The sequence below is a fragment of the Sphaeramia orbicularis genome, chromosome 22 (genome assembly GCF_902148855.1).
Source record: "Sphaeramia orbicularis chromosome 22, fSphaOr1.1, whole genome shotgun sequence".
NCBI lineage: Eukaryota > Metazoa > Chordata > Actinopteri > Kurtiformes > Apogonidae > Sphaeramia > Sphaeramia orbicularis.
In genome coordinates this window covers 14,359,550-14,647,907 of record NC_043978.1, presented here as the reverse complement: position 1 = coordinate 14,647,907, position 288,358 = coordinate 14,359,550, and the positions used below count along the sequence as shown (strand labels likewise).

Sequence of the window (288,358 nt, the reverse complement as noted above, 5' to 3'; positions counted from 1 at the left end):
GGGACTGGATAGCCTCCTTGACCTGTGTGAGTTCTGCTGGATTCATTTTATGGCCAGTTTGTACTGTAATGCGGTTAGTACAAACACTGAATCCAAATGCAGTAACTCGGACACAAAAATAATGTTCAAAAGATTTATTATTCACACACAGGTGAAAGAATAATAATAATAATGACAGAATCTTGAGGATAAAGGCTGGAGATATCCTCCTCTGATTCGTCCTCCGGTTCGAGGGCGGCAGCCCGTCTCCCCGAGCGGCGTTTGGGGTATTTTCCCCGACTGGGGAAAAGCAAAGGGAGGTCAGGGACGGAAACAGGTCATGCACAGGCAGGCTATCACTCAGGCAACAGGACATAAGGGCTAGACAAATACTCACGTACCAGAAAGTCAGGGCGAGAAGATCGAAACCAGGAAATCCAATGAGGCAGACAAAAACCGACAGGGAGCAGGCAGTAGGCAAAAAACCGAGGAATCCAAAAAGGGTCACAACAGGCAGACAAAACGAACAAACGAGGTCAAGACGCTGGTAAGAACTACGAGAGTTACAAACTGGCGACTGACAAGGGGAAAGGACAGGGTTTAAATACACAAAAGGGAGGGAAGACAACTAGACACAGGTGGAGAAAATCAGGGCGGAGACAGGTAATCAGGTAAGAGGTCAGGGAGAACAGAGAACAGGAAGTAAAGACGACAGACAAGACACATGAGGGGAAACTTAACAAAATAAAACAGGAAACGACAAACAAAACATAAAAGACAGACGAGACCAGACTAACGTCTGGCTGCGGGTATGACAGTTATCTTATAAAGTCTGTTATCTTGTCTTATCTTATCTGAGTTTATTTTATCTTATTGTATCTTATCTTGTATTATCTTATTTTATCATATCCTATTTTATCTTACCTTATCTTATCTTATCTTACCCTATCTTATCTTAGTTTATCTTAATTTATCCTGTCTTATCTTAGTTTAGCTTAGTTTAGCTTATCTTGTTTTGTCTCATCCTATCTTATCTTCATTTATCTTATCTTATCTGTAATATCTTGTCTTATCGTATCCTATCTTATTTTATCTTATTTTAGTTTACCTTATCTTATCCTATCTTATCTTAGTTTATCTTAACTTATCCCATCTTATCTTAGTTTATCTTAGCTTATCTGTATTATCATGTCTTATCTTGTCCTATTTTATTTTATCTTATCCTATCTTAAATTACCTGTCTTATCTTATCTTATCTTATCTTATCTTATCTTATCTTATCTTATCTTATCTTATCTTATCTATACCGTACATATTTCATCCATATGCTGTGTGGTAGCCACCTGTCGACTGAATGACTTGCGTGAATCTCAAACTGATTTACTACCAGTTGTGTAACATCCCATAAGGACAGTCTGTCTGCACATAAAGCAGCGCCTCCACCTCCACCTCCACCACCCTTATAGCAGCTATGCCTCTGCCTTTATGTGACAGATCGGGGCCAGCTGAAGAGAAGTGATGACTGATCAACACTGTGACATACCTGCCGTCTGCCAACAACACTCCGACACAACGGACCTGTTCACGGCTCAGAGCAGAACGCACGTACACCGCCTCAAACAACTCCTGTTCTGACTGCATTAACAAGGCTATAGGCTGCTGCTGCGCTTCTGTATGCTCCTACCAGGCTTTAATTCCATCTTCTAGCCTTTGTTTACACATCAATGACAAAGCAGGATCTGTAACATCCTGCATGTGTTGGAGACAAAGCCGAGAGAGGAAGAGGAAGAAGAGAGGAATATATAATGTGAAGAACACCTTTACTAGTGTGTAGGTTATAGTGTTATCTGCAGAAAAAAAGCAGCTTTTCTTTTTTTTTTTTTTTTTTTTTTTTTTTTTGACAGTATGCAGGTATAAAGTACCATATATGGGGTGCCTTTCTAATGTTTTGTGGAAGAGCCAAGGCAAAAAAAAAAAAAAAGTAAAAAAAAAAGATTTACAATAAATGCAGTGCAGCTAAAAAAAAATTCAGTTAATAAGTACAATTGTTAGATTTCTGTGCATAATTACAATTACAATGGATGTGTATTGTAATGTGCATAAGATAAACAAATCAGATATCCACTCCACAGGACCCCCTTTAACCCTTAGGGGTCTGAGCCTATTTTGGATGTTTTTGACTACTTTTAATTTTGTCTTTATATACTATATAAAGAAATGTTTACTATACCCATGTTTGGTATCTTTTTTTTTTTTTTTTTTTTTTTCAGCACAACTTCATCTATATCATCTGTTTACTATTTTTTCCACTTTAACCTACTATATCAACACTAAAGGTAAAAAAACCCACACAAAATATAAAATGTGGTTTGAAAATTTGATATAATTTATTGTTTTTTTTTGTTTTGTTTTTTTTACAGTATGCAGGTATAAAGTACAATATATGAGTGCTTTTCTAGGAGCAGCCAAACTGTCTGTGTTGAGGTAAAAAAAAAAAAAAAAAAAAAAAAAAAAAAAGGTATATAATACATGCAGTGCAGCTAAAAAAAAATTCAGTTAATAAGTACAATTGTTAGCTTTCTGTGCATAATTACAATTACAATGGATGTGTATTGTAATGTGCATAAGATAAACAAACCAGATTTCCACTCAACAAAGATCCACAGGACCCCCTTTAACCCTTAGCGGTCTGAGCCTATTTTGGCCATTTTTCAGGACTTTTAATTTTGCCTTTATATACTATAAAAAGAAATGTTTACTATACCCATGTTTGGTATCTTTTTTCAGCTCAACTTCATCTATCTCATCTACTTATTATTTTATCACTTTAACCTACTATATCAACACAAAAGGCCAAAAAAACACACAAAATATAAAATCTGGTTTGAAAAATGTAAATACTTTATTGCATTTTTTTGTTTTTTGTTTTTTTTTTCTACAGTATGCAGGTATAAAGTACAATATATAGGTGCTTTTCTAGTGTTTTTTGGAGGAGCCAAATTGTCTGTGTTGAGGTTAAAAAAAATAAAAAATAAAAAAACAGATATATAATATATGCAGCGCAGCTAAAAAAAAAAAAATTCAGTTAATTACAGCTGTTTCAATAATAGCTTTCTGTGCATAATTAAAATTACAATGGATGTGTGTTGGAATGTGCACAAAACAAACAAATCAGATATCCACTCAACAAAGCTCCACAGGACCCCCTTTAACCCTTTAGTGTCTGTTTTTCAGTACTTTCGGTTTTGAAATGTTTACTATACCCATGTTTGGTATCTTTTTTTTTTTTTCAGCACAACTTCATCTATCTCATCTGCTTATTATTTTTTCACGTTAACCAACTATATCAACACAAAAGGCTAAAAAAAACACTCTCAATATAAAATCTGGTTTGAAAAATTTAAATAATTTATTGCATGGTTTTTTGTTTTTTGTTTTTTTTTTTTTGTTTGTCTTTTTTTACAGTATGCAGGTATAAAGTACCATATATGGGGTGCCTTTCTAATGTCTTGTGGAGGAGCCAATGTAAAAAAAAAAAAAAAGTAAAAAAAAAAAAAGATTTACAATACATGCAGTGCAGCTAAAAAAATTCAGTTAATAAGTACAATTGTTAGCTTTCTGTGCATAATTACAAACTTGGATGTGTATTGTAATGTGCACAAAATAAACAAACCAGATTTCCACTCAACAAAGATCCACAGGACCCCCTTTAACCCTTAGCGGTCTGAGCCTATTTTGGCCGTTTTTCAGGACTTTTAATTTTGGCTTTATATACTATAAAAAGAAATGTTTACTATACCCATGTTTGGTATCTTTTTTCAGCTCAACTTCATCTGTCTCATCTACTTATTATTTTTTCACTTTAACCTACTATATCAACACAAAAGGCCAAAAAAACACACAAAATATAAAATCTGGTTTGAAAAATGTAAATACTTTATTACATTTTTTTTGTTTTGTTTTGTTTTGTTTTTTTTTACAGTATGCAGGTATAAAGTACAATATATAGGTGATTTTCTAGTGTTTTTTGGAGGAGTCAAACTGTCTGTGTTGAGGTAAAAAAAAAAAAAAAAAAAAAAAAAATATTATATGTGCAGTGCAGCTAAAAAAATTCAGTTAATAAGTACAATTGTTAGCTTTCTGTGCATAATTACAAACTTGGATGTGTATTGTAATGTGCACAAAACAAACAAACCAGATATCCACTCAACAGAGCTCCACAAAATCCAATTTGAAAATTTGATATAATTGTGTTTTGTTTTTGTTTTGTTTTGTTTTTTTTGTTTTTTCTTCTACAGTATGCAGGTATAAAGTACAATATATACAGTGCTTTTCTAGTGTTTTTGGAGGAGCCAAACTGTCTGTGTTGAGGTAAAATAAATAAATAAATAAATAAAAAAACAGATATTTAATATGTGCAGTGCAGCTAAAAAATTCTTTTAAAAATTACAGCTGTTTCAATAATAGCTTTCTGTGCATAATTACAGTTACAATGGATGTGTATTGTAATGTGCACAAAACAAACAAATCAGATATCCACTCCACAGGACCCCCTTTAACCCTTAGGGGTCTGAGCCTATTTTGGCCGTTTCTGAGTACTTTTGATTTTGCCTTTATATATTATATAAATAAATGTTTACTATACCCATGTTTGGTATCTTTTTTTTTTTTCACCACAATTTCATCTATATCATCTATTATTTTTTCACTTTAACCTACTATATCAACAAAAAAGGCCAAAAAACACACAAAAAATACAAAATCTGATTAGAAAAATGTTTATAATTTAAAAGTGAATATTGGTTCCAAATATTAGGCATGTAAAATAACGAAACTATACTCAAATATTTGACATAAAAGCATATCTTTACATCGGCATCCCCCACCCCCACCCCCTGGAGTTTCACTAGACGAGAGTGAGGAGACGGGATGAGAATTTTTTTTTTTTTTTTTTTAATTGACTTTCTTTATTGGAAGCAATTTCACAGGCAACATGACAGAGAAGACTTCCATTCTTTCGTTTTTTTTTCTTTGTTTCCCCTCCCACAATTCCACCCTACCCAAAAGAAAACATAAATAATGTAAATAATGAAAATATTAAGATAAATAAGTTAAAAAAAACAAAAAAACAACCAAAACATAAATCAATCAATCAATAGAAACAGAGATGTCAAGGTTTCAATATAATTTAAGAGGAGTCTCCAAGGTTTTTTGAATGTCTTTAAGGAGTCATTAAAGGAAAACCTCAGATTTCCAAGTCTTCTTTTGCCTGTTGTCGCAAATATGCAACATACACAAACCTCAATCTATTCTATGTGCCACAGTCCATTTAACAATCTCCACTTAATTTAGCATCTACTTGAAAGCAAAAACACCAATAACACATTTTTTAAATATAATTGAATGTAAATTCAGGCATTAAGGGGACAATTTGAATCATTTTGAGGCAGGTAAAGCTATTATGTGAGAAAAAAAAAAAAAACACAATTTCAGTGAAAAAAAAAAAAGACTAATCATGTGTTTTATATTCAGTCCACTACCACATTGTGCTTCAAGAGTCTTCTGCCTTTTCTCAGGGGACCTGTTCACTCAGCTGCATGTAATAAATGACATGCACCCCCCCTATATATTACCTATAAGGACATATGATCACATACAGTACATGTGCATCCTCTGGATATAATTATGAAGATGTGAGGTAATAAACATCCTCCATCTGTCATTTTAGCTTCAATTTGGATGATTTTTCCTTAAAATGCATTAAAAATGTACAATGTTGTGCTATGAATTATCATTCCAGACGTTAAATATGAACCAATTAATTATTTAGAAACACTAAATGGAACTGAAATGAGGCAGGAAATAAAACAGACACTTTTTGATGTTCGCAAATATTAGGAGGGACTTCATAATTTCACAATGTTTTTACCACTTTCAGTTCAATTAAAATCATTTTGGTTTGTATGTCTTCATATCACAGCTAAAATAGGACATAATATGTTGTGGTAGTAGATAGGTTTCTCCATAAATGAGTAGTTTTACGAAAATTTAAAAAATTATCAAAGAATAATCAAACATGTTTTAATGTCCAACAAGCCTTAGGTAAGGCCTTTGTGTTGAGGTGATTCTGGAGCTGTTTCAAAATTGACCTGCACCGTGAATGATGAACGTTAACTGTTTCAAATCAATATATCTGACTGCTCTTTCTAATTGTTTTTCTTTCTTTTTTTTTTTTTTTTTTTTTTTGCCTGTAGTCTGCCAATGCAACAACAATGTCGTAACACAGACCATGTTTCTCAAACTGGGGGGCGTGAAGTAAGAGTGGGCGATACTGGGAATTTAGGTAACGACCCAATACCAAGTAAATACAGGGTTAGTATCGCCAATACCGATACTTTGTATTTGAACTGTCATGATCATTGAATAATTTTATGAATATGATAAAGCATAGGACAAAGATTTTAGGCAAATGAACAAGTTTTTTTTTTATTAACTAGCTACAATATAAAACAATTTAACAATATAAAAATAATAAAAGTAATTCCCTGTTTAAATTCGTGGTGTTATGACAGTGGTAAATTACTTTATTGCACACATCACATGTGGCTCCACACAGCACTTCTCTTTCTCTTCACCATCACAGGCTGCACTCAGTCAGTGCTCTGACTCTCCACTCTCCAATAGCAGAGAGAGAGAGAGAGAGAGAGAGAGAGAGAGAGAGAGAGAGAGAGAGAGAGATGCGCTGTTTGCACAGACAGACATGGAGAGGAGCTGTGCTCATATGAACTCTGTGAGAAAATTCAAGTAATTTGCCGGACGTATAAAAGAGAAACTGCAACAACAGTTTCGATCTCATAACCCTAGTATCGATCTGATACTGATATTCACCTTGGTATTGCTACTATCGATATTTAGATCGATACGCCCAGCCCTAGCATGATGGCTTGCCGGGGGGCATCCCTGCAAAAGCTCATCCCTCAGTGCACAATGTGAATCCCTCAGTGGCAGTGCACATACAGCTGCGGACCACCCCTTACTTTCTTCAGTTTTTTGATTAAAATTGTTGTTCTCAAAATACACTGTATGAAGACAAATGTCTATTACCTTTCAACTAGAACACTTGTAAATATTGTACATGTTAGATAATGCCAAGTGTGTATGAAAATACAATAAAAAGATTTACAAAAAAAAAAAAGTTTTCTGGGACGCGTAGCTTGTGCTCTCACACAAACATTTTAGCTGCGCTAGATCGATCTATTTCTTTTTTTAGATATTTGTAATTTTATGTTTTCGAAAATAGAACAGCGGTAACAGTTTTGGAAACATTAATATTTTTCAATACATTTATTTCCATTTTCCATTCTTTTCCAGACCTGGAAATTTATAAAATGAAATTCCATACTTTCCGGCGTTGGAACCCTGTTAGAATTTTATTTCTCAGTAAAGAAAATTCTGATGAAATGAAAATGAACGACGCCTTCGCAGTCACCAGATCTCGACGCCTTGTTCAGATTTGTTATACTGGCTTTTCCCTTCCCTTCGTTACCACTTTGTACATTTGGTTTCGGCTTAGTTTAGTTCATGCTCAGTGAGCAGCTCAGTTCAGAGGGTGAGGTCAGATGAATCAGTAGCAACACACCAGTGGATTGTGAGCATGCATCATAATTCATGTGTTTCATTGGTGGTTTAAACAGGGATTAAGGCATTACACACGGAACAAAACACTTGTCATGCACCCCTGTTTGGACGGCGACGACGTAACTTGTGTCACTTCAGAGCAGGTGAGATAACATCTAGTTTGATTGACAGATTGTAAACCGAGCCTGGCAGTCGCTTCTTTCACCCGGGCTCCACCAACTGGTTGGACTGGCCGCGTCAGTCTCTCCTCCACCTCCACCTCCACCTTTTTCCTCCCACGCTGCTGTGCTGTGCTTGCAATCCTACGGATGAGCCCGGTCGCTGAAAAAATGAGAAAGTCGGGGGCAGAGATTGGCCTGTTCGTCCACCCACACAGTCATTAAAACAGCCACATGCAACAGCCATGAAAAAAAAAAAAAAAAAAAAAAAAGAGCTCAGTCCTGTCAGATGAAGGCAACGTATCCTCTAATGTGTTCAAGTGAAAGGAACTGGCAGGAGTTGAAAGGGCACCAGCAATAGCCAGTATCGCATCCATTTTAACAGTACAATACACATCCAAAGCCAAGCCCCGCCCCTCCCCCTACCTGTTTGATCACCTCTGCGCTACATCACCACATCTGTGTCGACTGGTTCCCGCTGACCCACACATGTACACCCACGCGCATGTAGATGAGTATTCTCCTCTCTGAAAGCCATCTCCTCTCTCTCTTCTTTCAAGCCTGCAGTCGTAGCAGTGTCTTTTTGATGTCGGTAAGAAACTGACGGAGTGGTTATGAAAAAAATAGGAGGCTAAAAATAGCTTCTGGATGAGAAAATAGCCTTTCATCTGTCTTTGCAGCGCGCCGTCTTTTTACTCGCTTGTTCTTTGACAGACACGCACAAGGAAATCCTGATCTGGAAACACGCGTCTTAGCTGATTATTAGTACACAATGAAAGAGTGAAGAGGTCAGAGGTCACAGCCGCAGAATAACCCTGAACCCTGACCTTTGGCGTCTTTTTAGAAAATGATGCTTTCAACCAACATGAGCAAGAAGGTGAATCCACCAATTAACCCTATAACACCTAACGTATCATATTTGATACATGAGTTTTGAAGCCTCTACATCAGGGGTGTCAAACTCATTTTCTTTCAGGGGCCAGTTTGACCTCCAGTGGGCCGGACCAGTAAAATAATAGCATAATAGCCTAGAAATAATAACAACTCCAATTTTTTTCTAAACAAAAAAATAACATTAAATTATAAAATCCTTTACATTTTACAACTAACCAAACAAAAAGGACATGAATAACCTGTAAAAAAATTGAAATTTCTGAAGAAAAATAAGAAGAAATAATGAGAAAAATTTGATCAATTTTTATATGTGCGTCTACCAAGACACAAAACAGACAGAATATTGTTAAAATTGCCCTTATTTTTCTTTAGACATTTCAGGTTGTTCATATTTGTTCAGGTTATTGACGTTCTATTATTAAATGATATCAGAATTTAATGTTCTTTGCAGTAAATCAAAGAGAAAAAAATTGGTGTTGCCATTATTTATAGGCATGATGTCATATTATTTTTTTCACAATAAACCAAGAAGAAAATTTGGAGTCATTATTTTCAGGTTATTATCCTGTTATTTTTGAGTTTGATGCCCTTGACTGTTAATATCTTCTGCACTTTGCACAGTCATCCTGCGGTCCGGATTGGACCCTTTGGCGGGCTGAATTTGGCCCCCGGGCCACATGTTTGACACCTGTGCTCTACATGATCGGTGTGATATTTTTTTTTTATTGAAAAACCTGATGTATACAATTAGATACATATGTAAGGCTTAGAAGTTAACCCTTTCATCAATGAATAATGAGAACCTTAATCAAGATTTTTTTTCGGAGCGTCTATTCCTCTTTAGGCATGAAAGAAAAAACATGATTGAAATTTTTTTTAATGAATCTATTTTTCATGGAGTTGCAAAAATGTCCACTCAGCTGGACACCATGCATTTAATTTATGACGCAAAAAACATGTATTTACTGATATACCGTGTGAAAACTATGAAATAAAAACATTTTTAATGCTGCTAATCTTATTTTTTTCATATATTAACATACTCTAATACTAGTTATTACTCATTTCGTGGAGATAATATGCAAAAAAAAAAAAAAAAAAACGTTTTGCTTAAAAAATAAACTGTTAATTACAGTCTAATAACAATCACCTCTTGATTTACACTCAAACATGTTACTGGAGATCAGGTTTGTCAATAACAGCAAAGTTACACTAATGGTATGAATTGCAGTGTATGGGATAATGCATAAGTGTCCACTGTGTTGGCTGATATGGAACTAAAACAACAAAATCCATGAAAATACAAGAGAACAGCTGTAGAATAGTTGTCCACTGTAATGACCACTATGCATGAAAGGGTTGAAGTAATTTATGTTGAAGAAATGTAAGGTTTAACAGTGAAATAAATTACAGGGAATAAGTTGATTCATGTATTTGTTAAAAATATACTGACAGTGTTTACCCAAATAACTATTTACATTTCTGTTTGCAGAATTATTATTTACACATTTAAAGATCTTGTTTGTAGTGTACAAGCAGCTAAAATAATCTTCTGAATCGGCCTTTCTAAATCACTTACATTTACCAAGCTAAGTACTGCTAGCTCCTGATTGGTTTAATTCAGTCATGTGAGGAGATGTGTCGGGAAGTGTTGTGGTAGTTGCGATAGTTGCTGTGTGTGAAAAGTAAAGCACTGTTTAAGAAGAAATTGGTCTCCGTCCTGCTGTGTCATTTTATAAAGAATGAACCATTAACCACCAACGAACCCTCATGTTACACATGCATAAACGGATAATCCATCAGGGGGGAGGAATTCGTTCACCAGTGACACTACAAGATTGTCAGGAGGCAGAAGTTTCCCAATTTTGAAAAGGAATTGCCAATTTGTTAGACATGTTTGCGTTATAGTATGCTTTTGTTGGTTCGAAAAATGATAATATTTGAGCATTGAGACCCGATGTATCAAATATGACACAATCGTAACCAACAATCGTAAATATTAAACTTGTTCAATATTTAGGACCAAAAAATCTGTGTGTGTGTGGGAAGCCGATGACTCCCGAGTCAGTCTCTGGCTACATTCTGTTCCACGTCACAATTCACAATCAAGAAGTGAGCTGACTGAGAAACAGGGACGCAGGTGTAAATGAAAACAAGCATGGCCGACCTGAAACATAAAGTTTGGTGGACCTCAGAAATGGAGGACCAGCTCATGGAGCTGTGGGAAGCCCGAGAATGTCTATTCAGCATTGTGTGTGTTGTGTTTGCCAGTTATTGCTTTGTTTGGTCTTCATTTTTGTTAAGCGGGGTACACACATAAAGATAATCAAGCTGATTTTGTCCCAATTTTTTCCCTTCCCGACCAAGGACTGCAAACACCAGATTATCTTATGTTTTATATGATTATCCTATAAGATTATCCTGTGGTTTGAGGTGTGTTAAGAGTGAATTTGTCCCGATAATCGGCTCTGAAACGGGTCAGGGCCGACAATCATAAATATTAAACTTGTTCAATATTTATGACCAAAAATCTTCATGTGTGGGGAAAGCTGACGACTCCCGAGTCATGACTCTGTGAATTGTGACTTGGAAGGGAATGTAGCCAATCAAGAAGCGAGCTGACTGAGGAACAAGGAAGCATGCGTAAATGAAAACAAGCATGGCCGACCTGAAACATAAAGTTCGGTGGACCTCAGAAATTGAGGACCAGCTCATGGAGCTGTGGGAAGCCCGAGAATGTCTATTCAACGTTGTGCATGTTGTGTTTTCCAGTTGTTGCTTTGTTTGTTCTTCATTTATGTTAAGCAGGGTACACACATAAATATAATCGGGCTGTTTTTGTCCCAATTTTCCCCCTTCCCGACCAAGGACTGCAAACACCGGATTATTTTATGATTTATAGGATTATCCTATAAGATTATCCTGTGGTCTGAGGTGTGTTAAGCGAGAATTGGTCCCGATAATTGGCTCCGAAACAGCCCAGGGGCCAACAATCGTAAATATTAAACTTGTTCAATATTTATGACCAAAAATCTTCGTGTGTGGGGAAAGCCGACGACTCCCGAGTCATGACTCTGGCTACATTCCGTTCCACGTCCTAATTCACAATCAAGAAGCGAGCTGACCGAGGAACAAGGAAGCAGGCGTAAATAAAAACAAGCATGGTCAACCTGAAACATAAAGTTCGGTGGACCTCGGAAATTTGTGATTTTTTCATCAAAAATAGTCCCAAGAACACCATCATTCCCTCCTTTCATATGTCCTCTCCCATGTTGTGTGTTATGTTTTCCAGTTGTTGCTATGTTTCTTCTTCATTTTTGTTCATGTTTGATCACGCATGATTTCTGGCTCGGAGGACTAGATTCAAGATCGGTGGTGGGACAGAATCGTTATGTGTGTGGGGGGCTGTGTTGAGACTATCAGAGCACACCACACACAGCACAATCAAAACTGTTCAGTCGTGGTGTGCGATTCGGCATATTTTGGTATCGATCCGATACCAAGTAAATACAGGGCCAGAATCGCCGATATCGATACCGATGTGTTTCAATAATTAAGGTAGATGCATCATCAAATTGCTAAATCTCATTTAATTTTCATGACCTTTAAGTGTTTTGTGATGTTTCCTTTTTTATTATTAAATAGTTAAAACCCAGGACAGAATTTGGACAAAGTTTAAAATGAAATAGAACATATTTTATTCTCAAAATAAGTTTTTTCATAAACAATAGAACAGTAACAAAACAATTTTTCCCCATACACTGTCATGTCTGGAAATTTTTTTCTTAAAGTGCACAAAATGATCACCATATTTTTTTTCCAGGTAGTGTTCAGAATCTGCAATACAAAAATGAAATAAAAATGATCTGTACTATTCTTCTGCTCCATGTCTCAGTCTGTGCATGCGTTGTGCGTGTGCTGGTGGGCGGGCACACCTGAGCAGGCAGCTTGCTTGTTTGCGTGACGGCACAACATCGAAACACAAGAGGGGGGAGGGGAAGCAAAGTGTGCCAGCTTCGCACTAAAGGCGGCCATACACTGTGCGATTATTTCGATCATTGCACGCAGCTCCATCTCAAACTGTGCGAATCAATTGTAAAGCCAGGCTTATGATTCATGTTCTCACACTGTATGGACCGATGCTCACATGCGACCTGACTGCTCAAACTGACCATAAACCAGAGGATGCACCACGCGTTCGAGTGATGTATCCGGAAATACAACGTTAAAATACCAAGGAATCCGAAGTGCATAGACGATTGTGTATTGGCGTGAGTCATGAAATGGTAGTGCTAAACAAAAACCAACGAGCTGCTTTGGCAATATGTGCCGTTATCTGTGGGGAATCAAAAAAGAAGAAAAGACGACAATGCGTTTGGTGCAGGAATTGGTTGTCCAGATGTGGACAGTATGGGCTGTCAATGCTACAGCGGGAACTAGAGGTAAGCTGCAACAGCTAAACTGCACTAGGACAATAGCCAGCTGCTGTTAGCTTAGAATTAGCTTACAGTAGCTGGCTATTATTGTATTCGCACATGCACAGTGTGAGAATTTGAGGCACATGGGCTCGTGGCACTGCTTTGACAGTGCGATACCCTCACGAGGAGCGAGCAGGATTTCAAACAGCTCCGTTTTCCTTGCGAACACACGATTGTTGGTCGTGAGGTGGTTGTGAGGTGTTAATCGCTTCTCCTTACCCCATGTACACTGCACGAAGCACGACGCACAATTAGAGGCACATCTGGCCCCATCCCAGAAAGAGTCACACGAGTGAGAAATCGTCTCTAAAATCACACAGTGTATGGCCACCTTAAAGGCGGCCATACACTGTGCGATTATTTTGATCATTGCACGCAGCTCCATCTCAAACTGTGCGAATCAATTGTAAAGTCTGGCTCACTATTCATGTTCTCACACTGTACGGACCGATGCTCGTATGCGACCTGACTGCTCACACTGTAGGACCATAAACCAGAGGATGCACCACACGTTCCAGTGTTGTATCCGGAAATACAACGTTAAAATACCAAGGAATCTGGAAGTGCATAGACGATTGTGTATTGGCGTGAGTCACGAAATGTTAGTGCTAAACAAAAACCAACGAGCTGCTTTGGCAATATGTGCCATTATCTACGGGGAATCAAAAAAGAAGAAAAGACAACGATGTGTTTGGGCACATCGGTTCGTGGCACTGCTTTGACAGTGCGATACCCTCACGGGCAACGAGCAGGATTTCAAACAGCTCCGTTTTCCTTGCGAACACACGATTGCTAGTCGTGAGGTGGTCGCGAGGTGTTAATCGCTTCTCCTTACCCCATGTACACTGCACGACGCACGACACACGATTAGAGGCACATCTGGCCCCATCCCAGAAATAGTCACACGAGTGAGAAATCGTCTCTAACATCGCACAGTGTATGGCCACCTTAAGACAGAAGTGACGAGTCCGACGACCTGGCTGTCACCTCTGATGAAACTGCAGCAATGTGAACAAGAGAAAAACTGAAACTAAAGTATTGATCTCACCACACTAGTATCAGTCTGATACCGATACTAACTTGATATCGATACTTTCGATATTTGGATCAATCCATCCACCACTACTGTTCAATGCGTGATTTTTTTATCTTCATGTGTAGGGTCTGTAACAGATACGAAATCTCTTCGGTTTTAGAAAATCTTTTTGTGTGTACCCTGCTTTACCCAGTAAGAACATCCAACAAATCAAGGTCGATCATTCACCGTCTGCTGTTGCATTTGTCCTCCACTTTGAAGAAATCCTGGTGTCTTTTCACCATCAAAATATATTGAACCTCGGTGACTCCAGCCCTTTTTTTTTCCCTCTTTGCCTTGAGTCTGTGGTCCAACCCGAGAAACACCTGATTTCTGCTTTTGTCTGTTGGAACATGTGCAAAGAACCTTCAAGAAGATGGAGATTTTTAGTTGTTCGTCAACTTGTATTCAGTATAATACTCTATCTCTGGACTGAAATGTATTTAAATGAATGTATATGTGACACAAAAGGCATTTTTCTGGTAAAAAATATGCTTGACCGCTGGACTTTTTCATCTATCAGTTCCCTTTGGCCAGTGAGTCAAAAAGTTAATTTCACACCCTGTTTGTAACAAAACATAACCGCAGTTGCTATTCACTTCTATATGGACATAATTTTTAGGGGATAGGCTTGTTCCACCATATGGCTCTCCTTCTGTTATTGAACAGTACAGTATGAAATTGCACATTGAACATTCACACTTTGTTGAGGGACTGAAGGAAATTACAATTTTTGGGGTTGGGATTTTTTTTTTTTCTGCGAGACAGAAATGTATCAGCATGAAATGAAGGAATATGTGTTTAGAGTCATGTGGAAATACACATCCACCAAACAGAGCACATATATGAACCATGGTCTGGTGACTTTCAGATTTGGAAAGTGGAGGATTGGATAATGTCTCAGTGGCAGATCTTCCCTTTGTATACTACAGAGAGTTGAATGAAAGCTGTAAGATAAAGTCATTGTTAGCAACATATGCAGATCTCTGAACTGTATTTGGGTTCTTCTGTGAAACTGGTCCTAAAAACAGGACACGGGGGCTAAAAATTCAAACCAGATGTAGACTAATGTTATGAAGCAAGTTTGGAAGCACTTTGGGTCTATTTTAAAAATAAATACTGAGATAAAAGAGAAACTATTTTCAGATAAAACACATTTTATATTATTTTACATTATATTTAATCCTTTCATGCATAGTGGTCACTACAGTGGACAGTTATTCTACAGCTGTTCTATTGTATATTCATGAGTTTTGTTGTTTTATTTGCATATCAACCAACACAGTGGACACTAATGCATCATCCCATACACTGACATTCATACCTTTACTGTAACCTTCCTGTTCTTTTATCTAAATCAATTGTTAATTGTTATTAGACTGTAATTAACAGTTTGTTTTTTTAACCAAAAACTTTTTTTTTTTTGCATATTATCTGAGTGAGTAATAACTAGTATTATAGTATGTTCAAATGTGAGAAAACATCAGATTAGCAGCATTAATCTCCTGAGACCCAAGAAAATGAAAATTTTAGTTTTTTTCCATTAAACAATTGTCTTGATTTGAAACCACATAATGCAACCATTTTGTTTGTTTGTTTGTTTGTTTTTTCCAGATACATTTTTTAAAAAATATTTTTATTTTTTTTTTTTTTTTTTAATGGAATGTCCTTTGCAATGGATGGCATTTTTTAAGTGAAACTGTCAAACTTTTTCCCCTACAGAGGACAAAAATGCATTGCTGGGTCTCAGGAGGATAAAAATGCTTTTATTTCATAGTTTCACACAGTATGTCAGTAAACACATGTTTCTTTGCTTCAAAAATTAAATGCATGGTGTTCAGCTGAGTGGACATTTTCGTAACTCCATGAAAAAAAGGTTCATAAAAAAAAAAAAAAAAAATCACATTGTTTTTTTCATACCTAAAGAGGAATAAAAACACAGAGGAAAAAAAATCTTGATTAAGGTTCTCATAATTCATGCATGAAAGGGTTAACACAAAAATCTGTATGTAACACGGTCAAAAGGACGCGAAAATTCCGTGCTACTATTTTTTGAATATCTCTTTATTCTCTCACAGGTACATTTTTGGAATTGAACTAATTTGCTGTTGCAAAATCATTTATGATTTGTGTTTAAATGGGCAGGATCTGCATCTTATGCGAGTGGACACAATGGGTTACATACAAAACCTGGAATGAGACTGAGATTCATGAAAAACCCACATGTGTGGATTAGAAAAACCACTAGGATCTTCAAATTTAACAGTAGCTTTATTTATAGTCTATATAAGACCATTTACAGCCATGTTTTCAGAGCTAATGCACTTACACCAAGGTAGTTTTTCATGTCCCAATTTTGGTCCTATTTTTGGCCCCAATATTTTATTAAAAATGTATACATTTTGGGATGGCTCAGAGGAAGAGTATGAATTTTTTTGTATTTTTCTGATGTCATTAGTACTTTCAGGAGGGAAATATGTATAACTTTACCTTTTATTTTTGGGTCGAAAAGCTGGAAAAGTGCCAGGTACCAAAATGTACTCAGTTTCATAGAAGCATCCAAATATAAATACTTTAAACTTCTATTCATGTTGACACCTATTGCTAATAACCCTGACTTGGAATATACTCATAATGTGAGTTTTAGAGATCAGAAAGCTGCTTGTATTATAAGGATCAATTATTTGTTTCTGGGTGATGGACTGAAGTCTTTTCATCATATCAAGAGTTTCAGATTCATATACAGTATACTGTATTTTATATACTGCAGTTTTACCTCCAAATAGAACAGTGTTTCTCAACCTTTTTTGAACAAATGCACCTATTGGTCATCATGAACCTCCTGAGCCCCCCCCTGAAAAAACATTTGCGAGTGGGGGCGGGGGGTTGTAGGGTTCCATAACACAATGTCAAGCAGGGGATGGGGGTGTTGTAGCGCTATGTAACAAGTTGTTGAGGGGGGGTAGTTGGTCTGATGAAGCGGGAGGGGGGGGACCTTATGGAGGGGGTGGGGCGCGGAACTTCAATGCTGACATAACATGCTGCTTGATATTGATACTTACAGACTAAAGCCCACCATTTGGGTCCCAGCGCCCCCCTTCTCAGCTTTGTCGTTCCAAATGCCCCCCAATGGTGTTCCAACGGCCCCACTGAGAAACACTGGGATGGATGGATGGATGGATGGATGGATGGATGGATGGATGGATGGATGGATGGATGGATAGATAGATAGATAGATAGATAGATAGATAGATAGATAGATAGATAGATAGATAGATAGATAGATAGATAGATAGATAGATAGATAGATAGATATGATTGGGAATCTGTTGAATTTAGTATAAATATCTATGTTTCCTCGGAGGTCACATTTTATACTTTATTTTATTATAATTCAGTGGCTGAAGTGTTTCATGTAACATGAATATTACATACATATTGGGGTTTTTTTGGGTTTTTTTTCCCCAAATGTATATCCAAAAAATATATTGTTTTGAAAGAAGGTAAAGAACGCAAAAGATAGTTAAAGTAGAAACCAACATACAAAACAAAAAATGAACACACTGAAAGAACAAAAATTACAATTCTTTGTTTGGTTATACATAAAAAATATAATATAAAATTTGTCACATACGGTGACATTCTGGACCTAAATCTCAGTTTTCCTCTGAACACACACAAGCACAGAAACGGAGTTTTACAAAATCTCCACTTCAGCCTCAAAAAAATGTTTTGTTTCACATTTTTATTGATATGTATACAAGAAAATGAAAGGTACATGCCAACACCATGGCACACTGATGTCAACATTAACCAGGTTTGTAAACACCATTACTTTCAGATTTGCTTTTTTTTTTTGGAAGAAATAACAATGAAACCAGACAAACAATACAATGAAAAGAATACTAAGACAAAGTCTGAATAAAATAATTAAAGTGGTGACATAAACATAAGAAAATAACTAAATAAATGAATAAATAAATAAATAATAAAGAAAAAAAAGGGAGGGGGAAGGGAATTACATTGTCTCAAAAAAATCCATAAATGGTTGCCATTTATTGTGGAATTTGTTCAAGTTTCCTCGTTTTGAATATCTAATTTGGTCTACTTTTAAAAAAGACATTACCTCATTAATCCATTATGTACTGGAAGGGGCTATTGTAGATTTCCAGTTAAGGAGGAGGTGGCGTTTAGCTAGCTTCAAAATTTTGCATTTCCACTGACCTAAACCAGAATTTTCATGTGGATGAAAAGCAACAACACATGAGAAAATGTTGTTTTTTCCAGATACTCAGTTACGTGTACGCCATTAATTTGACTGTGTTACATGTGACATGATTTGTTTTCAATGTTTCACATAAAACTCCCAATGGTGTTCCAACGCCCCTGTTGAGAAATGGATGGATGGATGGATGGATGGATGGATGGATGGATGGATGGATGGATGGATGGATGGATGGATGGATGGATAGATAGATAGATAGATAGATAGATAGATAGATAGATAGATAGATAGATAGATAGATAGATAGATAGATAGATAGATAGATAGATAGATAGATTATTAATCAGTCTTGACTAGTTAAATAAGTTACACATAAATATATAATAATAAAATTTGTCACATATGGTGACATTCTGGACCTAAATCTCAGTTTTCCTCTGAACACGCACAAGCACATAAACTGAGTTTTACAAAATCTCCACTTCAGCCTCGAAATTTTGCACTTCCACTGACCTAAACCAGAGTTTTCATCTGGATGAAAAACAAAAACACATGAGAAAATGTTATTTTTCCAGATACCCAGCTACGTGTAAGCCATTAATTTGACTGTGTTACATGTGACATGATTTGTGTTCAACGTTTCATATAAAACTCCCAATGGTGTTCCAACGCCCCTGTTGAGAAACACAGGGATGGATGGATGGATGGATGGATGGATGGATGGATGGATGGATGGATGGATGGATGGATAGATAGATAGATAGATAGATAGATAGATAGATAGATAGATAGATAGATAGATAGATAGATAGATAGATAGATAGATAGATAGATAGATAGATAGATAGATAGATAGATAGATAGATGTTAAACATAGAGTTTTACAAAATCTCCACTTTAGCCTCAAAATTTTGCATTTCCACTGCCCTAAACCAGAGTTTTCATGTGGATGAAAAACAAAAACACATGAGAAAATGTTATTTTTCCAGATACCCAGCTACGTGTAAGCCATTAATTTGACTGTGTTACATGTGACATGATTCGTTTTCAACGTTTCATATGAGAAAAGCAAGTGCAAAAGAAAGGCATCATATCACCAGCAGCTGAGGATTTTCCATTTCCTTGAAACCACATGAGGCGTCTTTGTAATATTTCCAGTATTCCGACTCCGCTGGTGTTGAGTGCTGTATCCTCTTCACTGCAGGACCACTCACTTCCCTGTCACCGATCAGCAACAGCCTCAGGTGAACGCGCTCTCCAGATGCCGGAGTGTCATTACTAATGTAGCGCTGGGGTGGTGTGATCAGAGCGCCAGAGAGATAAAACTGCGACGCTGCGATAACGTGAGACTCTGAGAGGAACAGCTGACCCACTAAGAAGAAGAAGCAGACAGACAGCGGAGTTTCCCTGAGCCCAACACAGGAGCTTGTGTACTGTTTTGGCTGGGTGCCTGCTCCCTGTTTCACTCTATGTATGTCTGTACAGTGAAATGTATAGTCTGCTGTCTGCTGGAGGTCTGACACTGTCCTCTGAACATGAAGTCCTGCTGTCCCCCCAACTGAGACGGAAGAAAACCTCCGATCAGTCACTGTAAAACACGGGTCTCACACTCATTTTCTTTCGGGGGCCACATTCAGCTTGATTTGATCTCCAGTGGGCCGGACCAGTAAAATAATAACATAATAACCTATAAATAATGACAACTCTAAATTTTTCTTTGTTTTAGTGCAAAAAAACCCCATTAAATTATGGAAATACTTCCTTTTATGAACTATGGAAACAAAAAAGATGTGAATACCCTGAAAAAAATGAAATTTCTTGAGAAAAAAAAGTGCAATTTTAACAATATTATGCTTTCAACTTCTCATTTCTACATGTGCATCATGTATCGGATCTACAAAGACACTAAACACTTAGTAAATAATGACAACTCCAAAAAGTTTTTAAAAATCGGGGCAGCCATGGCTCAGATGGTAGAGCAGGTTGTCTGATAACCAAAGGGTTGGTGGTTTGAATCCCGCTCTGTCCCAGTCATGTGCTGTTGTGTCCTTGGGCAAGACACTTCATCCCAAACCCACCTAAGGGCAAAAGTGTCCTTGGGTGGATTTCTTTAATATAATGTTTTTATGCTTTTATGTTTTTATGTTTTTATGTGACAGGTAGAAACACATCTTGTCTTTTAAGTCTACCTCTTTTTAATTTAAGTTATTCACAGCTACTTATACTCTGGATTTAATTATTTATTGTGTGTTGATGTGGTATGGCTGTGTTTGTGGAGCGGTGACCGCACTTTGTATTTTGAATTTCCCCTAGGGGATGAATAAAGTAAATCTATCTATCTATCTATCTATCTATCTATCTATCTATCTATCTATCTATCTATCTATCTATCTATCTATCTATCTATCTATCTATCTATCTATCTATCTATCTATCTATCTATCTATCTATCTATCTATCTATCTATCTATCTATCCTCCTTGCCTCCAGTGCTGCTACTCACACTGGTGTATGAATGTTCGGTGGTGGTCGGAGGGGCCGTAGGTGTGGATTGTCAGCCACGCTTCCATCAGTCTGCCCCAAGGCAGCTGTGGATACAAATGTAGTTTACCACCACCAGAGTGGGAATGTGAGAGTGAATGAATAATGGATCCACTGTGCGCTTTGAGTGTGCGTTCATAGAAAAGTGCTACATAAATCTAAACCATTATTATTATTATTATTATTAGTATTATTATTATTATTATTTTAAAAAAACATTAAATTAGGAATATACTTGCTTTTATAAACTATCCAAACAAAAAAGATGTGAATAACCTGAAAAAACTGAAATTTCTTAAGAAAAGTAAGTGCAATTTTACAATATTCTGCCTCAACTTATCATTTCTACATGTGCATTATGGATCGGCTCTACAAAGACACTAAACACTTAGTAACAGGTAGAAAACTGTTAAAATTGTGCTTAATTTTCTTTAGACATTTCTGGTTATTCACATTTTATTGTTACAGGATAGTTTGTAAATGTAAATATTTTCATAATTTAATGTTATTTGTTGCACTAAAACAAAGAAAAAACAATTAAGTTGTCATTATCTAACTATAGGCATAGTGTAATATTATTTTTTTCACATCAAACCAAGAAGAACATACGGAGTCATTATTTTTGTAGGTTATTATGCTATTATTTGACTGTAGATCATATTGGTCTGTATGTGGAACCTGAACTAAAATGAGTTCCACAGCCTTGACTGTGGAATTTTTGCACTTTGCAAATTCATCCCATGGGCCGGATTGGAACCTTTGGCGGGCCTCATTTGGCCCCCGGGCCACATGTTTGAGACCCCTGCTGTAAAAGAACCACAGCCCAGAAAACATACATCGGAAAAAGGGAGGATACAAAGTCAAATACAGTTACACTTTAAAGGAGAAACCTCACATTTCCCGTTTTAATGAATTTAGGTTGATGTAAGAGGGAGAAATAGGGAAAAAGAGGAAGAACATACAGTAAGAAAGGAATAGTTAATATTCTAATTAACAAATGAAGCAAGAAAAATTCAAACAGTGTCTAGTTTCTGATCGTGTGACTTTGTATTAAGCAGTTCAGAAAATGAATGAATGAATGAATGAATATTTAGTTGTTACAGGTTTGGTTGTTTAAAGGAACATGTGAGTTGTTTTTCCACCAAAATGACCTGGAAAATATTCTTCTTTTTTTTCCCCCAGTAACATATATATTGAGACTTTTACAGGCTATATATAGAAAATAGAACTATATAAACTACAAGTGTCAAACATGCGGCCCGGGGGCCAAAACCGGCCCAATGAAGGGTCCAATCTGGCCTGTGGGAGGAATTTGTGAAATACAAAAATTAGAGGGAAGATATTAACAATCAAGGATGTCAAAGTCATTTTAGGTCAATTCAAATCTAAAGTTGGTCAGACCAGTAAAATACTACCATAATAACCTATAAATAATGAAAACTGCACATTTTTCTTTGTTTTACTGTAAAAAAACAAAACAAACAGTTAAATTATACAAAAATATTTACATTTACAGACTACACTTTTACAAAAAAGTAAACAACCTGTAGAAATATGAACAACCTTAAATGTCTTAATAGAAGTATGAGGAGTTTTAATAATATTCTGCCTCTTATTAAATGTTTTGTTTATTTGTAGATTCATTGGGATCTGTAAGTTGGAATGCACATGTATAAATGCTAAACTAAGGCATAATATTGTAAAAATTGCACTTATTTTTCTTAAGAATTTTCAGGGTGTTTATATTTGCTCATGTTATGTTCAAGTACAGCTGTAGATGTAAACATTTTTTATTACAGAATTGTACTTTTTTCACTCAAAAACATAGAGAAAACTTTGGAGTCGACATTATTCATAAGTTCTTATCCTATTATTTGTATTATTTTATGGGTCCGGCCCACTTTGTATCATATTAAGTTGAATGTGGCCCCTGAACTAACATGAGTTTGACACACCTGATATAAACAATCAAACAAACAGACGCATGTGATTGTGGACCCGGACATGAAATAAATATGATGTCCCAGATACAACAGATAAGTCAAATCTTTGTTCTTAATATAATTAATGAAACGGCTCCACACTTTTTCAAAAATGTCTTGTTTGTCTGTTCTTGTTTGTTTGTTTGTATTTTAAAGTGTATGTGATTTTTTTCAAGTAGTAAATATAAAGATAATTCTTAGAGCCATTTTGCTCTGCTCAGTTTGCCCATTTCTTTCCATGACAGAGCGACTGGAAAATATAGTTTGAAAGCTGAAAAACTCTATGATATTGGTTTACATACTTACATATACTTTGTATAATTTATCCAGTGGTGTAATGGTCCCTGCAGAAGTGGGTATACTCTAAATTTTTGTCCCTTTTTTTTCTTTTTAAAGTAGTCCAGAAAAACGCCATTTTAGAAACAGTGACATATAAGACTACTCTGTTTACTTAACCAAAAATGCATCAGTAGTATTTGCTCACTATAATAAAATGGTCATGACTTGATCAGGAGCAGTTTGTAGGTTTTACTGGTCACACAAGCAGCTGCAGGAATGGAAATGGATTCAACATGAGGCAAACACAGGATAACGTTAGCCTTTCATAACGTTAGCCTTTCATAACATTAGCCTTTCATAATGTTAGCCTTTCATAACATTAGCCTTTCATAATGTTAGCCTTTCATAACATTAGCCTTTCATGTCAGTAGCCTTTCATAACGTTAGCCTTTCATAATGTTAGCCTTTCATAACGTTAGCCTTTCATAACGTTAGCCTTTCATGTCAGTAGCCTTTCATAACGTTAGCCTTTCATAACATTAGCCTTTCATGTCAGTAGCCTTTCATAACGTTAGCCTTTCATAACGTTAGCCTTTCATAACATTAGCCTTTCATGTCATTAGCTTACTCACATAGTTGAACTATTGGTGACAAAATCATATGACCAGTAGTTTAAAAATGTGACTCATTCTGAAACCACCTTAAAACTGACCTCAGAATTATGGATTCCATCAAAGTAGGTTCTCTTGATATGTGTCACTCATTTTAAAGATATTTATTCTGCTTTTCTTTTCACATTTCCAATTATTGCGTATCTTTCAACGAGATGTGCAGTGACCTGTCAATCAGCTGGGGTGGCACTGGCACCTGAGGTGTCCAATCAGGTTCCAGAGGTGGTCAGCGCTAAGCAGAGCCCTGGTTCTAGGGATGGGAATTGAGAAGCGGTTCTTTTTGAGAACCAGATCCCAGTAGCTCAATTCCTTGGAATCATTTGCCTGCCTGCTTAACGATTCTGCTTATCAATTCCGCCTTCATTGTGCATGCGCAATGAAGTCACGCGTATGCTGCATTGTTTTGGTCAGAACATGGCGTTGAGGCAGAAATGGTCTAAAAAGACAACACCAGGTCCACTTCCTTGGAAGACTTGCAAAGCTTCCATGTCTTCAAAAGGGTGGAATCCCTCCAATATCCTCAAACATTTGTCCACAGCATGAGATTCATTTACAGGAATGTCACGTATTTGATACTCTACTTAGTGGTGCTTCTGAACGTAGCGGCAGAGTGAACACCGTTCTGGTTCTGGTGTGGGCAACAAACGTCATAACTCCTCAAATACAAGTTTCCGAAGGTAAGAAGGGAAAGGAAATGAGGTGCACAACAACAGGAGACGAGCCGAGCCAAGTCGAACCGGTTCCACATAGTAGAAATGCAGCAATAGAGGAATTAGCAAAGCGTCTTTAATTTCACTTTCACTGTAGCCCCCCCCCACCCCAACTGTGCCCGGTGTTATCTTCTCTTATTATTTGTACATACTATATATGTTATATTTTCTGTGCAGAGATGGAAATATAAAAGACAGTTAATGCAAACACACCTGTTTGTACTCTTTTATTCCCTCACCCAATGAGAATCGATAAGGAATTGGATCAATTAGCAATATCGATAATGGAATCGGAATCGTTAAATTCTTAACGATTCCCATCCCTACCTGGTTCTGGCACTAAATTAGCAGTATTTTCCTTGGCATGACCCGCCCTACTGTGCCTCTGATTGGCTCATCAGTCCTCAAGCCTAATGTGAACCAATCTAATCAATGAAGCACCAGTACTAGCCAATTAGAGGCAGAGTAGGGCAGGTCATGGCTTCACCATCCTGGGGGAAAACATGGGAAATCTGGCTCAGATACACCTGAATGGTGCACATTAGGGGGATTTAGAAGTGGGTGTATGTAATGATGACAAAAAAATAGATAGGTGTACTCCGTGGACTACACCACTGAATTTATCCTTGTTTTTAGATTTCACTTTTTGTTCAGTTTATTTTGTTCAGTTTCATCTAACTCTTAACAAATGCTTCAATCTGGTCAAATTAATCTACAGCCTTTATATGTAAACAGTCAGGTTCCATTGGTACGTTATTGGTTGTGTTTGTGTGTCGACAATGTTAACACCAAGAAAACACTTACTCCTGTAAGACACCTGGGTTAAACTTCTCTTTTTACACCTCAGCTGTTCAGTCCACAAATCAAATAGTCAGTAGTCACTTTTCCATTGACCCTTAAATTGTGCAAATATAACTTGCATATAAAAATTTACCTAATGGAAAAAACGACAATTTCGCCAAAAGTCTCATTTTTTAATTAAAAGTTTTTGCACTGGCAAGAGGTGGGTTTTTGGGTGTAGCACTAATGGTATATCACGCAAAACTGCAATGGAAAGACCTTTTTTCGCAACTAGGGTCAGGTGAATTAAAAAAAAGCATATGTTGACGTATGTTACAACAAGCGAAGAAGAAGAAGAACAAACATGTCGCGGTAGGTGTGGACACACCAGGAAACCCAATCATTTTTTAATTTAGTACGAGATAGACAGGTAATATATAATAATAATGAATATATATCAGCTAAAATTTGCTTAGAGGTCTTATTTCTGTCTTTGTGCATAAGAAATCAATATAAGTGAATCCCCAAAGGAACTTTGTGTTGGTAAATGCAAGTTCTGCCAATTTACAGGATTTCAGTTCTGTTCAACATGTTGATGCTCATATGAACTATGTTTTCAGCTCAAAAATGTCCAATTTCATCACAATTAATGCTACATTTTCATGTCACAAATGGCCAAGTTATATTTTAACTGAATTTACCTGAAAAACAAATATTCTATTCTTTTAGATTCCCCAGTTTTTCTTACCAGATTCTATCCTACATATCACATGTTTTATTTTTACAGGTTCAATCTGGAGTATGGTGCTGATCCATCCTGCTTATGTTACGCCAATACATACATTAAGAATGTCACACATCACTTTTTAAATCAACAGTTTTCTAATAATAGGCATTTTTGTAAGGAAATAACAATTCTATATTGTTATTTCCTCTTTAGCATGATGATAAACTATACAATAAATAATTCTGATACTAGTTTTTGCACAGGGATCATTAGTGTAAATGGTGACATGGCTGCCGAGCATCAGTATGATGGGATCTGTAACAACCATGTCACATCCGTCCACTGACACATTTTGTGTTTTTGTGTCAGCTGTTATTGTTTTAGATCCACAATACTAACATTTATGAATAAGAGGAGAATTAGCAATAGTAAGTATATAAGTTTATTACTAATAAAGTACTGGTACTGACCAGAGCATCATGGGTAATGTCACGTCCGTCCACCAGCAAAAGTTTTCACATACACGTGCTATTCAAAATTCAGTATTTCTGAAAATAGAGCTTCCACTGTCAAATAATAGTAGTCTGTGCACTAATGTATTAGCATTATTTCAACACAGTTCTATGCATTTCTTACAACTTTTTTTTTTTTTGACAAAAATGGATACTCATTTGACCCCCTAAGTAAATTTTAGCCGATCTGTAAATCAACACCATATTTACGTTCATCGCCATGTTTATGGAATGACTTCTTGTGTCATCTCTAATAAATAAACAAATCATGTTATATGTGATTTAAAAAACCAACATTCCGCACTTCTGTTTTTTTGACATTTAGTAAATATCGGTAAAGTTTTGCGCAGATGTGCAATGGAAAAGCGACTAATAGAAGTTAAAGGAATACCCATGAATAGGGAAATAGAACAGCAAAGAAGACAATTCACCGACTTTAATTGACTCGCAGCTAAAGTTAATCCAATTGTTTTTAAGTGAGTTCAGCGTTCAGTAGTTTCATTGCGGTTCTTAGATCTTTTCTGAGTTGAATGAGAGCAGACAAAGAGAGAAAAAAAAAACTACATTTCAGTCTAATCCAAGCCCAGATCAGTCCCTCCACGTCTCCACCTTGATTCAATAAAGTACAGTAAAGCTTTTTTTTTCACACTGTCTGGCTGGCAGCGAGGCAGTCGGCCAACTCTCAGAGCCACGCTACAGCTGATACACAGCAGGCTGAGATTCTCTGTGGTTTTTTTCAGTATTTTTTTTACCCATGTACCTCTTGCCAAGCTCTTGCAGCTGCCTATTTAACCAAGATATCACTGACGTTCAGGTTGAGCGATTAGATAACGCTGCTTTGTTTGATCAGACTGAAGTGTTTAAGCCTGTGCAGGAGTAAAAAAAAAAAGAAGCATCACTGGAGGAGAAATCTCCCCGAAAATGTTACTTTTATCTGATTCTGCCTCTTTTTCCTTTCTCATTCTTACAAATCTTTTTTTTTTTTTTTTTTTTTTTTTGTTGTCGTAGTGCAAACACTCCGAACACTCAGGCTTCATCTCAAAGCCAGACGTTTAGTTCGCTCTCTGGACGCACACAGAGCTTTCACTGTTGTTTGATTTCGTCTGAGAGTTTAGTTTAAATATAAATGGCTATGTGTGGCGTAGTGCTTCTGTTGTTTATCCCCTGTAAACAGCAGATTTTCTTGGAGTTCTCTGGGAACGGAGGTGGGTTAAAAATAAGAGAGCTGCTTTTTGACTCTTTGAGTTTTTGTGGGGGGGTGAGTGCAAATGCAAACACAGCTGAGGGCTTGTTTTGTTTGCTTTGTTGACTCTTTGTTTTACACCTCAGCTCATAATCACAGCAGAAGGAAGGTAAAGCCCAGACGCAGAGAGTGTGCCAACCAGGAACAACGTGGAACAACCGGCCACTGTGTACTGGGACAACAGAACCAAGAGTTAGCATCTCGGTGCTTTTGTGCCAAACCAGCAGCACATAATCTTTAACGAACTTCTCTTAATTTACTGGAGAACACACGGTAGTGGAGGATGCAAGTGATGGAATAGTACTTTTACTACTGTACATATTTAAGGCTACATCCAGATGACAAAACTTGTCGTATTTTTCTTTAGCAGATTCTGAGGCCCAATCCCAATAGAGCAATGGCGGCTGCTCATCTTTCACAGAGGGGAAGCTCATTGTCAGCTTACACAAAAAAAAATTGTCAAGTTATTTAAACATAAATTCGTCCCTCCTGTCCTTTTAAAGAAAATGGTCAGTGACCTTATCGTACCAAGTAGGCGTCTTTTCCAGGGACTGGACCAGTGTCCTCTCAATGTCCAGCAGAGCTGGGCTGCTTAGATTGCTTTGGCCCAGTGTGTTGTGGGTGTAAGACTTCAGCCTTTTTAAACAAGACAAGCTCCTTTCTACACCTGCCCATGTAGCTCTAATTGTTGCCACTAGTGACAACAGTTAACGATATTAAACTCGAACAAGAAATGATTAAATTTTGTAACTTAAACAAGAAAATGTTGAAATTATGTTAAATTGAAATAAGGGAGTACAATGAGTGTGTTTTATTTACAGTGCAAGAAATGAACAAGTAATTTCATAATGGTTTCTCTCTCCATTTCACAGCAGAATGTGTGACAGTATTAAACTGAACTCTGTCAGTGAAGGAGTAGATCTCAAAATAGCTGTCAATCAAACAGGATTCAGTCTTTCGACTGATCCTCCAATCAGCATGTGGAAGCCTGGCGTCCAGCCCGGCTGAGGTCCGCCCACAGCTCCATTCACCCCCAGAGACAATAGGGGCGGGACAATATCATGGCATTTATCCAATTACCGTCCAGTTTTGAGTCAATGAAAAAAACTGTTCCACTCAGTCCCATTGAAGTGCATGGACGCTGAGCGTCTACGGGCAAATGCACTGAGCAGAGATCGAATGAGAAAACAGCGCAACGGGAATGTATGAGAAGTGAACAACATCGAGTCTGATGATTTGTGATAAAGCTGATTCTGAACGAACTCGTCTGTGAGATGAACGTGTTCTAACACATTTGTAGTCAATGAAATGTCAACACAACCAAACATATTTAACCATTTAATTTTCATAATTTTAGGGGAAGCCGGGCTTCCCTTGCAGTCTATGAGAAATTGTCTCTGCAGTAGAGGGTATGCACGTGACATCACCGCTAGCGGAAGTCACCGTGGTTCCACCCACTGAGTGGCAGAAAGAGGGAGATGAGTGACAGCGTTGGCTTCAATACTGTCTAAACTGAAGAACAATATTTAATAAAAAATGGGGAAGAGCTGTTGTGCGATTGATTGTATGAACAGGTTTGAAAAGCAGTCGGAGCTATCATTTTACAGACACCGAAAGTCAAAGAAAAGAGAAGTAGATGGATCCACAAATCCAGGAAACCAAACCTAGATCTGTGGATCCTGTTTTGTGTCAGGTAACATTAATTTATACTGAATTTTTGGGTAAAAACAGACCTTAAATGACGTATTGTTTTGGCTAACATTACTTCTTAGTAAAGCTCTTGGTTTCATGATCAGATCTTTCATGGTTTTTGTCTTTATTTTGTGATTCTGAACCTTGTGCTCCTACATGATTAGTAAACTAACTTAAACTGAGGCTAACCCAGTTTTTCAAATACGGGGGAACTGGAGAATAAAGCTATGACGGAGTATTAGGGTCACATAAGAAAATAATAAACGCTTTTCACTATGTCACTATAAAACCAGTAATTTTTTGAGAAAAAAGTCGAATACAAAAAGAATCACAATGTTATGAGAATAAAGTCATAGTTATGACAAAAAACCCTCATAATTTAACAAAAATGGCATTCGTTTATGAGATTAAAGTCATCATATGCCAACAATAAAACCATAATAATAATAATAATTAGAATAATGTCATAATTTAAATCTCCTCAGTCCCAGTAGATCCTGCATATATTCACTGGGGTCAGTACACGGTCTACTGTAAATGCACTTTGGATCAGCTGGTTCTGGGCCCTAGTTTTGGACCCTGGTTGTCAGTGATGATGAAACCATGTATATTTGTTTCAGGTCAAAATAGTGCTGATCCCCTCCACCCTGGATGTCAGGATACTCCATTTCTGTCCACATGTCAGAGTTCATGGACCACTTGTTCTTTGGTAGCTCGTACAGATCCATGTCCAGTCCAGTTCTCCTTCATTTAATTTCATATTTCACATTTTCCCAGTCTGGCTGTGTTTACTGCTATACTCCATCATGTTGAGCAGGTTGGTTTTTGCCACTCAGTCTGACTTAGAGGGGCGTGGCCTGTGGGGGGGAATGACGTGTGTGCATACCCTCTATACAACATCATCCATAAACAGCTTTCATTATCATTATTAAATACTGCACCTCTCAAGAATCAATTATTTACATCTTTGATATAAATAATGTTTGACATGATATTAATGTTCAAGTGCACTATTTATTTTACATGTGTCCTGGAATGACTATCTATCTATCTATCTATCTATCTATCTATCTATCTATCTATCTATCTATCTATCTATCTATCTATCTATCTATCTATCTATCTATCTATCTATCTATCTATCTATCTATCTAAGCTCATACTCAGTAGCTTTTATAACACTTCTACAGCTAAAATAATGACATTCCAAGCAGCTTTGGAATTTCTCCGGGGTTATAGGTGCTTTGAACCAAATACTACGGTACTTAAGTAGCGTGTGATCCTTTAAGTATCTCAAGGCAGAGCGGTGTCCTCTTTTTTTGGAAATCAAAATATGGTTACCCTAGTTTACACTGTGTTGCTATGATGACCAGTGCCAGTAAAGAAATACTATATGTGCAATAGCATTGTGTGCTGTTGGCCAAACTGTGCTAGATACTGGCACTGGAAGAAAAGGATTAGCTCCAAAAGTAAAGGATCTGATTACTTCCTCTAACACTGGATGATGCAAATTTAGAAAAGTGTTAACTCAGAAAGATTGGAAGGGAAAATAGTCGACAAAAAACAACGGAACATAAAAACAAATGCGCTCATCCACTGTCATTGATCCAACTCCATGGGTTTTACTGGTGAATCAGTGTTGTAGAAGATGACGGTGTTTCCATGGTAACTACGGAGCCTCTGAACATCCAAATGGGTCACTTATTTAGTACATTTTTAACTAATTTTGTTCATTTTTATTCATTTTATTTGTTTTTGTTGAATTTGTTAGATATTTTGTTGATTTTTCTACATTTCGTCACCTCTTTTATTCATTTTTCTTCCATTTTGTTCAGTTTGTGGCTTATTATATCCATGTAACTTATTATTTTATGGCATTTATAATTCAGTTTTGTTCATTTTTTTGATCACATTGGATGTTTTGTTCATTTTGTGTCTCCATTGTCATTGATACGACTTCATGGGTTAATAAAAGTATTTTTCTAGCCTTGTTAATTTTTCTTCCATTTTGTGGCTTCTTATGTTCATGTAATGTATCATTTTGTGGCTTTATTATTCAGTTTTGTTCATTTTATTGATCACGTTGGATGTTTTGGTCATTTTGTGTCTCATCTGTCATTTATTAAACTCCATGGGTTTTACTGGTGAATCAGTGTTGTAGAAGATGACTGTGTTTCCATGGTAACTACAGAGCCTCTGAATGTCCAAACAGCTCACTTATTTAGTACATTTTTAACTAATTTTGTTCATGTTTCCTCATTTTATTTATTTTGTTTGTTTTTGTTAAATGTGTTAGATATTTTGTTTATTTTTCTACATTTTGTCACCTCTTTTATTCATTTTTCTTCCATTTTATAGCTTATTATATCCATGTAATTTATAATTTTGTTGCTTTATTATTCAGTTTTGTTCATTTTATTGATCACATTGGCTGTTTTGGTCGTTTTGTATCTCATCTGTCATTTATTAAACTCCATGGGTTTTACTGGTGAATGAATGATGTTGAAGATGACAGTGTTTCCATGGTAACTACAGAGCCTCTGAACGTCCAAATGGGTCATTTATTTACTAAATTCTTAATGAATTTTGTTCATTTTTACTCATTTTATTTATTATCTTATTTGTTTTTGTTAATTTTAGCAGTTATTTTGTTTATTTTTCTAGCCTCTTTTATTCATTTTTCTTCCATTTTGTGACTTCTCATGTCCATGTAACTTATAATTTTGTTGCTTTATTGTTCAGTTTTGTTCATTTTATTGATCACATTGGCTGTTTTGGTCATTTTGTGTCTCAGCTGTCATTGATCCAACTCCATGGGTTTTACTGGTGAATCAATATTGTAGAAGATGACTGTGTTTCCATGGCAACTGCGGAGCCTCTGAATGTCCAAATGGCTCACTTATGTAGTAGATTTTTAACTAAATTTGTTCATTTTTATTCATTGCATTTGTTTTTGTTAAATTTGTTAGATATTTTGTTTATTTTTCTACATTTTGTCATCTCTTCTATTCATTTTTCTTCCATTTTGCAGCTTATTATGTCCATGTAACGTGTAATTTTGTTGCTTTATTATTCAGTTTTGTTCATTTTATTGATCACATTGGATGTTTTGGTCATTTTGTGTCCATCCACTGTCGTTTATTAAACTCCATGGGTTTTACTGGTGAATCAATGTTGTAGAAGATGACGGTGTTTCCATGGTGACTACGGAGCTTCTGAACGTCCAAATGAGTCATTTATTTAGTAAATTTTTAATGGATTTTTTTCATTTTTATTCATTTTATGTATTATTTTGTTTGTTTTTGTTAAATTTCTTAGATATTTTGTTGATTTTTCTATATTTTGTCACCTCTTTTATTCATTTTTCTTCCATTTTGCGGCTTATTATGTTTATGTAACTTATTTTATTGCTTTATCATTCAATTTTGTTCATTTATTGATCACATTGGTTGTTTTGGTCAGTTTATGTCTCCATCCATTGTCATTGAGTTTTACTGGTGAATCAATGTTGGAGAAAATGTCGGTGTTTCCACGGTAACTACGGAGCCTCTGAATGTCCAAATGGGTCATATCTGATGACCATGAAAATATGAATAATTGTATTTTACACCAATTATTTACATGTATTGACAGAATTAGTGGATCAACAGGTATTAAACAGTTTACATGATTTTGGTCGTCGGTAGTTGTTAGGGTCTTTATAGGTGAAGTGTGTTTTAATAAGTTTGCCCCAATAATTCACTATTCTGTTTTATTTACTGCAGAAATTTAACATTTACGCAGCTTATTTTTAAATTTACAGCGATGTGTGAACTGCTTACTTGTGTAAAATTCATTCAGTAACAATATGTTTTGACTGCTTTTCTGTAGTGGAGTGATCTGGTTGTGGCTGAGTGATTTGCTCTTTCGGTCTTTAGATGTGTTTCTCTGAACCAACAAGCAGGAGTTCAGAGTCAAGCTGTCAGAGTCTTTTGCGCCCGGCTCTCTTAGCGAGTAAAATGTCATGCCACGGCGCAAATATGACTCTCAGCTCGGTGGTCTTCAACACAAGTCTAATGGGTGTGACTGTGCCGAACAGACGGACCGACTCGCTGTGCTCCCCTCTCCCACCGAAAAGCTCCCATTACAGAGGCCATTATGCCCAGCGGAGACGGGGAGGCAACACAAACAGAGTGCAGGAACCCCGCAGTGCACAGCAGAACTCTCAACTCTCAGCTCACATTGCGCTTCAAACCTGCTGATCTCATTTCGCTCTGAGATGTGGGCGCTCCTCTCAATTTGTAGTTACACGGAAGTCACTGCACACACTCCAGTAGTCCATATGTGCAGGGTTTACCATCTGATATGTGCTTCTGTGCATCTACGTCCGCCGATTTTCACTATTTTTTTTTTTTTTTACAACCTTTAATGGTCTACAGATGGATGTAGAGTTCAGCTTCAATGAACTACAGTAAAAGTCCAAATTTGTGCTTCTGACCGAATGAAAATTGTCTTGACCTCCGAGGGAGACGAGCCAAAGGGTTCCTAAGTGAGATTGTCAGACAGATTTCGCAAAACTGTTACCTTTACAGACCGGAGATAGTGAACACATTAGAGAGGAGGTGTGGGGGGAGGGGGGGGCATCCAGTAAACAACGTGGGCCGGGAAGTGAATCCAGATTGCTGCGATAAAGTCTTGGGCCATGTGAGCCAATGGGGTCTCCCTCTCAGCTCGTCACATGATGCCACTTGGCATCTCAACATTTTTTTTTTTTTCATAAATATATTTATTGTTTTGTTTATTTATTGTGGCGACACGGTGGTGCAGTGGTTAGCACTTGTGCCTCATAGCAAGCAGGTCCTGGGTTGGATTCCAAGATTCCATGACAAATGCCCACAAGACAAATACCCATAACCTTAATGAAAAAAGAGACAAATGCCCACAATTTGTAGTGTGGCATTATTCCAATGGGGGAACTATATGAAGCATGCAAATACTGCAGATATTTTAAGTACATATGTACTGCAGATATCTACATATATAATCAGTATTCAGTTGTTAAGTAACAATAGTCTAGATAGTTATGTCATTATTGATACAGGATCTGAATTAAGCCTTTATGAGTGTGAATACATTAAAATAATGCAAAAGGACAATTTAATTTTGATTTCTTTTTCTGGAGAATATTTTATGAATACTCAGGTGCTACATGTACACACACACACACACACACACACATATATATATCTATATATATAGGCCTGTAATGGTACACGTACCGAACCGAACCGAACCGTTTCAGTACACACCTGTTCGGTTCGGTACACAGCTGTACCGAAACGGCACAGCATGATGAGAAAAAGAAAAAGGAATGAAAGACGTCGTTCGATGTGGAACTTTAAATCCACACAAGTTTCACACAGACATATGGAAGGACGCACACTTTGACCCGAAATATGAAATAGCAGCTGATATAAGCTTAAAAAAAACAACACATATGATGTGAACCTGGAAGGAAGAGACTGGAGACCCTCCACCATCAGTCCAGTCCAGTCTGGATCAGTTCAGGTTCAGGTGAAAGACAACAATGAGGAAATAGACGTTAATAAGACGGACGTTGTTTGGCCCCTAGGAACTACGGTAGTTCTAAAACACTTACACTAGCTCTGTCTGTCTGTCTGTCTGTCTGTCACACACGCTGTATAATAGAGGAATAAATAGAACGTTGAAAGTATGTAAAGTTTCACTATCGTTTCATGACAGTGTTTGTTACGTTAGTTATGGACTGCACCCCCAGGTATATAACTGCGCCCCCCCCTACCCCCCTACGCTCCGACAAAAAAAAAAAAAAAAATCCCCCGTGCACACAGGCACACAGAAATACACACAGTGTCCTAAACAGTTTGTTCTCTGTCCTAAAATAAATAATTTGGTTCATTGTGTCGTCAAAGTTTCTCTTCAGTTTGTTTCAACAGAATACCAGTTTACCCTCTTGTTAATGTTGCACTTCATGTGGAATTTTTATTATGTATTTTTTATGTACTTATTTATTATTTATTTATTTGTATTATTTATTATGTATTTGTTATTTTTACGCAGAATGTGAACTGACAGAACTGTGATTAGATTTTTCTCGTTTGTTTGAAACTACCTTTCAGGGAAAAGAGCAATACTACTGTTTAAAATACATTTAGTAATATTAATAATTTATTTTGTATTTGATTTGTAACAGCAGAATTACATTATTCCTGTTTTTCTATTTTCTATTGTCTCCAAAAATTGGGGGGGAAATGTTAAAAAAAATTCATAAATGCATTAATAGACATTTTGAGGGGTTTTCTTTCTTCCCGTACCGAACCGAAAAAAAATTAACCGTGGCTTTGAAAACTGAAAACGTACTGAACCGAAAATTTTGTGTACCATTACAGGCCTAATTGTCTTCAATGGCATTCTTGACTGCCCACAGAGCATCCCTTACAGCGTCTTTGATCTGTGTGAGGGTGCTTCATGGTATGTGCTACATTAAATAAAAATGCAATGGACAGTTCAATTTAACATGTCAATGCAAATACAGATTTTTCTTACATGGGACTTTAACATATTCTTTAAGTTTATAACTCGTCAAGGTGAATATTTCACATATGAATCCTCAGGCGATGGGACTTGTAGTGTTTGTTTAATTTAACATGTAACATTTTTCCTCAGTAGCTATGAATATGTCTACATATGGAGGTGATGGGATATCGCAGGTACTATTTTTTTACTGTTTTTTGCATTTCCTTACTAACAATGTATATAATTTTGTTACTTTTGTTGCTGATAAAATATTATGAAATGAAGTTGTGGGCATTTGTCTCTTTTTTCATTAAGGTTGTGGGCAATTGTCTGCGCACCCGATTCCAAAACCAGTGGATGGGGGTGGGACCTTTCTGTGTGGAGTTTGCGTGTTCTCCCCATGTCTGCGTGGGTTCTCTCCAGGTACTCTGGCTCTTTGTTGAGCCACATTATGAAATAAATTCCCATTATGTAATAAAAGTTCAAAATGTAATAAGAATGTCACGTCATCTTGTAATAAAGCCGCATTATGTAATAAACTGACGCATCTTGTAATAAACCTCCTCAATGCATTATGTTGTAAATTTTTTCACATTATGCAGTAAGTTATTACAATTTGAGAAATTTATTACAAAATGCACTTGACACATTTTTATTTTCAGGAAAATGAACTAGAGCTTATCTCTGTGACATAAATGGATAAAACACACAATAAATGTTTGCTGTTCAATCTGAGAGTGTCAAAGAACATTTTTCCAAGATCATAAGATACTGTAGCAGACACAACTGACACGGCAAAATAATAACAATGTGCTAAATTAATCTTTAAACTGTGTGGTTAAAATTCGGATTACATTACCTGTAGCTCCTGTGACTAATTTCTTCTAAATTGCTCTGAAATTATATTAATTTGGATTGTTATTACATAATGAACCATGTTATTACATTTTTTTTTTAAATTAAAATGTGTCAAGTGCATTTTGTCATAAATTTCTTAAATTGTAATAATTTACTACATGATGTGAAAAAATTTACTATATAATGCGTTGATGTTGTTTATTACAAAATGCGTCAGTTTATTACATAATGCGGCTTTATTACAAGGTGACGTGACATTCTTATTACAGTTTGAACTTTTATTACATAGTGGGAAATTATTACATAATGCGGCTCAACACTCCTCCCACCATCCAAAGACATGCACTGATAGGTTAATTGGTTAATCTAAATTGCCTATAGGTGTGAATGTGAGAGTGATTGTTTGTCTCTATATGTTCAGCCCTGAGATGAACTGGCGACTTGTCCAGGGTGTACCCCGCCTTCGCCCCTATGTAGCTGGGATAGGCTCCAAGCGACCTCTGTGACCCTAGTGAGGATAAAGCAGGTTCAGAAAATGAATGAATATCACTGGTCTACAAGGAAAATGCTTCCAGAATAAAAGTAATGAAATTTTACCACATGAGAGTCACTGATTAAGAAAAATAAAAAATAGTAAAAAAAAAAAAAATGCTGGTTGGCTGAACTTTCCAAGATACAGCCTTGGGTCAAAATGTGAAATTCAAGAATTAACGAGAGAATGGGTTTGACTCAAAAGGAAAATTTGTCTCAGAGCTACAAGATCTACTTCAAAACACTGTCTGCACATTAGAATACATTCACTTTACAGGTTCTATTTAGTGGAAGATTTATAAAACTATTATATAAATGTACATAAACCAATATATATGTGTAATAACACTTAATCATAAACCTTGAAAACATCAGCAAACCGGCACTTTTGTCATTTATTTTCCAATTAATCTTATTAAAATATGTAACATTTAGCACATTTAATGTCTGAAGCAAATCATTTCTAAAAAATTGTAGACCAGTGTATTTATTGTCGTTTTCATTGTTTTATAAGAACAAGCAAAAAACACAAACACGTCAAAACAATCCCTACCAACCCCCACCCACACAATAGCGCCCACTCCCAGTGCAACAAAACATACTTGACAGACACCACTTAATTGACTACACAGACAAGTCTTTTAAAAAATGCAAAAAAAGTGTCCAGATCTTATAAAAGTCTTTGATCTATCTCAGCATTTTTCTAAAACCACTTTTACACAGAGATCCCGGAAAAAAGGTGAGATGGTGATCCCACATTTTTTCCAACATTAACCGATTTCCACAACCAAGCCAAAGGAGTAACAGAGGTGAAACAGACTGGACTTTTACACAGCGGACCTGCATTCCGGAATCAAAGGGGCGATGAAACAACACGCATCGGAAACACCCTGAGCATAGCAGTTTTGGCTCTCAAAACAACAATGGAGGTCCGACAGAGCTCAGCGATGTTGATTTTAGCGGTGCAGATCAAGGTTATTATTGTTAACGAAAACTAACGAAATGACGAAAATTAGAATTGTAAAAACATTTTCGTCAACTGAAATAAATAAAAACTATAATTAAAAGAAAAAACCATAACTAACTGAAACTGTATTGTGTGTTTAGAAAACTAACTAAAATGGATATAAATTACGGATAAAATTCCCTTCGTTTTCATCTTTGTCAATGTTGGATTGATATGAAATCGATTTATTTCACTTGAGCAATTTTAGCTAGTGGCACCATACGACACTTCACGGTTCGTCACGTCTCGTCACATGCCGTTTAGAGTCGTCATCTTGTCGCCACTCTACCTGGAAACATGGAGACTAAAGTTGGGAGAAAGCAGCACAGTCCTGTCTGAGATTTATGTGAATACGACGGTGAGGAAGAGAAAAGATACGATGAAACTAAAACTAAACTAAAACTAAGCATTTAGAAGAAAACGAAAACTAATAAAAACTAGCAAACCTGCTCTAAAAACTAATTAAAACTAACTGGATTAGAGAAAAAAGTCAAAACTAACTAAAACTAAACTATAATGAAAAATCCAAAACTATTAGAACCTCGTCTGCCCCCCCCAGATCACCACCAAAATTTAATCATTGGATCCTTGTGCCAGTATCAACATTTCCTGAAAATTTCATCAAAATCCATCCATATCTTTTTCAGGTCTCTTGCTAACAGACAAACAAACAAACAAACCCAGATGAAAACATAACCTCCATGTTGGAGGTCATTACAACAACAGCTCACGGATCTCGGCGTCTCCCCAGTTCGACATCTTTCTGGTCGGGTTGATATGTTTGTTTACATCCATGCATGTATGCAGACTGGTAAAAATGTAAGAGATGTTTGCAAATGGTTTTTATCTTAGGTCTGTTCTCAATTACAGAATACTTTTCAAAACACACAACCTATTATCTACTAAATCAACCCAAAAACACAGGAGGTCAAGCTAGCAGTTGCCATGGTACCAGGAACCATATAAACAGAGTGCACATTCAGTGAGCTGTCAGAATATTGTAAGTTGCACTAAAATCAGTCATTTCTGTGATGTTTTTCTTGTATTTTAACCCTTTCATGCACAAATTATGAGAACCTTAATCAAGATTTTTTTCCTGTTTTTATTTCTCTTTAGGCATGAAAAAAAACCAATGCGATTGAAAATGTTCTTATGGAAAAAAAAGTAAAAAAAAAAATAAAAATAAAAAAAAATTTAAAAAATAGTAATAATAATAATTTAAAAAAATTCTTATGAACCTATTTTCATGAAGTTGCAAAAATATCCACTCAGCTGGACACCATGCGTTTAAGTTTTTGAAGCAAAGAAACATGTATTTACTGATAAATTGCGTGAAAACTATAACTATTATGCTCAGGGGAGATCTACACAATGTTACCAATTCATGCCAGAAAACATATGTAATGTGTTAAAACTTTAATAAAGATATGTGCAAAAAAAACAACAACAACAACAAAATCCATGAATATACAAGAGAAGAGCTGAAGAATAGCTGTCCACTGTAGTGACCAGTGTGCATGAAAGGGTTAATTAAAGTTATAGGATTTCAATTGTTTAAAAAAAAAAACAAAAAAAAAAAACGGCCAAAGCTCATTTTTAAACCTTCCAGTGCAGGGGTCGCACATACAATATGTCATCAAAACATCACACCTTGGTTGCAGAACTAGTGGTGTTCCTTGTACATAGTATTCTGGAATCAAGGTGAAATATTCCCACTGTATAAAAGGGGCTAATGGCATCTCAACATTTTTTTATGAATGCAGGATGCAATTTTCCAACATACATAGTTGATATCTTTAGGTTTAGGTTAGTTTATTTCAGACACAGACATAATACAAAACATATGGAACAAGAATAAGAATAAGAATAATAACTAGAAGCACTCGGAGAGCGCAGACCTCCGCCAAGGCTGATCAGTGGCCCCCCCCGTGGGCCCCCCCACCCCCGATCACCACCAAAATTTAATCATTTCTTCCTTATCCCATTTCCAACAAACCCTGAAAATTTCATCCAAATCTGTCCATAACTTTTTGAGTTATGTTGCACACTAACGGACAGACAAACAAACAAACAAACAAACAGACAGACAAACAAACAAACCCTGGCAAAAACATAACCTCCTTGGCGGAGGTAATAATAATAATAATAATAATAATAATAATAATAATAATAATAATACACAAATAAAAAATCAAACAATAGAAAAATAATAATAATAATAATGATAAACAATACACAAAAAAATCTAATAATAGAAAAAAAAGAACTGTTGTGTCTGAAAGGGAGTAGGAAGACGCCACTGCTTATCCAGTCCAAACCCCTATGTGGGTTCTTCTATGAAACTGGTCCTAAAAACAGGACATGGAGCTAAAAATTCAAACCAGATGTAGACTAATGTTATGAAGCAAGTTTGGAAGCACTTTGGGTCTATTTTAAGAAATAAATACTTACTGAGATAAAAGAGAAACTATTTTTCAGATAAAACACATTTTTATATTATTTTACATCATATTTAATACAAAAATCTGTGTGTAACACAGTCAAAAGGACACGAAAATTATGCATTAATATATTTTTTTAAATATCCTTTTATTCTCTCACAGGTACATTTTTGGAATTGATCTATTTATGCAAGGCAGTGTTTCAAAGAAATGACTGCTGTTGCAAAATAACTTGTGATTTATTTGTGTTTAAAAACCCTTTTAGCCCTATCAGCCCACCGGCGGGCCAAAAAAATTATATTAATATTCATCTACTATAAAAATAGAATAAATCAGGACAATGGATGTTTTTTTCAACTTTTGCTCAAAGTTTAGACCCTAATGTTAATAAAAGTACATCAAAAGTGTATTTTAGTGCAAACTTTAATGTTCAAACAGGATTTTTAATCTTTGTGGGGTGAAATATACGCTATTAAAAATCTCCGACACAAACAATTAATTTATGCATATCATCGTCAATCCAGCCGAAAAAAAACAGGCGAGGATAAAAAATTCTAATTTCTCTTTTAGTTTGTTACAGTTTACTCAGGCATAGTAATAGATACAATATTTTAGACAATGGGAATAGATTCTGTGAGGTCTGCAAATGTCCACAGACACCAAGAACATCCATATGAACCTTATTATTATCAGTATTATAAGTAATTCTTCATTTACTTTGGGTATGTCTTTTTAGGTGTTTTTCCTCTGAAAATATGGTCAGGGTTAAACAGGTTAAATGACCAGGTTCTGCATGTAACGCAAGTGGACATGATGAGTTACACACAAAACCTGGAATGAGACTGAGATTCATGAAAAACCCATATGTCTGGATTAGAAAAACCGCTACGATCATCAAATTTAACACAGTGTCTTTATTTATAGTCTATGTAAGACCATTTACAGACATGTTTTCAGATCTAATGCACTGACACCTAGGTAGCTTTTCATGTCCATATTTGGGTCCTATTTTTGGCCCCAATATTTTATTAAAAATTCATTAATTTTGGGATGGCTCAGAGCAAGAGTATAATTTTTTATGCATTTATCTGACGTCATCATTAGGTACATGCTGGGGGGGATTATGTCTAAATTTCTGTTGTTATTATTGGGTATAAAAAGCTGGAAAAGTGCCAGATACTAAAATAAGCCCAGTTTCATCGAAGTACCCGTATGTATTTTTCTGTTGCATTGCTAATTTCTTTCGTGCTACTTTTTTATTGGACTTGAATGGAGTGACTGTAACTGGATTTATTGTTTAAGTTTTTTGAGCTGATTTAGGATAATTTTGGTGTGCTGAATCCAAAAATCACATTAATTTTGCTCAATCAGGTCAACTTTCTGAACTATGCTACATATTGGCTTTTTAACATTTTTGCTTACATTTATGGGCATTTTCACATCATATGATACAAAATTCTTTCATATTTCTTGCAATAAACGAGTTCTGAAGATTTTACTTTTGCCAATTTATTATTAATGTTTTTTTTTTAATATTACAGGTAAATGAAATGGCTTTGACTAGAAGATCTTGCAAAAATAAGCCCGACGTATTCTGCTACATCTGCGGTGAATATATAATAAATAATAAATACATCCTGTTAGAAAATAATAACAATAATAATAATAATAATAATAAACTTTCTTTGTATAGCACCTTTCATACAGAAATTGTAGCCCAAAGTGCTTCACATTGATTGAAAAAATACAATATTAAAATACATTAAGATTTGATTATACATCAAGAAATAAAATGAAATTTGAGAGAAATACAATAAAATAAATATAAAAACAGCGCACATTAAAATATTTGATTATGCATAGAATTTTTGAAGTGCAAGAAATAAGATGAAATTTGAGAGAAACACAATATAATAAAAATAAAAGCAGCGCACATTAAAATATTTGATTATGCATAATTTTTGAAGTGCAAGAAATAAGATGAAATTTGAAATACAATAAAATAAAAAATAAAAACAGAAATACGATAAAATAAAATAAAAATAAAAACCGCATATTCCTGGTTCCTGAATTGTGACCCCATTTTTTTCTCCTTTCAAAGGCTAATGAGAATAAAAATGTTTTTAATTTGGTTTTAAATATATTCAGTGAACTGGCTTCTCTAATGTCTTTTGGAATTGTATTCCATAACTTTGGTGCATAGTTAGTAAAGGCTGCATCCCCCATTTTCTTTGTAATATTTCTGGGAGTCGCTAGTAACCCTGCGTTTGATGACCTCAGTGTTCTAGTTTGTACATAATTGATCAGTGAGTTTGCAATGTAACTTGGTCCGGTTCCATTTAAAGCTTTATACGTGAGGAGTAGTATCTTAAAATCAATTCTGTAGGTTACCGGTAGCCAGTGCAGGGAAACCAACACTGGAGTAATGTGCTCTCTCTTCTTGGTTTTGGTTAATAACCTAGCTGCAGAGTTCTGAATCAAAAAAATGATTTTTTTCTCTTAAAACCTATTTTAGGTGAGAACTACAGGGTGTCCCATAAGTCTCCATACATAGGAGACATTATACATTCCATGGTTCTAACATGTATTTCTTTATATTTCTTCTTTATAGTTCTTCAGCAGTGGAGGACATGCATTGAAATGTGTTCCGGACAAAATGGCAGTCATATAGAGCATATTATATAAATAAAAATGGTTTATGTCAAGAAACGTTTATTTTTCCTATGTATGGAGACTTATGGGACACCCTGTATATAAAAAATCAACTGATAAAGTCACAAAAATGTAATCAATTTTGTGAGAAGATCAAATCTTTCAAAATCAAATTAGCATAAAAACCTGACCTGATTGAGAAAAACAGATGTCATTTTTGGATTTTTGGTGCAAAATGGTCCTAATTCAGTTGAAAAAACCTAGACAACTTGCAAAAAACATTTTTTTGTAACCCAGTGTAATTACCCCCTGGGATTAATCAAGTCCTCTGATTCTGATTCTACGACCCTTATGTTAAAAGCCTCTGTTGTACAGTATGTTTAGCGTGTGACTGCAGCAGATACAACAATAGCAGTTGTTCGCTATCAGAGGGTGGAAATGGGTCAGCGATACGAGGCCGACTGCAGCTTCAGTGGAGTGTGAAGTGGTCTCAGTGATCATCTCTCGTCTTTGTGTCGGATCTTTGTCTGGCCACAGTCACTGGTGTTAATGATTAGTCCTGCAGCTTTTGTCCACCTCTCACACACAAAACCATCGCGAGTCAATTGGCTCTTGGCCCACACAGACAGAGTGCAACGCCTGAAGAGAAAACAGTTGACGCTAGCAGCTACTTAGGGTTATCAGGGAAAATATGCACCCTGATAAGACCCCCAGAAGCCTGAGTGGAGGAATGTACACAGGGGTTTAACTCATCTTCTGGAGGCTTCTCTGTCTACTGATATTTACTAAATGTGGAAAAAACAGAAGCGCGTCCTATCAGGTTTTTCCATTAAATCACAAATGCTATGATTTGTTTATTTATTATTGCGAGATGACACAAAAAGTCATTCCATAAACATGGCGACGAACGTAAATATTGCGTTGATTTACAGATATATTCATCGAAAAGAAAAAGTGTTGTCCAAATTCAGTACTGTTTCTGCACTGTGTTGGGGAGAGTGTGGAGAGGCTACCAAGGTTTTAATAGTTTTGGATTTTTACCTCCGCCAAGGAAGTTATGTTTTTGTCGGCGTTGGTTTGTCTGTTTGTCCGTGTGCAAGGTAACTCAAAAAGTTAAGGATGGATTTGGATGAAAATCTCAGGACATGTTGATACTGGCACAAGGAACAAATGATTAAATTTTGGTGGTGATCGGGGGTGGGGGGTTGGGGGGGCCACTGATCTGCCTTGGCGGAGGTCTGCGCTCTCCGAGTGCTTCTAGTTCATTAAAGTTTAGTTTTAGTTAGTTTTGACTTTATTTCTCTAATTCAGTTAGTTTTAATTAGTTTTTAGAGCCGGTTTGCTAGTTTTTATTTGTTTTCATTTTTTGTGAGTGCTTAGTTTTAGTTTAGTTCTACTATTAGTTTTACTTTTTGCATAACTTTTCTCTTCCTTGCCGTCTAATTCAAATAAATCCCAGGAGTCTGGGTCTGCTCCAGGTTTCTGCTGTTAAAGGGAAGTTTTTCCTCGCCACTGTCACCAGTCATAAGTGTTTGCTCCTGGAGGATTCTGTTGGGTTTCTGTAAATTGGCTTAGAGTCTGGTTTTGACCAACTCTATATATAAAGTGTCATGAGATAACTTTTTTTGTTGTGATCTGGCGCTATATAAATAAAATTTGATTGATTGAGTGATTTGATTGGTTTTCCCCTGTAAGTCGCTTTGGAAAAAAGCATCAGCCAAATGCATAAACATAAACATAAATCCCGTACAGGACTCTGCTGCTTTCTCCCAACTTTATGCCGCTACGTGGAACCAGCTTGACTCGGTTCGGCTCAGCTCGACTCGGTATTCCTGGAGACCGTTTCCATTACAAAATACTACCCACTTTACAGTACCTGGTCGTCATAGCGATGCAGTGCGTTACTTCCGTGTCATCTGTTCAGACAGTTGCTGATAAACTCGCTCGTTGCGTGTTGTCTCGTCTGAATTTTTTCGTCGGCCACCAAAGACTGAATCCCCTCAACCGACTATGGTGTAGTTTTGTGCTGTTATCATGTGGATTAATGTACCGCTATATTTACTGTCCACTTCCACATCTGATTTTTGTAAAACGCCGGGTCACAGAGAAAACTGTCTGACCAGTCAGTGGTCTGCAGTGTTATACGTCACATTTTAGTATCTGGTCCCCAGTCCTGGGACCTCGGCGAAGGTGATACTAAAAAAACTAGTACTGGGTACTAGATTCCAGGTCCTTTTTCGTAATGGAAATGCAAAAAGGCCGAGTCGAGTCGAGTCGATACCACGTAGTGGAAACGGGGCATTAGTCTTTATGTTTCCAGGTAGAGTGGCGACGAAAAGCTGACTCTAAATGACAAGTGACGAGAAGTGAAGTATCATATGGTGCCGCTAGCTAAAATTGCTTAAGGGAAATGAATCAATTTCATATCAATCCGACATTGAAAAAGATGAAAACAAAGGGAATTTTATCCGTAATTTTTATGTTTTAGTTAGTTTTATAAACACACACTACCGTTTCAGTTAGTTATAGTTTTTTTTCTTTTAATTAGAGTTTTTATTTATTTCAGTTAACGAAAATGTTTTTTCAATTCTAGTTTCGTTAGTTTTCATTAACAATAATAACCTTGGTGTCCACACATATTGTGACATGTTTCTTCTTCGCTTGTTATAACATTCGCTGTCGTCAGTCATTAGTCACTTTTCCAGTGGACATGTGCGCAAAACTTTAGCGATATTTACTAAATGCCGAAAAAACAGAAGTATGTAATATCAGTTTTTCCATTAAATCACTAATGCAATGATATGTTTATTTATTATCGCGAGATGATATGAGAAGTCATTCCATAAACATGACGACGAACGTAAATATGGTGTTGATTTACAGATATATTCATTATTATTATATATTACCCCTCTATCTCGTACTAAATTAAAAAATGATCAGGTTTCCTGGTGTGTCCACACATACTGCGACATGTTTCTTCTTCTTCACTTGTTGTAATGTACGTCAACATCCGTTTTTTTTTAATTCACCTGACTCTAGTTGCGAAAAAAGATTTTTCCATTGCAGTTTTGCGTGATATACCATTTGTGCTATGCCCGAAAAACCACCTCTTGGCAGCACAAAAACTTTTAATCGAAAAATGAGACTTTTGGTGAAATTTTTCCACTTGCGAAATTTTTATATGTAAGTTATATTTGCGCAATTTGAGGGTCAATGGAAAAGCGACTAGTGTAGGTTTGTGATCAAACGTAACTCTGAAGTGTCCTTGTTGTTTAATTTTTAACTCTGTTTTAAATGAAAAGGCCTCAGCTCCGGTCTCCCGCCGACCTGTTCCCTGGGGGGGGGGGGGGGGGGGGGGCAGGAATGTAAGTGGAGGGGATGGGTGTGTGTTTGTGTTTGTGTTCATTTAGAGGTTGGGGTGTTGCGGGGGTGCAGTGCAGGGAGGAGTTTTGTTTTCATTCTAACGTGAGCAGTTGTGGAGAGCCCAGTGTGTGTGTGTGTGTGGGTGTGGGTGTGTGTGTGTGTGTGTGTGTGTGTGTGTGTGTGTGTGTGTGGGTGTGTGTGTGTGTGTGTGTGTGTGTGTGTGTGTGTGTGTGTGTGTGGAGGTCATCTGGTCAGTTTGCCCATCAGTACTGGAGCTGTCTGACTGAGCATTCTCACCATCTGTATGACCTCTCCTCCTGACCGACTGGCTTTTGTTCCCGGCCTCGACACCCTCCCACCGACGGTTCTCACACAAGACTACAGTCCAAAGGGTCAGCAGGCCCAGGCCTTCATCATCATCATCATCATCATCAGTCTGCACTCCTCTTCTTCATTTACTTACATTTAATGAGAGCTGCTTGTTGTTTCGGAGCTGAGTTTCCCACGGGGGTTGAAGGAACATCACCTTCTAAGATGTTTTTTTAATGGTAATAAAACCACGTAGAACCTTTTGAACTCTTCTTACTGTATTTAAAGGAAGTTTAGTGTCAGGTTCAGCAAGGAGTTTCTATCCTGAAACCAGGAAAGTAAACATTTTGGCATCTTTCTTCCCCCTTTTTTTTTGATTGATCTGAAACAACATAATGCAACCATTTTTTCAGATAATTATTTTTTTAGGGATTGTCGTATGGATAGTGTTTTTTTGTTTGTTTGTTTTTAAATACAGTTTTTATTATTATTATTATTATTATTATTATTATTATTATTAATAATAATAATAATAATAATAATAATAATAATAATAATTAATAATAATAACAATAATAATAATAATAATACATCACTTTTATACAGTGCTTTTCTAGGTACTCAAAGACACTTTTTTTTGTTATTATTATCATTATTATTAACCTCCTAAGAACGAGCTATGGGTTTTCTGTCCACATTTGTGGACAAGAGTTTCACAGCTTTATACAAAAAAACAAAAAAAGAAAAGAAAACTGTGCACCACAAAGGACATTACATAAAAATTTAAAAAACTGCATCTGAATAAACTGTTGCATCATGATGTTTCCAGTACGGGCACTTAATTAATAAAAAAAAACAAAAAAAAAAGCTTGTACTTTGCTGACATTTCCTGGGTCTTAAGAGGTTATTAAAGTATGCATGTAAAACTCTTATACCCTCCAGAGGACAAAAATGCATTTCTAGGTCTTAAGAGGCTATAGCATTACCTGTGAATGAAAAGATCTAAAGTCTAGTGCTGTCAAACGATTAAAAATTTTAATCAGATTAATCACAGGGTCGCTGTGGATTAATTTAGATTAATCATGATCAAATATTCATTTTTCATCTATATATTTTATTTGTATTTTTTTTTAACCCGCCACTCCCAACCCCCCAAACCCCCTTTCTTCAGAGGACTTCATTTTTAATTACAGCTGGTGTTTAAGTAACGATCTCAAACTTTATATTCACATGCTCTTCCATTCCTTGCTTGTATACATATACAGAGGGAGGGCTCATTTAGACATATTATAATAATTGTGTTTCATTTTGCATGAGTAAACAGATTCAAGAAAGAAGGGAATATATGCACTTATCGGGTTTGTTGCAAGCTAGGTGGCCCATTAGCCAAAGTGCTAGCAGAATCCTTGACTAACTTATGCTTTGCATGAATGTGGTATTTTAATCTGGAATTGCTTCGGTGGAAAGAAACCTCCTTCCTGCAGAGTGTGTACAATACTTTATGTCGGTCGACTGTTCCGTCTTGGGGTTTTTTGTCGTCATATTTCCATCCAGAGGGCTAACGTGTTGTTTAGCGTCTTCCATCTTTATGGGTTGGTTCTGCTGCTGTCACTACCAGATCAACTGCCCATTTGTGCGGTGCTAACTCTACTGCCCGAAATGCGTTGGCAGAGACGTTCAGAGTCATTCTGCACCGTAGATGGGTTAATTGCATTAAAATTTTTAATCAGATTAATTTTGATGATGGATTAATCTGTGTTAATTCAAGTCTGGGTTGAAGACACACCTGTTTAGACTAACTATTAGGTTTTAATCTGTGGTCTTTTTTATCACTGTGCGTTGTGTCCTATTGTTTTATGCCTATTTATGGTATTTGACTCAACTGTTTCTATCTTATAATATAATTATATCTTATAATTTTGACAGCCTTAATTATTATGTGATTATTTTACTGGTCACTTCAGATCATATTTGGAAGGATGTGGTCCCTGAACTAAAATGAGTTTGACACCTCTGAACTGGACAGAAATGATCAAACTGAAATTATGCGGTTATTAAGAAGCACATTTGATGGTTATATGAGCCATTTGGATTGTGACTGGACGTAAACTGCATCTTAAATGAACTGATGTGATTGACAGGTTAGCCGTTTGTTATAAAAAAATAAAAAAAAGACCATCCAATGTTTAGACTCTCAGATTGCTTCTTTTGTCCAAGTCAGACTCTGAAATCCAATTATCCAAACACAGAAGTGAGTGGATCCACCTGTCCGTCTGATGCAGGTGTCGCACTCCTAATTATTATTTACGGCGTGTTGACGGTGGTGGTGTTGTTGTGGAGGTTGTCACAAATCACAGCGAAAAAACCCACTCCCTCCTGGACAAACTGAGGCTGACAGCGGCCCACTCCTCCAGCCCAGAGTCACTTAGCGCAGGGCCGACTCGCTTTATGGCGTCATAAAGTTGCCTTCTCAAAACACAGTTTAAGAGATGACAGTAATTGGCGTGTTGTTCAAAGCAGCGTCGGGTGCTATCACCTCTGTCCTGACACCAGTAATTAGCCCAATGGCTGCAGTAGATTACAGATTAAATGGGCACTTAATGGTAATTGACTGTTCACTCAGCACACTTTGGGTCTGACTGGTCAAACATTGGTTTGGGCTGGCTGGAACTGTCTAATGACTGGAGACCAATACTGACTGTTAAATGATGTTTAACCCTGGAAAAGCTGACTCATTAAAAACCAGCCACAAAATTCACATTTTTTGGAATTGAAATGTTTATTAGTTTCAAGGTTTTTCAAAGTTCCAGATAAAGTAAAGGTTGCTGCATTGGTAAAGGGGTTATAGTGTAGAGTTTTGTTTTTTTTTTTTTAAACCACTATTTTATATGAATACTACAATAAAACCTTCATATATAATTTTACAGGCTGAATGTTTCTGAATGTTTCTGAATGTTTAACAGAAGGAGGAAGATGATATTTAAAAAAAAAAAAAAAAAATGAAGCCACTTGTGCCATTTTCACAACTTCAGTTCTTTTACTTTTGCCAAATCTAGAAAGCAGAGGTGTCATTTGTCCTCAGGGGCAGCTTTACTGCAGATAAAACCCAGATTTTTTCGTACTCTTAATTTTTTCGTGCTATTATTATGTTTGTGCATGGAATTGAAATGTTTATTAGCCCTTTTAACATAATCCAAACAAAACATTTTGCCATAACAAACAAAACATTTTGTCAGGTGTATATAAAAATACATTTATAATATTATTTATCTTCCTCTGCACTGAAAAGTATTGAGTTCTAATGTTGCTGTGTTTTATACTGTGTATGACTGTGCCATGACAACAAAGACTTGTCTATCTATCTATCTATCTATCTATCTATCTATCTATCTATCTATCTATCTATCTATCTATCTATCTATCTATCTATCTATCTATCTATCTATCTATCTATCTATCTATCTATCTATCTATCTATCTCATTTTGTTTATGCTACATTTTTTGTATCACATTGGATACATTGGGAATTTCTGGCAACTTTAGATCCACAAATACATTTTACCAAGAACATTTTGAAAATATAGAACATTTCAGGTATTTTATTTATTTATTTATTTTACATACAGGTTTTTATAGTCATTTTATTTCCCTTGAATGGCACCATAATTTCACAATTTTTCAATGTATTTAAATTTTCAACCAAATAACAATTAAAAAAAAAAAAAAACTGAAATGCTCTATACTTTCAAAATGTTACCAGTAACTTTTTGAAAATGTAGAACATTTCAGGTATTTATATATATATATATATATATATATATATATATATATATATATATATATATATATATATATATATATATATATGCATACATACACACACACACACACACACAACTTTTTACAATCTTTTTATTTCCCTTGAATGGCACCATAATTTAACATTATTTCAATATTTTTACACTTTCAACCAATTAACAATATAGGTTACACATTCAGACAGTAGGCAAATGTGGCTCAAATCAGATTGTTTTTGCCCATATGTGGAAAAAAAAAATTAACTGAAATGTTCTATACTTTCAAAATGTTACTGGTAACATTTTGAAAGTATAGAACATTTCAGGTTATTTATTTATTTTTTACATACAACTTTTTACAGTCTTTTTATTTCACTTGAATTGCACCATAATTTAAAAATGTTTCAATATTTTTAAATTTTCAACCAAATGACAATGTAAGTCTTATAAGTTATTTTATTGTGATGTTTTATTTATATCATTATCCCCCACCCCCGAAGGGAAGGCTAGGGGTATTGTTTTTGGTTCGGTTTGTTTCTTTGTTAACACTTTAGCAGCAAAACTACTGGTTGAATTCATACCAGATTGAGTTTATAGATTACCAGTGATCCAGAAGAGATGTGATTACATTTTGGGAAAAGTACGTCAAAGTCAAAATTTTTTGTGAATTTCTAAAATCTTTTTTTTCCCCATTTACTTATAATGGGTGAAATTTCAATTTTGTCTACAAAAACCTCAACTTTGTTTCAGTTTACTTCAAACTTAGCACATATATAAAGGCAATTGTTATACATCACTCTGACATAAAGCTACGGCATATATTGTATGGAACTGAAACGACACAAAATCATTCTTAAAGTCAGAAACATACACGCCACGTCAAATACGACACACTCAATGTTTGCGTTATGTGAACCGGAGATGTTGGTGTAAACTAATGCGCGATCAAATGACACTGAACAACACGCAAAAAGATGAAAATGCGTATACATATAGCACGCCAAATATCATTAGAACTGACGTGACATACAATGTGATTTTATGAGATCCACCTCCAAATGGGTAATATCTGATGACCATGAAAAGACGATAAACTGTATTTTACACCAATTATTTACATGTATTGATAGGATTAGTGGATCAACAGGTGTTAAACACTTTAGATCAGTAGATAGTTCTGGTCACCAGTGAATGTTTGGGTCTTTATGGGTAAATATGTATATTTGGTATATATAGTTATATATTCAGAGCTATATATATATATGTGTGTGTGTGTTCTTTCTACTTGTATTGATAAGTTCTTTCCTGCTATTTTAATTATACTTCTACTCTACTGCACAACTACATGTATTCTGATTCTGGTCTATGGTGTTAAGTACAGATTTGACATATTCATACTAACTGGACCACTTCTCCACATTTACTGGAGTACTTTCACAGTTTTTCTTCAGTAAGTCTGTGCAGAATGTGGGGAGATAAAACTGGTGCCTCTGCTGAAGAACTGCATAAAAACAGCTCTGACAAAACCTTAAACAGTGACAACTCCATCTCTAATCCCTGAGGTGTTCCGGGGCCCCTGTGTGGTTTGGGCCCCGAGGATCCATCAGGGTTTTATCCCCAGTAAAGCTGCTCCTGACGAGAAATGTCACATCTCTGCTTTCTAGATCTGGCAAGAGTAAGTAAACACTGCAAAAGTGTAAATCTTACCAGGTGTATTTTTCCGCATGTCTAAGTAAAATATCTCATCACACTTAAAATAAGACATAATCACCTAAAGGGGAACTTTTCAGTGAGATTTAAGAACTGATTTTTAGACAGTAGATCTGGAAAATCTGATTTCAAGAAAGCTTACCAAGATCATTTTCACTTGTTCCATCGGCTTTTTTTTTTTTTTTTTTTTGGCTTAATTTAAGCAAAAAAGATCTTGAATTAAGCCAAAAAAACTCTTGATTTAAGCAAAAAATTCTTGAATTAAACAAAAAAAATCTGCCAATGGAACAAGTGAAAATTATCTTGGTAAGATTTCTTGACATAAGATTTTCCAGATCTATTGTCTAAAAATAAGTTCTTATATCTCTCTAAAAAGTTACTCTTTAGGTGATTGTCTTATTTTAAAGATGCGGGAGACTTTCATTGACCAATTTTTCATCAAATCTGTAAACCTCAGTCATAGCCTAAGTATCAAGAACCTGTAAGTCTTTCTGTGATTACTACTACTACTACTAGGACTCCTGACATGGGGCGGGCGTCCCATCCCGGTGCGTTGAGCTGACCAGGCGAACCAGTGTTTTCCATCGCTGGCGGTCTTGTGCCAGCTGCTCTGCGTCCTCCATGGTAACTCCATGTTGTTGGAGGTCGCCTGCAATGACGTCGAGCCATCAGGTGCGGGGCTTCTCTTGTGGTCGTTTCCAGTCTGTGGCCTTTGGGTCAAATTGAAGGATGGCTCTTGTTGGATGGTCAGGAGGGAGGCGGAGGACATGACTGAACCAGCGGGTGTGACGTTGTGCGGCCAGGCTGGATGCTTTGGGCTGGCATGTGCGGGCTCGAAGCACCTCGTTCTGGGATTACTCACCTGAATCTCTTGCATTATGGTGAACAATTTCAAAGTGCCATCCACCATAAACCAAACCCATGTGTTTATATTCAGACTGGGAGGTCACTTGGGCATCTTCTGAATTTTTTTGTTGCAATGTGCATTGTGGGAAACGGAGGCTCGTGCTGCCACTGTAGGCGGCTGGGAGGTTCACGCATATGGTATCAGCTTGACTCGACTCGACCTTTTTGCGTTTCCATTACGAAAAAGGGCCTGGAATCTGGTACCCGGTACTAGTTTTTTGGTATCACCTCCGCCGAGGTTCCTGGACTGGGGACCAGATACTAAAACGTGACGTGTAAACACTGCAGACCACTGATTGGTCAGACAGTCATCTCTGTGACCCGCCGTTTTACAAAAAACAGATGCAGAAGTTGACAGTAAATATAGCAGTAGGTTGATCCACATGATGACAGCCCAAAACTACACCATGGTCTGTCAAGGAGGTTCAGACGTAAAAATTCAGCGTGAGCTTGACAAGACAACACGCAACGAGTGAGTTTATCAGCAACTCTCTGAGCAGACGACACAGAAGTAACGCGCCGCATCGCTATGACAACCAGGTACTGTAAAGTCTGTAGTATCCTGTACTGGAAACGGTCTCCAGGAATAGGATAGAAAATAGATGCATTGTGCTGTTTTTAGCTTACCGGCCGACAGGCCCTAAGCTATTGTCGTCATGCAGCGTCTGGCGTTGTCTGTCGTCATCTGTCGTCCGTTACAAAAATTTCAATCGTCTTCTTCTCCGAAACTACAATTCCAATTGACTTCAAATTTGGTTTATAGCTTCTTTATGATGATGTCAACAAAAGTTAGTGAAATTATTTGGATCCGGATCTGATTCTGGATTTGGTGCGACTTTGAAAAATGTCCCCATTATAAGCGATAGGAAGTGAATCGATGCAATAACTCAGTAAATATAAATGATATCCAGTGTAAATTTCTACAGTCCAGCCCTGATGGGGAGATGACCAAAACATAATGGCCACATGCTGATCAGGATCTTCTTCTGGATCCGGGAACTTACGGAAAATTTAACATGGGCTCTTATGGGGAAAAAATTTCAATCATCTTTTTCTCCCAAACTCCAGTTCTGATTGACTTCAAACTTGGTATACAGCTTCTGTATGAGGATGTCAACACAAGGTATTGAAATTATATGGATCTGGATCTGATTCTGGATTTGGTGTGACTTTGAAAATGTTTCCCATTATAACAGATAGAAAGTGGATCGATCCAATAAATCAGTAAGTATCAATGATAGCAAGTTGGAATTTACATTTTGTACAGATCTGATTGGAATATGACCAAAACATGGGCTATTTCTGTAATATAATAAATACACAGAACTGGGTGATAATAAATGCCATCTGGATACATTTCCCAAAGCTTTTCATTTGGCCGGTAAGCTACAGGGCCATTGGTCCTATTTTTTTCACTGGACTCAGCTGTAAATGAAAAGAATAGAGGTTGGTGCTGAAATGGCAGCGTTTCTTCTACATGGATGAGTTTGATTCTGAAGCTTATGAAGATATCAAGTTATTACCTCCGCCAAGGAGGTTATGTTTTTGCCGGCATTGGTCTGTCTGTCTGTGTGCAAGATAACTCAAAAAGTTATGGACGGATTTGGATGAAAATTTCAGGAAATGTTGATACTGGCACAAGGAACAAATGATTAAATTTTGGTGGTGATGCCGGGGGGGCACTGATCTGCCTTGGTGGAGGTCTGTGCTCTGAGTGCTTTTCTAGTTATCTTTGCTAAGTTGCCATTTGTTGATCTACAGTTCAGACTAAATTTTAACAGATTGGATACAGGTCACACATAGGCAAAAAATCCGATTTGGGCCTCATTTGTCTGCAGTGTGAACGCAGCCTTAGAGTCAAAGAAAAGAAGTGATAAAAATAGATGAAAATAGATGCATTGTGTTGTTGTTTCCATTGGACTCAGCTGTAAATGAAAAGAATGGAGTTCGATGGTTAAACGGCAGCATTTCTTCTACACGGATGAGTTGGATTCTGAGGCTTGTGAAGATATAAAGTTATTATGGGATGTTATTATCTTTGCTAAGTTGCCATTTGTTGATCCACGGTTCAGACTAAACTTTAACAGATGGAATACAGGCCAGGTTCTAATAGTTTTGGATTTTTCATTATAGTTTAGACGAAAACGAAGGGAATTTTATCCATAATTTTTGTACGTTTTAGTTAGTTTTGTAAACACACAATACAGTTTCAGTTAGTTCTCATTTTTTTCTTGTCATTATAGTTTTTATTTGTTTCAGTTAAAGAAAATGTTTTTTCAATTCTAGTTTTCGTCATTTCGTTAGTTTTCGTTAACGATAATAACCTTGGATCCAGGTCACATATGGGTAAAAAAACCATCCGATTTGGGCCTCGTTTGTCTGCAGTGTGAACGCAGCCTTAGAGTCAAAGAAAAGAAGTGATAAAAATAGATGAAAATAGATGCATTGTGTTGTTGTTTCCATTGGACTCAGCTGTAAATGAAAAGAATGGAGTTCGATGGTTAAACGGCAGCATTTCTTCTACACGGATGAGTTGGATTCTGAGGCTTGTGAAGATATAAAGTTATTATGGGATGTTATTATCTTTGCTAAGTTGCCATTTGTTGATCCACGGTTCAGACTAAACTTTAACAGATGGAATACAGGCCAGGTTCTAATAGTTTTGGATTTTTCATTATAGTTTAGACGAAAACGAAGGGAATTTTATCCATAATTTTTGTACGTTTTAGTTAGTTTTGTAAACACACAATACAGTTTCAGTTAGTTCTCATTTTTTTCTTGTCATTATAGTTTTTATTTGTTTCAGTTAAAGAAAATGTTTTTTCAATTCTAGTTTTCGTCATTTCGTTAGTTTTCGTTAACGATAATAACCTTGGATCCAGGTCACATTTGGGTAAAAAAACAATCCGATTTGGGCCTCGTTTGTCTGCAGTGTGAACGCAGCATCAGTGTAGAAGTTGTGAAACTGGTCCAAGTGGCTTCAGTTTCATAAACATCCTCATCTTCCTCCTTCTGAAATCATTCCACAGCTCATTCAACTGCCCACTTTGAAGGAGCCCCCTTTGCTTTGTGGGTTTTTTTGTGAACGGGGTGCGGGGAGGCGCTTGGACCATCCGTCACTCGTTGCCTCCATCGGCCCCCGAGGGGGCGGCGCGCCGAAATCTGATCTCCCTCTCCCCGCTGCTGCTGTTTGTCCCGGCGGCGCGCGGCCCGGCGGAGGGAGGCTGAGAGGCAGCCAGCAGGCATCCCGGCCCGTGACGGGACTGTGGAGACCCGGGGAGGGGGGGGGAGTCAAGTGCGCGCATCTCACAACCACTGCGCGTCACCACCTTCACAATAAAAGACGAAGCAGAGTGGAAATAAGTGAATGATAGTGATTTTAGACAAAAATACATGATCACATTAAAATAAACAGATTTAAGTTGTAAAAAAAAAAAACAATGACAACAATAAAATATCATGTTATTTATTTATTTTATTTTTTTTAATAGTTTAATGCTCAAGTTCAGTTGTTTTATTCAGACTCAATGCAAAGTAATATTTCACATAAACCTATCCACTTTATTAGTTTATTTCATTCATGTACTTTTCCCTTCAGTGTGACTTACCTGATTTCAGTTGGATATGACGTAACATCCATATGATTCTATATTTTTTCACTGGTATGTAAACAGGGAAGGTTTTTCAAAGTTCCAGGTTCCTGCATTGGTAAAAAGGGGTTATAGTGGAGGTTATTTTACCACTATTTTATATGAATATTATAATACAACCTTCAAATATAATCTTATAGGATGAATGTTTAATAGGAGGAAGACGATGGTGATATTTAAAAAATAAATAAATAAATAAAAACAAAATGAAGCCACTTGTGCCATTTTCACAACTTCAGCTCTTTACTTTTGCCAAATCTAGAATGCACAGGTGTCATATTTCTCCTCAGGGGCAGCTTTACTAAAACCCTTTAATAAAACCCTGATTTTTTTTTTTTTTTTTTTCAGATTTTTTTGTTATTCTTAATTTTTTTTCATGCTATTATGACCTTTGTGCATGTTCAGTCCACTTTAAATTCTGCTGAAACTCTTGAATAACCCCACTGTAGGATCAATAATATCATATGGTTGATGTTTTGGGAACTATTTAACTTTGTCTGACTGAAATTAAATCAGTTGTTTTATTATTAAACTGTTATTTATTTATTTATTTATTTTTAATTTTTTAAAATTATTTTATATATTTTTTTAATTTTTTATGCATTTGTAGGTTTTTTTTTTTTTTTTTTCCAACTTTAACAGTCTATTTTAGAGAATTGTTTATAAATAGCCAGGATGCTAAAGGTTGTTTTTTTTGTTGTTGTTGTTGTTTTTTTGTTTGTTTGTTTGTTTGTGTTATAGATGAATTCTAAAGATTTAATATATTTTTCAAATTCCATTAGGAAGATTTAAAAATTTGGGTGTGTTTTGGTGTATATATATATATATATATATATATATATATATATATATATATATATATATATTTTTTTTTTTTTTTTTTTTTTTTTTTTTTTTTTTTTTCTCAACGTTATTGAAAACATTTAAGTATACAGTACAAAAATATGAACAAACAACAAGATGTCAAAAGGGAAAAAAGCATTTGAACATATAAGTTTAAGAAAATAATGAAAGATACAAAGCATAATATATAAATGATAGTATAAAAAAGTAAATAAAAATTACAGATCTAACAAATTTAAATAAATAAACACAACAGAGAGTTCAGTCAATATTAAATAATCGTTTATAAATAGCCAGGGTGTTATGCATCTGTAGGTTTGCGGTTCGGTTACGCGCAGGATTACGTCACCGGCTCATCCACCAATAACTACTTTTACATTGAAAAGTCCAACCGGAAGCGCTCGTGCCTCTTCACCGGGGCTGTTTTGACGAACGGCAGCGTGCAGCTCGTACTTCACAGGCAGCCAGCGGAGGAGAGACACCAGTCCGAGTTGGCTGATCCGTGGATACGAAACCCACCAACTGGCACCAGGACCAGGACCGGGAGCAAGGAGCCGCGAACCGACCGCTGCGTCCCCGAACCGCCTCCGCACGCGCACCCGAGCTCGAGAGGATGCACGCGCTCCGGGGCTTTGGACACTTTGGACAGCAGTGCGCACCGGAAAACAGGATTTAGTGCAGAAGAAGTTGGCTTTCAGAGCCGCGGTGCCCGAGCCGAGGACCCTCTTCGCTGTCAAGTCGTGAGAGGGATTTCGGACCTTTTCTTTTCTTTTTCTTTTTTTTTTTTTTTTTGTTCCTCCACTGTCGCCAAAAGTGCTCCACGAGGAGTGGGGACGCACGGATTTAAGAGTAGTTTTGCGGGTTTTTGTGCAGTTTTCTGGATAATAACTGAATACTTGGAGGCATCTGAAAGGCTGAGATTTACTGTCAGAACAGGATACTTTGGGTAAGTATTATTATTATTATTATTATTATTATTATTATTATTAAAGTAGTATAATCATAATCTGGAAATGTAGAATATGAGATTCCACTTCCTTGTAGATGTGAGTCAGACAGGTTTGGTTCCAGTCTCTGTTGGACCAGCTCACAGTCGTGCCATCGCACAGGTGGCGCATTAGGAACGGCTGCTCCGTCCCGGTTCCGTGCGTAACAATGTTCCGTCCGACCCAGTGTGAGCGCACGGAGGACCCAGTCTGCGCGTATTTCTGTCACCTTGGTTTGGAGAAGGCGCGCATGGGTTTCTGATTGCTCCTTAATTGTAGGTGCGCGATGCGTGGCGCAGGTTGGGTGAAATTACGCAGGGCTGCAAAGCTGCGTCTGTTAGGATATTTTTCTGGAACCGATAATGGATTGAGTTTAGTTTATGAGAATTTTTTTTTTTTTTTCCAGAATTATTCTCAGATTGAATCCACTGAAAATATTCACAGCTTCAGGAAATTCATGGAATAACAAGTGAAATCTATAGTTAATAACTGAGATTTACGCATGGATAATGATATTTAATGTGTTCCAGGGGTTAAAGATGATTGTTAGATGCGTCTAAACGAGTTAAATCAAATGTTTCTATGCGTAATATTCCTGAAAAAAGTCCAAATCTAGACTTTCTTCTCCTTCATCTGCTCGTTTAGATGAACACGCCTTGTGTCTTCACTGCAACAGTGACGTCTTCCCTGCTTAGGAGCAGAAATATGAATTACACATCAGCTTCTTTCACTGCGCCGCGCTCTCTAATGCCTCTGATCATCTCTGAAGTTTCTCCAGAAAGCCTTTTTTTTTTTTTTTTTTTTTCTTTCCCCCTCCCTTTGAATGAACGAGCTGTGCGGTTCTCCTCTCTCAGCAGCAGATCAGTCATCCTCTCTTCAAACACATGCGCTTCAATAGGATTCAGATGGTGATTTTGGCCACTCAGCTCAGCTTTGACTCCCCAGCATGTCAAGTCATCACCGAGGAAAATTAGCAGATTATAGCATCCTCCTAAACAAAAAAAAAAAAGGTCTGGAAATGAGATTGGGGACTTGTATTCCATTTCAGAGCCAGAAACAAACGTGCGCATGATAATAGTTGAGCTAATGCTGCAAATTAATTGCGTCTATTGACCCGAGAAATAACGCACGCCAGTTTGCTGCGTTTTCAATCAGAGTGGAGCCTCAGACACATTTCTGTTCCAAATGAGACTCTGATTACCTCTTTTCATTACCCAAATTGGCCTGAGACCATCGCTGTGTGCGCAGTTTTTGGTCCCTTTTCTTACCTTTTCACTGCAAAAATCCAAATCTTATCAAGTGTATTTTTCTCATTTCTAGTCCAGATATCTCATCACACTTAAAAAAAGACAGAATCACCTAAAGAGGAACTTTTCAGGGAGATATAAGAACTGATTTTTAGACTAAAGATCTTGAAAATCTGATTTTAAGACATCTTACAACGATCATTTTCACTTGTTCCACTGGCAGATTTTCTTTTTGCTTAATTCAAGTTCAAATATCTCACTGAAACATAAGTGACTGTTCCAGTTAGAAAAGTGCGTAAATCTGTCTAATTATCTGTAATATTCAAACCTTCTGTGTTGCAGTTTGGAGTTTATTGAACAGTTTGAGCCCTTTTACCTCCTACGGTGTCTCTGTGTGATATTATTTCTTACTTATAATAACCCTGGAACAGTCACTTATGTTTCAGTGAGATAGAAGAACTTGAACTTTACTTGAATTAAGCAAAAAGAAAATCTGCCGATGGAACAAGTGAACATGATCTTGGTAAGATTTCTTAAAATCAGATTTTCCAGATCTTTTGTCTAAAAATCAGTTCTTATATCTCACTGAAAAGTTCCTCTTTAGGTGATTCTGTCTTATTTTAAGTGTGATGACATATTTGGACTAGAAATGAGAAAAATACACTTGGTAAGATTTAGATTTTTGCAGTTTTCTCTTTCAGAAACAGTGCAGTAATAGGCTGGAAGTTCACAAATTTTAGAAAAGTGCAATTATCTGTAATATTCAAACCTTCTGTGTTGCAGTTTGGAGTTTATTGAACAGTTTGAGCCCTTTTACCTCCTACGGTGTCTCTGTGTGATATTATTTCTTACTTATAATAACCCTGGAATAGACAACTTCCAGCCTATTACTGCACTGTTTCTGAAAGAGAAAACTGCAAAAAATCCAAATCTTACCCAATGTATTTTTCTCATTTCTTGTCCAGATATCTCATCACACTTAAAATAAGACAAAATCACCTAAAGAGTAACGTTTCAGTGAGATATAAGAACTGATTTTTAGACAGTAGATCTGGAAAATCTTATCTTATTAAATCTTACCAAGATCAATTTCACTTGTTCCATCAGCAGATTGTCTTTTTGCTTAATTCAGGTTCTTCTATCTCACTGAAACATAAGTGACTGTTCCAGGGTTATTATAAGTAACAAACAATATCACACAGAGACACCGTAGGAGGTAAAAGGGCTCAAACTGTTCAATAAACTCCAAACTGCAACACAGAAGGTTTGAATATTACAGATAATTAGACAGATTTACACACTTTTCTAAAATTAGACAACTTTCAGCCTATTACTGCACTGTTTCTGAAAGAGAAAACTGCAAAAATCTAAATCTTACCAAGTGTATTTTTGTCATTTCTACTCTAAATATCTCATCACACTTAAAATAAGACAAAATCACCTAAAGAGTAACGTTTCAGTGAGATATAAGAACTTATTTTTAGACAAAAGATCTTGAAAATCAGATTTTGAGACATCTTACAAAGATCATTTTCACTTGTTCCATCGGCAGATTGTCTTTTTGCTTAATTCAGGTTCTTCTATCTCACTGAAACATAAGTGACTGTTCCAGGGTTATTATAAGTAACAAACAATATCACACAGAGACACCGTAGGAGGTAAAAGGGCTCAAACTGTTCAATAAACTCCAAACTGCAACACAGAAGGTTTGAATATTACAGATAATTAGACAGATTTACGCACTTTTCTAAAATTAGACAACTTTCAGCCTATTACTACACTGTTTCTGAAAGAGAAAACTGCAAAAATCTAAATCTTACCAAGTGTATTTTTGTCATTTCTAGTCCAAATATCTCATCACACTTAAAATAAGACATAATCACCTGAAGAGGAACTTTTCAATGAGATATAAGAACTTGAACTTTGCTTGAATTAAGCAAAAAAAATGTGAAAATTATCTTGGTAAGATTTCTTGAAATAAGATTTTCCAGATCTGTTGTCTAAAAATCAGGTCTTATATCTCATTGAAAAGTTCCTCTTTAGGTGATTATGTCTTATTTTAAGTGTGATGAGATATTTGGACTAGAAATGACAAAAATACACTTGGTAAGATTTAGATTTTTGCAGTGTACGTGTACAAAATAGTCTGTTTTTTGCTCTTATTCTACAAAAAAAGCTATTTCTACTCAGGTATTGACAAGGCAAATGAAAGTCAATAATTCTAACCCTATGCTTTAACAGTTTGTTACTATAAATGCTACATATCAGTGCTTTTGTAGGAATTACTCAGACTTTTGGCATAAATTCCGATGCTGATACTGGGACCTTATGTATCGGTTGGTACTCAATACACTGCAAAAATCCAAACCTTACCAAGTGTATTTTTCTCATTTCTAGTCCAAATATTTCATCACACATAAAATAAGACATAATAAACCTAAAGAGGAACTTTTCAGTGAGATATAAGAACTGATTTTTAGACAATAGATCTGGAAAATTGCTCCAATGACAGATTTTTCTTGCTTGAATTGAAGATCTATTGTCTAAAAATCAGTTCTTATATCTCACTGAAAAGTTCCTCTTATGCAGTAATAGGCTGGAAGTTTTCTAATTTTAGAAAAGTGCGTAAATCTGTCTAATTATCTGTAATATTCAAACCTTCTGTGTTGCAGTTTGGAGTTTATTGAACAGTTTGAGCCCTTTTACCTCCTACGGTGTCTCTGTGTGATATTATTCCTCACTTATAATAACCCTGGAACAGTCACTTATGAGCTTTATTGAGCTTCATTGGTGTTGAAACTGTTCTCAGACCCCATGCTGTGCCTGTAATATTCAAGAGAACGATTTACAGTTACATTAAAGGAGTTAATGGTGTCTCCCACAGTGTCAATATAGGATCCCAAGGTCTCATAATGTGGCTGAGAAAGCGTACATGGTGACCTGATTAACCCATAAAGACCTAAACATCCACCACCGACTGAAATAATCCACTGATCTAAACTGTTTAAGACCCGTTGATTCACTAATTCTATCAAAACATGTAAATAATCAGTGTAAAATACAGTTTGTCATCTTTTCATGGTCATCGGATATGACCCATTTGGACGTTCAGAGGCTCAGTAGTTACCGTGGAAACACTGTCATCTTCTACAACATTGATTCACCAGTAAATCCCATGGAAATGCTTGGTTCATGTTCAGTTAATGATACATTTTGGTGAAAAAGTCACTTTTTATTCAGTCTTCTGTGTGTCTCATATAATAACCCTCAACTTTAATCTGAGCTGTCATGAACATCTAAACGGTCTGTGAATTAAATACAGGAAAATACCTGATTCACAGTGAAAAATATGCAAAATACAGAGGATAATATTATAATAAATGGAGATAAATCACTTAAAAAAGGTTAAATGTACAGAAAAATGCATTTGGGAACTGCCACTAAAGTAACACTGGGTCTTTATGTGTTAAAGTCATGTGATCGTTTAGACCAGATCAGTCCATCCTGAAGTTTGAGCGGTGGCCAAGTCTAGTATCATGATTGACGGCACGGAACGAATTACAGTTCTTATATCTTCAATATCTGTTGATCCACTAATCCTGTCAATACGTGCAAATAATTGGTGTAAAATGCAGTTTTTCATCTTTTCACGGTCATCAGATATGACCCATTTGGACGTTCAAAGGCTCCATAGTTACCGTGGAAACACCGTCATCTTCTACAGCATTGATTCCCCAGTAAAACCCATGGAGTTGGATCAATGACAGTGGATGGAGACACTGGGTTTATGTTCAGTTAATGATAGATTTTGCTGAAAAAGTCACTTTTTCTGCATTTTTCTTAACAAAATTGAATAATAAAGCAACAAAATAATAAGTTATGTGGATATATTAAGGCACAAACTGAATAAAATGGAAGAAAAAGTTATAGAAGAGGTGACAAAATGTAGAAAAATAAACAAAATTCCCTTTTTCTTCAGTTTTCTCTGTTTTTGATATAACTGTCAACTTTATCTGAGCTTTTAAGAACATCTTCATGGTCAGTGAATTAAATAACTGGAAAAATACCAAATTCAGAGGATAATGTTATAAATAAATAGTGATAAATCACTAAAGAAAGGTTAGATATTGGGAAAATTTCAGTTGGGAGCTGACATAAAAGTAACGCTGGGTCTTTATGGGTTAAACTTCCAGGTCACAGAAGGAGAATCGTGTCTTTAGAACTTATATCAGACTGATTGGTCATTAGTTTGTACTGGTTTTCACAGTGAAGATCATCTTTATCTGACAGTAGAAGTCTGCCTTTGCTTTAGGTTTTAGTGTCACGAGTCCATGGCTCAGAGTGTCACACCTGCACTTTAAAAAGGCATCTAAAAACAAGATAAAAACACTAAATCTGAGGGAAAAGGTGCTCAAAATAAGTGAAATATCTGTTCATGCAGCAAGATAATTTCACATGACAAGATTTTTTGAAGTAAGATTGTTAAATCTAGAAATGAGCATGCGTACAGATGAATGAAAGAAACTGACTCTTAAAACAAGATAAATCACTTCTTACACATGTTTTTTTAAATATATCTATATATACACATATATTTTGAGAATCAATTAAGTTGCAGTGTGACAGCTTTAAGAGCACACTGCAAAAAAAAAGGCCTGCTGGGTCTCAGGGGGATATAAGCCGACAATAAAGGTGATTTTATTTTGTTTTTTTTCTTTCTTTTATTTTACTTGCAGGTTTTGTAATGACAATAAAGTTAATCTGAATAGTGTGAAAATTCTTGGAACAAGTCATTATCTGAACAAGGTTAAGTCTCAATAAGTAAATGAATCTAAAAAAAAATGTGTCTTTCAACATAAATATTCCAAATTCCAGTCAGTTTATGTAAGTCAGATGTTTCTTTTTTTTTTTTTTTTTTTTTTTTTTTTTGCAGTGTAGAGTTCTCTTTTGCCTCTCAGCTGTTCCATATCTCTTCCTACCTGAGGGTGCAGATTGTGAGCTGTGAAGAGAAGGTGGTGGCGGGGAGATAAAGCTAGGAGGAGGGGGGTGGGGTGGGGTGGGGGTAAAGAGGATGAGCAGCAGAAAGGGAGAGAGAAGTAATGCAAGTAAAAAAAAAAAAAAGGTGTAGAGCAGAGAAAGGGAAGTAAAAATGAGAAAAAGTAAGAAAAAACTAATGCTGTCGAACATGTTTATGGCTCATATTAGGAAGACAACATCTTAAAATCCGGGGGGTGGGGGGGCTGGTGGTGTACATGCTGTAAATGGATGTATATATGTGTATAAGAATTGTGGGGGTTCTGGGGGTGCCTTTTTAACCCTTAGGGGTCTGAGCCTATTTTGACCGTTTTTGAGCACTTTTGATTTTGCCTTTATATACTATATAAAGAAACATTTACTATACCCATGTTTGGTATCTTTTTTTTCAGCACAACTTCATCCATCTCATCTGCCTGTTATTTTTTCACTTTAACCCACTATAGCAACACAAAAGGTCAAAAAACGCAAAAAATATAAAATCCGATTTGAAAAATTGATACAGTTTATTGCATAAATAGCACAAAGATGCTTAACAAACCTCTTCAAAGACTTTAAAAATGAATATTGGTTCCAAATATTAGATATATAAAATGAAAATCGTAATAAATTAAAATTATACTCAAATATTTGACATAAAAGCATATCTTTACACAGGTGTTTTCTCCGGTTTTCTCACCCCTTCACCCCTGGTCCTCCCGGTTTCCACATCCGGTTTAGGTGGGGGTCATTCTCACCCTTACCTGTAGTGCTAATGTAGTCTGTGGATTGAAATCCGCAGATTTGGCCTGTTTTTTCTGTTTTGAAAAAGGACAAAAAATGACAAAGATATGGTCAGAAATATAACACCCCCCCACCTCATTTTCATACTTTTACTCACGTTTGTTTGCCCCGAGTTCAAAACATCATATCTCCAGTTGTATTTGCTTTATCAACATCAAATAAAAAGTGGGAGAGAGGTTCAAGTCCGCACTTTCAAAACAAGTTGTCCACAGTGATCTACGTGACCAAATTCCAACGCTACGACGTGTCAAAACTGTCATGTGATTCAGACCGTGGACGCCTAAGGGTTAATTTATGGGTTGTTTTGTTTTTCTTTTTGTCTTTCCTTTTTTTTCTCTCTCTTTGTTTTTTTTTCCTTTTTGTAAATGTTTGAAAACATAATAAGGTCGATAAAAACTTAAAAAACAAAAAGAAAAGTAAGAAAACCAGACTCTGTAGAACACGTCTGCCCTCCCAAACACCTCTGATCCTTGTCCCAAAAATGCCAGAGTGGATGCAGCCCCTGTTGTTGATTGGTGGGTTTAATAATTAAAGAGTTCTGACACGGCGCAGAGGTGTGACTACCATGTGACTGCCTCGCATTGATCCCCACCGAAGGGAGAGGGGATGACAGGGATTTGAACCCGGGTTAAAGCGCTCCTCTGCCTCCCAGCTATTACAATGTGAAGATAGTTCTGCATGATTAATGTTCATGTATTATTCACCGCCGTGCTTGTGTTTCCCTTTCATGCTGTAAAAAAAAATAAAAAATATTAGCATGAAAACACTTTGGAGCCTTTGAACTCCACGCAGGGTCTTTTCGGATCCATACTGGCTCTTCTTCTTCTGTTGCTTCTAGAGGTTGTTGAGGGAAATCAAAGTGTTTGGAGTTTGGAGCAGGAATAATACTTTTCTAATGCGTAGAATCGAGTTTGGAGCAGAGTTTCATCACTTAATATGTTATAATTGAACTTATATGTGTAAGAAAACCTAATAAAAGACATATTTTTTAACATCAGATATGGAGTTTTTCCACCTTTTAGACCCAAACGTCCGCCAGTGACCAGAACCATCGACTGATCTAAATTGTTTACATTGTTTGCACCTTATTAACCCATAAAGACCCAAACATCGACTCGCAACCAAAGCCATTTAATGATGTAAACTGTTTAATACTTGTTGATCCACTTTTTCTATCAATACATGTAAATAATTGGTGTAAAGTACAGTTATTCATCTTTTCATGGTCATCAGATATGACCTATTTGAAGTTACTACGGAAACATTGTCATCTTCTACAACATTGATTCACCAGTAAAACCCATGGAGTTGGATCAATGACAGTGGATATTATGTTCAGTTAATGATATATTTTGCTGAAAAAGTCACTTTTTCTTCAGTTGTCTGTGTTTCAGATAGAGTAACCCTCAACTTTAATCTAATACTTTGATGAACATCTACATAATCAGTGTATAAAACATAGGAAAATACATGATTTTTACTGAAACAATGCAAAACCCAGAGGGTAATATTACAATAAATGGTGATGAATCACTTCAGAAAGGTTAAATTTAGAGGAAAAAATCATATGGGAACTACCACAAAAAACAGCACTGGGTCTTTATGGGGTAAAACATTCTATTGAGATACAACTAGATCAGCAATAGAACACACACATATATAGATATAGCTCTGAATACATAAATATATATACCAAATATACATATTAACCCATAACGACCAAATATCCACCATGGACCAGAACCATCTACTGATCTAAACTGTTTAATACCTGTTGATCCACTAATTCTATCAATACATAGAAATAATTGGTGTAAAATACAGTTTTTCACCTTTTCATGGTCATCAGATATGACCCATTTGGACGTTCAGAGGCTCCGTAGTTACCATGGAAACACTGTCATCTTCTACAACATTGATTCACCAGTAAAACCCATGGAGTTGGATCAATGACAGCGGATATTATGTTCAATTAATGATATATTTTGCTGAAAAAGTCACTTTTTCTTCAGTTTTCTCTGTGTCTCATATAAAATCCCTCAACTTTAATCTAAGCTTTCATGAACATCCACCTCAGGGGTGCCCAAACCTGGTCCTTGAGAGCCACTATCCTGCATGTTTTAGATGTATCCCTCTTCCAGCATACCTGATTCAGAATGATAGGTCTATCATCAAGCTCTGCAGAAACCTGATAATGACCGTCAGGTGTGTTGGAAGAGGGAAACATCTAAAAATGCAGGATAGTAGATCTCGAGGACCAGGATTTTGCACCCCCGATCTACTTGATCAGTGAATGAACCCTTTCATGCATAGTGGTCACTACAGTGGACAGCTACTCAGAGTTGTTCTCTTATGTAGTCATGAATTTTGTTGTTTTAGTTCCATATCAGCCAACACAGTGGACACTTATGCATCATCACAAACACTGCAATTCATACTATTACTGTAACTTTGCTGTTCTTGATAAACCTGATCTACAGTAAGTTGTTTGAGTATAAGTTAATTGGTTGTCATTGATATTAGACTGTAATTAACAGGGTTTTTTTTTTTAAACAAAAATTTTTTTTTTTTCATATTATTTCCATAAAGTGAGTAAAGTCTAGTGTTAGTGTATGTTAAAATGTGAGAAAACATCAGATTAGCAGTATTAAAAATGTTTTTATTTCATAGTTTTCACACAATATATCCTTAAATAATAATAAAAAGTTTTTACTTCTTCCTACTCCTTTTTGAGCATGTATAATTTCATTTCATTTGTTTATTATTATTATTATTATTATTATTATTGTTATTGTTATTATTATTATTATTATTATTATTATTATTATTATTATTATTATTATTATTATTATTATTATTATTATTTACATTTATTTATTTATATATTTAGTTGTTTGTTTGCTTATCAATCATTTATGTACCAGTACTTACATTTTTGTTGGTTGATTTTTGTTTTGATTTTACTGTCTACATGTTCGAAATAAAGATTTCTTTCATTCATTCATTCATTCATTCATTCATTCATTCATAAATACATGTTTCTTTGCTTCAAAAATTAAACACATAGTATCTAGCTGAGTGGACAATTTTGCAACTCCAAGAAATAATCACACTCCATCACATTGTTTTTTTTCATGCCTAAAGAGGAATAAAAACACTCAGGAAAAAAAACTGGATTAAGGTTCTCATAATTCATGCATGAAAGGGTTAAATACAGGAACATATCTGATTTTCACTGAAAAATATGCAAAATAAAGAGGATAATATTATAACAAATGGAGATAAATCACTTAAAAAATAGTTAAATAGAGAGAAAAATTCATTTGGGAACAGACATAAAAGTAACACTGGGTCTGTATGTGTTAAAGTCATGTGATCGTTTAGACCAGATCAGTCCATCCTGAAGTTTGAGTGACAGCCAAGTCTAGTATCATGATTGACGGCACGGAACGAATTACAGTTGTGTCGACTAATGTGAGCTGTAACTGAAGGAACCGCTCTATTTAAATATGTTCAAAGTCATTTTAAATGAATGGGAAAAGGATCAATGTGGATGGTTTTTTAACTGATTGAATCAGATTCTGCTTTTGAGACGCTTCTAAGGAACATTGTGTTAAACTTTTAGCAGCTTTGAAATGACTGATGGTGCTTTACATGTACATCTTATTTAAGGTTTTTCAATATAACAACATTGAACAAACACCAACACTAGCACCTTTACATACAGAATAATAAAATACACAAAAAAAACAAACATTCACACATAACCACAAATGTAATATAAAATGAAATAAATAATAAGTAAATAAAATGACTGCCAACAACTATCAACACATTCAAATTCTCTCCCAGAGGGTCAAAATTAAATGATATATCAAACTAAAGTCTTATGAGTGGTGTACATGTATGTTCTTAGTTTAGTCATGTATGGATGCTTTTACAACTGACTTTTATTTTGTGTTTTATATATATGTTTTTGGTGTGAATGTATGGCTGTGATTTTTATTTTGTGTTGTCTTAGCCAGGACACTGTAACAAAAGTGATTTTTAATCTCAATTAGTTTTTTTTTCCTGGTTAAATTAAGGTTAAATCAATAAATAAAATGTTGTTCAGAGTAGTAGCCTTATTATATCAGCTGCATGTTTTACTGAAGCGTTGTTTAATTGTGTACAGTAGGATTAAATTTTCTTAAGTGATTTATCATTGTTTATTATAATATCATGCTCAGTATTTTGCACATTTTAAGTGAAAATTAGGTATTTTCCTGTATTTAATGTACTGTGATCATGTAGATGTTCATAAAAACTCAGAAAAGGGACTTTTACATGAAGCCAGTGTGTCCATCCACTGTCATTGATCCAACTCCATGGGTTTTACTGGTGAATCAATGTTGTAGAAGATGACAGTGTTTCCATGGTAACTACGGACCCTCTGAACGTCCAAATGGGTCATATCTGATGACCATGAAAAGATGACAAACTGTGTTTTACACCAATTATTTACATGTATTGACAGGTTTAGTGGATCAACAGGTATTAAACAGTTCAGATCAGTAGATGGTTCTGGTCACCAGTGGATGTTTGGGTCTTTATGGGTTAAATCGATCGATCTTTTAGCCTTTATTTCGTCCCAGTTTCTTCTCCCATGACTGAAGTGCTTGTCAAATAAGTATAGAAGCTGCTTGTCTAAACAGATCTGCAGGTTGACATGAGCAGACGTCGAAGCTCCGCCGAGTGCCCGTAAAAAGCCCAGAAGTTTTTGTTTCTTTTTGTATGAGTGTGTGTGTGTGTGTGCCAGAGAAAACAAAAGTTTCAGATCGTAGAGCCCTGCAATCAGCTCCGTCCACGCCTGTAGAGTGGAGGCCTTATCGTCCTGTATAAACAAACCACAGCAGCATGTAGGCGTCTTATGTTGTAAGAAGGTGAGGATGGGCTGAGAGGAGTGTGTGTGTGTGTGTGTGTGTGTGTGTGTGTGCGTGCGTGTGTGTGTGTGTGTGTGTGTGTGTGTGGAGGACAGAAAAGGCTGAAGTGTGTTACAGCATTCAAAGGTGTGGTGGCGGTGTTTACATAAGAACCGTGTGTGTGTGTGTGTGTGCTGCTTTATCTGTCCATGAGTGTCATGTGAATGGTGTTGTGTAAGTTACTTCCAAACAGTAATCCATTACAGATTACTTGTTACTGTTATTACTTGTTGTTATTACCTTCACCAGGAGGCATTGTGATCACTTTGCTTTGTGTGTTTGCGTGCGTATTTGTTTGTTTGTTTGTTTGTTAGCAAGATAACTCAAAAAGTTATGGATGGATTTTCATGAAATTTTCAGGAAATGTTGATACTGGCACAAGTAACAAATGATTAAATTTTGGTGGTGAGTGGGGGTAGGGGGGCCATGGGGGCCCACTGATCTGCCTTGGCGGAGGTCTGTGGCCTCCGAGTGCTTTTCTTGTTTAGGTTATGTTTTCATCAAGGTTTGTTTGTTTGTTAGCAAGGTAACTCAAAAAGTTATGGAAGGATTTGGATGAAATTTTCAGGAAATGTTGATACTGGCACAAGGAACACATGATAAAATTTTGGTGGTGATTGGGCGGGACGGGGGGGGGCTGATCTGCCGTGGCGGAGGTCTATGCTCTCCAAATGCTTTTCTAGTTGTGTATATTTTTATTTTATTCCCTGGACCAAGTTTTTGTGTCCTTAATAAAACTTGAATGAATGAATAATGAGCATACGTCCATGTGGACAGTGGACTGTCTTCTGCCGTCTTCACCCATTGGCTGAATACAAACAGGAAATAGAACTGTACGGATGCATTGTGGATTCCTTAAGGTCTCACAGTCTTGCTGTTTTTTTCCTCTTGGGTTTTGTTTTTCATTTGAGCAATTAAATTATGGGCAAAAAGTGTGTTGAAAGGCTAACTGAGTAAAGTATGATATAAGCATCCGTGGGGGGGGGGGGGGGGGGGGGGGTTTCCAGTTGTTACAGGTTAGAAGTTGTGAAAATTTCATGTAAGGTCCACAGTATAATAGAGGAATAGAAGCCGGGAGTGAGATGTTGAAAGTATGTAAAGTTTCACTTCGCTTCATGCCACTGTTAGTTATGTTCAGGGTGTGATTTGTTGGGGGGGATGGGGGATGGGGTGGGGAAGATCAACAACCCCCCCCCCCCCCCCCCCCCCTACATCCCTACTTCTGCCCAGTGAATTTCAGTCCTGAACCGAACTGTTGGCAGTCTCAGAATTCGTGAACGTCCCCATGCACTGGGGCGCTGTAAAGGTGGGGGTAAACATGACAAATTCATGGGGCCCAGCATTTGTGTGTCCAGTGGATACAGGTTAGAAGTTGTGAAAATTTCATGTAAGATCCGCAGTATAAAAGAGGGATAGATCCAGGGAGTTACACATTGAAAGTATGTAAAGTCTCACTTTTGTTTCACGCCAGCGTTAGTAATGTTAGTTATGGACCACACCCCCATGTAGATAACTGCTGCCCCTACCCCACGTACATTACCCCCCCAACTCCCGTGCTCCAACAAATCGATAAGATAAAGAATTTTATAGAGCTGCAACCGATTAATCGACTAGGCATTTGAAGTCAATGCAAAAACTCCCGATTCGATTAATCGACTCGAATTGATTGAAGGGAAATATTCTATTGCAGTTGTTCTGAATTGAAGCTTCTTTGTGCGTCGCAATAAGCATCCATGTGAAACACAACAGTGGAACCAATGTTTAACAGCAGAGAAATGAAGGAAACAAAGCTTTGATTCAGGAGAATTGTAGTTGAATGATTGTTTTGGATCACTTTGAGTCGATTAATCAGTTGCAGCTCTAGAATTTTAGAAAGGGCCCACACTGTTTAGCTTTCTTAGGGCCCACAGTTGCTAGCGGCGCCCCAGCCTTACACTACTGGCAAAAAGTAATCTTTTACTGTAATGCCTTACTTTTGTAACTCGTTACTCCCCACAGTGCTGGTGAAGTTTGCCCAGCTGATGTTTTGTGTGTTGAACAGTGATAATGTGCAAACAGAGCCGTGCAGAGCCGCCTGGCCTTCAGTATGTGCTGAGCAAGGAGTGGGTCACAGGTCCTCAGAGGGAAAGAAAAACAGTACTGTTAAGACTTAAGACAACACAACCCCTCTGTGGACTCTGTGTGTGTGGGTGTGTGTGTGTGTGTGTGTGTGTGTGTGTACAATACACCTCTGTGGGCTTCGCTCTCAAATGTTTGCAAACCTGTGTGTATGTGTGTTTTAGTCGGGGGTTAACGTCTCACAGCCAAGGCTATTCTCACGCCGGACAGAGACACTAAAGTTTAAGTGAACAACAGGAGTGTGTGTGTGTAATATGTGTGTGTGTGTAATATGTGTGTGTGTAATGTGCATGTGGGGGGTTTCGTGCTTTTGCTTTTCTGGGCACCTCACTCCCAGCTTTCTCCGCAAACCTCGCTGCATTCCAGCTTCTTTCTTCCCGCTTAAGCAAACAGAGCAGAGCAGTCCGCCGCTGCTCGCCACAGCCGTCACGCTCCTCCTCCTCCTCCTCCTCCTCCTCCTCCTCCTCCTCCTCCTCCTCCTCCTCCTCCTCCTCCTCTTCCTCAACGAGCCGCCGGGCACGTTGGGCAACTGATACTGTAGACTCCGGCATTCCTCATCCTGCAGGAAGATTAGTGAATGCGCGTCAATCGGTTGCTAAACCAAGTAGAAACGAGTGCAGTAGCATCATACACCCTGAAAGCTCGAAATAACGCATGATAGTGTCCCTTAGTTATTTCTTCATATCATTATTTATATTACTGTGTGTTCATCCGCCCCCCCCCCTTTTTTTTTTTTTTGTTTTTGTTTCATGTGTAGTGACAGTTTGTATGTATGTGGGAAGGGTGGGAGGGAGGGGATTCAGTTTGTTAAACTAAGAAAAACAATTCAAGACACTGTATCTAAAATGCATCATATATTGTTTTTCCTTTCTTGAATTAAAACAAAAAATAAGAAAGAAACCAGTGCAGTTAAAGGACTGTTAGCTGTTAGGTCTGAGTAGAGTCACCTTTCTGTCACATAATGATGCTGCTGCAAGGTTAATTGATTTCGCTAATTAACTCTAGACCAGTGATTCTCAACTGGTCTGGTTTCAGGACCCGCTATCGCCTCTAAATGACAAGACGAACCAAAACTGATAAAAATTTAACCCGTACAGACCCATTGCTACTTTAGTGTTAGTTCTCAAATGATTTTTTCTCTCTATTTAATGTAAAGTGATTTATCACCATTTTTTATTATACTATCCTCTATATTTTACATTTTTTCAGTGTAAATTGGATATTTTCCCATATTTAATTTACTGACCCTGTAGATGTTCATGAAAGTTCATATTGAAGTTGATTGAAAAAGTGACTTCTTCATTGAAATCTATCATTAACTGAACATAAACCCAGTGTGTCCATCCACTGTCACTGATCCAACTAAATGGGTTTTACTGGTGAATCAATGTTGTAGAAGATAAAGCTGACAAATGTCATCCAAGTGGGTCACTTATTTAGTACATTTTTAATTCATTTTGTTCATTTTTATTCATTTTATTTATGATTTTATTTGTTTTTGTGCATTTTGTTAGCTTTTTTTTTTTTTTTTAATTTTTTGACATTTTGTTGCCTCTTTAACGTCTTTTAACATCCAAATGAGTCATATGTGATGACCACGAAAAGATGACAAACTGTATTTTACACCAATTATTGACATGTATTGATAGGATTAGTGGATCAACAGGTATTAAACAGTTTAGATCACTAAATTATTTTGGTCACTGGTGAATGTTTGGGTCTTTATGGGTTAATAAAGTGCAACTAGTGTTTCTTAACATTATTTTTTGCTCAGACAAAGGCCTGCGACCCACTGGGAACGGGTTTGAGACCCACTTTTGGGCCCCGACCCACCAGTTGAGAATCACTGCTCTAGAGCGAGTATCAGATGTTGCTGTTCTTTACAATCAGGTGCTCTGAGAACATTTCTGAGAAAAACTGCAAAGTGGGATTTCCACCCTAATCCTCGAAATCTGTGAGGAATGTCAGGTCAGAATATGGAGGCATATGCACAAACCCACTCTGTCTTTAATTTAGCTGCCTCTTTTTCACTGATGACATGCTTTCTTTCTTCCAGTTTGTGTCTTATCTGGACTGTCTGACTCTGTTGTAAATGTGTATATAGTTAGTATAGTTTTTATTACTATTATTATTTTATATTTTATATTGTTTGCCTTTGCACTATCTTGTTTTTTGCACTGTATTTATGCATGTACACTTTTTTCTTGCACTTTATTCTGTTGCTGCCTAGACCATTTAATTTCCCCGTTGTGGGATCAATGAAATCTAATTTAATCTAGTCTAGTCTAATCTAGTCTAGTCTAACCTAGTGTAATTTAATCTAGTCTAATCTAGTCCAGTCTCGTCTAGTCTAACCTAGTGTAATTTAATCTAGTCTACTCTCGTCTAGTCTAATCAAATCTCATGTAGTCTACTCTAGTCTAGTCTAATCTAGTCCAATCTAGTCTGTTCTAACCTAGTGTAATTTAATCTATTCTAGTCTAGTCTAATATAGTCCAATCTAATATAGTCTAATCTAGTCTAGTCTAATTGAATCTAGTCTAGTCTAATATCGTCTGGTGTAGTCTAATCTAATCTAGTTTAATCTAGTCTAATCTAATCAAGTTCAATCTAGTCCATTCTAACCTAGTGTAATTTAATATAGTCTAGTCTAATCTAATTTAATTCAGTATAATTTAGTCTGGTGTAGTCTAATCTAATCTAGTCTAATTTAATCTAGTGTAATTTAATCAAGTCTAATTTAATCTAGTCTAATCTAGTCTAATTGAATCTAGTGTAATTTAATCAAGTCTAATTTAATGTAGTCTGGTCTAGTCTAATATAATCTAGTCTAATCTAGTCTGGTCTAATCTAATCTAATTTAATCTAGTGCAATTTAATCTAGTCTAATTTAATCAAGTCTAATCTAGTCTTGTGTTGTCTAATTTAATCTAGTCTGGTCTAGTCAAAAATAATCTAGTCTAGTCTAATCTAGTCTAGTGTAGTCTAATCTAATCTAGTCTAATTTAGTCAAATCTAATCTAGTCTAGTCTAATCTAGTCTGGTGTAGTCTAATCTAGTCTAATTTAATCTAGTCTAATCTCATTTTGTGTTGTCTGATATAATCTAGTGTAATTTAATCTAATCTAGTCTAATCTAGTCTTGTGTTGTCTTGTCTTGTCTAATTTAATGTAGTCTGGTCTAGTCTAATCTAATGTAGTCTAATCTAACCACCTGTTTTCTTTCATCCAGACTCATATGTGTGTTGGTTCTCTGTCGTTCATAGGTGGGGTGTTCTTGGACGGTTTCTTTGCGGCGTCGGAGGCCGCCGTTCTTCTGGACAGCATGCGAACAGAGGATGTTGTCTGAGTGGGAGTGGCCTCTCTTCTCGCCGTCCAGAGGAATGACGGTTCTGTGGTGTTCACTGTGGCTGTCCTTCCTCCTGCCTCTGTGCGTCAGTCCGGCCAGGCTGCCCACCGCTCAGCCCACAGGTAGGACCCCCGACACAGCCTCGGTTCCACCCACCGAAGCCCGTAAACACCCCTTTAACGCCCCTGTTCACTCTAATGAACCCAGTGTTCAGATTAGAAACACTGGAAATGTCCTGTATGTGGAAAAACAACAATCTGGAGGAAGAGTGGAAAGAATGTATAAAGAGGAATCACTTTAAAATGAACATACAAGGAAGTTTAGCTGAATAGGTTTATGGAATAACATGGGATGGAGTGGAGTATTGACCCTTTGCACCAACGTCACAGTTATCACATGACTAGGGGTGCAACGCCACGGTGGACGGCAAAAGCAACACAGCAAACAAACGAATGAACGAGCGACGGATGATTTTAAGCGATGGCTAGCAGCGCTGAAAATAATGTTTTAGAGTTGTCCTGCGAAGTGACTCACCTTACAGGACGGCAGAAGAAGCTAGCGATAGCAGGGCTAGCTACCGTCCCATACCTTCTCCCTCCCGATGTGATTACCGATCTGACAAAATCCTCCAGTCTACCAGAGTTTAACCCTTTCATACATGAATTATGAGAACCTTAATCAAGATTTTTGTTTTTATTCCTATTTAGGCATGAAAAAAACAATGCGACTGAAAATTTTCTCATGAACCTATTATTCATAGAGTTGCAAAAATGCCCACTCAGCTGGACACCATGGGTTTATTTTGAAGTAAAGAAACGTGTATTTACTGATATATAATGTGTGAAAACTATGAAATAAAAACATTTTTAATGCAGCTAATCGGATGTTTTCTCACATTTTTAACATACTCTAATACTAGTCACTACTCACCTCATGGAGATAATATGCAAAAAAAAAAAAAAAAAACTTTTGTTAAAAAACAGAAACAGTTAATTAGATACATTTTGTTATGATTTGGCGCTATATAAATAAAATTTGATTTGATTTAATTACAGTTTAATAACAATAACAAGCAATTGATTTACACTCAAACATGTTAGTGCAGATCGGGTTTATCAAAACAGCAAAGTTACAGTAACGGTATGAATGTCAGTGTATGGGATGGTGCATTAGTGTCCACTGTGTTGGCTGATATGGAACTAAAATAACAAAATGTGTGAATATACAAGAGACCAGCTGGAGAATAACTGTCCATTGTAGTGACCACTATGCATGAAACGGTTAATGCACACGATCTGTACCATTATGTCATAAATGGAGCATCCCCATACACAGGTGCTGATCTAAAAGCATACAAAAGTCTGGATGATACCAGTTCTTAGTTTCAGGTTAGTGAATCGTTGTACTGCGCTCACGGCAGAGGAATGTATCTCATAATGGTAAAGGAAAGATACAGCTAACGTTAGCTAGCTAGCCGTGTATGTTCTTAACATGTTTCCCCCAACAGGCCATCAAAACTCAGATAGACTGGAACCAAAAGCAGCTCTAATTACCTTGTAAAAAATGTTCGCTGCAGATCCGGGAGTATTTAGAGCAGTGGTTTCCAACTTTTTTTGGCTCACGACCCTATTTTAACATCAATAATTTCTGGCGACCCCAGACATTCAAAATGGAGACATTTTTTTTGCTAAAATTTTGTTATTTTTGATCATGTAATAGTTTGCTATACTATGTTGCAAATAAATGCTAATTTTAGACAACATTTAGGCTATATAATGTATATCAGGGGTCACCAATCCTGGTCCTCGAGGGCCGGTATCCTGCTTGTTTTAGATGTATCCCTCTTCCAACACACCTGATTCAAACCATAAGCCTATCATCAAGCTCTGCAGAAGCCTGATAACGACTGTCAGGTGTGCGGGAAGAGGGAAATATCTAAAACATTCAGGATACCGGCCCTCGAGGACCAGGATAGGTGTCCCCTGATGTATATTATTATGGACGGAGGCAGTAAAGCCAGGTGTAGATTACTGCACAAAAGGAGAATTTTATTTTCTTTGGTCAGGATATGTACAGTCAGTCCAGCTTGGATTTACAAGGCTGACAATTAATACTGAACAAACAAGAACTCAAACTATGAATTATGAAAGAGCTGCAGCATCTGAAACTGACCACAATGAACATTTGACAGATAAACAGAACCACAGTGCTTCAGTTTCAGCTTCAGTTTCAACTCACCATATATTTTTTAATTGATACATTTTTTTTCTATTTTTCATCACTTACTAGAAATTTCCGGCGACCCCACTTGAATTCCAGGTGACCCCAAGGTTGAAAAACACTGATTTAGAGGGCTGCCAGTCCTTGCATTTAATAGCAGCTATCCATCTAAGTCTTCTTTCTGCTTCGAATGGTATCACTGGTCTACAAGGAAAATGCTTCCAGAATAAAAGTAATGAAATTTTACCACATGAGAGTCACCGATAAAGAAAAATCTAGTCAAAAATGCTGGTTGGCTGAACTTTCCAAGATACAGCCTTGGGTCAAAATGTGAAACTCAAGAATTAACGAGAGAATGGGTTTGACTCAAAAGGAATATTTGTCTCAGAGCTACAAGATCTACTTCAAAACACTGTCTGCACATTAGAATACATTCACTTTGCAGGTTCTATTTAGTGGAAGATTTATAAAATTATTATATAAATGTACATAAACCAATATATATGTGTAATAACACTTAATCATATACCTTGAAAACATCAGCAAACCGGCACTTTTGTCATTTATTTTCCAATTAATCTTATTAAAATACGTAACATTTGGCACATTTAATGTCTGAAGCAAATCATTTCTAAAAAACTGTAGACCAGTGTATTCTGTAGAACGTGATATTCAGTTTACAGCCTCACCAGTTGGAACAGTGCACGGCACAGCAGGATATCACCATCTTCCACCACGAGAGAAGGAAAAAATGATCAAAAACGAGAACGTTCAGATCAAATTTGATATTCGCCAGTTTGCTGTCCAACACTTGCGCTGTCTGTCATGGCACTCCTTTGCGGTGCGAACAGAGAATGACGTAACGTGCAAAGGGTCAGTAGATAATATTTATCTATTTTATTTAACCAGGTAAGTTAACTGAGGACTGATTCTCATTTTCAATAACAACCTGGACATATACAGTTGGGGAAAATAATCAATAATAGTTTGGTATCCTCCCTCCATTCTAGTACAGCGACATCAATCGGTTGAATTTGTGGTAAAAGGATGAACTACGCACACATTTCTAGACAAACACACCAGATCTGAAGTGTTTCCAGCTTCTCAAATGTCAACATTTGCTGCTTCGTCTGTTTTTTTTTGTCTCTTTAAGCCAAACATATTTGGGACTTGGGCATGACGTTCAGCCAAAATAACTGTATTTTCCCACAAGACAAGTTGTTTGTGAGACTTTCTCGCAGCCGAATCCCATTTTAAATTGGCTTTACGTTCCGTCTGAAAGAGTGCCCGTCCAAAAAAAGAAAAACAAGAAGGAAAACGTGGTCGCCTGTCGTCCGCGCGTCGGCTTTTCGTGCTCATTGTTCTTCGTTCCTTCATTTTTTCCGCGCTAATATGACATCTGCTCAGTAGAGATGTTCAGTTTTCTCTGTGTTCATCACTTCAAATAGGGGCGTTTTTAGAAGCACATTTATTGTTTATGTGAATGTGGTGAAGCCCCCTTTTTTTTTTTTTTTTTTTTTTTTTACGAGGAGGATTTAATTGGACTCTTCTCGGTTCGCTGAGCTTAGCACGTTTTCTGCTCTTTGTTCTCCAGGCAGAGAAATACCCAAAGATCAATCCAAAGTAAACGTTGACTGTGTTTGCTTTAATCTCTCCATATTGCACAAAAAAAACTAACACAGCAGAGTAATCTTTTTTCTGAGGCGTTAGCCAAGTGTTGTTTTTTTCTACCCCCCCCTCTTTTGGTTTTATGTGAGAGTTATTTAAAATGAGTCTTTGACACACTTTACACGCTACAGTGCATTAAGAAAGACGAGGAGCCGGCGCTTTCTGGAGAGGACCCAGCTGTCTTATGCAAGCCCAGATACAGTGTGTGTGTGTGTGTGTGTGTGTGTGTGTGTGTGTGTGTGTGTGTGTGAACTGTACGTTACATCCAAACACTCTTCCACATCACTGAGGTCTGACTGCATTTGTATATAGAGACGCAGCGATAAGACGCTTTACAAACCCACGTTATCTGCACACGCTGGCTCCGATAGAGTCTAGAGCTCAGTGATTATTTGATTAAACGGCAGCTATTGAAATCATCACCAGCCAAATCCATTTAAGTACTTTTAACCCTTAAAGACCCAGCGTTACTTTTATGGCACTTTCCAAATGAATTTTTCTGTATATTTAACCTTTCTTAAGTGATTTATCATAATATAATCCTCTCTATTTTGCATTTTTCAGTCAGAATCAGGTATTTTTCTATGTTTAATTTAATAATCATGTACTTTAATCATCATGCTGACAAGAAAAACTGACTTTTTCAGTAATATGTATCATTAATTGAACATAAAAGTGTGTCCATCCACCGGTGAATCAGTGTTGTAGAAGATGACGGTGTTTCCACGGTAACTACGGAGCCTCTGAACATCCAAATGTGTCACTTATTTAGTACATTGTTTATTAATTTTGTTCATTTTTATGCATTTTATTTGTTTTTGTTCATTTTGTTAGCTATTTAGTTTATTTTTCTATATTTTGTTGCCTCTTTTATTATTTTTTCTTCCATTTTGTTCAGTTTGAGGCTTATTATGTCCATGCAACTTATTATTTTGGTGCTTTATTAATCAGTTTTGTTTATTTTAGTGATCATGTTTGCTGTTTTGGTCATTTTATGTCTCCATCATAGAGCTGAATAATTAACTGATTAAATGGCAGCTATTGAAATCATCACCAGCCAAATCCATTTAAGTACTTTTAACCCTTAAAGACCCTTCACTACTTTTATGGCACTTCTTAAATGAATTTTTCTGTGTATTTAACCTTTCTTAAGTGATTTATCATAATATTATCCTTTCTATTTTGCATTTTTCAGTCAGAATCAGGTATTTTTCTATGTTTAATTTAGTAATCACATACTTTAATCATCATGCTGACAAGAAAAAGTGAGTTTTTCAGTAATATATATTGTTAATTGATCATAAAAGTGTGTCCATCCACTGTCATTGATCCAACTCCATGGGTTTTACTGGTGAATCAATGTTGTAGAAGATGATGGTGTTTCCACAGTAACTACGGAGCCTCTGAATGTCCAAATGCGTCACTTATTTAGTAAATTTTTTAAATTAATTTTTTACTCATTTTTATGCATTTTATTTGTTTTTGTTCATTTTATTAGCTATTTAGTTTATTTTTCTATGTTTTGTTGCCTCTTTTATTATTTTTTCTTCCATTTTGTTCAGTTTGTGGTTTATTATATCCATGTGACATTATTTTGTTGCTTTATTATTCAGTTTTGTTCATTTTAGTGATCATGTTTGCTGTTTTGGTCATTTTGTGTGTCTATCATAGAGCTGAATGAATTGATTAAATGGCAGCTATTGAAATCATCACCAGCCAAATCCATTTAAGTACTTTTAACCCTTAAAGACCCAGCACTACTTTTATGGCACCTCCCAAATGAATTTTTCTGTATATTTAACCTTTCTTAAGTGATTTATCATAATATAATCCTTTCTATTTTGCATTTTTCAGTCAGAATCAGGTATTTTCCTACATGTAATTAACTGATCGTGTACTGTAATCATCATGCCAACATTAAAATTGAGGGATTTTCTACCAAAAATAAAGAAAATTGAAGAAAAAGTGACTTTTTCAGTAAAATCTATCAATAACTGAACATAAACCTAGTGTGTCCATTCACTGTCATTGATCCAACTCCATGGGTTTTACTGGTGAATCAATGTTTTAGAAGATCATTTTATTAATTTTATTTTATTTGTTTCTGTTCATTTTGTTTATTTTTCTACATTTTGTTGCCTTTTATTATTTTTTCTTCCGTTTTGTTCAGTTTGTGGCTTATTATGTCCATGTAACTTATTATTTTGTTGCTTTGTTAATCAGTTTTATTCATTCTATTGACACTGTTTTCTGTTTTGATCTGTCTATGGGCTGTTTTGGTCATTTTGTGCCTCCATCATAGAGCTGAATGATTAATAATGATTAAATGGCAGCTAATGAAATCATCACCAGCCAAATCCATTTAAGTACTTTTAACCCTTAAAGACCCAGTGCTGCTTTTATGGCACTTCCCAAATGAAGTTTTCTCTCTAAATAGCCTTTCTTCAATGATTTAACATAATATAATCCCCTCTATTTTGCCTTTTTTCAGTCAAAATCAGGTATTTTTCCTATATTTAATTTATGGATCATGTACTTAATCATCATGCTGACATTACAATTGCGGGATTTTATACCAAAAATTGAAGATAAAGTGACTTTTTCAGTGTAGCGCAGTTCCCAAATGAATTTTTCTCTCTGTTTAACCTTTCATGAGTGATTTAATTCCAGTTATTATAATAATTTCCTCTGCATTTTGCATTTTTCACTGTAAATCATGTATTTTCCTCCATCTGCCTCAACATCCAAGTTACATATAGGAAATCAAATAGAGTAAATTCAAAGGTTATTCTATCAAAACAGAGAAAACTGAAGCAAAAACTGACTATTACAGTCAAATCTATCATTAATTCATGGGAAGGAATGCTTCTAGGACCAAAAAAGAGTTTGTTCAAGGTGCTCTTTGGAAAAAGGGATTCATAAAGTAGATGACAAACTGGAAGAAAACTCCAAGACTTTAAACATTAAAATGCCTTTATTACCATGATATGGTCATATTTTTCACATGGTCACATTTTTCACCATTTAATGGCATTTTATGTGAAAATAAACATTAGTGCAAGTGTACTGGCAGCATTAGGCTTCTCAACTGGAACAGAGAGATTAATTTTATTCAGTTATTTGTCTTTATTTAGCCACAAAGTCCCATTGAGATTAGAAATCTCTTTTGCAAGGGAGACCTTAGCCATATAAACTTAGTTATATAAAACACATACATGATATACAATGAACAATAAACCAAATGACAATGATTCAACCATAAAAGCTCAAATGAATAGCTCAAAAAAACATACAAATCACTCAAACAAATGCCTAGTTTTGTTTCTTTGCTTCAATCTTAGTTAATTTATTTGAGTCTCATTTTTATCGTTCAATTCAACACTTATCCAATTTCTATTTCAGAAATAGTTTTCGAGAGTTGGTGTTGCTTAATACTTAAACAGACAGGCGCACTACTTTATCTGTTTTTAACTCGAGATGTGTTTTTAAATGAGAACGCCGAACGCTGACACTTGATTTGCATTTATTTTGACTTCAGGATAAAGAGTCGAAACATTCAAGCCCGAAGTTTTCCCTCGACAATAAAAGCTCAGTCATGTGTGTACTGATAAAACAGTCAAATGTCATATCTATTCTGGGTCTCGGTAATGTAAAAGACGAATTAACACGGCTTTGGTTGGAAAACGTTCAGGTGTCATGTAATCTGCAGCTTTCACAGACTTGACATGCTTTCATTTTGACTTTAATTTGACACAGACGTATTGAAGCCAGGCCTGCGTGAGGCTGATTTGACAGCCCCCTCTACCTGTATTTAAATTCCGTCTCCATGGCTCAAACCCCCCCACCCCCACCTCCCCTCTTATCCTCTCCCCTAACCCCCCTGGCCCCTCTCATGTAAAAGCCCAATGTTACAATAGACGTGTTGTGATTCCGTGCGCCTGATTGCCTCCCCGGCTGGGAGCCATCACAGCCTATCATGCTTGGCATCATCCAAAAGCCAAGTGTGTTTTTTAAGCCCCCTCCGGGTGGTGGGCGTTCAGGCTGTGATCTCGCTGTTACCTGCTCCATGTGCAGACGGGGGCCAAATACAACTGCCGCCGCCGCTCGCAGCTCCGAGCAGATATTTTTTCAGGTCTGTACTGTTAGAGGGTGTGACGGTAAATTTGACGTGAAGTGGATGATGGTCAGGTGATAACAAACGGAGCCAGGCATGTTTTTGTAGCCAGATGGGAAATGTTTGTGTTTAACATGATGCTGAAAATCTCATTTGTCACTGGTGTGTGACTTACGGCTGGCGTGCTAGTGTGCCGTTATCGGCCAGATACTATTTTGGTTTATTTGGCTTGGTTTTATCTGAACACATGTTGGAGAAAGGCTGCCTTCTATGAACAAGTACAGTATGTTAGAGAGTGTTTTTGAGCTGAAGTTCAACCATCACTTAAAGGGGTCATGTTTAGTTAAACCAGTGGTTCCCAACCTTTTTTTTTTGGCTCGTGACCCCATTTTAACATCACAAATTTCCGGCAACCCCAGACATTCAAAACAGAGACGTTTCCCAGTATACTCGATGTATATTTCACTGAACGGACAGCCTGAATAAGAGCTCTTAAAGGAGTGATATTTTGCTTTTTTTTTTACAAACAGAATTATGCATTTCCAGTCATTTCCCTGTGGTCTACGTAAACTGTAAATGCTCTGCTTGGGTCTGAATTCTTCATTAATTCAACTCCACAGGTCCATCTTCAACCCTATTTCTGACTAACCCAGTGGTTTCCAACCTTTTTTGGCTCGTGACTTCATTTTAACGTCACAAATTTCTGGCGACCCCAGACATTCAAAACAGAGACTTTTTTTTTTTTTTGCTAAAATTAATTTGTTTTTGATCATGTAATAGTTTTCTATACTATGTTGCAAATAAATGTTAATTTTAGACGACATTTAGTCTACAGGGGTTGGACAAAATAATGGAAACACCTTAAAAAAATCAACAAAATATAATTTAATATGGTGTAGGTCCGCCTTTTGCGGCAATTACAGCCTCAATTCTCCGAGGTATTGATTCATACAACTTGTGAATTGTTTCCAAAGGAATTTTAAGCCATTCTTCAGTTAGAATACCCTCCAACTCTTTTAGAGACGATGGCGGTGGAAATCGACGTCTTACTTGAATCTCTAAAACTGACCATAAATGCTCAGTAATGTTGAGGTCTGGGGACTGTGCCGGCCATACGAGATGCTCAACTTCATTAGAATGTTCCTCATGCCATTCTTTAACAATTCTAGCTGTATGGATTGGGGCATTATCATCTTGAGGTGAAGGTGTTTCCATTATTTTGTCCAACCCCTGTATATAATGCATATTATTATGGACGAAGGCAGTAAAGCCAGGTGTAGACTACTGCACAGTGAGAGTTTTATTTTCCTTGGTCTGGATATGTACAGTCAGTCCAGCTTGGATTTACAAGGCTGACAATTAATACTGAACAAACAAGAACTCAAACTATGAATTATGAAAGAGCTGCAGCATCTGAAACTGACCACAATGAACATTTGACAGATAAACAGTACCACAGTGCTTCAGTTTCAGCTTCAGTTTGTCATGTCTGTTATGTATTGGGATTGTCTCTGTCAACTCACCATACATTTTTTATTGGTAAGTTTTTTTTGTTTGTTTGTTTTTAAATCAATTACTAGACATTTCAGGCGACTCCACATGGGGTCCCGACCCCAAGGTTGAAAAACACTGAGCTAAACCCCCTTTTTTTTTCAATTTTTTATTTTTATTGAACACTGCCACAGATGTTCTAGGCGGGGCCTGAAGTGGCTCATGTGCATTTAAAGGGCCAGCGCTCAAAACCACCTTTCTGGTGTCATTACTCAGAAATAGGGTTAAAGATGGACCTGTGGAGTTGAATTAATGAAGAATTCAGACCCAAACAGAGCATTTACAGTTCATGGAGACCACAGGGAAATGTTTGAAAATGCATAATTCCATTAAAAAAAAAAAAAAAAAAAAAAAAAAAAAAGCAAAATATCACTCCTTTAAGAGATCTTATTCAGGCTGTCCAATCAGTGAAATATCCATCAAGTATTTAATAATTTGAACTTTTGATGCATTATCCAGAATGATGGCACAAAACTTTGTCACTTTCCAAACATTCACACTCACAAAACTCCTCAAATTTTTTTTCACAATTTTTTTTCCTCATTTTAAGATACATTTCCCTGAAAATATAAGTAATTACCTACCCAAAAATATAAGTTTGGTGTAGTTTATTGTCATTTAATATTTTTGACCTGATGTTAAGTCAAAGTCTTGCTGTTATTTTCCAGCATCTTTGTGTTCACTGGTATAGAGGAGGTGCAACCAAACATGTCTGTGAAATGATTGGCTGTTTATCTGTCACTCATTGCATCATCAGAGTTATCATTATCTGTTTATGAGTCTGCGATGTGGTTTTATGTCCCAGGCCTACGGGAAATGGCAGTTATGTATTTCTACCTATATTGAACAACTCGTTAGTGTATTTAAGATGCTTGCGTTAATGTGTGTCGGTGTCTCCGTTCTGTATCTCGTGCCCCCGTCTACCTGTGACCCCCCCGGCCTCCAGCAGAGTTCCCCACGTCCACAGATGGACGAGCAGTAGGAATAAAATGACTGTCGTTTACTGACAGATGGCACAATTTCCCCTCAGCTGCCTCAGCGCTGGGCTGCAAACGTGTCACTTAGCTGTGTGTTTTTATATGTGTGTGTGTGTGTGTGTGTGTGTGTGTGTGCAGATTAATATGTGTATCTGTATCCGGGTCAGAAATTAGCAGGTGTTTATTGTCCTTGAAAGTTTGAAGCATGACTGAAATATAAACTGGTCCTGATTAAGATTTAGAAAGGGTTTACCTGCTCAGGGGTTTCATGCAGATTTATGAGGACACTGCAGGTTTCTGTCCACGTTACATTCATACATAAATCGGTCCATATTTTATCTCATCTCATACAAATGGCTTGGTTTTTATTCTTATTCTTGCATTAGCAGATGTGTTTTACGTGTCTGCAGGCAGAAAAAACATGTAGTTGATGTATAATGAGTCAAAAGTTCACATTTCCAAGTAACTCAATGGATTTTTCACTTATTGACAGCCTGAAGAACATCTCTGAAGTGTTTACCTACCTAGTTGTTTCATTTTAATTTATAAGAGGGACACTGCAGGTGTGTGTCTACATTACATCATCCATAAATCAGTCCATATTTTATCTCATCTCATACAAATGGCTATGGTTTTTATTCTTATTCTTGCATTAGCAGATGTGTTTTATGTGTTTGCAGGGAGAAAAAACATGTAGTTAATGTATAATGAATCAAAAGTTTCCATTTCCAAGTAATTCAATGGATTTTTCACTTATTGACAGCCTGAATAACATCTCTGAAGTGTTTACCTACCTAGCTGTTTCATTTTAATCTATAAGAGGGACACTGCAGGTGTGTGTAGATCTTATATTAGCCATGAATCGGTCCATATTTTATCTCATCTCATACACTTGGCTGTGGTTTTTATTCTTATTTTTGTATTAGCAGATGTATTTTATGTGTTTGCAGGGAGAAAAAACATATGGTTCGAGACATAACATGAACCATGCAACATGGTTGATATATATATATATAACGAGTCCATGACGCTACACTGCAGTGGTGTCAAACTCATTTTCTTCCAGGGGTCACATTCAGCCCAATTTAATCTGAAGTGGGCTGGACCGGTAAAATAATAGCGTGAAAACCAATAAATAATGACAACTCTAAATTATTTTAGTGTAAAAAATAACATTCAGTTATGCCAATATTTACATTTACAAACTATCCAAACAAAAAGGTTTTGAATAAGTTCAAAAAAATGGAATTTGTTAAGAAATAAAAGTACAATTTTATCAGTATTATGCCTCGACTTATCATTTATACATATGCACAAAACATTTAATAACAGGCAGAAAATCGTTAAAATTGCACTTCATTTTCTTAATTTCTTCATTTAGTTTAAGTTATTCACGTTATTGTTAAAGGATAGTTTGTTAATGTAAACATTTTTATAATTTTATGTTTTTTGCACTAAATCAAAGAGAAAAAATTGGTGTTATTATATTATTTTGGAGTTTGATGCTCTAACTTGCACTTTGCAAATTCGTCCCACGGGCCAGATTGGAACCTTTGGCGGGCCGATTTTGGCCCCCGGGCCGCATGTTTGACACCTGCGCTACACTAGTTGTTACTTTTAGTCTTATTCTTGCATTTGTATAGGAGACGCACTTTGTATGTTTGCAATGTTAAAAAAAAAAAAAAGATGCATCATTCTTGTCGTGTAATGCATCGAAAGTTCACATTATTAAATAGTTTATTTTCCATAAAACTCGGTGGATATTGGACTGTAAAATGCTCTCGAACCCAGAGTAATGGAACAGTGTAAGTCCCAGCGTCGTCCCCCGGTCTGTGTTTATACATGTGTGAGGTAAAGGAGACACTGCGGTTTGTGTTTGAGTGTGTGTCAATGTGTGTGAGCTTCACTTTCTTGTTTCCATTAAGTCCACCATAATGTTGTTTCAAAGCGTGGCCTTGTTTATTTCTCCAAAAGCTGGTGGCATTTCCAAACCGGGACGACCCACGTGAGAGACTGATGACAAAGCGTGGAGGCGGTATGTGTATGTGTGTGTGTGTGTGTGTGTGTGTGTTATTCTACTCATCTCTTTATTTACTGACCACACAACCTCCCCCCCATCCATCCTTCCCTCCTGCTGGTGCCCCCCATGGAGCTGGGATGAAATATGTGACTCCTCTGCTTCGACTTAAAAAAGCAGGTCTATAAATTCAACACATTCCCTTTTTTTTTTTTTTTTGCCGTTGCATCTAAGTGTGTGTTTGTGTGAGACAGTGCAGGCCAACGTGGAGTCTGCAGTTAAGTGAATGTTATGTCTGTAGGAGCAGAGGGGGATTATGAAAGAGAGGCAGTAAAGGAAGATGAAAAGAGAGAAGCTTCGAAATTAGAGGATGGCAGTGTGTGTGTGTGTGTGTGTGTGTGTGTCTATCTGTGTGTGTGTGTGTGTGTGTGAGACTGCGCTGTGAGGACGTAAACCTCATTACACAATCACACTGTGGGGACATAAAGCTGCACTCGAGCATGTAAATCACACATGGGCAAAACACAACCCGAGGGCCAGAACCCACCGTCTCAGTCCAACCAGTGACGTCCTCAGAGGGACAGAGGACCACACCTAGACCAGGATGAAAAAGACACCAGTGTGTTGGTTCGAAACGGTTTGTTCCAAAGAAAATGACGGAAATAAGGAAGAAATCGTATAAGCAAGGGGTGTTCAACATACGGCCCATGGGCCTGAACTGGCCCGCTGAGGGGTCCAATCCAGCTTGTAGGATGAGTTTGTGAAAAGCAAAATCTACACTGAAGAATTTAACAACTAGAAGCACTCATAGAGCGCAGACCTCCACCACGGCAGATCAGTGGCCCCCCGTGGCACCCAAACCCCCAATCTTCATTCCATTGTTGGTTGTTTGTGGGATGTTCATCGTGATGGGTCAGTGTGTTTTGCTTGTACTGCTGCTGTAGTAACGAAACAATTTCCTGCAAAGGATCAATAAAGCATCTATCTATCTATCTATCTATCTATCTATCTATCTATCTATCTATCTATCTATCTATCTATCTATCTATCTATCTATCTATCTATCTATCTGTCTATCTGTCTGTCTATCTGTCTGTCTGTCTGTCTGTCTGTCTATCTATCATAGTGAATTTATCTTGTGTTGGATTTTGCTTGTTCACATATATGTTAAATTTCATTGCATGTTCAGAAATAAATCACTAAAATCAAATATCTGTCTATCTATCTATCTATCTATCTATCTATCTATCTATCTATCTATCTATCTATCTATCTATCTATCTATCTATCTATCTATCTATCTATCTATCTATCTATCTATCTGTCTGTCTATCTGTCTGTCTATCTGATTGGCAAGTGCATTGATGATTAAGTAATGTGTTGATCGCGGCTTCTTAAAAAACCTAAACTTATTTCTGTAACTCCAAAATTTTTTTTATCTTTCCCAAGTGATTCATCTCCATTTATTATACTGTAATCCTCTGCATTTTGCATTTTTCACTGATATTTTTCAACATTCAATTCACTGATCATGTAGGTGTTAATAAAACAAAAAAAAATGAGGACAAAGTGACTTTTTTTTTTAACAAAATACATGATTAACAGCATGAAAACATATGTCTCCATCCACTATCATTTGTCAAACTCCATGGGAGTTTCCACCTATATGACATCAAACTGAATATCTAACCAAACAAGCAAGATGCAAGATATTCACCTCCGCCAAGGAGGTTATGTTTTTGCCAGGGTTTGTTTGTTTGTCTGTCTGTTTGTTTGTTTGTCTGTCCGTTAGTGTGCAACATAACTCAAAAAGTTATGGACAGATTTGGATGAAATTTTCAGGGTTTGTTGGAAATGGGATAAGGAAGAAATGATTAAATTTTGGTGGTGATCGGGGGTGGGGGGGCACTGATCAGCCTTGGCGGAGGTCTGCGCTCTCCGAGTGCTTCTAGTTGAGGATGTTTTTCACCAATTTCAGTTTAAAAAAAAAAAATTGATCAACTAATCAACAAGTGGTGCCAGGCACAACAAACCCCTCTACTCGCATGTACTGTAGCTTTTTTTTTTGTACAGTTATTTTATGTCTTTCAATCTATACTTGTATTTTATGTCATGATTACCGGTATAACAATAAACCGCGGTAAAATTCCCGATGGTTAGTATTACTGTTTAAATTCTAATTATCATGATAACAGTGTTTGGTTACCGCACTTTGAAAACTAATGGTACCGCTCATTTCCTGGAGAAGCAGCAGCACTCCAGCCTCTATCTATCTATCTATCTATCTATGAAAAAGAAACTCAAGCATGATATGGAAAATAGTCAAACAGTGGTCATAAGGTGACATCTTTAATGCACAGTTGGATATTTGCTTGTTTGCATGTTAATATTTAAATGTTTCTGCCAACAGAAAATACATTGTGGCTATTATTTAATTTTATTTATTTATTTATTTATTTATTTATTTATTTTTCAAAATACAACTTGGTTAAATTATTTCAGTGCGTGTGTTAGTACTTTTTGAACATTTTGAGCACAATTTCAATAATATCGCAATAATAATGATATCCGTGATAATTTTGGTCACAATAACCGTGATGTGAAATTTTCATATGGTTACATCCCTAAATGGAAGTCGATGTAAAGTCTCACAAATGCGTGAAAACCTGATATGGATGTGTATTAGAGAGTGGATGGACATTACACCCTTCAGCCAAAGTGGAAAACAAGTATAAGACATTTTTACAAACAGAAAAATGATGTGTGTGTACATGTGGTGTGCGAGGTCAGTGACACCCCCCACCCCCCCTCCCAGTGGCAAGGACTGTAAATGTCAGCAGGGGTTGTTTGGGTCGTTAGGAGACTCGTTAAAACCACTCCACCCACAGATTTACACTCAGGCTCCACAGTTCACACACACACACACTCTTGTACTCGCTCTGTGTCTTTTATCACGTTTGCGATGCCCAGTCCTCTGCTCTGATCGTTGTGTCATCATCCTGAAGGCGCTGGTTCGTGTTCTGCCGTTCTTCACTTTTCCTCGACTCTCCTCACATGGGAAGGATTTCACCGCAGAGGAAAGAGTTTCATTCTTTCTAGTGGAAACTGTGTAGATTTGGGCTGTAGTTGGTGTTTTTAGATCCTATATTTAACCTGTTCCATGGTTCATTTATGTGTTCCTTAAAGCTGCAGTGTTCTTCTAACTCTGGGGTGTCAAAATCATTTTAGTTCAGGGGTCACATACAGCCAAATTTGATCTCAAGTGGGCCAGACCAGTAAAATATTAACCCTTTCAAGCACAGTGGTCACTCCAGTGGACACTTATTCTACAGCTGTTCTCTTTTATATTCATGGATTTTTGTTGTTCTTTTGTTGTTGTTGTTTTTTTGTTTGTTTTTTTTTTTCTTTTTTTACACATATCTTTACTAAAGTTTTAAGACACTCCATATCTTTTCTGACACGAATTGGTATCATTACGTAGATCTCTCCTGAGCATAAACCCCCAGAATCACAAACCCTTTCCATAGTTTTCACACAATTTATCAGTAAATGCATGTTTCTGTGCATCAAAAATTAAACGTATGGTGTCCAGCTGAGTGCACATTTTTGCCACTTTATGAAAAACAGGTTCATAAGAATTTTTTTTCATTATTATTATTTTTTTATGTATTTTTTTTACATTTTTAAAATTATTTTTATTTTATTTGTTTATTTATTTATTTTTTCAGAAGACAATTTTCAATCGCATTGTTTTTTTCATGCCTAAAGAGGAATAAAAACACTCAGGAAAAAATTTTGATTAAGGTTCTCATAATTCATGCATGAAAGGGTTAACATAATCACATTATAAATAATGAGAATTTTTCTGTGTGTTTAAGTGCAAAAAAATAAAATTAAATTATGGAACTTTTTTTTTCACATTTCCAACTAGTTTTGAACAAAAATGTGAATAATCTGAAATTTCTTAAGAAATATAAGTGCGATGTTATGCATCAACTTATCATATATACATGTGCATTTTATGTAGATCACATTGCATCTACAAAGCACAAAACTTGTAGTAACAGACACAAAACTGTTGGAATTTGGAACTAAAATGACACACCTGACTATTAACCCATAAAGACTCAAACATCCATCACCGACCAAAACCATCTACTGATCTAAACTGTTTAATACCTGTTCATCCACTAATCCTATCAATACATGGAAATAATTGGTATAAAATACCGTTTGTTATCTTTTCATGGTCATCAGATATGACCCATTTGGATGTTCAGAGGCTCCGTAGTTACCGTGGAAACACTGTCATCTTCTACAACATTGATTCACCAGTAAAACCCATGGAGTTGGATCAATGACAGTGGATATTATGTTCAATTAATGATATATTTTGCTGAAAAAGTCTTCAGTTTTCTGTGTTTCCGATAGAATAACCCTCAACTCCATGGGTTTTAGTGGTGAATCAATGTTGTAGAAGATGACGGTGTTTCCATGGTAACTAAGGAGCCTCTGAACATCCAAATGGATCATATCTGATGACCATGAAAAGATGACAAACTGTATTTTACACCAGTTATTTACACGTATTGATAGAATTAGTGGATCAACAGGTATTAAACAGTTTAGATCAGTAGATGGATTTAGTTGAAGGTCATGTGTTCAAAGTAATGAAACATAAAAATATCCCAAAATATAGTCGGATAATTGGAATAATTGTTTTGTACTGCAGGCGTTTATCTGCACATATGTAATTTTCTTCACATTTCGCTCGACTGTTTTCTTTCTGGCCGCCAGTAATGTCTCGCCCAATAAAACAGCTCTGAATTCAGTGACCAAACTGCCATGTATTGCTCATGTTCCCTCCTGCCAGTTGGACCAGATGGCTCTAAAATATATAGAAATAATTTGTCAGCTGTTCTCCACATTTCCTCCAACATAGACTCCTTCCCATCTCAACCATCTGTACAAGTTTTAACATTACAGTAGGGGGTTATGAGAAACCTAATCAATTATGGATGATTCAGAAAAAGTTTTCCCGTTGTCCCCGTTTTTTTTTGGGTTTTTTTTTTCTCCAGACTTTAATGTTTTAAACTAGCGGTGGATTTTTAAAGGAAAAGGTGAAGGTCAGTTCATTTGCTGGTATCAAACCTTTAAAAACAGTGATGCTGCTCGACTTTAAGTCTTCTAATAAAGCAGGAATATTTTGTGATTTTCATAGGTTTTGAAAACGTTACTGTCAGTAAAACATAATTTACTGCCAATTATGCATTCATTCATTCATACATTTATTAAAATTAACTTTTCTACTACACACAACAGGTACAATCTCAACCAAAAAAGTAGGAATGCAAGTATAAAAGTACAAGCCAAGGTCTGGGGGAAAATAATGGCAGATTTGAAAAAGTCTGGAATTTTTATTAGGATAAAGAACAAACGCCCCATTTGAGAAATATTCTATGCATTTTGACGACGTGTACAAACTAGGAAGTCCTCCATTTTTTTCATTTCTCTTCAGGTGTTTGGCTTTTTCAGTCAGTGCCGTATTGTGGCACGGATCTCCTGCATTCGTTTAATCCTTTATAGGCTTTATATTGGTTGAAATATGTCAAACAATGTAAAATATATCAAGCTTTAGAATCTACGAGGAGGGCAAGATGTTCAATTTGAAGGCAAACGAAGAAAAAAATTAAAAATGAAAAGAATATAGTTTTGTTGCTTAATAAATGTAACGTCTACTTTTTCTTACCGTACATGCTCTTATTTTGTAGTATCACAGACATTATCAGGCCATTTTGGTGATCCTTGATCTTATGGTCTTGCTTCAGCATCTGAGTCATGCATCACTGAACATGGTCCAAAATGATTTTCTGGACATACTTATGCATTTGACTAATGCAGACACACCTATTTTTAAAATAAATCCAAAGTGGGTTAAACAGATAGGACACCAGAACATGTCCTTACCAGAGATCTACAAAAAAATGACATAACACTTCAATCCGTGTTAGAGTTTTAATGTTAAAATGCGTGAATATCATTGATTCTTCTGCCCCAGAGTTGCAAAAAGACAAGTATGGTTTGAACAGCCTCGATTTCAGGTGCATTATAGTGTTAAGGAACAATAGCATCTGTAACAACAGCTGATGAGTGTTCGTCCACCTGGACACGGTGCATCTGAGAGGCTTTTGAAGTCCAACCGTTTTAAGGACCCTGTTCTTCTGCCTCTCACTATGCATTTATCGACGGGTTCTTTCCTAAAGTATGATGGCGATGCAATTTTCTGCAGAGCACTCAACATCACTACCCTTTAATCATCCTATTATGTAAATGAGAGCCGCTCCATGTGTGGGCTTTTCATGACACCCTTCCTCACAGCTGACAGTTACTAGCAAAACAGCTCTTCTTCTTCTTCTTCTTCTTCTTCTTCTTCTTCTTCTTCTGCTTCTTCTTCTTCTGCTTCTTCTTCTTCTTCTTCTTCTTCTTCTTCTTCTGCTTCTTCTTCTTCTTCTTCTTCTTCTTCTTCTTCTTCTGCTTCTTCTTCTTCTGCTTCTTCTTCTTCTTCTTCTTCTTCTTCTGCTTCTTCTTCTTCTGCTTCTTCTTCTTCTTCTTCTTCTTCTTCTTCTTCTTCTGCTTCTTCTTCTTCTTCTTCTTCTTCTTCTTCTGCTTCTTCTTCTTCTGCTTCTTCTTCTTCTTCTTCTTCTTCTTCTTCTTCTTCTTCTGCTTCTTCTTCTTCTTCTTCTTCTTCTTCTTCTTCTGCTTCTTCTTCTTCTTCTTCTTCTTCTTCTTCTTCTGCTTCTTCTTCTTCTTCTTCTTCTTCTTCTTCTTCTTCTTCTTCTTCTGCTTCTTCTTCTTCTGCTTCTTCTGCTTCTTCAGAAACACTTACTCTGCATGAATGTTCATTTCCCTGGCAACATTATCAAGAAATCTCTGGCAAGCGCAGGAAGTGTGTAGGCCAAATAAGATTTGGAGAAGGACGATTTGCTGAACAATAGCCGTTCTATGCTCGGTCCATCGAGCGCTTAATCCAGTAGACACTCCGGACACTTTTCTGGATGAGAATGAAACATTAAACACCGATCAGGGTCCCATTTACCAGGGGATCATAGAGGGCTACTTCTGTGAGTCAGTTCCACTGGAATCATAGCAAATATTATCAGCTTTTTTAAAAGTCTTTATTTCTGAAAGCTTTTTAACAAATAGAAAAACAAAAAACAGAACAAACAGGTTGTGACGTCAAGGGGTTACAAAGATCGCATTTTTTAGACAAACACAAGTTTTACACTTAATGGTTTACAAATTTGTGTCACAGGTTCCGTAAATGTTAGGGATGTCCTAATCCAATCTACAGATTGGTATCAGCTGCTGATCTGGCATTTTTTAGAAGATTGGATTGGATTTAGTCACAAGATTGGGCCAATCAGGACCCAGTTCTGGAGGGGTTTGAAAATCTTTAGGAAAAAAAAAAAAAACTCTGACCAGGAATTGAACCCGGGTCTTCCGTATTACAGTCCGACACATTACCGTGTGAACTGAATATCTGCTGTATCTTGGGTTGACCTATTCGCCATATCATTGCCTTGGTACTTTTCAGGATGTACATGATGGTCTAGACACGATATAACAAGGGTGCTGATTGGATCTGTGGTAATAGACAAACTGATATTTCTTGTCACAGTACTGTGTCAATAACCACTTCGTTATTATTATTATTATTATTATTATTATTATTATTTTTATTATTATTATTATTATTATTATTATTATTATTATTATTATTATTATTATTAATTAATTAATTATCTAAGGAGAAGGGGTGGGAGTCCATAAATTATGCTTCTTCTCACTCCTTTTTGAACATGTATTATTTGTCTTATTTTTAAATGTTTTGTTTATTTTTCTTTTTTTTGACATTCATATTGAAAATAAATGCATCAATCAATCAATCAAAAATTTGATATTTCACTGTGACTCTCTTACTTTATTTACTTTAGTCTATTTTATTTTATTTTTTACTGCGTGCTTCTTGCCTCTTTTTTCACCAAACCACTGAAGTAAATTTCTAGTCATGTGAACCCTGTTTACTTAAATGCCATTAAAACATGATTCAGATTCAGATTGAGATTTAAAGCCACTGTATGCGGTGATCATCTTTATGTGCTTAATGGAAATCACCTCATAAATGTGAACATGCTCTGTGTTTTCTCACTCTTCTAAGCACATTATGTTTCAGGGAGATTTTCATTAAGCACTTACAGAGTATTACTGTCTAGACGCAGTCTTTTTCCAAGGATAACATAGTGAAGCACAAGTGGAAAATGGCTGTTGCTAAGCGAAACGTTACAAAAGCGTTTCATATCAGATCACAGAGTGAAGAGAAAACCATGTACTTGAGTCAAACAAAAGGCAAAGTAAAGAAGACGGCAGCGAAATCACACGTTATGTCACAACTACAGTTAAATATTTAGATAAAGGTATGAGACTGCAGGGTTTTTCTTGACTTTATAGGATTTTTTGTTAGATTAAATGGAGGCATGTGTGTTTCCTTAATGTAATGTATTGGAAAAAGTCTTGTTTTGTCGTCTCAGTGAATCAATAATCCCATTAGTCTTATTCAGAGCAGTGGTTTATCATGTTAACACTTCCTGTGACTGAATAGAAAAGGGTTCAGTCTGGTGATTGCTGTTTACATGCATAATATATTCCATTTATTTTCTGTAGAAGATAATGATCCTACATGACTAATGAAAGTGAATAGTTCATGAATATTGTGATTATACTGACATAAACATGGTGTTCATCCTGTTAAAATATGGAAATGGATGGAGCTGTTGGTGCCGTTTTGTTACTTTTCTTCTGTTTTCATGATTCGTGTTACGTCCACGGTGGCAAATTTTCCACTTTATGAACTCAACCTCCCTCTTTTGTTCAAACATTTTCAAGAAAAAGGTTGGATTTTGTATAAACCTGTTGATATTTTCTGTCATAATATTAAAGAGTAGGCATTTTTGTCCACAAATACAGACTTTACAGACAGCCATGTATTAAAACCTGCCGTAAAACACACAAATTAGAATCATTTTCCAAACTTATTGTATACATGGCCAAAGAATATTGGAATAAGACACATGAATGAATAAAAAAAAAAAACACTTGAATCAGAAAATCCAAGTGAATTATACTGTCAAATTCAGAATAATGTGTGCATGTGAATACTGTGTCGTATTTGTTTTGATGTACTTACTAGTGGAACATTCATCTCTCTTTGTAACTATAAAACCCTCTCAGTCATCATCAGCCTGTCGGAGGTTTGTGTTAAAGTCCATCTGAGTTGGTGTTAGTGATATGGAACATCTTTGTAGACATCTGTAGATCAGTAGGTCATTGTCAGCCTGCAGCCTCCGACCGACCACAGCCATTCGTATTAATACACCTCATTAATGCCCTTTGAAACCCCCCTCTGCCTGTCGCTTTATGAATTATGGATGAAAATGGAGACCTGCCTGTCTGTTCACTCCTAACCTATACCACCTGCTCTCTAATGGGGCTTTTTTTTATCCAATTGCTTTGTCTCTTTTATTTCACTGTAGGAACACTTACTAAAAATAGGACCATGGGTACTGTAGTCCAACGGCATATTTAAAGACATTAACTGAGATTTGTTTAACCTTTCAAAGTCCCTAAAGGTCAAAGGTCATGGCACCAAATGAAAGCTCATATATGACTTCCTATCTATTGCCAATAGTCATTATATCAATATATTCAACTGTTTTGAAGTTATAGTGCTTTGAAATGTGTCCCATTATAAACCAATGGGGATTTTTAAAATTTCAAAAATTCACAAAAAAATCACAAATCAATATTTCTCAGTTTTTGGAACAAACTTGGTAGGACCTGCCCCAAAGAACATCTGCTATGAATTTCAACTGATTCTCGCTGATGGTTTTGGAGAAGAAGTTTGTAGACATGTGGACATAGATGACTTTGGGTTTGACCTTTCACTGTCTGTCAAGGTCAAAGGTCATGGCACCAAATGAAAGCTCATATGTGACTTCCTATTTATTGCCAATAGTAATTTTGTCAATATCTTCAGCTGTTTTGAACTTGTAACACTTTGAAAGTTTTCCACTTATAAACCAATGGGAATTTAAGAAAACAAAAACAAAAATCATACGAAATTAAAAAAAATAATAACATTTCCCATTTCTTTGAACAAACTTGGTAGACTTTAGCCCAAGGAACCTCTCCCATGAATTTCAATAGATTCTGGCTGTTGGTTTTGGAGAAGAAGTTTCTAAAAATCTGGACGTAGATGACCTTGGATTTGACCTTTCACGGTCAGTCAAGGTCAAAGTTCATGGCACCAAATGAAAGCCCATATGTGACTTCCGATCTATTTTCAATAGTAATTATATCAATACCTTCAACTGTTTTGAAGTTATAGCACTTTGAAATGTGTCCCAATATAAACCAATGGGGATTTGTAAAATTTCAAAAATTCACAAGAAATTAAGGAATCAATATTTCCCATTTCTTTGAACAAACTTGGTAGACCTTTTCCTAAGGAACCTCTGTCCAGATTTCTAGATACTTCTTCTCAAAACCGTTGGCCAGAATCAATTCATAGCATAGATGACCTTGGATTTGACCTTTCAAGGTCAAAGGTCATGGCACCAAATAAATGCCCATATGTGACTTCCTAGCTATTACAAATAGTCATTATATCAATATCTTCAATTGTTTTCAACTTATAGCATTTTGAAATGTGTCCCATTATAAACCAACGGGGATTTTTACATTTTCAAAAATTCATTAAAAAAAAATCACAAGTCAATATTTCTCAATTCTTTGAACAAACTTGAGAGGTCCTGCCCCAAGGAACCTCTGCTATGAATTTCAGTTAATTCTGGTTGGTGGTTTTGGAGAATAAGTTTCTAAAAATCTGGACATAGATGACCTCGGGTTTGATCTTTCACGGTCAGTCAAGGTCAAAGGTCATGGCACCAAATGAAAGCCCATATATGACTTCTTATCTATTTCCAGTAGTAATTATATCAATATATTCAACTGTTTTGAAGTTATAGCACACCCATTATAAACCAATGGGGATTTTAAAAATGTCAAAAATTCACAAGAAATTCCAAAATCTGTATTTCCCAATTCTTTGAACAAACTTAGTAGACTTTACCCCAAGGAACCTCTGTCCAGATTTCTAGATACTTCTTCTCAAAACTGTTGGCCAGAATCAATTCATAGCATAGATTACCTTGGATTTGACCTTTCAAGGTCAAAGGTCATGGCACCAAATGAACGCTCATATGTTATTTCTGATCTATTCCCAATACTAATTATATCAATATCTCTAGCTGTTTTCAACTTATAGCACTTTGAAATGTATCCCATTATAAACCAATGGGGATTTGTAAATATTTAAAAAAAAAAACATAAAAAAATTCAAAAATTCAGAAATCTATATTTTCCAATTCTTTGAACAAACATGGTAGACCTTACCCCAAAGATATTCCACAACAAATGTCAAGTCATTCTGACAGATGGTTTCGCAGAAGAAGGTTCTTGGAAAAATGTTTATGGACGGATGGACGACAGCTGATACCAATAGTCCATCAGACCCTTCGGACCGTTGGACTAAAAACACACGACAGAGAGAACGTATTTCAACTCAAATATGTTTTAAGCTTTAAATCTTGCTCTTTTTTTCTCCTCTCTGGCTGGTTTTCAGGTCTCCATCACTTCCTTCACCCTCTTGTCGGCCGCCACCACTACCTGTTTCAGCCTAATGATGTCTTTGCAGCATGTACGCGCTCACCTTTACAAGTCTAGAGCTCTACCTCTGGCTGCGGTTCAGGACGGTTCGTTGCCCGCTGGCTGACAGCGGTGTTGACATACGGCGGGTTTTTAATTACAAAGCTCCCCTTAAGGAAATTGTTGAGATACTTAACAGATAAGGCAGACATGGAGGGGAACAAAGAGGCTCGTTGTATCGTATCAGGGGGACTGCTTTCGGAGGGTGCACTGAGGGGGGGGATTATGGGTAGTCAGCTGGAGCGGCACTCAAATCTGACAAAATATTTTTGTGCTCTGAAGCGACTGGTTGATGTGGGTTTTATTAATTGAAAGTTACGTCCGCTTTCTCCTTTTTCCTCTATTTTCTCCCATTTTGTCTGTTTGGATTCATGACCGTTCGTGGTTAAAATTGCATAATCCTGATTGATTTTTCACGATGGACGGCACCTGCGCCTTAAAGCCAATAAACGCCGTCCTCGTGCATGTATAAACACGTTTGTGTGAGCGCGAGTGTGTCCACACTCGGAGCCAGCCCCCTGTTGAAAGAGCGTGTTTTGTCGCTGGCAGAGGCAAACAGATGGCAGGTTGTGTACCGAGCTGTAAGGAGTCCAACACACACAAAGACACAGGGGGACAATCCAGCCTCCATCCGTCCCACCCCTCACTCATCCACTGACCCCCCTGTACTCTCCAAACGGCCCTCGAGCCACACACAAACATCCCAGTGTCATCCTGTCTTCTTTATGCCTCTTCTTTTCACGCTTATGTGACTTTATTTTGCTCATTTTTCGTCACCGTTAGCACAGACTCCTTATATGACCGACCAAAAACAGGCAGAACACTGCATCTTACATCTTATTTTTGAGCAAAAAATGTCACAAAATGTATCTTTTTTTAAGTCTTTAACCCTTTAACCCCTGAGATATTATTCCAGGTAAACATGCTACTGTTATAAAAGCTGCTGTGAGTATGTGTTTGTGTTCCTTTTATTCAGTGGTTTTGTTTTATTATGTGTTTTAGGGTCAAAATAGGTGGAATAACAGAAAAAGACAAAGAGAGGAATTTAAATTTGACAGGTTTTTATTAAATAACTCACTCAGAATGTACATTAATAAGAGATTTAGGATGTTTAATATGAACAATGACAAGTATTTTAAATTTGTCCCAGTAGTTTTTGTTTTAGTATTCTTTTTTTTTTTTTTTTTTTTTTTAAATCAGTCCAGCTGCTTTTTGACACCTGGTTGAACTCCACTCTGCAAATTATTGGGTTGTTTCCGAGATTAAAAAAAAAAGAGACTTAAAAGTGTTGGATAATTTATCTTGTTTTAAGACTCAATTTCGTATCATTATTATTATTATTATTATTATTTTTTTTTTTGTTGATTTATTTTCGAATATGATAATGTTACAAGCTACTAATTGACTTCTTTGCACAACATAATATAGAAATGAAAATTCAAGGAAGCATAAAATAATAATACACACAAAAGAAAAAAAGTCATATTCGAAAAGGAGTGAGAAGAAGCATAACTTATTAGCCCTCATCCCTTTGTCTAAACCAACAATATGTACATATATACATACATACATACACACACATATATTTTAAGTGTTCAGACCTCTGTAGACATGCTTATTTCTAGATTTAACAATCTTAATTCAAGAAATCTTGTCAAGTTAAATTTTCTTGATGCATGGACAGATAATTTCACTTGTTTTGAGTACCTTTTTCCTCAGATTTAGTCTTGTTTTCAGACACATAAAATAAAGGAAAATAACAACAACAATGCAAAAAAAACATTAGAAATAAAAAACAAGGGTAACGGTGTAAAAAAAATAAATAAATAAATTTTAAAAATTGTCTATTTTTATCAATTTTTACTGTATTTTCATTGGAAGTCGGTCTTGCTCACTGCTCTGTTTTACCCCCCCATTCCACAGGTGGTGGGGGGTGAACTGAGCATGCTCAGATGTCTTTGGAAAGAACAAGGTCTATTCTATCAGCAAGTTTTTAAATTTTTCCTATTGAGCAAACGGTTGAAGTTTTACAAATATTTAAAATAAATCATCCATTCAGAACGCTCACCACAGACACGTCAGGTTAATCCAATCCAACTTTATTTATATGGCACTTTAAAACAACCACAGTGGACCAAAGTGATGTACAGAAGACTAAAAGCACAGTAAAAAATAATAAAAACATTAAGGAACAATAAAATCAAATAAATAAAACAAGTTAAAATTTAAAAACAGAAACAAAATGTCAAAATTGTAAAGGGGTTAAAGGGTTAAAATCTTGATAATCTCATTTTTAGACCTTAAATGTTCTCTTCTGTAAAGTATTTGGTGCCATTTAGCAGAATTTCCAGAATTCACTTTCAGCTTACTGTGATTCGTGTGCTCCAATGGTCTTTAGCCCTGACCAGATTTTGTCCAATCACAGGTGATTTCAGACAGGTAGGTGGTGTTAAATGCATGATTGACAGCTGTAATTACAAATCAGTGATCAGATGTGACATATAAGTTACTCTACTCCTCTGTTCCCTCTCATTTTCATCCATTTTTCTACTAAGTCTTTGGATTTGGACTGAGATGAGGTTTTTCCAGGTTCATTCTCGGTTTTTCCCCTCATATTTAGGTTCCTGCAGCTTTAAGTTAATGTTATTTATGTCAAATTGCAACCTCAGTTTGAACTTTTGTATGTGTTTTGGGGAAAAACTGTAGTTCCCATTGTAAGAACCTGAAAATGACATGGAATAATATGCACTGATGTACAGTTGAAGCAGAATTCAGGTCAGAAATTGTCAGAAAAACATAAAACTGTCATCTGAAATCACTGTTTTCATTCATACAGTGCCCCATTTTCCCAAACGTAATGTGAAATTGGATGCATAATTGTCTTTTAACAGTTAACAGGGTAATACGTTAGGGAGCTGGTGACAGAAATGCAGCAGAGACAGGGAGGAAAGTTCGCAAGTACCAGCCGTTCCAATTACAGACAGACTTTGGGACCGTTCTGACCAAGATCGTACTCTGCGAACTTGGTATTGAGAACCGGCCCAGGTCCTGAAGAGCCTCGAACACCTCGGTTGCGGTCTTTTCTGTGTCCCTGACCACAAACCAGGAGCAGAGCTGTCCTGTCTGGCTCTGCTGCAGCACATTTACATTTCTGTGAATGGAAACAGAGCGCCGGCCGGCACACAGACAGTGTCGGTGGGTGGGAGTGGGTGCTGACCGCCTTGGCTGTCAACGTGCATGTGTTAGCCTCTTTCATCTTCTTCTTCTTCCCTCTGTCTTCCCTCCATTTCCCTCCCTGCATCTGCTCGCTCCTCATCTTTCCTCTTATCTGTCGCAGCCAAATGATGTTTGTAGGAAAGTTGCTAATTAAATATAGAGAAGCCAACACAGTTTTACTATCTGATTATAGTCATTCATAAAATATCACTCCAATATAATGATTTAAAGCAGGGGTGTCAAACTCATTTTGGTTCAGGAGCCATATTTCGCTCAATTTGATCTCAAGCAGGCCAGACCAGTAAAATAATGACTTAATAACCTATAAATAATGACAAATCCAAGTTTTTCATTTTGTTTTAGTACAAAAAAACCCCAATTAAATTATGAAAATATTTACATTTTACAAAAAAGATGTGAATAACCTGAGAAAACAGAAATTTCATTTGAAAAATTAGTGCAATTTTAACAATATTATGCCCCGACTTATTATTTATACATGTACATTACACACAATGTTGCATAAACATTTGGTAGCAGGCAGAATATTGTTAAAATTTTGGAGTTTGGAACTAAAATTTGAACAATTTCTACCATATTACATCTCTTATTATTAACACAAAACATTTAGTAACGGGCAGAATACTGTTAAAATTGCCCATTTTGGGTTGTAAATGTAAATATTTTCAAAGTGTAACCTTATTTTTTTTCACTTAAATTTTTCCCACATAATTTTTCACAAAGAAAATTTGTAGTTGTCATTATTTATGGGTTATTGTGTTGTTAATTTTTACTGTCGATCACATTGGTCTGTATGTGGAACCGGAACCAAAATGATTTAGACAACTTTGACTGTTCAGGTTCATTTTTGCACTTTCATCCCGCGGGCCAGAATGGAACCTTTGGCGGGCCAGATTTGGCCCCCGGGCCGCATGTTTGACACCTGTGATATAAGCCTTTTTTGGCTTCTAACCTCTCCTGCACAATGATGTTACTTGTTTGAATGTTGTTTTTTTATTTTCTCTTGCTGTTTTATGATGTGCAAATAAATAAATAAATAAATAAATTTGGACAAATGGTGCAAAGCTGCAGGAGCATGAGGGGTCATGGGTGAACTAATGCTGAATGATAATTGAAAATAAAACTAATAAGAACCAAATCCCTCAAAAAAACAAAAGTGAAAGTGAAATTCAGTGCAAGTCTATGTGATTTGTAGCTTTAGTAGCCAACCCTAGTGGCCATCTGTGGTATTACAGCTGTACTATTGCTTCCACACTGGCTTCATTTTGGCGCTGTGGTCCTTGCCCTTCAGGTAATATTAGGATTTTTCTCCATACTTCTTCTCCAGCTGTGGAATCTCATCAGTTTTTTATGCTGAAACAAGCGAAATAAACTGAAAATGAGTCTGCAAAAATAGCCCTGTACTGTCAGTAAATGTTTGGAACATAAGCTAATACTGTACTACGCTGTGTAAGTGCATTCGATCCTTCCGTTCTTTGTTTCTTTGTCTCGTCTGTGTGATCCATCCATCTTTTCTGGCCTTTTGCCACTGCTGCTGCTGCTGCTGTGGTCGTTCATAAAGATCTGGGTCTGTGCTCACGCCTCTCCATGCACTTCTGTTTAACGCCCCCCCACATCCAGGGCAGCTGACACATCTAATATTGAAACCAAACTGGGCTTCCATCCCTCCCACGTCTCCCCCCTGCCCCCCCCCCCCACTCTCCCCTTATGTTATTTTGCCAGGAGAGCTAAAATAATAAACCCTTGTAATGTCTGCAGAGCGTAATGGAAGCCTTTTTCTCCTTGGAAGGGAAGACGAAGGCAGACTTTGGTGTGGAACGGAGAAATGACAGTCGAGGTGACTCCAGTTTTGGGGTTTTGGGGTTTTTTTTTTAAAGCCCAAAGTCAGAAATTTCTTAAAACTCCCATGAAATGTTATTTTTGAGTGTGGTGTATCTGGTAATTTGCTGCATTTTTTCCTCGTGTGACAACTTTTCCTTCGTTTCTGGCGCAGTGTGTGGCGGTTTATCTGCTGTGTATCACCGCAAAGTCAATTTTGCTTACTTTCAGCAGTGTAATAGCCTCATTTTAAGATCTGTTTATTTAGGACAGGCTCTACTTTTGAGGCCTAACCCAGACTCAGACGTCTTCAGAAAGTATGATGGCATTAGTGACCTTTACCTGCTTCCATAGACCTTGGTTTGTCACATCATGCTGCTGCTGCATGCCGCTAACTGACGCAAACCATCCCATAATATAGAAAATACAGGGGAGGCGGTAATCCACAACAGATAGATGGTATCAACATAAAGTCATGAATAAAGTGTTTGGCAGAGGTTATTGTAAGGGTCTAATATCTTTTTAGTTCCTGTTATGATGGAGCTACTGGTGTAAATGTTATTTTACCAGGAAGATTCAGTCTATTTTCACTTTACTTAATCAAAAGACGGTTAAAAAAGTGCTGAAATTGCACCTTCAGCCAATTAATCCAGATCAATTATGATTATCGATCAGTCTTTAGGGTCATTTATCGATCAAACTGGCTTAGCTTCTGCTTCTTAACCATGAGGATTAGCTATACTCTGTTCTATGGAGGCATCACTGTGTATCGGATCAATGTAGAACAAAAGTAAAGGCGGTTAACAGACACTACCATGTACTTCGGAAACATTAGTACTAAAATTTACATACAGGAATAAGAAAATAACACCCAAGATGTTTATAGGAAGGGTAACACTGGTATACAGATTTTTGGAGATTGTCCGCTTCCGAGATAAAATTGGCTAAATCTTACATACAAACGATAAAACTGATGATTGAACAATGTTTCCAAGATATTTAACCCTGTAAATCATTTATAGAAAATTCCAGTTCTTTGAAACTGGAGCCTTTATTGGTCCTTCTGAACAACCCCCAATTTTTTTTTTTTCAGATATCAATTTCCATGTGAGTTTCAGTTTTGTATCGTATTTGATACATCGGGTCTCAATGCTCAAATAGTATTATTTTTGAATAAACAAAATCATAATATAACACAAACATGTCTAACAAATTGGTAATTCCTTCTCAAAATTGGCAAAGTTCTTCCTCCTTCCTCATTAATTTAATCTTGTAGCGTCACTAAAAAGGCCTCTGGTGAATGAATTCCTCCCCCCTGGTGGATTATCTGTGTATTGCATGTATCTAATTGTATACATCAGGTTTTTTACTGATCATGTAGAGGGCTTCAAAACTCATGTATCAAATATGACCCATTTGGCGTTATAGGGGTAAGGAGAAAGTTTCATTATGTATGTACATGTATATAGATCTTGCGTTCGAAAGAATACTTCTATCTGATGTGTCCAAGTGCTACCCTGGTAAACATTAAACAAAAGACGTCTCATGAATAATTGTAACTAAATGTATAATGAAACTACAAACTGAAACATCACTTAAAACAACAGTACATGACGCTTTTTGGCTCGTCTCTTATCTCTTATCTGTGTTGTTTACGCAGTTTCGAGACATCTCTGGTTCCTCAGGTAAAAAATATGAGACAGTTTGATTAAAAATATCACACTGACAATTATAAAAGCTGCTACATATGACTTAGATCAATGCTCGTCATGGCTTATGAAATGTAACATAGTGTATAATATGTTAAATGTCAGAGAGGACGTGTTCTATCCAAACATTAGCATAGATGAATATGTTCTACACTGCAGAAATGTTTGGAGTCAGAACTTGTAGCTCAGATACATACATATCCTTTCAATTAATAACACTGGGTTACAAAAAAATGATTTTTGCAAGTTGTCTAGGTTTTTTCAACTGAATTAAGGACCATTTTGCACCGCAAAATCCAAAAATGACATCTGTTTTTCTCAATCAGGTCAGGTTTTTTTGCTAATATGATTTTGAAAAATTTGATCTTCTCACAAAATATAATAATTAATACCAAAATAAGATTGGTAAGCACACTTTATGAAACTTGTGACTTGATTCCTGTTATGTACAATGGTGTATTCACCGCAGATGTAGCAGAATACGTCAGGCTTATTTTTGCAAGATCTTCTAGTCGAAGCCATTTCATTCACCTGTAATATTAAAAAAAACATTAATCATAAATTGGCAAAATTAAAATCTTCAGAACTCGTTTATTGCAAAAAATATGAAAGAATTTTGTATCATATGATGTGAAAATACCCATAAATGTAAGCAAAAATGTTAAAAAGCCAATATGTAGCATAGTTCAGAAAGTTGACCTGATTGAGCAAAATGAATGTGATTTTTGGATTCAGCACACCAAAATTATCCAAAATCAGCTCAAAAACGTAAACAATAAATTTGTTGTTGACCAGTGTAATCGCTCTCATTAGTTCGTATAGAATTTGAATATTTGACTTATTACTGTATCTTGATAACTTGAGCCAATCATGACTTTTGACTTATTTATTTTCTTTTTGGTAAAGTTTAACTACTTTTATTCGGAAGTAGTTTGCTCGTAGATCAGTGAATTAATTATAGGCTGATTTTTTTTTTTTTTTTTTTTTTTTTTTTTTAGGAATAACTTCACACTAAGAAACAACATTCCAATCACAGCCTCAGACCGCCAGCCAATGAGTTGCCTCACCGCAGCCCGTAGGGAGTCAAGTACAAGCGTTTTGCTCAATGGCACGTTGGCGTTGCCTGAATACAGGAGCATTGAACATTTTCATGTGTGAAGCACTACACAGTTGCATTGTCCTCCTTAGGAAACTCCATTGACTCCTGAATGAATGGCAAAGCCGGACCGCGGAGCACACACAGCCACCGTCGCCGTGGTTACTGAAGTGGTTACCATAGACACACTGGGGCTGTTCTACACATACCTGCTACTGTTAACAAGCACTGAGCAGTGTATGTTTTGTACTTTTACTGGAGTATTTTCATTTTATGCAGCTTTATTTATTTCTATCTCAATACATCTCACAAGTGAATGTTGTTGGAGATACTTTACAAATAAGATTTTATACTTTTATTAAAGATTACACCTGTGTTTTCCAGCATTTTTCTCATAATATTTCTCATTTTTATGTGTTGTTGGTGTTGTGACCAGTAAGTTACTATAATGGACTAAAATACTGGGACACATCACAACTGCAGTTTGAGCTCCAAACATCATTTTCCATTTACTTGAAATAATGTCATGATATAACGTTAATGTCAGTTATTATCATGATGAATGTCAAATCAGTTTAGGCTGATTTTGCTTCAGTGAGAGTTGAATTAAGCAGATGCTTGTGCTTTTAATGATTATTTATGGGGTCAGGACATGATAAATATTTCAGAAATATAGAGGAAGAACATTTAAAAAAGTTGTAAGAATAAAAAAAAAATCAATGTTGATTCCAAGCAGGCTAAGTAAGAGTTTTAGATAAATATTAGTGTTAATTCCGATGGTATTTATCCCAATGTAAAAGTGTATATGAACATATTATTGGGGCACATCATACCATCACCCTTATAACATCATACAGTTTGTGTTGGATTCACATAGTATTATGATTAAAAATGTTGCTAATAATTAGCATGATAAATGCTAATGCTATGAATGTTTCACTAGTATAAACATGAAGATAATATATCAGTCAGAGGGACCAAACCAGCTCTTTTACCTCAATACTTTTGTTGTTAAACTTTTGTTCTTTTACTTTAAAGGATGTATCTTTCAAGCCTTTTTCTGGTAATACACTAACTTTAAACTTGCCAATAATTAGCATGATGAATGCTAATGCTATGAATGCTTCACTAGAATCAACATAAAGATAAGATATCAGTCAGAGGGACAAAATTAGTACTTTCATCTCAATATTTTAATCTTTTGTCACTAAAACGTCTGTTCTTTAACTCTAGAGAATAGTTCTCGCAGACCTTTTCCTGGTAATGGACTAACTCTAAACTTGCTAATAATTAGCATGATAAATACCAATGCTACAAATACTTCACTAGTATGCTAGTTTGGTCAGGTGGACTAAACTAGTACTTCTACCTCAATACTTTTGCTGTCAAACATTTGTTCTTCTACTTTAGAGGATGTTTCTCACAGACCTTTTCCTGGTACTGGACTAACTTTAAACTTGCTAATAATTAGCATGATAAATACTAATACTATTAATACTTCACTAGTGTGCTAGTTTGGTCAGGTGGACTAAACTAGTACTTCTACCTCAAACGTTTGCTGTCAAACCTTGTTCTTTTACTTTAGAGGATGTTTCTCGCACATCTTTTCCTGGTACTGGACTAACTTTAAACTGCCAATAATTAGCATGATGCTAATGCTAATGCTTTGAATGCTTCACTAGTATTAACATAAAGATAATATATCAGTCAGAGGGACCAAACTAGTACTTCTACCTTGGTAGTTTTGCTGTTAAACTAACTTTAAACTTGCCAATAATTAGCATGATAAATGCTAATGCTACAAATGCTTCACTAATATCAACATAAAGATAATATATCAGTCAGGTGGACCAAACTAGCACTTCTACCTCAACACTTTTGCTGCTAAAACTCCGCTTTCTTTTACTGTAGTGGATGTTTCTCGCAGGCCTTTTCCCGGTATTGGACTGTCTTTAAACTTGCAAATAATTAGCATGATGCTAATGCTAATGCTTTGAATGCTTCACTAATATCAACATAAATATAATATATCAGTCAGGTGGACCAAACTAGTACTTTTGCTTCAATACTTTTGCTGTTAAACCTTTGTTTTTTTACTTTAGTGGATGTTTCTCACAGACCTTTTCGTGGTAGTAGACTAACTATAAACTTTACTTTAGGTTATGAAAACTTCTTCCACTGCTGATGAAAGTCAGATGTTTCATTTTTGCCTAGTTAAAGGGAGTTTTAGTTATTTTACATTGGCGAAGCCCGCGGGGGCCTCCATTACAGTGTGCAGGCTGTGTTAGTATAGATGTCTGGTATAGATGTCTCAGGACAACTGTGCTCCAGTTGTTCCTTCTCCCAAACAGAGGCTCCTCTCTCTGGTTGGTTTGTGTTGTGTGCAGGCAGAGCCCGGAGGGAAACGCAGAGGGATGATGGGATTACAGGCTTTCCTGCTCCTGTCCGGCTCTGAGGCGAGTAGAGTTAACCCACCAATCCTCACCCAGGAGAAAATAAATGATGAGAACAAAATCATAAGGAGACAAAACAAGACCATAGAAACAGGTTGGTGGTTGGGTGTTCGGTGTGGCGGGTCAGTGCGGGACAGGAAGTAGCTCAGGAAGTGTGCGTGGGCACCCGGGGGTGATCAGAAGCACATGGCGGCCGAGATCAACAACAGGTTTCACGTAGAGAGGTAACAACCGAGCGGAGAGACGGACCCACACAGTCCCACCGCACTAATAAACAGCATCATAAACAGAGCTGTAAACGCTTGAATGTCCCAACGCCAAGCCACGCCCACACCCAGCCTCCACCTCCACACCCTGAAATCTACCCCTATGAGATTCATTTACACATCCAAATCATATGCCTTCATGGGAATTTTTACGTTTTATTTACTTGTCAGCTGTTCAGTAATGTACCCGGAATATGTGAATGCTGCTTCGGTCAGGAGTAAATGTGGATATTTACCAATTTATAGCAGTTTATTTATTTTTAACCCATAAAGACCCAATCAGTCACTGCCAACCAAAACCATCCACTGATCCAAAATGTTTAAGACCTGTTGATCCGCTAATCCTATCATGTAAATAATTGGTGTAAAATACAGTTTATCATTTTTTCATGGCCCTCCGATATGACCCATTTGGATGTTCAGAGGCTCCATAGTTACCATGGAAACACTGTCATCTTCTACAACACTGATTCACCAGTAGAACCCATGGAGTTGGATTAATAACAGTGGATGGACACACTGGGTTTATGCTCAGTTGTTGATATATTTGTTGAAAATGCCACTTTTTTGTTTGATTTTCTCTGTTTCTGATTCAAGAGGCTTTGAATTTACTCTGAACTTTAATGAACATCTACATGATCAGTAAATTAAATACAGGAAAATACATGATTTACACTAAAAAAAAAAACACAAACTATAAAGGATAATATTATAATAAATGGTGATAAATCACTAAAGAAAGGTTAAATGAGAGAGGAACTGCCACAACAGTTTGTACTGAGTTTTTTATGGGTTAAATGACCAAAGATGGATAGGTTAGATGCACTGTGCATCTATGAATCTTAATTAAAGGATCTAAAACCTTTTATTTCCATAAATTGAGATACTGACCCCAATATCTGTAGATGTGATGATTAAAAAAAACATAACAGAATGCACTTTATATATATATATATATAATATCTATATATATATATATATATAGATATATATATATATTTTTTATATATAGTCTATATATATATATATATATATATATATATATTATTATTAATATCACATTTCTTACACAAAAGCAGTTCAGTAGGTTTTAATCTGGACTCAACTAAACCTGAGTCTATTTATCTGAGTCCTACTGGGTTTATATTATTTAGTAGACTAGTTCCAGTACTTGACACCCAATCTGAACTAACTGGAAGTCCGTGTAAGATTAAGTTTGAGATAAACAGGGATGATTTCAGTTTGAGTTGGTCAAAACCTGCTCTAATTATGCTGTTGTGGAGGTTTACAGGTATGTTATCGGCTGAATGTTCGTGTCAAAGTCCGACTTGAGTGTCCGAAATTGGGGGGGGGGTCACAAGATGATTTTCAGAGTCCCCTTGATATGTCTCCTGAGGTGGTTATGACTGATTATGGATGGTATTGTTGCACCTGTACTTTGAAGGAAGGATATTGAGAGTTTTGAGGTGCATAGGAAGTGGTTTTACTTTGAAAGGGCAAAGGTTTCTTTAATATGGCATGAACGACAACAGTGACAAACAAGTATGGCATTGTTGGGCCTACAGGTTTGACTAATGGTGTCACGTTAATAGAAATAAAAAGCATTGTAAAGAGGAGTTGATAATACTGTTTATCTTGTTTTTTTGTTGGTTTTTTTTCTCTCTTTTTTGTGATTAGTGGGTTTGTAGGTTTGTTGTATATTTTTTTTGTATGATATCTGTGTGGTTCCTTATGTCTAGATACATGTTTGTGTAAATGTATAATTTGAAATAAAAAAACAAAAAACAAAAAGGCCAATAAGCATTGTAAAACAGACACATACATAAACATTAATATAAACCCCCCCTCTTGAACCCCTGCACATAAAGCAGAACACAATGAGTAAAATGTCAAATACCCACAATGCAATGCGGCAAATATACCACAGTATCATTTCATGACTCCTGTGCACATGTTTTTTTGGGGGGATAGTGGGGGTCACCAGTCTCCGACACCGTTATTTTGGGGGTTGCGGGTTTAAAAGTTCGGGAAACCCCTGCTGTACTCTACTGTACTCGCTGCTGCACATTTCGATCGCCTTTATTCAAACATGCAGAAAAGCTGCGTCTTCCTAATCCTCAACAGATTAATGAACAAAGTCGTCATTATTGTGAACTCCTCCGAAGCACAGAGTCGGTGTTTAAGTGTAAACACGATTACTGTGGGGGGGGTTTTTATGAACGACACCGCTGTGTAGTGCGGTCGGCCGTGTTGCTACGGTGACGCCTCAGCTCAGAACAATCCAACCTCTAGTCCTCTTTTGATGTGTGCGTGTTGAAGTCTGGAATACAAGTGTGGCTTTACACCGACGTGGCTCCGTGACAGTGACGTCTCTGTCGCCGAACGCCGTCCCACCCAGGCAGGACTTCATTTAGGGGTCATCTCTGCCGGAGGGTATCGGACGGTGTGTGTCTGGTCTGCGGATGGATGGAACGGGGGGGGGGGGGGGGGGGGGGTGCAGATGTACTCACCACACCGAGGGGTAAGGCCAGGGTCCTGGAGGGGGTCAGCAGGGGTCAAAGGTTAACGTTTCAATCAGGCGTCTCCTCATGCTGTGGAGTGTTCAGAGGGTTTTCATCAGCTGCTGCTTCACGGGTGGAATGACAATGTTGTAGGTTCTGTTCATGACTCATCGAACACACAGGTGTCAAACATGTGGAGCGTGGGCCAAAACCGGCCCGCAAAAAGGTTCCGATCCGACTGATGGGATGAATTTGTGAAATGCAAAATTACACTTAAGATATTAACTCATAAAAGGCTCAGCTCTACTTTTGTGTAAGTTCCCACATGAAATGTTCTTTATATGTAACCTTTCTTAAGGGATTCATCACCATTTATTACAACATTATCTTATGTGTTTTGCATTTTAATCAGTATTAACATTTAGGGGTCCACGGTCATAGCCCCATGACTGAATCACATGACATATTTAACACGTCGTAGTGTTGGAAGTGGGTCACATAGACCACTGGGGATAATTGCATTTGAAAGTGCGGACGTGAAATACTCTCCCACTTTTTATTTGATGTTGATTGACAAATACAACTGGAGATATGATGTTTTGAATCTGGAGCAAACAAACAATTTAGCGTTATTATAGTGATATAAAGTTAGATTTCTTACCATATACAGGGGTTGGACAAAATAATGGAAACACCTTAAAACATCAACAAAATATAATTTAATATGGTGTAGGTCCGCCTTTTGCGGCAATTACAGCCTCAATTCTCCGAGGTATTGATTCATACAACTTGTGAATTGTTTCCAAAGGAATTTTAAGCCATTCTTCAGTTAGAATACCCTCCAACTCTTTTAGAGACGATGGCGGTGGAAATCGACGTCTTACTTGAATCTCTAAAACTGACCATAAATGCTCAATAATGTTGAGGTCTGGGGACTGTGCCGGCCATACAAGATCCTCAACTTCATTAGAATGTTCCTCATGCCATTCTTTAACAATTCTAGCTGTATGGATTGGGGCATTATCATCTTGAGGTGAAGGTGTTTCCATTATTTTGTCCAACCCCTGTATTTGTCATTTTTTGTCCTTTTTCAAAATGAAAAGAACTGGCTGAATCTGTGGATTCTAATCCACAGACTGCATTAGCATTACAGGTAAGGGTGAGATTGACTTCCACCTGAACCGGATGTGGAAACTGGGAGGACCGGGGGAGTGGTAAACCAGAGAAAACATCGATGTAAAGATGTGCTTTTATGTCAAATATTTGTGTATTTGAGTGTAGTTTTAATTTATTACAATTTTGATTTTATATACCTAATATTTGGAGCCAATTTTCACTTTTAAAGTCTTTGAAAAGGTTCATTAAGCATCTTTGTGTTATTTATGCAATAAATTATATCAATTTTTCAAATTGGATTTTATATTTTTTGTGTGTTTTTTGGCCTTTTATGTTGATATAGTAGGTTAAAGTGAAAAAATAATAGACAGATGAGATAGATGAAGTTGTGCTGAAAAAAAAGATACCAATCATGGGTATTATAAACATTTCTTTATATAGTATATAAAGGCAAAATCAAAAATACTCAAAATAGGCTCAGACCCCTAAGGGTTAATCAAATATTTTCCTGTATTTAATTCACTGATCATTAAAATGTTCATTACAGATCAGATTAAAATTGAAGGTTAGTATGTCAAAAACAGAGAAGACTGCAGAAAAGGTGATTTTCTTTCAGTAAAATATATCATTAATTGGGCATAAAACAAGCATTTCGAAAATATCGGTTCTGCAATATATCGCAGTATTTCATTTCACAATACTGTATTGATATTAAAAAGTACTATATCGATATTTTTAGGTATTTATTCAAATGCAGATATGACAGAGGTTCATTTTTGTTTTTGTTTTTCTTTATTGTTTATAATTTGTTTATTATTATTTAACACTGTTTTATTAAATATTGGTTATTTGAAGCATCCTAAAAGCACTTTTTACTGTCTGAGAGGCCAATGTTACTTCCTTTGTTGGGGTTGCACAAAAATAATGTTTTGATGTCAGTTCTGAACTAATAGAATATGAACATTTGAGCAGGATCTTAAACTGTAAAGTCTGTAAAACATAATTTAAGTTTTAATACAGGAAAATTTTGTGATATAGCATTCGATCCTGTTCTGATCAAATAAAAATATGTTTAGTGTTTGGACATATTTTGAGCGTAATTCAATTCTTCAAGGAAATACTCATTAAAAAAAAAAGAAACAAACAAAAAATGGCCTTTTTAACAGTATCATGATATATCGTATCATGATCCTAGTATTGTGATTTGTATCGTATCGCTAGATTCTTGCCAATACACAGCCCAACGGTGGATGTTTGGGTCTTTATGGGTTAACAATCAGTGATGTCAAACTCATTTTAGTTCATGTTCCACATACAGACCAATATGATCTAAATTAGATCAGACCAGTAAAATATTAAAATAAAACCTATAAATAATGAACTTCTTCTTTTTATTTTACTGTATCGCATCCAAGAGAGGACTACATTAGAAAACACTGAACAGCATCAGAGCATTTTAATACAAGTCTTCGATTCTGTTTTGTGCTTAATTTTTCATATCCAGCAGTTTTTTTTTCTCCAATTTCTGTTTTTTGTCTCTAATTGCATCCCTGATTCAGCATTTCTCTCAGGATACAGGACTGCTGACCAAGCCTCGCTTTTTGCCTCCAAAGTCCACGTGAAGATGCAGCACAGTCCACTCTGAAAACGTCCCCTCCGCTCTTTTTCTTTCCGAAGTATATTGACAGTCTATCGGCCCAAATAGGACGCTTTGACTCGTACGTTCGCGATAAGAAAAGGCGCCTTGTAATCGGATTGGTTCCTCCGTGCTGTTGAGGGAAGTGTGATTATGTTGTCCACCAGCCCCACACACACTCCGTCGACATCCTGGCTTTTGTAGGTTCGAGCTTCTTACACTTGTCTGTTGAATTGAAACTAGGCCAGTTCGTCTTTGGAATGACAATTACCGTGGACCAAACCCAGGCCCTATTCTGAGGCTGGAGGGATGGGGTGGGGGTGGGGGGCTGGGGGCTGGGGGGGTGGAGGGGGGTGTCGGTGAGGGTATGAAAGGAGCAAAGACGATTGGACGCTGCCAAGATGCTCTGGACGTACAGTAGCTTCCGATGCTCGTTAGCGCAGCCGAGCAGAGGGCCAGACGTCAGGGGGGAGGAGGAAGAGGAGGAGGAGGATGGGGAAGGGGAGGGAGGGGGGCTGGCACAGGCCGGGGCGGGATGTTTAGAGGCAACGTCTATCTTTAACTTGATTTTAGAGGCTCTTTTGATAAAGTGCGGCTCAGTCCCGGCAGAGAATAGTGGCAACAAGCTGGGGAAGCCCCCCCCACTCCCGTCCTCATCCTCTCTCGCTCCTCTTTTCTCCCCTGCTCCTTGATCTCCACCGAGCCATCCCTCTTTTCTCCACATCTCCTCCTGGCAGGCTTCTTCACAACGGTGTGAGGTTGTCAGGCTGGCCCAGATTAGAGTCATTGTCCGGAGGTATTTACATCCGGCCAAACCATATTAAACAGAGATTAGGGGTTTTCACTACACATAGCAAAGAATAAAAAAGAAAAAAAAAAAAAAAAGGGAGGCTAAAAAGAAAAAAGGAGCTTTTCCATTACGAGAAGGATTTACAATTGGCATAGCTGTGAAATGGAGGAAGAGAAATGTGGTCTTTATGGTGTTGGGTTTGGAAGTGGGGGGGGGGGTGGTCGTGGTGGATCCTGTTTTGAAGGTCATGTGATGCTGGCTGGTCCGAGGGGGTGTGGAGTTTGCCAAACGCTTGGCAGTTTGTCAGCATAGGAAGCAGAAGTAAGAGAATCTGTTGGCGGGACGCAGCAAGCAGACGGACCGCTGCGAAGGACATCACGGTCTGGAACAAGCTGTCGGTGTCTGCGAGGACGTGTCTTTAAAATGTCATTCGAATTTGGGTCTTAATTTTGGAGCTTTGACCATTAGCGGGCTCTTTGGAAAGTTGGAAAAAGTCAAAGGAAGTGGGGAAAAAAACTGTCCCCTTTGGTGCTCTCCAGGTTGGAGAGCCAAGGTTTTTATTGTTAACGAAAACTAACGAAATTATGAAAACTAGAATTGAAAAAACATTTTTAACTGAAATAAATAAAAACTATAATTAAAAGAAAAAAATAACTGAAACTGTATTGTGTGCTTATAAAACTAACTAAAACGTATAAAAATTATGGATAAAATTCCCTTTGTTTTCGTCTTTGCCAATGTCGGATTGATATGAAATCGATTTATTTCCCTCAAGTAATTTTAGCTAGCGGCACCGTATGATATTTAACGGTCCGTCACTTCTCGTCACTTGTGGTTTAGAGTCAGCTTTTCGTCCCCACTCTACCTGGAAACATGGAGACTAAAGCTGGGAGAAAGCGGCAGAGTCCTGTACGGGATTTATTTGAATACGACAGTGAAGAAGAGAAAAGATATACAAAAAAACTAAAACTAAACTAAAACTAAGCATTTAGAAAATAACGAAAACTAATAAAAACTAGCAAACCTGCTCTGAAAACTAATTAAAACTTAATTAGAGAAAAAAAAGTCAAAACTAAATAAAACTAAACTATAATGAAAAATCCAAACTATTATAACCTTGTGAAGAACTTATTAATTGCATGTTTTTGAAGAAAAATGAGGCACTGAAATGGATGATAAATGATAGAATATATGGACAAAAGTATTGGGACACTTTGTGTTCAGGTGTTTTGTTGCTAAAAGGGAGGCGGGGCTACAAAACCATGAGCATAAATGTCATGAGCTTATGTTATATTACCATTAATACTGTCACAATAACGCATTTTATTTATTTATTTATTTTGCTTACTTTATCATTTATGCTTACAATCTTCACTTTACTCTCTGACCATACAATAATTGTCTGATTTCCTAAACTTTCACACAGGAAGTAAAATTTGACACAAAAGAACGATTCATTTGACATTTATGGCAACTGACATGAACATTTTTATCAGGATATTTAAAATCAATAAGAATGGGATGTCCGATAAGCTACAAGTGTGATGTGTCCTGATATTTTTGTCCATGTAGTGTATCTTTAAGGATGATAAGTTAAAATAGTCAGTAATTAGGTAATTTTTTTTAAACTGTTCCTCAAAAAAAAAGATAATATCCAATAATCTGAATTTTAGGTTTTATAATGTCAAAATCTGGCTTTGACAGGTCTTTTATGAAGTTGCATTATCTTAATTCTTGCATTGAAGACTGTTCCAGCTCTAATTGCCAGTAACAGATGGTGTTTTGTCCTGTTTTATTTCATCTTAGTTAAGAAATCAGAGATGATCAAACAGAACAAACAGGAAGTGGTTGAATTATTTCACTTTTTGCTGGTTGTAAACGTCTATTGCTGTTTAAGTCAGTACTTAAAATACTTGGGCGCATGCAGGTTTCCTGTCCAATCGCAAATAATGACTTCTCCGTTCATGTTTTTCCTCCAAAAGCAGCTTATTAACGTGTTTCCAGACTTAACCAGTCGAAATGACGACCGAAGCAGCAACACGAAGCATGTATTTGCAGTAAACTAAACCGATAATAGTTCCTTTTTTTTTGTTCTTCTGTGAAATACTGCACACACTCTTTGTATATTAAGTGTTTTCCCGGAAGGAAAACACACAAACCCACATGCGTACACTCGTACTGTACACATCCACATGCCATCCACACATGCCCACCAATTGGCCTCGAGTAATCGCAGAAATGTGGAAAGTATTTGCAGAAAAAGAAGGAGTCCAGTCTCTCTCCGTGGTGGAAGCAAACAACTAATTACCTGCAATAAAAAAGGCCATTTGTCGCTGATTTTTTTTTTTTTTTTTGCCCGTGCTGCAGATGTTGGAAACATGGTCTTGTTGTATTATTAACCCAGTGAAGTGAGGAGGAGGAAAGAAAAGGGAGGTTGATAAAGATAAATGTCTGCCTGAACCATCTGGAATCCATCACTTTCAACAGCAGATATGGTTTAAAACAGTATGTGTTGCCTCTTTTCTAGCAGAGCCAATAAAAAGTACCTGTTAAACTCCACTGAAGACCCACAGCCCTGTAATGTCGTAATGTTTATGATACGTGCAGGTTTGTTTGAGCCTGTGTGGATGCAAAGAACAAGACGTCATTTTGTGGATGTGTAAATAAATCAATCTGGAAAAGCAGCAGGAAGTTTAAAAAATACCTCCTTAACCCATAAAGACCCAGGACTACTTCTGTGTCAGTTCCCAAATGAATTTTTCTCTCTATTTCACCTTTCTTAAGTGATTTATTACCATTTATTTTAATATTGTCCTCTGAATTTTGCATTTTTCCAGTGAAAATCATTTATTTTCCTATGTTTAATTCACTAATCATGTAGATGTTCATAAAACCTCAGAGTAGTCAAAGGTTATTGTATCAAAACAGAAAAAAAAAAATTAAGATAAAGTAACTTAAAAGTGCAATATATCATTATTTTTTCTCTCTATTTCACCTTTCTTAAGTGATTTATTACCATTTATTTTAATATTGTCCTCTGAATTTTGCATTTTTCCAGTGAAAATCATTTATTTTCCTGTTCAATTTACTGATCATGTAGATGTTCATAAAAGCTCAGAGTAAAGTCAAAGGTTATTATATCAAAACAGAAAAAAAATAAGATAAAGTAACTTAAAAGTGCAATATATCATTAATTTTTCTCTGTATTTCACCTTTGTTAAGTGATTTATCACTGTTTATTATAATATTGTCTTCTGAATTTAGCATTTTTCCATTGAAAACCATCTATTTTCCTGTTTTATTCACTGATCATGTAGATGTTCATAAAAGCTCAGAGTAAAGTCAAAGGCTATTATATCAAAACAGAAAAACATTGAAGAAAAAGTGACTTAAAAATACAATATATGATTAATTTTTCTCTCTATTTCACCTTTCTCAAGTGATTTATCAACATTTATTGTAATATTATCCTCTGTATTTTGCACTAATATTTACCTCCGCCAAGGAGGTTATGTTTTTGCCAGGGTTTGTTTGTTTGTTTGTTTGTTTGTCTGTCCGTTAGTGTGCAACATAACTCAAAAAGTTATGGACAGATTTGGATGAAATTTTCAGGGTTTGTTGGAAATGGGATAAGGAAGAAATGATTAAATTTTGGTGGTGATTGGGGGTGGGGGGGCCCATGGGGGGGGCACTGATCTGCCTTGGCGGAGGTCTGCGCTCTCCGAGTGCTTCTAGTTTAATACAAGATATACTAAAACTAATACAAACATACACAATAATACACAATTTATTATATTTTATAGATGACTTCCACCAGCACAGAATTCCTTGTATATGTTTACATATTTGCTGAATAAAGCTGATTCTGATGCTGGATATTTGTGTAATTTTGATTTAATTTGCCGAATATAGATGCATCGTCTTGAAGTCCAAACCCAGAGGTCTTAAACTTAAAGAAATAAACAGAAAAAGAGCAGAAATCTTTGTATTTTTGCATCTGAGAAGAATAGGACCAGAATTTTTTTCTCTATTTATGTTTTCTTAAGTGATTTATCATCATTTATTATAATATTATCCTCTGTATTTTGCACTTTTTCTCTAAAAACCAGGTATTTTCCGATATTTAATTTACTGATCATGTACTTTAATCACCATTCTGATATCACAGTTGAGGGTTATTATATCAAAAACAGAGACAAAGTGAGTTTTTCAGTAAAATCTCTCATTAACTGAACATAAACCCAGTGTTTCCATCCACTGTCATTGATCCAACTCTATAGGTTTTACTGGTGGGTCAATGTTGTAGAATATGACGGTGTTTCCATGGTAACTACGGAGCCTCTGAACATCCAAATGGGTCATATCTGATGACCATGAAAAGATGATAAACTGTATTTTGCACCAATTATTTACATGTATTAATATGATTAATGGATCAACAGGTATTAAACTGTTTAGATCAGTAGATGGTTTGAGTCACCAGTGAGGGTTTGGGTCTTAATGGGTTAAAAAAAAACACTTCTACTGTTATTGAAGAGCCACAGGGGTTGTTGTTTGAACAAATAAAACTTCCTGTATGTTCGTCCCGCGGAGCAGAAAATGGATTCATCAAACAGTCACAACAGCGATGCCATGATTTGTTTGTTTACGACAGATGTGAGAGTCAGAAAATACAGCACCTGAATTACAAACGAGAGGAAAACAGCGACAAATGGGTTCCAGAGGCTGAAAATAGTGTTACTGTTACAGTGAGGGTCCACCGTCATACTGGTTTCACAGTGCAGCGTATACATTAGCTTATCTATAGTGTTGGAAAGAAATGCACCCAAACAGATAACCTAATGGACTGTTTTTATGTCACTTTTTACAAATACTTCCATTAAAAATCCTTCCATTTTTATTCCACTGTCACTGTAACTGATAAAAGTGATGAAAAACTCTATGCTGTGATACTGTGAAACCATTACACAGTTAATGTATTGTCTGTATATGGTTGTATATGTATGTATTATGGCTGTGAAGTTGAAAACAGCTAAGTTAAACTAATCATTATGAGAGAAAGTTGATCAAAAATTAGGTAGATTATCATTACTATTAGATTGTGACTATTATCTGTTGATGATTTGTTGTTTGTTATGTTCTGTATGACAAAATGATAACTAATAAAAACTAAGTGTAAAAAAAAATAGGTAGAATTAATGTATATAATGAGATATGTGGCATCTCAGGGTGACATGATTAAACAATAATAATAATAATAATGATAATAATAATAATAATGATGACGATAATAGTAGCTGAAACATATTAATCCGTACAGTAATTATCTAATGAAGCGATCTGAACTATGTAGTTAAATCCAATTTATTTACATGTATTGATAGGATTAGTGGATAAACAGGTATTAAACAGTTTATCATCTTTTCATGGTCATCAGATATGACCCATTTAGACGTTCAGAGGCTCCGTAGTTACCGTGGAAACACCGTCATCTTCTACAGCATTGAGTCACCAGTAAAACCCATTGAGTTGGATCAATGACAGAGGATGGAAACACTGGGTTTATGTTCAGTTAATGATAGATTTGACTGAAAAAGTCACTTTTTCTTCAGTTTTCTCTGTTTCTGATATAATAACCCCCAACTATAATCTGAGGTTTTATGAACATCGACATGATCAGTACATTAAATATTGGAAAATACTTGATTTTCACTGGAAAAATACAAAATACTGAGGATTCTTTCATAATAAATGGTGCTAAATCAGGAAATGGATTAAGGAAATTAGGAAATGTTAAATATAGAGAAAAACAGAAATAGTGCTGGGGCTTTATGGGTTAAGTTTACACAAATCAAATTTACTGAGTCACATGAACTTTCACAATACACTTGTAAATATTAATTCTTACTCATCATATTTTGGCTCTTACATAGAGAAAAACATATATAGAAGTTACTGTAAAACTAGTTTCAGGTTTCTTATGAAAGGGTCTGAACTATTGTTTAGTTAAATCCAATACCTATTATTTACATGTATTCATAGGATTAGTGGATCAGCAGGTGTTAAACAGTTTATCATCTTTTCATGGTCATCAGATATGACGCATTTGGACGTTCAGAGGCTCCGTAGTTACCGTGGAAACACCGTCATCTTCTACAACATTGATTCACCAGTAAAACCCATGGAGTTAGATCAGTGACAGAGGATGGACACACTGGGTTTATGTTCAGTTATTGAGAGATTTGACTGAAAAAGTAACTTTTTCTTCAGTTTTCTCTTTCTGATAAACTAACCCTAAACTTTTTTAGCTAGGTTTTATGAACATAGACATGATCAGTACATTCAATATTGGAAAATACCTGATTTTCCATTGGAAAAATGCAAAATACAGAGGATTATTTTAATATAAATGGTATTAAATCACTTAGGAAATGTTAAATATAGAGAAAAACAGAAGTAGCGCTAGGGCTTTATGGGTTAAGTTTACACAAATCAAATTTACTGAGTCACATGAACTTTCACAATACACTTGTAAATATTAATTCTTACTCATATTTTGGCTCTTACATCGAGAAAAACATATATGGAAGTTGCTGTAAAACTAGTTCCACGTCTCTTATGAAAGGATCTGAATTATTGTTTAGTTAAATCCAATACCTGTTATTTACATGTATTGATAGGATTAGTGGATCAACAGGTATTAAACAGTTTATCACGTTTTCATGGTCATCAGATATGACCCATTTGGATGTTCAGAGGCTCCGTAGTTACCATGGAAACACCGTCATCTTCTACAACATTGATTCACCAGTAAAACCCATGGAGTTGGATCAATGACAGTGGATGGACACACTGGGTTTATGTTCAGTTAATGAGAAACTTGACTGAAAAAGTCACTTTTTCTTCAGTTTTCTCTTTCTGATAAACTAACCCTAAACATTTTTAGCTAGGTTTTATGAACATCTACATGATCAGTACATTCGATATTGGAAAATACATGATTTTCCACTGGAAAAAATGCAAAATACAGAGGATAATATTAGCATAAATGGTGATAAATCACTTCAGAAAGGTTAAATAGTGAGAGAAATTCATTTGGGAGCTGACACAAAAGTAACACTGAGTCTTTAGAGGTTAAATACACAGACATGAAATCAAAGCATTTGATCAGAGTTGGATCAATGACAGTGGATGGAGATGCTTGGTTTATGTTCAGTTAATGACAGATTTTACTGAAAAGTCACTTATTCTTCAATTTTCTCTGTTTTGGTATAATAATCCTCAACTTTAATCTGAGTTTTAATGAACATGTACACGATCAATAAATTAAATATAGGAAAAAAATCTGATTTTGACTGAAAAAAACACAAAATACTGAAGATAATATTAAAATAAAGGGTGATAAATTACTCAGGAAATGTTAAATATAGAGGAAAAACAGAAGTAGCGCTGGGTCTTTATGGGTTAAATTTACACACATCAACTTCAAATTGACTGAGTCACATGAACTTTCACAATAAACTTGTAAATATGAATTCTTACTTATTATATTTTGGCTCTTACATAGAGAAAAACATATTTGGAAGTTACTGTAAAGTTAGTTCCAGGTCTCTAAGGGTTAAACTCTTCCTTATCACGACTAAAGCGTTCTCTAAAGTGATTTTAAATCCATTACTTCATCTGCGTTCCCTCCTGTGACCTGATACGACAGCAGCCATGGCGACGGCTCCTGGCTCTGGTCTAGAGTCCTTCCTGTTCCTACGAGATCCTTCACTGGGTCCTGCAGTGTGTGTGTGTGTGTGTGTGTGTGTGTGTGTGTGTGTGTGTGAAACAGAGAGGCAGGCGTGGAAAGGCTTCCCACATAAAGGGGCCTTTTTATCCCCGGGGCCGCCGCCTGCCCGCCGGCCCCTGGAGAAGTTTGTAGAGGATAAATAAACCTCTTCAGATGCACAGAAAAGATGGAGTCTGTAAGCGGCGCGTTAACGGACAGCGAGCCGCAGCGTCTCAAAGACACACTTTATATTATTCTGAAGGGCTATTTGTTATGATATTGAGCCGAGGGGGTAAGAAGGGCCAGAAGGGCAGGGGCCTCTTGATTTATGGAGTGACCATCCAGCCTGTTCTGCACACACACATAACACACACAGTTTCCTATTAACAACCACACACACACACACACACACACACACACACACACACACGCATATCCAAACCCACATCCACATTTATGCACACACTCAGAGTACATATCACACATTGCTTCCAGCTGGTCTTAGGTTCCGGAGACAACACCCCCCTCCACACACACACACACACACACACACACACACACACACACACACACATACATACACACACTATGTCAGCTCACACATACTGTACCAAGCAAGAGCACAGTGGGAATGTTAAGATTAAGATTCTTTTATTTTTTTCAGTATATCACACACACACACACACACACACACACACACACACACACACATACACTGAAATGGACCTTCATTTAACCCATCACTAGAACATGCATGAACACACACACACACACACACACACACACAGTTTGTCGTCTTTTCATGGTCATCAGATATGACCTATTTGGATGTTCAGAGGCTTTGTTGTTACCATGGAAACATCATCATCGTCTACAACAGGGGTGTCAAACTCATGTTAGTTCAGGGGCCACATAAAGCCCAATATGACCTGCAGTGGGCTGGCTCATTAAAATAAAAACATAATAATACATAAATAATATCAATTCCAAAATTTGTATGTCTAATTTCTATGTTTTAGAGTGGAAAAAGTAAGATTATATTATCAAAATTTCTACATCTACAAAGTATCTTTTAAAAAAATATGGAAAAACGTGAACCATGACCAAAATGGAATTTATTAAGAAAAAAAGTGCAATTTTAACAATTTATGCCATTATTCGGCCTCCGCTTCTCATTTGTACATGTTCATTACAACGTACAGATCACAGTGGATCTACAAATGCACAAAACATTTAATAAGCTTATTGGTAAAATTACTCTTAAATCTCTTAAGACATTTCAGTTTGTTCCTATTTGTTCAGGTTTTTCCACATTTTTTTGTAAAAGGCTAGTCTGTAAATGTTAACATTTTTGTGTAATTTTACTTTTTTTACACTAAAACAAAAAGAAAAATATGTGGTTTTTGTTATTTCTACTTAATTATGATAGTATTTTACTGGTCTGACCCACTTTAGATGGAATTGAACTAAATTTATTTTGACAACCTTGATTGTTAATATCTTCAGTGTAATTTTTGTATTTCACTAATTCATCCCGCGGGCCGGATTGAACCCTTTGGCGGGCCGGATTTGGCCCCCGGGCCACATGTTTGACACCCCTGGTCTACAACATTGATTCACCACCAGTAAAGCCCATTAACTTTAAGAAATAACTGGACATGTTCAGTTAATGATATATTTTACTGAAAAACTCACTTTTTCTTCTGTTTTTGATCTAATAACCCTCAAATGTCATATCAGAATGGTAATTAAAGTACATGATCAATAAATTACATATAGGGAAATACCTGATTTTTACCAAGAAAGTGCAAAATACAGTGGATTGAAACACCAGTATTTAACCCGTAAAGACCCAAACAGCCACTGGTGACTCATATATTGTTTAATACCTGTTGATCCACTAATTATATCAATACATGTAAATAATTGGTCTAAAATACAGTTTGTTGTCTTTTCACGGTCATCAGATATGACCCATGTGGATGTTCAGAGGCTTTGTAGTTACCGTGGAAACACTGTCATCTTCATGTTCTGTCTGTAATGCACACGTTGACGCAATATTTTGTTAAAATTGCAATTATTTTTCTCAAGAAATTTCAGTTTTTTTCTGTTTGGTCACTTTTTTGTGCAAGGATAGTTTCTTAATGTAAAAATTTTCAGAATTTTTGAGTTATTAAGTTACTCATAAGTTTTTTGTGTTTTTTTTGCACTAAAACAAAGAGGAAAATTGTCATTATGTCACATTTATGTCATTATTTGTAGGTTATTACGATAGTACTAGGGAACCACAAGTCTAGGAACCGAAATTAGTAAATGTGTCGTTCCTGTTTTTAACTTTATTTCCCATCATGCAGCATGGGAATGCACTTCCCGTCAACCATCATGGCCATAGCAACGTGATTATAAGGCTACTGGATTCCAAAATGACTAATATCTATCAACTTGATGAGATATTTAATGGTGAGATGGGACTATTCCTCAATTGTAGGAACCAAATTGGCCAGGTAAAAATGTCTCAGTTTCTTAGAACTGTGCAGATACGACCCATTTGGACGTTCAGAGGCTCCGTAGTTACCGTGGAAACACTGTCATCTTCATGTTCTGTCTGTAATGCACATGTTGACGCAATATTTTGTTAAAATTGCAATTATTTTTCTCAAGAAATTTAAGTTTTTTTCTGTTTGGTCACTTTTTTGTGCAAGGATAGTTTCTTAATGTAAATATTTTCAGAATTTCTGAGTTATTAAGTTACTCATAAGTTTTTTGTGTTTTTTTTGCACTAAAACAAAGAGGAAAATTGTCATTATGTCACATTTATGTCATTATTTGTAGGTTATTACGATAGTACTAGGGAACCACAAGTCTAGGAACCGAAATTAGTAAATGTGTCGTTCCTGTTTTTAACTGTATTTCCCATCATGCAGCATGGGAATGCACTTCCCGTCAACCATCATGGCCATAGCAACGTGATTATAAGGCTACTGGATTCCAAAATGACTAATATCTATCAACTTGACGAGATATTTAATGGTGAGATGGGACTATTCCTCAACTGTAGGAACCAAATTGGCCAGGTAAAAATGTCTCAGTTTCTTAGAACTGTGCAGATACGACCCATTTGGACGTTCAGAGGCTCCGTAGTTACCGTGGAAACACTGTCATCTTCTACAACATTGATTCACCAGCAAAGCCCATGAACTTTAATATATAACTGGATATGTTCAGTTAATGATATATTTTACTGAAAAACTCACTTTTTTCTGTTTTTGGTCTAATAACCCTCAAGTGTCATATCAGAATGGTGATTAAAGTACATGATCAATGAATCAAATATAGGGAAATACCCGATTTTCACTGGAAAACTGCAAAATACAGTGGATTGAAACACCAGTATTTAACCCGTAAAGACCCAAACAGCCACTGGCGACTCAAATATTGTTTAATACCTGTTGATCCACTAATTCTATCAATACATGTAAATAATTGGTGTAAAATACAGTTTGTCGTCCTTTCACGGTCATCAGATATGACCCATGTGGACGTTCAGAAGCTCCGTAGTTACTGTGGAAACACCGTCATCTTCTACAACATTGATTCACCAGTAAAACTCATGGACTTAAATAAATAACAGTGGACATGTTCAGTTATTGATATATTTTACTGGATAAGTCACTTTTTCTTAAGTTTTCTCTGTTTTTGATCTAATAACCCTCAAATATAATATCAGAATAATAAAAAAAAAGATTAAAAAAAATAAATAAAATAAGCAGCAAAAATCAAGTTTCTATAAAAAATCTCCATATAAACGATTGCAAAAGTAAAAACAACACAGATTTTAATATGTGCGACATTAGCCTGGAAGCTATTTTTGTATTTATTCTGAACACTTGGGATATTTTTGTTGTTTTCTGTGCATTGGTTCATCTATTATGATGTTTTAAGTATCGTTTCTGTGGATTTTTAGCTGAAATATTTGCATTTTTGGCATTTTTGACACAAAGAAAATTGCTCTTGTTGGACAGTTTCAGTTCCTGGAAACTAATAAAGCGTTTACACACTCATTAATTGCTCAATCCGTGGTTTAAATAATGAGCTCTGATTAGATAAATCGCAAATTTGTGACTCATTTCTGCACAGAGAAGACAACTTAATCACTGTAATTATTTTCTGCAGTTGAAGTTTGATGAAATGATGTAAAAGAGACGAGTGTGTTGTAAACGTTCGTACATGCTAGTGGGTGTTTGGGCAGACTGGTCCTAGATCAGCGTCCTCACATGCAGTGAAAGGTGATGTTTCGACCACAGCTGGACTCACAACAGCTGGAATTCTCAGCGTCACACTTTAAAGTCCGGTCCTGATAATTAAGAGTTCCTTTCGTTCCGTCTTCACTCAGAGCAGGGGTGTCAAACTCATTTTAGTTCAGGGGCCACATTCAGCTAAATTTGATCTGCAGTGGGCCGAACCAGTAAAATAATAACACAATAATACATAAATAATGTCAACTCCAAACTTTTTTCTATGTTTTAGAGCAAAAAAAGTAAATTTACATAATGAAAAGGTTTACATCTACAAACTATCCTTTCACAAGATGTGAATAACATGAACAAACTGAAAAAATAAATGTAATTTTAATAATTTTCTGCCTCAGTTTATCATTTACACATGTACATTATAACTTACAGATGACAGTGGATCTACAAACACACAAAAACATTTAATAACAGACAGAATATTGTTAAAATTGTACTTGCTTTTCTTAAGACATTTCAGGTTGTTTATATGTGTTCAAGTTATTCACATTTTTTGCGAAACTATGCTTTGTTTTTAGTGTAAATACATGAAAATATTTATGTTTACAAAGAGAAAAATTTGGAGTTGTCATTATTTATATGTTATTATGATAGGATTTGACTGGTCCTGTCCACTTGAGATTGAATTGGCCTGAATGTGGAACCTGAACTAAAAGGATTGTTAATATCTTAGTGTAATTGTTGCATTTCACAAATTCATTTCCAGGGGCCGGAATGGACCCTTTGGCGGGCCAGATTTGGCCCCCGGGCCACATGTTTGACACCTGTGACTCAGAGGCTGGTGTCTTATGGAGGTGATCAAACCTGTGAGCTGACATTACAGGACGGTCACATGAAAGGAAACGGTGGCTGGTCCTGATCTGTCCTGAAGTGACGCCTTTACATCCATTATTATTCACCCCCCCCACCACCACCACACACACACATACACACACACACACACACACACATCTGCATTTCAAAGCACAGATTTGGAAACAGAAGCCGATATTTTGTGATTTAAAGTGACCGAAACAGGAGGCTTTGCTCTTTTGTCTCGCACCGTAGAAATGGAGTTTCTAATGTATGAGGTATATATCTGCGTTTGCCGTTGTTATTTCAGTAAATTGCATTTGTTTAGCCTCTGGCAGCGTAAACATTTGAGCAAAGCAGTGAATGTTCCTCATATCTGCTTCAAAGCAAAAACACTGTTTTTACAGCAGGATTTAATATGTACAAACCTTTATTAAAAACTACTGTAATGCATAATGCATAGTTTTTACTGCTGACTTCAGGAACATCTAAAATGTGTGTGTATATATATTTATGAGTATATATCGGTGTTTTTCAACCTTGGGGTCGGGACCCCATGTAGGGTCACCTGGAATTCAAATGGGGTCGCCTGAAATTTCTAGTAATTGATTTTAAAAAAAAAACGAAAAAAAAAAACTTAGTAATAAAAAATATATGGTGAGTTGACAGAGACAATCCCAATCCATAGCAGGCATGACAAACTGTGCGTCTGAAACTGAAGCACTGTGGTTCTGTTTATCTGTCAAATGTTCATTGTAGTCGGTTTCAGATGCTGCAGCTCTTTCATAATTCATAGTTTGAGTTCTTGTTTGTTCAGTATTAATTGTCAGCCTTGGAAATCCAAGCTGGTCTGACTGAACATATCCAAATTCTCACTTTTTGCAGTAATCTACACCTGGCTTTTCTGCCTCCGTCCATAATAAAATATATTATATAGACTAAATGTTGTCTAAAATTAACGATTGTTTGCAACATACTATAGCAAACTATTACATGATCAAAAATAAATTAATTTTGGCAAAAAAAAGTCACCATTTTAAATGTCTGGGGTCGACAGAAATTTGTAATGTTAAAATGGGGTCACAGGGCCAAAAAAGGTTGGGAACCACTGATATATATGCATATTATTATTAATTACTATTACTTACATACTTACATTACTTATTACGTTTATATATCGTTGTTACAACTACTGTCGCTGTTATCACTTTAATGTACATTTATTTATGTATTTATTATGCATACATACATACATACATACATGAGTAGAAGAGTTGTATATGGTTGTTGTATAAAGAAGAGTATGGTTGCAACTACTATCACTAGTGGCTTTTCCATTGGACATCTGCGCAAAACTTTACTGATATTTTCTAAATGTTGAAAAAAATAGTGCATAATATCTGTTTTTCCATTAAATCACAAATGCAATGATTCGTTTATTTATTATCGCGAGATGACCTGAGAAGTCATTCCACGAACATGGCGACAAACATAAATATCGTGTTGATTTACAGATATATTCATTATTATTATTATATATTACCCCGTACTAAATTAAAAAATGGTTCAGTTTCCTGGTGTGTCCATACATACCACACCATATTTCTTTTAAAACTCTTCTTCTTCGCTTGTTGTAACGTCCATCAACATACATTTTTTTAATTCACCTGACTCTAGTTGTGGAAAAAGGTCTTTCCATTGCAGTTTTGCATGATATACCAATTGCGCTACACCCGAAAAACCACCTCTTGCCAGTACAAAACTTTTAATCAAAAAACGAAAGTTTTAGCGAAATTGTCGTTTTTCCATTAGGCAAATTTTTATGCACAAGTTATATTCACGTAATTTGAGGGTCAATGGAAAAGATATATATATATATATATATATATATATATATATATATATATACACACACACACACACACACACACACACACACGTACATACATCTATATATACATGAGTAGAGGAGTTGTATATAGAGGAGTATTTATGTATTTATATGTGTGTGTGTGTGTGTGTGTGTGTGTGTGCAGTTTAATAATCACAGAATAAAAGTTATAATAAAGTGATAGTAGTAAGTAAGTAATAACAATAATAATAATAATAATAATAATAATAATAATAATTATTATTATTATTATTATTATTATTATTATTATTATTATTATTATTATTGTTATTAGGGGTGTAAGAAAATATCGGTTCTGCAATATATCACAATATTTCATTTCGCAATACTGTATTGATATTAAAAAGTACTGTATCAATATTTTTAGGTATTTATTCAAATGCAGATATTGTGGAGGTTCATTTTAGTTTTTTTTGTTTTTCTTTTTTGTTTATATTTTGTTTATTATTATTTAACACTCTTTTATTAAATAATGTTAGTTACTTTGTTGGGATTGCACTAAAATACTGTTATGACGTTAGTTCTGAACTAATAGAATATGAACATTTGAGCAGGATCTTAAACTGTAATGTCTGTAAAACAGAATTTCAGTTTGAACACAGGGACATTTTGTGATACAGCATTAGATCCTGTTGTGATCAAATAAAAATGTGTTTAGTATTTGTGCATATTTATGGTGTAATTCAATTCTTCCAGGAAATAATCATTTAAAAAAGAAACAAAACCAATAAAAAAAAAACTGCCTTTTTAACCGGATCATGATATATCGTGATATATCGTATCGTGATCCTTGTATTGTGATTTGTATCATATTGCCAGATTCTTGCCAATACACACCCTTAATAAAAATGATAATAACAATAATCAGTGATAAGAGAACTAAATTAACTACATGAAAACAAACATTGCACTCTGGAATAAACATTAAATAAACATCATGAACAGCATTGCAACTCAGAAGTGCCATTGAGTAGAGATCGACCAGAAAACCAAACTTTACACAGTTAATCAGTGCTTTTAAAACCAAAAACGTGCCTTATACAAAGAAATGTTTCCAGTCGAGCCTCGGCGTCGCAGTTCATTCAGAGAAACAGTGTACAGCGGTGCGTTCAGGGTCCATAAAGCCGTAGTGAGCTATGAGTCTCTGGAGATGATTATATCTGCCCTATAAAGCTCAATCCCCCATGTTTAAGAGCTGCAGATATTCTAAGGCCTATTTTCTCCTCCTCTTTCACAGAGGTCATAACTAATACGTGAAGGTACTGAGCCATTCATGCTGCGTCTGGATTTATGCTCTGTGCACCGTCGCCCTAGTGTTTTTCTTCTCCTGAATGGGCCTTTTTGTTTTAAAAAAAAAAAAAAAAAAACGCTGTAAATATCGTTGTCAAAGCTGGGGTCCGCCGCCACGTAAAAGCACACTATTGACTTAACGTCTTCAGTATTTTAGGGGATATAATGAAACAGAGAAAACAATTCACAACTCTTCTACTCAGCTTATTTAAGTTATGGAGCAGAAAATCATAAAGCATGTCTGAAGTATTTGGATTCCTGGCTCATATGTTTTTCATGTATGACTCTCCTCCCACCCACTCAAGTACGGTACTTAACATACATTTCTGCTCCACTGGAGTGTCTTAAAGGATTAGTTTGAATTGTTACACTAAATATGGACAATACGTCATATAGCCCACTGCAAAAAATATGAACCAACCCTTTAATAGTCAAAGATTTAAATCAACCAAGCATTTATTTGGAGATCTAAACATGTATATAGGATTATTATATTGAATATCTTGGAAAATGTTGGAGTTTACTAGACATAACAGCAGCGTGGTGTTAAATATTTCAACATGTAGTTGCCTGTTAGCATAAAAATGTCAAAAATTTAAACTGCACTCACCTCAGAATGTTGTCTGTGTGAATATACTTTATTTAACCAGTTGAAATCCTCATTGAAATTAACCCTTAAAGACCCAGGGCTTCTTTTATGTCAGTTCCCAAATGATTTTTTTTTTCTCTATTTTGAACTTTTCTTAAGTATTGTATCATCATTTATTCTAATATCATGCTCAGAATTTTGAGCGCGTAATGATCTGTTTTCCTACGTTTAATTTACTGATCATGTAGATGTTCATAAAAGCTCAAATTAAAGTGGAGGGTTATTGTATCAAAAGACCCAGTGCTACTTTTTGGTAGTTCCCAAATGAATTTTTCTCTCTTTCTAACCTTTCTTACGTGATTTATCACCATTTATTGTAATTTTCTACTCTGTATTTTGCATTTTTCAGTGCAAATCATGTATTTTCCCCTATATTTCATTAACTGATCTTGTAGATGTTCATGAAAACACAAAGTAAATTCCAAGGTTATTATATAAAAACAGAGGAAACTGAAGAAAAAGTGACTTTTTCATTAAAATATATCATTAACAACATAAAAACAAGTGTCTCCATCCTCTGTCACTGATCCAACTCCATGGGTTTTACTGGCGAATCAATGTTGTAGAAGATGATGGTGTTTCCATGGTAACTATGGAGCCTCTGAACATCCAAATTTTTTATGTAATTGGTCATTTTTATTCATTTTATTTATTATTGTATTTGGTTTTGTTCATTTTGTTCTTTATTTTGTTTATTTTCCTACATTTTGTTGCCTCTTTTATTATTTTTTCTTCTGTTTTGTTCAGTTTGTGGCTTATTATATCCACATAACTTATCGTTTGGTTGCTTTATTACTCAGTTTTGTTCATTTTATTGGCTGTTTTGGTCATTTTGTGAGCTAAAGGGACTCCTTGATCAAGATATATCATGAACTGCGCATAAAAACACGTGTCTCCATCCACTGTCATTGATCCAACTCCATGGGTTTTACTGGTGAATCAATGTTGTAGAAGATGACAGTGTTTCCATGTTCACTACGGAGCCTCTGAACGTCCAAATTTTTGATTGAATTTGTCCTTTTTATTCATTTTTATTTCTATTTTATTTGTTTTCGTTTATTTTGTTCATTATTTCGTGCATTTTTCTTCATTTTGTAGCCTCTTTTATTATTTTTTCTTCCATTTTGTTCAATTTGTAGCTTACTATATCCACGTAACTTATCATTTTGTCGCTTTAGTATTCAGTTTTGTTCATTTTATTGGCTGTTTTGGTCATTTTGTGAGCTAAAGTGACTCCTTGATCAAGATATATCATGAACTGCGCATTAACACAAGTGTCTCCATCCACTGTCATTGATCCAACTCCATGGGTTTTACTGGTGAATCCATGTTGCAGAAGATGACGGTGTGTTCACGGTAACTATGGAGCCTCTGAACGTCCAAATGGGTCATATCTGATGACCATGAAAAGATGACAAACTGTATTTTACACCAATTTTTTACATATATTGATGGGTTTAGTGGATCAACAGGTATTAAACTTTTTATATCAGTAGATGCTTTTGGTCGCCGGTGGATGTTTGAGTCTTTATGGGTTAAAGTATGTCCTCCTAAGACACATACAATAGAAACAGGAGCTCCACGTGTGTCTTATTTATAATGAAGGTTTCTTTATTTGGGATAAATAACAGCAAAAACAATATAGGAAACAGAAAGTAACATTGATATCGGCCAAAATGTCATTTTAATACCAGTTTTGGCCAAAATGTTTGCAATCAGTGCAGTTATTTTAGATGTTAGTTTAACTTCCAACACAGTACAGGGTGAGTCAGAAAAAATGCTCTTTTCATGTAAAGAAATTGTACCACTGAAATGGAAATGCTTATTTTTCTTTTGATTATACAGTCATATTGATGTGGTTATTGAGCATGTCTGGCGATGGAATCATTGATTTATGGTATAGCATAACAAAGGGAATGTCCATTGTTTATTGTGCACCGAAATATCTGCCAACACAGTTTATGCCACCGTGAATGAAATTGAAATCGTCAACCATTACAGCATGTTTACTCGCCATCAAAATGTTTTGTCTCAACGAAGTCGTCCGGCACGACCTTCAACCTGGCTACCATTCAGATTGATGCAAATCTGTGCTCGTTGTCGCATCTCTAACACAGCTCTTCTCGCCATTCGTGTTCGTCGTAGGGCTTGGATTTCAGCCGTGATGCGATTTCAGAGTTCCTGAAGAGTTTGTGGAACAGTCTGATACACACGGTTTTTAAGATACCCCCACAAGAAAAAATCAAGGGGGGTCAAGTCCGGGGATCTAGGTGGCCACTCTCTCTCCTGACCCAAACAGACAACTCGATGAGGAAATAATACCTGCAATCGCTGTGGTCTTGCCATGATGAAAACTCCCTGGGCACTGTCATGTAGGCCTATGTCCTGAGTGTGAAAGCAAAGCCCCGACTCCTGTAATTGTTGTCAATTTCAAGTTTGTTCACTGTGGCATACATTGTGTTGGCAGGTATTTCAGTGCCCAATAAACAATGGACCTTCTCTCTCTTATGCAATGCAATAAATCTATGACTACATCACCAGACATGCTCAATAACCACATCAATATGACTGTATGGTCAAAAGAAAAATCAGTGTTTCTGTTTTAGCAGTACAATTTCTTTAAATGGAAAGAGCGTTTTTTCTGACTCACCCTGTAGTTTGGTTTTAAAGTACTTGCTCCTTAGACACATATAGTAGAAACAGGAGCTCCATGTGTCTCCATGTGTCTCTGTGGTTCTTATATTAAAATAGCCCGTCCATAACTCACACCTCCTATTATCCACGCTCGTCTCCTCTGGACTTCAGCCTTTCCTCTGCTGTTTCCACGCTGACATTCTGCCAATCACACAGGTTCACGTTCGCCTCTTGTCAGCGAGGCTGTGCAACACCGCTGCCCTTTCAGCGGGTCAATAGTGGGTGTATTTGCTATCATAAATCACACTCTTAACACACCTCATTCAGTCTTTCCCATGGATGGGTGTGCATTTGTGTGTGTGTGTGTGTGTGTGTGTGTGTGTGTGTGTGTGTGTAGTCAACTGTTGCCCCAGCCCGTTGGAAGTATTTCACAGCGGGTGTTTGTATGTATAGAGTGTATATTTACTTCCATTTCCTGTAGATTTGTACATATGCACGTGTTGTATTTTTTTCTGCTTTATTACTGTATTCTATTTGTGTTATTTATTGTTTTTATTTCTTCATACTTACTTTCCCTTTTTTTTTTTTTTTTGCTTTTTACCTCCACCAAGGAGGTTATGTTTTCATCAAGGTTTGTCTGTTTGTCTGTTAGCAAGATAACTCAAAGTTAAGGACGGATTTGGATGAAATTTTCAGGAAATGTTGATACTGGCACAAGAAACAAATGATTAAATTTTGGTGGTGATTGGGGCGGGGCGGGGGGGCTGATTTGCTGATCTTGGTGGAGGTCTGCGCTCTCCAACTGCTTTTCTAGTTATCTATGATTTTAATGTAATTTTTTTTTTTTTTTTTTTTGAGTTTTTGTTTTTTTCCACGTGGCTTTGATGCACAATGAAAAACAGTTATAGACATTTTGTAAGTTTCAAAGGCATTTTTAGAGTCAATTTGAGTTTGGGGTTAATTGAGTTGGATCTGTGAGCATTTAGTGTAAACATAAAACATATTTTGGTTCAGAAATGTTTGCATTATGTCAGTTCAAAACTAAAGTCTTAATATTATAATAAAGTTGAAAAAATATTAATAAAGTTGTATTTCTACAAGTAATAAATCATATACATTTATGAAAAAAACAAAACAGTTAAACATCATTTTAAACTATGAATATGTTTTCAACTTTACCAAAGACCTGGTGTTTAGTTATTTGGCAAACTTAGTCTTACATGCAAACTTTCCATCGGGGTGTCTGTTTGTTTTTTTGTCTGTCTGTTAGCAAGATAACTCTAAAAATTTTGAAAGGATTTTGATTAAATTTTCAGTAAATGTCAATTCTGGCACAAGGAACAAATGATTCAGTTTTGGTGGTGATGGGGGGGGGGGTGATCTGCCTTTTCTAGTTTGCTAGTGTTTTTCAAGACTGCTTTTGTATGCAACTGAGCTATTGCAACCTAGTACAGGGTCTTAAAAAGTCTTAAAAGTCTTGAATTTACAAATCTGCATGTAATACTTTAAAAAGTCTTTAAAATGTATTAATTTTGATATGCTAGGTCTTAATAAGTTATGTTGCCATAAACTTGTTCACTGTATTGTGTTTGAATGTGTCTGGGAAATGTCCAAACTGCAAAGAAACTAACATTAGTCGACTCAGTTCCACCCATGCCAGTGACTTTATTTTGGTAAATTGTGATATTTTTTCCACCTGTTTTTAAATTGACGTTATTCTCCTAATATTATGACTTAATGCTCATAAAATTATGTCACTTTTTCTATTCAATTTTATTCTTATAAAATTGCGGATTTTATCTCAATATTTTACAACTTTATTAGTGTAAAATTATGACTCATTTTGTATTTTCACTTCATTCTCGTAAAATTACGGGTTTTATCTTGATATTTTGCGACTTTATTCTAGTAAATTATATTTTTCTCACCTGTTTTGAAATTATGACGTTATTCTCCAAACATTATGGCTTTATTCTCGAAATATTATAACTTTATTCTCGTAAAATTATGTCATTTTTTTTTCTATTCGACTTTATTCTCATAAAATTCTGGGTTTTATCTTGATATTCTACGACTTTATTCAGGTAATTTATGATATTTTTCCCACCTGATTTTTAAATTACGACGTTATTCTCCTAACATTATGGCTTTATTCTCAAAATACGATGACTTTAATCTCATAAAAGTACATTATTTTCGTTAAACTGTGAGTTTTCCTTAAACTATGGCTTTATTCTTGAAATATTACAACTTTATTCTCGTAAAATTATGCCACTTTTTCTATTCAACTTTATTCTCATAAAATTATGGGTTTTATCTTGATATTTTGAGACTTTATTAGCGTAAAATTATGACTCTTTTTGTATTCGACTTCATTCTCTTAAATTTTCAGGTTTATGTTTATATTTTACGACTTTATTCTCGTAGTGATAGGTGTTTTTACTTTTTTACGTGGCCCTAATACACCGTCGTACTCCAGGATTGAATGTGTGTGCGTTTCTTTGCGTCCTCTGTCTTTCCCTGATGCGTCATTGCGTCCTGGATGAGCCGACATAAGGACACCCTCTGTTTACGAACCCAGACGTGTCCCTCCATCCTCCGCGGAGGTCGGCATCCTTAGCGAGGCCAGTAAACATGTTGATTTTTCCCTGGCTTCAACCACGGAACTCCAGGAGTAAATGAGCTGGTATTTGACAGGGAAGGGTGCAGGAGGAGGAGGAGGAGGAGGTGGGGGTGTGGGAGGGGGGTTGATTTCCACACAACCCAGATCTGTCTTCTTCCTGACGCTGGAATAAGACATCGCATTTTTCTGATTTCCAGAGGCAGATTAGCTGATGGTGGTTAACTCTGCATCACTGCGTCTTTGTTTCCAAAAAAGGGGGAGGGGCCTTTTCTTATATGGGCCGGTTTAGTCTCTTAATTGCATTTTGGAAAAAGAAGGAGGGTGTTTATGTCAAATCTTAAACTCATAGTTATTAGAATTTTTTTTTTTTTTTTTAATATGCACCTAGGGAGAAAAACCTGCTTCTGATTTGAACAGTTGTCGCCGGGTTTAACTCTCCTGCTCTGCCTCGTTTTCCCTCAGTGTTTCTAAAAGTATGTGTTGATCTTAGCTCTGGTGTGAATCTCACTGTGGATTACTGTGTATTTTTAATTATTTCTCATTTAACTCAACAGTTATATGTTGTAAGTCCCCACAGCGGTCACTTTAATAAACTGTTAACATTCACCATTGATATCCATAATTGCACAAGAAATTGCGCTATAGTGTATATAAGCACATACTGTGTCCTTATGTTTATAGAGTTTATACATATATAGAGTTTAATCTTTTTTTTTTTCTTCTTCTTTTACTTTTCTTACATTTTTAGGTCAAGGTCAACTTTATTTATATTTTTTATTCATTTTTTTTAACCTTATTTATAGAACTTTTCAACATGTACAAAACTTTTCAACATTTATAGAACTTTCCAACATTTAACAAATATAACATTTATAATTTCAAGTCATGTGTTCATAGTACAAAGATTGACACCAGACATAAGGTCAAGTTTATTTTCTATAACAAATTAACAAAAGCATAAAGTGCTCAAAGTGCAAAAGATGTAGGTAAAAATCCAAAATATGATAAAAGTAGTAAAAATAGATAGAAATATAAGATATACTAAAACTAATACAAACAGATACACAATAATACACAATTTATTATATTTTGTAGATGACTTCTACCGAAAGAAGAAAGAATTATATTAGAATTATATAAGGAGAAGGGGTGAGAGTTTATAAGATATGCTTCTTCTCACTCCTTTTTGAATATGTATTATATGTCTGATGTTTGAATGTTTTGTTTGTCTTTTCTTCTGTTTTGTCATTCATATCCAAAATAAATGCATCAATCAATCACTCAATAAATCAATCAATCAGTTCCTTGTATGTGTTTACGTACTTGGTGAATAAAGATGATTCTGATGCTGATAATGAATATTTGTGGAATTTTGATTTAAGTTGTCAAATATTGTCTGGAGGTTCAAACCCAGAGGTCTTAAACTTAAAGAAATAAAACAGAAAAAAAGCTGAATTCAATGTATATTTGCATTTGAGAAGCTGAAAACAGAACACATAAAGACCCAGTGTTACTTTTGTGTCAGTTCCCAAATGAATTTTTCTCTCTATTTAATCTTTCTTAAGTGATTTATCATCATTTATTCTAATATTATCCTCTGTGTTTTGCACTTTTTCAGTAAAAATCAGGTATTTTCCAATATTTAATTTACTGATTATGCACTTCAATCACCATTCTGATACTACATTTGAGGGTTATTATATCAAAAACAGAGAAAACTGAAGAAAAAGTGACTTATCCAGTAAAATATATCATTAACCGAACGTAAAAATAAGCATCTCCATCCTCTGTTATTTATTTAAGTTCATGGGTGACGATGATGGTGTTTCCACGGTAACTACGGAGCCTCTGAACGTCCAAATGGGTCATATCTGATGACCATGAAAAGATGAATAACTGTATTTTACACCAATTATTTACACTTATTCATAGAATTAGTGGATCAACAGGTATTAAACATTTACATCAGTTGATAGTTTGAGTCACCAGTGTCTTTTTGGTTCTTTATGAGTTAAATACTGGTTCTTTAAATGCATCATCTTTACTTTAATGTGCGATTTTAATATTACATAAAGTATATTTTTTTGCAAGAATTAATGTTTTAACCGTATCTCATTCCGTCTTCGTTCACAGACTCAGTGTCCAGTGAGACGGCTTTCCTGGAGGACTATGTTCTGGGCATGGGGGACACTTTGGAAATGTCATGTGACCTGGGGGATCCGTCTAAACCCGTGGTCTGGTTCAAGGACGGTGCCGGCTTGGTGACCAACAACCGGACGCGGATCGGCCAGAGAATGCTGCGCATCATCAACGTGTCGTACGAGGACTCGGGCGTTTACTCGTGTCGACTCGCCCACAGCAACACGCTACTCAGCAACTACACCATCAGGGTGACAGGTGAGTGACCTTTGACCTCTACGATCCATGAAAGGACGGTTAAAGTAGAGCTGCAACCGATTAATTGACTCAAAGTGATCCAAAAAATCATTCAACCACAATTCTCCTGAATCAAAGCTTTGTTTCCTTCATTTCTCTGCTGTTAAACATTGGTTCCACTGTTGTGTTTCACACAGACACTTATTGTGATGCACAAAGAAGCTTCAATTCAGGAAAACTGCAATAGAATATTTCCCTTCAATCAGTTCAAGTCAATTAATTGAATCGTGAAGTTTTGCATTCGCTTCAAGCACCTAATCGATTAATCGGTTGCAACTCCAGATTAAAGCGAAGGTGTAATATTTTAAGGAAAGAGTCATGATGTTATAACAGTAGATTTGGTGGAAAAAGTTGGAGTTTTATGAGAATAGGCTAGTAAAGAAGGGGAAATATTAGAGGAACCCTTTAAAACTTATGCAAGAATAATTAATTTAGGACATCTATTTAAATTAGGAGGTTAATAATCGGTTTGTATGTAAGACTAAGTTTCTCAAATAACCAAATACCAGGTCTTTTGGTAAAGTTGGAAACATATTCATAGAGTCAAATGATGTTTAACTGTTTTGTTTTTTTCATAAATATATATGACTTATTACTTGTAGAAATACAACTTTATTAATATTTTTTCAGCATTATTATTATGTTAAGACTTTGGTTTTGAAATGTCCAATTTTTAAGGCAGTAAACCTCCTACATAATCCACTGACCAGAATAAAAGGGTGTAGAATTCATAAAATGCAAACATTTCTGAACCAAAATATGTTTTATGTTTACATTAAACGCTCAAAGATCCAACTCAATTAACCCCAAACTCAAACTGACTCTAAAAAAACTCTTTGAAACTTACAAAATGTCTACAACTGTTCTTCATTGTGCGTCAAAGTCACGTGGAAAAAAAACTAAAAAAAAAAAAAAAAAAAAAGAAGTTACATTAAAATCATAGAGAATTAGAAAAGCACTCAAAGAGCGCAGACCTCCACCAAGGCAGATCAGCCCCCCCCATCACCGCCAAAATTTAATTAATTCCTTGTGCCAGAATCAACATTTCCTTAAAATTTAATCAAAATCCACGGTCTTTTGAAGATGATGACTCAATACATGTGTATAACCAAGACTGCATAAAACAAGTAAAACAGTTCCTGTGTCTTCCATACTCATCCCCTAACATAATGACTTGATTTGTTATAAATATTGCTTAAAATTAGTTGTAATATCTAAGTGCGGTAGCCCAAGATAAAAATTCTTGGATCAAGATTAAGTCTCAATTAGTAAATAAATGTAAAAAGTGATCTTTTAAGTTAAAGGTGCGGGAGACTTTTGTGACCAATTTTTCATCAAATCTGTCAAACCTCAGTCATATCCTCAGTATCATGAATCTGTCAGTCTGTCTGTGATTACTCACCTGAATCTCTTGCATCACAGAGAAAAATTTAGTGCCATCCACCATAAACAAACCATGTGTTTACAAACAGAGCCACTGGGTAACTCGGGCATCTTTGGAATTTTGTCGTGACGTGCACTGTGGAAAACGGAGGTTCGCGCAGCCACCTGGCAGCAGCATGAAAAAGCAACAAACACGACATGGAAACGGCTGAAACGTGGAAATGGCTGGAGGAATATGCATAGAGGGAAGGGAGCTCTTGCCGTTTCCGCGTCATGTCTGTAGCAGCTGCCACAGCCAGGCGCGAACCTCCGCTTCCCACAGTGCATGTCGTGACAAAATTCTGAATATGCCCGAGTTACCTCCCGGCTCTGTTTGTCAACACATGGTTTGTTTATGGTGGATGTAGGGATGTAACAATATGAAAATTTCATATCACGATTATTGTGACCAAAATTACCACGGTTATCATTATTATTGCAGTATTGTTGAAATTGTGCTCAAAATGTTCAAAAAGTACTTATACTCACACTGAAATAATTTAACCAAGTTGTATTTTGAAAAAACAAAAAACAAAAAAACAAATAAAATAATTGGCACAATGTACCTTCTGTTGGCAGAAACATTACAATATTAACCCTTAGGGGTCTGAGTCTATTTTGGCCATTTTTGAGTATTTTTAATTTTTCCTTTATATATTATATACAGAAATGTTTACTATACCCATGTTTGGTATCTTTTTTCAGCACAACTTCATTCATATCATCTATTATTTTTTCACTTTAACCTACTATAAAAACATAAAAGGCCAGAAAACACACAAAAATATATAAAATCGGATTTGAAAAATGTATATACTTTATTGCATAAATAACACAAAGATGCTTAAGGAGCCTTTTGAATATTGGTTCCAAATATTAGAAATATAAAATCAAAATTCTAATAAATTAAAACTATACTCAAATATTTGACATAAAAGCATAGCTTTACATTGTTTTTTTTTCCCTAAAAGTGCGGTAATCAAACACAGTTATCATGATAATTAGAATTTAAACGATAATACTAACCGTTGTCAATTTTACCACGGTTTATCGTTATACCGGTAATCGTTACATCCGTAGGTGGATGGCACTTTGAAACTGTTCACCGTGACGCAAGAGATTCAGGTGAGTGATCACAGACAGACTTACAGATTGATGATACTGAGGATATGACTGAGGTTTTACAGATCTGATGAAAAATTGGTCACAAAAGTCTCCCGCAGCTTTAAATATTCCAAATTCCAGTCAGTTTATCCCAGTGAGATGCTCCTTTTTTTCAGTGTAGAATCACATAGTGCACCTTGTCGCTGCTCTCCTTCCACCTGACAGACACCTGAGACTCCAGGTATTTTCTATCAATACACAGTCGAACAGCTACAGCAGCGATGTCTCAACATGACAGTTTGTCAGAAAGGTTTGTAGGAAAACGCTAAAATGTTTACTCAGGAGGAAAGTGGTATCATTTGTTCTACTCCTGACTGCTGCCTCACAGGTGAACGTGCACATAAACACACTTTTACAGACACTGCCGCACCGCTGAGCCACGTTTCACACACATTCTCCCCTCAGATTCACATCCACGGTGAAATTCATTATCGTGAATGAGCGTGGGATGCAAACAGAGCTCTAATGTGGAGTGGGGAAGCCGGTGGGGTATGAGGTGGTGGTGGTGGTGTGTGTGTGTGTGGGGGGGGTCTAAATGAGTCGAGCAGTAGCCTAAAAGTCAGCCGGCTTTTTCCCGTAAAACTCATGGACGCCAGCTGAGCCTGTTATTGACAACTAATTAGAAAGCAATTAGCTCCAAACATTTCATCATTGAAAACAGATGGGGTGGCAAGAAATGAGAGAGTTCACTCCCTGTCAACTCACCCCCCACTTCCACACACACACTCACACTCATGCATGTGTTTGGCTGAAAGCCGGCAGGAAAATGGCCTTTTCCAGTCCTGATCAGAGCTGGACGGTTTCTCCTCCTGGACCAAGGTGTCAGTATCAGACTCACCATATCACTAATTTAACCCATAAAGACCCAGTGCTTTAACCCTTTCATGCATAGTGGTCACTACAGTGGACAGCTGATCAAAGGTGTTTTCTTGTATATTTATGGATCTGTTGTTTTGTGCATCATCCCATACACTGCAATTCATACCATTACTGTAACTCTGCTGTTCTAGATAAACCTGATCTGCACTAACATGTTTGAGTGTAAGAAATTGCTAATTGTTACTAGACTGAAATAAACAGTTTTGTTTTGTTGTTTTTTTTTTTTTTTTAAAACAAAAGTTGATTGTTTTTTTTTTGTTGTTTTGGGGTTTTTTTTGCATATTATTGGCATGCAGGTATGTTAAAATGTGAGAAAACATCAGATTAGCAGCATTAAACATGTTTTTTTTTTTTTTCATCGTTTTCACATAGTACATCTGTAAATACAAGTTTCTTTGCTTCTAAAATTAAACATATGGTGTCCAGCTGAGTGAACATTTTTGTAACTCCGTGAAAAATAGGTTTGTATAAAAACAATTGTGTTATTTATTTATTTATTTTTTCATAAACTAGGAATACACTCCGGGGAAAAAATCTTGATTAAAGTTCTCATAATTCATGCATGAAAGGGTTAACTTTTATGGCAGCTCCTAATTGGATTTTTCCCTCTTTTCAACATGTATTATGGTACCATCAAGTTTTTTTCTTCAAACTAAAACTTATCGACGCTTATTTTAACAGATGCTGGAAATAAAACAGTGTCTTATGATCTTCAAATGCTGCATCAGCTGATAGTTTACATTACAGCTCTGTTATCTTAGCTCTGTTAGCTTAGCTCAGTTTTTAGACTGAAAACAGCCACAGTAAAACCACTAATCACCTCTGATTTCTGTACGGTTTGTGTTGTCAGCAAGGTTATTATCGTTAACGAAAACTAACGAAATGACGAAAACTAGAATTGAAAAAACATTTTCGTTAACTGAAATAAATAAAAATTGCAGTTAAAAGAAAGAAACGATAACTAACTGAACCTGTATTGTGTGCTTACAAAACTAACTAAAACATATAAAAATTATGGATAAAATTCCCTTCATTTTCATCTTTGTCAATGTTGGATTGATACGAAAGTGATTTATTTCGCTCTAGCAATTTTTAGCTAGTGGCACCATATGGTACTTTACGGTCCGTCACTTCTCGTCACTTGTCGTTTAGAGTCGTCTTCTCATTCCCACTCTACCTGGAAACATAGAGACTAAAGTTGGGAGAAAGCAGCAGAGTCCTGTCTGGGATTTATTTGAATACGATGGCGACGAAGATAAAAGATATGAAAAAACTAAAATTAATACTAAAACTAAACTAAAACTAAGCATTTTGAAAAAAATGAAAATAAAAACTAGCAAACCTGCTCTAAAAACGAATTAAAACTAACTGAATTAGAGAGAAAAAAGTCAAAACTAAATAAAACTAAACTATAATGAAAAATCCAAAACTATTATAACCTTGGTTTTCAGTATCTGAACTAAAGATCTGTTTGAATCCAACAAACGAGGTCAGAACTGTCACAGTTTAGTCTGAACGGTGGATCAACAAACGACAACTTAGCACAGATAAGAATATCCCATAATAACTTTATACCTTCATAAGATTCAGAATCAAACTCACCTGTATAGAAGAAACACTGACATTTCATCATCAAATTCCATTCTTTTTATTTACAGCTGAGTCCAGTGGAAACAACACAATGAATCCAATTTTATCACTTCTTTTCTTTGACTCTAAAAGTTGTTTCTTAATGGTTCTCATCCCATCTGGTCACTTTGTGACGCTTTGGTCAAAAGCCCTGTAGTGTTAGTTTTCCTCACTATAGGAGACCAGCAGAGTGACTCACTACTCCCTCTAGTGGTCACATATATCGCCCGTCCTGTCAATGGAAATAAATGTAGTTCATGTCTGTACAGTCCAATACATTGGTAACGTTGGTAGAACTTTACAGCTCTGTAATTTTAGATCATTTTTAGTATTTGAAAATAGAAATACTACATACAACTTAAAAAAACAAAGGTGAAAAATCTGAATAAATCTCCCGCTAAGCTGAAATAAGTAAATTTGTTTCCAGCTCAGTTTGGGAATAAAAACCACACAGGAAGCAAATTCATCACAGCCACGTTGTCAGACATTTCATATCGTTTTAACACTCACTACATGCTTATATTACCCGTGAAGCCAGACTTTTCACAGTATTTGGCGGCAATATCCTGTTCTCTCCGTCCTCCTCCCTCTACTCTAAACACAGAGCCTCAGCTCCATCTAAAACACACATGGACTATTGTGTTTTTCCTCAAATATTTGAGTAAGGTGTCAGATATTTAGGAGCAGTATCAGATTTAGCACTTGGATGGCGTCCAGACAGCGGAAGGCGGCCAGTTCCTATTGTAGACACATGTTGGAAGACGGAGGCTGTGAAGTTATCTGCACACTTAACTGGATAAAATGACAACTTTAGGGGTTTCCAGATGCAACAAACAGTCATTTCTGCAGATGGAGACACACTTTGATCCTGACATGATAACCTAGAAATCGTAGATGTTCAGTAAATGGTATTTTATTTATTAATTTTCTACTACACTGCAAAAATCTAAATCTTACCAAGTGTATTTTTCTCATTTCTGGTCCAAATATCTCATCACATTTAAAATAAGACATAATCACCTCAAGAGGAACTTTTCAGTGAGATATAAGAACTTATTTTTAGACAATAGATCTGGAAAATCTTCTTTCAAGAAAGCTTACCAAGATAATTTTCACTTGTTCCATTGGCAGATTTTTTTTTTTGCTTGATTCATTTATTTTCTGAACCTGCTTTATCCTCACTAGGGTCACGGGGGTCGCTTGGAGCCTATCCCAGCTACATAGGGGCAAAGGCGGGGTACGCCCTGGACAAGTCGCCAGTTCATCACAGGGCTGAACATATAGAGACAAACAATCACTCTCACATTCACACCTATGGGCAATTTAGATTAACCAATTAACCTATCAGTGCATGTCTTTGGATGGTGGGAGGAAGCCGGAGTACCCGGAGAGAACCCACGCAGACACGGGGAGAACATGCAAACTCCAAACTTTTTTTGCTTGAATTAAGCAAAAAAAATCTTGAATTAAGCAAAAAAAAAAAAAAAAAAAAAAAAATATATATATATATATATATATATATATATATATATGTATATATATATATATATTGAATTAAGCCACCAAAAAATGTAATTAAGCAAAAAAAAAAAAATCTTGAATTGAGCCAAAAAAATCTTGAACTAGAAGCACTCGGAGAGCGCAGACCTCCGCCAAGGCTGATCAGTGCCCCCCCCCCACGCCAAGGAGGTTATGTTTTTGCCAGGGTTTGTTTGTTTGTTTGTTTGTCTGTCTGTCTGTCCGTTAGTGTGCAACATAACTCAAAAAGTTATGGACAGATTGTGATGAAATTTTCAGGGTTTGTTGGAAATTGGCCCCCCCACCCCCGATCACCACCAAAATTTAATCATTTCTTCCTTATCCCATTTCCAACAAACCCTGAAAATTTCATCAAAATCTGTCCATAACTTTTTGAGTTATGTTGCACACTAACGGACAGACAAACAGACAAACAAACAAACAAACAAACCCTGGCAAAAACATAACCTCCTTGGCGGAGGTAATTAATAAATCTTGGAAATTTAAACAATTTAAATAATGTAAACAAGGTTAAGTCTAAAAAAAAAAAAAAAAAAAACCTACAAAAACAATCTTTGAAGATGATTATTCCACATTCAAGTCAGACATTCCTTTTTTTTTTTTTTTTGCAGGATAATAACATCATTTTCTGAAAGTATGACACAAATTGGAGATGTTAGAAGAACTCACATGGACCAACTGTGAATTAAATCCGTTCATTTTTACTGATTAGTAAAAGCTCAGGGTGTTCGGTCCGTGACATTGTCTGGGATGAAGTTCGTTGTTACCAAAACAGTCACGTTTTTAAGACGAGGCGTCGCGTTGACAATGATGGAGTGCATCCAAAGTGTAACATGAGTCAAATTAGCTCCTCTGCATCACAACAGTAGAGAACGGTGTCAAATAATAGAAACAAACAAACAAAACAAAACAAAAAAAACGTGCTAGTCAGGAGTTTGAGGAGCGGTTTTAGCTCAGCGAGGTAACAGCTGGCTCTCATTAAACCAGACCTGCAGCGCTGAACCAGAAAACCTTCAGGTCACATCCAAAATAATTACCACGGTGCAGCGCAAACGTGCGACACAGCAGATCTAGACGACCGCCGTATCTGGGGCTAAAAATAATTAGGCGTCATCTGACATGCTTACTGTTAGCAGGAGTTAGCGTGTAGAGCGTGATGCAAAGACTGGGGTAAAAGAGTTGTTTTTGCATGTGCATATATGTGTGTGTGTGTGTGTCCGTTAGCGCAAGCGTGTCGTAGCAGCCGAGCTAATGACCCTCTCATTTGTAAGGTCTGTGGAAATGTTTGGGTTGTAATATCTGAACGAGAACTGTAGCCTCATTCATGACTTTCTCAATGAGCCCAGTTTAATCTGCATGCGTTGGCGTAATCACTCCTGTTTGCGATCACACGCGATTTCGGCTACATCGAAACAAAGTCCCTGTAATTTTCGTCTTATCTGATGGTTACCAAGTTCACGTAATGAATAGCCGTGATTCATTCAACTTAATTAGTCATTTCAATTGTGTTTTTTTTTTTTTTTCGCTTAGATTCTCTGTCGTCTGGTGATGATGAAGATTATGACGAAGACCCAGAAGATGCAGGTAATGGAAATGGTGAATTCTTAATTATTCTTTTCTTATCCACTATCTCGTTTGTTTTATTGAGCAAGTATTTTACTGCATTAAGAAACAGCTAAAAGACATTTGACGAGGGGGCGGTAGAACGCAACGAAGTTAATTAATCAGATAGAAAAAATCATCCAAAGACACCTATTCTCATTATTTTTTAGTTTACCTTCATGTTTAGAAGCTGATGCCAAACACCGGAACACACAAAAAGCTGCCACACAGGCTGGATGTGGACGCTGTTGCATTATAATTAATGTTTAGAAGCTTCTGCGGTTGTTAATTAAGGTAAAATAATTAGCTAGTGGTGCAAAAGTTGACATCTGGAATAAGTTTTAGCTCTAAGTGAAAAGAAAAAATTCTTTACTGCAATCATTTTTGGAAGCAACTAATTAATGCATTGTGTAAAATCACAGTCTGGTCAAAAACTTTAATGTGTAGCCGTTAGCTTTGATTACATCACACATTGGCCAATAAGCCAAAGTTACCTTTTTTTTATTTTAGCTTTTTATTGTTGCAAATGTTGACATGTAGCTTAAGGGGATAAAAATATTCTTTACTGCAATAATTTTTGAAAGCAACTGATAAATGAATCCATTAAAATCACAGCAATTAGCTAACGCTTTAGCCTTAGCCTTATGTAGCCTTTAGCTTTGATTGCATCACACATTCACTGATATGCAGTGACACGTCATTATTCCTGTCATTTTTCTAACTAATAATTAAGCTTTTCATTGATGCAAAAGTTGACAAAATGCATGAAAAAGTTGTATCTTGAAGGGATAAAAATATTATTTACTACATTAATTTTTGGAAGCAACCAATGGATGAATCGTGCAAACAATTTAGCCTTAGCCTTATGTAGCCGTTAGCTTTGATTACATCACACATCGGCCAATAAGCCAAAGTTACCTTTTTTTTTTAAAATTTTAGCTTTTTATTGTTGCAAATGTTGACAACATGCATGAAAAAAGTTGTAGCTTAAGGGGATAAAAATATTCTTTACTGCCATAATTTTTGAAGGCAACTGATAAATGAATCCTGTAAAATCACAGCAATTAGCCAATGCTTTAGCCTTAGCCTTATGTAGCTTTTAGCTTTGATTATATCATATATGCACTGATATGCAGTGACACGTCATTATTTTTGTCATTTTTCTAACTAATAATTAAGCTTTTCATTGATGCAAAAGTTGACAACATGCATGAAAGAAGCTGTAGTTTAAGGGGATAAAAATATTCTTTACTGCATTAATTTTTGGAAACAACTGATGGATGAATCGTGCAAATAATTTAGCCTTAGCCTTATGTAGCCGTTAGCTTTGATTACATCACACATCGGCCAATAAGCCAAAGTTACCTTTTTTTTAATTTTAGCTTTTTATTGTTGCAAATTTTGACAACATGCATGAAACAAGCTGTAGCTTAAGGGGATAAAAATATTCTTTACTGCAATAATTTTTTGAGGCAACTGATGAATGAATCCTGTAAAATCACAGCACTTAGCTAACGCTTTAGCCTTAGCCTTATGTAGCCTTTAGCTTTGATTATATCACATATGCACTGATATGCAATGTCACATCATTATTCCTGTCATTATTCTAAATAATAATTGAGCTTTTTATTGATACAAAAGTTGCCAAATGCATGAAAAGGTTGTATCTTAAAGGGATAAAAATATTATTTACTGTATTAATTTTTGGAAGCAACCAATGGATGAATCGTGCAAACAATTTAGCCTTAGCCTTATGTAGCCATTAGCTTTGATTACATCACACATTGGCTAGTAAGTTTTCGCAAAGTCTCACAATTATTTCTGTCATTTTTCTAACAAATAATTAAGCTTTTTATTGATGCAAAAGTTGACAACATGCATGAAAGAAGTTGTAGCTTAAAGGGATAAAAGTATTATTTCCTGCATTAATTTTTAGAAGCAACCGATGGATGAATCATACAAATAATTTAGCCGTAGACCTATGTAGCTGTTAGTATTGATTACATCACACGTCGGCTAATTAGCTGATGCAATGTCACATCATTATTTCTGTCATATTTCTAGCTAATGTTACCTTTTTTACCTTTATATTGTTGCAAAAGTTGACAACATGCATGAAAAAAGTTATAGTTGTGGCTTAAAAGGATAAAAATATTCTTTTTTTGCATTAATTTCTGATGGATGAATCTGATGGATGAATCATATAAAATTACAGGAATTAGTGAACAATTTAGCCTTAGCATTATGTAGCCATTAGCTTCGATTTCATCACACATTGGCCAATAAGCCAAAGTGACCTCTTTTTATATTTTTTAGCTTTTTATTGTTGCAAAAGTTGACAATAAGCCACAACTTTTTTCATGCATAAGGGGATAAAAAATATTCTTTACGGCAATAATTTTTGGAAGCAACTGATGGATGAATCTTTTAAAATCACAGCAATTAGCAAACACTTTAGCTTTAGCCCTATGTAGCCGTTAGCTTTGACTACATCACACATTCACTGATAATCTTATGCAATGTCACATCATCATTTCTGTCATTTTTCTAACTAATAATTTTGCTTGTTACCGATGTAAAAGTTGACAACATGCATGAAAAAAAGTTGTAGCGTAAAGGGATAAAAATATTACTTACCCTTTTTTTTTTAATCAACTGATGGATGAATCCTGTAAAATCACAGCAATTAGCAAACAATTTAACCTTGGCTTAGGTAGATGTTAGCTTCGATAGCATTTTTTTTTTTTTTTTAGCTTTTTATTGTTGCAAAAGTTGACACTCAGCTACAACTTTTTTCATGCATAAGGGGATAAAAATATTCTTTACTGCAATAATTTTAGGAAGCAACTGATGGATGAATCTTGTAAAATCACCGCAATTAGCTAACACTTTAGCTTTAGCCTTATGTAGCCGTTAGCTTTGACTACATCACACATTCACTGATAATCTTATGTAGTTTCAGAACATTTTTTTGCATCATTTTATGGACACATAACATTGTGAACATAGACCTGAACCCTATATCATAACACTTATACTGTAGGCACTAAGCATGATGGGTAATGTGTTCATTCCCATTGAAACAGAGTCCAGTCTTTATGCTCTTTATCGAACTGGTGGTTGTTTAAGAAATGAGAAGGTTGGGGTTAAATAACTTGTCACAGCTCAAACAGTTCTTACATATTTGCTGAGTTAAATCCAGATGGGAGTTATTTATTTATTTATTTATTTATTTATTTTTGCATCTAATTAATGCGTCAGTGCTTTTTATACGTTGTACCTTTTAATACCTGTGGGTACATTTTATGCAGCCCCGCTTGTTGTGAAGCATTTGTGTCTTTATGTAACTTGCGTTTACAATAATTAATGTACATTTCGGCTCATTTCCCTTGTCACTGCGATAAACGCGTGAAACCGCAGAGCTGCAAAAATGCTCATGGAAAGGTGTTTTTATGGCTAATTACATACCCACTGTTCGGATTTATTGGATGTAATGTGACTTTTATTATCTGTAATGTGAATGATATGCCTTCTATCTGCTCACCGTCTCCATGTACACATTAAAGCCTCTCCCCGGGGCGCCCAGCTAAACGGCGCTATCGCTCAGATCAAACGCCGCCGCTCCTCCGGTGGGTCCCACCCCTCTCGGCGCTCGCCTCTGATGTGAGCTGTTTTGGCGTTCAGACACGTGCGGAGTTCAGGCGCAGGTGAACAAAGAACGATGAGGGATGGCGTCTGCTGGCTGCGTTCACTTCATACGCTCTGTTCTGTCAGCGAGCAGGACTCCACGCTGATAGGAAACGTCTCCAACCGTCGGCGGGCTCTCCACCAATCAGACGCCGCACTGAGACGCCTTTGTAGAACCAGACGACGCAAAGAAAGAAACGACAACAGTAACAGCGAGGGAGGAAGGAATAAACTAACATATCTATAGAAATCAGTATTACACTTAGTTCTTGTCTGAATTTTATGAGTGTTAGCATATTTTAACCCTTTATCAGGCAAGTGACTGTTTTTGGTCATTTCCACAAACATGAAATATGGGACCATCCTGTGCCTCAGTAACATTATACATTGATTCAGACAGATTTTATAGACATTTTGAAGCTGTAAATAGTGAATATGAGTGTTTTTTTGTCAGTTTATGACCTTGTAACAGTTGTTTTATTGCATGTGTTTATGTTTTGGCAAGTGCTGCTCAGATGTTTTAGGGCAAGAGGAGGGATACTATGATTTCTAATAACATAGAAAGGTTGAAATTTTGAATGTCAGAGTATTTCAAGGGTTAATGGTTCATAAAGTTCAGAGAAGATTGATTAGTTTAACTCATACAGACCCAAACGCCCACCGATGACCAAAAGCATCTACTGATCTAAACTGTTTAATACCTGTCGATCCACTAATTCTATCAATACATGTAAATAATTGGTGTAAAATATAGTTTGTCATGTTTTCACGGTCATCAGATATGACCCATTTGAATGTTCAGAGGCTCCGTAGTGATGAATAAATAGATCAGTCCCATTATAGATCAATATAATGAACAAATCTGAATAATAAAGCAACAAAATAATAAGTTACACGGATATAATAAGCCACAAACTGAACAAAATCAAAGAAAAAAATAATGAAAGAGGTAAGAAAATGTAGGGAAAAAAAACAGTATGAACAAAAACAAGTACAGGGTGGGGAAGCTAAATTTACAATATTTTGAGGCAGGGATTGAAAGACAGTGTATGACCAATTAGTTTATTGAAAGTCATGAGAATTTATTTGCCACAAGAAAATGTACATAATAGAAAATGTTTTTCTGCTGTGTCTTCCTTCTTTCTCAATAACTGCCTTCACACGCTTCCTGAAACTTGCACAAGTGTTCCTCAAATATTCGGGTGACAACTTCTCCCATTCTTCTTTAATAGTATCTTTAAGAAAGTCGACATTGCTGTGTGATGTTCTATTGGTAGCATGTTCTAAAACGCCCCAAATAGCAGAATCCAGAGGGTTTAGATCTGGGCTAGAAGGCGGCCATAAACATGATTCCCAAAAATTGCTAAAGTTGGATTTGTTGCTGTTGTCAACAAGTGTTTTGGTGTTCTTGTGTAAGATTTTAACTTCAAATCCGATTTTACTGCATTTCTAACGGTTGTTGTCTACCTCAAGTTCAATTGCCATTTTTCTCATGGATTTGGTTGGATCCTTTAGGATTTTGGATTTGAGAGCTTTAATTAAAGCTTTGGTACGTTTTTTTTTGCTTCCTCCACTTCCAGACTTTCTCGTAATAGTTTTGCTCATAGTCATTCTCTTCTTTCCATTATAAACAGTCTTTATGGACACTCCAACTATTTTTGAAATCTCCTTTGGTGTGACGAGTGCATTCAGCAAATCACACACTCTTTGACGTTTGCTTTCCTGATTACTCATATGGGCAAAAGTTTCTGAAAAGGTATGGATAATAGTGTTAGGTATGATTATGACATCAATATGTTTGGTTTCAAAACAATTGACGTAGTGCCTGCTGAGAAAAAACAACTAAATGTTCATTGTAAATTTTGCTTCCCCACCCTGTAAAATAAGAAATAAAATGAGTAAAAATGAACAAACATAATAAAAAAAATTTCAGTGTTCAGTTAATGATATATTTTACTGGAACAGTCACTTTTTCTTCAGTTTTCTCTGTTTTTGATATAATCATCCTCAACTTTAATCTGAGTTTTAATGAACATCTACATGATTAATAAGTTAAACAAGGGAAAACACTTGATTTTGTCTGAAAAAAATGCAAAATATAGAGGAAAATATTAGAATAAATGGTGATAAATCACTTAAGAAAGGTTAAATATAGAAAACTAGAAGCACTCGGAGAGCGCAGACCTCTGCCAAGGCTGATCAGTGGCCCCCCCCGTGGGCCCCCCCACGCCAAGGAGGTTATGTTTTTGCCAGGGTTTGTTTGTTTGTTTATCTGTCCGTTAGTGTGCAACATAACTCAAAAAGTTATGGACAGATTTGGATGAAATTTTCAGGGTTTGTTGGAAATGGGCCCCCCCGTGGGCCCCCCCACCCCCAATCACCACCAAAATTTAATCATTTCTTCCTTATCCCATTTCCAACAAACCCTGAAAATTTCATCCAAATCTGTCCATAACTTTTTGAGTTATGTTGCACACTAACGGACAGACAAACAGACAGACAGACAAACAAACCCTGGCAAAAACATAACCTCCTTGGCGGAGGTAAAAAATCACTTAAGGAAGGTTAAATAGACAAATTCATTTCACCTCTACTAAAGCAGCACTGGGTCTTCATGGGTTAAATCTGTCCACATCTTCAGTTCACCGCAGGCGTCCGAATAAAACTGAAAAACTGCCAAAAATATGTCAGGAGCGTCAAAGCCTCCGTCACATGTTGAACCCAGTCCCAGTCCACTTTAACTGCTCCACCAAATTGGTGCCAGAGGAGAAATATGGAACTGTTAGGTTGACGGAGCGACAGGCGGGACCCGACCAGAACCACAGATCCACAGCTGGGATCAGGGGTAAACGCCAAAGTGACCGGCGGTGATTACGAAAGCTCAGTTCCATCTATTGACATCCAGCTGCAGGCACTTCACAGCATCAGACCCCAACGTCAAAGTAGTCACAGAAAAATACTGAAGGTTTGAGACAGAAACGACGTGAGTTCTGCAGCGTTAAAGGAAAAAAAAAAAAACAGAGGGGGAAGTTAGTTTGTGTTTGGTGTTTGAGAATAAAGATGATCTGTTCAGTATCAGAGTCAGATGTAAAAAGGAATAACCCAGAGGAGGAAGATTTATTTGGCTTTTGCACTTAGAGGACAGAAGCAAAAGTGGTATTTTGACTAAACTGCACATTTTTGTGTCCCATTGAATGGTTCTGTTTTTAGATATTTCAACTGTAGAATCAACCGAGTTATTTAATTCACAGATTAAAAAAAAAAAAAAAAAAAAAAATCTTCTGGATTATTTATTTTTGTACAGTTCAGGTTCATTTGTGACGATTCAGCTAAATAGAATAGAACAGAATCAAGCAGAACAGAATAGAACCACATAGAAAAGAAGAGACAAGATAGAATAAAACAGAAAAGAACCAAATAGAACAGAACATAATAGAATAGAACCACATAGAACAGAAGGGAACAGAATAGAACCAAATAGAAAAGAAGATAACAGGATGGAATAGAACAGAATAGAACCAAATAGAACACAGTAGAATAGAACCACATAGAACAGAACAGAATAGAATCAAGCAGAACAGAATAGAACCACATAGAACAGAACAGAATAGAATCAAGCAGAACAGAATAGAACCAAATAAAACAGAAGAGAAAATAATAGAACAGAATAGAGCCAAATAGAGCAGAACAGAATAGAACTAAATAGAACAGAACAAAATAGAATCAAACAGAACAAATTAGAACCACATAGAACAGAACAGAATAGAATCAAGCACACAACAGAACAGAATCAAATAGAACAGAATAGAATCGACAGAATAGAACCAAACAGAATAGAATCAAATAGAACAGAACAGAATAGAACCAAACAGAATAGAACCAAATAGAACAGAATAGAACAAGACAGAATAAAACCAAATAGAACATAACAGAATATAATCAAGCAGAGCAGAATAGAACCACATAGAACAGAACAGAACAGAATAGAATCAAGCAGAACAAAACAGAACCACAGAACGGAACAGAATAGAATCAAGCAGAGCAGAATAGAATCAAATAGAACAGAAGATAACAGAACACATCAGAACAGAATAAAACAGAATAGAATCAAATAGAACAGAACAGAATAGAACCAAATAGAACAGAATAGAACAAGAAAGAATAGAACCAAACAGAGCAGAACAGAATAGAATCATCTGTTCTATGTGGTTCTATTCTGCTCTGCTTGATTCTATTCTGTTATGTTCTATTTGGTTCTATTCTAACAGAATAGGATCAAGTAGAACAGAACAGAATAGAACCAAACAGAATAGAACCACATAGAACAGAACAGAATAGAATCAAGCAGAACAGAATAGAACCACATAGAACAGAATAGAACAAGACAGAATAGAACCAAACAGAGCAGAACAGAATAGAATCAATAAGTTCAGTGTCTAAAATGCGAAGTAAAACTCTTTTTTTCCCCTAATGTCGTCCTAACGCTCTGTCGTCGACATTGCATTACGTGTCTTAACTTTAAACAGATAAAGTAGATAAATAAAACATAGAAGAGTCCTTCAACCACCCACCTCTTTAATACTTATTTTCTAATCCGTTAATGAATGCATCAATCCACATTAACGCCCTTTGTCTCGGGGGCTCTCACTTTAATTTAATCTCCTCATTCTGCCTAAATCGGTGGAGAATTCATAAAAAAAAAAACCTAATCTTACTTTGTCCGTGCATTTGCCTTGAAGACATTTAGCTGATGATTCAATCCAAAGAGATTAGCAGGAGTGGACTAAAGCAGCAGAATCAAGTATAGAGTGAACACACAGAGTTTCCTGTTGATGTCTTTATACTGTAAGTCAGGCCTGGATCGGCTTAACGCCCGCAATGCAAAACCTGAATGTGCCTGAATGCACCGTTTTACTTCCCTTTGAAAACTTGGAGTGTTTTCTAAACGGGCCGATGCGGCGGCGGCGGTGGCAGCTTACTGCAGCCGTCCTGAATGCCAGTAAATAGCCTGAGACTGCCAGGCTTAATCTGTGGATGGACGTCTACCTCATGACATATGAGGCTCCCATTTCCTGGCCAAAAAGAGAGGGATTAGCCCAGAAACGTTAAACCCCTATCGCTGCTTAATGTCCGCTAAGCCACCGCTAATTAGCCGGCTGTAGCAGAGAGGAGCCATGTGACACGCCACACAACCACACGGAGAGTCCCCCCGCCGGCCAACGGAAGGACAGCCACGTTCACACGGCGAGACCAGGGGACGGAGAGGGTCGAGTAGTAATGAGAGGGAAGTTAGTTTGTGTCTGGCAGTTTGAGACTAAATATGATCTGTTCAGTATTAGAGGGAAGTTAGTTTGTGTCTGGCATTTTGACAATTAAGATTTGTTCAGTATTGGAGAGGGAAGTTAGTTTGTGTTTGGTATTTTGAGACTAAATATGATCTGTTCAGTATTAGAGGGAAGTTAGTTTGTGTCTGGCAGTTTGACAATTTAGATGATCTGTTCGAGAGGGAACTTAGTTTGTGTTTGGCAATTCAAGAATTAAGATCTGTTCAGTATTAGGGAGGGAAGTTAGTTTGTGTTTGGAATATTGAGAATAAATATGATCTGTTCAGTATTAGAGAGGGAAGTTAGTTTGTGTTTGGCAATTTTTTAGAATAAGTGTGATCTGTTCAGTATTAGAGAGGGAAGTTAGTTTGTGTTTGGAATTTTGAGACTAAATATGATCTGTTCAGTATTAGAGAGGGAAGTTAGTTTGTGTTTGGCATTTTGAGAATAAAGATGATCTTTTCAGTATTAGAGAGGGAAGTTAGTTTATGTTTGGCATTTTGAGAATTAAGATCTGTTCAGTATTCGAAAGGGAAGTTAGTTTGTGTCTGGCATTTTGAGAATTTAAATGATCTGTTCAGTATTAGAGAGGGAAGTTAGTTTGTGGTTGGAATTTTGAGCATTAAGATGATCTGTTCAATATTAGAGTCCGATGAAAGAAGGAATAAAACAGAGGAGGAGGATTTCTTTGGCTTTTCCAGTTAGAGAACAGAAGCAAAAGTGATATTTAGACTAAACTGCACATTTTTGCGCCCCATTGAATGGTTCTGTTTTTAGATATTTCAACTGTAGATTCAATAAAGTTATTTAATTCACAGACGAAGTCTTCAAGATTATTTATTTCGCGACAGATCAGGGTCATTTGTGACGATTTCTCAGAAGAGAACATAACAGAATAGAATAGAACCAAACCAAATAGAATGAGCCAAACAGAACCAAATTAAATAGAACAGAACCAAATAGAACCAAGCTGAACAGGATAGAATAGAACAGAACCGAATAGAACCAAATCAAATAGAACAGAATAGAATAGAACCAAATTGAATAGAATAGAACAGAACCGAAAAGAACCAAATTGAACAGAATAGAATAGAACAGAACTGAATAGAACCAAACTGAACAGAATAGAATAGAACAGAATTGAATAGAACCAAACTGAACAGAATAGAATAGAACAGTACCGAACGAACCAAGTTTAATAGAACAGAACTAAATAGAACAGAACCAAATAGAATAGAATAGAACCAAACTGAATAGAACAGAACAGAATAGAACTAAATAGAACAGAACCGTATAGAATAGAATAGACACAGACAGAGTGAACCTCCTCCTCCTCTTCCTCCTCTACCTCCTCCTCTTCCTCCACCTCTTCCTCCTCCTCCTCCTCTTCTTCCTGCTCTTCCTCCTCCTTCTCCTCCTCCTTCTCCTCTTCCTCCTCCTCTTCCTCCTCCTCCTCCTCCTCTTCTTCAGCTGTCTCCCATAGCCTTCTGGGAAAACTCAGAGACCATAGATGCCTACCCAGCAGCCCCAGTATTTCCCGTGGAGACGAAACTGCTCACAAATGATAGTATCGACCCGTTTGAAGGATCGACACCAGATTCGTGTTTCATTTTTATAACCGAGCAGACACCGTTTGTTACTTTAGTTTCCTTCCAGCTCCGGTATCGATACCTCAGGTTAAAGTTTACTGGTTTTAGAGTTTCACACACATCATCTGCTCTATATGTGAGTGACTAAACTGTGACGTTGAAGTCTGGGGTTTGAACCACTAATGGATGTTGGCAGCGGTTCAGCTCGGATCACAGGCCCCTTTCAGTCCACTCATTCACATTTTCGCTCAGTCCCACCCCAATTAGTGAGGCAGGGTTCATTCATTCAGTCCATTAGAGATCTGGAAATCATCTCCTCCACCTCTGAAGGCTCATTCTGCGTTAGCAAAACAGTTTTGTTTCTTCATATTGAAGCACAGAGTACATATCCTATTTTACCCGAATGTATCCTTATTTGTTGTAGTATAGTTAGCTTTTTTATATTTCAGTTGTTTTAGATAGACCAGTGTTTTTCAACCTTGGGATCGTGACCCCACATGGGGTCACCTTGAATTGAAATGGGGTCATCTGAAATTTCTAGCAATTGATGAAAAAAGCAAAAAAAAAAACCCCAAAAAAAACAACTTACTTATAGAAATATACGGTGAGTTGACAGAGACAATCTCAATCCATAAAAAACATGACAAACTGAAGCTGAAACTGAAGCACTGTGGTTCTGTTTATCTGTCAAATGTTCATTGTGGTCGGTTTCAGATGCTGCAGCTCTTTCATAATTCGTAGTTTGAGTTATTGTATGTTCAGTATTAATTGGCAGCCTTGTAAATGAGAGACAGAGAGAGAGAATCCAAAAAAATTCACAGAAAATAGGATAAGTTTTGCCCAACTGAAGTCCATGCAAAAGTATTGTCTAAAATTAGAAAAACAAATCTATCAAACAACCTTTTTTTCACACTTGTTTTAGATAAAATCATAGTGTAATATACATGTTAACACTGAAAGGCATTGATGTGCATAATACTTTGATGACTACATGTACTCAGATGGCGAGTACAGTCTGAGAAATAAACTGAGTACGGAACATTTCAATGGAAAATGTGTAGGAACCCTCAAATTACCTCACAGTACGTTAAAGTTTTTACCAAACATGGAAAATCTACCATCAGAGCTGCAGAAAACTGCACTAAAATGAATGAATCAGACAGTTCTGCAATGCATACGCCTGGTTTCCAACCCCTGAAAGTGCAAAGGTTTGTGTGAAAATAATGAAAAAGGCATGAAAACTTCCTTAAAAGCTTGCATACAACAACAGAAAGTGATGTTTTTTTACTTAAATAGTTCATTGTTTCTGAAATGCCACAACTTCATGGCAGCAAAATTTAAAAACCTAAGTGATATGACTATAATTATGCGGTATAATTACAATATTTTCATCATTTTACCAGGCTGAAACTGCAAAACCACCAGACTCCTTTGACAAAAACAACAATCTAACCTCGAAGGTCCATCATCAGATCAGTCATTTAGTGTTTTTGTGCCTTTTTCCTCAGATGTTTTACTATTTTTCACTCCCTCTGTCCTGTCATCACTCTGAATCTGTGTTGAAATTGGCAGAACACCCTGGTTTAGATGCAAAGTTTCCACGTGGAGCTGAATGAATGGAAGGGAATGAACTAAACTCCACTGTCGTATGCATGTGCACATTATTATTATTATTTTTTTAACATATATTTGCTGTTTTTTCATTCATACGAAACCATCAAACACCATGAACATCTTGAACATGGCAGAGAAGAAATAGATAATAATAAAATGTATATACATTTAAAAAAAAGGCTAAATAAATAAATAAATACAAGAAATGAAAATAAATAAAATAAACCTCAAAAAGATTTCACAGTAATTGTGCTGAGAATATTGAATAAAACAATAAATTAAATTACATAATAAATAAAACTTAGGTATAGAGTTTAAATAAAACTGTACATGTACATTCCCACAAAACCAGGGTAGGAGATGTTTTCCCGGAGCATTTTTTTTTTTTTTTTTTTTTTTTTTTACTATATTACTTCAAATCCCCTTCACACCCCGATTACAACCAGTTAATTAAATGCTCTAACACACAGGCGTCAAACATGCGGCCCAGGGGCCAAATCCAGCCCGCCAAAGGTTCCATTCCGGGCTGCGGGGTGAAAGTGCAAAAATTAACCTGAACAGTCTAATCCGGCCCGCGGGATGAATTTGCAAAGTGCTAGTTAGGGCATCAAACTCAAAAATAATATCATCATAACCTATAAATAATGACAACACCAATTTTTTCTCTTTGATTTAGTGCAAAAAACATTAAATTATGAAAATGTTTACATTAACAAACTATCCTTTAACAATAAAATGTGAATAACCTGAACAAATATGAACAACCTGAAATGTGTAAAGAAAATTCAATGCAATTTTAACAATATTCTGCCTGTTACTAAATGTTTTGTGCCTTTGTAGATCTGACCTGTAATGCATATGCATAAATGATAAGTCAAGGCATAATACTGATAAGATTGTACTATATTTCTTAACAAATTGCTTTTTTTTTTTTTTTTACAAGTTATTCACATCCTTTTTGTTTGGATAGTTTGTAAACGTAAATATTGGCATAATTGAATGTCTTCTTTTTTTTTGCACTGAAACAATTTGGAGTTGTCATTATTTATCAGCTATCATGCTATTATTTGACTGATCCCGCCCACTTCAGATTAAATTAGGCTGAATGTGGCCCCCAGAAGAAAATGAGTTTGACACCCCTGCTCGAACACAAAAATAAAAAATTACTTGTATACGGTTATATACGTGAGGGTGCGGTCCATAACTAATATAACTAATGAAACTTTACATACTTTCAACGTCCAACTCCCTGGTTCTATTCCTCTGTTATTCAGCAGATCTTACATGAAATTTTCACAACTTCTAACCTGTATCCACTGGACACACAAATGCTGGGTGCTATTAATTCGTTGCATCCCCCCCCCCCACCCCCCACCCCCCATACGGCCCCCCAGTGCTTGGGGACGTTTGCAAATTCTGAGACTGCCGACAGTTCAGTTCAGGTGAACGTTAGTGCCACTAATGTAGGATATAGGTGGAAAAAAACTGTCCCAACCTGCTGTTATTTCCATTGGTTGATTGCCCCCCCACCCCACCCCCCCCAATCCCATGAGGATGAAATTCATTGAGCAAAAAGTAGGGATGGGTTTACCCCCCCCCATCCCCCCTAACAAATCACACCCAGCGTATATGTCAGTTTGAGGTTAAATTCGTTAACCAGAAGTAACGAGTGGGGCAACCGACAGTTTTCCAACATAAATCAATAGACCGTTTGGCTCCTGTGCTCATTATTAATTAGTTTATTAAAGCGAGTGTTTGTTGCGGTGTGCAGAGCAGTGAGTCTGTGTGAAGTGGAGGGACAGTGTGTATGTGAGGGGGAGGAATGTTAACAGAGCCTAATCTGTGCTGTGCTGTGCTCCTGAGCTATGCAGCCTCCTTGTTTACCCTGGCAGGAGAGCAGAGAGCCGGACGCCGGGCCACGCTACGCTGCTCCGTGGCCGCCATAGCTCCGATCTGTTTGCCTTGAGTCCCTGCAGGCCCTCGGAGGCAGCGTGCCTTCAAAGAGCCCCAGTGTAATCTGTAATGAAATCTGCCTGTGTGCTCGGAGGCGTCAGCGAGGGCAAATTATACAATTACACAATTAGGCACCCCCCCACCCCCTCTACCCTCCCCCTTTTACCCAGATCGGTGTCTGAACGCTGGAGGGACTTGTGCCGTGGCCATCGGCACCAGTCCTGCTCCGGCTAATTGCTGCAGCGCCGGAGTCAAGCTGATAGAGCCGTAGTCTCGCTCCTCTGACCTGCAACACAAAGTCTGAGGCAAAATGATCAGAGGGCCGCAGGGGTTGGCTGGTGTGTGTGGTGTGTGCACAGAGTGATTCTACCAGCGAAATGTAACACACATACAATGAAAACCTAATTCAGAAAAACAACACTTAGACCACAGGTGTCAAACATGCGGCCCGGGGGCCAAATCCGGCCCGCCAAAGGGTCCAAATCCGGCCTGTGGGATGAATTTGTGAAATATAAAAATGACACTGAAGATATTAACAATCAAGAATGTTGAAATCATTTTAGGTCAATTCAATCCATAGTGGATCAGACTAGTAAAATACTATCATAATAACCTGTAAATAATGAAAACTGTAAATTTTCCTTTGTTTTAGTGTAAAAAAAAGTAAATTTAGAAAAAAAAAAGTTAGTTACAGACTATCCTTTTACAAAAAATATGAATACCAGAACAAATATGAACAATCTGAAATGTCTTAAGAGAAGTATGTGGAATTTTATGCAATATTCTGCCTGTTACTAAATCTGTAAGTTGTGATGCACATGTATAGATGATAAACTGAGGCGTAATATTGTTAAAATTGCACTTTTTTTCTTAAGAATTTTCAGGTTCTTTTTTTTTTTTTTAACCTTTATTGAAGCGACACCAAGTGACATTATGTACAGTATTATACAATATTTATATTACATCATCATATGGGGGGGGGGTTAAGATATATGGCATGTAATATAAAAAAGAACCAAAAAAAATGTATTTATTTAGTTAGTTAGTTAGTTAGTTCAGGGGCCACTTTCAGGCAAGTTTGATCCCAAGTGGGCCAGACCAGGGAAATACTAACATAATAATATATAAATAATGTCAACTCCAAACTGAAAAGGATTAAAAAAATACATTATGAAAATGTTTGCATCTACAAACTATGCTTTAAAAGTGTGAATAACAAAAATAAACTGAAATTTCTTAAGAAAAACAGGTGCAATTTTAAAAATGTTCTCTCTCAGTTTACCATTTACACATGTATATTACAACTTACAGATCAGAATGGATCTACAAACACACAAAACATTTAGTAACAGGCAGAATATTAATAAAATTGCACTGACTTCTCTTAAGACTTTTCAGGTTATTCATGTTTTTTGAGAAAAGATAGTTTGTTTTAGTGTACAGGGTGGGGAAGCAAAATGTACAATGAACATTTAGTTGTTTTTTCTCAGCAGGCACTACGTCAATTGTTTTGAAACCAAACATATATTGATGTGATAATCATACCTAACACTATTATCCATACCTTTTCAGAAACTTTTGCCCATATGAGTAATCAGGAAAACAAACGTCAAAGAGTGTGTGATTTGCTGAATGCACTCGTCACACCAAAGGAGATTTCAAAAATAGTTGGAGTGTCCAGAAAGACTGTTTATAATGGAAAGAAGAGAATGACTATGAGCAAAACTATTACGAGAAAGTCTGGAAGATACTATTATAGAAGAATGGGAAAAGTTGTCACCCGAATATTTGAGGAACACAAGTTTCAGGAAGCGTGTGAAGGCAGTTATTGAGAAAGAAGGTGGACACATAGAATAAAAACATTTTCTATTATGTCAATTTTCTTGTGGCAAATAAATTCTCATGACTTTCAATAAACTAATTGGTCATACACTGTCTTTCAATCCCTGCCTCAAAATATTGTAAATTTTGCTTCCCCACCCTGTAAATACAGTAAAATTACATGAAAATCTGTACATTTACAAGGAGAATAATTTGGAGTTGTCATTATTTATAGGTTATTATGATCATATTTTACTGGTCCAACCCACTTGAGATCGAATTGGCCTGAATGTGGAACCTGAACTAAAATGATTATTAATATCTTAGTGTAATTGTTGCATTTCACAAATTCCTCCCACAGGCCGGACTGGACCCTTTGGCGGGCCGGATTTGGTCCCCGGGCTGCATGTTTGACACCTGTGTTTTAAAGGTTATCACCTCATTACCTCGCACCACCCCACCTTTAAGAATCTGAACGAAGCCTTTTAAGAGTAAGCGAGAAAACCCAGCCGTCATATAAGTAGCGCTGAGTCGGTACAGTATATACGTGTGCACTTTACTGACCTCTTCATGACGGTGTTCGGTGATTACTGAGGCCATGCTTCGGAGTCTGTTTTCAAGCATAAACCAAACAAACAGCAGAACAGGAGTACAGCTGTGTATTTTTAGGCCGCCTCCCTCAGTTAACCTCTGCAGCTGATATCTGGACATGATACTGTAGCTGCGCAGCGGAGACAAGACGCTAAAGTATGTATGTTATGGTAAACCACTTTCCACTCAGGGCAGGGTTATCTGCACACCCGGTCCCTGTGGGGTTGAGGTGTATCTGCCCCGGTCTGCCCCCCCGCCCTCCTCTGAAAATCCCACTCGCCTATGCTGAGGAAATACCATCCAGCCAATTAGACACGGGATGGGATTCCTGTGTGTTGCTGAGCGTTCAGGGCAGAGCTGCACAGTAAATCAGAAACACAGAAATAATTGTAATAATAATTAAAAAAAAAAAAAAAAAAAAAAGAAAAACAGCTGTTTCTACCAAAAAAAACTGCTATTTTTACTTTTTTGTGGGATCAAAAGTGTCGGTATCAGCTTCCTAAAGGATCCTCTGAGCCGTTAAATCTGAAAAAAAAACCTTAGCTCTGTACCCCGCAAAATAATTTTTACTTCAGGGAACATTCAGGAGAGTTTTCTTAATGTTTTGGCGCACATTCATTCTGGTTGTTCCTGGAACGTTCCAAAAATAACCTAATGGGAATGCCTGAAGAACATTCCCTGAAGGTTTTTCCATAGTAGCCTCTTAAGAACCTCCAGTGAACGTTTCTTTAGGGTTCTGTGGAAGCTTTCACCAACAAACCTGAGAGCCCTGACGTCCTAAGATCAACAAGACAAGAGTTTCACAGCTTTCTTAAAAAAAAAAAAAAAAAAAAGACATTCATTGCAAAGAAAACCCCCAAAACTTATAAGCATATCTTGAATAAATATTGCATCACAACAGTTTTTTCATGGGAAAAGTAGAAACTAGGGTTAACATGGTTAAGGTTAAGGTAACATTAAGGAAACCTACTAGAAATGTTCCCTGAGGTTTTCACAAAATCCTTCAGGGAACCTTGAAGGAACATGCTTAAAAGTCCTAACTGACAGTGAATGATCCTAGAAACCAAATACCATCATTCAATGTTGTGTAAAAGTTGGAAACTGGAAACATTGGATGGGAATGTTCCAGGAATATTCCCTGTTTGCTAGTTCTAAAAGGTTTTTGAATCATTTTCTTATTTCCTTTGTTTTTATTACAAAAGTACTTGGTTTGCAGAAGAAAAATGCAGGAAAATCAGTTTTTTGCCACTTTTTTTTCTTGCTTAAAAAGCCTATGTGATAGAGTCTTAGAGCTAGACTTTTACAGCTTTAAATTAAAGAAGAAAACTTCAGGTAAAATTAGTGATTCAACAACTCTTTTTCTTACCTAAAACACCTTTGCTATAGAGTCTTAGAGCTAGACTTTTACAGCTTTAAAAACCAGAAGTACAGAAGAAAAGTTCACGTAAAATCGGTGTTTCGCCACTGTTTTTCTTACCAACAAAGAATTTACTATAGAGTCTTAGAGCTAGACTTTTACAGCTTTAAATACAAGAAGAAAAGAAGAAATATTCAGGTAAAAATCAGTGTTTTAACTCTTTGTCTTGCCTAAAACACCTTTGTGATAGTCTTAGAGCTAGACTTTTACAGCTTTAAAAACCAAAAGTGCAGAAGAAAAGTTCACGTAAAATCAGTGTTTCATCACTTTTTTTCTTGCCTAAAAAACCTTTGCTATAGAATCTTAGAGCTAGACTTTTACAGCTTTAAATACAAGAAGAAAAGAAGAAATGTTCAGGTGAAAATCAGTGTTTTAACAACTCTTTTTCTTGCCTAAAACTACTTTGCGATAGAGACTTAGAGCTAGACTTTAGCAGCTTTTAAAACCAAAACTACAGAAGAAAAGTTCAGGTAAAATCAGTATTTCATCACTTTTCTTCTTGCCTAAAACACCTTTGCAACAGAGTCTTAGAGCTAGACTTTAGCAGCTTTTAAAACCAAAACTACAGAAGAAAAGTTCATGTAAAATCAGTTTCATCACTTTTCTTCTTGCCTAAAACACCTTTGCAATAGAGTCTTCCAGCTACACTTTTGCAGCTTTAAATACAAGAAATACAGAAGAAAAGTTCAGGCAAAATCAGTGTTTCATCACTTTGTTTCTTGCTTAAAACACATTTGCAATAGATACTTAGAGCCAGACTTTTGCAGCTTTAAAAACCAAAAGCACAGAAGAAAAGTTCACGTAAAATCAGTGTTTCAACAGCTCTTTTTCTTGCTAAAAACACCTTTGCGATAGAGTCTTAGTGCTAGACTTTTGCAGCTTTAAATACAAGAAGAAAAGAAGAAATGTTAAGGTAAAAATCAGTGTTTTAACAACTGGTCTTGCCTAAAACACCTTTGCGATAGAGTCTTAGAGGTAGACTTTTGCAGCTTTAAAAACCAAAAGTACAGAAGAACGTTCAGGTAAAATCAGTGTTTCAACAGCTCTTTTTCTTGCCTCGAACACCTTTGCGATAGAGTTTTAGAGCTAGACTTTAGCATCTTTAAAAACCGAAAGTACAGAAGAAAAGTTCAGGTAAAATCCATGTTTCATCACTTTTGTTTCTTGCTTAAAACACCTTTGCAATAGAGTCTTAGAGCTAGACTTTTGCAGCGTTAAAAACCGAAAGTACAGAAGAAAAGTTCAGGTAAAATCAGTGTTTCAATAACTCTTCTTCTTGCCTGTAAATCCATTGCTTTAAAACCTCAGTGAGACTTTTACAGCTCCTCCTGCTCTGAGTGTCAGACCTCGCGCAGACACATCAGTTTTCACTTAGCGTCAATTGATCAGAACATTAAAAAATCTGCTTTTCTGACTAAGCAGCAGAAGCGCCAGAGCTGGTGCTGAACTCACGCCGGCGTCTATTTTGGGTTAAAAAACGTCATTGTGGCCGGTCGGTCCTCTGCAGCAGGACGGTGTATTCAGAGGAGGAGGAGGAGGAGGAGGAGGAGGACCACACATCGGGACAGAGACTGTTTAAAACCTTGGTGTGTTTCTGTTTGGCTGAGTGTGTATGTGTGTGTGTGTGTGTGTGTGTGTGTGTGTGTGTGTGTGTGTGTGTGTGTGTGTGGCTGATTACGATGCCAAGAAAACAATGTGTTCAGACTCCTCAGAGGGTTGTCCCACGCTGAGCGGCGTGTCGCTCCAAATACGCCAAGACAGAAGAGAGACGGAGGGAGAGAAGTAATGAAATCTAACAGATATTTCCCTTTTAAGGCGGAGACGGCTTGTGTGTGTTTGTGTATATGTGTGTGTGTTGCATGTGGAGAGTGTTTGCCTTAGCGAGCTGGGGAGTCTCGCACTCATGCAGGGAGCCATGTTCAAGTGTTACATTAGAGTTACACACATAGGATTTATGGAGTGGAGTAACAGTGTGTTTGTTTGCTTTCTAAGACACGTCTGTCTCTTTCATCACTCTCTCTCTGTCTCTCTCTCTGTCTCTCTCTCTCCCTGTCTGGTTGTAATTACTCGGTCAAACCTCAGCCAAAGTTTGATAGCAGGAGCCAAAGAAATGTGTGTCAGAAGTACATCAGAACAGACACAAACACTACATCAAACACTGGACCGGACTTTAGCGGCCACGCTTCTACAGATCGACACTTGCACCTGAACGCCTCGCATGTGATGCCCGGCTTGGTATTGGAACTGAGGGTCAGTACGTGACCGCCATGTTGGATAAAGACACAGTATTTGTATATTTTCATCAGATGTGTAGCTTTAATGCAGGATGTTTGGTTTTTGGAGGATTTTGTGAAACTGGCAACATTTCAAGAACAGGTCTTAGTGCTTTTGAATATTATCTAATGGTGCAAAATCATATAAATATGCATCTAAAATTCCTTTTTTGGACTTTTATTCTTTGATAAGTAACTAGTCTAAATTGTAGTTCTAATTTTCAGTGTAATAAAATGGTTTGTCATTGGAACTGAGGCTCAGTACGTGACCGCCATGTTGGATAAAGACACAGTATTTGTGTATATTTTCATCAGCTGTGTAGCTTTAATGCAGGATGTTTGGTTTTTGGAGGATTTTGTGGAACTGGCAACATTTCAAGAGCAGGTTTTATTGCTTTTGAATATCATCTGATGGCATAGAATCATATAAATATGCATCTAAAATCCTTTTTTTTTTACTTTTATTATTTGATAACTAGTCTAAACTGCAGTTCTAATTTTCAATGTTTTAAAATAGTTTGTTATTGGAACTGAGGGTCAGTATGTGACAGACATGTTGGATAAAGACACAGCATTTGTACATTTTAACCAAGTATGTTGCTTAAATTGACAATGGGGAGGCGTGCAGGCCGGCCTGTTTCCGTCCTACTTATTCAATACAGGGGTGGGGTGGGAGGGTGGTATAGGGTACAATCGGTACGCACAAAGTGAAAGTGAAACTTAACATGCGTTACTAATTCCTCTATGTCTCCTGCTGTTGTGAAGCTCATTTACCTGTTCTCTACCTCCTGAAACTTTGCAAACTTTCTTTGGAGGGGGCAGGTTGTTTGTTTATGGGGACATTGCCCCCCCCCCCAGAACCGGCACCAAGACTATTATATATTATACATATAATAAGTCTAATGAAACAGTGATGATTTTTTTTTTTTTTTTGTATCAAATGTATGATGTGGTGCAAATGATCAACAGAAACCCTGTATATATTTAGAATACAATCTTAAAAATCAAGAAAGTCACAGTTTGTGGTAAAGATATTAAAATTACATCTAGTTTTGTGTTAAACGGCTCAGTGGACTACGTATCACTGTCACCAAAATGACTTCAGCATATTTCACAATGTTCTTCAGGAAAAATGTCAAAAAGTTTTTAAAGAGGCAAAAATTGCTGTGAATGCGGTCGTGTTGAAGCTACAGAGACGTCTTCAATGACTCTGAACAGAACATGGACAGAGAAACTGACAAAGACGTCACCTCTGCGACATTCAGGTGTGTCGTCTTTGTATTAACACCCTTTCACCACCTGATACGTCGACAGTTTTGCTTTCTTGACTTGTAAAATTCTCTTTTAAACTGACAAACATTATATCATTAGCCTCATAGCATAATTGCCTAACTCATATTTTTGGCCAAATTATAATATCTGTGTAACTTTACTCGCCTAACACTGCTGATTCATTTTATGCAAATATCACAGTTCGGCTGCAAACATGATTTAGGCAGTTATGCTATGAGGCTAACGATATGCGTAATTTATAGAATAATGCAAACAAAATTTTAAAAAATGACCATTATTTGTAAACATTTTATTCCTAAATAATGTCCCAACAACATAAAGGGACAAAATGAGTGAAAATATACTAGAGTAAAACATAATAAACAGAGCACGCAAACTAAAATAAGTCCCAAAAAGACAACAGAAGTGGACTTTAGTTAACAAAAGAATGTTTTTAGTGCTAGTTCTAGTCTGCGTTACCTATACTAAGAATGGTCTGATGTGAACACACACACACACACACACATTAACACACACCAGCGTAGACATTGAGATGGTAATTAGCTCCTCTCTCTCTTTCTGCATTTATAAAGTAAAAAGAGACATCTGATGACCGGTCACCACCTCCCCAGCCTTTGTCCTGGGAAACACACACACACCAACACACACACACACATCAACACACACCAGCCTGTAAAGAGAGTGAGCGCGCCACGCATCAGTGCCCTCAACTGCACACCCACACATGGGGAACAATGGTGGTCTGTGACTCGCTACACCCTCTTTGTCTGCGTCTTCTCAATACAACTCAATAAATCGCACTGACAGGTTTCCAAACTCTCAGCATCGCGCCGTTCAGATGAAGTGTCACATTGTTAACGGAGGATGAGCATTGTCCAGTCCTCATGATGCTCCACACACTCGCTTCGCGTTCTTTTCGCGTCCGTCAAAGTGTGTTTTACAGCGTTACTGTATCTCTGAGGGGGCAGGGGGGTGGGTTTGGGACTGAAATGCAGGACCACACACCAGATCGCACCTGGAAAAGAGAAATTAGTCCCAATTATTTAATCTGAAACATCCCATTATGATACTTAACAACTTAAACATCCATCACAGACCAACATGTATAATATCTGTTGATCCACTAATTACATCAATACATATAGATAATAATATATACATAGTGCATATTATAATATTATAACATTATTAGCTATTTATTATCATTATTATTATTATTATTATTATTATTATTATTATTACTACTACTTTGCTTCTTGTTGTTTCTACTAGTGCTTTCTGTTGCCTGTGTGGTTTTCACTACTGTTACTTATGGTTATTGTTTTGCTATTTTTCTTGAGGTATTTCTTGTATTTCTACATTCGTTGTGCTGCTTCAGGAACCTCAATTTTCTGAGGACTCTGCCCAAAGGATCAGTAAAGTTCTATCTAATCTAGTCTGATCTGATCTAAATTATTAAAATAAAAATGCAGGTAAAATCCATCTTTTCATGGTCATCAGATATGAGGCTGATGATATATCAGAGGCTTCGAATTTACCGTGGAAACACCATCATCTTCTACAACATCGATTCACCAGTAAAACCCATGGAGCTGGATCAATGACAGTGGATGGAGACATCTAGTTTATGGTCAGTTAATGATATCGTTTGTTGAAAAGGTCACTTTTTCCTAATTTTTTCCAGATTTGATCCAATAACCTTTGAATTTACCCTGAGCTTTTATGAACATCTGCTATTGACGTAGTTCTCAAGACTGGTCTAGGTCTCAAGGTCAGTTTTTTGTGATCTTGTCTTGGTTTCGACTCTCTTTGGTCTCGGTCTCATCTTGGTCTCGACTTGGTCTCAACTCTCTTTGGTCTCAGTCTCATCTTGGTCTCGACTTGGTCTCGACTGTCTTTGGTCTCGGTCATGTCTTGGTTTTGACTTGGTCTCGACTCTCTTTGGTCTCGGTCTCATCTTGGTCTCGACTTGGTCTCGACTGTCTTTGGTCTTGGTCTCATCTTGGTCCTGACTTGGTCTCAACTCTTTGGTCTCAGTCTCATCTTGGTCTCGACTTGGTCTCAACTCTCTTTGGTCTCGGCCTCGTCTTGGTTTCGACTTTTTGGTCTCGGTCTCGTCTTGGTTTTGACTTGGTCTCGACTCTCTTTGGTCTCTGTCTCATCTTGGTCTCGACTTGGTCTCGACTGTCTTTGGTCTTGGTCTCATCTTGGTCCTGACTTGGTCTCGACTCTCTTTGGTCTCGGTCATGTCTTGGTTTTGACTTGGTCTCGACTCTTTGGTCTCAGTCTCATCTTGGTCTTGACTTGGTCTCGACTCTCTTTGGTCTCGGTCTCGTTTTGGTCTCGGTCTTGTCTCGGTCTTGTCTCGGTCTCATCTTGGTCTTGACTCTCTTTGGTCTCGGTCTCGACTCTCTTTGGTCTCAGTCTCGTTTTGGTCTCAAGTCTCTTTGGTCTTGGACATAGAGGTCTCGATGGGATTTGTACAAAAACCACATCATCACAGAATAGTATTATTTATTACACAATCTCTTCAAATGCAACCAGTCAGATGCATCTATTTTACAAACGTGGTTCATGGTATAAATTTTCTCAACAGACAATGCCAGCCTTTACAGTCATATAATAGAAAAGATGACATGAATTTGATTTAACTACTCATGACACTTTACAGCCATGCCTTTTGCTCTACAATTGATACGAGTTATCATGTCATGTGGATTCTAGCTCTTGTCTGTTTTTGGTCTTGATCTTGGTCTTGAACTTGGTCTTGACAAGGCTTGGTCTTGGTCTCGCCTTAGAGTGTCACGGTCTTGGTCTTACCTTGGTCTCGATACCCTCCTGTCTCGGCAGTGACTTGGTCTCGGTGTAGCCGGTCTTGACTACAACACTAACATCTGCATGATCAATAAATTCAATGTAGGTAAAAAAAAATGCAAAACATAGAGGATGATATTTTAATAAATGGTGATAAATCACTTGGGAAAGACAAACGAAAATCATGTGGATGTTGTGACTAAAACAGTTGTGGGTCTTTGTAGGTGAAACCATAAGTGGCTCCTGGGTGTAAGTGCAGGTCAGTGCTTCTAAATGGAACAGGTAGTGAATGTTGTTTGGTTTATTGGAGCGGTGAGGGAAGACCTCCAGTGAAAACACAAGCTCACATCTGTTCTGGAGAATTTGGTAACTCATCCAAGATGGAGCAATTTGAAGACGGGGCAGAGGAGCAACATGTCCCGTCTGTGCCATCTTTTAGCTATTACAAAAACATGTCAGAGTGGATTCCTGTAGGGTGTTCCCTCACATTTCTACGATGGAAGAATATGCCAGCAAATGAAAAACAAGAGGCCGATCTGCTGGAGTAAAAAGGGTAAAAAAAAACAAAAAAAAAAACATGTACATGTTGACAGAGAGGGTCAAACACAAGTCACCAAATGCAGACTTTTGAAGACTTAATGTGAGCACCATGAGACTTTCCTCCCAAAACTCTGAAAGACTTTGATCTGATTAAATCCCAGTGTCTTCTACAGTGAAAACCCTGTGTATCTGCGATGTAATGAGCAGCTTTAACTTGATTTCTTCCATGTTTTTCCCCATTAATGGGTTTTGATTTTACTTTCATGCAGCTTTATTGGGAAAATATAAAACTGCATATGAGTCGCTTTATTTACCCATGATTTTTTTTTCTCTATATTTGACCTTTCCTAAGTAAGAAGCATCTACTGATTTAAATGATTCATAACTTTTAAACCACTAATCCAACCAATACAGTTAATAATTGTAGGAAAAGTGCAGTTTCTCTACTTGGTGTCAGATATGAATTATTTGGACGTTCAGAGGATCCATAGTGAACGTAGAAACACATTAACCCATAAAGACCCATTCATGTCAGTTCCCATCTTAAAATGTCTCTTTATTTAACCTTTCTTAAGTGATTTATCACAATTTATTCTAATATTATCCTCTGTATTTTGTGTTTTTTCAGTGTAATCATGTGTTTTCCTATATTTAATTTACTGATGATGTAGATGTTCATTAAATCTCGTTGTAAATTCAAAGGTTATTATATCAAAAAACGAGAAATTTGAAGAAAAAGTGACTTTTTCTGCAAAATATAACATTAACTGAACATAAACACAATTGTGTCCATCTACTGTCATTGATCCAACTACAAATAATGCTGTAGAAGACGATGGTGTTTCCATGGTAACTACGGAGCCTCTGAACATCCAAATAGATCATATCTGATGACCATGAAAAGATGAAAACTGTATTTTACACCAATTATTTACATGTATTGATAGAATTAGTGGATCAACAGGTATTAAACAGTTTAGATCACTATGCTGTTACTTAGTGGTGGATATATATAAATATATACATATATATATATATATATATATATATATATATATATATATATATATATATATATATATATATATGTGTGTGTATATATATATATATATATATATATATATATATATATATATATATATATATATATATATAATTTTTTTTTTTTTTTTTTTTTTTTTTGTACGTAAGTAATTTATTCGTCAATTTAACAAAACATGATATATCCATTATTACAGTTTGGATTTCTGCATTAAACATGGGTGAAAAGGTGTAAGCAGAAGCAACAGCTTATTTATGCCTACCCTTTTTACAAGACGGAAAGTTGTAGAAACATAACAAGATAACAAGAAGGTGCAGTTTTAAACAATAATATAGATAAACAAATAATATAATCTAAGCAAAATCTTAGATTCATACTGATAATTGTCTTAGTTTATTCAGAAATTTTACATTTATTGAATACTTTAGTTTTAAACATCCTTTTAAATGTGGTGACTGATGTGCATGTCTTTAATTCTTTATCAAGGTTGTTCCATAATTTTACTCCAGATACAGATATACATTTGCCTTTTGTGTTGGTCCTTGCCTTTGATTTCTTGAATATACAGGTCCCCCTAAGATTGTGAATATTTGGGTTGTTATGGGTTAAAAACTGAAGTGTGACTTGCATTTTGGTTTGTGATTTGCTTTTTTGGGTTTTAACTCGTGTCTGAACGTCCACTGAAAGACTTGAAACATGAAACTTTCTGTGATGCGTCCAAAGCAGCCCTGACACAGACGGGTTTTCGTTAGATCTGTCAGAAATAATGTGAAACCTGTGCAACCTGACAGCTTTGAGGCTGAGCTTGGATTTATCTCACATGTATGACACCTTACAAAGCTGGGAGTTGAAATGAAATGACTTGAGATCTCTGAAAAGAACTTATCTCAGTGGTGTTAAACCTATGGCCCGAGGGCCAAATCTGGCCCGCTGAAGGTTCCAGTCTGGCCTGCAGACAAAAATAACACTGAAGTATTAGAAGTCAATGGTGTCATACTCATTTTAGTTCCAAACGCAATCATTTTAGCTAAATGTTTTGTGTTTTTTCAGATCCACTGTGATCTGTAAGTTGTAATGCACATCTGTAAATGATAAGTAGTTACAATTGTTTTTTATTATTAACTTTCTTTATTGGAAATAATTTCACAGGCATGACAGTGCAATGTGATAAAAAGGGCTTCCATTCTTTCATTTTTCTTTTTATCCCTCCCACAATCCCACCCTACCCAAAAGAAGACAATCCTTAACCCTTTCATGCATGAATTATGAGGACCTTAGTCAAAATATTTTTCCTGAGTGTCTTTACTCCTCTTTAGGCATGAAAACAAAACATGCAATTGAATTTTTTTTAATGAACCTCTTTTCATTTTCCACTCAGCTGGACGCCGTGTGTTTAATTTTTGAAGCAAAGAAACATGTATTTAAAACGCAATATACAAAAGTGATAAACTGTGTGAAAACTATGAAATAAAAACATTTTTAATGCAGCTACTCTGATGTTTTCTCACATTTTAATATACTCTAATACTAGTTATGACTCACTTAATGGAGATAATATTAAAAAAATAAAGTTTTTGATTAAGAAAACTGTTAATTACAGTCTAATAACAAATAGCAGTTGATTTACACTCAAACATGTTAGTGCAGATCAGATTTATCAAGAACAGCAAAGTTACAGTGATAGTATGAATTGCAGTGTATGAGACGATGCATGAGCGTCCACTGTGTTGACTGACAAAACAAGTGGTTCCAGCTACAACAAACCCCGCCCCTCGCATGTATTGTAGCTTATTTTGTCATCGGTCCAGCAGATGTCATCATGTCTATGTGTGTTCTGATGTTAGCATATCAGTTGCCACTATATTTGTGCCAGGTTTAAGGTAAATTGACACAAAATTGATGTTTTTATATACATTTGAAATGTTGCCCATTATAAGTAAATGGGAGAAAAAAAAGATTAAAAAAAAAATCATAAAAAATTTAACTTTGACGTACTTTTTAAAAAAAAAATGTAATGACATTTATTCTGGGTTACTGGCAATCTATAAATGCAATTTGGTGTGAATTCAACTAATAGTTTTGCTGCTAGAGCTACCCCTTGCTTCCCCTTTGGTGGGCAGGGTAATAACAAACCCATGAATATACAAGAGAACAGCTGTCCACTGTAGTGACCACTATGCATGAAAGGGTTAATGTAAATCCAATATTAATCAGTAATCAGTACAGAATAGATACAACAATTGTCTATAGTAGTTAAAACTGTAATTAATTTCTTAAGAAATGTCAAGTTTTTAAGATTATTCAAACTTAGCCACACCTGAAGGAAGGACTCATGTTAGAGCTGATGAAGTGACGTGTAAAAACCTCCAATAATGAAAACATTGGCTCATGAGACGTTGGTGACTGACACGTATCTTTTGTTTTTGTTTGTTTTTCCAACAGAAGCCCCATACTGGACCAGGCCTGATCGAATGGACAAGAAGCTCCTTGCCGTTCCCGCCGCCAACACTGTTAAATTTCGCTGTGCCGCCGCCGGAAACCCAACGCCGACCATCCACTGGCTGAAGAACGGCAAAGAGTTCAAGGGAGAGCAAAGGATGGGGGGCATCAAGGTCAGTAAAACAGAATATACAGGGTTTTTATTACATTTATTAGAACAAATTCCTTGACGTACAGTTCGGTTTCACATATTGTACAATTCTAGTCTTTTCTTTATGTTTTCCTTCTCATATACACGTGTAGGGAAGACAGGGTTCATACCCAAGGATGGAAAAGTATGGAATTAAATTTTATTTTAATTAAAGTATGGTAAATGGAAACAAATGTATGGAAAAATATTCATGTTTCCCAGACTGTTCCCACTGTTCTGTTTCCTAGAGCAGAAAATTATCAGTATCTAAAAAAAGAAATAGATCGATCTGTTTATGGTGCTTGCTATGTTTGTGTGGGAGGACACACAGTTGGCTACATGGCCCAGAAAACATTTGGGCTGATTGACAAGTTGAATGCCCTGCCTTCTGCTCTTATCCTCCTCCAACTCATTTTAGGGGGGTGCATCTCTGCTGAAATCTCGCTTCATCATGTCAGTGATGCAAAGCCAGAAATGCCCATTTCTTCTAAACTGCCCCTCTTCAGATCCATTTATTTAATTGAATTTCTGTGCAGAATTTCTTTAGTTCTACTCCATAAATGTCATTGCCTGTACTGTATACCTAATGGTACAATAAATCAGTCATTAAGGAATATGACATGCTTTATTTATGAAGTATGTAACTGTCTGAGAGACAGTGTGGTCATTAGAGAGTACAGTGTTATGTGTTAACAGAGTATTAAGTGTTAAATTCATGATTTTATTTTGTTTAAAAATGATTTCTAGTTTGTACTTTAAAAATGAGATATTGTCTCATGTACCGTTTAAAAAAGAATATCCATTTTATGTAAGAGTTTGTTACGTAAAGGTCATAAAAGGGTCATGACAAGAGGATTCTGGGAAGAATGCGCGAAGAGATGCAGAGCAGTTACGGACTCTTTGTTTGAAGAAAAAATGGGACTCTGCATTCGGTTTATGGCGCTAACGTTGTCACAGTGGTTTTTTTAGATTTTTCATTGGACTTGTCTGATGTCGAGAGAAAATACATCTTCACAAAAACATCAGTAAGAAACGTGGCCGTTTATTAAACCAATGCAGCTATAAAGTATATAAACAATATTTTTCTTTTATTCTTATAGACCCTATCGAAACAGAAATTCAGGTTCTCAGGAAAATCGCCGCTTATCGATTCATCGTTAATCGATCGATTTATAATGGGCGATTTTAACCACATCTCTGTTAAAACAACCCTGAAAAACTTTTACCAGTATGTATCCTGTTCAGGTAGATGGGATAAAATATTGGACCTTTGTTATGGGTCAGTGAGGGATGCTTATAAATCCCTCCTTCCCTCTATGAGGTGAATTTCAGCTCCTCTCCTCTGCATGGAGGTTTTTAGTCCCAAGGTGCAGGACACAGCATTAGAAAAACAGCTTTGTTCCTGTCGCCGTCACTGAGCTCAATAAGAAATAGTGACATTGCACTTTATTCACTTATTTTAGTTATTTATTCTATTTCTTTGCTCTATTTATTATTATTATTATTATTATTATTATTATTATTGTGACTTCAAATTTTAAAATTTTATGTTCTTATGCTGTTTTTTTTATCCCAGACTGTTTTTTATCTTCTCTGGGTTTTTATTGTGTTTTATTGCATCTTGTTTTTATTTATTTGATCTTATTTATTTATTTGCTATAACTGCCATGCTGCTATAACTGATGAATGATGGAACACTGAGCACTTTTTGTCCTGTCTGGAAGCTCGATCAAGTACCTACCGAACAGGTTCAATGTATGTCTTGCTGTAATGCCAAAAGCAATCGCTTCGTCTGCAAAACAAATCTACCCACGGGTACAAATAAAGTAACCTTGAACCTTGATCGATAAGGTCAACCAACTAATGATTAATGGGTTAATCGATAATTTTCATCCCTAAATCTGACTAAACAGGGGACCATATACATGTTTTATACCAATTCAGAATCCCCACCAGTGGGGGAAGTCCTGCCCTCATTGAGCTACCATTAATGTGCCTTTTAGCAAGGCATTTTAATCCTCCGCTAGTCCAGTGGAGCTTCCGTGTTTCCGTCAGTGGTTCAGCATGAGTGTTAAGATGCTCCCTGGTGTGAATTTCTATAACTGGAAGGGTGTGAAGCAGAGTGCTGAAAGAGCGCTCCTCTTCGCAGAGTCTTCTCACGGTAAATAAAGGTCAGGAAACAGTCCGATGCCCCCCCAGCAGGATTCGGGACGCTCTCAGGCCCTGGCTACGCTGACCGAAATAAGTCCGGAGGGTCAAACTGCTGCGCTGGTGCACAGATCCATGTGTGCTCGCGTGATAGCCCAGTGTTGACAGTAACGCAATGCAGCAAACAGCTGTTGTACTCCGTTTTGTCATCAGATTCACTCTAAACACTGGGCTCTCATGTGGAATGGCACTGCTTAAAGTAACAGGCCTTGGTTTACGTTAGAGCTCCTTTAGTGGCCCTGAGCTGTAGGATTAAAAGACAAACTCTGCGTGGTAAGAACATCGGAATTCAAACAGTCAAAACGTGTGTTTTGGTTCAAAATAAACTTTAAGTTAATGACATAAATTCTAAAATTATACCCAGAGATGTAAAAAGTTCCAGGGTCTTTGTGTGCTGTGTCTCATTTTGTTTCAGGCTCGGAAATTCTTTAATAAAGAGAAAGAAAGAGGAGTATTTACCTGCACTGATAGTAACTGGAACTCTTATTCTACTGTTCTAATCATGTTAAAGTTGAACATGTAAATGCACACTTTAAATAACAGTTTCACTGGTCTACAGGTAAAAGGTCTCCAGAAGAAAAGTAATATAACTTTAATGTTTTAGTCACTAATAAAGAAAAAGTAAGTCATGTTGGATGTAGTTTACAACATAGAGTATTTTTTTTTTTTTAATTCATTTTTATTTTTACTTGCAAAATCACAACAACAAGAATATGCAAGTCATCAGAAAGCAAAAAGAAAGCAAACAACAAAAAAAGACAATAGCCATGAGGGAAAAACAAAAAAACAACAACAAAGAAAAACTTGATAGATGACAATAGACAAGAATGACAATAGATGACAAAAGAAAGAAGAGAAAAAAAAAGACAATAGACAAAATAAACATATACGTGTATATAAACACACACATATACAGTACACATACAGTATTAGGTCAAAATGTGAAATTGTGAGAATTAATGAGAAAATGGGTTTACTCCAAAAAAATGTTCATCTCAGAGTTACCAGATCTACTTCAAAACACTGATAATACATTCACTTCACAGGTATTTTTAACAGGAACATTCATAAATCTATTATATAGATGTACATAAACCAATATATATATATATATATATATATATATATATATATGTAATAATACTTTATCATCAGTGAACCAACACTTTGGTCATGTTTTCCAGTTCATCTTATTAAATTATGTAAGATTTAGCACATTTAATCTTTGAAAAAAATATGTAGACCAGTGTTGTAAATGAACAGATATACACAACATCAGGTCTGTGATTTGAAATCCAAAATATTATTCCGCCAAAACTTATTTTTGGCATTTATAACTGCCACATATTGCGATCTGAGGCATTCCTCTGTCACTTAATAGTGGTGAAAACTTAGCTGTAAGTTTATATTTCTGTTCCCATGGCTCTGCTGCTCCCTAAAAACAACAGAAGCGTAACCCAAAGCTAAAAGTGCAGGTCAAAGTCAACACAAGCCAGACTAACAGGGAGGGAAAAGTTTGTTAAAGTGTTTAATTTAAATGTCACGTTGCATAAAAGCAGAGCAGAAACTTCAGCATCTGTAATAAAGACCATAAGCAGCGACGGGGCATTGAAACCCCGTCATGTAATCAGAGTTTTTGAGCTCGGCGGCGGTAAACTGGAGTCGGGTTCGGCTACGGAGAGACGGCTGAGAGACGGTTCTTCCCCCCCAGTGGAGGTTTTGGCCTTTAAAGGGTTAAATGTAATGAGATCCTGCAGCTATTAACAGTTTACAGAGATCTCTAACATCTGCTCCCAGCAGACCAACAGCAGTTGTCTGCCTCCCTCTGTCCTCTCACACACTCTCATTCACACACCTGTCACCAGTCCTCAGGACGCCGCCGCTCGGCCTGGAGAGGCTCTACGACAGCAGCTTTTAGCAGGTTTAGGACCGTTAAGATCTGCTGATGACACAGGTTCGCATCTGCGCCGCTCACTATAAATTAATCCCAGAATGAGCAGCAGGTCAGAGCGCTTAGACACACTGTAAAACCAGATGAGTTGAGTTTCCTTAAAAAATCTCAGTTAACTCGTTGCCTTAAAAATGTAAGTAATGAGTAATGAAAACTTTAGTGTATTAAACTTAAATGCTTGATTTGAATGGAATTGTTATTTCAAGTACAATCCACTCGATGCCAAGTTCATTTAATTTAAAATTTGTTGCAATGTCAGTGCTTTGTATAATCATTAACTTCATATCATCAGTTCATTTTACTCAAGTCCAAGTAGATTTAAATTAAAATGTTTTGCAATATAAAGTGCTTTGTATATTTATTCAACGTAATATTTTGCAGCGTGCATGGAAATTAGGCAGGAAGTTAATTCCTCAGTGTAATTTGCCAGCACAGGAAGTGCTTTTAATTTGGCGAGGTATAAAGATTTACATAGAACAAAAGCAACCATGGATGAACAGGAAAAGCGATTGTTCTTCCTCTGGCTCTGACTCATGGTGCAGCTCTACAAAAATACAAAAACAAACACAAAAAGTCCAACAAACATTACCATGCACACATTAAGTCCAAATTAACACTAACTCCACAACCCCGCTGAACCCCTGCACAGAAAAAGAACACATTTTCAACAACATGCCCAATGCCCACAATGCAATGCGGAGATAAAAAGGTGTGGTCATGACTAAAACTTAGTGATTTAAATCCATTCAACTTAAACATTTTTTTACTTTCAACTATGTCTACAAATTAGGAGAATATACTTCACATTTTATAGTAATGGAATAAAACTGAAATCATTTAAGTACATTGTAATTAAAGCATTTTAGTAAAATCGAAGTCCGGGCTTACAGTGCGTGTATTCCATCTGCTTTGCTCCTGTGTCCGATAACGTTCATGTTCTGTCGAAAATGACAATTAAGTACCGGGTTAAAGGGCACAATAGGGGTGTTTGTGTGTTTGTGTCTATATTATAAAAGGGAAGTGGACTCAAAATCTGTAAAGAGATGACAGTTTAGCGTACTTACAGTCCTGGAAAAAAATATTAGACCACCCCTTGTTTTCCTCAATTTCTTGTTCATTTTAATGCCTGGTCCAACTAAAGGTACATTTGTTTGAACAAATATAATGATAACAACAAAAATAGCTCATAGTAGTTTAATTTCAGAGCTGATATCTATCCATTTAACATGTTTTCATGATAAAAACCAAAATCAGTTCAAAATCTGACACTGTGGCAACGTGGCCCTATTGTTTATCTGTTGCTAGGTAACCCAGTTCAATGATGATTCTGTGATTCTGGGCATAGCAATGTGATTATAAGGTTATTATATTCCAAAATTACTAATGTCTCCCAAAATATTGGTCCTATCAACTTGCCGTTTTCACTAGTCTGTTCCTTAACCAAAAATACATACTGTCGCAGAAAAAATTATTAGACCACCCCTTGTTTTCTTCAATTTCTTGTTCATTTTAATGCCTGGTACAACTAAAGGTACATTTGTTTAGACAAATGTAATGATAACAGCAAAAATAGCTCATAGTAGTTTAATTTCAGAGCTGATATCTAAAAATTTAACATGTTTTCTTGATAATAACCAAAATCACTTCAGTTCTTCCATCATTATCTATGGCATTGTACTGATAAAAACAGTGCTTTTAGGCATTCCATGTTTTCTTTTCTGTCTGTTTTAGTCACATGATACACACAGGAGTTAGTACTGGATTACATAACCATTGTTTTTGATGACTTTTGATGGTCTAATAATTTTTTCTGCGAATGTATGTATTTTTGGTCAACAAACAGACTAGCAAAAACAGCAAATTGATGGGACCAATATTTTGGGAGACATTAGTAATTTTGGAACACAATTGCCTTACAATCACATTACTATGGCCAGAATCATAGAATCATCATTGAAGTGGGTTACCAAGCAACAGATAAATAATAGGGCCACGTTGCCATTGTGTCAAATTTCATGTGTCGACGCGCTAGTTAAGAATCGTGGAAAAAATGATTAGACCATCAAAAGTCATCAAAAACGATGGTTATGCAATCCAGTACTAACTCCTGTGTGTATCATGTGACTAAAACAGACAGAAAAGAAAACATGGAATGTCTAAAAGCACTGTTTTTGTCAGTACAATGCCATAAGAACTGAAGCGACTTTGGTTATTGTCTAGAAAACATGGAAAATGGATAGATATCAGCTCTGAAATTAAACTACTATGAGTTATTTTTTTTTGTTACCATTATATTTGTCCAAACAAATGTACCTTTAGTTGGACCAGGCATTAAAATAAACAAGAAATTGAAGAAAACAAGGGGTGGTCTAATCATTTTTTCCAGGACTATATGTATTTTTGGTTAAGGAACGGACTAGTGAAAACGGCAAGTTGATAGGACCAATATTTTGGGAAGTATCACATTGCTATGCCCAGAATCATAGAATTATTATTGAAGTGGGTTACCTAGCAACAGATAAACAATAGGGCCACGTTGCTGTGGTATCAAATTTCATGGGCAGAAACAGACATGTCAGCTGAGAGGTTATTCAACTGAAGAAAGTAAAGGAATGAACTGGGTCAGAGGATCTAGAACCCGTGGTTCCCCATGGGTCGGTGCACTAGTTAAGATACAGTCACAGAAAAAATTATTAGACCATCAAAAGTCATCAAAAACAATGGTTATGTAATCCAGTACTAACTCCTGTGTGTATCATGTGACTAAAACAGACAGAAAAGAAAACATGGAATGCCTAAAAGCACTGTTTTTATCAGTACAATGCCATAGATAATGATGGAAGAACTGAAGTGATTTTGGTTTTTATCAAGAAAACATGTTAAATGGATAGATATCAGCTCTTAAACTAAAATACTATGAGCTATTTTTTTGTTGTTATCATTATATTTGTCCAAACAAGTGTACCTTTAGTTGGACCAGGCATTAAAATGTGCAGCCCAGTGTCCTGGATAATCCAGAGCATGTCCGATCCCGTCAGCCTTGTACTGTTTTGTGTCAGTATGAGCTGTGACATTATAAGTTGTCAACAAGCCACCGAGATGAATTCCTGTACATTTGCCGCTCGATATAGCTCAGCTTGGCACCGCATCGGTCGCCTCTAGACGTTTAGTTCCCACTGCGGCCACCCAGGCTGAAAGTATAGGCCCTCGTGGCGCTGGAGGAGTATCCACCCAAACAAAGCAGCTTGTGTTTTTCATGTATAGTCATCGGTGGTTAAACAGTTTTTTGGCAAAAGATGAAAAAAGAAGGTATTGGATACAGCGACATGACTGAAAAACATGAGATTATTGGCATTTTTTGCAAATTGCCTCTTCATTTTGTTATTTCATTGTTATTTTATTCACTTTTACTGCTACTTATCACCTTTAAAATTCATTGCGGGTACATTTGAGTACTTAAAACAGGCAGATTTATTGATTCTTAAAGCCTCATTACACACTAATTGTTACCGTTTAACAGTTAAATTCATCCAGTGTTGATTTTTGCTCAAGTCTAATAGAGATGCAAGAAAGGGATCGAGGCTTAAACTGTTTTTTAGCAAAAGATGAAAAAAGAAGGTAGTTGGATTCAGTGAAATGACTGAAAAACATGAGATTAGTGGCATTTTTTTGCATTTAAGTGTGTTTTTATTCACATTTCCTGCTACTTACCACCGTTAAAATTCATTTCAGGTACATTTGAGTACTTAAAACAGGCAGATTTATTGATTTTATCAAACTTTTTTTGCACAGTTATTGTCGCCGTTTTGCAGTAAAATTCATTCAGTGTTGATTTTTGACACAAAAGGGATGGAGGCTTAAACTGTTTTTGGCAAAAGATGGAAAAAAAAGTAGTTGGATACAGCAAGATGACTGAAAAACATGAGATTATTGGTATTTTTTGCAAACTATCACTTCATTTTCTCATTTAAGTGTTATTTTATTTACCTTCACCGCTTCTTATCACCTTTAAAATTCATTTCAGGTACATTTGAGTACTTAAAACAGGCAGATTTATCGATTTTATTGAACTTTGTAACAGTTATTGTCACCATTTTGCAGTAAAATTCATTCAGTGTTGACTTTTGAGGCAAAAGGGATCGAGGCTTAAACTGTTAAACTTTTTTTTAGCAATAGATTAAAAAAGGAGGTAGGTGGATGCAGCAAAATGACTGAAAAACATACGATTATTGGCATTTTTTTGCTTTTTTTTTTTACATTTAAGTACTTAAAACAGGCAGATTTATCTATTTTAAAACTTTGTTGCAGTTATTGACACTGTTTTGCAGTCAAATTCATTCAGGGTTGATTTTTGACGCAAAAGTGATCGAGGCTTAAACTGTTTTTTGGCAAAAGATGAAAAAAAAACGTAGTTGGATACAATGAAATGACTGAAAATCATGAGATTACTGGCATTTTTTGCAAATTATCTCTTCGTTTTGTCATTTAAGTGTTATTTTATTCACTTTTACTGCTGTTTATCACCTTTAAAATTCATTTCAGGTGCCTTTGAGTACTTAAAGCCGGCAGATTTATTGATTTTAAAACTTTTTTGCACAGTTATTGTCACTGTTTTACAGTAAAATTCATTCAATCTTGATTTTTGACGCAAAGAAGGGGATCAGAGCTTAAACTGTTAAACTGTTTTTAGTCAAACGATGAAAAAAGAAGGTAGTTGGATGCAATGAAATGACTGAAAAACATGAGATTACTAGCATTTTTTGCAAAATTATCTCTTCATTTTGTCATTTAAGTGTTTTTTCATTTGTTTTTACTGCTACTTATCACCTTTACAATTCATTTCAGGTACATTTGTGTACTTAAAACAGGCAGATTTATCTATTTTAAAACTTTGCTGCACAGTTATTGTTGTTTTTTTACAGTAGAATTCATTCAATGTTGATTTTTGACGCAAAGAATGGGATCGAGGCTTAAACTGTTGAACTGTTTTTAGCAAGTGATGATAAAAGAAGGTACTTGGATGCAGCAAAATGACTGAATAACATGACATTATTGATATTTTTGGCAAACTCTACCTTCATTTTGTCATTTAAGTGTTTTTTTTTTATTCACTTTTACTGCTTCTTGTACATTTGAGTCCTTAAAACAAGCAGATTTATTGATTTTTAAAGCCTCATTGCACATTTATTGTCCCCGTGTTGCAGTAAAATCCATCCGGTGTTGAAGTTCTAATAGAGAATGCATGAAGGGGATGGAGGCTTTATTAAGACATCATCCTCCCCGACAACAAAAAACAGATTTTATATGTCTTGAATCATAGGTTTTCTTTAGTTTAATGGAGACGTTAGACGGCGGTCATTAAGACGTTCCCCGTTCCGTCTTCATCCCCCCCCCCCCCCCCTTCTCCATTCTCCTGAAGTTTTCAAATCCAGTTAGCCGATCACCACGGGGGTCCCGGAGGGAGGTGAACACAGGGGTCGCCCTCTGCAGAATCAGGGTGCTGGGTGACACGTCTGAGCTCTAGGAGGGTCAGAGGTAACAGCTTCAGCCGGTCTTCCAGTCAAAACCCCTGCTAACCCTTCACTGACTTCATCCTCCCCTGTACACTGTAAAAAATGTCACTTGTCGGCTTCATAGCACATGATATTTACATTAAAATCACATTACCTCCAGTTAAGTTGAGTGATGGGCCAAACACCGTTATATTACCACCTAATTTTTAACACGGTTATCCTTCACTTAGCCCTTTTTGTTCCTGCCAGATGCTCATTGTGATGTTTCTACGCTGAAATCACCCATCAGTCAAACGCTAAAAGCAGCACCGTGGTGTCTCTGTGTTTTATTCATTCACCGCTTTGTGTTGAAGTCACTTTTGTCTTTTATGTCCCGGTGGCTGAAGCGCTGCGAGTAGCAACACAGTGCTTTTGAGAAAGAATCCACTGTTTGAATGACAGGAAAGATAGTATTTTAGTGTCAAACAGAACATACTACGATGAAGGAATTTCATATTTGTGGTCATGTGTTCATCTAGTTCAGGGGTAGGCAACCTGTGGCTCTTTAGCATCTGTCTACGGCTCCTTTGATCAAAAAATGTAAGAAACATTACGAAATGAACTGAACGAGTCATTACTTTTTAACATTGTTAAAGGCCTAAATCTATTCTAACTTTGTCCATCTGCAAAAATGTGCAGGCTTTACATGGAATAAACTAATTTTTTGACAGCATAAAAAACAAAATGGATTACTGTCTTGTCAAATTCAATACAAGATGCTCAGTTTGCATTTGTTTGTAGTTTGTAAGTATGCCACTATACATGAAAGTTGCACTTTTTCTCCATCACACAACATAAATATGTTTTGGAAATAGTGTCCATCATTAAAAAAATTGTACAAATCTTGAATGTTTTCTTTCTTGTAGTTGTATAATTTCATAAATGCACCAGACGTTGCATTATTATAGTGGAAATACAAAGTTAAATAGCAAACTAATCACAAATCGGCTACAGCAGAGCAGCCACCTCATGGAAAAATGTAGTTGGGTTTAAATATTTTTTTCATGGCTCCTGTCAGATTTCTTTCATTTTTTCCAATACAAAATGGCTCTTTAGGTTGTAAAGGTTGCTGACCCCTGATCTAGTTCATAAGGTTCAAGGTTACGTTGTTTATACCCGCAGGTAGATTTATTTTCCAGAAAAAATGATTGCATTTGGCATTCCATTACAAAACACACAATGAACCTGACAGGTAGGCAATGTTATAATAGTTTTAGATTTTTCATTATAGTTTAGTTTTATTTAGTTTTGACTTTTTTTTTCTCTAGTTCAGTTAGTGGCAATTCGTTTTTAGAGCAGGTTTGCTTGCTTTTATTAGTTTTCATTTTCTTCTAAATGCTTAGATTTAGTTTAGTTTTAGTATTAATTTTAGTTTTGTCATATCTTTTATTTTCTTCTCTGTCGTATTCAAATAAATCCCGTACAGGGCTCTGCTGCTTTCTCCCAAATTTACTCTCCATGTTTCCAGGTAGAGTGGGGACCAGAAAACGACTCTAAACAACAAGTGACGAGAAGTGACAGACTGTAAAGTGTTGTATGGTGCCGCTAGCTAAAACTGCTGGAGCGAAATAAATCGATTTCGCATCAATCTGACATTGTCAAAAACTAAGGGAATTTTATCCATAATTTTTATACGTTTTAGTTAGTTTTGTAAGCACACAATACAGTTTCAGTTAGTTGTTGTTTTTTCTCTTAATGATAGTTTTTACTTATTTCAGTTAACGAAAATGTTTTTTCAGTTCTAGTTTTCATCATTTTGTTAGTTTTCGTTAACGGTAATAACATTGCAGGCAGGTAGCAAGGTATCAAATCGGCTAAAATTTACTTAGGGGGTCAAATGAGTGGCCATTTTTGTCCAAAAAAAAAAAAAAAAAAAGTTTTAAGAAATGCATAGAACTGTGTTGAAATAATGCTAATCCATTTGTGCACAGACGACTGATATTATTTGACAGTGGAAGCTCTATTTTCAGAAATATTGGATTTTGAATAGCACGTGTATGTGAAAACTTTTGCTGGTGGACGGACGTGACATTACCCATGATGCTCTGGTCAGTACCAGTACTTTATTGGTAATAAACTTATATACTTACTATTGCTAATTCTCCTCTTATTCATAAATGTTAGTATTGTGGATCTAAAACAATAACAGCTGACACAAAAACACAAAATGTGTCAGTGGACGGATGTGACATGGTTGTTACAGATCCCATCATACTGATGCTCGGCAGCCATGTCACCGTTTACACTAATGATCCCTGTGCAAAAACTAGGATCAGAATTATTTATTGTATAGTTTATCATTATACAAAAGAGGAAATAACATAGAATTGTTATTTCTTTATAAAAATGCTTATTATTAGTAAAACTGTTGATTTAATAAGTGACGTGTGACATTCTTAATGTATGTATTGGCGTAACATAAGCAGGATGGATCAGCACCATACTCCATATTGAACCTGTAAAAATAAAACGTGATATGTAGGATAGAATCTGGTAGAAAAATTGGGGAATCTAAAAGAATAGAATATTTGTTTTTCAGGTAAATTCAGTTAAAATATAACTTGGCCATTTGTGACATGAAAATATAGCATTAATTGTGATGAAATTGGACATTTTTGAGCTGAAAACATTGTTCATATGACCATCAACATGTTGAGCAGAACTGAAATCCTGTAAATTTGCAGAACTTGCATTTACCAACACAAAGTTCCTTTGGGGATTCACTTCTATTGATTTCTTATGCACAAAGACAGAAATAAGACCTCTAAGTAAATTTTAGCTGAAATATAAATATCAAAAAGTAGAAGTTATGATGCTTTTTCTTTACTGGTCCGGCCCACTTGAGATCCAGTTGGGCTGAATGCGGCCCCTGGAAGACATGAGTTTGACACCCCTGCCGTAGACGCGTCCCACTAAGGCGTCCTCTGGTTAAAGATTGAATCGTCTTTGTGTTGACAGACACATAATAGACACGACACAAAAACCTGTTGCTGGGATAGATATTTTTTGCAGTGTGTTGAGCCTGCCCGTGTCACAGCCCTCGTCACCCCACCTCACATGGGCCCGTGATGAGTTCATCTCCTAGGGTCGGTGGGTGGGGGGGGCGCCCTGGGCTCTGACAGCCTGACAATGGCCTTCTAAAGACCCTGTTCCTCCATCAGGGTCCTCAAGGTGAAGCCGGCTTCCTCTTGCATCGGCGCTGAAATGACAAGATCATTTTTGATTCGACAGCCGTGCATAATTTGGGAAGAATGACTCGCCGGCGTGTCGGATTTTTTTTCTTTTTCCAGGGTGATGGGATGATATTGTCACACGTCTTTTAGCTGTTTGCTTGTTTGTTTGTTTGTTTGTGTATTCATTTATTTCGAATTTGCATTAAAACCAAATAACAAAAGGATTATATAAAAGAAAGTCCAAAAAAGGAGTGGGATGAAGTTTAATTTAAAATCTCCGCCCCCTTTACCCCATCCTTCACCCTACCCTAGATTCTGACACATAACACAAAATTGCTGAACATATCAAGAATAGACTGTCCATTTTGCAGCAGCATTTCACATTAAAGTAAACTCTGTCCTTTTGGTAACAGTAATAGTGCACATATCAAGAACAAAAATAAACTCTGTCTATTTTATAATATTAATACACAGATCAAAAACAAAAATGAACTTTGTCCATTTCATAGCAATAATACACATATTAAAAAACAAAAAGAAACTATCTGTTCCATAACAATAATGCACACAAAAAATAATTGTCCATTTCTTAGCAGTAATAAAGTTATCAAAAATAAACTATATCGATTTTATAACAAATACCATTATAAAAAAAACAAACAAAAATAAAGTCTGTCCATTTCATAACACAAATACCATATATAAAAAATAAAAATGTATACAATGTCCATTTCATAACACTAATACCCATATATAAAAAATAAAAATGTATACTCTGTCCATTTCATAACACTAATACCCATATATAAAAAATAAAAATGTATACTCTGTCCATTTCATAACACTAATACCCATATAAAAAAAAAAAATTAAAAAAAAATAAACTGTCCTTATTTTAACATTAATACCCATATAAAAAAAACAATAATAAAAAATAAACTCTTTCCATTTCATAACACTAATACCCATATAAAAATAATAATAATAATAAATAAATTCTGTCCATTTCATAACACAAATACCCATATAAAAATAATAATAAAAAAAACTCTGTCCATTTCTTAACACTAATACCCATATTAAAAAAATAAAAAAATAAACTCTGTCCATTTCAAAACACTAATACCCATATAAAAAAAATTTTAAATAAAAAATAAAATCTGTCTATTTCATAACACTAATACCCATATAAAAATAAACTCTGTCCATTTCACAGCACTAATACCCATATAAAAAAAAAAACAAAAAAAAAACTTTGTCCATTTTATAACACTAATACCCATAAAAGAACAAAAAAAAAAAACCCAACTGAGACTGTAGCTGACTTGCTGACTGATCAGCACAGTGGACACCCCCCCCCCCACACACCACCCACTCCACCCCCCACTCAGCTCTGCCTACCAGCAATTTGTCACTTACTTTAAGTGCCTTCAGATCTGCAAAAGTGTGAGAGAAGAGCAGCGCATCCATTAAGTTCCATTACCCGCCTATAAAAATACATCCTGTCTTCACACTGAAGTGGGTGAAAGTGGGTTTTCTGACGGTGAACCCTGTTCTCCTTTGTTTCATATGAATACATCCGAACATCCTCTGTACGACTCCATCTCCCAGAAGCCTCATTAGGTTTACTCCATTCACAAATGTACAGGAGACGTGAAAAGCCTCCAGACGTATAAAGACAGAATGAGTTTATTATTCGCACCTTTAGTGAAGTTAAGAACTTTTGGAGTAAACTTTGTACGATCAGTGAATGCTTTATACTAAGGTCCTTGAAAAAGATAAAAGAAAGCAGATTTATAGGCTCATCGATCTATTAACTGATGTTTTTTTACAGGAACTTTAATGGGGTTCTGTATAGTAGTGATGTTCCAAACTTCCAACAGAAGATGACAGTGTTTCCACGGTAACTACGGAGCCTCTGAACATCCAAATGGGTCATATCTGATGACCATGAAAAGATGACAAATTATATTTTACACCAATTCTTTACAGGATTAGTGGATCAACAGGTATTAAACAGTTTAGATCAGTAGATGGTTTCAGTCAGTGGTAGATGTTTGGGTCTTTATGGGTTAAGATAAAGCTTTACCACCTGCTTTACCCATTTTAACTGCAAATAAGATGAGTTAATTCTGGATTAAAAGTTCCTAGATTTGGCTGTTTAACCCATAAAGTCCCAAATATCAAAACTATCTACTGATCTAAGCTGCTTAATACCTGTTGATCCATTAATATTATCAATACGTGTAAATAATAAGTGTAAAATACAGTTTGTCATCTTTTCATGGTCATCAGATATGACCCATTTGGATGTTCAGAGGCTCTGTAGTTACCATGGAAACACCTTCATCTTCTACAACATTGATTCACCAGTAAAACCCATGGAGTTGGATCAGTGACAGTGAATGGAGACGCTTGGTTTTAAGTGCAGTTAATGATAGATTTTACTGAAAAAGTCACTTTTTCTTCATTTTTCTCTGTTTTTGACATCATAACTCTCAACTTCAATCTGAGCTTTAATGAACATTTTCATGGTCAGTAAATTAAATACAGGAAAATATCCCATTTACACTGATAAAATGCAAAATACAGAGGATAATATTATAATAAATGGTGATAAATCACTTAAGAAAGGTTAGATATTGAGAAAATGTTCATTTGGGAACTGACTCAAAAGTAGCACTGGGTCTTTATGGGTTAAAAAAAAAAAGTCTTCAAAAATGTGATTTAAAAAAAAAAAAAAAAAAAAAAAAATAGTCTTGAAGACCTAAACATCCACCATCAAACACAACCATCTACTGTTCTAAACTGTTTAATACCTGTTGATCCACGAATCCTGTAAATAATTGCTGTAAAATACAGTCTGTCATCTTTTCATGGTCATCAGATATGACCCATTTGGACGTTCAGAGGCTCTATAGTTACCATGGAAACACCAGCATCTTCTACAACATTGATTCACCAGTAAAACCCACTGAGTTGGCTCAATGACAGTGGATGGACACGCTTGTTTTTAAGTGCAGTTAATGATATATCTTGATCAAAGAGTCATTTTTGCTCACAAAATGACCAAAACAGCCAATATGATCAACAAATTGAACAAAACTGAATAATAAAGCAACAAAATAATAAGTTACATGGATAGAATAAGCCACAAACTGAACAAAATGGAAGAGAAAACAACAAAAGAGGCAACAAAATGTGGAAAAATATACAAAATAACAAACAAAATGGACAAAAATAAATAAATAAATAGAATAAAAATGAACAAAATAAATAAAAAATCTGGACGTTCAGAGGCTCCATAGTTACCATGGAAACACTGTCATCTTCTACAACATTGATTCACCAGTAAAACCCATGGAGTTGGATCAATGACAGTGGATGGACACACTTATTTTACGTTCAGTTATTGATATATTTGCAGAAAAAGCCACTTTTTCTTCAGTTTTCTCTGTTTTTGACATCATAACCCTCAACTTTAATCTGAACTTTAATGAACATCTACATGATTAGTTAATTAAATGTAGGAAAATACCTGATTTGCAGTGAAAAAACACAAAATACAGAGGATAATATTATAATAAATGGTGCTAAATCACTTGAGGAAGGTTAAATATAGAGAAAAATTCATTTGGGAACTGACTCAAAAGTAACTTGGGGTCCTTCTGGGTTAATAACCGATATGTCATTTAATTATGAATGAGGGTGAAGGTAACGTCTGCTCAGAGGAAAAGTGTATTAATTTTCTACTGAATCAGAGGCTATTTTTCACCGAACACTAGACTGAACTGAAGAGGAAAACAGACTAGTTCTACGCAATGGTCTTCTGACGTGTTGCTCAGTTTTCTACCTTTCACATACTCCTCGTTGATTCCAGGAAGAAAAGGGAGCAACGCTAAATACTGAAGATTTACGGCAACACAAATCACCCGACTGTCAAAGCTGGACCCGATTGTAAACGTGCAGATTAAAAACATCTCCTTAGTGCGTCCTTGTCCCAGAGCTGTGAAGGCTGTTCTGACACCGCAGCGCTTTGTACGTCTGTTGAAATGCAACAGCGTCTGTCCAAACGAAATGGAACGCTAAATAGGATGTGTGGCCCATGTGCGAAATAGAAAAGACAATTCCATGTTTGAACAGGGGGCGGGGCCGAGGACACCGGTAAATAAACCCACAAGAATTCTAACTAGTCGTAGAAACGTTAGCTTACTCTGGCGTCGCGTTACCAAAGACGTTCAGTCATTCTGTGCAGCAGACGAGTTAACTGCATGAAGATTTATAATCTGATTAATCATGACGATGGATTAATCCACGTTAAGGTGATTCTTTCTTTCTTTCTTTCTTTCTTTCAATCTTCCATCTTTCCTTTTCTTTCCATCTTTCTTTCTTCCTTCCTTTCTGTCTTTCTTTCTTTCTTTTTCTTTCTTTCCTTCTATGTTTCTTTCTATCCTTCCATCTTTCTTCTTTCTTTCTTTCTTTCTTTCTTTCCTTCTATGTTTCCTTCTTTCTTTCTTTCTTTCTTTCTTTCTTTCTGTCTTTCTTCCTTTCTTTCTTTCTACCCCACCATCTTTCTTTCTTTCTTTCTTTCTTTCTTTCTTTCTTTCTTTCTACCTTTCCATCTTTCTTTTTTCTTTCCATCTTTCTTTCCTTCCTTCCTTTCTTTCTTTCTTTCTACACTTCCATCTTTCTTTTTTCTTTCTTTCTTTCTTTCTTTCTTTCTTTCTTTCTTTCTTTCTATCCTTCCATCTTTCCTTTTTCTTTCCATCTTTCTTTCCTTCCTTCCTTTCTGTCTTTCTTTCTTTCTTTCTTTTTCTTTCTTTCCTTCTATGTTTCTTTCTTTCTTTCTATCCTTCCATCTTTTTTCTTTCTTTCTTTTTTTCTTTCTTTCTTTCTTTCTTTCTTTCTCTCTGCTAAAAGCCTGTCTAGTGTTTGGAGATGAAAACTACCTATAGTTATAATCTCTTCATGTCAATCATCAGTTACTACAGCTTGTTTGTAACAGGTAGAAGTTGTACTATATCATTTGCATTGTCCCTACCCACCAAGAGTAATCTGTTACTGTAATGCATTACTTTTGTAACACACTACTCCCAGTACCTATTCTTTGAACCTCTGGTTTTACAGAGCTGTTCTGACACTGGAGCACTTTGTACGTCTATTGAAATGCAACAGTGTCGACTAAACGCTACGTCTGTCCAAACTGAATGAAACGGTAAATAGGATGTGTGGCTCATTTGTGAAATAGAAAATAAAATTCCAGCAGAGCAGTGTGTGTCGGAGTATTGTGCGCCTTCCCAGACAACTGTGGCGCTCGCAGCCTCTGCCATTATAAAAGGGGCAGGGCCTGGAGGTCAAAGGTCGCCCCTCTATTGAGCCATCAGATAGAGGTGGTGAGAGATGGGCGTTCCTCGAACCTATTGAGTCGGCCTGAGTCTTTGACAGCCGGGGCCAATGCTGTTGTACGCCGCCACATATGGTGGAAGCCATTTTATTGTTTTCATGCTAAACTGCGGCAGCGCAAGCGAGACAAAAGTTGACAATGTAATTATTGTGTTTGGGTCCGTCCAGGTCGCTGTGCGCTTAACTGATTTTTCAATCCCTGTTTTGACAGGTTTCCAAGTCGGGGCTCTTAAACTGGCTCCACACTGTTACTTTTTAAGACTTTAAGTACTTTAAATCCTTGTTTTTCCAATCCATATTTTAACACAGCCTGGATTGTGAGCCTCCGTAGGCTGCAGCGGAATTTCAACACTTTAATAGATTATTTTTGGACTCTTTAATTTTAGATCTACAGTCTTTCACTTTCCCCTCCTGGTGTTTTGTCCAAATACACCACAGATATCAAACCGTAGATCAGGGCTCTCAAACTCATTTTCTTTCAGGGGTCAGATTCAGCCCGATTTGATCTCCAGTGGGCCGGACCAGTAAAATAATAATATAATAACCTATAAATAATGACAACTACAAATTTTTGTCTCTGTTTTATTGCAAAAAAAACCCCCATTAAATTATGAAAATACTTACTTTTATAAACTATCCAAACAAAAAAGATGTGAATAACCTGAAAAAACTGAAGTTTCTTAAGAAAAATAAGTGCCATTTTAACAATATTCTGCCTCAACTTATCATTTCTACATGTGCATTATGGATCAGATCTACAAAGACACTAAATACTTAGTAACAGGCAGAAAATTGTTAAAATCGTGCTTAATTTTCTTTCAATATTTCACATTGTTCATATTTGTTCAGGTTATTCACATTTTATTGTTAAAGGATGGTTTGTAAATGTAAACATTTTCATAATTTAATGTTATTTTTTGCACTGAAACAAAGACAAATATTTGAAGTTGTCATTATTTATAGATATGATGTAATATTGCTTTTTTTTTTTTTTTTTACATCAAACCAAGAAGAAAATATGTTGTCCTTATTTTTTGTAGGTAATTATGCTGTTATTTGACTGTAGATCATATTGGTCTGTATGTGGAACCTGAACTAAAATGAGTTCCACAGCCTTGACTGTGGAATTTTTGCACTTTGCAAATTCATCGCACGGGCCGGACTGGAACCTTTGGCCCCCAGGCCACATGTTTGAGACCCCTGCCGTAGATTATATCCTGTTCATTACCAGTGTTGTGCAAGTTACTTCCACACTGTAATCCATTACAGATTACTTGTATTTGCATTTATTTATTTAGTTACAGGACAGTGTGTATTGGGACAAAGAACAAGATGCAGGCACCAGATTTAGCAGAGAAGCTAATTTCCATCTGTTGTCCTGAACAAACAACCAACATAATAAAACATTACATACACTACAAACAAAAAGTTAAGGAAATTTGTAATTTTTGGGCAATTTTTTTTTTTCAGTTGGGATTCTTGCACAGCACTTTTTACGTTTTTGTGTGTGAATTGAATTGAAACACATTTTTTAATGACTAGACAGTTTTATTTACAAATGGCAAAAATGACCAAAAAAAAAAAAAGACAAAAAAAAAAGAAATATCCTTAACGTTTTGTTTGTAGCGTAGATTACAAAGTACTAATAAAACCTTGAATTTCCCTCAGGATCAATAAACCCTTTCTTTCTTTCTTTCTTTCTTTCTTTCTGTCTCTCTTTCTTTTCTTTCTTTCTTTTAAACTTTTAAGTCTCTGGAAACATAAAATTACAGTCTAATTCTAATTACAGTGTCTTATCTACATGATAGTAAGCACCCAAAAAGAAATCTCCATAAATTCCAATTATCATCCAATTATTATCTATCTATCTATCTATCTATCTATCTATCTATCTCTCTATCTATCTATCTATCTATCTATCTATCTATCTATCTATCTATCTATCTATCTATCTATCTATCTATCTATCTATCTATCTATCTATCTATCTATCTATCTATCTATCTATCTATCTATCTATCTATCTTCCTCCCTCCCTTCCTTCCTTCCTCCCTTTCTTTCTTTCTTTCTTTCTTTCTTTCTTTCTTTCTTTCTTTCTTTCTGTCTCTCTTTCTTTCTTTCTTTCTTTTAAACTTTTAAGTCTCTGGAAACATAAAATTACAGGTATTATATCTTATCTATCTATCTATCTATCTATCTATCTATCTATCTATCTATCTATCTATCTATCTATCTATCTATCTATCTATCTATCTATCTATCTATCTATCTATCTATCTATCTATCTATCTATCTATCTATCACACTTGAACAAACCATCAAACATGACAGTTACTATTTTACTGGTTGGCCCATTTGAGATCATATGAACCTGAACTAAAATGAGTTTAACACCCCTGCTGTAATGCATTACTTTTGTAACACACTACTCCCAGTACTATTCATTACCTATTTTTCCCTCTTTGAACCTCTTGTTTTACAGTGTCGTCGTCAGCGTCGATGCAGAGCCAAACCCCATCCACTGGACCTACAAAGTTTTGCCAACATTAATAGCAGACCCTTAGGGCTGCTTCTATCTGTTTCCGCTTTCTCTGTGGGTCAAATTAGACGGTAGCGCAGATCGCGGCCGCTGCTCGACTCTGACACAGCCATAAATTGTAGTAACTGGCCCCGCTGGTTCTGACAGGGCTATTTTGCGAGGTGAAGACGGAGGGTTTGGACTATAAAGGGAGCAGAGCTTCCTGTGTTTTCTCAGACAACTGCTACACTGCAAAAAATGTCTGCGTCTCCGTGAGTCATCGGAGCTGGCAGTCAAGTCGTGAATTATTGTTTCGCTTAAAATAAGTAAAAGAATCTGCCAATACAGTGAGGTAATTTTGCTGTTTTCCATTGCAAACCCCGAAGCGAGCAGAAAAGGATTAAAATCGAGACGTGACGCTTAATTTGCCTTGATATATTTCCTGCAAAAAAATTCTGAGTACGACACAAAACTCTCCCCTTCACCCTAAGCCCTCGTATGTTTCAGATGTGAACTTTTTGCAGCGTGAACCTCCTTGTCCATTCCCATGCCTTGTGCCCTTCTGTAGGTCCACGGCCAAAACCCTAAAACCTTTAAAGCCTCGTATGACTCTAACGTAAGCTCCTTAATAATTTAATTCTGTTTGGAATCTGGCATGATTGGAATGGATGGGATTATCACGTTTGGGGACTAATGCTGCAGGTTCAAGAGGGGTTAGCCAGTGTAACATGGTAATAAAAGCAAGTGGCATGTGAGAAATAATTAAATGTGCTAAGGGACAGACGGGGGGAAAATTAAAGTAGAAATGTCACTCACATGTTTTAATTACCATAAGAAAGTGATTCAGTTTGATTGCGTTGATGAATTTCTCAAATACATATCAACCGCTATTAGCATGTCTGGTATTAAAATGTAATAATGCAATAAGATGTAAGATTGAAATGAGGAAATATTAAAAACAAAACATTTTTAATTAAAGAAAAGCAAACTTCATTAGAGTGACGCAAAATTAAAAGCAGTTCAGTAGTGAAATTAATATCACAAGCATGTACGAATATGCAAATAGAAGTGGAAAATCTACCAGATAAAGATGTCATATGTTCACTTTTAGGGATTTTCATGCTCTGAGATTAAGTTCAAGGATTAAGTGTCCCACTATGGATTACAAACAAGCATTTATCAAGCTCCAAATGTGTCCGAAAAGCTAATAGTTAGATGAAGTACGATGAAAAATGCAAGAAAATTTAGGAAAAATTCAGCATCTGCCTCTAAAATATCAATGCTGTTTCCCAGTCATTATGTTCATGTGAGGAAATTACAGCCTCAAAGAGTTTTATTTTAAAATGATGATTAAATGTTGTTAAATACTGGTTTTGTGACTTTTCGTGGTTCAGTTTAGACCAGGAGTGTCCAACTCATTCTAGTTTTTAGCACAATATGATCCGAAGTGGGACTTGTAAAATAATAACATAATAATATATAGTAAAAAAAAAAAAAAAAAGTCAACTCCAAATGTTTCACTGTGTTTTAGAGTGAAAAACATAAAATTGCATCAAGAAAATGTTTACATCTACAAACTATCCTTAAAAAATGTGAATAACATGAACAAACTAAAAGTTATTTCGAAAAAGAAGTGCAATTTGAACAATATTCTGCCTCGGTTTATCATTTACAGTGGCTTTACAAATACACAAAACATTTGGTAACAGCCAGAATATTGGTCAAATTAATGTTATTTTTGTTAAGACATTTCATGTTGTTCATATTTGTTCAAGTTATTCACATTTTTTGTGAAAATAGTTTGTAAATGTATACACTTTCATTTAATTTTACTTTTTTTTTTTTTACACTAAAACAAAGTGACAAGTTTGTAGTTGTCATTATTTATCGGTTATTATGATAATATTTGACTGATCTGACCCATCTGAGATTGAATTGGACTGAATTTGGCTCCTTAACTACCATGATTATTAATATTTTAACCCCCTGAGACCTAGGAAAGTATAAGTTTTGGCTTTTTCTTTCTTTTCTTTTTTTTTTTGCCTTTTTTAATTAAATAATTGCCTTTATTGGAGATATCATGATGCAACAGTTTTAGATGCATTTTTTATCATTTTTTTTTTAATGGAATGTCCTTTGCAATGGACGGTTTTGGGTTTTTTTTTGTGTAAAGCTGTGAAATTCTTGTTCTTGTTCTTCTTGCTCTTAGGGCGTTAAGTGAAACATTATTGTTTTATGCATATTTATGGTATTTGACTAAACTGTTTCTATCTTATAATTTAATCATGCTTTTAGATGTAAAGCACTTTGGTCTTCATGTTGTTTTAAATAAACTTTGATTAAAATTTTCTTATTTCATATATTGATCCCATGGTCCAGATTAGACCCTTTATTGGTCTATTTTTTTTGGCCCAGGGTCCTTATGTTAGACTGTGACTGCATTTGGTGAGGGTTAGAAAAACATACCAGGGTTTGGTTTAATCCAGAAAAAGTCCACAATCATGTGTTTATTGGTATTTAAACCAAACCGTGACCTCTTACCAGCACCAACCAAAGTGCTTTTATTGCCTAAACTTGAAAACCTGCTGGAGTTGGAACCTGTCTGGAAGCAAAGTCCTGGATTTTCTGTTTTCACCATTAACTCCAAGTTCCTCCTTCTGGTTGTAGAACAGCAAAACCAGCACATCTATGTATGTTTCCTTGCAAAAAGAAAAAAAAAAAAAAAATGAAGGCGTTTGCCGCAAATGTGATGCATAGAATTGGAAAAAGTTGCAGAAATTCCTTTAGACTGTGTTGGAAATGTACAGTATGCATGGAAGGTTTTGGTGTCATAAAAGTATCAGTGCTTTCCCTTGGCTTTTACTGCACAAATATCATAAAAACAAGGTCTTTTCAAGCCTCAAATGAGCCCATAACTGTGATTCCAGTCTCTTTCTGTTTCTGTTGGTGGTCTTGGCCTGAACCGATCATCAGCTCCAGCTCGTATTTTACCACCTTTTAGCCTCCCTCCCTCCCTCATGCATCGCCTTTTTGTTCCTCCCCCCGGCGCTGGGTTCAGGCCGGGCCCGGCGACCGCAGCACAAGGCGTCACTCATCTGTTCATGAGAGCAGCCATTGACTCCGGTTTGACTCCGGCTCTGAGAGGGGTAGACGGGGTGGAGCCAGCCGCTCTGAAAAACCATTTGCCAGCGTTGAGCGGGCGGCCTGGTCTATGTTACCACGCAACTGAGAAAAGCACACACAGGCATAATATTTACACTGTTACATTATTTTCCGCATGCGCCTCCAAGAGAGAGAGTGGAGTGTGTACTGTAAGACAGAGGAGGAGGAGGAGGAAGAGGAGGAGAAGGAGGAAGGTGCTGTGAGAGTGGGATCCTCAACCTACAAATATATATGAATGGCTGTGTTTAACCCTTTACTGCCTAAATGTGTTTACAATCACTTCCTCCTGAGACCCTAGAATGCATTTTTGTCCTTCTGTAGAGTTTCACAGCCTTTTTAAAGTTGCCCACTGTAAAAGATATTCCATAAAAAAAACAAAAAAAAATCTGAAGAAACTGTTGCATCACACTGTTTTCAATCAAGGCCATTTTTTAATCTAAAAAAGACAAAAATCTAGCCAGACTACCATTCAGCTGTTAGGATGCTGGACAAGACAAGTTTAAAAAATAATAAAATAAATAAAAAAATAAAAAGACAAAAAATATTTACTAAATGGGTCTGAAGAAATGGAAAATATGAATTATTTGTGTTGCTGTTGAGTATTTAGTAGTTATTATCTTACCTTATCTGAATATCAATCAATCAGTCACATTTTATTTATATAGCACCATATCATAACAAAAGTAGTCTCGTGAACCTTTACATATCGAGCCAATCAAAAACAGACTCTCATAATATACATATAAAACAACTATGATGCAAATTAGTGACATTAGGCATAATTGTCATAATAGTAATTAAATAGTAATCAAAGTATAGTCCGTAAAAAAACCAAAAAATGTGTCTGAAAAACCTGTTGCAACATGCTGTTTCCAATCAAAGCAATTGTTTTATGTAAAAAAACAACAAAATATTTAATTAATGGGTCTCAAGAAGATAGAAAATATGAATTATTTGTCTTACTGTCGAGTATTTAGTATTTATCATCCTGCCTTTTCTTATCTGAATATACATATACAATAACTATGATGCAAATGAGTGACATTAGACATCATTGTCATAATAGTAATTAAAGAATATTCAATTAAAAAAAACTAAAAAATGTATCCGAATATATTGTTGTATCACAGTGTTTCCAACCAAGGCAATTTTTTAATGTAAAAACGACAAAATATTTACTTAATGGGTCTCAAGAAGATGTAAAATATGAATTATTTATGTTGCCGTAGAGTATTTAGTATTTATTATCTTACTTTACCTTATCTGAATATACACATACAGTAACTATGATGCAAATTAGTGACATTAGACGTAATTGTCATAACGGTAATTAAACACATTTTCCGGTCTCAGTTATGTAGATTATTGTATTGATGCAGATATTGATCAGTTCCTACAGTCAACTATCCAAACAAAACAAAAATGATCCAAAAATCTGTAGAATGTTGTGAAATTAATAACACTGTTATTACAGGACCAGGGTGTTGAAATTCATCCATGAAGGTCAGGGGTCAAAGGTCACCAGGTAACATCATTAGCCTCATAGCATAATTGTCTAAGTCATAAAGTATATGGACAAAAGTATGTGGACACATTGAATTCAGGTGTTTCTTTATCTCAGTATATAACTATTTTATGACGAAAGAAAGATATAAAGAAGACATTTACCTCAGTATAAAACTATTTTATGAAGAAAGAAAGAAAGAAATTTATCTCAGTATAAAACTATTTTATGATGAAAGAAAGAAAGAAGATATTTACCTCAGTATAAAACTATTTTATGACGAAAGAAAGAAAGAAAGAAAGAAAGAAAGAAAGAAGATACTTGTCCTAATATAAAACTCTTTTGTGTCATTTGTTGTCTTATATGTTATTGTTTTCTATCCCAGAACCCTGTTAGAAAAGAAACACCTGAATTCAACATGTCCACATACTTTTGTCCACATACAGTGTTTGGTATTTATACTCTGGCACTAACGTACATTCAGAGGGTTGAACAGCCTCTCGTTCCTAAAACAGTGGAATATAGAGACACATTAGGTAGAGCGGTCTGTAAAGGGTTAAAGGTTTGTGAAAACACTGAACCCTCTCTGAGTGGACACATTTTCCAGTGCAGGTGATGTTAGTGTTCCACTCTGAACTGCCTCCTGGTTGACATCACTCACTCTGACCTCTTGCGTGGCGTTCACTGTGCGTCTGCGTGTTTCCACTAAAGCGTCGCAGGTCGTCTCCGTTGGCCCGTGCACACTCTGCCTGTCAATGCGCAGCGGCTTCTGTGTTCTGCCTCTGAATCTGTCACCTTAGTATGTTCTATCTGCACACACACCTGGCTCCTATTACTACGCAGAATTTACCCCTCCACTCTTGACTGGCACACTGGAACCACTTTCAGAGGTGCAAAAAAATAAATAAATAAATAAAAAAAAAAGGTTGTAGCCTGCTCTCACTGACAGCAGACTGAAGAAAATGTTTTTATGACACTTTGCTTATGAAAATAATACAGTATGAGAAAGTGCATGTCATTACCTCAGATGGTTTAATCTCAGATTGACACCTTTGGAGCTCACTGGAGTTCGGATTTCAATACATGAAATACACAAAACAATACACATTCTGTGAAGTAACTCTACATCCTGGGAATACAGCGGAATCACATATAAAAATACTGCAGTTTATTATGACTTAAGAGGGATTTTAGCATTTCATTATCATTAACAAAAACCGATGAGTAAAGATAATGATGATGACGTTCTCTTATACCTGTAGGATATTGTGTAATTTGAAGCATTTCCGTAGCACCGTAATTATACTTTTATGAATATATATATTTATTTATATATATATATATATATATATATATATATATATATATATATATAAAATTTTGTTGTTATTTTTTTATGGTAGTTAGCTTGTTTGGTCAGTGTTACCATCCAAATTCTCTTACACATCTTCTGTTCTTTACTGTCTCCAGCTCGTTCCTCTATTTATATATTTTAATATGGATATTTATCTATTTTTACTGGTTTTATTGTGATTTTTACTGTTTATGTTTACTGTTAATTTTTAGTTATTTTTTACTGTTATTCATGATTTTGCTGCTGTAATCATGTCTTATCTTACCTTACCTTATTGTGCATTGTCTTATCTTATCTTATCTTATCTTATCTTATCTTATCTTATCTTATCTTATCTTATCTTATCTTATCTTATCTTATCTTATCTTACTGTGCCTTATTGTATCTTACCTTACCTCATTGTACATTATCTTATCTTACCTTACCTTACCTTATTATACATTATCTTATCTTATCTTATCTTATCTTATCTTATCTTAGCTTAGCTTAGCTTAGCTTAGCTTAGTTTAGCTTAGCTTAGCTTACCTTACCTTACCTTACCTTACCAGACACATTTGGCACAGGAACACATTTTGCCAAATTCTTTTCAATAAAAAATGCTGAAGTGAGAGTTGGGGGACCTTGGCTAAAATGTTATGTGCATGTGATAACAATAAACAATCTTCAATGTTGAATTATGTTGATATTTATTTATTTGACACTTGATATATTGCCTGGTTGACCCCTAAAATGATTCCAGTCTCCAGTGAGCTTTCTTCAGACAGCCTCCGTATGATCCCAGACCTCACCTTAAACGTCCTATCTAACATGTCGCTGTTGTTTTTCCAGCTGAGGCACCAGCAGTGGAGTCTGGTGATGGAGAGCGCCGTTCCATCCGACCGGGGAAACTACACCTGTGTGGTTCAGAACAAGTATGGCACCATCACCCACACCTACCAGCTGGACGTGTTAGGTAAGACCACCTCTGCTTCTGCACACACAACACATACATGAACATGCATTTAAGTGTCTGAAAACCCAGGACAAGTGTTATTTTTAGTTCAGTGGGGACAGGCCATGAGCTGTTGAGAAGGAGCTTTGTCCTGTGTCTTCATCGGCTACCAGATCTAGTTCAAAACACTGTCTGCACATGACAATACATTCACTTTACAGGTTCAGTCTAGTGTAGGGGTGTCAAAATAATATATAAATAATGTAAACTCCAAACTTTTCTCTGTTTTAGAGTGAAAAAAATAGGTTTACATCTACAAACTATCCTTTCAAAAGATGTGAATAACAGGAACAAACTGAAAAAATTAGTACAATTTTAACAATATTCTGCTTCAGTTGATCATTTCCACATGTACATTATAACTTACAGTTCACAGTGGATCTACAAATACACAAAACATTTAGTAACAGGCAGAATATTGTTAAAATTGTACTTACATCTCTTAAGACATTTCAGGTTGTTCATATTTTTTCAAGTTATTCACATTTTTTTTGCAAAATTATACTTTGTTTTAGTGTAAATACATGAAAATATTTACATTTACAAAGAGAAAAATTTGGAGTTGTCATTATTTATATGTTATTATGATCGTATTTTACTGGTCCTGCCCACTTGAGATTGAATTGGTCTGAAATTGGAACCTGAACTAAAAGGATTGTTAATTTCTTAGTGTAATTTTTGCATTTCACAAATTCATCCCAAGGGCCGGACTGGACCCTTTGGTGGGCCGGATTTAGCCCCTGGGCCACATGTTTGACACCTGTGATCTAGTGGAACATTTATAAATCTATTGTATAAATGTACATAAACCAATATATATGTGTAATAACACTTTATGATATTCCTTGAAAACATCAGCACTTTAGTCATTTGTTTTCCAATTAATCTGATTAAAATATTAACATTTAGCACATTTAATGTCTGAAGCAGATAAATTATAAAAAAATCTAGACTAGTGTTATTGATTTTTGATAGAACATAACGCTCAGATACAGGGACGTTGGTTCTATTTTTGAACTTCTTTCTTGGTCTCTTCCCCTTCAGAGCGTTCCCCCCACAGGCCCATCCTCCAGGCGGGGCTGCCAGCCAATCAGACGGTGATGGTGGGGAGCGACGTGGAGTTTCACTGTAAGGTGTACAGCGACGCCCAGCCGCACATCCAGTGGCTGAAACACATCGAGGTGAACGGCAGCCGCTACGGCCCCGACGGCATCCCCTACGTCCGCGTCCTCAAGGTGGGTGTCGGCCTGAGTCAGCGCTTGTTTTCACTAATGAGTCGGGGTCTCGCAGGTGCCGCCGGGGGTAGATTTCAGCTCTGATAATTTCACTCGTAATTAATCTCTCCTAAATGTCTTATTTAATGAGTTTTTACAGGTAGGTAGGTGCGGGGGCCCACGGGCTCCTTCCACTGCAGCGAAGAATTGACGAGCTCATTCCTCAAATATTACACCCTCATTACAGGAAAGAAAAGCCTCACCTGCGGTCACACTACGCTGCAGCATGTACGCTAAAATATGCACTCATTACAGTTAGGAAGAAAGGCTTTTGTTCTGTCAGTTAGATTCAATTATGAATAAAGGTGGATTTATGTTCTAGTTGAATGTACAAGTGTCATGACACATTTTAATTCGATAACTGTGAAACATGGGCGTTAAACTCATTTAGTTCAGGGGTCACATACGGCACAGTAGGATCTAAAGTGGGCTGGAGCAGTAAAATAATAGGTATAATAATTTTTACATAGCTAATAATCCAATTTTTTCATTTTGTTTTAGTGTGAAAAAGGTCAAATTGCATTATTAAAATATGAAAAACCTCAACAACCATATAATAAACCTGATATTTGTTAAGAAAAATAAGTGCAGTTTCAAGAATATTATGTCTCAGGTTATTATTAGAACAATTTACAGATCACAGTGAATATATTATTTTGTTAGAATTTTTTTTTTTTAAGCATGAACCATTAAATCATTGACAGAAAATTCCAGTTCTTTGAAACTGGAGCCTTTATTGGTCCTTCTGAACAATCAAAAAATGTATTTTCAAATATCAATTTCCATGTATGAGTTTCAATTTTGTATCATATTTGATACATCGGGTCTCAGCGCTTAAATATTATTGTTTTTGAACAAACAGAAATATAATATAACACAAACATGTCTAACAAATTGGTAATTCCTTTTCAAAATTGTCAAAGTTCTGCCTCCTTCCTCATTAATGACAGTCTTGTAGTGTCACTGGAAAGGCCTCTGGTGAATGAATTCCTCCCCCCTGGTGGATTATCTGTGTATTACATGTATCTAATTGTATACATCAGGTTTTTCAAGAAAAAAAAAATATCACACTGATCATGTAGAGGGCTTCAAAACTCATGTATCAAATATATGTTTGGCGTTATAGGGTTAATTACAGTTGAAACAATAGAATAGTACTTGACATTATAGTATATGGAACAGATGTAGATTAAAAAGGGGAAAACACTCAGATCTTGTTTTGTTCATGAAAAATCTCATATTTCCCCCCTTTATTTAGTGTTGAATTTATATGCAAACAAAGGTAGAAGAGCGTATTTTACAAAATGCCTGGATTAACACAGAAAGGCTGTTCCAGCTGTGTTTAATAGAGTGTTTACTATGTATACAGTATATTTAAAGCTATATATGTGTTTATATTTTTTCCTGTTACTTTAATCATACTTTATTATACCAGTTTCCCCTAAAGTTTTCTGATTCTGATTGATAAACAGACCAAAATGCACTCTGATGAGAGCATAAATCCACCTTAAAGGTCATACCTGCAACAGTGGTTGAACTTCTATGGAATATAACACTGGTCAACAACAAATTTATTGTTTAAGTTTTTTGAGCTGATTTAGGATAATTTTGGTGTGCTGAATCCAAAAATCACATTAATTTTGCTCAATCAGGTCAACTTTCTGAACTATGCTACATATTGGCTTTTTAACATTTTTGCTTACATTTATGGGCATTTTCACATCATATGATACAAAATTCTTTCATATTTCTTGCAATAAACGAGTTCTGAAGATTTTACTTTTGCCAATTTATGATTAATGTTTTTTTTGATATTACAGGTGAATGAAATGGCTTCGACTAGAAGATCTTGCAAAAATAAGCCTGATGTATTCTGCTACTCTACTACACTATTGTACCTAACAGGAATCAAGTCACAAGGTTCATAAAGTTTCATAAACCTATTTTGGGTGAGAACTATATAAAAAATCAACTGATAAAGTCACAAAAATGTAATCAATTTTGTGAGAAGATCAAATTTTTCAAAATCAAATTAGCAAAAAAAACCTGACCTGATTGAGAAAAACAGATGTCATTTTTGGATTTAGCGGTGCAAAATGGTCCTAATTCAGTTGAAAAAACCTAGACAACTTGCAAAAAACATTTTTTTGTAACCCAGTGTAATCATACATCTGATAATAATGTCAGATACTTTGTCGACTCAAGTTGGATGTTTCAGACTTTCCAGACGTACTTTGTGTGTTGCTCTGTGTCGTTTGTGTGCAGTCTTTACATTCGCTGCGTCTTGTAAGTCTATAAAAAGCCCTTCTCAATCAGGAGCAGTCCCTGGTGAAATGAAGGTTAAATAAACGCAGCGGGGAAGGCGTCGGATAGTCCTGGAGGTGTGTTCGTCCCCCCAGAGCAGAAAGCCTCCCTCACCCACCGGGACAACACCCTGAAGTGTGTTTGTGTGTTTTTATTTGGGGTAAAAAGAGGAAGACTCCCGTTGAAAAACAGAAAAAAAAGCCTATTTCTTCCTCATTTAGTCTCCCCCCTGTTTCTTTTTTCGTTTTTTTTTCTGCCTCTAGAGAGAGCGAAGGAATAAAACAAACATCTGGTTTGGACTAAGTTAACTGCTGTGGTGGCGGCAATGCAGGGAGAGACGGGCTCTGTTAACCGCCGCTGCCGTCAGATGTGCTGCGTTGCGTGGTTTGAGGAGGAGGAGGAGGAAAGAGGGAAGAGGCACCCAAAAAAGCCATGGAAAAAATGAGTGGAGGAGGACTAGGAAGGGCAGAGTCAGCAAAGAGAGAGAGAGAGAGAGAGAGAGAAGTGTGACAGGGTGGTGGGGAGAGACAGGGTAAGGAGATAGAGAGAGAGAGAGGATGGGGTTTGGAAGAGGGAGAGGTGGAACAGAGTCAAGAAGACAGAGGGAAAAAGAGGAGGAAGATGGAGGAGATAGGAATGAAGACAAAGAGTGACCGGAGACGAACAAAAACAAACCTTAGGGAGAAAAAGAAACTGACATTTCTACTGAGACTAGAACATGACACATTTGAGGAATGAAGGAAACAACAGATGGACAAAAAAAGGAACAAAACCTAAAAGACACCCACTGTAGTTTAGCTACTATGTTATTGTTGTTTTTATTGTTTTTATTGTTCTGTTGTTTAACCCATAAAAACCCAAACAGCCACTGATCGAAATGAATACCTCTTGATCCACTAATCAATACATATAAATAATTGGTGTAAAATGCAGTTTTACCTCAATTATTCATAAGATAAAATGTATAAAAACCTGTAAAATGAGAATAAAATGAGCAAAATATTTAAAAAATAAGGAAAAGATGAACCGAAAAGCTTTGAAATGTGGCATAAAAGTGAAAAACATACCTCTAAAATGAGGGGAAAATGAGTAAAATACTTGGAAAAATTAGCAGAGTTCATCCTTTCACACCATCCAGAACCCTGTGTTTATTCTGTTAACCCTAGAAAAACAAAAGCATCTACTGATCTGAACTGTTTAATACCTGTTCATCCACTTATCCTATCAATACATGGAAATAATTAGTGTAAAATTCAGTTTGTCATCTTTTCATGGTCATCAGATATGACCCATTTGAACGTTCAGAGGCTCCGTAGTGAGCAGTAAATAGATCAATCCAATTATAGATTAATAAAATTAACAAACTGAATAATAAAGCAACAGATACATGGATATAATTAGCCACAAACTGAACAAAATGGAAGAAAAAAGTAATAAGAGGCAACAAAATATAGAAAAAAAAAAAACCCAGACAAATAAAATAACAAATAAAGTGAGTAAAAATGAACAAAATTAATTACAAATCTACTAAATAAGTGACCCATTTGGACCTTCAGAGGGTCTGTAGTGAACAATAAATAGATCAATCCAATTATAGATCAATAAAATTAACAAAATTGAATAATAAAGCAACAAATACATGGATATAATGAGCCAGAAACTGAATAAAATGGGAAAAAAATAAGAGGCAACAAAATGTAAAAAAAAAAAAAAAAAAAAAAAAAAAAAATGAACAAAAACAAATAAAATAAGAAATTAAATCCATAAAAATGAACAAAATTAATTACAAATTTCCTAAATAAGTGACCCATTTGGACGTTCAGAGGGTCTGTAACTTTGCCACATTTTGTAATAACCTATTGCATATTGGAACACTTATTACAAAATGCAGGTGTAGCACTTTTTTTTTTAAGAAAATGTAATAATTAAAAAAAATATATATACATAACAAGAAAAGCACTCTGAGAGCGCAGACCTCCACCAAGACAGATCTGCCCCCACACCACCCCCCACACCAAAATTGAATCATTCATTCCTTGTGCCAGTATCAACATTTCCTGAGAATTTCATGAAAATCCGTTTATAACTTCTTGAGTTATCTTGCTAACAAACAAACACGCGCGCAAACACACAAAGCAAAGTGATCACAATACCTCTTTGCGGATCTAAAAAAGGTAAAATAAAAAAAAGAATCATAAAATTTAAAAAAAAGAATAAGAAAAAAGAAAAAAAAAATGAAAGAAAATGTAATAATTTGGTGCATTTTGTAATAAACCAATGAAAAACCATTGAAATCGATGCCTTAATTGGACAAACCATCATACCCGCAGAACAACATTAAGTATTCCAGCTTAATTAGAATTCTTAAAAAAAAAAAAAAAAAAAGACTATTAGGATGTGTCATTGGTCAAACCTAAATCAAATGTAACTGTATTTATTATAATGGAGAATGTGTTTGCAAACTACAGACAAAAGCTGAATTAATTAAGTATTAATGACGAGAAACTTACTGGTGCATGGAAATTTTGGAAGTTATTACAAAATGCGACAAAGTTTATTACAAAATGTGTTCAAAATTTTATTGCAAAATGTGGTATTATTACATAATGAGGTGAAAAATTATTACATATTGCAACAGTTACTACAAAATACGGGTGTAGCACTTTTTTTTTTTTTTAAAGAAAATGTAATAATTTGGTGCATTTTGTCATAAACCAATGAAAAACCATTGAAATTGATGCCTTAACTTTATTACAAAATGCAGCGTTATTACATAATGAGGTGGAAAAACTATTACGTTATTACATATTGCACCGTTATGACATAATGTGGCACTGCACACCTCACTTCAAATATTATAGAAAGAGTCATAAACCCAGAAAACACTTGAGCCTCTCACTATTAAAACACTCTATCTGTAATAGATGAACGCCTAATTACCAAAACCACTTATCGCTCCATGTTCCCACTGGAGTTTCCCCTGAAAAACCATCTTCTTAAATGATTAGCCTGAAAAAAAAAAGGCTGTATTTACACCGTGAGCATCTGTCATCAGAGTTAACGGTTACAGGAAACTAATGGGTTGAAGATTTATTGAAAAATCACTGAACATCAAAGACGCTGAATTGGAAATAACGTTATTGGATGGAACAAATGTGTGGAATTAATGAAAAGTACCCAGGAAGAAGCTTACATATTAGAACAGACAAATAAATCCACAGCCTGAACCTTACACACTGATGTATAAAATGACTGTACACGTGTTTTAATTAAGTTATTTTTAATTTCTATGGTGTTATATCACAAATCAGAGGTTCGCCTTAAAGAGTTTTTAATCTGTACAATATGCAACAGTGAACGAGGAACGAAAAAGGCTTTATTTATTATTACCTACAAATAATACCAATAAATATAATAAACAGGTTTTACGCATATATACAGTAGATGTTATATTAGAAGAACCTTCTAAACCCATGATTGATTCAGTGTCTCATTTATTAAACTGAATTTTCTGTATTGATCTCACAGATATTGACAGTCTTTAATTTGTAGTAAAATGTGTCATCTTGCCAGTGTTGCTTTTGTCAGCGAAAATTATGACGAAATATCTTCATCCACGAACCTTTATCGCGTGACCTGCAGATGTGTTTTCCATCCCTGTCATTCTTCACCTTCATACTGAGGATAAAAGTCTAATTAGTGGCGTCTTTTTCACACCTGCTTTTACAGAATAATATGATTTTTTAAGGCTACTTTATTAACAAGTTAGAGTTCACTGTTAATTATAACTCTTTATTAACTCTATTTAAGTCATCCCAATTATTAATGATGATTTTAGAGCTATTACCTTTAACCCTTAAAGATCTTTAATGAGTGATTTAACACTATTTATTATCATAGTATCCCATTCAGTTTGCATTTTTCAGTGAAAATCAGCTGTTTTCTTACAGTTACTTTACTGATCATGTAGATGTTCATAAAAAAAATAACAAACTGGAAGCTCCCGTGACTAAAAGGATTATTTAAATTTGTATTAAATCACGGTTAAAATGTCAAAACCCGTATTTGTTTAAACTTAACACCACAGCCCTCTTACATTTGTACTTAAATTATTTGTCGATGCAAATCATAACATGTACCGCATGGTTATAACAGTAGTGAACCTATGTATCTGATCTTATTGTATTTCTTCCTCTCCACTGTTAATGACAGCTGTTTCTTTAGTCTATTTAAGTCATTTCAATTGTTAATCATGATTTTAGAGCTATTATCTTTAACCCTTAAAGATCTTTGAGTGATTTAACACTATTTATTATCATATTATCCCATTCAATTTGCATTTTTTCAGTGAAAATCAGCTATTTTCTTATATTTTTCTTTGCTGATTATGTAGATTTTCATAAAAATTCAAAGGTTATTACAGCAAAACAGAGAAAACGGATTTAAAAATGTGTTTTTCAGCAAATAAATTATTAACTGAATGTAAAAACAAGCTTCTACATCCATTGTCATCATTCAGATTACATGGGTTTGACTGTTGAATTGCTGTTGTAGAAGATGACGGTGTTTCCATGGTAACTGTTAATCATGATTTTAGAGCTATTATCTTTAACCCTAAAAGATGTTTGAGCGATTTAGCACTACTTATTATCATATTATCCAATTTTATTTGCATTTTCAGTGAAAATCAGCTATTTTCTTATATTTTTCTTTGCTGATTATGTAGATTTTCATAAAAATTCAAAGGTTATTGTAGCAAAACAGAGAAAACGGATTAAAAAATGTGATTTTCAGCAAATAAATTAGTAACTGAATGTAAAAACAAGCTTCTACATCCATTGTCATTATTCAGATTACATGGGTTTGACTGTTGAATGGCTGTTGTAGAAGATGACGGTGTTTCCATGGTAACTGTTAATCACGATTTTAGAGCTATTATCTTTAACCCTTAAAGATCTTTGAGTGATTTAACACTATTTATTATCATATTATCCCTTTCAATTTGCATTTTTTCAGTGAAAATCAGCTATTTTCTTATATTTTCTTTGCTGATTATGTAGATTTTCATAAAAATTCAAAGGTTATTTTAGCAAAACAGAGAAAACGGATTAAAAAATGTGTTTTTCAGCAAATAAATCATTAACTGAATGTAAAAACAAGCTTCTACATCCATTGTCATCATTCAGATTACATGGGTTTGACTGTTGAATGGCTGTTGTAGAAGATGACAGTGTTTCCACGGTAACTACGAAGCCTCTGAATGTCCAAATCGGTCATATCTGATGACCATGAAAAGATGACAAACTGTATTTTATACCAATTATTTGCATGTATTGATAGGATTAGTGGATCAAAAGTTGTCAGTAGATCCTTTGGTTGTTGTAGGTCTTTAAGGATTAATTTATATTATATTATAATGGTGCAAGATGCAAAAAGAATGAATGTTTTTTGCCTGGATGAACTTATTGTTATGTGTACAGTAATGATAATAATAATGAAAACCTTACTGTGCCATCCACATTGAATACCAAGAGAATTTAAGATGTATAAAAAAAAAAAAAAAAATAGAATAATGTAACTAGGAAATGAAAACAAACAAAATAGTGACATTTAAGACTGGCATGCAAAAGAGAATGAGCACAAAATATCAACTACTAAGGTATAAGACATGATAACACTCACAAAATCACAGTGAAAATCATGGAAATCATCAAAAATATTATAATATGATCCTTCATTCTGACCTAAACAATGATGACGAACAATGGATTAAACACAGAACGCCACAAATCAGTGCCCATCAGTTAAACTACATGAAGTAATTCTATAAACATGACATAATTTCGGAATAAAACACAGCGATACCATCTTTTACCAGATTACCCATAGTCGACCCTGAAAGTTCTGGAAGTGTGACTAGCTGTTTAAAAAAAAAAAAAAAAAAAAAAAGTTGAGGAATTCTGCCGAAAAGTGAAGTCGGGAGTCGCATTCAGACGTGAGATTGACAGCACATTTACATAAAGAAGTGTGAGTGTGAAACAGGATACGGAGTGAGAGTGAGGAGGGAACATCAGAGTGAGATAGAGACAGGAAAGGAAGGGAGAGGAAAAGACGGGCCAAAAAAAAGAAGGAGAGAGGAGGAGGAGAGAGGAGGAGGAGAGAGGAGGGGAAAGTCAGCCTGTCAGCCCAGACCGCGGCTCCACGCTCTATTTTCGACTACCACATAATTGAAACAGTATTTACTCAGATCTGCGAGCGCCTCTTTTTCCCTCCCCACCACAGTTCATTCAGACGTTATATGGCATCTCATGTGTGGCATATGTACAGCAGGGAGGGGAGGGGGGAGAAAAAGGGGTATGGGGGGGGTCATGTTAGATTTTTTTTTTTTTTTATTATTTTTGTGCCTGAATTGCTCTTTTGATGCCTGGAAAAAGAGTTAACGATGAGCGACCAGGCCTGGCGTTTAAGGGGTGGGGTGGGGGGGTTTGTTGAGGGAGGCGTCTGCCCTGGATGTTCATTAAGCAGCCATAAAACATGATATGTTTTCTCCTTTATGTGCTTTGCCCGTTTAATTATTCATCTACAGTTTCCCTGCAGTAGAACCTGTCATGAGACGATGTGTGTGTGTGTGTGTGTGTGCCCACTTTGTAAAGATTGACGTACAGTAATCCCTTTAATCTAGCAGCAGACAGCATGTGTACGGTGTGTGTATGTGATTGTGTGTGTGTGATCGTACAGGTTTGATGTTGTAATGCTTGGGATCGCTCAAATAGTCAATGTGTGTTTGTGTGTTTTCTGCAGGTTTTTGCATGTGCAGACGGGTGAAAAATGAAAGGAATAAAACGACGTAAAGTGTCTCAGTAAGGTGTTGGTCCGTAGTATTGACTCTGTGAACTGCATCCTGAAGGAGCATTTCAGAACAAAAGCCCTGAATATGAGGAGGATTCTGTCCAGATGTTGAGTTTCTGTGTTTGCACCATAGAGTGAAGAACAATGAGGATTTGGGAAATTAGTCACTGATGTGTAAAAGCAAATGAGCATACTAGGCCTGTAACGGTACACAAAATTTTCGGTTCGGTACGTTTTCGATTTTGAAAGCCACGGTTCGTTTTTTTTTTTTTTTTTCGGTTCGGTACAGGAAGAAAGAAAACCCCTCAAAATGTCTTTAATACGTTTATGAATTTTTAAAACATTTTTCCCCCAATTTTTAGAGACAATAGAATATAAAAAAACAGGAATATAATTCTGCTGCTGTAAATCAAATAGAAAATAAAATAAATTATTAATATTACTAAATGTATTTTAAACATTAGTATTGCACTATTCACAGTTCTGTCAGTTCACATTCTGCATAAAAATACTAAAAAAATTCCACATGAAGTGCAACATTAACAAGAGGGTAAACTGGTATTCTGTTTAAAGTCCAAATATTTCATCACACTTAAAATAAGACAGAATCACCTAAAGAGGAACTTTTCAGTGAGATATAAGAACTGATTTTTAGACAGCAGATCTGGAAAATCTTATTTCTAGAAATCTTACCAAGATAATTTTCACTTGTTTCATTAGCAGATTTTTTTTTTTTTTTTTTTTTTGCTTTAATTAAGCAAAAAAAATCTTGAATTTAGATTTTTGCAGTGTACCAAGATAAAAAAAAAAAAAAACAACAACTTAGATTTAGAAGTGTTAGATACTTTATCTTATTTTAAGAGTTAATTTCTTATATAAAGTGTTCATTTATTTGTAGACATGCTTATTTCTAGATTTAATAAGCAAGCATCTAACACTTCTAAATCTTAGTTTTGTTGTTTTTTTTTATCTTGGTACACTGCAAAAATCCAAATCTTTAGATTTTGGATGGATGGATGGATGGATGGATGGATGGATGGATGGATGGATGGATGGATGGATGGATGGATGGATGGATGGATAGATAGATAGATAGATAGATAGATAGATAGATAGATAGATAGATAGATAGATAGATAGATAGATAGATAGATAGATAGATAGATAGATAGATAGATAGATAGATAGATAGATAGACTGCAAATAGGGGTGTCTAAAAACAAGATAAAAACACTAAATCTGAGGAAAAAGCTACTGAAAACAGGAAATATCTGGCCATGCAGCAAGAGAGTTTCACTGGACAGGATTTCTTGAATTAAGATTAATTAAATTAAATCTAGAAATAAGCAGTTCTACAGATGTATGAACACTTAAAATAAGAAATGAACTCTTAAAACAAGACAAAGTGTCTAACACTTCTGAATCTAAGTTTTGTTTTTGTTTTTTTTTTATCTTGGTACACTGCAAAAATCCAAATCTGACCAAGTGTATTTTTTTCATTTCTAGTCCAAATATGTCATCACACTTAAAATAAGACAGAATCACCTAAAGAGGAACTTTTCAGTGAGATATAAGAACTAGAATAAGAAAAGGCAGATTTTTTTTTTTTTTTGCTTAGTTTAAGATTTTTTTGTTTTGTTTTGCTTACTTCAAGCAAAAAAAAATCTGCCAATGGAACAAGTGAAAATTATCGTGATAAGATTTCTTGCGATAAGATTTTCCAGATCTATTGTTTCAAAATCAGTTCTTATATCTCACTGAAAAGTTCCTCTTTAGGTGATTCTGTCTTATTTTAAGTGTGATGAGATATTTGGACTAGAAATAAGAAAAAAACATTTGGAAAGATTTTGATTTTTTCCAGTGTAATAGTTCTTAAAGTTTGAATTTGAACCCTTCAGGCGCTGCAAAACTATCTTTACATTAATTTTGGCAAAAATCGAGTGGTTTTCTACAACCTATTTCAATTCCAATTTGACATAATGGATTAAAATTTGACCTAAGTGTTCACCTGGAGTCAAGGATTTTATCAGCCAGAAGTCAAGGTTACCAATGAAATAAACAAAACTAAAATGTGTTAATTGTAGGTTATTTATAATTCTGATATTGGACACATCCTTTCATTTCCCACCTGTCTGTACGTCATGTGCATGTGTTTTTTTTGCAGGTACTGGTTGTTCAAGGCCTCACTGTGCCTCCTTTCAATGTCCCCTTTTTGCAGAGTATTATCAGTAAACGCACTGAGGCCCACGATAAGTTGAAACTGTCCAACGTGACAGAGAAAGACGCCGGGAAGTACTGGTGTCGTGCCTCTAACTTTGTAGGAAAGTCAGAAAACGCTTTCTGGCTTAAGATTCACAAACCAGGTAAATTCTTGAGCTCTGAGCGGCGTCCGACCGTCGTCTCGTCCTCTGCTGTGCCTCCTCCTCTCTGCGGGGCTTCTCTTGGTTGTGGGTTAAATGGCCTTTCACTAATAGAACACACACATATACACATATTCCTCCGCTGGGATCTGCTTTATATGCTTTTTTTTTTCTTTTTTTTTGAGCTTGTCATCCGTTTTAACATGCGGTGCCACTTCGCCTTCCACCCAGATCAATAACAAAACACAATATCACACCTTTAATTACACAGACGACTTCAAAAGCCTCACATCTTTGCTCACAAACACACACAGATAAAAGACCCCCCACCCTCCCCACCAACCCACACCCACAGACCCCTATTGATTTCCCTGGGAGCGCGTCCCCCCATGTATTAATCTGCTTTTATGTGAAAGCATGCAGCAGGAGTCTGATTTATATTTGGGGCTGGGTGTCACTGTTCATTACCGATGTCTGGGGAGCAAGAGTCCAGCACCACAACCCCCCCCCCAACCACCTATAAAGCCTCATCAGACTTAGAAATGGACTCCTCACTGGTCATCACAGCAACCTTAGTCAGAGCCAAAATGATGCTCTTTCATATTTTCAGGCAAATCTGGTTCCATCTTGTTAAAGAAAGCTGACCTTGTTAATAATTAAAGCCTTTATTCCAGCTACAATTATGCAAAAATATAAAAGAATATGGAAAAAAGCATGGATGGATGGGTTTATCAAGACATGACCCTCATTAATTCCAGATCTAAGTCCTGTATTTACATCTTTTAAAATGTTATGGTTAATTTTATTAGATGCTTTTGAGAGCTGTCATCTCACCCATAGGCAGAAATCCCATGGGGGGACGGGGGGGACATGCCCCCCGCCCCCCAATAATAAGGTTGTCCCCCCTAAAAAAAAAAAAAAATACAAGAAAATAATTTTGAATAATTTATCAAGATCCAGTGAAGCCACGATACAAGTGGTTTATATATAATAAAAATGAAACGTTTTTTAAAGTCATAATCATGAAATAAAAGTTGAACTTATGAGATAAAAAGTACATTATGAAATAAAAAAAGTTAAAATTATGAGATAAAAAGTCATAATTATGAGACAAGAAGTTGAAATTATGAAATAAAAAGATGAAATTATGAGATAAAAGTTATAATTATGAGGTAATAAGTTCAAAAATTATGAGATGAAAAGTCATAATTGTGAGGTAAACTGTTGAAATTATGAGATTAAAAAAAGTCATAATTATGAGGCAATAAGTTGAAAGTATGAGATAAAAAGATGAAATTATGAGATAAATAGTTGAAATTGTGAGATAAAAAGTCATAATTATGATATAAAAGTTGAAATTATGAGATAAAAAGTACATTATGAAATAAAAAAAAGTTAAAATTATGAGATAAAAAGTCATAATTATGAGACAAAAAGTTGAAATTATGAAATAAAAAGATGAAATTATGAGATAAAAGTTATAATTATGAGGTAATAAGTTCAAAAATTATGAGATGAAAAGTCATAATTGTGAGGTAAACTGTTGAAATTATGAGATAAAAAAAAGTCATAATTATGAGGCAATAAGTTGAAAGTATGAGATAAAAAAATTGAAATTATGAGATAAATAGTTGAAATTGTGAGATAAAAAGTCATAATTATGATATAAAAGTTAAAATTATGAGATAAAAAGTCAATTATGAGATAAAAAGCTGAAATTATGAAATAAAAAGATGAAATTATGAGATAAAAAGTCATAATTCTGAGATAAACAGTTGAAATTATGAGATAAAAAGTCATAATTATTAGGTAATAAGTTGAAAGTATGAGATAAAAAGATGAAATTATGAGATAAAAAGTTATAATTATGAGATAAACACTAGAAATTATGAGATAAAAAAGTCATAATTATGAGATAAAAAGTTGAAATTTTGAGATAAAAAGTTGAAATTCTGCTCCTGCGATCAGGCTTACGTACCCTGGCACAACACCAGTTAAAAGAGTAGCTAATGATTATTAACAAGCTCACGTGGGTTTTCAGAAAAAACACACCATAAACGTCACTGGATCATTTCGCTACTGTTTCTCAGTGATGAGTATGGATGACATGAGCGTCCTGGGTGAGCAGTAACTCAGCTGTTTAATGTCATGCCCAGGACGGACCTAGGATAAAGATATTGTTACTACTTTTAATATCATTATTTAAAACATGCGAACAGCACTGTAAGGAAAGTTTCAAAGGAGACAAAGAGAAGATGTCAGACACCACAGTAAAAACATACAGCATTTTTTTCCTCGTCCCCCCCCCCCCCCCCCCCCAGGAATAAGTCTCTGAGATTTTACTGTTTACCCCCCTCCCCCAACTGTAAGCGTGCATTTTCACCCCAGATCTCACCATTCCATTCTTTCTGCAGACCAAGCCTTCGGTGATGGGACTCACTTTGCTTTTACAGGTGACTTTCACTGGTTCGGCTTAAACTCAGTCTAATCCTGCAGCTGTTTGAATTGGATTGTGTAAACCAACTCTTTCATTGGATATTAATTAAGTTGTCTTCATTCATCATAAACGGATCATTTCATCTGGTTTTTAAAGCAAATGCAGATTATCTATGTAAAAATAAGTGCTCATACCTTTATTTGATGTGTGCAAGGTCCCAGGTTAGGTCAAATACTGCAGCGTGAATGTGCACTACATGGACAAAAGTATTTGGACACGGTGAATTCAGAAGTTTATAAATGTTTGTTGTTTAGAAACTATATTGCATTGGATTGGTTAGTTTTGTTTAAGGAAATATTGATGTTTATGAAGTATATGGACAAAAATATTGGGCCTCATCATGTCTACAGCTGTAAGATGTCCTGTTCATGATGATTTCAGATAAAAACATCAGTATTTTCTTAAAGTTTAACAGAAGATCTGAAGAAAATAGATGGTTAATTGTGGTAGAAAACTATTATTTACAACCAGAGCATGAAAAATATTGTCGAAGTTTAGAGGTTGAACATTTAAAATCATTGACACAAGTCGCTTTTCCATTGACCCTCAAATTGTGTGAATAAAACTTGAGCATAAAAATTTGCTTAATGGAATAACAATTTCACCAAAACTCTCGTTTTTCAATGAAAAGTTTTTACACTGGCAAGAGGTGATTTTTTCAGGTGTAGCGCAATTGGTATATGATGCAAAACTGCAATGGAAAGACCTTTTTCTGCAACTAGAGTCACGTGAATAAAAAACAAAAAACAGACGTTACAACAAGTGAAGAAGAAGATTTTTAAAAGAAACATGGTGCAGTATATGTGGACACACCAGGAAGCTGAATCATTTTTGAATTTAGTACGGGATAGAGGGGTAATATATAATAATAATGAATACATCTGTAAATCAACACCATATTTACGTTTGTCGCCATGTTTATGGAATGACTTCCAGTGATAATAAATAAACAAATCATCGCATTTCTGATTTAATGGAAAAACCAACATTATGCATTTCTGTTTTTTCGACATTTAGTAAATATCGGTAAAGTTTTGCACAGATGTCCAATGGAAAAGCCACTACAGATTAAAAAATAAATAAATTCAGTGTAGAAAAAAAATAAAGTCAAAACCATCTCTGAGGCATTTTGGAAGAAAAGAAAACAATTAAAACCAAACTAACCGATGAAATGATATTTATCCCAATGTAAAACTATATTATGACATAAGAAAGAAAGAAAGAAAGAAAGAAGATATATATCGCAATATGAAACTATGTTATGACATAAGAAAGAAAAAAAAGAAAGAAAGAAAGAAAGAAAGAAAGAAGATATTTATCGCAATATGAAACTATATTATGACATAAGAAAGAAAGAAGGAAAGAAAGAAAGAAAGAAAGAAGATATTTATCGCAATATGAAACTATATTATGACATAAGAAAGAAAGAAGGAAAGAAAGAAAGAAAGAAGATATTTATTGCAATATGAAACTATATTATGACATAAGAAAGAAAGAAAGAAAGAAAGAAGATATTTATCGCAATATGAAACTATATTATGACATAAGAAAGAAAGAAAGAAAGAAAGAAAGAAGATATTTATCGCAATATGAAACTATATTATGACATAAGAAAGAAAGAAAGAAAGAAAGAAAGAAAGAAAGAAAGAAAGAAAGAAAGAAAGAAGATATTTATTGCAATATGAAACTATATTATGACATAAGAAAGAAAGAAAGAAAGAAAGAAAGAAAGAAGATATTTATCGCAATATGAAACTATATTATGACATAAGAAAGAAAGAAAGAAACAAAGAAAGAAAGAAATGTATCCCAATATAAAACTATATAAACTATACTATGACATGTATTGTTATTGTTTTGTATCCCAGACCCGTTAGAAAACAAACACCTGACTTCACCGCATCCACATCCTTTGGTCCACATCCTTTGGTCCACATCCTTTGGTCCACATCCTTTAGTCCACATCCTTTGGTCCACATCCTTTGGTCCACATCCTTTAGTCCACATCCTTTGGTCCACATCCTTTGGTCCACATCCTTTGGTCCACATCCTTTGGTCCACATCCTTTAGTCCATATGGTGCCAGTGGTTTTAAGTTGAACCAGTGGCCTGTTCTTGTGCAGGTCCTGCTTGGCTTTCTGCAGGTGTCGGTGACAGTTGTGTCAGCAGAAGGAAACGTCGCTGCTGGATCCTTTCAATCCTCCTTTCACCTTCCACGTCTCCTCCTCCCGGGGGTTTTTGGTGTTTCCTCTAAGAAGCTTTGGCCTCACCGTATCTCTCCTCTCTCTCTTTTTTTTTCCGGTTCCCTCTCCTCCATCTTATCCCTCTGTCATCCTCCACAGACGGCTGGTATTAACACTACAGATAAGGAGCTAGAGGTTCTCTTCTTGACCAATGTGTCTTTTGAGGATGCGGGCGAGTACACTTGTCTGGCAGGGAACTCTATCGGCTATGCTTACCACTCTGCTTGGCTGACGGTGCTTCCAGGTATATTCTTCTTCTTCTCTGGGACACTCTGGACTTGTGTTGTCTCTTATTTTTAAGTAATCAGTGGTGGAATTTAGTAATAGAGTACTCAGATCCTACTAAGTACTAATATAACACTGTGAAATTACTGCACAACTTAACCCATAAAGACCTAGCACTACTTTTATGTCAATTCCAACGGGAAACTTTCTCAATATCTCACCTTTTTTAAGTGATTTATCACATTTATTTACAATATTATCCTCTGTATTTTGTATTTTATCTGTATAATTTATGTATTTTTCTTTATTTAACCCATAAAGACCTAGCACTACTTTTATGTCAATTCCAACGTGAAACTTTCTCAATATCAAAAATGTATTAAGTGATTTATCACATTTATTTTTATTATCCTCTGTATTTTGTATTTTATCTGTATAATTTATGTATTTTTCTATATTTAACCCATAAAGACCTAGCGCTACTTTTATGTCAGTTCCCACATGAAATTTTCTCAATATCTAAAATTTATTAAGTGATTTATCACATTTATGTATAATATTATCCTCTGTATTTTGTATTTTATCTGTATAATTTATGTATTTTTCTATATTTAACCCATAAAAACCCAAACACCCACTGTCGACCTAAACCATCTACTGATCTAAACTGTTTAATACAGTGTTTTTTCAACCTTGGGGTCATGACCCCACGTGGGGTCACCTGGAATTCAAATGGAGACGCCTTAAATTTCTAGTAATTAAAAAAAAAAAAAAAAATTACTAATAAAAAATATTTTTTAATGATTCCATATATATTTCATTCTAATTAAAACACCACACACTTTTCGTAATAAAATCCAGTACAAATAAAGTGCAGGATATAATATGTGAGAGGGCGTATCCTGATTGACCTGATCATGTGACTGAGTGCGTTATGATGCTTCAACCGGCCCGAATACAGTCAGAAAGTCAGATTTTTTAAAAATTTTTTCATGATATACAGATGGAGTTATAAATATGCCTTTTTTACTGTTTTTTAATGTTTTAGTTTTTAGTAACGTCTGTTTTTTTTTTAATGATAACATCAGCCTGCCCAGGGACTACAAGTGGAAATTAGCACTAGTGCTAGAACCTGGTACGCTACATCTCTTCTTTTTAAGGTTAATGTATATTGTGCATTGTCCCTGTCTAAATAAATACATTTTTTTAAAAAATGGACTGAACAAAGAATGGACAGATTTCTTCACCCACCTGGCTCCACTAAGACGTCTAAGAGAAACGGAGAAGCAGACACCAAAAAGGTGCATTATATACATTATGTAGCCTAAAGATCATCTAAAATTAACATTTATTTGCAACATAGTATAGCAAACTATTACATGATCAAAAACTAATAAATTTTTATCAAAAAAAAAAAAAAAGTCTCCTCTTTGAATGTCTGGGCTCGCCAGAAATTTGTGACATTAAAATGGGGTCATGAGCCTAAAAAGGTTGAGAACCACTGGTTTTATACCTGTTGATCCACTAATTCTATCAATACATGTAAATAATTGGTGTAAATAAAAACAGTTTGTCATTTCCACGGCAACTATGGAGCCTCTGAGCGTCCAAATGGGTCATATCTGATGACCATGAAAAGATGACAAACTGTATTTTACACCAATTATTTACATGTATTGATAGGATTAGTGGATCAACAGGTATTAAACAGTTTAGATCAGTAGATGGTTTTGGTAGGGAGTGGACGTTTGGGTATTTATGGGTTAAACAGCCAAATCTAGGAAAATTATAAGACTTTAAAAGAATTGTATCTCAATTAACTAATCTTATTTGCAGTTAAAATGGGTAAAGTAGGTGGTAAAACTTTATATTAACCCATAAGACCCAAACATCTATCACTGACTAAAAGCATCTACTGATCGAAACTGTTTAATACCTGTTGATCCATTAATCCTAATAATAAATTAATCCTAAAATAAATATTTACTTCAGTCGATGGTTTTGGTCGTTAATGGATGTTTGAATCTTTATGGGTTAAATTTAAGCGTGTATCAGTAAAATCAGCACCATTAATAGTTTACAATTCTAGGTGATATTATTTGATTAATTCCTGCTACGTTGAATTGTACGTTGCATTAGGTTGATTTCAATTAGTTTACTCCATAGCGATGCATCATATTCTATAAAATCATCCTGTTTGTGGCATCGCTGTGCTAAGTCAACGCTTCATGAGCTCAGAAAAAAAAACATTTTCAGCTTCATCATAATGCATTTGTCACAGTTTTTACAGTACAACTACGACAATTTGATACTCAAACCCCAAAAAACACACTTGATTCTTCTATTTATTGCAAACTTAACACATTTAAGGTCCGTAGAAGACTGGAAGGAGATGAAAAACTGATGTATGAAAGACGTAGTGGAGTAAAAAGTGTAATTTTTGGCTTTTTCCAGGTGTAAGTGGATCAAATGTGTAATTAAGGGCAGAACATGAGTAAATGTAATTAGTTAGAGTCCACCACTGAATGTATTTACCGCTGTACAATGTGGAAATGTCATGTTTAAACTCAGTAGCAGACTCATCTAACAATCATTTTCGTACCTGTGTAATTAGAGTACACTATCGGAGATTATTACCTGTTAAGATGATTTAAGTGCATTCTATGGCCTCTTTAATTGGATGAAGCGTCCATGTAATCCAGCCTCCATAGAAAAAACGTTTTTAATCATAGCAGATTGTCTGCTTAAATGTCTCAAGGCTACGAGGCAATTTAAAGACTTTGTGTTCGGTGTTTAACGCAATAATTACCTCCCCGGAGAGAAGCGTATCACAGGTGCAATTACCTGCTGCAGGATAGAACCACAGGCTGATTAGTTCGCTGTCTCAGCCCGTGAACCCAACGCATACGTCTTAAACACGCAAAGTAAGTTTCAGCTTTGATTTATGAGTGTTGTCAAAAGGTTTCCAGAGTCTTTACAGGTGAAAGATGCTACTGAGTAAAGCAGGGTTTGGTTCTAATCTGTTACTAATGCATGGTGTGATGGGTACGACGGCATATGAGGGCCACGTAAGAAAATAAAAACAGTCACTATGAGAAAAAAGTTGTAAATTGAGATAAAACCTGAATTTTTTTTTAGAATAAAGTCAAATCCAAAAAGAGTCCTAATATTATGAGAATAAAGACGTTGTTAAAAAAAAAAAAAAAAACAAACTCATCATTTAACGAAAATAATGTCATACTTTTATGAGATTAAAGTCAAAATATTTTGAGAATAAAGTTGTAGTTTAAAAATAGAAAAAAAATAATGTACTTTTTATGAGATTAAAGACGTCATATTTCAAGAATAAAGACATAATATTAGGAGAATAACGTCGTAATTTAAAAACAGGTGGGAAAAATATCATTTACCAGAATAATGTAGGTAAATATCAAGATAAAACCCATAATTTTATGAGAATAAAGTCGAATACAAAAAGTCATAATGTTAAGAAAATAAAGTTGTAACATTACAAGAATAAAGCCATAGTTTTAAGAAAACTCATAATTTAACGAAAATAATGTCGTACTTTTATGAGATTAAAGTCATCATATTTCAAGAATAAAACCATAATATTATGAGAATAAAGTTGTAGTTTAAAAAAACTCATTAAACAAAAATAATGTTGTACTTTTATGAAATTAAAGTCGTCATATTTTGAGAATAAAACCATAATATTATGAGAGTAAAGTTGTAGTTTAAAAAAACAGCTCATTTAACAAAAATAATGTACTTTTTATGAAATTAAAGACGTCATATTTCAAGAATAAAGACGTAATATTAGGAGAATAACGTTGTAATTTAAAAACAAGTGGGAAAAATAGCATAATTTACCAGAATAATGTCGGAAAATATCAAGATAAAACCCATAATTTTATGAGAATAAAGTCGAATACAAAAATTCATAATGTTAAGAAAATAAAGTTGTAATATTACAAGAATAAAGCCATAGTTTTAAGAAAACTCATAATTTAACGAAAATAATGTCGTACTTTTATGAGATTAGTCGTCATATTTCAAGAATAAAACCATAATATTATGAGAATAACATTGTAATTTAAAAACTTAATACTGAGCCTATCAGCCCCGTCCACCATCAACTCATTTTAAAAAAAAAAACTCGTAATTTAACAAAAATAATGTACTTTTATGAGATTAAAGTTGTACTATTTTGAAAATAAATTTGCAATAGTGCAATATTAAGTCAGAATTCATAAATTGTAAGCCTTTAGCCTTGTTGATGACAGAGTTTCCATCGAAACACCAAATTTCACTTCTGTTGGACCAAATGACTAATGGTAATGTGCTGATGGTGGGCGGGGCTAATAGGCTCAGTATTTTGTATTTTGCATAAACCCCAAATGAAAGTAGAACCTTACAAAATGTTCCAAGTTCTCCATTATGTGACGAGTGGGTATGACTTTATTCTTGTAAATTATGATATTTTTCCCACCTCTTTTTAAGTAATCTCGTAAAAGTACGACATTATTTTTGTTAAATTTTGAGGGTTTTTTTAAAACTACGACTTTATTCTCATAATATTATGGCTTTATTCTCGAAATATTACAACTTTATTCTCATAAAATTATGACTCTTTTTGTATTCAGCTTCATTCTCATAAAATTGCGGGTTTTGTCTCAGTATTTTACGACTTTATTCTCGTAGTGACAGGTGTTTTTCTGTTCTTACATGGTCCTACTACGTCGTCATAGATGGGAATCAGGCTGAAACAGGTGATAAATGCTCCGTGTCTGATTCACTTTTTAAATTTTCTTTCCTGGACGTCACACAGCAGTAAGTCCAGATAAAGACGACTACTACGCCGACATCCTCATCTACGTGACGGGCTGCGTGCTCTTCATTCTGGCCGTCGTCATTGGCGTCCTGTGCCGCATGAGGATGACCACGCAGAAGACTCTGCCCACGCCGCCCGTGCAGAAACTGTCCAAGTTCCCCCTCAAGAGACAGGTAACAGAAAGTAGATACAAGATTCGTATCAACTTTTGCCCTTTTTCTCTCTCTGTGTCTTCAGTTCGGCTTTTAGCACATCTTTGGGCTAATTAGATGTAGATTAAAGCTACTAAATACCTGAATTTAGTTTGTGTTGCAGCTTTTTTTTTTTTATAGTTTAGTGCAGTTCAATGTGATTTGGACAGAGGGGTTAAAACTTCAAACCAGATGTTATGAAGCAAGTTTGGAAGCACTTTGGGTCTATTTTAAAAATAAATACTTTACTGAGATGAAAGAGAAACTATTTTTCAGATAAAACACATTTTTATTTGACGTGCTCATACAAAAATCTGCATCTGACACGGACACCGGGTTTCTACGGAAGAGGATTAGGGCCAATGGAAAAAATTCATATCTAGGTCCAATATATTTATTTTATTATTATTATTATTATTATTATTATTATTATTATTATTATTATGAGAAAGAAGTCAGAATTCTGTCTTTAATCTCAGAATCTTGACTTTTTTCTCGGAATTCTGACTTTAATCTCACAATAATAATAATAATAATAATAATAATAATAATAATAATAATAATAATAATAATAAAATATATTGAGATATTGGTCATTAATTTTTGTTTTGTTTTGTTTTTTTCCCAGTGGCTCTAATCCTCTTCCGTAGTTTCTATAATGAACTCTCGCGTCTTTTTCTTTCAGGTCCCCCCCCCCCCCCCAATACCCACACTATTACACAGGGCAAATCCACAGACAACTCAGTGATATCTTAGTTTTCCCCTGAAATTATGACTAGTCAGTATTCCAGCAGTTCACAGATGATTCCATATGCAATGATTACCCTGACGTAGCCAAGGGAAAAAGGACGTGAGAATTACGCGATACTATTTTTTAAAAATATCTCTTCATTTTGGGAATCAAAGTAACTATACAAGGCAGAGTGTTTCACAAAAATGACCGCTGTTGCAAAAGTCATTCGTGATTTACATGCGTGTAAATGGGCAGGTTCTGCATGTAACACGACTGGACACGATGGGTTACACACGAAACCTGGAATGAGACTGAGATTCATGAAAGACCCACATGTGCGGATTAGAAAAACCATTAGAATCGACACATTTAACACAGTGTCTTTATTTATAGTCTATACAGGAGCATTTATGTTTTCAGATCGAATGCACTGACACCTAGGTAGTTTTTACTGTCCATATTTTGGTCCTATTTTTGGCCCCAATATTTTATTAAAAATGTATTAATTATGGGATGGCTCAGAGCAAAAGTATATATTTTTTGCATTTATCTGAGGTCATCATTAGGTCCATCCTAGGGGGAAATATGTCTAAATTTCTCTTTTAGTATTGGGTCTAAAAAGCTGGAAAAGTGCCAGATACCAAAATTAACCCAGTTTCATGGAAGCACCCACATGTATTTAAATGGGCAGGTTCTGCATGTAACACGAGTGGACACGAAACCTGGAATGAGACCAAGATTCACGAAAAACCCACATGTCTGGATTAGAAAAACCACTAGGATTGACACATTTAACACAGTGTCTTTATTTATAGTCTATATAAGACAATTTCACCAGGACGCCTAGGTAGCTTTTGCATGTCCCAATTTTGGCCCCAATATTTTATTAAAAATTCATTAATTATGGGATGGCTCAGAGCAAGAGTATAATTTTTTGGCATTTATCTGAGGTCATCATTAGGTCCATCCTGGGGGGAAATATGTCTAAATGTCTCTTTTATTATCAGGTCTAAAAAAGCTGGGAAAGTCCCAGATACCAAAATAAACCCAGTTTCATGGAAAGACCCATTTACAGATGATAAATAAGATGGAAAGTGAAAGAAAATATAAATTAAACTTAGATAAAAACAGATTAATACATAGAGGAGATCCCACATTAACCTTTTACCCAAATGTGTTGAAAAAAATCACCTGCCTTGTTAAAAACACCCATACGTGATGACAGTTTTCCACCTTTTTGTGCATTCCACGGATGCATTCCAGACAGGTAAAGTGTGGAAAACTATAAATTTCTGCACAAAACGTAATGTTAAGAACAGATTAATTGCACCAGAAGCTGTTTGTGCAGCTATTTCTCCAAAATAAATTACTAGAATCATTTTTTGGGCAGGCAACGTTATTAGCCCAGGAAAACATTTCTGGAAAAATCACGTCATTTTTCCTCATAAGAAGACAGAAGAAGTGCATGCAGGAGAGGACGCACACAACCTGGATTCTAAATAAATCCAGAGGGTTATTTGTGCGTGGATTTGTCGTGGGTCTGGGCCCGTCCTGCTGTTTTTTGGTGACGTAGTGTGAACGCTGGAAGGCATCACACTGGTGACATGTGTTCGCATTTATCTTGGAGCAGATTCAGCTCTGGGATATTTATGCCCTCCTGTGACTGTCAGTGTTAGTTTTAGATTTCACTCTCTGTGTAACGCACACTCAGCCCTCAACTGTTTGGAGAGAAACATAAAGTGGAGCAGCTGCTTTTTCCACAGCCTGAACAACTCCTCACGCCATTGTCCTTCAGGACGCCACGTTCAGGATCCTGACCCCCGATCCGCTTCGATTTGACGGCGAGTTTCAGCAACACAGACGCAAAAGACGAGAATTGGCCCCTGTCGAATTAGCTCAAAACATCTCCAAGACTACAAATGAGCACAAATAATAAGCTGAAGGATGAAACTACATCTAGTTAATGAAAGCGTTTGTCAGTTTCGGGCCTCGTGTGCAGATGGAGATATTTCGTACTTTGCATATTCATATGTCTGTGTAATATAAATGTAAATTCCTCTGCACGTGGCTTCTATTGCACATACTGGAGGTCGCTTACTCCCATTTTCCTCCAGCTTTTTTTTGCAGGGAGTTCCAAGGCTCTAATGCCAGAAAATATAATGTATCATACAAACTAATGATGGTCACATTCACTGATTTCAACATTTGAATTTGGATTGATTTGTATTTATTTATTTAGTTACAGGACAGTGTGTATTGGCATTAGTTACAAAGAACAAGATGCATGCACCAGATTTAGCAGAGAAGCTCATTTCCATCTGTAGTCCTGGACAAATGACCAACATAATGAATATCACTGAGATTACAAAGTCATAATATACTGGAAGAAAACCGTTGAACATGACAGATACATGCTGCAAAAGCTGTCACATTTTTATTCATTTATTTATTTATTTATTGCGTCATATCCAATGCCTTCATGCAGAAACGTAGCTAGTTTATTTTTACCACTAGATTGATTCCTCTTCTCCAAACTGTGCTATTTATTGTTTATTGTTTATCCCCATTAGCTTCCACTGTGGTGGTTGCTAGTCTTCCTGGGGCCCCAATTAAAAAGACATAAAAAAATGTACACTACAAACAAGTTTATTTATTTATTTATTTATTTATTTATTTTTTACCATTTGTTAATAAAACTATGTCTGGTCATTAAAAAAATGTGTTTCAATTCAGTTCACACACAAAAAAGTAAAAAGCATTTTGCAAGAATCCCAACTGAAAAAAATAGCCCAAAAATTTTAAATATCCTTAACTTTTTCTTTTTAGTGTTTACATCATTCGAAATAAATGTAATGACAATGCAGTAGCAATAAATAACAGTTAACACATCCAATAAGCACAACTTTCACATATGGTACACCATAGGTTTTTGTGTTCTTTTAAATATGTGACAGTGTTAGTGGCCAATTGACATTAAGTCCTGCATAAGTAATAGGACCAGTATTAAAATAAAGCAAGTATCAGGTGCTTTATGCTGCTGCCGAGGCTCATGTGTGTTATAAAAGTGTATCTGAACACAGATTATGAAGAAGTAGTTTTAAGGGGCTTATATGTAGTATTGATATTACAAACTCTCACCAGCGGGGGGCAGTATTGTACCAGAACAGACTTAAAACTGCCAAAACTACCAACAAATCAGTGATATTTATCCAAAGTGTGAAGTTCATTGTTTCCACACATCTGTATTATGATGTCATCAAGTTTACTTCTTCAAACTTAAAATCATAGGCGCTTTTTTTTTTTTTTTTTAAACAACTTTATTTATCATTTTTCCATATCAGCAACATTGACAACATTTATAGAATTTCTTACAAAAGTTGTGAACTTGCCCCCCACCCCATACAGGTGGCTCGTATCCACGCACTCACGTATCAAACAGGCAAACAGAACACCAAACGAAGAAAACAAATATATGCGAATACAAAAAACAGACAAACAAAAACAAAAAAATACTCAAACCAATCTGTGCTAATCATTATGGTCATAACACCAACATTCTGGACCTCTGTATAGACGCTTTTTTTAACAGTCACTCAAAAATAACACTGTGTCTTATAATTTTCACGTGCTGCATCAGCTGATAGTTTACATTTTAGCTCTGTTAGCTTTAGCTCTGTTAGCTTAGCTCTGTTAGCTTCGCTCTGTTTTTAGACTGAAAACAGCCACAGTAAAACCACTGATCACCTCTGTTTTCTGTTCAGTTTGTGTTGTCAATAGCTGAACTAAAGATCTGTTTGAATCCAACAAACAAGGTCAGAACTGTCACAGTTTAGTCTGAACCGAGGATCAACAAACGGCAACTTAGCAAAGATAAGAACATCCCATAATAACTTTATACCTTCAGGAGACTTAGAATCAAACTCACTCGTGTAGAAGAAACGCTGACATTTAACCTTCAAACTCCATTTTTTTTCATTTATAGCTGACTCCAGTGGAAAAAACAACAGTGATTCTAGATTTTATCACTGAGTCATTTTCACTGACTCTAAAAGTTTATTACCAATTTGTTAGACATGTTTTTGTTTGTTCAAAAATAATATTTGAGCATTGAGACCTGATGTATCAAATATGGTACAACATTGAAAATCATACATGGACTTAATTCTCATTAAATTGACATTATTTTCATTAAATTATTTAAAACTATGACTTTATTCTCATAATGTTATGACTCTTTTTGTATTAGACTTTATTCTCAAAAAAATGTGGGTTTTATCTCAATATTTTTTGACTTTATTCTCATTTTGACAGTTTTTATTTTCTAATGTGGCCCTAATACGTTGTTTGTTCAAAAATAATAATATTTGAGCATTGAGACCTGATGTATCAAATATGATACAAAATTGAAAATCCTACATGGAAATTGATATTTGGGGGGAAAAAAATGGTTTTGGTTGTTCAGAAGGACCAATAAAGGCTCCAGTTTCAAAGAACTGGAATTTTCTGTTGATGATTTAATGGTTCAGGCTATATAGGGTTAAATCACGACTTTATTCTCATAATATTATGGCTTTATTATTAAAATATTACAACTTTAATCTCATAAAAGTACACCGTTATTTTCATTAAATTATTTAAAACTATGACTTTATTCTCATAATATTATGACTCTTTTTGCATTACACTTTATTCTAAAAATAATCTGAATTTTATCTCAATATTTTATGACTTTATTCTCGTAGCCACAGTGTTTTTATTTTCTAATGTGGCCCTAATACCGTACTTTTCGGACTATAAACAGCACCCACCCCATCTCCGTCTTACCATTGATTCGTTGATGCCAAACTTACGTGCAGCAGCTCTATTTCCTTCTTCATCAGCCGGATCGATTGTTAACCCAGAAAACATAAATTAGCCGTATCATTTTAGAGCCATGGGTTCACAGTGTGTGGAAAAAAGTAGCGGCTTATAGACCGGAAAGTACGGTGCGTTGTTTGTTCAAAAATAATATTTGAGCTTTGAGACCCGTTGTGTCGAATATGATACAAAATCGAAACTCATACATGGAAACTGATATTTGAAAAAAATTTTAAAAAATTTGGGGGGTTTTCAGAATGATCAATAAAGGCTGCAGTTTCAAAAAAACTGGAATTTTCTGTCAATGATCTAATGGTTCAGGCTTTACAGGGTTAAAGAACACGTAGGTTGACTTTACTTTCTAGACCTGCAGGAAAAACACTGAACATCCATCATTGGTTGGAGCAGACCGAGTCTGAATGAAAACAAAACAAGATTCAGACATGTCCATGAAGGGGAAAAGGATTTCTGAAAACCAGACAAGATCACCTTTTGGTTCCCAGACTCTCCTTCTGCACAGTAATTAATTTACCCACAGTCTCATCTCTGTTCACAGTCTCAGCTCCTATTTCTTTTCTTATTACTTTCTGTCTTACATAACCAACAGAGTACAGCACCGTGGCTCTCACTCCTGTACTTTTTATTGTATGCGTTACTTAATCAGGAGGCCAAAGATCCCACGAGTCCTCCCTGGACGCAAAAATGGCCCGAGTGCCTGAAATGCAGATGAGTTTGTTATTCTTATCCGTGGCGCTCCACCTGCTGAGTGTAGGACACGCTCGCTGTTCGCTTGTTTTGCGTTGGTTCCAGCTCTCCAGGATCTAAATTAAAGGGTTGTACTCCTGAAAAAGCCAGAAGATGCATTTTTAGAAAAGAAAACTACAGCTTAAAAGCCATATTTTCAAGGCAAGCATATGATTTATAAAGCCAGAGAGAGGATTTAGGACAAAAAAAACAAGACAAATCTTTTTTTATTCTTTTTTTTTTAATCAAGGTCTCTTTTTGTTTTCAGTTTTCAAATGTGTAACAAGAAACATACAACTCAAACATTAAACTGTCGTATCCAGTTCCTATCCATCTGCCCCCCCACACACACCAAGTACTGGACCTTTAGATTAGACCTTTAAATTTATTAGTATAGTTAGTATTAGTATAGTATAATTAATTACTTGAGGAAGTTTAAATACAGCCGGACATAATATACTTACAAACAAAACTATATAAACTCCATTCAAATATACATACAGGGTGGAGAAGCAAAATTTACAATGAACATTTAGTTGTTTTTTCTCAGCAGGCACTACGTCAATTGTTTTGAAACCAAACATATATTGATGTCATAATCATACCTAACACTATTATCCATACCTTTTCACAAACTGTTGCCCATATGAGTAATCAGGAAAGCAAACGTCAAAGAGTGTGTGATTTGCTGAATGCACTCGTCACACCAAAGGAGATTTCAAAAATAGTTGGAGTGTCCATAAAGACTGTTTATAATGGAAAGAAGAGAATGACTATGAGCAAAACTATTACGAGAAAGTCTGGAAGATACTATTAAAGAAGAATGGGAGAAGTTGTCACCCGAATGTTTGAGGAACACTTGCGCAAGTTTCAGGAAGTGTGTGAAGGCAGTTATTGAGAAAGAAGGAGGACACATAGAATAAAAACATTTTCAATTATGTCAATTTTCTTGTGGCAAATAAATTCTCATGACTTTCAATAAACTAATTGGTCATACACTGTCTTTCAATCCCTGCCTCAAAATATTGTAAATTTTGCTTCCCCACCCTGTACATATACAGTACCTATCATAAGTATTCACCCCCCGCTTTGACATTAAAGAAAATTTTTGTGTAAAAAAAAAAAGGCCAAATTTTATTAACCATGATTGATTTATAAAAGCAATAAAAGGGTAAAACATCCAAGGGGGTGAATACTTATAATAGGCATATACTGTATAGTAGTGCTGGTAAACAATTAAAATCTTTAATCCGATTAATCATAGGGTTACTGTGGATTAATGTTGATTAATCGCGATTAAATATCATTCATTTTTAATCTATATTAATCACATTTCATTTTGAAAAAGTAAACTGACTCAAGAAAAGAGGGAATATATATGCACTTAAAGGGTTTATTAAACACCTTCGACATTTTCAGGAAAACAACTGTTCTGTCTTGGGTTTTTTTTTTTTGTCCTCATATTTCCATCCAGAGGGCTAACATGTTGTTTAGCGTCTTCTGTGTTTATGGGCTGGTTCTACTGCCTGTCACTACCAACTGACCATTTATATGTACACATATACACATATTTGTAACACATTAGGGCTGCACGATATTGGAAAAAACTGACATTGCGATTTTTTTAACCCTGTGATATGAAAAAATACTCAGGAGTTTATAATAGCTGTGTGGTACTGATGTAAATGGTCAAATAAATTAGTTGTGTTTCCTCTCACTGTGGCAACAGGTGCCAGGCACTATCGACACAGAACACGTGTTTCAGTATCATCCATCTTGTAACGGAAATAATTCCAGATAACTGACGTTTCTTTTCTCACTAGAAAAAATCCAAATGTTACTAAGTGTATTTTTCTCATTTCTAGTCCAAATATCTCATCACACTTCAAATAAGACATAATCACCTAAAGAGGAACTTTTCAGTGAGATATAAGAACTGATTTTTAGACAATAGATCTGGAAAATCTTATTTCTACAAATCTAACCAAGATAATTTTCACTTGTTCCATTGACAGATTTCTTTTTTTTTTTTTTTTTGCTTAATTCAAGATTTTTTTTTTTTTGCTTAATTCAAGCAAAAAGTGAAAATTATCTTGGTAAGATTTCTTGAAATAAGATTTTCAAGATCTATTGTCTAAAAATAAGTTGGAGAAATCCTCTCAATTTTTTGCCCGAAAGGAATGTAAAGATAGCTTTGCAGGACCTGGAGGGTTCACATACAAACTTTATGAACTATTAGGGTCCAAATACGTAATTTATGTGATTTTCACTTGCTCCATTAGCAGATTTTTTGCTTGAATTAAGCAAAAAAAATCTGCCTAGGGAACAAGTGAAAATTATCTTGCTAAGATTTCTTGAAATAAGATTTTCCAGATCTATTGTCTAAAAATAAGTTCTTATATCTCACTGAAAAGTTCCTCTTTAGATGATTATGTCTTATTTTAAATGTGATAAGATATTTGGACTAGAAATGAGAAAAATACACTTGGTAAGATTTTGATTTTTTCCAGTGTACAAAACTGATAATTGGCTGCCAAGTGGCTTAGAACCTTCTAGTAGAACCCCTAATGGTATATCTAATGTCTTTTAGGAGAATATGATGCATAACTTCTCACATCCATTATCCATATGCAGGGATGTAACAATATGAAAATTTCGTATCACGTTTGTTGTGACCAAAATTATCACGGTTATCATTATTATCGCGGTATTGTTGAAATTGTGCTCAAAATGTTCAAAAAAGTACTGATACACACACTGAAATAATTTAACCAAGTTGTATTTAAAAAACAAAACAAAACAAATAAAATAATTAGCACAATGTACCTTCTGTTGCCAGAAATATTCAAGTGGTCTGAGCCTATTTTGGCCATTTTTAAGTACTTTTGATTTTGCCTTTATATACTATACAAAGAAATGTTTACTGTACCCATGTTTGGTATCTTTTTTTTTTTTCACTTTAACCTACTATATCAACACAAAAGGACAAAAAGCACAAAAAAATATAAAATCCGATTTGAAAAATTTATATAATTTATTGCATAAATAACACACAGATGCTTAACGAACCTTTTTAAAGACTTTAAAAGTGAATATTGGTTCCAAATATTAGGTATATAAAATCAAAATTGTAATAAATTAAAACTATACTCAAGGGTTTTATTTTTCCCCTAAAAGTGCGGTAATCAAACACGGTAATCATGATAATTACAATTTTAACGGTAATATTAGCCGTCTGCAAATTTACTGTGGTTTATCGTTATACCGGTAATCGTTACATCCCTATCCATACGTTTGGGAGGAGAACATCCTTCCATTTAAACCAGATTAACCGCCTGGTGACCAAACAGTAAAAGGCCGTCCTGTTTATATCCCACTGTTCTTTGAATGTTCTTATTCTGTGTTCTGTCAGATGAACAGTGCTGTGTTTGTGGCCTGTAGATCTTTTCTATTTCTGCTGCCTTCACGTTCATGCTCTTGTAAGGTAGTCCAGGGAAAGGTCTTATTGCATTTTTCAGTAATCTGTGCTTGGTTTTTCTAAAGCTAATCTCCCGGTTCTCTCCTTTCTTTTTCATAACTCAGACTAAATCTCCCATAAACCTCCTGGCATGTTCTATCAGATATTACTTTTCATGCCTCTGAAATTGTGGTCGGGGCGTGTTTTCTTTTTTTTTTTTTTTTTTTTTTTTTTTTTTTTTAGCTTCACGGCATTTTTCTCATTTTCCTCCAGTTGAGAAGTTGAGGAGGGAAAGTCTGGTAAGTGAACATGTTTGTCTCCGGACCCCACCTGAAGGGCCCAGAGTCTGACACAAACAGATTCATCAAAAGCAGGGCCCGAGCCGTCACCAGCCCCCACCACCACCACCACCACCACCCCCGCCCCCCCGCAGGCCAATCTGGAAATGGAGCTGGCTGATGGATAGATCCGTCCATCGCACCTTGCCGCTCGCTCACCCACCTCTGCGTCCGCCTCCATTCGTCTTTGTTAGCGTCTGTTTCCTCTGGTGTGCAGCCACGGGTCGGCTGTTTGTAAAAGTCACGGCCGGTGTCAGAACTCGGGCTGTTTTTCAGAGAAACTGCCCAACACCGCTCCGACGCCGATGGTGAAAAGCTGTCCGTCTTTACATGCCATTCAGTCATTTCTTCAGTTCGTAAACATGTTCAAACCAAGGTCTCGTCTCGTAAATTTGCAGCATTTTGCGGACATAAGGAAATGTGTGATTTAGTTCTACACAAAAACTACCTTTTTGTTAGATTAATCAGGTTTTTTTGTGATTATGAGGCAAAAAATATCATTAAATCAAGTTTTGTTGAAGGTGTTTTGGATGGAAAACTGTCACAACACAGTAAAGACTTAAGAAATGCACTTTTTTATATATATTTATAGATGTGTGTAGACTTTTTTATACAATTATGTGTTTTTTCTAGTATACTATCATTTATCTGACTCCCCGAATGACCGCACAAGAATGCACAAATGGCAAAGAAACTTTCGAATCTTGAAATCAAATAGAACCTTATTTATGTCAGTGATAACAACCAATATTTTACATAATTGTCCCATTCAATTAGAAGAAAAAAACATTTCTTCAGTTCATAAACACGTTCAAACCAAGGTCTTGTCTCGTAAATTTGCAGCATTTTGCAATCGTAAGGAAATATGTGATTTAATTTTACACAAAAACTACCTTTTTGTTAGATTAATCTTTTTTTTGTTTTGTTTTTGAGGCAAAAATATCCTTAAATCAAGGTTTGTTGAAGGTGTTTTGGATACAAAAACCTTTCTCAACACAGTAAAGACTTAAGAAATGCACTTTTTTATATATATTTATAGATGTATGTGGACTTTTTTATACAGAATGTGTTTTTTCTAGTGGGCTATCCTTTATCTGACTCCCTGAACGACCACACAAGAATTCCTCTGTGTATATGCACGAATGGCAAAAAAACTTTTGAATCTTGAAATCAAATAGAACCTTATTTATGTCAGTGATAACAACCAATATATTACATAATTGTTCCATTCAAATAGAAGAAAAAAACATTTCTTCAGTTCGTGAACACGTTCCAACCAAGGTCTTGTCTCGTAAATTTGCAGCATTTTGGGATCGTAAGGAAATATGTGATTTCATTTTACACAAAAACTACCTTTTTGTTAGATTAATCGGGAGTTTTTTGTGTTTATGAAATGTGTTTATGTGTTTAAGAAATAGATAGATAGATAGATAGATAGATAGATAGATAGATAGATAGATAGATAGATAGATAGATAGATAGATAGATAGATAGATAGATAGATAGATAGATAGATAGATAGATAGATAGATAGATAGATAGATAGATAGATAGATAGATAGATGTGGACTTTTTTAGACAATTATGTGTTTTTTTCTAGTAGGCTATCATTTATCTGACTCCCTGAATGACCGCACAAGAATGCACAAATGACAAATAAACTTCTGAATCTTGAAATCAAATAGAACCTTATTTATGTCAGTGATAAAAACCAATATTTTACATAATTGTCCCATTCAAATAGAAGAAAAAAAAAATTTCTTCAGTTCGTAAACACGTTCAAACCAAGGTTTCGTCTTGTAAATTTGCAGCATTTTGTGATCGTAAGGAAATTTGTGATTTAATTCTACACAAAAACTACCTTTTTGTTAGATTAATCTTTTTTTTGTGTGTTTATGAGGCAAAAAACATCATTAAATCAAATTTTGTTGAAGGTGTTTTGGATAGAAAACCTTCATAACACAGTAAAGACTTAAGAAATGCACTTTTATATATATATATTTATAGATGTATGTGGACTTTTTTTATACAGTTATGTGGTTTTTTGTAGTGGGCTATCCTTTATCTGACCCCCTGAACGACCGCACAAGAATTCCTATGTGTATATGCACGAATGGCAAATAAACTTTTGAATCTTGAATCTTGAAATCAAATAGAACCTTATTTATGTCAGTGATAACCAATATATTACATAATCGTTCCATTCCATTAGAAGAAAAAACCCTAAATTCATCATATAATTTGGTCTGATATCATCCTGGTTTTTTGTTATTGACTGGAAATTGTTACAAAAGACCCAATTATACCTGGATAAATGTGTTTCAGCCACTTTTAAGGCTGTTTTTTTTTTTTCATAATAACTGTTTCACTAACTGCTTTCTGTCTTGTCAGACTATGTTTTTCCTGTTTTCTTCTTTGTTTTATTTCATGCCTCCTTTTCCTTCCCCTGTACAAGTATTGTCTGTTGTATTTTTTGAGAAACTGCTTAACCCATAAAGACCCAGAGCTACTTTTGTGTCAGTTTCCAAGTTAATTTCTCTTTATTTAACCTTTACTTATCGTTATTTATTATAATATTACCCTCTCTATTTCATATTTTTCACTGTAAATCATGTATTTCCCTATATTTAATTTAGATGTGCTTCAAAACTCAAAGGTAATTCAAAGGTTATTACATCAGAACAGGGAAAACTGGAAAAAGGTGACTTTTTTAGAAAAGATATTAATAACTGAATGTAAAAACAAGTGTGTCCATCCACTATCATTGATCCAACTCCATGGATTTTACTGGTGAATCAGTGTTGTAGAAGATGACGGTGTTTCCATGGTAACTACAGAGCCTCTGAACGTCCAAATGGGTCATATCTGATGACCATGAAAAGATGAATAACTGTATTTTACACCAATTATTTACATGTATTGATAGAATTAGTGGATTAACAGGTATTAAACAGTTTAGTTCAGTAGGTATCTTTGGTCGCCAATATATATTTGGGTCTTTATGGGTTCATGTAATACACGTTTTAAAATTTAAAGTTGTTAAAGCCTTGTACATTTTGACCAAATGATTCCGTTGCTGCATTAAGTAAACGTTGGGCTCCTTCCCGTCTGTTTCTTTGTTCAGATACACGTCACCTCTACCTTTTCAGAGACTATAACAGTTTGTTTTTTGCACCCAAGCAGGTGTCCTTGGATTCCAACTCCTCCATGAACTCCAACACGCCGCTGGTCCGGATCGCCCGCCTGTCATCCAGCGACGGCCCGATGCTGGCCAACGTCTCGGAGCTGGAACTACCCTCCGACCCCAAATGGGAGTTTCCTCGGACGCGGTAGGAACGAGTGAACAGTATTCCCTCAGCTGCGTATGTCACTCATGTTTAAATGCCTGTCAGAAAGAACGGGGAGACATTTCATGGCTCGGCCTCATGCGCAGCAATTAGAGATTTCTGGCTGCCGAGCAACATTTTTCAGCATCGACACTTACTGGGCTGTTGTCCTTGTACCTTGATGAGCTGTGAAAACACAGGACGTCAATACAGCAATACAGCAAGGGCACTGGAACGGGCTTTTATACTTGGCAATCAGACCACTTCAAACAGTGAGCCCATTAACATGCACACTACTGTCCAGTATCATGTAAACAATGTAATCTGATATGTTTTATCACATAACGGCTGTAATCTGATTACCTGCATCAAACTGCATTACATTGATTTAGGGCTGGGCGATAAAACGATAATGATATATATCACAATATAACTTTTCCTTGGTAGAAATATGAGACATGCTCGATACAATGTCGATAGAATTCATTCGTCCTTGTTTTGACAGACGTGAGAACAGCCAATCACAATTAAGTAGCGCCGCACCGAACCAATCACAATAGAGCCACGTCAGCTCAGGTTGGGGCGGGGGGGGATTGGTTGCGGTCCATGCCAACGCAGTACTAAATAAATCAGATTAACCTGTTCCAATACAATAATACAGTTCCAATACAACGGACACATGGAAGAATAAATACAATGAATGCAGGGCTGCGCGATATGGAAAAAAATCAAATATATACATATGTGTGTGTGTGTGTGTGTGTGTATATTTATATATATATATATATATATATATATATATATATATATATATATATATATATATATATATATATATATATATATATATATATATATATATACATATATACACACACACAAACCATACAGCTGTATAACTGAAACTTAAGACGCTTAGAAGACGGGGGTCAACAAATTTTAAGATGGGGGGGTGAATAAAGTGGGGGGAATAATACATATCAGTGGGGGGGGTGATGTTAAGAGTGGAGGGAGGGTCACGACAGTTTCCTGCACCTTTAAGGTTGACAAAAAATAGTGATTTGATTTATATCGTGATACATTTCGATATGGTCTGATTTTTAAAAAATTATCGTGATATGATTTTTTTCCATATCGCACAGCCCTGCATTCATTGTATTTATTCTTCCATGTGTCCGTTGTATTGGAACTGTATTATTGTATTGGAACAGGTTAATCTGATTTATTTAATTATTTTACATCTGCCCATGTGTAAATGCAATTAAAATCATAGAAAATGTTAGTTACATAGTCAAATGTGAGCAGAAGAAAATAACAGGAAGTTGGACTCTACCATCACTACGTATGTACGAACTTAGAAAGAAATCTGGTAATGGACTGTTTTCAGACTTTCATGGTCATGGACTCAGGCTCAGCTGAAATCCTTAGTGTTTTTTTTCCCTGTGTCCTGTCTGTCAGGCTGACTCTGGGTAAACCTCTGGGTGAGGGCTGCTTCGGTCAGGTGGTGATGGCTGAAGCTGTGGGCATCGACAAGGAGAAGCCCAACAAGCCACTCACCGTCGCTGTGAAAATGCTGAAAGGTAGGACGATGTTAGGGTTGCATTCTGGGAAATGACAGCCAACCTTGACGGTGACGGCTTCAGAACTGTTCCTAAAGGAAATCAGCGGTGTTGTGATCACATCTTTTCTCTTTGTACATAAAACTTCATCCGGTTTGTTTGCTCTCATTCTCCCAAACGCTCCAAATGAAGACTGACGTTTTTCTTGTTATGTGTGTTTTGTTTTGTGTTTTTTTTAGACGATGCCACCGATAAAGATTTGTCCGATCTGGTGTCAGAGATGGAGATGATGAAGATGATCGGAAAACACAAAAACATTATCAACCTGCTTGGAGCTTGTACACAGGACGGTGAGGCCACAGAGAATTAATTATATAATAATAATAATAATAATAATAATAATAAATAATAAAGAGAGATTTAGTTTAGTTTATTTCGAATATGCAACAAAACAAAATAATCCTACTTAGTCCTTATAGATGAAACAGATTATAAGAAAACAAAACAAACAAACAAAAAACATATACATGAAAACAAAGTATGACCTATTGCATATTCGAAAACAAGTAGGAGCAAAGTCTCTCAACCCAATTCGCAGTTAGTCTTATTCATAAATCATATTTAATAGTAGGGGTGTGTATCTGTTTTTGTTTTTTGTTTTTTGTTTTTTTTTAACAGTTTTTATCTCTTATTTGCTTTCTATTTTTACTCTCTGACTTCCGTATTAATCGTATTTATTGTACCCTCCCTATAGTACTTAAAAAATGTAGAGTGTATTACAAATACAATTTATCATTATTATTATTATTATTATTATTATTATTATTATTATTATTATTATTATTATGGGCAAGAATATGGTGATATGAAACAAATCACAATTGTAGGATCAAGATACAATATATCACAATATATCACGATACTGTTAACAAGGTAATATTTTTTGTTTGTTTTGTGTCTTTACTTTTTTTAAAGATTATTTCTTTGGAAAATTAAATTATACCAGAAATATGTACAAATACTAAACACATTTTTGTTTGATCAGAACAGGATCTAATGCTATATCACAAAACTTATCTCTGTAAAAACTGTAAAAAAAAAAAAAAAAGTTTTAACATCCGACTTTACCAGTAAAAAAAACACACAAACATATATAAATAATAAATAAGTAAAATAATGTTTTAGAGACACAATAAAAAAGAAAATCAAAAACTAAAATGAACCTCTGCCATGTCTGTATTTGAATAAGTACCTAAAAATATTGATACAGTATCATGAGGTGAAATATCGCAATATATAACAGAACCAATACTTTCTTACACCCCTATTTAATAGTATTATGAATAAGTAAATCAGTCATTTTGCAGAGATGTACATTTGCTAAACGCATGTTAAATGTTGAATTTGTAGAATTGTGTTTATGAAGTCTGAGTCAGTTTTGTGCTGGAACTCAGCCGTCCGTCATGTTGTTTTTTCAATCTGTTGCACTACTGTGTCACTGAGTCGATAAAACACATCCAGTTCTTGTTTTTCCACTTTACATGTAGTGATGAAGAGCACAGAAAGTGGATGAAGTTGATAAATAAAGTTGAAATTCTTAAATTAATGAGAAAAAAAATCAGTGTGGCACTAGCTATTAGCATGTTAGCATGTTAGCTTCTACTGCATCCTCAACACCAACTCTTTATTGATTCCACTGATATACAATAAGGCTTTTAGGAGGTTTTTCCACATTTTATCACTTTGTCAGACCTTTATCTGTGTTATCCAGTTCAGAAGAAAGCAAATATCAAAATATTACAACCACAAAGATGCTTATGATTCAGATCTGCTGCAGGTAAAACATAAAAATTTTTCTAATGAGTGTATTTGAGTTTAATAAATGCTAATCTTATTGCAGCGTTTAATACTATATACGTGCAAATAACAGACAAAATGTAAGTTACAGGCTCTCATTAGTAATTATCAGAATTATACAATTACCAAAAACACGCCTCTTTAAATGGTTTTGACCCAAATAAAATCCCCTGTGAATCAGAATGTATAATTAATGCATAAAGTGACCATATGTTGTGTTGCGTTCAGGTCCGCTGTACGTTCTGGTGGAATACGCCTCCAAAGGGAACCTGAGGGAGTACCTGCGGGCGCGGCGGCCACCGGGCATGGACTACTCCTTCGACACCTGTAAAATCCCAGATGAGCAGCTCACCTTTAAAGACCTGGTGTCCTGCGCCTACCAGGTGGCCCGAGGCATGGAGTACCTCGCCTCGCAGAAGGTCAGACACGATTCCAGAAAAATGCAGCAAAAAATGTTTAAAAATAATTAGATACTTTGGAATATTTCCAGACATTATTGTATAGAGTGTCGTATTTTGCCATTTCTGTCAACTGTTTTTCATGCAAAACTGTGAAATGTGCGTAAAAACACTGTAAATATTGAACAAAAGTCTGATGAAATTCATCTGATAAGTGGTTTTAGTGTCTCACATGGACAAAACACTAGATTATTGTGTTATTTAACCCATAAAGACCCACTGGTACTTTTGTGGCAGCTCCCAAATGAATTTTTCTCTATTTTTTCGATTTAACCCCATTTTTAAAAAAAAATAATATCCTCTGTATTTTGTATTTTTCAATTTAAATCATGTATTTTCCTATATTTAATTCACTGATCATGCAGATGTTTATAAAAGCTCAGATTAAAGTTATGGTTTATTTTATCAGAAACAGAAAAAAAACTGAAGAAAAAATTACTTTTTCAGCAAAATCTCTCATTAACTGAACATAAACCCAGTGTCTCCATCCACTGTCATTGATCCAACTCCATGGGTTTTACTGGTGAATCAATGTTGTAGAAGATGTCGGTGTTTCCATGGTAACTACGGAGCCTCTGAACGTCCAAATGGGTCATATCTGATGACCATGAAAACACGACAAACTGTATTATACACCATTTATTTACATGTATTGACAGGATTAATGGATCAACAGGTATTAAACAGATCAGTCGATGGTTTTGGTCGACGGTGGACGTTTGGGTCTTTATGGGTTAACATGTCTTCTAAGCAGAAATACGTCTTTTAATTAACTTTTCACTATATTATAATATTTTAAATCATTTTATTAAGTGTGAAAGTAGATTTTGCTGTAAGTTGTGAAGACATTATGAAGTTTTAGGTGAGTTGGAGGTCATGGTTTGGCTTGTATTTGATGTGTTTGTGCTTCTTTTCTTTTTTCAGTGTATCCACAGAGACCTGGCGGCCAGAAATGTCCTTGTGACGGAGGACAACGTTATGAAGATCGCCGACTTCGGTCTCGCCAGAGACGTGCACAATATAGACTACTACAAAAAGACCACGAATGTGAGTTCCACTCAATATTCTCTGACAGAAAAATATTTGTTTTAACCTGCAAAGCACAGAGGGTATTGACCAGGAGAATCATTTCCCCAGTTTAATGCAATATGTTCTGTGGTTTGTCAGGAGGAAGCTGAAAATGAGGTTTTATCTTTCAGTGTGACAGTCAGGGTCACAGAAGTGAGTGGAATAAAGCGCTTCAAGTCAACAATGAGTAGATTTGTCAAAGTGTCTCAGGAGCCAGACTTATGTTGTGAAACTATCAGTGTTGGAAGGAGAATTTAGATCCTTTACTGAGGTAGAAGTCATGATACAACACAGGGAAAATCCTCCAAGTTAAAGTACAAAACCTTAAGCAAAGTGTTACTGAACAGATTTAAAGTGTAAAAAAAAGTAGAATCAGAATAGTTTATTAATCCAAGGGGGAAATTTCAGTCGCTACCATTCAAGTAGAATAAAAAGTAGCCGGAAAGAAATTATCAATACAACAGAAAAAGAAAAATATAAAATAAAAATATACAAACATGTATGTGTGTACATATGTGTTTAATAAAATTAGGTGTGCTATTCCAGTATGAAAAAAAGAAAGAAAGAAAGAAAGAAAGAAAGAAAGAAAGAAAGAAAGACAGAAATGTGGCAGAAAATAAGAATAGAACAAATATATAATTACTCAAAAAAGTTTAAAAAAAAAAAGTTGAATAAAATTTTACACAAGTAAAATGAGAATAGAACTACAGGGTGTCCCATAAGTCTCCATACATAGGAAAAATAAACGTTTCTTGACATAAACCATTTTTATTTATATAATATGCTCTATATGACTGCCATTTTGTCGGGAACACATTTCAATGCGTGTCCTCCACTGCTGAAGAACTATAAAGAAGAAATATAAAGAAATACATGTTAGAACCATGGAATGTATTATGTCTCCTATGTATGGAGACTTATGGGACACCCTGTAAAAGTAGAATAAAATAAAAAATAGACAAAATATGAATAAACACAATATTTACAGTATTAACAGTGTGTATATCTATGAAACTCTATAGAAATAGTGCATTTGTATCTGAATAAATATTGAATAGATATTAAATAGTTATTGAATAGTTATTGCCTTGTTATTGTCAGCCTAGAGGGTTTTTGCATGTGTTGGATTGTACTGGCAGGATCTATTTTTTGGGTTCAGGTCCAATGTTTTTCTGTCTGCTGCGTACAGAAAGGTTCTGCTGACTGAGGCGGTTCTGTTGTACGTCTGTTGTTGCAGGGTCGTCTGCCCGTGAAATGGATGGCTCCGGAGGCTCTGTTCGACCGGGTCTACACGCACCAGAGCGATGTGTGAGTTTGCACAAACCAACCGCCACATGCCGACGGTCCACTCATGTGGAGCTGCTGTACCGGTGGAATCTGAGTGTTGAAATATCATGACTGAGCGCGTTAGCATCAAACGGAGACTTTCTGTGTGAATATGGATCGGTAGTGTTCCCTCCCTCTGCCTCCGGAATATCTGCGCTCTCTTCATAATCCTCAGCTCCTTGTGTATCGGCGGCTCCGCATTCCTCGCCACGTTTGTTCTTTAATCTCCCGAAACAACATCAGAGACGCACAAACACAACGGTGCCTCGACATCTTCCTGCTGTTTTATCAGCGTAAATCCAACTTGGTCCGCAGCAGAGTCAGTACAGTGTTGAAACGGGCAGAAGACGTTTTAGTTTGAGGAGCCGAGGAGTGATGGTTTTTATTTAACTTTGGTGTTTTTACTGGTATTACGAGGAAAGCCTTTATTATTATAGACCATGAAGAGGTAGAATAACCCATAAAGACCCAATCGTCCACTGGCAACCAAAAACATCGACTAAACTAAAATGTTTAATAACTATTGAACCACTAATCCTATCAATACATGGACAGAATTGATGTAAAATACAGTTTGTCATCTTTTTATAGTCATCAGATATGACCCATTTGGATGTTCAGAGGCTCCGTAGTTACCATGGAAACGCCATCACCAATAAAATGAACAAAACTGAAGATTAAAGCAACAAAAGAATAAGTTATGTGGATATATTAAGTCACAAACTGAACAAAGTGGAAGTAGTTATAGAAGAGGCAACAAAATGTAGAAAAAATAAAATAATGAACAAAATGGAGAAAAGCAAATAAAATAGCGCATAAATTAAATAAAAATTAACAATATTAATAAAAAATGTACGAAATAAGTGACCCATTTGGACGTTCAGAGGCTCCGTAGTTACCGTGGAAAGGTCATCATCAATAAAATGACCAAAACTGAAGAATAAAGTGACAAAAGAATAAGTTATGTGGATATATTAAGTCACAAACTGAACAAAATGGAAGAACAAGTTATAGAAGAGGCAACAAAATGTAGAAAAAATGAACAAAATAATGAACAAAATGAACAAAAGCAAATAAAATAGTGCATAAATTGAATAAAACTGAACAATATGAATAAAAAATTTGCAAAATAAGTGACCCATTTGGACCTTCAGAGGCTCCGTAGTTAGCGCGGAAACACCGTCATCAATAAAATGAACAAAACTGAAGAATAAAGTGACAAAAGAATAAGTTACGTGGATATATTAAGTCACAAACTGAACAAAATGGAAGAACAAGTTATAGAAGAGGCAACAAAATGTAGAAAAAATGAACAAAATAATGAACAAAATGAACAAAAGCAAATAAAATAGTGCATAAATTGAATAAAACTGAACAATATGAATAAAAAATTTACAAAATAAGTGACCCATTTGGATGTTCAGAGGCTCCGTAGTTAGCGTGGAAACACCGTCATCAATAAAATGAACAAAACTGAAGAATAAAGTGACAAAAGAATAAGTTACGTGGATATATTAAGTCACAAACTGAACAAAATGGAAGAACAAGTTATAGAAGAGGCAACAAAATGTAGAAAAAATGAACAAAATAATGAACAAAATGAACAAAAGCAAATAAAATAGTGCATAAATTGAATAAAACTGAACAATATGAATAAAAAATTTACAAAATAAGTGACCCATTTGGACCTTCAGAGGCTCCGTAGTTAGCGCGGAAACACCGTCATCAATAAAATGAACAAAACTGAAGAATAAAGTGACAAAAGAATAAGTTACGTGGATATATTAAGTCACAAACTGAACAAAATGGAAGAACAAGTTATAGAAGAGGCAACAAAATGTAGAAAAATAAACGAAATAGCAAACAAAATGAACAATAACAAATAAAATAGTAAATAAATTGAATAAAAATGAACAAAAAGAATAAAAAAATGTATAAAATAAGTGACCCATTTGGAAAGTCAGAGGTTCCGTAGTGAACATGGAAACAGTGTCATCAATAAAATGACCAAAACTGAAGAATAAAGCAACAAAATATTAAGTTAGGTGGATATATTAAGTCCCAAACTGAACAAAATGGAAGAAAAAGTTACAGAAGAGAACAAAATAACAAAATGCACAAAAACAAATAAAATAGTAAATAAACTGAAGAAAAAGAATAAAAAATGTACGAAATAAGTGACCCATTTGGACGTTCAGAGGCTCCGTAGTTACCATGGAAACACTGTCATCTTCTACAACATTGATTCACCAGTAAAACCCATGGAGTTGGATCAACGACAGTGGATGGAGATGCTTGTCTTTTGTTCAATTATTGACGTAGTTTACTAGAAAAAGTCAGTTTTTCTTCAGTTTTCTTTGTTTTGATAGAATAACCTTTGAATTTACTCTGTTTTCCCGAACATCCAAATTAAATAGAGGAAATTAAATAGAGGAAAATACATGATTTAACGGTGAAAAATGCAAGATGCAGAGGGATAATATTATAATAAATGGAAATAAATCACTTACGAAAGGTTAAATAGAGAGAAAAAATCATTTGGGAATTACACTGGGCCTTTATGGGTTAAAGAATGTGTGACATCAAACATGATTTATAAATCTATTGTTTATTATTGATAAGATGAAGAAGAAAAGAGCCATCAAATACAATAGAAAGATAAAGATATATATATATATATATACATATATATATATATATATATATATTTTTTTTTTTTTTTTTTTTTTTTTTAAATGTTAAAGTGACTAAAATGACATTAATAGTAGTAATAATAATAATAATAATAATAATAATAATAATAATAATAATAATAATAAAGTAGGTGTGCTGTAGGTGACATTGACAACAAGTGTGGAAGAAGTTATGGATTCATCTGGAGGTGTTTCCATGGCAACACAGAGCATCACATCAGATCAGAGTCAAACCCGCCTCCTTCGAATTGCGATCGCTGGTTGAACCCCCTAAACAGCTTCTTAAACCCCCGCCCCTACCCACAGTCAGTTTTTTTTTAGTTTTCTCTGTTTTGATAGAATAACCTTTGAATTTACTCTGTTTTCCCGAACATCCAAATTAAACAGAGGAAATTAAATAGAGGAAAATACATGATTTAACAGTGAAAAATGCAGAATGTAGAGGAATAATATTATAATAAATGGAAATAAACCACTTACGAAAGGTTAAATAGAGAGAAAACATCATTTGGGAACTACACTGGGCCTTTATGGGTTAAAGAATGTATGACATCAAACATGATTTACAAACCTATTATTTATTATTGATAAGATGAAGAAGAAACGAGGCATCAAATACAATAGAAAGATAAAGATTTTTTTTTTCAGTGTTAAAGTGACTAAAATGATATAAATAGTAGTAGTAGTAATAATAATAATAATAATAATAATAATAATAATAATAATAATAATAATAATAAAGTAGGTGTGCTGTAGGTGACATTGACAACAAGTGTGGAAGAAGTTGTGGATTCATCTGGAGGTGTTTCCATGGCAACGCAGAGCATCACATCAGATCAGAGTCAAACCCACCGTCTTCGAATTGCGATCGCTCCCGTTTTGGCTGCGATCCGAAAAAGAAAGAGGTCACAAAGTCAGTGTTTCTTGTGGTGGCTGAACCCCCTAAACAGCTTCTTAAACCCCCACCCCTACCCACTCCCCCCACCCCCCACCGCTGCCAGCTCCAGCCAGACGCCGCGTCCCCAGCCCAGCCGTCCAAGCCAAACACAGGCCCCTGTCAACACTGGGCCGCCGTGTGATTACACCAGACTGGGATCAGGCCGAGCGGAGAATCAGGCCGTGTGTTATTTCAGCAGGTCTGGATTACACAGTCCGTCCTCCCGCCAAACCCCCGTCCTGCCTTCATACAGTAGTCGTTTACTCTCACACCCCCCGGGAGACCTCCACTTCTGACCTGTGATGGTTTTTCATGGAACACGTTAGCAGAAACAGCCAAAGGGACAATTACAACAAATCAGCTACGAGTAAACAACCGAAAAAATGGGAAAAAAAAAAAAACAAAAAACCCGGAATGGAGTCTCGCGTGCAACACTCAGTCACAGCTTCCCACAATGCACCGCTCCGAGGCAGAAGTGGCAGTAACAACAGGCAGGAGCTGCTTTTACAGTGCACTTCACACATTACCGCGCACACAATCTGTTGTAACGGCGAGTGACAGCGACTACCAGCCAGTTCAGACGTTTATTGACTTTTAAAAGTGTTGTTGTGACCTTTTAAACACTAATCTGCAGAGTTTTCCCGCTGCCAGAATAATAGAGGTGAGGACTTTATTCCTAAAGCGTTTCCAAGCTGTCGGTCTATAAACCTGTTTTTGGTATTGGCGTGTTAACAGACATATTTTATAAAGCTCATAAAACCATATATTCATCAGCGGTTCAATGGATCATGTGTTTGATTATTAAGAAACACAGTCTGATTAACTTCCTTTAATAATTTGTTATTATACACGCTACATTTCAGTGTTTTTATAGGAATTACACAGACTTTTGGCATAAAGTCTGTCAAATTTGGACGAGAAAACCAGTATTTATACATTACATAACACAAGCATCAGAGCTGAATACACTTACACTGCAAAAATCTAAATGTTACCAAGTGTGTTTTTCTCATTTCTTGTCCAAATATCTTATCACACTTAAAATAAGACAGAATCACCGAAAGAGGAACTTTTCAGTGAGATACAAGAACTGACAAAAGATCTGGAAAATCTGATTTCAAGAAATCTTGCCAAAATAATTTTCACTTGTTCCATTGGCAGATTTTTTTTTGCTTAATTCAAGATTTCTTTTTTTTTTTGTTTAAATCAAGATTTTTCTTTTCTTTCTTTTTTTTTTTTTTTTTTTACTTAATTTTAAAAAAAAATTTTTTTGGCTTAACTCAAGATTTTTTTTTTATTTTTTTTTTTGCTTAATTCAAGATATTTTTTTGCCTTAAATCAAGATTTTTTTTGGCTTAATTCAAGATTTTTTTGGTTTAAATCAAGATTAATTTGTGTAATTCAAGATTTTTTTTTGGCTTAATTCAAGATATTTTTGGCTTAAACAAGATTTTTTTGGCTTGAATCAAGATTTTTTTTTTGGCTTAATTCAAGATTTTTTTTTGTTTAAATCAAGATTTTTTTTTTTTTTGCGTAATTCAAGATTTTTTTTGGCATAATTCAAGATTTTTTTTTTTTGGACTTAATTCAAGATTTTTTTGGCTTAAATCAAGATTTTTTTGTGTAATTCCAGATTTTTTGGCATGATTCAAGAATTTTTTTTGGCTAAATTCAAGATTTTTTTGGCATAATTCATGCCTTTTTTTTACGTAATTCAAGATTATTTTTGGTTTAAATCAAGATTTTCTTTTGCTTAATTCAAGATTTTTTATGGCCTTATTCAAGATTTTTTTTTTTTGTCTTAATGCAAGCAAAACATCTGCCAATGGAACAAGTGAAAATTATTTTGGTAAGATTTCTTGAAATCAGATTTTCCAGATCTATTGTCTAAAAATCAGTTCTTATATCTCACTGAAAAGTCCCTCTTTAGGTGATTCTGTCTTATTTGAAGTGTGATGAGATATTTGGACTAGAAATGAGAAAAATACACTTGGTCAGATTTAGATTTTTTGCCGTTTATTGGTTATTGAGTGACACGTTTGGTCCCAGTCTGGGCATGGGTGCATCCCTACAGCTCGGTGCTGGTGTCCTTGGCTCTCAGCTCTTTTTTCTCCAGATTCCAGTAAGTACAGACGTGTTTACATGATGGACGTCTACCAGCCTGTGAATATTCATCCAGTGGACCGCCGCTGCATACAAACCGCCTCAGACCTTTATTACGTCTGCCTCTGATTACCACAGTGGGCTCTGAGACGCTCCTGAACCCGTCCTGACCCCCTAGACCTCATTTGTTTCATGTCCAACGCACAATAATAATAATAATGAGTCGGTTACAGATCTGGAGTCTCAGCCACAGCTCTTTATTTAGTTCCTCTTTCCCCTTTTTTTTTTTCCTCTGAGTCCTGATGTCTCTCTTTTACCACCGTCCTCTGTCTCCGTCTCCTTTCTCTGTGTTTGGACGTGGACTCGCCGGGCCGGGCCGGGCCAGTAGCGGCTGTTTTCCACCCTCTGGACCGGAGCGTGGATAATTCGATTAAAGCCAGTGAGCGCTGCAGTGGGGGGAGGAGGAGGAGGGGTCTGATCCGGATTCACTGGACCAGCAGCCCCACAATAGTCCACTGGGTCAATAGGACGCCCATTATCTGATCACCTTCCCTCATTTTTGGAATAATAGCGTGGTCCAGGCGAGCTGCTGCCACGCCGAGAGAAAGGAGCAGAGGTGATGGCTTGGTTTAGCCCAACACTGGCCTGTGGATTGGACAGATGCCCAGCTGTAACCGTAGATACGCCATAATGAGGTTTTCCACCTGCTTTAGCCCAGGTTTGGGCTGTTTCAGACACATTATGGTCTGTGTTCTCACAAATGCACATCAGTATACGCAGGGTTTTTTTTCCATGGTTTTAATGTTTTCTTACAGTTTGGCGTCCACACGGTGACAGAAAAACAGAATCCACATCAAACCAAACAGATATGGAACAGCCTTAGCCTCGTAAGACAAAGACACATACAGGATGTGGACTAAAGTATGTGGACTAAAGTATGTGGACTAAAGTATGTGGACTAAAGTATGTGGACTAAAGTATGTGGACACGTTGAAGCCAGGTGTTTCTTTTCTAATGGGTCTGGAATAAAAACAATAATGACAAATGACAGAATAGAGTTTTATACTGAGATAAATATCATCTTTTGTTCTTTCTTTCTTTCTCTTTCTTTCAGTCTGTCTTTCTTTCTTTCCATCTTTCCTTCCTCTTTTCTCTCTTTCTTTCTTTCTTTCTTTCTTTCTTTCTTTCTTTCTTTCTTTCTTTCATTCTTCCTTGATCTGTCTTTCTATCTTTCTTTGTCTCTTTCTTTCCTTCCTCCTTTCTCTCTTTCCCTCTGTCTTTCTTTCTTTTTTCTTTCTTTCTTTCTGTCTTTCTTTCTTTCTGTCTTTCTTTCTTTCTTTCTCTTTTTCCTTCTTTCATTCTTTCTTTGTCTTTCTTTCTTTGTCTCTTTCTTTCCTTCCTTCCTCCTTTCTCTCTTTCCCTCTTTCTTTGTTTCTTCTCTTTTTGCTTCTTTCTTTCATTCTTTCTTTGTCTTTCTACCTTTCTGTCTCCTTTCTTTCTTTTTTCTTACTGTTTATTTCTCTTTTCTCCTTTCATTCTCATTTTTCTGTCTCCTTTCTCTCTTTCCTTCTTTTTCTCTTTTTCTTCCTTCCTTCTGTCTGTCTCTCCTTTCTGTCTGTCTCTCTTTCTTTCTTTCTTTCTTTCTTTCTTTCTACTCTACTTCAGTACACAAACACACCAAAGCCATATCTTCACATTATATTTTAAAGCTTTTAAAGGTCAAACAGAAACATAAAGTAAAATTATCTTTCAGTCTAAACTCCTCAGTTCCTCCAGCTCTATTCTAATCTTTTTTAATTAGTTCATATTGAAGGTTTAATAATCAAACATGAACACGGTGTGGATGTCATGATTCAGTATTTGAAGCATCTCTTTATTAACATAAAGATCCAGAAGAAAAACACACGACCACTAGTGGGGTTTTTTTTCTGTATGTTTGTGCTCAGTTTATTTAAACAGTCTCAGTCTTCACAAGATAAAAACCACCTCTGTACGGAAGTCCGATCAGATCGTGTAGTGACAGTATCTGTAAAACGTCTTCATCCAGCTGGATTCTGTTTGTTTAGAAGAAGCAGACTCTTATTTCTTGCTCGAGGGAGGAGTTGTTGATTTAAATAACTATCGGCAGACCGTCCCAGACAATCAGACCAGGAGCTGACTCTTAAATAAAGCCTAGAAAACGTTATGGAGGATCAATATTTCCTCCAGCAGATCCATTGACCTGTGGTTTGTTTTCTGTGTGTGTTCAGGTGGTCGTATGGGGTTTTGTTGTGGGAGATCTTCACTCTGGGAGGTTCGCCGTACCCTGGAATCCCTGTAGAGGAACTGTTTAAACTGCTGAAGGAGGGACATCGGATGGACAAACCCGCCAACTGCACCCACGAACTGTAAGTGTCCAAAGGAACGAGACGTTAGATAAGGAAAGCAGAGATGAAAATGATGATATTAAGGTAAAAATGGATGTTTTTTAGTTCAGGTTACTGTGAAGGCGTCCTTTTTGTTGTCATCTTCGTTAACAATCTCTTCAAACATCTTCTTTGATGAAACTATAAGTCAGATTCATTTCAAATTTTATATGTACTGTATCTTCCTTGGGACAATGTCTGATTTGGAATTTTTGATGAATTTTTTGAAATATGAAAAATTTGCCTTTACTTATAATGGTCCATATTTTGATGCTTTATAACATGTAAATGGACAGAGATATTATGATAGTTACTATTGAGCACTGATGGAAAGTCACATATGGACTTTAATTTGGGACCTTGACCTTGAGTGACCTTGAAGGGTCAAACTCAAGGTCACCAGTGTATATACAGTGATTCAACAATCTTCTCCAAAATTTCTGGTGAGATTAATTTCAAATTGTACATGTATCTTCCTTGGGATAATGTCTACAAAGTGTATTCACAGTTTTGAAAGATTTAGATTGTTGAATATTTGATGAATTTTTGAAATATGAAAAATGTGCATTTACTTGTAATGGTCCATATTTTGATGCTTTATAACCTGTAAATGGTTAGAGGTATTAATGTAGTTACTATTGAGCACTGATAGGAAGTCATCCAGTCATGGAAAAAATTAGTAGACCATCCAAAATCATCAAAAACAATGGTTATGCAATCCAGTACTAACTCCTGTGTGTATCATGTGACTAAAACAGACACAGAAGAAAACATGGAATGCCTAAAAGCACTGTTTTTGTCAGTACAATGCCATAGATAGTGATGTAAGAACTGAAGTGATTTGGTTATTATCAAGAAAACATGTTAAATGGATAGATATCAGCTCTGAAACTAAACTACTATGAGCTATTTTTGTTGTTTTTATTATATTTGTCCAAACTAATGTACCTTTAGTTGTACCAGGCATTAAAATGAACAAGAAACTGAAGAAAATAAGGGGTGGTCTAATAATTTGTTCCACGACTATATATGGACTTTCATTTGGTGCCATGACCTTTGACCTTGAGTGATCTTGAAGGGTCAAACCCAAGGTCACCAGTGTCTACATTTCAGCTATCTACTTCTCCAAAACTACTAGTCAGATGTATTTGAAATTAAATATACATATATATATATATATATATATATATATATATATATATATATATATATATATATATATATATATATATATACATATTACTGTTGATGTTCATAAAAGCTCAGATTAAAGTTGGGGGTTATTATATCAGAAACAGAAAAAAGTGACTTTTTTTTAAGCGAAAATATGATTAACTGAACATAAACCCTGTGTCTCCATCCACTGTCATTGATCCAACTCCATGGGTTTTACTGGTGAATCAGTGTTGTAGAAGATGATGGTGTTTCCATGGTAACTATGGAGCCTCTGAACATCCAAATGGGTCGTATCTGATGACCATGAAAAGACGAATAACTGTATTTTACACCATTTACTTACATGTATTGATGGGTTTAGTGGTTCAGAAGTTATTAAACATTGTAGATCAGTAGATGGTTTTGGTCGTTGGTGGTTGTTTGGGTCTTTATGGGTTAAACTCTTGAAACGTATTTTTTTTAAAAAAGCCAAATTAAACTGATAAGAGATTTACTTTGCTTGAACTTAAATAACAGTCGCTCTCCATCTGTAGATCAGGACCAGAGGAGCCACTGGAAACATTTATCTCCTCTATAGAGATGTTGAGTTCAGATGGACTGATATGCGAGGAAAACAAACCCCTGATGTGTGTGTTTTTGTGTCTTTTCAGGTACATGATCATGAGGGAGTGCTGGCATGCGGTGCCGTCTCAGCGGCCGACCTTCAGGCAGCTGGTGGAAGATCACGACCGGGTTTTATCAATGACCTCCACCGATGTGAGTGTGTCTGCACAGCTGCTGTGCACTGATAATGTGGAAACACCAGAAAGAGCACAAAAATCTCCTTTTACAGTCACCTTGAAGGAAGAACTTCGACAAAAGAAAGAAAAAGACCACATTATTAAATCTGAAGGCAGGATTCATGGTTTAAATACAATTATTCTGCGCCAATTTATCTCCAAATTTCCACCTGTCTTTGAAAACTCACTTTAGATTTTATTAATTCAGTTGCACCAAGGCTTTAAACTTAGTATTAACATTAAACTTGCACTTAGATTGGTTTAGAAATGGCTATTTTTGTAGATAAACTGAGCAAGTTAAATTAAAATTAATAATTTTGCTCAAAAGATAAGACATCTGTTTCTTTTTTACATATTCAATGATCTTATTTTTGTAAAGCAGACATCTTTATACTTATTAAATGTTTGGTTTACATCAATAAACCTGAATTTACTAAAGAGGTTAGTTTAATCTACAGAATATTAAATTAGGATTTAACCCCAGTTTCACTATTTTGACTGAATTAGATCAATAATAAGAAGAAGAATACATCGGGTTTATATAGCGCTTTTCTAGGTACTCAAAGACGCTTAAACAGATCAAATTAATAGTTTGTGGCATGAAATCTGCTCAAATATAATGAAATTCAAGATCACGTTACTTCTTCTAAAATTCAATTATTGAATGAATCCAGACCATTTACTGAAGACGGTGTGGATGTCATGTGAAATGTACGAGTGGCGTCCAAACCGCAGGCCACGTTGATGAAAAAATGCTGTCGGACAAGCTGTTTCTGAGCCTGAAGGCTTTTCCAGAGCCGATAAATCATCTCCAGCCAAACGGATGTGGTCACAGGAAATAAAATACTAGTAAAACAATACATAAAAACAGGACAAACACAGTTCTATGACTCATTGTTTCTGCCACGGGTCAAATTGAAGACCTATCCTCCTATTATTTCTTATATTTTGAGGCTTTGAGTATCAAACTTTAGTGCCACTTCTGACCTGCTGCAGGTATTTTAGCTGTCGGGATCTGCAGAAGACGTTTTATTTATTTTATTTTATTTAACTTTTACTTAAACAGGCAAGACAGATTAGGAAAACATTCTTAACTTTGGAATGAACTGATTTCTTTCTGAATTATGGCCACTTTTCATCTGAGTTAAATAGTTTTTTTTAGGTTGTTCCATGTTAAAAACAAATATTTATATCAAGTCTAAAATAAAAAATTAGTCTGCTTGTTTTAGTCTTTTATGGTATATGCGGTAAATACAAATATAAATACTAAAACAAATATGGTGTCAAATATGAACAACAAATTAAGTATTTTAACATTTACATCAAATATCTAATCCAAAAAAAGGCTTTAGATTTATTCAACTATAAATTACATATTTATGCAGTCTTTGCAGATATTAATCAAACATTTTCGCGACAACTCAAAAAAAAAAGTCAGAAAATTTAATTCAGTCACGCACTTTGTCCTGCATGATGGCATGAAAGTTTATTTAGCTGAATAAAGTTGTGTTGTGTTGTTATATTTCATGCATTGTATTGTAAGTTACCAGAGTATGTAGTTATACAAGTTATATAAAATTGAATATTAAAAAAAAAAAAAAAACTCTGGCACCTAAAGAGTTAAAAACAGCTATTTACATCAAGTCTACAATAAAAAATTGTCAGAAGATTTAATTCGGTCACACACTTCCTCCATAATAATTTATTTAGCTGAATAAAGTTGTGTTGTGTTGTTATATTTCATGCATCATTTCATGTGAGTTATCAGAGTCATCTATACCTCAACAAAATTATTTATATATATATATATATATATGTGTGTGTGTGTGTGTGTGTGTGTGTGTGTGTGTGTGTGTGTGTGTGTGTGTGTGTGAAATATAAAAATAAAAAACCTCTGGTGCCTAAAGGGTTAAAAACAACTATTTATATCAAGTCTACAATAAAAATTTGGCAGAAGATTTAATTCGGTAACACACTTTGTCCCCCATAATTGTTTATTTAGCTGAATAAAGTTGTGTTGTTATATTTCATACATTGTATCATGTGTTACCAGAGTCATTTATATCTCAACAAAATTATAATATACATACAAATTATAGAAATAATTTAATAATTAAAAAAAAAAAGTGGTGCCTAAAGGGTTCACACTGTTTTATTCAGCACCGTTTGCGTTAAAGAATTAATTTTAAATAATGTTTTCTTATCATAACTGTCCATCATGTGCCTGTTTAATCCTCTATTATTCAACATCTAAACCATGTGATGATTCATTTAAAGTGGAACTATGTGAGAGCTTTACCTTAATTAAAAAGATTCAAAGTAATTGTGATGATTAAATGGTTATTACATTATTGACCTGGTAAAAAAAAAATTTATTTGCTAATGTAATAACTGAGCCAATAATGTAATATATTAATATCACTGTATTTAAGTTTCGTTTATTAGATATAACTGTGATAAAATCTCTCTCTCCCTCTCTCCACACCCACACACCCACACACACATATACATACATACATACATACATACATACATATATATATATATATATATATATATATATATATATATATATATATATATATATATATATATATATATATATATATATATAACGTTATTGGCTCAGTTATTACATTTGCAAAGAATTTTTTTTTTTTACCAGGTCAATAACGTGGTAAGTTGTTACGTTAATTGGCCAAAAGTTATTATCTTACTGGTTGAGGACTTTTATTACATTATTGCCGTATTACATTTTAAAAATGGCAAATTTATCATGTTATCGGCCGTTATTATGTAATTGGCTTCTGCAGGGCACTCCATAGAGAAAAACGTTACAAAAACAGCAAAGAAGAGCCAAAAAAACGGTCAAGTCTTGCACAGTTCCTCTTTAATTCCGTGACTAGAAGTGGTTTTGATGTTGACGCCTGTGACTGACCTTTGACCTCTGGTGTGACAGGAGTACCTGGACCTGTCGGTGCCCTTCGAGCAGTACTCGCCCACCTGTCAGGACTCCAACAGCACCTGCTCCTCAGGCGACGACTCGGTGTTCGCCCACGACCCGCTGCCTGACGAGCCCTGTCTTCCCAAACAGCTTCCCAGTAACGGGGTGATTAGGACATAAAGCCAGAGCAGAGGGTGGGCGTGGGGGGGGTGGGAAATGACCTCCCCCTCCTCCTCCCCCCACCTCCACAGTTGGTGACTCAGAATCACCTCTCAGTGACACGCTCCTTTTTGATATGGAAATAAAAACCCAATGACTCCGCATGCAATACTTCCACATGCTTCAGCTCCTCGATTCGTCTTAAACTCTTGGTCGAAATCCGAGTTTTTTTTCTCTTCCTCTTCCCCCAAGAGACTCTTTAAACATTGAAGGATTATTTTTTTGCCGTTGAACCATGTTTGTGTTCGTCTTTTCACAAATGAAATTCTATTTTTGTACTCGGGCCAGTCTTTTGTTACGGACAATCTGTGGGGTGAAACCATTCCGTGCCTACTGGGATAAAACCTCCTGAAATAAAAAAGACAAAAGGATGCGAACGTATGGAATGAAGGGCATTGGTCGGTGACCATCCAGTAGGCCAGGACCTCCGATTTTCTCCCCCTAGACCGCGATAGAAGTTCGCGAGCTGCAAGAAAATCAAGTTACCAGCAAAAGCCAGAATCAACTCGATGATGGGACTCGTTCTTCCGAAGACATTTTGCTCCTCCGTCGAACACAGAGGATTGTACGAACATGTAAACGTCACCATTTTTACACATCCCGAAAAAGCTGTTTTGTGATAATCATGAAACAAATTCCTCATCGAATGTGAGGTGAAGTTTCAGGGCCATTCAGTAATAAGTAAAGGTTCAGAGTTTTTCTTTTTTCTTTTTTTTTTTTCTTTTTTATGTATCTAGAAATTGATTTATTGTAAATATATAAATGCAAATATGTATCATATTGCTGTCCTCAGCCATGTACTTAAAAGACAAAAAATTACATTTTTTAAAGTATTGTTTTAGGATCGAAGCATTGCAATCTAGAAGACACTGATGTGTAAAACATTTAATCATTTAAAGTGATACAGAAAAGGTTTATTTGAATAATTAACGTGTATATTTGTAAAGATATTTATAGACTTAACATGTGGTTCTTAAGTTGGAAAGGTCTAGTTTAGGTTTTTAGTACTGTACGCAAAGATTTTTATTTCAATTTTTGTAACTTATTTTACAACAGAACTGCGACGTTATTTTCACACAACTGGCAGACTTCTCTGATTTATGATCCATCGTTTTTTTTTTGTTTTGTTTTTTGGGTTTTTTTTTGGCATTTTTTCGTTTACAGTTTTAAAAAAGAATGTATGACAGACACGAAGATTATTTTCTAGAGCGAGTGTGAATCGAGGACTCGTGTAAACCGGCTGAGTTCATGTTCTGGTTTGGAGAAGAAAAAAAAACAAAAACAAACAAAAAAAAAAAAAACAGTTGACGTTTGCGAATATCAAAGCAACGGTTGACTCTTGCTGGGCAAGAAATTGCAGCGCCTCACAGTATGTGCCAGAGAGGCCTTTTAGTGCGACTGAAGTACTTAGAAACAACAGTGACGCCTACGTGTGAATAATGGGAGGCCTTCGGAAAAAAACCTCATCAGCCTGTTTTATGGAGAAAAATCCTCGTGGTGAAACCGTTTCATTCTTTATTCAGATGTTCAGTGAATTTCACAGTGGATTGTTATTTACTTCAGCTACTTCAGTTTCTACTCACTGTCTAAAACTTTATTTTTTGTCAATTTTTATACAAGTACTTCTCTTAAAAATCTCCAAAACAGTTCTTTAGGTTTTGTTTCTTAGACATTTCATACACATTACTTGTCTAAGACTTAAACCCAATCCCAGTTCACCCCTTAGCCCCTCCCCTTTGACCCTTGCACTTGGCACTACCCCTTTAAACGGAGTTGTAAGGGGTAGGGGTTGAAACATTCCCTTATGAAATGGGACAACCCTTCCAGACCTGTTACGTCATCAGCACTCATCGATGCCACTATAAACAGATAAACGCAATAAATAATATAAATAGAATACACAAATAAAGCAGAAAAAACAAGATTTGCATTTGTACAAATACAAACAGGAAAATGGAAGTAAATATCTTAAACACTCTATACATACAGGTGTGTAGACATGTACATCTATAAGCAAAGATGCTACATGACCTTATATATGGTTCTTATAGTTCTAAAAAACTTGAATTTAAGACCGATCTGAATACATTTAACTCCTATTTGACATTCTGTGGATAGACATTTTGTTTTTCTGACCCTGTGACATTTATTTTTTTATTCATTTGTTTTCTCGAATAAGGTGCGTCAGGCCTCGGATGTATTATTTATTCTCCCAAACACCAACTCCGAGCCATTTTAACACCTGTGTAATTGTAAGACATTTTACAGCATAATATTCAGATTAGTGGGATTTATATTTTAGACACAGGATAAAAAAAATAATTAAATTGTTACCTGAGAATATTGAGTGAATATTGAATGAACTTAAATCTGCATAGAATGTAAAAAAGTCAGAAAAGTAAATAATTTTGTCATATGTAGCACTTTTCACACAGCAAGGTCACAAAGTGCTTCATAAGAATAAAAACCAATATAATTAAAGAAAATAAACAGTAAAACTACACACTTAGGGTCATTAGAATAAAAAATGTTCAAATACCTTAGAAGAAATTTAAGAAAATGGACAAACTTTACCATAAAAGCAAGAAAAAGGAGAATAAAATTCAGTTTTTTCACTCCAGGCATGTCCTGCATTTTAGCCGCAATGCATTGTGGGGACTTGAGTTTTTAAGTGTTGATTCTTTTTGCTTTTTCGCATTATGTGTCGTAGCTGTTGCAGATAACATTCCACTAAATGAACGGAAACATAGCAGGCAGAAGTGCAGATTTCAAGCATTTCTAGGTAGATTTTTCTTTTTCAAACATCACAGTGAAGGCTTTAAACGCATATATTTTAGCACAAACGTCACAGAGTTGATGCTAACAGGCTGAAGTGCCCTTGAGCAAGACACTCGGCACCCGGCATGAGCACGCACGGATCAAAACCCGAAGACAGATACGTAAAGCCGCTCTGTCGTTTTTGTGCTTACAGTGTTACTGAAACACCCAAAAGCCCAGACGCTTGAGATTTTATCGCTGCTCTATAGTATTAATACTGAAATGAAGGCATGTTGTGCGATTTTTACGCATCGCACGGCAAAAAAATAAATATATATACAGTATATTATATATCGGTTTGTTAAAGGAAACTGTGGTGGATCCTTCTTCAAGCTTAGTTTGCAGAGAAGAGTGCCAAATTAGTCTTAAAAGTCATCGCATTCTCCAGATCTCTGAACCAAATACTGCACGGGTCGAATGTAGGCGGGCGGAGGAAACATGTGCAGCAAAGGATCATGGGATTGCCAAATGGATATCTCCCTTTTTTTTTTTTTTTTTTTTTCTTTCTCACATATGCAGCCGTCTCTCCAGCTGACCCCAAAAAAACAGAAGCGTAAGGTTGGAAATGTTTACAGAGTCTGTATTTAGCAAAGTCACAAAAGGGAAAGTGATGTTTAAGTGGCGTTGAAGGGTTCAGGATCGCGATTCACTCGCTGCTAAACGGAAACGACGGGAACATTTTGCTGTGCAATGGCCTTATTCTGGTGTACGACCTGATTTAATGCAGAAATATGTTAAAATAATTAGCAAACAAGTGTGTGGAAGTACTTAACCCATGAAGACCTAAACAGCCACTGGCAACTAAAGCATTTACTGATTTAAACCGTTTCCTTTAATCTTATCAATACATGTAAATAATTGGTGTAAAATGCAGTTTGTCATCTTTCCATGGTCATCAGATATGACCCATTTGGATGTTCAGAGGCTCCGTAGTTACCATGGAAACTCCGTCATCTTCTACGACATTGATTCACTATCAATGACAGTGAATGGAGACACTTAGTTTATATTCTGTTAATATTATATTTTGCTTAAAAAGTCACTTTTTCTTCACTTTTCTGTTTTTGATACAATAATTATCAACTTCAATCTGAGCTTTTATGAACATCTACATGATCTGTGAATTAAATATAGAAAACTACATGCTTTACACCAAAAAAAAAGCAAAATACAGAGGATAATGTCAGAATAAATGGTGATAAATCATTGAAGAAAAGTTAAATATCGAGGAAAAAAATGTTTTGGAACTGTCACAGAAGTAGCATTGGGTCTAAGTAGGTTAATTTAAAGCACCTTACACTTTACATTTTACATTTTATATTTTATGTTCAGTTAATATTATATTTAGCTTAAAAACGTAAATAAAATACCTGAAAATACCTGATTTTTACTGATAAAACGCAAAATACAGAGGATAATGTCAGAATAAATGGTGATAAATCATTTAAGAATTGTTAAATATAGAGAAACTGTCACAGAAGTAGCACTGGGTCTATATGTGTTCATTTAAAGAGCCTTACACTTTACATTTTATGTTCTTTTAATAATATATTTAGCTTAAAAAGTGACTTCAGTTTTCTCTGTTTTGGACTCTAATTATCAACTTCAGTCTGAGTTTTTATGAACATATACATGATCAGTGAATTAAATACAGGAAAATAACTGATTTTCAGTGAAAAAAAAACGCGAAATACAGAGGGTAATGTCAAAATAAATGGTGATAAATTACTAAAGAAAAGTATAAGTAATATAGAGAAAGTGTCACAAAAGTAGCACTGGGTCTACATGGGTTAATTTAAAGCACCCTTTTACATTTTATACTTAGTTAATGATATATGTTGCTGAAAAAGTCATGTTTTCTCCAGTTTTCTCTGTTTTTTGATATAATAACCTTGGAATTTAATCTGAGCTTTTAAGAACATCTGCATAATCAGTGAATGAAATATAGAAAAATACATGATTTACAGTGAAAAATGCAAAATACAGATGATAATATTGCAATAAATGGTGATAAATCACTTAAGAAAGGTTAAATAGAAAGAAAAATTCATTTGGGAACTGAAACAAAAGTAGCCCTGGGTCTTTATACGTTAATAAACTCTCCTCATCACTAAAAGTACTTAAAAAGTGAAGGTTTGTGTTAAATTCTGCAGAAAAATCATCAGTTTTGATTGTTGTTTTTTTTTTATTATTATTATTGTTTTATACACAGAAAAAAGGCCTTTGTAAAGCAAATAGTTCCACACAGTCAAGCAACAGCAGAATGCAGATTTTATTTCTATGTATTTCTGTTTTCATTACTTTTATTTTTGGCCCAAATCTATGAAGTGCCTGGAACAATTTAGTGAACAAAAAAAAGGAGATTAATGGATTTGTTTTGAATGTAGAATTAAAAAAAAAAAAAAAAAAACACATGTAAAACAGAGCTGATTTTTCCTATTTTTAATTTGTTTTCCTTTGAGTGAACCAGACGGACAAAAAGGCACTTCTGTAAAGGTTGGATGGATCTAATGAAATGGTGTTGTTTTTTTTTTTTTATTTATTCTTCCATGCTGGGTAAAAGCTTTCCCTATGGTGAGAGTATTTTTATTCATAGCAATCTGCTTGTGGATGTTTTTCATTAAAGAGCCAGAAGGTGATGATGATGCTCATGATGTAGAGTAGTCATTTTCCTAGATACTGATGCCCCCCATCAGGCTTTGCTCCTGGCTTAATTTATCCTCTATTTTATTTTATTTTATTTTATTATATTTTATTTGGAAGCCCTCCCTGGCTTTTTTTTTTTTTTTTTTTTTTTTTTGCCTGTTTTTGGGTTGAGCTTTTCATGCTCCATCTCTGTCTCTGCTGGATCATTTTTAACATAGATTTGTGTTGGGGGGGGGTTTGTCCTGTTTTTGGCAACAAATAATCAGATCTGTCAAAAAAAAAAAAAACAAAGTGAAGAGGGAAAATAATGTCAAATGTATAAAAGGAGGAGCTACAGTGTTTAATAGCTTGACAAAATGTTACATATTTCCACTTCTTTATGGGATAACACTTGCGCTTTATCGCAATTTGCAACAATTTCGTATAATAACCAACCTGAATGCAGTATGTAATAGATTTTGTAAGAAATTGTTTTACTGTGGTGGGTTTTGCAAAAAAAAAAAAAAATTAGCTTCAAATAGCCTTTAAAATAAAGATTTGAGTTAAAGTTTAGCTCAAATCCCTGAATTTGGCTGTTTACAAGATAAATATGCGGGAAAAAATGATAATCTTTCTGTTTTTGTGGATTTTTTCACCTAAAATCAGACTTACGATACAGGTTTAATTCAACGCTTTATAGTTCACTCATAAAAATACTCTGAAATTTAAAATGTCATCCTTAGTTTGTTATTGGAGGACATAAAAATACTCTATTAATTTTGTGAATTACTTAAAAAAAAAAAAAAAAAAATTTGTTACATTGAAAATCAAGGTCAGTGAAGTTACCATATTTGGTTCCTTGTCCATAAGTGGCAAAAAATAAATAAATAAATATATATCCAAGATGTATATATAAAGAAAACCACATATCACTGTTCATGCAGAGGTGGACCTTACAGACCCCGTAGACCACTTTGGACCTGAGATTGTTGACTCACTGTCCTCACTGGAACTGTTGCTGTCACTGTCTTGTAATGTGTGTGAAAATGACCAAAAATAGTCACTTGCGCGATAAAGGGTTAATCTTTAGCAAGATAGGAAAAATGTAACATACAGATCAGTGGTCCTCAACCTTTTTTTAACAAACACCCCTGTCCGTCATCATGAGCCTCCTGCTGCCCCCCCCATGTATATCGCATCGCTCCATATGTAACGCCCCCTTACCCCACCTCAACATTATCCTTCTTGTCGACCCCCCCTAAACATCATTTGCAACAGTCAGATGGGGGCATTATATCGCTCTGTACCTAACACCCCCCCACCCACCAATACATTATCCTCCTTTTCGTCCCCCTACATGCATGGGGGGGGCATACAGCCACCATTCATATAACATAATATGCTTTTAGTAGGAAAGTAGGAAACAAACTTCCTTCTGATGAGGATACTTATGAGGAATAACACTGACTAACGCCCCCCATTTGTGCCTCAGCGCCCCCTTCTCAGCTTTCTCCTTCCAAACACTTCCATACGTCATCATGAGCCTCTTGCCCCTGAAAAACTTTTGCGACAGGGGGGTGCAATATCGCTCCGTACCTAACACCCCTCACCCCACCTCAACATCCCCCCCCGAAAAATAATTCAGATGGGGGCATTATATCACTCACTACCTAACACCACCACCACCACCTCTATATTATCCTCCTTATCGCCCCCCTACATGTGAGAGGGGGCGTACATTCAACATTAAGATACCATATAACATACTGGTAGTAGGAAAGTAGGAAACAAACTTCCTTCTGATGTAGATACTTATGAGGAATAACACTGACTAACGGCCCCCATTTGTGCCTCAGTGCCCCCCCCCCACTAATATAGATGGATGTTGCATAATGCATCATTATTATCATCATATCGCAACATAAAATAACTTCTTCCAGTGTGTTACAGATGGGAGTGTACAAGGAAGAACGTGAACATTTTGTCAAGTTATTAATGAAATATTGTGGTGTTTTTACATAATTTCCTGCAAAAAATGATCATTTCGAGGCAAAATGCATATTCTAATGTTTACTTCCTCCTAATGAAGACGCTGCTAAATCCAGACAAAATGACAAATTCCAGTCAAAATAACACAACACAGGTCTGTTTTTTAAGTGACCACACTTGTTTTTTTTTTCGGTATCTTTCGGGATAAACTCACATCCTCAGCGGGGGGGTGGGGGCTCTTACTGTATGTACAGTCACAGTCATCAGCCGTCGTCTCCATTCTGACTGACTTATTTATTCTCTGTTCTGAAAAGAAAATCAGGATTGAAGGTTAAACCAGGAGCAGATTTCACGTCGTCGTCTTTGCTCCGCGGTGATCCAAAATATCAACCCCTCATGTTTTTGTGTTTTTATTTTTGCAGCTTGAAATGGTTAGTTTTCACGCAGCTCCTCTGTGGATCCATTGGCAGATTTAACCCCACGATGAGTTAGCCCAGATTAATTTATAGTTTGGAATGTGCTTTTATGTTGCTGATGTACATGAGTAGAGTTTATGTAGCTGTGTGAGCTATTTTGTAAGAATCTTAGAGAGGAAATTATTTCATATGCAGTTTTATTTTCGCTTTTCGTCTTGTTTCGGTTTTGCATTCCACATCAGGATTTTCCTACAGTAGAACAGACAAAATCATGTTTGTCTTTTGACTTTTCCAAACCCAAATAATTTATTTTTCCTCCCTCTGTATTCATAAATCTAACATAGAAAGGTGGAACTAACCATTTGGCATTTATGTGATTTCTGTTTTGTTTTTTTTTTTCTTTTTTTTTTATTTTATTTGTAATTCATAGCTCGTTTGTTTCAATGTATCTGTTTTGATCATAATGAATCCTCTGTAACATTCCACCACCGGGAAGAAAACTATTTCACACCTGTCTCTATGTCTTTCTCAGTCTCTCTCTCTCTCTCTCTCTCTCTCTCTCTGTGCCTGACAAACTAAGGTTTTCAATAAACATGTTATAATAGCATTCAGCGCTCGGTTTGGTTTGGCTGATTTTTATTTCAAATATTGTCATTTAAAAGCAAAAACAAAGGGAAAAAAAGCATAACAGAAGCGGGATGAAGTGCGACTCCTATACTCCCACCCCCTTACCCCATCTTTTTCTAATCCCATGTCGGCTCCACAAATAATAAAAAAAAATTTTTAAAAAATCACACATATTCATTCATTCATTTATTTGTTCTGAACAGAAGAAAAAGCTAAACTTTTATGTGTCCAAAGAACTAATATCAGAGCAAATACATTAATAAATAGAGGTCAGAGCACTAGTGATATAAAATTTAAAACTTTTGTCATATTTCCTTCATAGTTCACTCATAGAAATGAAATGAAACATCATTAGATAGACAGGTAATATTTTAAAATATGCTTGTAGTTATTTAGAACATTTTAATTTATTAAAGATTATAATGTAAATGAGGTCTTCTGTCACATGTTTAAGAGCCCCCATTTATAAAGTGAGGACTGCTTCTGGGGAGTCCTATTACAAAATGTATCTAGTAAATGAATTGGCGGTTTTAATTGTATGTAATAATTTGTAATGATTTGTGGTGATGATGATGATGATGATGATGAGATACTCTGAAATTCAAAGTTTCAACCTTAGTGTATTATTAGAGGACCTTTCATATTTTTTTTCTAGTTATGTACAAACTCAAGATCAATGAAGTTACCATATTTGGTTCCTTAACCATAAGTGGCCGAAAAAAAAAAAAAAAAAAATCCAAGAAGTATATACACAAACTAGAAAAGCACTCAGAGAGCACAGACGTCCGCCAAACCAGATCACCCCTATACAGGGCCATAGGAGCTGCCAGTGCACCGCTACCCTATCAAAAACACAAACAACAAAATAAGTCCTAATGAAAGGAAAAGCGAAAACAGTACATGCGGATCCACCTGGCCAAACAAAAAGAAAAAAGCCAACAACAGGCTAACAAAAAGCTAAGCAGGCATAAGGTAACTTGTGTGGAGCGGATGAGTGCCTCTATGTGTGCGCTCTGGACGCTAGAATCGCTGAGGAGGAGGAGAGAGAGCGAGCTGCAAGTGGTGCCAAACTAAGTTTAAACATATGAAACTATAAGAAATGCAACAAAGGACAAAAAATCGTTGACCTAGAAAACTGCAATCAACTAGAAAAAATATCTCCAAAATTATCAAAAATAATCAAAAATAGGACCAATGGCCCTGTAGCTTACCGGCCAAATGAAAAGCTTTGGGAAATGTATCCAGATGGCATTTATTATCACCCAGTTCTGTGTGTTTATTCTATTACAGAAATAGCCCATGTTTTGCTCATATTCCAATCAGATCTGTAAAAAATTCAAATTCCAACTTGATATCATTGATACTGATTTATTGGATCAATCCACTTCCTGTCTGTTATAATGGGAAAATTTGTCAAAGTCGCACCAAATCCAGAATCAGATCCGGATCAAAATAATTTCAATACCTTGTGTTGACATCATCATACAGAAGCTGTATACCAAGTTTGAAGTCAATCAGAACTGGAGTTTGGGAGAAAAAGACGATTGAAATTTTTTCCCCATAAGAGCCCATGTTAAATTTTCCCGGATCCAGAAGAAGATCCTGATCAGCGTGTGGACATTATGTTTTGGTCATCTCCCCATCAGGGCTGGACTGTAGAAATTTACACTGGATATCATTTATATTTACTGAGTTATTGCATCGATCCACTTCCTGTCTCTTATAATGGGGATATTTATCAAAGTTGCACCAAATCCAGAATCAGATCCGGATCCAAATAATTTCACTAACTTTTGTTGACATAATCACAAAGAAGCTGTATACCAAGTTTGAAGTCAATCGGAATTGTAGTTTCGGAGAAGAAGACGATTGAAATTTTTGTAACGGACGACAGATGACAACGCTGGACGCCGCATGACGACAATAGTTTACAGCCTGTCAGCCGGTAAGCTAAAAATAGACCAAAGTCAAAAGAAGAAAAAGACTAGAAAAAATAGTGCACAGTACCTAACATGCCCGATAAAGGGTTAACAGCGTTTACAGTGTCTGTCAATGAGAAACTCTTCATGTACCAAACACAAATCAGACAAAAACCCAAACAGACTGTGAACAACTCTGCAGTTTACGTCCATGGAGTGAAACCCAAACACCACAGAGTACACACACACACAGTGTTTGTTTGGCCGCTGTCTCCGTTTGTTTTGTCTGAACGCCGTCGGTACAGTCGCACATATCACGGCCTGTTTTTCCTGACGTACTAACATTAAACACCGACAAACCAAACTTTGGGCTAAATGACGACAAACAAACATCGGACGCGGGTGGAAAGTGAAACGTGATGAATAAACAGGCAGAGGTTTGAGCCACATCTGAGCGTCATCAGTAAACAGACGGATCACATGATGAGGACGGGTTTACCGCACATGGATGCATTTACAAACAGGTCTGTTGGGATTATTTTACGAAGTCTGGTCAAGAGCCGTTGACGAGTGTTTTCAAAATGCAGGATATGAGATAGAAGTGAGTGTTAAGTGTCTGGAAATGACAATGTGGGCGGAGTTAAGGAGCAAAATAGGATTTATGCACATGAGAACAGGGTCTGAGAACTGGTATTTCGTGCTTTTTTTTTTTTTTTTTGGGGGGGGATTTTTAAATTGACACAGTGACATGTAGTTTACAAGGAACTACCTAGAAGGGGGGTGGGGGGGTACCTACAGGAGAAAAAACAAAGAAATACTCCAGAAGAAAGAAACACCAAATAAAAACTGTCAGAAGAATCAGAATCATGTTTACTGCCTGTAAGTAAACACGGTTCACATTACTGGGAATTTACTTCAGTGGTTTAGCGCAAACATAGAACATGGAATAGGAAAGAAGGATGGGGTAAAAAATAAAATACAATAAAACAAGTGGTGCCAGGTACAACAAACACCACCCTTCGTTTGTATTGTAGCTTATTATACACCCTTATATTGTGATAAATAAATGCACTGTAGGTTTTATGACTTTTTTCTGTTGTGATATTATTTACTTGATATTATTTCAACGTCACAGACTCTAACCTTCACCCCCACAGCTCAAAATTTTAACCTACAGCAAGTTTAATCAGTTCCTCAATAGCATTTATTTATTAAAAAAAGTTTGTTTTTGTTTTTTTTGTTTTATTTTCAGAATGAGGTCATTATTCATTCATTCATTTATTATCTGAACCCACTTTATCCTCACTAGGGTCAAGGGGGTCTCTGGAGCCTATCCCAGCTACTTATGGGTGAAGGCGGGGTACACCCTGGACATGTCACCAGTTCATCGCAATTCTGACATATAGAGACAAACAATCACTCTCACATTCACACCTATGGGCAATTTCGATTAACCAATTAACCTATCAGTGCATGTGTTTGAATGGTGGGAGGAATGAGTTCATTAGAAATGACGAAATTTTTATGGATGCTTTTTTTAAAAAGATTTCCCTATCCGTTCTAATTGTGGAGTACCACAACATTAGGTAAATGGTGGGGAAAAATAAAAATGTACCCAAAATGTAAAGACAAAAAAAATACATATGCCTTAGCTTTATGTCAGACTGATGTATAACAATTGCCTCTATATATGGGCCAAGTTTGAAGTAAATTGAAACAAAATTGATGTTTTTTTATAGACATATGAAATTTTGCCCATTATAAGTAAATGGGAAAGAGAAAAATTTTTAAAAATGAAATTTATTTTTATTTTAAAAATTTAAAAAAATTTTAACTTTTTTTTTTGTCATTTAAGTTTTTATTGTTTTTTTTCATATTTTCAATCATGTACAAACATGGGGAAAAAAACAAAAACAAAACAAACAACAACAACAACAAAACAAGACAGAAAAACAAAAAACAAAACAACCCACAGCTTAAAAAGGCAGCCACGATTTTTTTTTTTTTTTTAACTTTGACCTAATTTTCCCAAAATGTAATCAGATCTATTCAGTGTTCCTGGTAATCTATAAACCCAATTTGGTATGAATTCAACCAACAGTTTTGCTGCTAAAGCATTAACAAACAAAGAAACAAGCCAAACCAAAAATAATACCCCTTGCCTCCCCTTCAGGGGGCAGGGTAAAAATAAATAAATAAATAAATAAATAAATAAATAAATAAATAAATAAATAAATAAACAAACAAACAAACAAACAAACAAACAAACGTAAGCTACAGTTATAGTGGACTATCAAATTTTTCAAAATATTCAATATAAATATATAATGTGGACAAAACCAAAGGGTTTAAGTCAAATATAATGGTACTGGTAATAGTTTTGTGCAAATACTCCAAGTAATTAATATTAACAAAGAATAATCAAGTCCTTTGTAAATTTTTGATGTTTTTCCTGCTTGAAAAAGACAGAGAAAACCAGAGAGGATGCTTAGACAACTCAAATCCAATAAATGACATTTCTTTTTACACCACTTCAGTCGTTTTGGATCACACAGGTTAACCTTGAATAAAAAGAAAGAGATAAACAGGCTGATTAATATTAAAAACTGTCTAACAAACACAAGCACAATGAATTATTAAGCACATACAAATGAAAAATATACATTTAATCTGTATTTGGATTTAAATCTGCATGCAATTAAGAATTAAATTAATTTAATTAGTATTTTACGTTCGTTCATGTTCACCTGCAAAATAATAATGAGATGCATATTTGTCTCCACACTGCACTGAGAAAACATATATAATAAATATGATATGAATTTATTAACATATAGTCTGAAATGGTTAATAATAATGATGATGATAAAGGTGATAGTGAGAATCAGATACTCTACATAAATAGTGCTTTTGAAGACACTGTACAGAGGAAAGAAATGAGCATGAGCAGAGCAGAGGAGGCTGTCAGTGTTTGAAGGTTAGAATAAATACATAAAGTCTGATTGGACAGAGTGAACAAATATGATCTGAAGGCAAAACACAAGCAACGGAACTGATTCAATTTATTAAAGACAAGGAGAGAAAGGACGGATGGAGGAGAGAAAGGACAAGGGATGGATGGATGAAAGGAAGGAAGGAAGGAAGGAAGAAAGGAAGGATGGATGGATGGTTGGATGGATGATGGATGGATGAAAGGAAGGAAGGAAGGAAGGACAGACGGATGATTGGATGGATGGATAGATGAATGAAGGACAGATGGAGGAGAGAAAGGACAAGGGATGGATGGTTGAAAGGAAGGAAGGACAGACGGACGGACGGATGGATGAAGGAAGGATGGATGGATGGAAGGAAGGAAGGAAGAATGGATGGATGGATGGATGGATGGATGGAAGGACGGACGGACGGACGGATGATTGGATGGATGGATAGATGAAGGAAGGACAGACAGAGGAGAGAAAGGACAAGGGATGGATGGATGGATGAAAGGAAGGAAGGATGAACGGACAAATGGATGGATGAAGGAAGGACAGATGGATGGAAGAAAGGAAGGAAGGAAGGAAGGAAGGATGGATGGATGGATGGATGGATGAAAGGAAGGAAGGAAGGACGGACGGATGGATGATTGGATGGATGGATAGATGAAGGAAGGACAGACAGAGGAGAGAAAGGACAAGGGATGGATGGATGAAAGGAAGGAAGGAAGAAAGGACGGATGGTTGGATGGATAGATGAAAGGAAGGACAGACGGAGGAGAGAAAGGACAAGGGATGGATGGATGAAAGGAAGGAAGGAAGGAGGGTGGGTGGATGGATGGATGGATGGATGGAAGGAGGATAGATAGATAGATAGATAGATAGATAGATAGATAGATAGATAGATAGATAGATAGATAGATAGATAGATAGATAGATAGATAGATAGATAGATAGATAGATAGATAGATAGATATCCGCAGTGACACCCCAGGCTTGTTCATTAGAATGACACCATTGCGTGGGTCCAGGCTTCAGGGATCAGGACAGAATGTTCCTTTGTCGTCAGTGAATGAATTAGAGTTGGACATGGAAACAGGATTGTCCTTTAAATCGGAGCAGGAAGTGAATGAAGGCAGCAGCGATCTGTGGCTCCAGTTCCTGTTGATTCTGTCACACAGTGAACAAATTAGCCTCTCAGAGCATCTTAACTGCTCTTTAATCACGGAAAGTCTTTGCCCCTCCGTCTTTGTTTGCTGAGTACAGTTCCACGCCCTCCCTCGCCGCCTCGTTGGCTGCAGCTCAGTGGGAGGGGGGTGGGGGTAGGTGGGATGTGGGCGGGGGGGGGGTCTCTGAAACCACTCAGTCCGGGTGGGAGGGCAAAGCTGGACAGTGACACAGAGAGAGAAGGGGGTCTATGTATTGAGGCTTCTGGCCCTCAGCCCGTCTCAAGTGCGTCCTGAGGGGAACATCCTGCCCCTCGTTGGAACTTCCTCGGCCAGCTGAAGTGGTCCATTCACGGAGGTCTTGTGAGGGGGGCTTGTTTTCGCTGCTAAATGGATGTTTCTGTTTCAGAGGTGTTTGCGCTGGTGGACGCTTTCCATCCCACCCCCTCCTTTCTCCTTCCCATTCCCCCCTTTTTCTCCCCGTCTCCTGCCCGCTCACTCGGCTTCTATTCGCCGCTAACATCTCCTTGCCTCTCGTTTATCAAACCCGCTCTCTTTCTCTCTCTCTTTTCAGCAGCGGTGCGACCTTTAAACCAACCAGACTGAGGAGCAGACATAAGACCTTTTTACTCCGACAGCGAGTTTTAGAGCTGATAACGAGACCCACCTTCACCTCCGCTTCACCCTTAACCCTTTATAGGACACGCATAGAAATACTCCCAAATTCAAAATTACAACCTTAGTGTGTTATTGGAGGATAAAACAAGACGGGATTACTTTTGTGAAATTTTTCAAAACATTGTATGCAGAAAATCGAGGTCAATGAAGTTACCATATTTGGTTCCTTAGGGCCGTTGCATAGTCAATGCAAGGGCACGCAGATGGGAACGCATCGAGACACATTGGCTGCCATTAATTTGTGCTTGTGTTGTCCATTTTTTTGATACGCGATGCAGCGGCGTGTGCAATACCATGCGTCACCAGTGGAGGCAATTCGCAAGCGATGTAGTTTAATTTAACATGTTATATTACAGAAGAAGAAGGTGACGGTGATTCACCGGAGTCTCCAGCAGAAAGTGAGTCACTGGAGCCAGCAGGTCAGAGACAGACATTCGGAAATATTGGAAATATCGGCCCCGTTTAGAATTTGCAAAGGCTGGAATGACTGGAAAAAAGACTGGAATTCCCCGTCCAGACTCCGTCTCTGCTGCTGTTCAGAGGCCGGACATACCACCGTCTATTGACCCTTTGCACATTACGTCACACACTGTTCACGGCACCAACGAGCGCCATGACGGACAGCGGAAGTGCCCGACTGCACACTGGACGACAAACCGGCTAATTTCGAATTTGATCTGAACGTTCTCGTTTTTGCTTGTTTTTAACCGTGCTTTACACATACAGTGTTTGCACACAACAGTTCCATCCGTCTTCACAGACACCCATGGTTTCAGCCGGTTCCAGACAGAGCCTGGATCTGATGGACCTGATATTACAGATGGAACAGGCTCTGTTTGAGTCCATAGTACATTAGCACCAGCAAATGCTAGTTAGGTGGTAGTCTGTTCCAGTGACTGTCATAAGTAGCCTTCAATATTAGCTCTGTTGTTGTGGCTGCCTTTTTTTTTTTTTACCAGCTACACTATGTTCTATGTCCTACTGCTTTTGTCATTCTGCTGTGCCATATGTTCTAGTGGTGGTACTGTACATATTACTGTGTGTAGGTAGTACAAAGGCAGACACTTCAACAGAGCTAATATTGTAGGCTACTGATGACCTCCACTAACATTATGACACAATGTTAGTTCATTAGAGCTGCTTTTGGTTACAGTCTATTTGAGTTTGGATGGCATGCTGGAGGAAACATGTTAAAAACATACACAGCTAGCTAGCTAACGTTAGCTGTATCTGTCCTTTACCATTATGAGTTCCATTCCTCTGCCGTGAGCGCAGTACAGCGACTCAGTAATCTAACCTGAGACTAAGAACTGGTATCATCCAGACTTTTGTAAGCTTTTAGATCAGCACCTGTGTATGGGGACACCCCATTTAGAACAGAATGGTACAGATTGTGTGCATTAAACTCCAGTAGACTGGAGGATTTTGCTAGATCCGTAAACACATCAGGAGGGAGAAGGTATGGGTCAGTAGCTAGCCCTGCTATCGCTAGCTTCTCCAAATGCCGTCCAGTAAGATGAGTCACTAAGCAGGACAACTCCAAAACTTTAGTTTCAGTGCTGGTTGACATAATCCGTTGCTCATTCGTTTGTTTGTTGTGTTGCTTTTGCCGTCCACCATGGCACTGCACCCCTAGTCACGTGATAACTGTGACGTTGGTGCAAAGGGTCAATAAGTGGCATGTTTTGTTGGGGTTTTTTTTGCGCCACTGATTCAAAATCAACATTGTTATGTATTCCAACCTGTTGTGTGTTCTTTGAGCTCTGAAACTGAAGGTTTTATCAGGATGTTCACTAATAAGAAGTGACACGGGGTCAGTTAGTTCCAGTCCAATGTTACCGATGGCTGTGTATGTGATTATTCTGTAGTGAATTGGGTGAGTTACCACGGTATTCCTACCCTTAAAATGTCCGGTGTATTAAACATCAGAATACACTCTTCTCCAGTAGCTATGTCGAGCTACCCCCTATTGCGTTAGCGGTGTATTGCATTTTATGCGTCACCCAGCTCGCTTGCCTTCCATGTGTTAACTATCAAAAGAAATGCGTCGTTTGCATTGACTATGTAGGAAGCCTTACACGAAAGTGGCAAGAAAAAAAGAAATCCAAGAAATATATACTGGGAAGCTGCTAGCAATTGTGGACCCCATGAAAGCTCAACATTGTGGGCCCTTCATAAAATAAAATACAGGATCTTGCTGATTTCTCAGAGCATGAGGCAAAAATTCAACTTATGCCTTCAATGTCTGACTCGTTTCTATGCCTCTATTATACAGCGGATCTTACAAGAAATTTTCACAACTACTTTTATGTCAGTTCCCAAATGAATGTTTCTCTATTTAACCTTTCGTAAGTGATTTATCACTAATTATTATAATATTATCCACTGCATTTTGTATTTTTCAGTGTAAACCTTGTATTTTCCCAGAATAAAATATAGTAAAATATAAAAAAAAAAAACCATACTAAATATAAAACTAATCATCATATGGGCTGTGAAAAGCCTGTCTTAACAGAACTCTCTAGCCCTTTTTTGAAAGAAAGAAGAAAAGTAATGACAAAAAGTATAACAACAGATTTCTTTTCTTAAAACATCAATTAGATCGAATAGGTACAGAAAGTAATACCAGTATATAGGAGTAGGAATATAAGGCGGTACATATAAAGTGGGTCAAACATAAATAACAGATATCTATATAGGCCTTGAATCAGTCACATGGGATGGATATGACATTGTCTCCAACAGTCGTTCCATTCAGATTCCAACTAAATGTTAAGTGGATGCTTGGTGTAAACATAGAACATGTTATGTATTACAAGGAACAAACATGACTACAACATACCAATGATGTCCTGTTGATCTTTTTACAACCTCTGGCTATATAGTCCTTAAAAAAAAGAAATAAAAACATGTGTCACCACTAATTGAAAAATAAGACTGAGATATGTTCATGTGAGAAAAGAATATCCGTTCCAGTACATAGCCAGTGCCGAAAGTGGGTCAAACATAAATACCAGATAGTATAGGCCTTGACGATCACATGGGATGGATATGGTGTAGTCTCTAACAGTGGTTCCATCCAGATTCCAACTAAATGTTAAGTGGATGCTAATTAAAATCTGTCAAATAGATAACCAGATCAAAATACTTCGGTGGTGCGCCTTTGACTCAGCATTTAAACCAAACAAGAGTGATGGGAGATTCCAAAGATAGATCAGGAAAGGACTGACCACATATGACTCATTCATGCACAGAGGGGTGTTTCAGAGTTTTGAGGAACTTCAGAGCAAGGTTATAATCGTTGACGAAAACGAACGAAATGACGAAAACTAAAATTGAAAAAAACATTTTCGTTAACTGAAATAAATAAAAACTAATTAAAAGAAAAAAACAATAACTAACTGAAACTGTATTGTGAGCTTACAAAACTAACTAAAACGTATAAAAATTATGGATAAAATTCCCTTCGTTTTCGTCTTTGTCAATGTCGGATTGATATCAAATTGATTTATTTCGCTCCAGCAGTTTTAGCTAGCAGCATCACACGGTACTTCACAGTCTGTCATGTCTGGTCACTGGTGGTTTCCAGTCGTCTTCTGGTTCCCACTCTACCTGGAACATACAGACTAAAGCTGGGACACAGCAGCACAGTCCTGTCTGGGATTTACTTTAGTGATGAGTGGAGTAATTTTTTATTTCTTATTTTTTTTGTGCACCGTGTGTGTGTGTGTGTGAGTGACAGACAGTGTGGAGCTAAAGGACAGCGTCAGTGTTGAACTAGCATCCATGTAATGACTGGAGAGTTTATCACCATGGAAAGGCCTTCCAAGGCCTTAACTGCACAGTTTAGAAGAGGAGAAAAGAGGAGGATGAAAACTAATACAATTACAGAGGTATGGAAGCTGTTAGAATGTTAAAAACGTTTGTTGTTACTAGCTACAGCTAGCTGAACTGAAATGAAGCAAAGTTGGCTAATAATGGAACTGGAGATGATTAAGATATGAGATATCTGCTAAGGTGTGGTTTACTGCTGATGAACTGGGTTAGATATGTTTATGTATGTTTCTATGCGGTTTAACTGCTGGTTAGCTGGTTTATATATGTTTCTGTCTGCTTTAACTGCTGGTTAGCTGGTTTATATATGTTTCTATCTGCTTTAACTGCTGGTTAGCTGGTTTATATATGTTTCTGTCTGCTTTAACTGCTGGTTAGCTGGTTTATATATGTTTCTATCTGGTTTAACTGCTGGTTAGCTGGTTTATATATGTTTCTATCTGCTTTAACTGCTGGTTAGCTGGTTTATATATGTTTCTGTCTGCTTTAACTGCTGGTTAGCTGGTTTATATATGTTTCTATCTGCTTTAACTGCTGGTTAGCTGGTTTATATATGTTTCTATCTGGTTTAAATGCTGGTTAACTGGGTTATGTATGTTTCTATCTGCTTTAACTGCTGGTTAGCTGGTTTATATATGTTTCTGTCTGGTTTAACTGCTGGTTAGCTGGTTTATATATATTTCTATCTGGTTTACTGCTGGTTAGCTGGTTTATATATGTTTCTATCTGGTTTAACTGCTGGTTAGCTGGTTTATATATATTTCTATCTGGTTTACTGCTGGTTAGCTGGTTTATATATATTTCTATCTGGTTTACTGCTGGTTAGCTGGTTTATATATGTTTCTATCTGGTTTAACTGCTAGTTAGCTGGTTTATATATGTTTCTATCTGGTTTAACTGCTGGCTAACTGTTTATATATGTTTCTATCTGGTTTAACTGCTGGTTAGCTGGGTTATGTATGTTTCTATCTGGTTTAACTGCAAGTTAGCTAGTTTATATATGTTTCTATCTGGTTTAACTGCTGGTTAGCTGGTTTATATATGTTTCTATCTGGTTTAACTGCTGGTTAGCTGGTTTATATATATTTCTATCTGGTTTACTGCTGGTTAGCTGGTTTATATATGTTTCTATCTGGTTTAACTGCTGGTTAGCTGGTTTATATATATTTCTATCTGGTTTACTGCTGGTTAGCTGGTTTATATATATTTCTATCTGGTTTACTGCTGGTTAGCTGGTTTATATATATTTCTATCTGGTATACTGCTGGTTAGCTGGTTTATATATGTTTCTATCTGGTTTAATTGCTGGTTAGCTGGTTTATATATGTTTCTATCTGGTTTAACTGCTGGCTAACTGTTTATATAGGTTTCTATCTGGTTTAACTGCTGGTTAGCTGGGTTATGTATGTTTCTATCTGGTTTACTGCTGGTTAGCTGGTTTATATATGTTTCTATCTGGTTTAACTGCTGGTTAGCTGGTTTATATATGTTTCTATCTGGTTTACTGCTGGTTAGCTGGTTTATATATGTTTCTATCTGGTTTAACTGCTGGTTAGCTGGGTTATGTATGTTTCTATCTGGTTTAACTGCTGGTTAGCTGGGTTATGTATGTTTCTATCTGGTTTAACTGCTGGTTAGCTGGTTTATATATGTTTCTATCTGGTTTAACTGCTGGTTAGCTGGTTTATATATGTTTCTATCTGGTTTACTGCTGGTTAGCTGGTTTATATATGTTTCTATCTGGTTTACTGCTGGTTAGCTGGGTTATGTATGTTTCTATCTGGTTTAACTGCTGGTTAGCTGGGTTATGTATGTTTCTATCTGGTTTAACTGCTGGTTAGCTGGTTTATATATGTTTCTATCTGGTTTAACTGCTGGTTAGCTGGTTTATATATGTTTCTATCTGGTTTACTGCTGGTTAGCTGGTTTATATATGTTTCTATCTGGTTTAACTGCTGGTTAGCTGGGTTATGTATGTTTCTATCTGGTTTAACTGCTGGTTAGCTGGGTTATATATATTTCTATCTGGTTTACTGCTGGTTAGCTGGTTTATATATATTTCTATCTGGTATACTGCTGGTTAGCTGGTTTATATATGTTTCTATCTGGTTTAATTGCTGGCTAACTGTTTATATAGGTTTCTATCTGGTTTAACTGCTGGTTAGCTGGGTTATGTATGTTTCTATCTGGTTTACTGCTGGTTAGCTGGTTTATATATGTTTCTATCTGGTTTAACTGCTGGTTAGCTGGTTTATATATGTTTCTATCTGGTTTACTGCTGGTTAGCTGGTTTATATATGTTTCTATCTGGTTTAACTGCTGGTTAGCTGGGTTATGTATGTTTCTATCTGGTTTAACTGCTGGTTAGCTGGGTTATGTATGTTTCTATCTGGTTTAACTGCTGGTTAGCTGGTTTATATATGTTTCTATCTGGTTTAACTGCTGGTTAGCTGGTTTATATATGTTTCTATCTGGTTTACTGCTGGTTAGCTGGTTTATATATGTTTCTATCTGGTTTAACTGCTGGTTAGCTGGGTTATGTATGTTTCTATCTGGTTTAACTGCTGGTTAGCTGGGTTATGTATGTTTCTATCTGGTTTAACTGCTGGTTAGCTGGTTTATATATGTTTCTATCTGGTTTACTGCTGGTTAGCTGGTTTATATATGTTTCTATCTGGTTTAACTGCAAGTTAGCTAGTTTATATATGTTTCTATCTGGTTTAACTGCTGGTTAGCTGGTTTATATATGTTTCTATCTGGTTTAACTGCTGGTTAGCTGGTTTATATATATTTCTATCTGGTTTACTGCTGGTTAGCTGGTTTATATATGTTTCTATCTGGTTTAACTGCTGGTTAGCTGGTTTATATATATTTCTATCTGGTTTACTGCTGGTTAGCTGGTTTATATATATTTCTATCTGGTTTACTGCTGGTTAGCTGGTTTATATATATTTCTATCCGGTATACTGCTGGTTAGCTGGTTTATATATGTTTCTATCTGGTTTAATTGCTGGTTAGCTGGTTTATATATGTTTCTATCTGGTTTAACTGCTTGCTAACTGTTTATATAGGTTTCTATCTGGTTTAACTGCTGGTTAGCTGGGTTATGTATGTTTCTATCTGGTTTACTGCTGGTTAGCTGGTTTATATATGTTTCTATCTGGTTTAACTGCTGGTTAGCTGGTTTATATATGTTTCTATCTGGTTTACTGCTGGTTAGCTGGTTTATATATGTTTCTATCTGGTTTAACTGCTGGTTAGCTGGTTTATATATGTTTCTATCTGGTTTACTGCTGGTTAGCTGGTTTATATATGTTTCTATCTGGTTTAACTGCTGGTTAGCTGGGTTATGTATGTTTCTATCTGGTTTAACTGCTGGTTAGCTGGGTTATGTATGTTTCTATCTGGTTTAACTGCTGGTTAGCTGGTTTATATATGTTTCTATCTGGTTTACTGCTGGTTAGCTGGTTTATATATGTTTCTATCTGGTTTAACTGCAAGTTAGCTAGTTTATATATGTTTCTATCTGGTTTAACTGCTGGTTAGCTGGTTTATATATGTTTCTATCTGGTTTAACTGCTGGTTAGCTGGTTTATATATATTTCTATCTGGTTTACTGCTGGTTAGCTGGTTTATATATGTTTCTATCTGGTTTAACTGCTGGTTAGCTGGTTTATATATATTTCTATCTGGTTTACTGCTGGTTAGCTGGTTTATATATATTTCTATCTGGTTACTGCTGGTTAGCTGGTTTATATATATTTCTATCTGGTATACTGCTGGTTAGCTGGTTTATATATGTTTCTATCTGGTTTAATTGCTGGTTAGCTGGTTTATATATGTTTCTATCTGGTTTAACTGCTTGCTAACTGTTTATATAGGTTTCTATCTGGTTTAACTGCTGGTTAGCTGGGTTATGTATGTTTCTATCTGGTTTACTGCTGGTTAGCTGGTTTATATATGTTTCTATCTGGTTTAACTGCTGGTTAGCTGGTTTATATATGTTTCTATCTGGTTTACTGCTGGTTAGCTGGTTTATATATGTTTCTATCTGGTTTAACTGCTGGTTAGCTGGGTTATGTATGTTTCTATCTGGTTTAACTGCTGGTTAGCTGGGTTATGTATGTTTCTATCTGGTTTAACTGCTGGTTAGCTGGTTTATATATGTTTCTATCTGGTTTAACTGCTGGTTAGCTGGTTTATATATGTTTCTATCTGGTTTACTGCTGGTTAGCTGGTTTATATATGTTTCTATCTGGTTTACTGCTGGTTAGCTGGGTTATGTATGTTTCTATCTGGTTTAACTGCTGGTTAGCTGGGTTATGTATGTTTCTATCTGGTTTAACTGCTGGTTAGCTGGTTTATATATGTTTCTATCTGGTTTAACTGCTGGTTAGCTGGTTTATATATGTTTCTATCTGGTTTACTGCTGGTTAGCTGGTTTATATATGTTTCTATCTGGTTTAACTGCTGGTTAGCTGGGTTATGTATGTTTCTATCTGGTTTAACTGCTGGTTAGCTGGGTTATATATATTTCTATCTGGTTTACTGCTGGTTAGCAGGTTTATATATATTTCTATCTGGTATACTGCTGGTTAGCTGGTTTATATATGTTTCTATCTGGTTTAATTGCTGGCTAACTGTTTATATAGGTTTCTATCTGGTTTAACTGCTGGTTAGCTGGGTTATGTATGTTTCTATCTGGTTTAACTGCTGGTTAGCTGGTTTATATATGTTTCTATCTGGTTTACTGCTGGTTAGCTGGTTTATATATGTTTCTATCTGGTTTAACTGCTGGTTAGCTGGGTTATGTATGTTTCTATCTGGTTTAACTGCTGGTTAGCTGGGTTATGTATGTTTCTATCTGGTTTAACTGCTGGTTAGCTGGTTTATATATGTTTCTATCTGGTTTAACTGCTGGTTAGCTGGTTTATATATGTTTCTATCTGGTTTAACTGCTGGTTAGCTGGTTTATATATGTTTCTATCTGGTTTACTGCTGGTTAGCTGGTTTATATATGTTTCTATCTGGTTTAACTGCTGGTTAGCTGGGTTATGTATGTTTCTATCTGGTTTAACTGCTGGTTAGCTGGGTTATGTATGTTTCTATCTGGTTTAACTGCTGGTTAGCTGGGTTATGTATGTTTCTATCTGGTTTAACTGCTGGTTAGCTGGTTTATATATGTTTCTATCTGGTTTACTGCTGGCTGCTTTGTGCATCTCCTCTCACACTTTGCACATCTACGCATTGTTTTCACATAAGTGACGTTGTGTATGGATCACACACACACCCCCAACCCGCTTTAGGGAATTTAGACATCATAATGTACATGTGTTTGTGTCTCTGCTCAGTCAATGAGCCGCCCTAACCCGACCCCCAAATAAAGTGTCCGGAATAACCTGCTGATTCATGCCTCACTAATTTCTTTGAATAGGATGGTGAGGAAGATAAAATATATGATGCAACTAAAACTAATACTAAAACTAAACTAAACTAAACTAAAACTAAGCATTCAGAAAAAAAACGATAACTAATAAAAACTAGCAAACATGCTCTAAAAACTAATTAAAACTAACTGAATTAGAAAAAAAAAAAAAGTAAAAACTAAATAAAACTAAACTATAATTAAAAATCCAAAACTATTATAACCTTGCTTCAGAGATCTCATGGGTTGGAAAAGGATGACTTCTACAGGTATCTGCAGGTTAGAGCTTATTTTCACCAGAATCTACAAGATACCTGGGAATCAGCTGATCTTAATTTCTTTAATATGTTTTTATCCTTGTTGAAATCCGATTCATGCACCAAAGTTGTTTCCAGGTTATACAATGGTATTCTGTTGTCTAAGAAGGGTGATACAGACCATATTAGAAATTAGTGGGAGAAGGAAGGAAATCTAGTTATATCAGCTGACAGATGGGAAAAGATCCTCAAACTACAATGGATGACCTCAAACTCCAACAACTGAAGGGAATTCTGTTGGAAAAGTATTGTTAGATTTTTTGTAACTCCTGCCCAGAAAAAACATCAGGGCAGTGGAGACACCTATTGGAGACTCTGTGGGACAAAGAACGCCAATCACGATTATATTTTCTGGAGTTGTCCAGTGATCAAACCATTTTGGGAACAGATGTGTGAACATTTAAATAACATTTTTACTGAAAAAATTCCTTGTAAATGTGAAGCCCTATACTTAGGAGATATTTCATGTGAGAACTGGACTCTGAAAGATAAAAAAAAGCTGTTGTTAATGCTTTTGGCAGCGAGTAAAAAGACTATCACTAGAAAATGGTTAAAGCCGGAAGCACCCACAACAGAAGAATGGATGGACATCGTACAGGACATTTACAATTCTGGAGAAGTTGACATTTGGTTTTAAGGGTCAAATGGAATCTTTTTTCACTATTTGGTCAAAATGGACAAACTATGTTAAATTTGTAATGGATGTGAAATGAATACATTGGTGATGTGAATACTTTCACATGTGAAACATTTCTGTTTAGAGTGATGTAAACATACACACCTTATAGTGTTGTGTCTTATCAGTGAAGTAGTGGAGTAAGCCCTCTCCTCCAGCCCACTTTTCTTTTTTTTTTTTAAATTTGCTTTACACGTTCTTTATATGACAAAAAATCTTGGATAAGCATTTTTTCATTTGATGTGTAGAAATTGAACTGTGGCTGTAACAGAAGTTTTGTAACGTGCTTTTCCAAATAAACAAAGAATTAAAAAAAAAAAAAAAAAAGTTAAGCGGATGCTTGGTATAAACATAGCATATGTTATGTATTACAGGAAACATACATGACCACAACATACTGATGATGTCCTGTTGGTCTTTTTACAACCTC

The 288,358-nt window shown here is 35.9% G+C and overlaps 1 protein-coding gene and 1 long non-coding RNA gene across 7 annotated transcripts; one reads left to right on the top strand and one right to left on the bottom strand.

Moving 5' to 3' along the window:
* The first annotated feature begins 58,687 nt into the window (after positions 1-58,687).
* fgfr3 (fibroblast growth factor receptor 3) lies at positions 58,688-263,820 on the top strand. Of its 6 annotated transcripts, none has more exons than XM_030126739.1 (18): positions 58,688-59,134; positions 76,583-76,787; positions 141,772-142,035; positions 150,238-150,291; positions 178,710-178,879; positions 206,550-206,673; positions 207,757-207,947; positions 224,338-224,482; positions 229,295-229,470; positions 242,798-242,946; positions 244,402-244,523; positions 244,742-244,852; positions 246,588-246,778; positions 247,742-247,864; positions 249,123-249,193; positions 257,194-257,331; positions 259,176-259,281; positions 262,264-263,820. In XM_030126739.1, exons 2-18 carry the CDS (start codon positions 76,655-76,657, stop codon positions 262,426-262,428), a joined length of 2,433 nt encoding a protein of 810 aa, XP_029982599.1. In that variant the 5' UTR covers positions 58,688-59,134; positions 76,583-76,654; the 3' UTR covers positions 262,429-263,820. The 6 variants fall into 6 exon arrangements, with proteins under 6 accessions (XP_029982599.1, XP_029982600.1, XP_029982598.1 ...); XM_030126740.1 differs by lacking the exon at positions 224,338-224,482 and adding an exon at positions 219,358-219,502; XM_030126738.1 differs by having other exon boundaries at positions 150,238-150,303; positions 229,298-229,470.
* LOC115413710 (uncharacterized) lies at positions 120,408-140,556 on the bottom strand. Its single transcript, XR_003934507.1, has 3 exons — positions 140,472-140,556; positions 126,491-126,497; positions 120,408-120,418 (listed from the first exon to the last, which is right to left on the bottom strand). It is a non-coding gene; the product is annotated as an uncharacterized LOC115413710 (long non-coding RNA).
* Positions 263,821-288,358: the final 24,538 nt, after the last annotated feature.

Coding starts and splice junctions, on each gene's coding strand:
- fgfr3 (XM_030126735.1), top strand. CDS start 76,655: ATGTTGTCTGAGTGGGAGTGGCCTCTCTTCTCGCCGTCCAGAGGAATG. Junction 178,880..206,549: donor AAAGGATGGGGGGCATCAAG/GTCAGTAAAACA, acceptor TTGTTTTTCCAG/CTGAGGCACCAGCAGTGGAG. Junction 242,947..244,401: donor TGGGAGTTTCCTCGGACGCG/GTAGGAACGAGT, acceptor CCTGTCTGTCAG/GCTGACTCTGGGTAAACCTC.